This window comes from Corythoichthys intestinalis, chromosome 5 (genome assembly GCF_030265065.1).
Source record: "Corythoichthys intestinalis isolate RoL2023-P3 chromosome 5, ASM3026506v1, whole genome shotgun sequence".
In the NCBI taxonomy this organism is placed as follows: Eukaryota; Metazoa; Chordata; class Actinopteri; order Syngnathiformes; family Syngnathidae; genus Corythoichthys; species Corythoichthys intestinalis.
The window spans coordinates 61,702,016-61,990,373 of record NC_080399.1 but is presented as its reverse complement, the minus strand read 5'-3'; the positions used below and the strand labels follow the sequence as shown (position 1 = coordinate 61,990,373).

Here is a 288,358-nt window from a genome sequence, read left to right as displayed (position 1 = left end):
CGCAGCCGCGGTCGGGAAAACTCCGATCCTAGGAGATACAGGGATCGCCAACAACCATCCACGTGAGGCAGACGATGAGCTTGTGCAAATTGTAGCCTCAGTTTCCTGTTCTTAGCTGAAAGGAGTAGCACCCGGCGTGGTCTTCTGCTGCTGTAGCCCATCTGCCTCAAAGTTCGACGCACTGTGCGTTCAGAGATGCTCTTTTGCCTTCCTTGGTTGTAACGGGTGGTTATTTGAGTTAGTTTTGCCTTTCTATCAGCTCGAACCAGTCTGGGCATTCTCCTCTGACCTCTAGCATCAACAAGGCATTTCCGCCCACAGAACTGCCGCTCACTGGATATTTTTTCTTTTTCGGACCATTCTCTGTAAACCTTGGAGAACTTCTTTATGCAGCTCCGGCACCTCTCATATATAGAAAATAGTATAAAAACTAGGGCTGTCAAACGATTAAAATTTTTAATCGAGTTAATTACAGCTTAAAAATTAATTAATCGTAATTGATCGCAATTAATCGCAATTCAAACCATCTATAAAATATGCCATATTTTTCTGTAAATTATATATATATTCTGTAAAATAAATTGTTGGAATGGAAAGATAAGACACAAGATGGATATATACAGTGCTGCTCAAAAGTTTGTGAACCCCCTCAACATTTTGGAATTTTCTATTATTTCAACCTGATTTCCTAATCAATCAATTCAGTAGTTTTTTTTTTGTTTTTTTAACAGTTGTGTTGTCGAGACTAAATTAAAAAGAGTTTTCATCAACTGATGTAGGTGCAAAATTGAACTGTTTGGTCACAACCAAAACCGCCATGTCTGGCGAAAAGTCAACACTGCATACCACCAAAAGAACCTTCTCCCAACAGTGAAGCATGGAGGTGGGAATGTCAAGATCTGGGCTTGCTTTTCATCCTCAGGACCTGGACAACTCCACATAGTCCAGGGAATCATGAATTCTGAGGAATATTGTCAAATCCTAGAACATAACCTGACGCCATCTGTTTTGAAGTTAAAGCTTGGCAGAAGGTGGATCATGCAACATGATAATGATCCAAAGCATTCCAGCAATACAACCAAGGAATGGCTGAAAAAGAAGAAGATTCGTGTTCTGGACTGGCCCAGTCAAAGTCCTGACCTAAATCCCATTGAAATGCTGTGGCGGGACCTGAAGCGAGCAGTTCATGCCAGACGCCCATCAAACCTCTCTCAACTGACTGCGTTCTGCAAGGAAGAATGGGCAAAAATCCCCCAAAGTAGATGTGAGAGGCTGATTAGTCACTACAGAAACCGTTTGGTTGAGGTAATCTCTGCAAAAGGAGGCGCAATATCCTATTAACTGAAGGGGTTCACATACTTTTGCACACATGATATCTGAGTTTTTCTTAAATCAACCACTTTTGTTAAATAAAGAATGACAATATAACTATTTATTTTGTTTCAGTCCATTATTTGGAATGTCAGTATTGTGGATTTGTGTATAACTTAACATTTAATAAGGTTATTTTAGTTTTTTTTACAAAAAATCTGACCATCGCTGTGGGGTTCACAAACTTTCGAGCAGCACTGTACATTCAACATACGGTACCGAAGGACTGTAGTGGGCATTTCACTCTACTGTCATTTAAATCTGTCTATGCTGTCCTCTCTCCGAAGCGTCTACTTTTTCCAAAGCTAGACAGCTAGTGAACGACGCCTTAATAATCAGACTTCTTCCTTTTTCATCTGGTTTATTAATAAAATGGCCTCAAACCATTGTCCTCTTTAGACCTTCGTAAAACTACAAAAAAAAGTACACAAGCATTGCATTAGCAACTTTGTTAGCTTAGCACGCTATACAGGTTCACTAAACATAAACAAAAAGCGTCTCATACAAAAAATATAACATTTCGCTTCCTAACATAATATGTACATTCTTTACAACAACCATACTTACGGACAAATCTTGTCCAAGGATCATATAAACACAACATTACAATGTAGGCGTCAGCCCGAGACGTCGTGCAGCCATATTGAACTGGCAAGAAAACAATAAACCATGTCGCAAAGCGACCACAAGAGTTCGCTGTTAGACAGCACAAAAAGCCTTGCTGTAAAACTTACCAAAAGGCAGAATACTGTCGGGACATGTGCGTTAATTGCGTCAAATATTTTAACGTGATTAATTTAAAAAATTAATTACCGCCCGTTAACGCGATAATTTTGACAGCCCTAATAAAAACGATTTTAAAAAATGTATTGTAATAGCCCCGAATAGGGGGAATGCAGGAGAGGAGTTGTTGATGGCTTTCTGCACTTTATTGTGGCAACAATAAGAAAACAATAAACAAAATAACCGTGAAATGCCGCCACATTCAACCCCTAACTTTTGCTTCTCACCCGTCTCCCCCTCGCTTTCCTACTTCCTCACACCTCTCCAGTCCCAGCGTCTCTTAAAGGGACCGTACATAGTTACGGACATTACAGTATAAAATATATATAAATTCCTCTACAGAACGACTCCCATGAATTGCATGTTGTTTGATGCACTGAAAAGCTGGACCAACAAATCACGCCCCTGACATTAAAAAAAAAAAAAAAAAAACCTTTGGAAATGTTAACATACCAAAAAGACAGTTGCATTTACGGTCTTTTTTCAAAAAGAAGGAAGATGGTTCAAAACGAGTCTGAACAGCAACAACCGGCGATGAGTGCGGCTGCAGCAATCATGCTAACGGACAGGACCAGGTGCAGCAGGAGGTTAGCGCCACATCAGCTAGCCAAGTTCACGGACAGCCAGCCAAGCTTGCCAGGCTTGCCTGGAACTCCAGACTCACTGCTGTTCCAGCGATAGAGTCTGGCGACCGTTCCGCGGATCAAATTTCCAGGGCGGAGCAAGCCACAGCAAACAGACAGCGGAGTGGACCAATCAGTGACGGGTGGACGTGACGTTGGTAAAGCGACAAGAAACTCAAGCGCGAGAATATAAATAGATGAGGAGCGTGGAGAACAGAGAAGTTTATTCAACATGGCTAGCGCGAGACAGACTGTTGGTTTTAGCGACTCGATGTGTTTTTGAAAACTGAATTTACCGTGGATTGGAACATATTCTCGGCTCTCCCGTTCACCATCTGTGTTGTTGTGGAGACGACTTTTGACGCACAAGAGTGACGTTGCTCGTCAAGAACACGTCACGTTGTCAAGTTCAAATATGAATCCTTAGGAGGACATTTATAAACATTAACAAAAATAAGGAGAGAAGGCACTCGATTTAGTGGAAAAGCTTGCAAGAAGAAGGAGGGAAACTATACATTGCAATACTAGACCACAAAATACAGTTTCCACAATTGTTTTGAAACTACGCCCTCCACCTTTCTTTTTACTTGGGATGGCCGTAGCAACACGAGAGAGTGTCGACCTTAAAAGGATAGGGAGCCGAGCGGGCGACACATCTATGAATTTGTTTGGATTAATACATGCGTGTCAGCACATTCCAGCAAAGCAAGACTGTCTCAGTCCTTGGCAGGCAAGAGTCTTCAAGGCTTCTTCAAGGCGGAGCATTCCTTCATTGTGAGCAGTAATAAGAAAAAAACATCTTTTTCATTGCGAGCAGCAGCTGATTAAAGAAAATATATAATAAACATCTTAATAATTATCTCATCACACGCAAATAAACGAACCGATTGCACCGTTACTTTCGTTCGGGCTCAAGAGGCTAATGAGGAACTGGATCCCAGACTGTTCTCCCAGTGTTTAAAAACTACAGGGAGGACAGTCTGGCTGTGCCAGGCAAAGCTGGGGCAGGAGGCTGCTACCATGGAGAGCAGCTGGTCCGATTCAGCACCACCCGGAGTGGGGGGCAGCTACAGCACAAGCAGTGAGCCAGGTGGACCACCAAAAGCCGGAGCAACAGGCCAGTACCCTTATGGGAAATTCCGGTTTGGGCTGCACAATTTGTAAGGCGGTGGGAATTTTGGGCCAGAAAAGACTGGGGGAAAGAAACTTGCAAAATAATGTGTTTGTGTTATCTATTGTCATCTCAGATTTTTTTATGTTTAACAAGTTAGACTGTACGTTTATGTAAGTCCCACCTGTGGTTATATGGGCAATTGCCCGTGCTGTGCAGAGTATAGCCTAAATAATTGTAAACTGTTGTCATAACATTTATACCATGGATGTTATCTGAAATTGAGGTTTGTTACTCCCACAGCATGGCAAGTGGGCATTTGCATGCTGTTTTCAGCGTCATTTTCTGCGTACGTTCCTGTGCCCGTCTCGTCATCCCTGCGCTGTCATATGTACTTCGCGTTACGGCACCTTATGATTTACAAATTAAGCACTGATTACAATTAGACATGTTCTGAATAGGCATGTGCCGATTACCGGTTTCAAGGTATACCGTGGTAGCTATTTTTTATGTCCCAAAAATGCAGGGAGATATCCCTCGCTTGCAGCTATAAGGCTCAACCCTCCCTCACCTGTTGTTGCTCAGTGTCAGTGAGTCAACTGTGCTACACGATGGCTGGATGTGGTGAAACTCCTGAACCTTTTCCCCCATCGAGGAAAACGAAATCGCTGGTATGGAAATACTTCAGCTACAGAAATGTTACAGACAGCCGCGGTTTAGAGGAGGGACAACCAACATGTAAAACATGTTTGCGGAGCTAGCTCCCAAGAAGGCAATACCGCAAATATGATTTTGAATTTACACAAAATTAAAGATTAGTAACTCCAACAGGTTTTGTGTGTCGAGTGGTGGTAAAACATGTTTTTTTTTTCCTCTGGCAACTGTCTGTGTTGAGTTTGTGTGTGTGTATAATGTAAACATGATACGAGTCATACACACATGCTTTTTTATGGAAAATAATTCAATTATTTTGTTCTGATGGTAATAATGTTGAGCTGTGGCTGTGGGTTTAGGCTCATCTAAAGGACTACATTTATTTGAATTTTATTGAGAATATTTCTGTTATTTTTAAAGTTTTATTTTAACATTATACTTATGTTCCAAATTGCTAATGTTTTGAGGAATAAAAATCTTGTTCAACGGAAAAGTTTATTTTTTTAAACCCAGATATCTCAAAGTAACACATTTTAGACCTTTAATTGCAATACCTTGAAACCTTGATATTTTGGCTTAAGGTTATCATTGTCAGGGACGCGGGCAGGCAGGCAGGTTGTGTGGACCCAATTGCAGGGAAACAAAAGCGGCAAGGCAGGTGAACTCAAAAAACGTTTAATGATATCTAACAAAAACACAAAGTACAACTGAAAGCACTGAGGATCAAAAGGGCAAGATTCAAACAAAACTTACTTAAATCGGAGGGACTGGTACACGAGGGCTTGGACCGGACTTAAAATTGACGTAGACATAGACATAGACAATGACGCAACAAGGAGTGAACAGAAAATGGGAGCTTATATACACACAAACAGACAAGGGGTAACGAGACAACAAGGAACAGGTGAGCACAGGAGGATAGCCTAGGAGAAGGCACATCAGGTGAAATCAATGGGCAATCACAGGGACAAGTCACACTAGGAGAAAACAAACACAAAACCTAACAGTAACCCCCCTCAAGGGACGGATCCCAGACGTCCCGACGAAAACAAAGTCCCAAACACGGCGAGAAGAAGGAGCCCGTCAGGCTAGTCAGGCGGGCGTCCAGGACGCCAGACGTTGGCCTATCGCACGGGTCGATCGGGTGGGCGCTTGGGGCGCCAGACGTTGGGCGACCGCACATGATGATCAGGCGGGCGCCCTGGGCGAGGTAGGACTTTGCCGTTCATGCCGCCAAGCCGTGGCAGGAAGCGGGGAGCAATGTCGTCGTCATCGTGAAGAGAGTCAGGCACGCAGTCGTCGTCGGAGTCGGGCGGACCAGGAACTGAGTCGTCGTCGGAGTCGGGCGGACCAGGAACTGAGTCGTCGTCGGAGTCGGGCGGACCAGGAACTGAGTCGTCGTCGGGGTCGGGCAGACCAGGAACAGAGTCGTCGTCGGGGTCGGGCGGACCAGGAACTGAGTCGTCGTCGGAGTCGGGCGGACCAGGAACTGAGTTGTCATCGGAGTCATGCGGGCCAGGAACAGATTTGGAGTCGTCGTGCGGGCCAGGAACAGATTTGGAGTCGTCTGCTGGCGTGACAGCGCCTGAGTCGTTGTCGTCGCCGTCTGCTGGCGTGACAGCGCCTGAGTCGTTGTCGTCGCCGTCTGCTGGCGTGACAGCGCCTGAGTCGTTGTCGTCTGCTGGCGTGACAGCAGCGGAGTCGTCGTCGTCTGCTGGCGTGACAGCAGCGGAGTCGTCGTCGTCTGCTGACGTGACAGCAGCGGAGTCGTCGTCGTCTGCTGGCGGGACAGCAGCGGAGTCGTCATCGTCTACTGGCGGGACAGCAGCGGAGTCGCAGGAGTCTGCTGGCGGGACAGCAGCGGAGTCGCAGGAGTCTGCTGGCGGGACAGCAGCGTAGTCGCAGGAGTCTGCTGGCGGGACAGCAGCGTAGTCGCAGGAGTCTGCTGGCGGGACAGCAGCGGAGTCGACGTCGTCGTCTGCTGGCGGGACAGCAGTGGAGTCGTCGTCGTCGTCTGCTGGCGGGACAGCAGCGGAGTCGTCGTCGTCGTCTGCTGGCGGGACAGCAGCGCAGTCGTCGTCGTCGTCTGCTGGCGGGACAGCAGCGCAGTCGTCGTCGTCGTCTGCTGGCGGGACAGCAGCGGAGTCGTCGTCGTCGTCGTCTGCTGGCGGGACAGCAGCGGAGTCGTCGTCGTCGTCGTCTGCTGGCGGGACAGCAGCGGAGTCGTCGTCGTCGTCGTCTGCTGGCGGGACAGCAGCGGAGTCGCAGGAGTCTGCTGGCGGGACAGCAGCGGAGTCGCAGGAGTCTGCTGGCGGGACAGCAGCGGAGTCGCAGGAGAAAACAGGAGTGGTCGGCGCGGGCAAAAGACTGCGGGGAGTCGGCGCGGGCACTGGAACGAAGGTCAGACGGCGAGGCGCCGGGACAGGGACTAGGCGACGAGGCGCCGGGACGGGCACCTCGGGCAGCTTGGACGTTGGCGCGGGCACTAGACTGCATGGAGTCGGCGCGGGCACTGGACTGCGTGGAGTCAGCGCGGGCACTGGAACGGAGGCCAGACGGCGAGGTGCCGGGACAGGGACTAGGCGACGAGGCGCCAGGACGGGCACCTCGGGCAGCTTGGACGTCGGCGCGGGCACTGGACTGCGGGGAGTCGGCGTGGGCACTGGAACGGAGGCCAGACGGCGAGGTGCCGGGACAGGGACTAGGCGACGAGGCGCCGGGACTGGCACCTCGGGCAGCTTGGACGTCGGCGCGGGCACTTGACCGCGTGGAGCCGGTGCGGGCACTTGACTGCGGGGAGTCGGCGCTGGAGGAACTTGACTGCGGGGAGTCGGCGCTGGAGGAACTTGACTGCGGGGAGTCGGCGCTGGAGGAACTTGACTGCGGGGAGTCGGCGCTGGAGGGACTTGACTGCGGGGAGTCGGCGCTGGAGGGACTTGACTGCGGGGAGTCGGCGCTGGAGGGACTTGACTGCGGGGAGTCGGCGCTGGAGGAACTTGACTGCGGGGAGTCGGCGCTGGAGGAACTTGACTGCGGGGAGTCGGCGCTGGAGGAACTTGACTGCGGGGAGTCGGCGCTGGAGGAACTTGACTGCGGGGAGTCGGCGCTGGAGGAACTTGACTGCGGGGAGTCGGCCCTGGAGGAACTTGACTGCGGGGAGTCGGCCCTGAAGGAACTTGACTGCGGGGAGTCGGCCCTGGAGGAACTTGACTGCGGGGAGTCGGCGCTGGAGGAACTTGACTGCGGGGAGTCGGCGCTGGAGAAACTTGACTGCGGGGAGTCGGCGCTGGAGGGACTTGACTGCGGGGAGTCGGCGCTGGAGGAACTTGACTGCGGGGAGTCGGCGCTGGAGGAACTTGACTGCGGGGAGTCGGCGCTGGAGGAACTTGACTGCGGGGAGTCGGCCCTGAAGGAACTTGACTGCGGGGAGTCGGCCCTGAAGGAACTTGACTGCGGGGAGTCGGCCCTGGAGGAACTTGACTGCGGGGAGTCGGCGCTGGAGGAACTTGACTGCGGGGAGTCGGCGCTGGAGGAACTTGACTGCGGGGAGTCGGCGCTGGAGGAACTTGACTGCGGGGAGTCGGCCCTGGAGGAACTTGACTGCGGGGAGTCGGCCCTGGAGGAACTTGACTGCGGGGAGTCGGCGCTGGAGGAACTTGACTGCGGGGAGTCGGCGCTGGAGGAACTTGACTGCGGGGAGTCGGCGCTGGAGGAACTTGACTGCGGGGAGTCGGCGCTGGAGGAACTTGACTGCGGGGAGTCGGCGCGGGAGCCTCGGGAAGCCACGACGTCAGCCCAGCCGCACACAGTCGGCGTTGACGACCACGCCGAGGCTTTTGCCGAGCGCCTTCAGGTGGCAGGGGCTTCATAATAGCCCCATTGGGCCGCAATGAGCCTGGGCGACCCCGCAGACCACCCCGGGGGGGGGTCCCCGATAGATGGCCCAACGGGACCCCAGGTAGGAGTCTCTGGCAAGGAGCTCCGAACGGGACACAGAGGTAGGGGGGTAAAAAGAAAAACGATCAGAGGAAACAGAGGCTGTGAAATCAAAATCAGGGTCTGAATCAGAATCTGAGAATTGGAGATCATATAAATTATGATCCTCCTCAAAGACCGAAAAATCAGAATCCAAAAAAACGTGGCGAGGCAGAATATAATCAGGGGAACGGGCGGATGGTCGTCGGCGTGCACGCCGGTGCCGGCTTTTTCCCGCTGGGTCCACAATTGGTTGCGTCATTCTGTCAGGGACGCGGGCAGGCAGGCAGGTTGTGTGGACCCAATTGCAGGGAAACAAAAGCGGCAAGGCAGGTGAACTCAAAAAACGTTTAATGATATCTAACAAAAACACAAAGTACAACTGAAAGCACTGAGGATCAAAAGGGCAAGATTCAAACAAAACTTACTTAAATCGGAGGGACTGGTACACGAGGGCCTGGACCGGACTTGAAATTGACGTAGACATAGACAATGACGCAACAAGGAGTGAACAGAAAATGGGAGCTTATATACACACAAGCAGACAAGGGGTAACGAGACAACAAGGAACAGGTGAGCACAGGAGGATAGCCTAGGAGAAGGCACATCAGGTGAAATCAATGGGCAATCACAGGGACAAGTCACACTAGGAGAAAAGAAACACAAAACCTAACAATCATACCATCAGAATCTCAGAGCAGCACATGCCTAGTTCTGAACAGTGGGAGTGTACTGCCCTCGGTATATATGAGCTGGATACTACTCGGCAGTCAGATAATGTTTTAGTGACATCCCGACTCTGAAGACAGCTGTCCATTGTCCACAGGTTTATTGGCATCGTAATAAAGAGTAAAATTGAACACACAATAAATGAAATTATCTTTTTTTCTCATAGAATTAAAATCTACTTATATACTATACATATATATGTATATAAAGGTGTATCACAAAAGTGAGTACACCCCTCACATTTCTGCAGATATTTAAGTATATCTTTTCATGGGACAACACTGACAAAATGACACTTTGACACAATGAAAAGTAGTCTGAGTGCAGCTTATATAATAGAGTTAATTTATTTTTCCCTCATAATAAAGCCATTAATATCTAAACCTCAAAAACAAAAGTGAGTACACCCCTTGGAAACTATGTACATCCCTAAATGTCCAAATTGAGTACTGCTTGTCATTTTCCCTTCAAAATGTCATGTGACTCTTTAGTGTTACTAGGTCCATGTGTACATAGGGAGCAGGTGTGTTCAAATTTGTAGTGCAGCTCTCACACTCTCTCATACTAGTCAATGAAAGTTCCAACATGGCACCACATGGCCAAGAACTCTCTGAGGATCTTAAAAGACGTATTATTGCGCTACATGAAGATGGCCAAGGCTACAAGAACATTGTCAACACCCTGAAACTGAGCTGCAGCACAGTGGCTAAGATCATCCAGCATTTTAAAAGAGCGGGCACCACTCAGAACAGACCTCGGGTTGGTCGTCCAAAGAAGCTGAGTGCACGTGCTGAGCGTCACATCCAAATGCTTTCTTTGAAAGATCGTCGCAGGAGTGCTGTCAGTATTGCTGCAGAGATTGAAGAGGTCAGCCTGTTAGTGCTCAGACCATACGCCAAACTCTACATCAAATTGGTGTGCATGGCTGTCACCCCAAGAGGAAGCCTCTTCTGAAGACGGTACACAAGAAAGCCCGCAAACATTTTGCTGAAGACATGTCAACAAAGCACTTGGATTACTTGAACCTATGGTCTGAGGAGACGAAGATTAATTTGTTTGGTTCCGATGGCCTCAAGCATGTGTGGCGGCGACCAGGTGAGGAGTACAAAGATAAGTCTGTCATGCCTACAGTCAAGCATGGTGGTGGGAATGCCATTGTCTGGGGCTGCATGAGTGCTGCAGGTGTTGGAGAGTTACATTCCATTGAGGGAAACATGAACTCCAACATGTACAGTACTGTGAAATACTGCAGCAGAGCATGATCCCGTCCCTCCAGAAACTGGGTCGCAGGGCAATGTTCTAGCATGACAATGAGGTACCAAACACACCTCCAAGATGACCACTGCTTTACTGAAGAGGCTGAGGACAAAGGTGCTGTACTGGCCAAGCATGTCTCCAGCCTTGAACCCAATAGAACATCTTTGGGGGATCCTCAAGCGGAAGGTGGAGGTGCGCAAAGTCTCAAATATCCGGCAGCTCCGCAACATCGTCATGGAGGAGTGGAATAGCATTCCAGTGACAACCTGTGAAGCTCTGGTCAACTCCATGCCCAGGAGAGTAAAGGCGGTTCTGGATAATAGTGGTGGCCACACAAAATATTAATAATATGGCTATATTTTGAGTTATTTTGAGGGGAAAATGAATGAACTCTATTATATAAGCTCCACACAGACTACTTTTCATTGTATCAAAAAGTCATTTTGTCAGTGTTGTTCCATGAATAGATATTATCGATCGGGTCCGATCACGTCATTTTCAAAGGATCGGAATCGGCAAAAAAATATTGGACATGCGTCTTTTTAATATATATATTTTTTTTATTAATGAAATGGTTTTCTAATCGTATTTAACGTTACAGACATAATATGTTACACTCATCCAGAGTCTTTAGTTTAGGCTTAAGGTAGGGTTATCAAATTTATCCCGTTAACGGCGGTAATTAATTTTTTAAAAAATTTATCACGTTAAAGTATTTAACGCAATTAACGCATGCGCTGCACGATACACTCACGCATTGTCGCGTTCAATCTCTAATGGCGCCGTTTTACCTATATTTTGAGCTAAAAGGCAGTGTAAAATGAGTAGAGTGAATTTTGGCAGCCTTTGGAGCCTTTTTTAATGTGCTAAAGCCTTACAATCCCTCTCCCTACGATTAGAAATATTGTGGGAAGCAATGTGGGGAAGAAAGGTAGTAATTAATCTTTTTCTTAACACCCTATGTTATTTCCCAACGCAGAGAAGATATATCAATTGGTACCACTACGCACAGTCATGGTTGCACTTCCCATCATGCATTTGGGCAGAACAGTTAAATGGCTACAGTATCATTTACTGAAAGCTCAACAAATACACTAGATGGCAATATTTAGTCACAATCAGGGGGTCGCGTTAACCGAATATTTTCCGTTCGTTGACCGGTTTTTTAAAACGGTGACGGAAAAAACTGAAGTCCATCCGTCATTTTGACAGGTTGCAATTCACACCCCAGACCACGGGGTGGCGAGTGAGCGTATTAATTAGCTATTGTCTCTCTTGATGCATGACGTCGTTGGCCTTACTCGGAAAAATGTCAAGGCAACTGAGTGTTTGCCTGGCACGGCCAGACTGTTCTCCCTGTATTTTTCAAACACCGACAGAAAAGTCTGGGATACAGCCTCTCGAGTAGGTACAAAATCAATTGACAAATCAGATTTGTTTATTTGCGTGACGTGTTCTTCACGAGCAACGTCACTCTTGCGCGCCGAAAGTCGTCTCTACAACAACACGGATGGCGGGAGAGCCGAGAATATGTTCCAATCCGCGGTAAATTCAGTTTTAAATGAGCTAAAACACATCGACACGAGACATTGACAAGAGTCTGTCTCGCGCTAGCCATGTTGAATAAACTCCGTTCTCCTCGTATGTTTACTTCCGCGCGCAAGTCCCTCGTCCTGCCTTCGTCGCTTTGCTAACTGCTCGTCTGCCCGTCGCTGATTGGTGCATTCCGCTGTCTGTTTGCCTCTTGTTAAGCTTGTTCGGACAGAATATTTATTAAAAATGAATGAAAACTAAATACTATTGAATATGTCATTATTATCATTTTAAAAATGTAAGTGACGGGTAAAAATAGATTATGACCGGATTTTTACGACACTGTCCGTCAAAATGACAGGCAACGAAAAAGTCTAACGCAACCTCTGGTCACAATATTCACATTTAGTCACATTTATCCTTTAAGAATTACAAGTCTTTCTATACGTGGATCCCTCTCACAGAAAGAATGTTAAAAATGTAAATGCCATCTTGAGGATTTATTGTCATAATAAACAAATACAGTACTTATGTACTGTATGTTGAATGTATATATTCGTCCGAGTTTTATTCATTTTTTTCTTAATAAATTGCCAAAATGCATATGATCGGGAAAAATTATCGGGAATGATTGGAATTGAGTCAGGAGCCAAAAAAAAAGCAATCGGATCGGGAAATATCGGGATCGGGCAGATACTCAAACTAAAACGATCGGGATCGGATCGGGAGCAAAAAAACATGATCGGAACAACCCTAAAAGATATACTTAAATATCTGCAGAAATGCGAGTGGTGTACTCACTTTTGTGATACACTGTGAATACACACATTATACTATTAAGTATCTTTCCTCATCAATCACTATTATCAATTATACTTATCATTTGTATTTATTGTAGGGCTGTCAAAATTATTGCGTTAACGGGCGTTAATTAATTTTTTAAATTAATCACGTTAAAATATTTGACGCAATTAACGCGCTAGGCCCGCTCAGAGATTTAAATGTCAGTACAGTGAAAGGCCAACTTGTTAATTGTGTTTTATGGAGTTTTTCCACCCTCTGCTGGCGCTTGGGTGTGACTTGCATATATTATCTGGCGTAATGTCGCCCTCTGCTGGCGATTCAGTGCAGCTGATTATTTGGGTTTCGGCGCGCTTTTCTGACGTGATTATATGTCGACGCGAACTCACACTAATAGACAGTGCTATTCAGACCAGCTAACGTCCGCATCCAGTAATCAGTGGCAGTTCTCATAGCCCCATCACACTGTTTGTGTCTAATACATGCATCGCTTGTGAGTTATATTCCTCCTTTGTTTATATTCATGAGCATTAGATAATTATTGATGATGTGTATTTGAATTTGTTCACATATATGGTGAAATGCAGTTACATTGTTAGATGCTTGTGAGCTAATTGGCTAGTGCTACTGCTCAAATGGACACGTGTGTGTACATTTTATGTTATTTTGTGATTTATGCAAGTTAGCACATTGCCTTGTTATTTTCAGTTTTACAAAAATACAAGAAACGTGCTCCTGTCAAAAAGAGATGACTTCAGTAAAGCCCATGCAACTTTGCCACCACCGTCTGATTTCTTTTTGGAACTTATGTTCTCTGTCTGTCAATTTGTGTACTCACACACATTGAGGACAGAATAGGGCTACTAGTTTATTTTTTGATTGAAAATTTTACAAATTTTATTAAAACGAAAACATTAAGAGGCGTTTTAATATCACATTTCTATAACTTGTACTAATATTCATCTTTTAAGAACTACAAGTCTTTCTATCCATGGATCACTTTAACAGAATGTTAATAATGTTAATGCCATCTTGTTGATTTATTGTTATAATAAACAAATAGTCCTTATGTACCGTATGTTGAATGTATATATCCATCTGGTCTTATCTTTCCATTCCAACAATAATTTACAGAAAAATATGGCATATTTTATAGATGGTTTGAATTGCGATTAATTGCGATTAATTACGATTAATTTTTAAGCTGTAATTAACTCGATTAAAAATTTTAATCGTTTGACAGCCCTAATTTATTGGCTTTACCTGGTAACTGGAATGCTACAATCATTATTCACAGTGACAATTATGAATTCTCTCACATAATTCCACAATAAATGGATTTACTAAAAATAATGATCTGTAGATACAAAATGGACACATGGAAATCAAATACATACCGACGATGCTACCAACGGCATAAGATGGTAGCAGATTCAGCTAGATGACAGAGGTGACAATAACAACAGCCCTGCTGCAATGCTTGTTCAATCTCCTTACTTTTTCTGTTCACATGACACTACTCATTTATCTTCCTGATTTTAGTAGTAACATTGCAGGTCATAGGGCATATCTGCTACTACTGCCTGTCTTCATTTAAAGTGACTGTAACACAAGCAAAACAATGAAAAATAACATGCAAAAGTAAAAAAAGTCATTTTAACAGTGGTAATAGCACAAGGAGGCAAGGACTGTATAAAAACAAGGTTTTTATTATGAATAAAATGAACAAGCACAGTGAAGTACAAGCACTTTAAAGTTCGAAGCGGAGTCGAGAGACTTTCATCGGCGGGGGCCGGTACAATTAAAAGCACAACAAATTTTAATAATCAGTGTCCAAATTATAAAACGGAGTACTAAAGTCAAATAAAGAAAAAAAAGAAAGGATTACGAGATTAAAGTCGTACTGTTACGAGAAACAAAGTTGCATTACGTAGGAGCAATGTCGCTGGATAAGCCGTTACGTACTTTCCGTAGCGCTTTGCCGCCTCCGATAAAGTCAACAATAAGGAAAGCATCTCGTGAGGCTGTATTTTAGAATCCGTTTCCAAAATAAGGAAATCCTTCATCTTTTAGCGCATCCACATCAAATTATAATCAATTGAAGGATTTATACTAATGCTTCGTCGTAGCTCCCAGCTAAGGTACAAACATGTAAAGTGCATAGCGGCATATTCAGCTACATTACTCCTCACAATAATCCGACTTGAATCTCGTAGCACCGCCCCCCACCCCTCATTTGGCCCCAATACTCTTTCGTATTTATTTTTGAATGTTTTTGCAATGTTGACCATGATATCATAATTGTCCATATTTATTTAATGACATAATTTTGGAATGATTAAGAATTTTTGAAATTTTGAGTTTGATGTAGTTGGAAAGAGGGAGTATTATATACAGTGCCTTGCAAAAGTATTCGGCCCCCTTGAACCTTGCAACCTTTCGCCACATTTCAGGCTTCAAACATAAAGATATAAAATTTTAATTTTTTGTCAAGAATCAACAACAAGTGGGACACAATCGTGAAGTGGAACAAAATTTATTGGATAATTTAAACTTTTTTAACAAATAAAAAACTGAAAAGTGGGGCATGCAATATTATTCGGCCCCCTTGCGTTAATACTTTGTAGCGCCACCTTTTGCTCCAATTACAGCTGCAAGTCGCTTGGGGTATGTTTCTATCAGTTTTGCACATCGAGAGACTGACATTCTTGCCCATTCTTCCTTGTAAAACAGCTCGAGCTCAGTGAGGTTGGATGGAGAGTGTTTGTGAACAGCAGTCTTCAGCTCTTTCCACAGATTCTCGATTGGATTCAGGTCTGGACTTTGACTTGGCCATTTTAACACCTAGATACGTTTATTTTTGAACCATTCCATTGTAGATTTGGCTTTATGTTTTGGATCATTGTTCTGTTGGAAGATACATCTCCGTCCCAGTCTCAGGTCTTGTGCAGATACCAACAGGTTTTCTTCCAGAATGTTCCTGTATTTGGCTGCATCCATCTTCCCGTCAATTTTAACCATCTTCCCTGTCCCTGCTGAAGAAAAGCAGGCCCAAACCATGATGCTGCCACCACCATGTTTGACAGTGGGGATGGTGTGTTCAGGGTGATGAGCTGTGTTGCTTTTACGCCAAACATATCGTTTTGCATTGTGGCCAAAAAGTTCAATTTTGGTTTCATCTGACCAGAGCACCTTCCACATGTTTGGTGTGTCTCCCAGGTGTCTTGTGGCAAACTTTAAACGAGACATTTTATGGATATCTTTGAGAAATGGCTTTCTTCTTGCCACTCTTCCATAAAGGCCAGATTTGTGCAGTGCACGACTGATTGTTGTCCTATGGACAGACTCTCCCACCTCAGCTGTAGATCTCTGCAGTTCATCCAGAGTGATCATGGGCCTCTTGGCTGCATCTCTTATCAGTTTTCTCCTTGTTTGAGAAGAAAGTTTGGAAGGACGGCCGGGTCTTTGTAGATTTGCAGTGGTCTGATGCTCCTTCCATTTCAATATGATGGCTTGCACAGTGCTCTTTGAGATGTTTAAAGCTTGGGAAATCTTTTTGTATCCAAATCCGGCTTTAAACTTCTCCACAACAGTATCTCGGACCTGCCTGGTGTGTTCCTTGGTTTTCATAATGCTCTCTGCACTTTAAACAGAACCCTGAGACTATCACATAGCAGGTGCATTCATACAGAGACATGATTACACACAGGTGGAGTCTATTTATCATCATCGGTCATTTAGGACAACATTGGATCATTCAGAGATCCTCACTGAACTTCTGGAGTGAGTTTGCTGCACTGAAAGTAAAGGGGCCGAATAATATTGCACGTCCCACTTTTCAGTTTTTTATTTGTTAAAAAAGTTTAAATTATCCAATAAATGTTGTTCCACTTCACGATTGTGTCCCACTTGTTGTTGATTATTGACAAAAAAATTAAATTTCATATCTTTATGTTTGAAGCCTGAAATGTGGCGAAAGGTTGCAAGATTCAAGGAGGCCGAATACTTTTGCAAGGCACTGTAAATACACTTTACTTGAGAACTAAATCGGGTGAGACAATACTTTCGGCAAGCGTGTGGATTCAAAAAAGCACATGTAAGGCACCAAAAGTACCAATCCTCAACAGGATTTGAGGGAGCTCTACAGAATACAATCGTCCTGTGAAAAAAAATCTAATGAAGCCAGCACGGATGACAGGCAAAACAGTCATTGGCAATTGCTTCTCACACCAACACACATACAGTGGGGCAAATAAGTATTTAGTCAACCACTAATTGTGCAAGTTCTCCCACTTGAAAATATGAGAGAAGCCGGTAATTGTCAACATGGGTAAACCTCAACCATGAGACACAGTATGTGGGAAAAAAAACAGAAAATCACATTGTTTGATTTTTAAAGAATTAATTTTTCTGAGTGTTTTCTGTAACTCTTCACATGCTTTTCACACACTGTTGCTGGTATTTTCGCCCATTCCTCCATGCAGACCTCCTCTAGAGCAGTGATGTTTTGGGGCTGTCGTTGGGCAACACGGACTTTCAACTTTCTCCACAGATTTTCTATGGGATTGAGATCTGGAGACTGGCTAGGTCACTTCAGGACCTTGAAATGCTTCTTACGAAACCACTCCTTTGTTGCCCTGGTTGTGTGTTTGGGATCATTGTCATGCTGAAAGACCCAGCCACGTCTCATCTTCAATGCCCTTGCTGATGGAAGGAGATTTTCACTCAAAATCTCTCGATACATGGCCCCATTCATTCTTTCCTTTATACAGATCAGTCGTCCTGGTCCCTTTGCAGAAAACAGCCTCAAAGCATGATGTTTCCACCCCCATGTTTCACAGTGGGTATGGTGTTCTTCGGATGCAATACAGTATTCTTTCTCCTCCAAATACGAGAACCTGTGTTTCTACCAAAAAGTTCTATTTTGGTTTCATCTGACCATAACACACTCTCCCAGTCCTCTTCTGGATCATCCAAATGCTCTCTAGCAAACCGCAGACGGGCCTGGACGTGTGCTTTCTTCAGCAGGGGGAACAAATCTGGCAGTGCAGGATTTGAGTTCCTGGCGGCGCATTGTTACTGTGGTCCCAGCTCTGTGTAGGTCATTCAGTACGTCCCCCCGTGTGGTTCTGGGATTTTTGCTCACCGTTCTTGTTATCATTTTGATGCCACGGGGTGAGATTTTTCATGAAGCAACAGATCGAGGGAGATCATCAGTGGTCTTGTATGTCTTCCATTTTCGAATAATTTCTATCACAGTTGATTTCTTTACACCAAGCAGTTTACCTATTGCAGATTCAGTCTTCCCAGCCTGGTGCAGGTCTACAATTTTTTCTCTGGTGTCCTTCGACAGCTCTTTGGTCTTGGCCATCGTGGTGTTTGGAGTGTGACTGAGTTTGTGGAAGGGTGTCTTTTATACCGATAATAAGTTAAAACAGGTGCCATTAATACAGGCAACGAATGGAGCCTCGTTAGACCTCATCAGAAGAAGTTAGACCTCTTTGACAGCCAGAAATCTTGCTTGTTTGTAGGTGACCAAATACTTATTTTCCACTCTAATTTGGAAATAAATTCTTTATAAATCAAACAATGTGATTTTCTGTTTTTTTTTTTCCCCCACATTCGGTCTTTCGTGGTTGAGGTTTACCCATGTTGACAATTACAGGCCTCTCTAATCTTTTCAAGTAGGAGAACTTGCACAATTGGACAACTGTGTCTCTTAATCTAATCCTTCCAAGTGAATCCTTGACCACAAACTGAGCAGGATATAGTTTTTCCCCCAGTGTGGGTTCTTGTGTGTTGCGTTAAGTTTCCCTTCTGAATGGATCTTTGACCACAAACTGGGCAGGAAAAAGGGGTTTTCTCCAGTGTGGGTCATTTTGTGTATTTTTAAGGTGCTCTTGCGACTGAATCCTTGACCACACATTCATCAGGAATTAGGTTTTTCGCCAGTGTGAGTTCTTGTGTGACTTTTCAAGGTGCTATTATGACTAAATCTTTGGTCACACACTGAGCAGGAAAAAGGTTTTTCGCCTGTGTGAGTTCTTGTGTGTTGCGTTAAGTTTCCCTTCTGATTGAACCTTTGACCACAAAATGAGCAGGAAAAAGGTTTTTCTCCAGTGTGGGTCATTTCGTGTATTTTTAAAGTGCTCTTGTAACTGAATCTTTGACCACAAACTGAGCAGGAAAAAGGTTTTTCGCCAGTGTGGGTTCTTGTGTGTATTACCAAGTTCTGCCTGAGAGTGAACCCTTGACCACAAACTGAGCAGGAAAAAGTTTTACTGCCAGTATGGGTTCTTTTGTGTTTTGTTAAGTAATTCTTCTGAGCGAATCTTTGACCACAAACTGAGCAGGAAAAAGGTTTTTCGCCAGTGTGGGTTCTTGTGTGTCTTTTTAAGGTGCTACTATGACTGAATCTTTGACCACAAACTGAGCAGGAAAAAGGTTTTTCGCCAGTGTGGGTTCTTTTGTGTTTTGTTAAGTTTCCCTTCTGAATGAACCTTTGACCACAAACTGAACAGGAAAAAGGTTTTTCTCCAGTGTGGGTCATTTTGTGTATCTTTAAGGTGCTCTTGTGACTGAATCCTTGACCACAAACTGAGCAGGAAAAAGTTGTTTCTCCAGTGTGGGTTCTTGTGTGTTGTGTCAAGTTTCCCTTCTGAATGAACCTTTGACCACAAACTGAGCAGGAAAAAGGTTTTTCCCCAGTGTGGCTTATTGTGTGTTGTCTTAAGTCTGCCTTCTGAATGAACCTTTGACCACAAAGTGAGCAGGGGAAAAAAAATTCTCCAGTGTGATTTCTTGTGTGTCTTTTTAAGGTGCTATTGTGACTAAATCCTTGACCACAAACTGAGCAGGAATATGGTTTTTCGCCAGTGTGTGTTCTTGTGTGTCTTTTTAAGGTGCAATTGTGACTGAATCTTTGCCCACAAACTGAGCAGGAAAAAGGTTTTTCGCCAGTGTGGGCTCTTGTGTGTATTTTTAAGGTGCTTTTGCCACTGAATTTTTTACCACAAACTGAGCAGGCAAAAGTTTTTTCACCATTGTGGGTCCTCATATGCAAACGAAAATTGTCTTTATTAGCAAAGCTTGGAGACTCCACCCCTCTTCTGGCCTCACACAGACCATCTGCACTCTTCAATGGCTCACCCGTCCATCTGGGGTTACCTTCCTCCTCTTTAATGTATGACAGCTCTTCCTCCTCCTTTTTGATTGGAAGTTGTTTATGTTGGCAGGGCTCTGGGTCCTCCTCTTTGATTTGGGGGAGCTCAACATCATCTTTAATGCCAGAAGATTCAGGCTCCTGCCGCTCGGCACCAAGATATTTTCTTAAACCTGCAAGACACAAGATAACCATTGATATATTTTATGGTGTAATTGCCCAGTCTGTCCTTTGTGCAAAACTTTTCTCAAGAAGACTTCCCGGGTCATTTTCAGCGGTATGTAAAAACTGTCAAAGTGTGTCTTAGTGTGTACTAGGCTGTGTGGAGCATCTGCTCTTTTATTTTTTGTTTAAATTCTTCGCGTTTTAGTATCGAAATATTTCGCAAACCCCTGTCACAGTTAAGGACCAAAAAAGCAGAAGAGTTCCTTATCGCGAAAGCAAAAACTGATTATTTGAAAGCCGAAAAATACACATACAGTGGGGCAAATAAGTATTTGGTCAACCACCAATGGTGCAAGTTCTCCTACTTGAAAAGATTAGAGAGGCCTATATTGTCAACATGGGTAAACCTCAACCATGAGAGATAGAATGTGGAAAACAAGTACACCAAGAAACCAGTAGTCCCCTAGAATGGTGGAGAATGTATGATGAAAACTTTCCAAGAGTGAGTCAGCTAGCAAGGCGTTACCTGTGTATCCGTGCAACCAGCTCCCCCTCTGAGAGGGTATTCAGTATAGGAGGGAACATCAAGTCTATCCTCAGAGCAGCAATAATGCCTGCTACTGTGGATAGACTTGTTTTTCTAGCCCATAACCTTTAAGGCAGTGTCTCTCAGATTTATTTGTAATGTTTCTTAAACTGAACATTTTCTTCCTTCATTTTCTTGACATTGTCAGACGCCTGTAAGAGATAATGTAGAAAAGGCTTTGCTTCTTGTTGCTGTCATGCTGCCGAGTGTAAATAAAAAATTAGTTAATTTTTTTTTTTTCATTTAATGTTAGGGATTGCATGTATACCTGAGGTTTTGTACCTTTTACATTTTGATGGCCTCATGTGCAACGTTCTGCATTTTGTTAATTTAAATTTTGTGCAATGTTCCTCATTTTTGGGAAATGCTGTGTGGTAGTTTGTCACCATGCATGAATCTTTGTTCTGACATTAAAAAAATGGTTAAAACATCTGGTTTTGTCAGCTTACAAATTTAAAGTCTGATTTTTGCCCCTGAGTGAAAGAAAAAAATGATTGTGGTAATTATTGACATCGACTGAGGCAAGGCAAGGCAAGGCAAGGCAAATTTATTTATATAGCACAATTCAACACAAGGCAATTCAAAGTGCTTTACATCACATGAAAACCATAAAAATCACATTTAAATCAACACAACGTAAAAACCAAGACAAAAGATCGCATTTAATCACAGAATAAAAATAAATAATAAAAAAAATAAAACAAAAATAGAAATAAAGCAAAAACTACTACTAATAATAATCATTGAAATCACCAATGGAGATAAGCACAAGAGGAATAGAAGGCAGGTAGATTGAAATATATAGACAGTTATGGATATGCAGTGCTAAACAAAAGCGTTTTTAGCCCTGATTTAAATGAGCTAACGGTTTGAGCATACTTCAGACCTTCGGGTAACTTGTTCCAGAGGTGAGGAGCATAATAACTAAATGCTGCCTCACCCTGCTTGGTTCTTGTTCTTGGAACATGCAGAAGACCCGTTCCAGACGACCTTAAGGGTCTAGATGTCTCATAGGAATCTAACAAGTCAAGCATGTATTTTGGTCCAAGGCCATTAAGTGTTTTGTAGACGAGCAGTAGTATTTTATAGTCTATCCTTTGACTCACTGGAAGCCAGTGTAGCGATTTCAAAACCGGTGTAATGTGGTCCAGCTTCCTTGTATTTGTGAGGACTCTGGCTGCAGCATTCTGTACTAGCTGCAGCTTCCTGACTGATTTTTTATCAAGACCTGTAAATATACCGTTGCAGTAGTCCAATCTGCTGAAAACGAATGCATGCATAAGCTTTTCCATGTCTTGTTGAGTCAGAAGCCCCTTAATTCTGGTTATATTTTTTAGGTGGTAATAAGCGGATTTAGTGACGGACTTTAGATGGCTATCAAATTTTAGGTCTGAGTCAATAATTACGCCAAGGTTTCTGACTTGATTTGTAGCTGTAAGTGACATTGTGCTAAGTTGGCTGCTTATCTTTGACCTTTCCTTTTTTGGCCCAAAAATGATCACCTCTGTTTTCTCCACATTTAACTGGAGAAAATTCTGGCACATCCATTCATTGATTTGATGAATGCATTTACTCAGGGAGACTAAGGGACTATAATCATGTGGGGACACAGAAATGTACAGTTGTGTGTCATCTGCATAGGCGTGATAGGAGATGTCATACTGTTCCATTATCTGAGCTAACGGAAGCATATAGATGTTAAATAAGAGTGGTCCAAGAATTGACCCTTGAGGGACTCCACACGTGAATTTGGTTCGTTCTGACTGATAATTTCCGATTGACACAAAGAAATCCCTATCATGTAAATAGGATGTGAACCACTGAAGAATAGTGTCAGTAAGCCCTACCCACTGTTCCAATCTGCTGAGTAGTATGTTGTGATCAACCGTGTCAAATGCGGCGCTGAGATCCAATAGTAGCAGAACAGATGATTTGCCTGCATCGGTATTCCGACGAATATCATTTAGGACTTTGATAAGCACGGTCTCGGTGCTGTGTTGTGGCCGAAATCCAGACTGAAATGAGTCAAAAAGATTGTTTTGGATCATAAAAGTCTGGATCTGTTCAAACACAACCCTTTCGATAATTTTCCCCAGGAATGTCAGATTTGATATTGGCCTGTAATTACTAATGGTTGAGGCATCCAGATTAGGTTTTTTTAGGAGAGGTTTTATTACTGCAGTTTTTAAAGTCTGAGGAAACTCTCCTGTTTGGAGGGAAGTATTTATAATCTGAAGTATGTCTGGGGCTATGCAATGAAAAACAGTTTTGAAAAAGTTTGATGGAAGGATGTCAAGGCAGCATGTTGTGGGCTTTAGTTTCGACACAATTTCTGTTAAAGTGGCATAGTCCAAGAGGCTAAACTGTCTAAGATTGACGTGGGGGACATGTTGGGAGGCATTTAGTGTAACATTTGTTAATCCGGAGTTGCACACAGTCTGTCTAATCATTAGTACTTTGTGTGTAAAAAATGCTGCGAAATTATTACAGGACACCTCAGATGCCAATTCCTGAGGTATTGATGCTTGTGGGTTTGTCAGTTTGTCAACAACAGAAAATAGTGTGCGAGTATTGTGGGTGTTTCTACTAATGATCTCTGAAAAATATGATTGTCTAGCATTTTTCAGTTCCTGGTTGTATTTGCGAAGACTCTCTTTGTAGATATCATAAAAAACTAGGAGTTTGTTTTTTCGCCATCTGCGTTCTGCTCGTCTACAAACTTGCTTTTGTTTTATAGCTAGTATGGCATTTCTCCAGGGTGACCTCTTCTTTCTTGACAAGGTTTTTGTCTTAATCGGGGCAATAGTGTCCATTACAGTCATCACACCGGAACTGAAACTATTTACAAGTTCTTCCACTGGAGCTATTGTAGGGGTTAATAATGAGGCATAGGCCTGTGTGAATAACGCACATGTGTTATCACTTATGTAACGCTTCCTAATATACTCTGTTTCCCTTTTCAGAGGATGGACAGGGGTGGTCATTTTAAACATAATGCAGTAGTGATCAGACAGAGCAACATCATTCACTGTGACCTCAGAGATGTTAAGACCTTTGGATATTATTAAGTCCAGTATGTGCCCTCTGTTATGTGTTGGAACTGTGACATGCTGAGATAAACCAAATGTATCCAAAATATTTAAAAGCTCTCTAGCACATCCTTCTTCAGGATTATCAACATGAATGTTAAAGTCACCCACTAAAACAACACAATCAAAGTCCATGCACACGGAAGACAGTATTTTGGTAAACTCATCAAAAAACATTGTGTTATACTTCGGTGGTCTGTAAATTGTTACCAAGGCAGCTCTGCAAGGGCTTTTTAGCTGAATGACAATATACTCAAAGGAATCAAACTGACCACATGAAATATTCGTGCATTGAAAACTGTCCCTGATCAGACTGGCAACCCCACCTCCTTTCTTATGGGTTCTTGGCGCACTAAAGAAATTGAAGTTTGCGGGGGTTGCCTCGATCAGAACTGTCGAACTCTTATCTTGATCTAACCAAGTTTCTGTTAGGAACAACATGTCAAGGTTATGTTTGCAGATAAAATCATTAATTAAGAAAGATTTGCCAGCTAAAGATCTAATATTTAGCAGAGCCAATTGGAGATGCCAGACTGGATTCACTGGTGAGCTTTGGGAATGACATACTATGTTTAACAGGTTGGCAGAATTTATTGAACGTTTTTTATTTCTCACCAGTCTAGCCCTTTTTTTGTTGTTTATCACCACTGGGATTGTTGAGCATACATACTGTACTCCATAAGGCCCCGGCTTTTGCTGGGACAGAAAAGTCTTTGTAATGTTTTCACAGCCTGGACCCGGTGCACATCATATTGGTGTCGCAAACATGGCTCCCTCCATAGAAGGATAATACCGTGTAGTTCCAGAGTTGTAGTGCTTTGGCTTTGCCCCGAGAGAATTCCAGTGGAGGCTGGTTGGTTTGTTGCCATTTTCCCCTGGCACCTGTCGGGTGTGGCAGGTACAGGGTGGAAGCGAAGACATGAACTTGAGGAGATCAAGAGACTGGTTAACCTTGCTATCTAGACCCATGGAGTCCCAATCAGGTTGACTCATTATTCCATCCAAACTAAGTCGTCGGCGGGGTGGCTTCCGGGACTGTGGGGATTTAGGCCTTGATGAGGCCTTAGCCTGACTGAGTCGGAGGAGTGGTGGCGTCTTGGAGTGTGAGGATTTGGTGCTGGATGGGGCCTTATCCTGGAGTCTGCGGCGTGGTGGCGTCTTGGAGTGTGAGGATTTGGGGCTGGATGGGGCCTTAGCCTGGAGTCGGCGGCATGGTGGCGTCTTGGAGTGCGAGGATTTGGTGCTGGATGGGGCCTCGACAGCAGAGGATTGCACGGTCGGGTCGTTCTCCTCCTGTTGAGCTGATGGAGCCACTTCTTGAGTCTCGTCTGAAGGGGGTCGATCACCTGCTACCAGGGTCTCCTTCCGTTGAGGCAGTGGAGCCTCAGCAGAGGAGGGTTGGTCACAGCCTGGCGGGGACTGAGAAGAACATTTTTATCGTGATAACAATTTTTTGCCGGATCGCCCATGCTTAAGTCAAATAACAAGGAGTGGACACACTATCAGATAAAGACTAAATGGATTGCACTTGCCTGGCTCTGCCAGACTATTCTCCACTGAGAGAAATAGTCTGGGAACCATCCCATTTACGGCATTTTCGAGCAGATACAAAATCAATCGACAAATCAGATTCGTTTATTTGCGTGACGTGTTCTTCACGAGCAACGTCACTCTTGCGCGTCGAAAGTCGTCTCTTCAACAACACAGATGGTGAACGGCAGAGCCGAGAATATGTTCCAGTCCACGGTAAAATCAGTTTTAAATGACCAAAAACACATCGACACGAGTCATTGACAACAGTCTGTCTCGCGCTAGCCATGTTGAATAAACTCCGCTCTCTTCGTATGTTTACTTCCGTGCGCAGGTCCCTCGTCCTGCCGTCGCCATTTTACTAACGTCACGTCTGCCTGTCGCTGATTGGTCCACTCCGCTGTCTGTTTGCTGTGGCTTGCTCCGCCCTGGAAATTGTATCCGAGTGAATGGTGGCCAGACTCAATAGCTGGAACAGCGGTGAGTCTGGTGTACCAGGCAAGGATTGCACGACCACCACCAAATGACAATTCCGGCAAGGACGTACGTAGGTTTGCATAGGGACAGTAGGGACAAAACATTACCAACTTTTCAGGAGGCTCAAATTGTCCCCACCAACTTAAGTCGTTCCCAAAACGGTCCTCAAGGACCACTGTAGGTCCTGGTTTTTGTTCCTACCGATCGAGCACAGACCATTTAACCAATGAGGTTTCTGCTAAAACAAGCAGCACCTGACTACAATCAACTGATTTCACTTGTAAAACACCAGATTTGTACACATGTGTCGTCCTGTTTTGTTGGAAAGAAATCCAGCCCCCACAGCGGCCCAATGTGGAATAGTTTGGGCACCCGTTTTAAGCAATCTTGCTTGCATTATATTATGACATTAGTAATATAGGTCATTTAGATTGTCTTTCCATGTGTTTTATGGATAGAATTCACCCTACTATTATTAAATGAATTATTCTCATTATGGTCAGATTTATATATACCCCTTTTACTTGCTTTAGACCTCATTCACGTGACGTCACAACATCGCCCCCTGACTTGTGCCGCCATATTGTCCGTCAGCTGATCGTGTTTACATGTTACCACTAGTACATTCCTCCTATTACTGCGTGTTTTTTTGCTTGTCTGAGGAATCACCGCCTAGTAAACGAACCCAAAAACCTTCCTGACAATCGTTGACACATTTGAATTTTACAGAGCCCCTAAGGTGACATGAAAGAAGAAAAAAAGACAGAGGGAAAAAAAAAAAAAAGTTGACGTTTAAAAAAAAAAAAAAAACTGTGCCCCAAAAGGGACACGGAAGATTTTTTTTCTTCCAAAGCAAAAAAACAAAAATCACGGAAGTAAAAAAGATTGAGGTCGAAGCAAAAAACAAAAAATTTCACACCGAGGCAATTTTTTTACATCGATAAAAGTTAACATCGAAGCTGTCCGGAGTATAGCAATTGGTTGCTAATGAAGTCAAGAAGGACCGCCAAATCACAGAACGTATTCCGACGAAAAGGTCCGGCTGAGTTTAAGACTCGCTTCAAATGTCTTCTGCTTATTTAGAAATCGTTAACATTGTTTAATCAAAATGGTGAAGGCATGTGTGGCGGTTGGTTGCAGTAACAGGGAAGATAAACGGAGAGAGTTGAAGTTCTATCGTATACCGAGTGACCCGAAGAGGAGAGTGAGATGGACTGCTGCAATTAGACTGATTAAACTGAGCACCAAACGATCACCAAAGACTATGTAGTGGCCATTTTATATCTGGTAAGATGCATTTAAAATATATTTAGAGGGTTTTAGGCATTTAGGGAAGAGGATCGAACACACGACCTCACATTCAGCGGCGTATATCAATCATTTATTTTTGGACATGGCAATCCAGGTACTGACATGTTAGCGAGAATAAAAGATTCTGAATTGAAAATTTTGTAACTCACCTTCCCGAGCACAAGATGCCGAATTCTCGTGGACAAGGATCTGTTTTACCCAACCAGCTACGAAGTATTTATAAGCCTCCAAGCTCTTAAAGTTTTTCAAACTTTCGTGAGGATAGGCTGACTTTGTATGGACAAGATAGTTGTAGATATCCGGGTAGGAGATGTCAGACAGAGACGGCGAAGACAGCGGGTCGAAAAACATCGATTTGGGCATCAAATATGGATCTGGCGACTGGATCGACTGAAACGTTTCCAAATAACGGCTTTTATGCAACTCATCCAATGAGTTTACAGCGTCTGAACGCACCGGGGCTTCCATAATTTGCAAATGAACCTATCTTTAGAAACTACAATCATTGACAATACGGACACACGATGACGGACAATATGGCTGCACAATAAAGCGATCACGAGATAGTGTGACGTAGGTGAATGGGGTCTATTATGTACCGTTCGTCTAAGAGGAAGGATAATAGAAGTCATTTTCGGCCACCACCAGCAGCAACCACTGTAAGTAATGTAAAAAGACGTCAATATTGGGGCCGGTGGCAAACATTCCCCTTAATTTTGCTACTGACAGTCAGACCTGCATCAGATTAGCATAGATTAGATTAGCATTATACTGTGTGAACTTGTCAACCTGTGAAACTCGAGTACACTGCAAAAATACACCTCCTTAAACTAATTCAATTCCCTTGTTTGAAGTGTAAATCTACTAGAAATAAGTGAAACTATCTGCCAGTGCTTCAAGTAAATTTCAATCAGATTTCTTGAAATAAGAAAAAGAGCTAGCTGAAAGTAAAAATGACTTATTTATGGTCCAACTATAAATTTGCAGTATGTTTTCTACTGTTATCGTTAATTGAACTAAGAAATGTAGTGAACTCTGCTGGAAACTATAGAACCAGCAAAACATGATTCAGTGTGCCTGAACGATATATCGTTAGTTTTTTTGTTTTTTTTTAAATCCACAAACTTTTGTTCTGCTTCATGCGCTCTGCACAGCCTCCCTCCCTCCCTCTACCTTGTTTGATCTTGCCAGAGAAGCAGACTTCACATGCGCCGCATATGTCAGTCATCGTTTAACTTGTTAAATAGTTGCATTAAAATGCAATAAACGCCAGAAGGGATTTCGAGGAGTTTGGAATTTCTGCATGTCGCTCCAGGAGTCACAGCAAAGGTAGGTAAACGGAAGCATTTAATAAAGTCAAGCATTTTTTTACTTTAGTTCTTTATTCATGGTTAAAAATGATTTGGTGGGACAGCTATGTTTAAAACTGATCATAATTATCACATTCGAGGTGCTTAAAACCCATTTATTAAAATGTATACTTTTTTAAAATCCTACTTTGGGGGGTAAAAAGTGAAAACACATGTCTTGTATGTATCTCTTTCCAATGCTAAAGCTGAATAAATACATAGAACACACACCAAAAAAAAAAAAAAACTTTTTTTTGCCCTACTATGCGGTTTTTCACTTATTACGGCGGGTTATGGTCCCCATTAACCACGAAAAACAAGGGATCACTGCAAACTGTGGTCAAGGTGAATCATCCAAAGTCTTTCCAAACAGCTATTCAAGTCATCTAGTGAAAATTCCTTTAAAAATATACAGTGCTGCTCAAAAGTTTGTGAACCCCCTCAACATTTTGGAATTTTCTATTATTTCAACCTGATTTCCTAATCAATCAATTAAGTAGTTTTTTTTTGTTTTTTTAACAGTTGTGTTGTCGAGACTAAATTAAAAAGAGTTTTCATCAACTGATGTAGGTGCAAAATTGAACTGTTTGGTCACAACCAAAACCGCCATGTCTGGCGAAAAGTCAACACTGCATACCACCAAAAGAACCTTCTCCCAACAGTGAAGCATGGAGGTGGGAATGTCAAGATCTGGGCTTGCTTTTCATCCTCAGGACCTGGACAACTCCACATAGTCCAGGGAATCATGAATTCTGAGGAATATTGTCAAATCCTAGAACATAACCTGACGCCATCTGTTTTGAAGTTAAAGCTTGGCAGAAGGTGGATCATGCAACATGATAATGATCCAAAGCATTCCAGCAATACAACCAAGGAATGGCTGAAAAAGAAGAAGATTCGTGTTCTGGACTGGCCCAGTCAAAGTCCTGACCTAAATCCCATTGAAATGCTGTGGCGGGACCTGAAGCGAGCAGTTCATGCCAGACGCCCATCAAACCTCTCTCAACTGACTGCGTTCTGCAAGGAAGAATGGGCAAAAATCCCCCAAAGTAGATGTGAGAGGCTGATTAGTCACTACAGAAACCGTTTGGTTGAGGTAATCTCTGCAAAAGGAGGCGCAATATCCTATTAACTGAAGGGGTTCACATACTTTTGCACACATGATATCTGAGTTTTTCTTAAATCAACCACTTTTGTTAAATAAAGAATGACAATATAACTATTTCTTTTGTTTCAGTCCATTATTTGGAATGTCAGTATTGTGGATTTGGGTATAACTTAACATTTAATAAGGTTATTTTAGTTTTTTTTACAAAAAATCTGACCATCGCTGTGGGGTTCACAAACTTTTGAGCAGCACTGTATATACTTTTTTTTTTTTTTTAATATCGCAATATAATATCGCATTATATCACAAACCCCAAAAATCGCAACAATAACTTTTTCCAATATCATTCAGGCCTAGTTGACAGTCCCAAAAAAAAACACATGCTCCCTCTTTTCTTCTTGTGAAGGGCCTGGTTTAGGAGGAAAGAAGGCTACAGCATGTTGAGACTGGACACATTTACAGCTTATGCAGACATTATTTACCGATAATCATACATTAATCATAATCAAGATAAAAAGTTTAATCCCGATTGAGAATTGAGAGTTTTTTTTTTCATAATTGCTCAACCAACTGATGCACTTCAGAGATGAAAATAGGGGAAAAGCAGATGAAAGACAAACAATTGAAGCAAGGTATAACTCTTGTGAAGGACAATGTAGGCCAACATGTTGTTCCATGTATAGGTTCAGTAGTTACCTTCCCCTGCACCCCCCCCACCAAAAGAAAAACAACCACTGTAAATTTTCTCTATATAAAGCAAGGGGGAATACCCCTATTTTAGATAAATGACTTTCTCCCATGAAAATAATAATATATATATATATATATATATATATATATTTTTTTTTTTTTTTTTCATTTTTACGTAGGAAACACATTGGCATATTCGTGGGAAATGTAGCCCTGACCCCCGTTCACCTGATCTGTTTCGTCTTATTAATGTCCTATCCACAGCAAAAAGTGACAGTGTACATGCAGGTCATGCTGTTATAGCGCCCCTGCCAATGTTGAGACCAAACCTACGCCCTTGAATTCTGTCTTCTTAAGACAGAGCTCTCACTCCCCTTATTGTAACTTGATACTCACAGAACGGCGAGTGTGATGTGGCGTCGTCACTCTCTGAAGGTTGAGCGATGAGGCCGTCTGCTCGGGATCCTTCTTTTGAACTGCTGCTGCCACCCGGAGGCTCCGCCCCTCTGCTGCCCTCACTCGGACCGTCATCTTCAACCTTCAAAGGCTCAACAGTCCACTTGGAGATGTCCTCCTCCTCCTTTTTAAGGGGATGAGGCTGCTGCTGCTCCTCAATGCAGGGGTTCTCAGCTATAATGGAATACTCATCCCACTCCTCTTTAATGTGGATCAATTCTTCTTCCTTCTTCTTGATGTGTAATGACTGTTCCTCCTCCTCTTCTTTGATGCTAGCAGCCTCCTGGCGTTCAGGACGATGCGCTTGACTGACATCTGCAAGACCCAAGACCATCATCACACATGGGCCAAATCTTATTTCTTCATTTGTCATATTCAGTCTCCCAAATATTTATTACTTCAGAAATATTCTGCCGTGATAATTTTGTATTTATTCATATCTTGTTGGCATCCGCTATGACACAATGTAGTTCTATATGCTTGACATCACATTTTAATAACTAAGAAACAAACATTAAACAGTCATCTGATGACAGTAATGTCATCACTCGAAATTAATATCTCAACCCCCCCCATTTACTGCAAAACGAACCCGAAGGGGTGCCATTCATTCATACTATGTTTGCGCTAATTGTTGGGACACCCCTCTGTGATTGAGAGAGTTGGTACGCTTGTCAGCCACAGGAGTTGGATATGGACGGGCAGCGAGAGTTGTCATCACTCGAAATTAATACCTCAATATCTATAAAACGATAGCGGCAAAAACAAAACTTTTTACAGCACAAGTGTAACACAAACCAATGGCAACATTTCGGGTCCATTTTAAAATAAATAGGGGGCTGCGTGACATCATCACCCCAAATTAGTATCTCAATATCTCAAAATGAGAGCAGCACAAATGAAACTTTTTATAGCACAAACCATTGACACCATTTTTAGCCATTTTAAATGAAAATGGGGGTCTGGTAGACATCAGATTGACCTAATTTAAAAAAAAAAAAAAAAAAGGATTGTATATATTTAAAAAACGATAACAAGAACAAACAAAACTTTTTACAGTACAAACAAGCAGAAATGCAGCACAAACGATTGGCATCATTTTTAGATAAATTTGGGCAGGGGAGAGCAACTTCCCAGAGGTGTCGACATTCTATTCTATGCTACCTAATCGCTAATCCTGGCACCTACAATCTCATTTACCTCAGTATGCCTAATTGCAGCATGCACAAACTAGGAGTGCAACGGTACAGGTCGCCCATGGTACAATCCGTACCTCGGTTTTTGGGCCACAGTGCTGGTACGTTGTGCGGAAGGAGAACAATTCCTCCCCCAAAATTCTCTTTATTTTGCTTGTCAGCAAAAATTTCATCATGTAACAACAGTTTAAACACTATAGAGTAAAATGGATTAGAAAATTAAAACATAAAAAATGTAAACAAATAAACTTTCGAATGTTGAAATTAGGGTTGGGAATCTCTGGCATGAAGCCAATTCGATATATATGTAGATACACAGGTTACGATTCGATTCAAACACGATACATTTTTACGGCCGACCGATTCGATACGATTCAATACAGTTTAAGAACGATACGGTTCGATACAAAGTGAAAACGATACGATAGTAAACATTTGTTGTTTGTGTTCGTACAGTATTTTAAACATATAAAAAAGACCACATTTCTAATAGCAAAATTAAACAAAATTTCATACCAATGTTATGTTTTATTTTTTTAATGAAAAAAAAAAAAAAGGCTTACTATATGACCGTCATTTTGTTGGATGGGATTGATAATAAAATAAAATTCCAGTGACAGACAACAATAAAGTGCAGTAATTCAATTACTGTATTTCGTGGTGTTTCGAACACAAGAGATAAGTAATTTAAGTGCAAACTTTCAACGTAAACATCTTACAAACAAAAAATATTAATTATATGCAGCAGCTCTAGAAAAAAAGAATTAAACCTGCAATCTTATCATAAATAAATAATAAATTATGCTTTACCACTGGTATAATTGGGGGAATAAAAACATGGCATTTTAGACAGACAGGTCAATAATCATTACTTTAACCGTATACACAGCACTCTTTCACTTATGCCTGTGCTTCCACATTTTTTTATTCCTCATCACTGTCCATATCTTTTTTGAAGGGCAGATTTTTTCTTGAGGAAGATCAACTAATCCACATGTTAATGTTCAAGTAGACTGCGTTTCGTGAAAAAAAAAAAATCTCCAGAGGTCGTGCTACCCTTTCCACCATTGTAGTAGGTTATTTTTCAGGGTTAGAAACTCATGATCTCCGTACCGCTCCACACTTCACACTAGCTCTGTCCCATGCAAACAGATCTGGCTGCCTTCTTCACTTCAAAGTCCGACTTTTGTTTTTCCTGGGTGCGTTGAAAACCAATTGCTGCACCTCGCTGGCGTCGGTGCTCAAACTGTCCATTGTTTTAGCATGTTGCTTCCTTGCCACTACTAGTTTCGTTCTCGTTTTGGGCTGTGAAGAAAACGCTACGCAGCGTGCCTTACAGTGGTTTTGTTAGCTCTCGCGTTGTTATGACACGCCCGTGACAATCGGGTAATGACGGCGACTAGTAGCGGTTCTGCCGAAATGCATGGGAAGTTGTGCGTGTGGTCTCAATCTAAGTGCGCTGTGTGGTGAATGACACAAGCGCAGCATGTGAAGTAAAAGCTAAATTATCATCCCATTAAGCAATGCATTGAACTAGGCATTAGAAGCCGATTCTTGTGCTCGCGATAGCCGAATTCTATCTCTACTATCAGTTCATTGAATATTTAATGGCTAATTACTGTCGAATGGTAACTTTACTATCGATACAGCTGTATCTCTCACATGTAAAACCGGATATCCGGTCGTATCGGTTTATCGTTCTCAAGCTTAGTTGAAATGCCTTAAACCCTTGAGTATACACTATACAGCAAGGGTCCTCAAATACAAATCTTGAAGGTCCACAATTATTTTGTTCATACAAGCATGGGTCCATTTATTAATGACGGTCAAGTACAAGGCAGGTTGAAGGTGGTTTTCTTTTGACCAAACAAAAATACAATGTACATTCTGATTAAATAAAAATAAATTAAAATATTTTCTTGACTTAAAATAAAAATACAAAAAAACATGCAAGTACAATGTTTACACATGTACACTCAATAATTGACCAGATCTGTCATTAAGGTGCAAACAATAACTACTGACAGTACATTTTGTAACTGTAAAACACCGCTGGACAAAAAAGTAAACATGTACAAGTAGTACAGTACATGTTCACCTGTTCAGAACATAAATGACAAGCTCTGTCATTAAGGTGCAAACGTAACAATTATTGACAGTTACTAACTGCAAAACACTGGTCAATGAGAGAAATGGCATTTGGGGGTCACAAAGCTGTTTACTCACATCATCAGCCAGTACTTCAGTGCGTCTTGTGGTTGATAAATCTGAGAGTGAGATTTGTTTGATTTTTGTTGTATTTTCCTCCTTTTCTTTCCCTTTGAACATTGCTGTCATTACTTCAGTCATAGACTATTTTATTATTTCTCAATTAGAGAACTGCTTATGTTTGACCAACACCTAGACAATGAGTGAGCACTCCGTAGCAATTTGTTGTTGTGTCATAGATTTAACAATAACCTTGCTTGACTCTATATGGCTGCTTCAACCTGTTAATTTCTTGACTTCTCAATTCTGATTTAGGAGGAAACATCTTCTAAAGAGCTGTGCTCTTTAACATAATGGCGTTTCACATTTTCACTTTTTATCAGAGCAACTGTCTTTTACTCATTTGCTCCCAGAAACGTATAAATAAGTTCTATCATTAAATGCTTCACTGTCCCAAAAACGTATTTATACGTCTTTTGCGTTTTTTTTTTTTTTTAAGAAGCATATATAGCTTCCGCTCTATCTGAAAAACAAACAACAACACTCCAAACCCGTTTTAAAGCAATAAGCGCTGGCGGCATGATGCCAGGCGGCGCTCCGACCGAACAAAACAACGGAGAGGACGCCTGGGAGGCCAGGCGCTGGACAACCGAGCAAAACGAGTGAGACCCCCAGTGCAGTGGCTCCGCAGAAACGCAAAAATAATCCATCTTTGTGAGACAGACAACGATGAGGGAAAAGTTGACACGGCTGATGTAACGACAATGGTGTCATCTCGGCGACAAACCGTCATCTCTCAGTAGTCATGTGTGAATAAATTGTTACTTTGCTATCAAAAGCTCTATTTGTCTGGTTGTTCATGGTATTTTGTAAAAAGAAAACATTATTCAGATGTTTGGGATGTAACTAATGCAAAAAAAGCTTTGTTAAAGTCAAAGTTATGTTTGAAATGTATGCGTTTACAAAAAGCTTATTTTCTGTTTTTTCATCAGAAATTGGAAAATTGCTAAAACTAGGCCATTTTCTAATGCTGATTTCTAAAGAATGACAAAGGATATGAACTTCATTTTTTCTGCTGAAAGAAGAGTCTAATCTTTCTTTTGGTGGGTTCCAATGTTTATATAGCAATAGAAAGAATTTTCTGTGGGCCTTGCAAAATCAGTCAAAATCCAGAAAAACGGCTGGGAGTGAAGGGCCTTACTCTGGTGAAAATGGCTGGGAGTGAATGAGTTAAGCATATTAAGCACATAGGTTTGGTCAGTGCTTAATTTTTAAATCATATGGTGCCGGAACGCAAAGTACATATGACAGCGCAGGTATGACGAGACAGGTACAGGTTCCAGAATATGCACAGAAAATTGTGCTGAAACAACACGCAAATGCCCACTTGCCATGCTGTGGGACTTACCTTGAATCCTCGAACAAATCACTCCTGAGACAATCCTGTTTGTATGCGGTATAGCTTTCGTAGTTTTTCAACAGAAATCCGGCATTAGATTGCTGCGTGCGTGTTTGTGAATTTCTCCTCTTAATGTGGGTGGCCCCCTACTTGAATGTGAGGCGCAGTGCATGACCGATCTGACCCGTCAATACCATTATGAAGTCTATGGGTGGTTGCAAGGACAGAAACTGGTTTTTCAGCCTTGTGTGTGTTTTTCACCACGTTATTACAGTATTATTATTATGGCATTCCTTCACATGCAAGAAGGAATCATTATTCTAGCTAGAGCATTTGCGTGAATGTTGCCCATCGTTTTTCATAGTTGCGCACTTTGTCTGTTTTGCAGATATTTTCTCCAGTGTTATATGCTCCATGACTAAATTTAGCCATTGGTTCATGTTAATATTTTGTTTATTTTTCCCATTTAGCAATATATTTTTTTTTGTTTAGCAATCATTTAAGTTGCCAGTAGAGGACCGTCTTGATTATTTGAGATATTGACAGCCTTCAGAACGCCAAGCAAAGATATGGAGACAGTGGGTTCCTACAGTTCAAAAGGGATGAGAGGTACTTTGTTACCTGCAGCCAGATCTGTTGTTCAGGTTCACACTGCCAAATAGCATACAAATATGTATCTGGAGTATTTTCCTGACAGTTTGGACATTTATTGGATTAGGAAACCCCCATTTTGTACGTATTAAATTGTGCTGCATGACATTTATGCAGTATTTTAAACTGCGTAAATTGCAGATTGCTATTTTTAGTCGTTGTAAATGTATTTTTACTGATGTGTCCAGCAAGTATTATCGGACGTTACTGGAAGGTCGTTTCTCCATTTTCGATTGGTAAATATGTAGAATTCTTACATGAGAATAATAAAGTGCTTTCCATAAAATTAAAATGAGTGAGACGATCAGAAACAAAAACCGTAAAGATACAATGAAAACAAAAAAAACAAAAAAAAAACAAATAAGAGCATAAACAGCACAAGTCACATATTTTGCATCTGTAAACATTCAAATTATAATGTATCGTATTTGCAAGACAATGGAGTCAAAAGTCAACTTACTCACCTGACATTTTGGGACTTGATATTTGCTTGCTCGGTGACGTATTGATCACAAGCTAGGGGTGGCTAACCTAAGCAAGGCCTCGAAGTTCCAACGTTCATCCAGATGACTCGAAACAGAAGCGAGATTCATTGAACGGATTCTTGGCGTGTCCGGAGATTTATGCCACTTTTTAATGGATTATTTTACGTCATGGGGCCAAGGAGAGATGAAAAGTGGATTGTCTTCAAAGCACGACTGTTCCGAATTGCACTCGGACGCGACGGCGAGTATTGATGACGTCATGTCCGAAAGCGATTTGTTTTTTTTTTTTTTTTTTTTTTTTTTTTTTTTTTTTTTTTTTTAAATATTGAACAATAGGTTATTGTCTCGGACGTTTCCGGCGCAATGCATTTCGGGTTTTCGTGTATTGCACAACAACAACAAGCCTGCGACGTTTGTGGTGACCCTTTGTTGACATAATTCATCCACCGTAATTGTGTGTCTGATTGGCCGAGCGCGTTACCGACTGCGTCACAGTCACGTGACTAGACACTATAAAGAGCCGCGCGCGTTCCGGTTCAAGAGAGAGTGTACGAGAGTTCAAAGCGAGCAATAAAGACTCTTAACCAAGCATACTGCTTCACTGGTGACCCCGAGGCATTTTTGAACACTTTCGGCAATGGCGGCTATTAGCTTTTTCGAGCTTCCGATGTTTTCCGAGTCTTCTGCGGCCGCATGGTTCGCTAACGCGGAGGAGCAGTTCGTCCTCCGTGGTGTTTCCGACGACACCATGCGCTTCTACCACGTGGTGGCCGCGCTCGGGTACTCAATGGCGGTCAGAGCACAGCGCTTCGTGGTTTATCCGCCGAAGGTGGGCACACGGGGCTCAAGGCGCACCTCCTCAAACTTTTTGTACCGTCATACAAGTTGACTTCGTTGACGCCCACGGTGCCCGCCTCGAGAGCCCTGCTGCCCGAGGTACCCGCCATAGATGGCGGCTCTTCCACCGCGGTTCCTCGCAGCCGTAATGCTGTCCCGTTACCCGCGCCACCGCCGCGCGCTTCCGCTCTGGCACTTCCCGACGCCAACGTTGCTGTCTCGCCTCCGGCCCCGCTCTCGCTCGCCTCGGCTCCATCGCCGCTCTCCGTCGACGCCGCTGCGCCCGTCCCTGGCTTTCCCGGCAGCGGCGCCATTGCGCCCGCCTGCGGCCTACTCGACGACGGTGCACCCGCCTGCAGCCTACTCGACGACGGTGCGCCCGCTTGCGGTCTACTCGACGACGCCCACCGCTGGACTGGCCATCGGGCATACCGGGCATTTGATGGCGATTTTGGGCCGGTCCTGATTTTTTTTTTTTTTTTCCCCTAACGGTATTAATCACATTGGTACACAAAACTGGTAGGTCGGCCCATCAGTCAAGATTCGTTATGGGCTGGACCAATTACAAACGAGGGCCGATGCCCCCTCCCTCTTGATCAGAGGTATCAGATATACATTAATCAGATATACAGAGAGAGGAGATAAACAAAATGGATAACTACAAGAAAAGGAAAGGAGGAGCGGAAAAAATTAGAGATAGAAAGAGACAAGCCCTTCATGCGGATGCCGCTAAATGTGTTAAAATAACACAGATGTTTGCCGGTGGCGGAGCTTCCTCTTCAGCGACAGCAGCAACCGCAGGTTACGATGGCGGGGGTGGCCGTCAGGTGGATGAGGGGAAGGGGAGGCAGGAGGAGAGACCCGCGGCCACCGGCGGTCCGAGTGGAGGGGAATCTGAACTTCAGGTAAGAAGTGTTGAACTGCAGTCTATCTGGTTCAGATATGAATTAAGCGTGGGTGTAGTTTATTTTCATTGCGCTAGCTAACTCTTAACACCGCCAGTAGTTATAATTAGGCCGTTAAGCAATTTAGCTAGCTGTGCATGCAAACTAACATGATGGGGTTTCTCTAATGCTGGACGGTTTCTATGATGCTATTCTAGTTGTAATTATGTTAGTGCTTAAGTAACTTTATTTTATTAATTTAGTTAGTTAAGTATTATCTCTATTTGTTAGGTAGTTAAAAACTTTATAAGGTCGAGCGGACGCGCCGGCGCGTCCGAGCACATAACTTTTTTTTTTGTAAGACAACGCAGGCAAGATCTAGCCTGGTAGTTTCCATTAAAACTTCTGTCAAAAGTGCGAAATCTCAACTATATGACAGTTTATGAGTGGTCTCAATTGGCCAAGTTAAACCATATTTATGATAAGTCGATCACTCCATACTTTTCATGATTATTTGTTTCACCTTTGAAGAGATTGTGCTATACGGTCGTACAAATTCTGTCATAATGAGTCATGAAGTATATATACACCAACAAGACAGTGTGAAAGCATTGTCACAAGAAAGTTTGTTTTCATTCATAGGCTTAATTGTCTTTCCATCAATACCTGGTGGGCCGGTCTCGGCTCAAAATGCCCGGGCTGATTTTTTGTCCCAGTCCAGCCCTGACGACGCCCCGTCCGCCTCGGGCCTACTCGACGATGCCCCATCCGCCTCGGGCCTACTCGACGGCGTCCCGTCCGGCCCTGGTTTTCTCGACGGCGTCCCGTCCGGCCCTGGTTTTCTCGACGGCGTCCCGTCCGGCCCTGGTCTACTCGACGGCGTCCCGTCCGGCCCCGGTCTACTCGACGGCGTCCCGTCCGGCCCTCGTCTTCTCGTCAACGTTACGCCTGCTGTTGGCCTTCCTGACGACGTCGCTCCAGCACCTGCGCCTCTGGAAGTCTCCGAGGTCGCCCCTCTGCCGGCGCCGCTGGACGCCGCTGCCACTGACCTCACTCCAGCGCCTCCGGGAATCTCCGAGGTCAGTCCTCAGCCTACGCCGCTGGCCATCGCCGCTAGCCTTGCTGCTGTGCCGGCGCCTCCGGAAGTCTCCGAGGTTGCACGTCGGCCAGCGCCAGCGAACGCCGCCCCCGACGTCTCTCCTCGTCCACTGCCTTTGGACAACGATGGCGTCACTCCGGTTTCGGTGTTTCCACTGCTCCTGCTGCGACCGGTCGACTTGGTTCGTCTCGCCTGTCGCCCTTGTCCACGGCCGGGTGACTCCGACCGCCACGCCGGTCGCCCTCGTCTCCGGCCTCGACCAGTCGACTCCGACCGCCACTCCCGTCGCCCTCGTCTGCAGCCTCGACTGGGTGGTGCTGCTCGTCGCACGTCTCGACCTCTTCCTCGACCGCTGCTGAGCAACGCGTGCCGCCTCTCTCGGCGTCCGCTTCTCCAGCCTCGCCTGGGCGGTGCTGCACGGCGCGCTCCTCGTCCTGGGCGTCCTCCGGACCGTTCTGCTTGAACGTCCCACGTCTGGCGTCCTGGACGGCCGCCTGACCGTCGCTTTCGGTCGCCCGCTGCCTGGCATCCTGGGCGTCCTCCGGACTGTTCTGCTTGGGCGTCCCGCGTCTGGCATCCTGGACGGCTGCCTGACCGTCCGTTCGGTCGTCTTACTGTCGCCCCGGCCACGCAGCCCTTCCGTTCCGTACTTTTGATTCGGGTTGCGCCTGGCGTCATTTGTGGGTGAATTCTGGGGGGACCTGTGTGGTGACCCTTTGTTGACATAATTCACCCACCGTAATTGTGTGTCTGATTGGCCGAGCGCGTTACCGGCTGCGTCACAGTCACGTGACTAGACACTATAAAGAGCCGCGCGCGTTCCGGTTCAAGAGAGAGTGTACGAGAGTTCAAAGCGAGCAATAAAGACTCTTAACTAAGCATACCGCTTCACGTTATTCTTTGCTAGGCAACCATTCTGCGTGGTAATCGTTGAAAATGGTACACTCGTGTTGTGTGAAAGACTAACATTTTAGGTCCCATGATAGAAACGAATGCAAAAAGGATGGGATACGTTTTTTAGCATTCTCGCCTGGAAGAGAAAGTATGGACCTCAGATAGAATTCGACCAAGAGGCGTCAGTTGGCTGCAGCGGTGAGAAGAAAGGCCATTGCTTTTCATTCATCAACAGAAAACATGTCGGTCTGTTCCGTACATTTCCATATAGGTAAGTAACTGGAAGTGTTAATGTTCTTCGGATGCTGATACTGACTGCATTTGAACGGTTATGGCGTGTGGCTGTGTTGTTTACTTTGGCTAACCACGCTCGTGTCTGAGAATGGCTAACTGTAGCCCTACTGGTTAACTTTGCATAAGCCACAGGCGTTCACCGTATGGTACTAGTACACACAAAACCAGTTCAAGGGTAACAAAGAAAGTAAAGGTAGTAATGAAGATATAACAGCGCACCATGAATGATGTTGATGATGATGATGAATATGGGAGATGTGTTAGGGAAAAAATGCCATATTTACCTCCCGCTTAAGCTACTGATATGCTTGACCAAGCACTCTGTGAAGGAGCCTACCGATCTAAATCACCAGAAGAATCTTCTGCTTGTTTGTTATGTGTTATATCTTCACCGAGTGATCCACACGACACCTGTATTGGCTTGTACAACTTTACTCAACGTCTTGCCAAGTGACTCTCAACAACACTTTCTCTCTAGTCAAGGAGTAATGCACAAACAATAACACATCTAAATTACATGCATACCATCTACTGGCGAACTCTTGTATTACAACTAACACAATAATGTCCACAATATCACATTCCCCCACCTTTAAGCAAAAACATACTTCTTGCAAATTAACAAGCAAACAATATACTCAAACACTTTTTTTTTTTCTCTTATTTAACAAACAAAGTCTTTGATGTGCTCTGGAGGTCGTCTAGCCCTTGTAGATCGTCTCACCACTGTTTCCATTGTTAAGTCCTTTTCAGTCATCAGGTTGGGTGAAGGTGGTATCTCAGCATTGTTCTCTGGACATAGCTGAGGTTCCTTCAACTCAAGGCTAGGATGTTGCTGCCTCGACACACCTTCATCTGGCTGATTGTCAGGAAACAACTTCAAGCTTTCTTCTTTCTCGGGGTGAAAATCCGGATCAGGCAATCTAGCTCTGACTTGATCCACATGTCTCTTCACGATTTGACCAGTATCAACGGCAATGGTATACGAAAGAGGTCCAGAAGAACTTTGGACAACTCCCGGTATCCATTTTGGTCCATAGGCATAGTTCCTTATGAGCCCATCATCTCCAGCTGCAAAACTTCTCATTTTACAGTTGTTGTCGTGATTTTCTTTCTGTTTTTGTTGTTTAAGGCGCACTTTGGATTTCACGTCCGGAATGACTAAATCCAAGGCTGACCTCAGTCTGCGTGACATCATCAATTCAGCAGGAGACACTCCTGTTGTGGCATGAGGTGTAATTCGATAACCAAACAGGAATCTTGAGAGTTTGGTTTGAATTGTACCTTCTCTCATTTTCTTCATTCCCTCCTTGAAGGTCTGAACTGCTCTCTCTGCGAGTCCATTTGATGACGGATGGAACGGAGCTGACCTTACGTGCTGAATACCATTTTGTTTCATAAATGGTTCAAATTCAGCACTTGTAAAGCAAGTCCCGTTGTCAGACACGAGCATTTGTGGTAGCCCAAAAACACTGAAACTTTGCCTCAATTTTTCAATTGTAGCTTGTGATGTGGAGGTTTTCATGGGGTAAATGTCCATCCATTTAGAATGTGCGTCCACTATCACAAGGAACATTTCTCCCAGAAACGGTCCAGCATAGTCCACATGAATCCTCGACCAGGGTGATTCCGGCCACTCCCACGGATGTAAAGGTGCAGGAACTGGAGCTCTTTGATGAGACTGGCATTCGTGACATGCTTGTATTGTTCTCTCAATGTCCCGGTCCATTCCAGGCCACCAGATGTAGGATCGAGCTAAGCCTTTTATTTTTGTCATCCCTCTGTGTGTTTGATGTAACAATTTAAGCATCTTTTCTCGTCCTTTGGAAGGAATAACAACTCGTGATCCCCATAGAACACAGCCATCTCGAACACTTAATTCCAATTTCCTCTGGTGAAATGGTTGTAGACAGGAATTGATCTCCTTTGGCCATCCCGTGAGAAGGTATTCGTGAACTTGTGACAATATCACATCTTTAGCAGTCCAACTCTTTATTTGGTTAGAAGTGACTAATGACTCATCCAACAAATCCATCATCAGGACTTGCTCAGTCACTTCCTCCTTCTTCAATTTCACTGGAACCGGCAGTCTACTCATGGTGTCAGCATTACTGTGGTGCTTTCCTGGTTTATAGACCATTTTGTACTCATATGCACTGAGTCGAACAGCCCACCTTTGCACTCTTGGTGATCCCATTTGTAGAATAGGTTTCTTTTCATTGAAGAGATAAATCAAGGGTTTGTGGTCTGTATAAATTGTGAAGGTTCGACCATACAAATACTTATGGAACTTTTCAATTCCAAACATGACAGCAAGCCCTTCTTTGTCAAGTTGTGAGTATCTCTTCTCAGCAGGTTGCAAAGTTCGCGAGACAAACCCGATTGGTCGCTCACCTCCATCTTCCATGACGTGTGACAATACTGCTCCCACTCCATATGGTGACGCGTCGCATGATAGAACCAAGTCACGACCCGCTGAGTAGTGAACAAGTACGTCTGAGGTGTTCAACAAGTCTTTCGCTTTGCTGAAGGCTGCTTCTTGCTCTTTTTTCCATGCCCATTTCACGTCATGCCTCAAAAGTTCATGTAACGGTGCCAACAATGTCGCCAAATTTGGAAGCAATTTGTTGTAATAATTTAACAGTCCCAAAAATGATTTGAGTTCTTTGACATTAGTTGGTGCCGGAGCTTCCTGAATTGCTTTGACCTTTTTTTCCAAGGGGTGGAGCCCTTGAGCATCGATTCGGTACCCGAGGTACTCTACTTCATCCTGCAGGAATACACATTTTTTCCTGCAAAGGCGGAGCCCAGCAAATACACAGCTACTAGTGGAATACCACTCAGCAGACTCTCCATGGTCCGTTGGAAAATAGCCGGGGCTGAGGCCACTCCAAACGGTAGTCTATTGTACATGAACAATCCACGGTGTGTGTTCACTGTGAGGTACTTCTTGGACTTTTCATCCATGAGAATCTGTTGATATGCGTGGCTCATGTCCAGCTTGGAGAACTGTTTACCTTTCCCTAGTGCATTGAACAAATCCTCCACTCGAGGAATGGGGTACTGTTCCAGCGACGACACTGTGTTCACAGTCAGTTTATAATCTCCACCTGACGGCTCCCGTCGGTTTCAGGATGGGTACAACTGGTGCGGCCCATTCAGAGAACTTCACAGGTGAAATTATTTGTTCTTTAATCAACCTGTCCAGTTTCTCATTTACTTTTGCTCTCATGGCGTATGGAATTGACCTTGGCCGAAAGAAACGCAGAACTGCATTTTCTTTCACATAAATTGTGGTTGAGGTACCCTTAAGGGTGCCTAACTCCTCTTTGAACACATTTTCATGTTGACACAGAACCTTTTGTAATGTCTTTATTACCAGGTTGATTTTCTCCTCTGTCTGGAAATGGTGCACCCGTTGGCCTTTGTGTCAAGTTTTGATCTCCTTCCAATCAAGTTTAATGTCCTCAAGCCAGCTTCTTCCTAGAAGAGTGGGGCCTTCTCCTTTAACCACCACTAGGGGCAGTTTCACTTTTTGATTGTTCTACTTGACTCTGACACGAGCTGCTCCCACAACTTCCACTGGGTGACCTGTGTAGGTCTCCAACTGTATTCCAACTGGCTGGATATGTGGAGTTTGGCACTTTTCCCAGGTGGAGTTAACTGTCTTTTCATTCATGACAGTCAGGCTGCATCCCGTGTCAATTTAAAAAAGAACGGTTTTCCAATTTATTTCCATGCTCTCTTTATACGAATCCACTTTTCTCAGGCGAAATTCACTCATTCGTCCCAACTTGAACTTCATACATTGCAATGTGAAAGGGTCCTCAGAGCTGTCTGTGTCACTGTCCATCTTTTGCTCTTGAACATTGTGTGCACGAAAACTTCTCTGTTCCTTTTTTTTCTTACTTTGTTCACCTTTGTTCCTGCACGCACAAGCTATATGTCCCACTTTTTTTGCAGTTATGGCATTTTTCTTGTTTAAACCGACATTCAGAAGGCTTGTGTTGCCCTTTACAACGATAGCACTCGCTCGCGCCCATCTTTGTTGTATCACTTACGTGAGAGCCCTTGTTTAACTTGAAGCACTTGTCTTTACTGCCCCGGTCATATAGATCTTGCACATTCTTTGTTGCAGTTTCAGCAGCTACTGCTATGGCTAGTCCTTTCTCACAAGTTAAATCAACTTCTGCAAGGAGTCGTCTCTGAATCCGGTCATCATTTATTCTACATACCAGTCTGTCTCTTATCTTTTGCTGTAACGTCTCACCGTAGTTACAGTCATGAGCCAGCCGACGCAATTCTGCCACATAATCCATCACAGATTAATTGGGCTTCCGACTGCGGGAATCAAATTTGTACCTCTGGACGATCTCACTTGGTTTAGGGTTGAAGTGATTTTTTAGCAGTAGAACCAGCTGTTGGTAAGTTTTCTCCTTTGGCTTTTCTGGACTGAGGAGGTTCCGTATTAAACTGTATGTCGCAGCACCGACCACGCTGAGGAGTATAGCTCTTTGCTTGTCCCCATTTTCAATCCCATTAGCCTAAAAAAACTGCTCCATTATTTCACAGTATTCTTCCCAGCTTTGACTTTTAGCATCAAACGCTGCCAGAGTGCCGATGGTCGCCATTTTTTTTTTTTTCTTCAATACTTTCCCCCTCCACTTAATTCCGTTTATAAAGTCCAAAAATCCAACTCGCACCAACATTTGTTGATCCTCGTCGCCAAAAAAAAGATGTTATATCTTGACCGAGTGACCCACACGACACCTTTATTGGCTTGTACAACTTTACTCAACGTCTTGCCAAGTGACTCTCAACAACAACAACACTTTCTCTCTTTTTAGTCAAGGAGTAATGCACAAACAATAACACATCTAGATTACATGCATACCATCTACTGGCGAACTCCTGTATTACAACTAACACAATAATGTTCACTATATCACATTATGCCTAATGATCAGTTTTTTGTTTTTTGTTTTTTTTTAAATTTGTTGCATATACATCATTGCCATGTGAAGGCAGTTCCCACCAGTTTAGACAAACTACAAAGCATTTAAAAACATTTTGAGTAACTAATGTTAACCTGCTGTATGACTGATACGACTTTTGTAATTGCAGGAAATCTACCATATGAAATGAATGAGCCAGACCCTGACTGGGCGCCATCCTTACGCCTGGGACACACATCTGTTCAACCACCAACGTGGACCACTCTTCTAGACGAAGTAGGCGTGAGCAATTGAGGATGGAGGAAGATGTTGGTGAGCTACAGGAGGAGCCTTCAGCGCCCTTCAGATGCTCCTTCTGACTTTCATGCACACATGGACCTGCCTGCACACATTGCACACATATTCCATGTTTCCCGTAAGACTGTGTACAGTGTTCAATGACATGGTGCCCCTTTTTACATGCTAACTTGAGACGAGCAATTGTTTGGTCCGACAGAGAAACACTCTATAAAACAATGCCTCACAAGTTTGTTGAGTCCTTCGGACGCAGAGTTGCAGTGATTATTGACTGTTTTGAAATTTGTACTGCGAAACCATCAAATCTTAAGGCCCGTGCGCAAATGTTTTCTAGTTACAAGCATAATAACTACTAGAGGCGTGCAAAATTTCCGATTAATAGATTATTTGCGATTCGGCCGTGGAAGATTCGAGAACGATTCACAAACATCCAAATTCCGATTATTGAATTATACCAGGTAAAGCGGAAATAAAACGCAGTCAGCGCGGTCTTCAGGACGCAATGAGGAACAGACCGAGAGTAAATATCATGTGCAGCTAATGCCGCTAGGTAAAAAAAACAATAATACCTGACTGCGGACGTCAGCCGCTACAAACAGCGCCCAGTTGGTAGTTGCTACAAACATACGGCAACATACGGCTATGGTAGATATCACATATATCTAGACTAGATGTGAAATGACACTTTCCCACGCTAGTAAACAGGCGCCATCTTAAAGCAGTAGACTTCTCTAGAAAGCTCTGTTATAAAGAACCGTATTACTTTTTATGTAAAATACCCCTAAAACGGCAAAATCTTGACTTGAATCTATCTTTAAATGATGAAGCAGTTTTAAAACTTTCACATGTCGAAAGTAGACATGAGGGAAATGATGGAATAACGGGTGCAATTTTAACAACTTTAACGGTTGATTCACATTAATTGAATGTAGTTTAAAGCTGCTGATACAGAATGGGGACTTGAGTATTTTATTTACTGTTTTTAACCGGTAACGTGATACTAAAATAGTAGTTTGGTTTATTTAGCCTGAGAGGATTTTTGAACAATTTTGAACAAATATACAAAACTTTTTTTTTTTTTAATGGGGGGGGGGCATTAATAATCGTTTTATAATCGAATCAGTCTCTGAATCGTAATCGAATCGTTAGGTGCCCAAAGATTCCCACCTCTAATAACTACACCATGGAATACCTAATTGGAATCACAATTGGAATTTGTTTCATGTCAAAAGGTTGGGGTGGTTGCACAAGTGACAAACATATCACCTTGAACAGTGGTTTTCTTAATGACCTTTTGCCCGGGGACATTGTCTTGGCTGACAGAGGCTTTGATATTCAAGAACATGTGGGTATGTTATGTGCTGAGGTCAAACTCCCTGCGTTCACAAAAGGTCGCTGTCAGTTAGCTGGTAGAGATGTGGAGGAGACTAGGAAGATAGCACATTTGAGGATCCATATTGAACAGGTAATTGGGCATCTTTGCCAGAAGTATAAGATCCTAACAGGAACTATACCTATAAACCTATTTACTCACAAGGACATATCATCTGTTGGCTGTAAATGCACAGACAAGTGACTTCAAATTCTGTAACTACATGGAACTGGTCGATTGGCCACTGTCCTGCCCAAGAACTTTACAATGCGGTCAGAACCTGGACAACGCGCCTGCCCAGAAAACACCTTAAAGTCTGGATATTGTGGAGGATAGCTGGGGTAGATGGCGGCTGCTGTGTCTGACCACACTCGAAGTGGAACGATATCGAGGATGTTTCCTTTTGGTGCGCTGCTGGCAGCTACTCTTATGATTGTGCCAGGTGGGACAGTGATTGCTGGGACGGTCCTTACTGAAGCACCTAGCGACGCCAGTGCCCCAGGCCATGAATCCACAACCAGAATGGCTATGCAACCTACTACGAAGCTGCCCAACCTTGAGATGAATGTTCGTCGGGAGTCAGCAAGGAATGAAAACTGCGACGAGGATTAAGTCGCCAAAAGGAGGGTGACGGAGACGGCTTACCATCGGTCCTCAGCTATTCCCCATCTTCTGGATCGAATCAACGGAATAAACTACTGAATTATGAACTAATCTACTGGATCTAATCATCATAACGAGCACATTGCCACGATCGACAATGGACTATTGGGAAAATAAACAATCAGAGGGGAGGGTTATTATAAAAAAAAAAATAAATAAATACTTGTAATCACTATGAAATCTGAATGTCAAATATTGATATTCGATATTTTCTGCGTCCTATATGGTATACTGGGGACAGGTTTCAATAAGCTTCGGCTTCTCCCGTCAGCCCATTTCGGATTGAATTAATTGTTAACACATATAAATGCTGTATGTTTGGATTTGTCATGCCTGAAGAGAAATAAATAAAATTAAAAAAAAAAAAAAAAAACTTGGTTCTGCGATGTGACAGCGAAGATTGCGCATTGTTGGATAAGATTGTTTATGTATGCGGTGCCCTTACAAACCTTTGCCCATCTGTTGTGTAGTTTGTTCTGTTATACGTGAAAGGTACCATTTACTATGCTAACCGTTTCAGTCAGCCTTTCAAAGTTAGCTGTTATTGATATTTTGTATTTTGTTGTGACTTGATTGTACTTAATAAAACATCATATTAGGTCATCTTGAATCATATTCTTTGTAAGTACAGAATTTGTGTCAGAATACTGTATCATATATAAATATATATATACACACGCATAATAATGTTAATAATCACAAAGGACAAGACAGTTTACTAATTTGGCCAGGTACTTTTAATGTTGCAAAATTGTCAGTTAAAACAAATCATAAACTACCAATTACCACTTACTTAAGTGGAGCACAGAGAGCAGAACCAACACATGTCTTCAGCTGTGTCATGCTGTAGACCAACACAGGTTAAATGGTTCCACATAATGGGGCAGTTCTCATTATCACACACAACCATGTCATCTTTGGTCTCCAGACCACGGCAGTGGCACCATAACTGACAAATAGCGATCTTTCACTTCCTTCTCAAGCTTTTCCATATTAGGAGTCTTGTCGTTCTTCTAGCTTTTTTTCCATTTTGATGTGACATTCACGTGATTGCTTACCCGCAAAATTGTCAACAATACAAACGTGACTGCGGCGGATGTAGTCCTGGTCACTGAGATACACAAAAGATGGCGGCTCAGGTGGTCGGGATGACGTAGGCGACAACAACCGATACAAGAAAACGAATAGTGTACCCGTATTCAAGAAAATCATGAAAACAACAAACTACAAATAATAAAACGAAATAATAATGATATAAAGCAAAATATGCCAGGGGTTAAAAAAAAAAACATTACATTTTAACACGTTTTTAGAGCCTTCGGATTGTTTGACTTCGATATAGATTTAAAATATAGAGCCATTTCTTTCTTAAAATCAATAAAAAGAGGTTTCGATTTGGTGATTTTGCATTTATTGTAGATGTGTATTTCAATTTATAAATAGTTTTTGGTTCTATGACAAATTTTCATAAATGTTCAATATGAGCGCCACCTGTGACTCTGCACACGTCGAGTCGGTATTCGAGCTCGCTAAAATTTCTTGAAATTTTGGGTGCCAAGTCCTAATTTGTTTTGTAGTTGGTGCCTTACTTGCAAAATTTGTGAAGAAGACACGTTGCACTGTCTTCGGTAACTGAGTCCGAGCATACTGTAACATGCAAAATGCCTTTTCTTTTGAAGTGAACAGCGTTGCTTAACCTGAAAAGATAGAAATGCCAAACGTTACACACAAAAACTTGAAACGTTTCTACACAAGCTGTAAAAAATTTGAGGTCATTCCAATGAAAATTGTCAAAATTATTGGCCTACGAAATGGGGTCAAACATTTTGGAACACCCTGTATTTTGAGAAAGCTAAGTTCTCCTCATTAATTAAGTTTAAGATAAGATAGTTCTCTATTAAATTTAGCTAAGAACTTAACCAGAAGAGAAGGTGCTGGGAAAATTGTTTAGGGTTGTTGTTGTTTAGGGATATCAGTCTTGTTTGTGATAAACTAAACTGGAATCTGGAGGAAAAGATTAAATTAATGGAGTTCCAGACTAAATTGGATGATCTCTATTTTGACAAAGCTCATGGGGCGTTTATCAGATCATGACAAAGTGGATCGAGGCAGGAGAAAAGAATTCATCCTATTTTAGCAATCTGGGGGAAAAAATCACAACAAAAAAACAAGTTTGATTATTGATGGTGATTAAAACAAAGATTTTAAGTGTATAAAAAAAGCAGGTCGTCTCTTTTTCTCTGATTTATATACCTCACATTATTCCTTAATGGATACTGATGTCTTTTTTGATAAGATTAAGAATTCAATTCTTCATATTGAAGATTCATTTGAAGAGGTATGCGAGTAAGACTTAAAATTTGAAGAATTAAATATTGCTGTTCATAAAATGGCTTAAATAAATCCCCACTCCCAGATGGACTGACATTAAATTTCTATTGCTACTTTTGGAATGATTTTAGAACTTTGTTGTTTGTAGCCATCAAGGAATGTGAGGAAAGAAAGGGAATGTGAGGAAAGAAAGGAATTGATGTCTACCATGAAACAGGGTTTGATCACTTTGATTCCCAAGCCTGGTAAGGATAAGAGAATACTAGATCGTTTTAGACCAATCACACTGGTTATTATAGATTATAAAATTTTCTTTTACAAAGCGTTGTTTTTTTGTTTTTGTTTTGTTTTTAACCTGTCCTGTTAAGCTGTTCAACTTGGAGAATGGAAGTCTGAGTGTCCGGTTGATCTGAACAGTTTTAATGTTTCACATTCGAGTGACATACTCCCATTGCAATCATTCAACATATCTCGTTTATTGAGTCTTGTCTGTGTTTTCCGCCATACATACAGTATATCTACTCGTGGGGCCTGCACTTGACAGCGACGTTCCGTTATTCTCACTATATGATTGGCCAAAGAGTCGAAATGCTCTCCTGTGAAATGCCTGTTTAAAAATGTCCCCCTTTGTTACTTCTTGAGTCTTAGTAATGTGTTCGCTTAAAAGTACCCATTTGAAAATGTGCATGTAAAGCAATTGATGATACCACACACAAAGCGTATTATTAACAAATGTTATATAGTTATATACAAGTTATATAAAAGAGCAAACGTGTGCGCATGCATCTGTCTCTCTCGTGTTAGAGGACATTAACTGCTGATGACGTCATTTTGACAGTGATCTTGCTCAACGCATTAATCCGGGGGTGCGGAAATGTAAACTTGCCGTTACAAAGTTAATCTCCTCCAAATATACTAAATTCAAGTGTGGGGAAATTATGCTTGCTACATAACAAAAATTTGGACAGATCTGTTCGATCTCTATTTCAGAATGAACTTAGATCCACATCGTATGTTAAAATTTTTTGGAATGAATTTGTTAGGGTTATGATTTGGTCTAAGGTATGGACTATCTCCAACATGTTTCTGTTGACAAATAAGGCCAAAGAAGCAGTGACGTGCGGTCAGGGGAGGCAGGTGAGGCAGAGCCTCACCTGTCATCATGACAAAAAATAATTATACCATCAAATTTATATTAATATTTGTCCATTGCTCTTAATGTATGACTCATTTCAAACATTTTTTATCGTCAAAATCGCTGAATTTGCCCATTTCCTGTTCAAATAACGAAATGAAACGAGAGGTGCGGCAGCAACGAGTAAAGCCTCACCTCTGATTGCGCAATCCATAACAAACTGGGTTGATACATGGAATTGGAGCGTGCTGGTTGCCGTACATCTGCATGTCGCCATTATAATGTTTCCAGATACGTTTATTTGACCTGATTTTCCACAGTCTGGCTAATGTCTTTAACCCTTAAAGTTTAATGTTTGTTTGCGACATATTTAGTTTTGCTGATGGGAAATAAAACCGCAGTGAAAAGCACAGGTTGCGGCAGATAGTACTCTGCCGCACTGAAAGGGGGCGTACGTGAAACTGGACTTTCCGTCAAAAGTGGACGCGATTAACAACACCGGAGCTAAAAGGTTTGCTTCAAACTACGGGACAGAATATAACTCGCGCTTTTCAAACGGACTGGTACACCCGAAAAAACTGGCTATGTGGCTGTCCTTCGAAAAATCGCCTTTGCTGCTTTCCCTGCCTTTTCTTCTCAACTTGTGCCAATGTCTGGACTAACACGACATATTGTGACATTAAAAAACTACCACGAAGCCTTAGCAAACATGAGAGCTCGACCACTCACATTTAAAGCCGATTGCTTTAAAAACTTTTGGAAGCTCAAGGATCGATTTGGCTTTGACGAGCAGCGGAAGCTCAACGGTAGCATCCACAATGCCCAAGGTAAACGAAACCCGAAAGAGTTTGAAAGACCTCATTAATGCAACCTGCATCCTAGCTAAACAGGAGTTAACATTTCGTGGTAACGATGAGCGTGTAAGCTCTTTTAAACGTGGCATATATGTAGAACGATTACATGGTTTTGCTGAGAAAGATGAAAGGTTAGCTAGACATTTGGACACATCCACTGTGTTTTCTGGCTTGTCAAATAGAACACAGAACGATCTAATTGAAGCAATCCTCTCCATTGAGGCGGAGAGATTTTTTTTTATAGCAAAGGAAAATAAGGAGGACTTTTACAAAAAGGGCGTAGGTTTGCATAGGGACGGTAGGGACATAACACTACCAACTTTTAAGGATGCTAAAATGGTCCCCACCAACTTTTAAGCAACCTTACCTTTTTTGCTTGATATAATGTTCAGTTATGTAGAGAATTTAGATCTTTGTATGTTGTAAGGATAGAATTGACCCTACCATTATTAAGTGAATTATTTTCATTATGTTTATGTTTGCTAATAAAAAACAGACATTTATTCAGGAAGTTTTCAAAATGTTTCATTAGTATTTTTTGAAGACAAAGGTTTGAATCGAACAGTGTATCATCTGAATCAATGCACATAAAAGTTATTATCAGTAGATAAGGATTTATTTTGCATTGATCATTTTTGCCTATTAATTAATTAGGTTCATATACATGAGAAATGTGGCCCTTTGCCCCCTTCATCCAATCTGTTTGGTCTTATTAATGTCCCGTCCCCAGCAAAAAGTGTACCTACATGCAGGTTATGCTGTTATATCGTCCCTACGAATGTTGAGACCAAACCTATGCCCTTCCAAAGTAACGGCGGTTTTTGTGGTGAAGGACAGGCGCAAGACCACAAACAGTTTTCATTTCAATCTTATTAAAACAAATAAATAAAAAAATTTTAAAAAGAGCTTAGACTAAGAAAAATACAATAGAATATTTAAAAACTAAATTTTGGACTTAAATAAAATATCCTTTGTTTTTCTTTTCACACTTTTTGTTTAGCAATCTTTAATAAATTGATTAAAGTATCAGAATTAAAAGTTTTAAAAACAACTGAATATTTCACTAAAGGTCAGAATTGAATTCTGTGGTTTTGTACACCACTCTTTACTCTCATTTATGTTGCATGAATTATAGAATTGGGACGGCCAACACATTGAAGGTGTAGAGCAAATGCATGTCATTTTCTTACTTTTACGTATCGATAATATGTACCGTGTGCGAGTGTTTTGTGAAGAATGCTGATGAGATATGAAATAACAAGTAGTCAATTGAATAAGCTACCCTTTTTGGTTTATATATTTGGAAATCTGACACTAAAGGAGTCAGCGCCTCACCAACCATGAACCTTACCACACGTCACTGCAAAGAAGAATTATTCATGGACACTATCCTGCAAAACACTACATGAGAAAATTTAGGCGGGACAGTGATGCAAACTGTTCGTTCTGTGGAAATCATCCAGAGACACTTCAGCACCTTTTTTGGACCTGTTCTTTTTCCAATCAATTTTGGAAAGAATTTTGCAAGTTCATCATCAGGAAACCACATGTGGACTTCAAACTCAAATGGGAAAATGTCTCAAGAATGATAATGTTTTTATTACTAATCTACTCATTTTGTTATTGAAATTCTACCTCCACAAATGTAAATTTAGCAAGCTGTTACCTAGTTTTTCTCAATTTTTATCACGAAACTTTGTGCTACATTAATCTGTTATTTATTTATTCATTTATTTATTTATTTATTTATTTCATCTGAAAGCAGAAAAAACAATATTTGTGAAAAACTAGAACTAAGTAGTGAATAATTGATTCTGGCATTATTGTTTTTTTTCTCTGTGATGTGCAATGTTTGGAATGTTTATACCCCCTGGCATATTTGTGTTTGTTTTGTTTTTGGTTTGTATTGTTGATTGTTCATATGTCTGTTTATCATGTTAATGTAAAAAATAAATAAATAAATAAATAAATAAATAAATAAATAAGCATAATCTGGGGCAGTGGACAACAAAATTTGGCAGAGATGTTCAGGTTAATCTCCCGAGGATATTACAACTGCGTTTTGTTTGTTGCACATTCCTGTCTTTCTGTTTGTACTTTAACATTGATTTATTTTCCACAATTCTTACAGGGCTTTCCTCAACAAACTAGTGGAAACTGTTGTGGGGTATTCATATTGATGGTAAATAGTTTCCAATTCTTTGTTAAATGATTTTCTTGTATTATTTTTTTTACTTGCCATACATGACCAAATATTTGCTTTTCACAGTATGCACTCAGGTTCAGTACACTTGCTCCATTTCTGTTCACTGAGGTTAGTATTTTTTCTTCTGGTGTAGGTGCAAGTTTGAAAGTTAATCGGTCATAAATTACATTAACATTTTCATAATGCTACGTTTAAGATAGAAAATGCTTTAATGTTTGTGTGACTATTTAAAATAATGTCGTTTAGAGCTACATGGCGCACATCCGAAAATGGTGGTGTATTAAATTGATGGAGCGGTTCAAGATCGAAGGGTAAGAACAGTTTTAATAGTAATTTCAGATTACTCCCCCTTTAGTATACTTTATTATTCTGTCAATAACTGACTTAATAGACACGAACAAAGGTTTGCAAGTTGGACTGGTGAGGACAGAGCCTTGCTTCAAGGCTCACTTCAGCCAATATATAGAGTTCAAAAAGTGATAAAACTGGAATATGAGGTGAGTTTGTAATAGAATCATGTGGAATGCTTTAATTTGTGACTAATTTAGAAAATTGTAATCATATATACAAGTATCTACCTACCTGCTTGCATACTTAAAGGTATTTAATCACTGCACTCGCTCACTCATGGATTCTCATGACCTGCTAAGTGGGGTGTTGGTGTGAGAGTGAGAGTTGGTGAGTGTCAGATGTTCTGACTGAGCTAAAGGCCAGGTTAAAGAAGAAGTAAACATGTAATATATTTTACCTTGAAAGATGGTCGCTCAGACTGTTCAACTATGCAAATGGTGAATTTCTTATACCTCTGTTAATGGAGAAAACAATTGTTAAACCCAAGCAGGACCTATTATGAGCGCAGCCATTGCTGTGACGACTAAGGCGTCATTTATGCCCACGCACATAAACATTGGTATACTCAAACACAAGACTTAGATACGGAGCCCCCCGGGTGCCAGGATGGAAAAATTTAAAAATCATAGCTAATCTGTACAGTTTACTAATCTATGGGTACAGTTTAGTAATCTGTACCCACAGTTTACTAATCTGTACCCACAGATTACTAAACTGTACCCACAGTTTAGCAGTCTGTACCCACAGATTACTAAACAGTACCCACAGATTACTAAACTGTACCCACAGTTCATTAATCTGTACCCACAGATTACTAAACTGTACCCACAGTTTACTAATCTGTACCCACAGTTTACTAATCTGTACCCACATTTTAGCAATGACCTGGAAACTGTAGTCACCAATGTTTGGCGGGGACTCCAAACGCCGAGGGACCGACCAAGCAAGCACCTGCACCTTTTCCCCTCGGTGAACTAAGGGGTTTAAAAGGTAACTATTGCACGTTTTCTTTGGTAGGCGTCTTTCAGGTGTCATCAATCAATATGGCATGTTGTGTTTGCACATTTTCTGTGCTGCTGTCGTGTCCGTGCGTGCTTAATTCAAGTAGTGTTCATTTGTCAGTTAGCTATTTTTAGTAGCCGCATTAGCAACGACCGGATAAAAGTAGCCTTAAGTGTTGCTATTCACCATCCGTGCTTTTAACGAGTAGTTTTTAATATTCTCTCGCTGCATTCACACTATCAACACCATTGTGGCAGCTGTTTTTTAAAATGTATTTATTCCTTTTATGTTGGACTTGGTTTAATTTTGTGTCGTCTTCCTATCCAGTCATCGTGAACAGTTGAGGTGACAGACAACTACGTCTGTGAAGGGTCGAACACCATAAGTAATTATGCTAAAAGTTCTTTATTACAATATCGCGTTGTTTATTTATGACGTCCTTTTTTCGTTTTTTTTTTTTTTTTTTAACCAAATGAAAGTGAATCCAGTCAAGGAGAACGGGGTTGATTGTCACATGGATTGGTTGTTGTACAATATTCGTATCATCAGAATTGCGCCACTGTACAATATCACAGCACTCTAAGGTAAAAGGAAATGTAATTATTTTTTTAAGGGTCATTGTAAAATCTTAAGGTCCTAACTATTATTTTCATGGACTTTTTCACTCTTACTCAATGAGTAACCAACCACCCATTTGAGCTCATTATTTTCACCTTTGCACCCCACAGTCATTAGTAATCCGACTGCTACCATGGGCAAGACCAGAGAGCTTTAGAAAGACCCCACAGAAAAAAATGTTGAGCTCCACAAAGCTTGAAAAGCCTATGAGACAGCGTACAAAGCAGCTTTGTGAGAATAAATCAACAGTTGCAGCAATTGCTAGAAAATGGAAAAGGCTAAACATGACTGATAATCTACCCCGGACTGGGGCGCCATGTAAAATCTCTCCTCATGGGGTATCACTCGACCTCCGTGGAGTTGGCCCCCCATCAGACGCAAATTTATATCAAAATCATGTCAATTGTTTGTGTGATGTTTGTGCTGCAAAAAGGTAAGTTTGTGCCGCCACTGTTTTGCAGTTATTAAACATTGTTTTTTGGGTCACCCAGAGTTCACCCAGCCCCCCATCTATGGAAGCCCAGTGGTGTCATTTCTTTGTGCCTCGTTAGTGCTGTAAAAATGTTTGTTTGAACTGCTACGGTTTTATAGATATTGATATTAATTTATAGTGATGACTCGACCTGGAATGTTACCTTTCATTTGTCCGGTTAAAAACTTTATAACTTTTGGTTTGCGCTGCTACGGTTATATAGATATTGATGTCACCACCACAAACGCCTCTTCGCGGAGCTGCGTGATCATGAGAGACTCGCTCGGGCCAACCGGGCCAGGGATGAGGATGACTAATCTCCTAAACCGGGCAAGGGATGATGACGAGCGATCTCCTACAGGGGACACTACACATGCGAGCCTCCAAAGCACCCCAGGCCTTCCTTCCCACCCTTCACCTTCTTGGACATGAACTGAGACAATACACTCAAATTACTATATCCGAAATCTCCATGGCAATCAATGACTTTGAACGAAATTTGTTAGACTATCACTGGACTGATACATAACATACTGCTTGTGCGACCTAGGTGGCAGGGGGACGGGTTCCCGATAAGCTTCTGCTTTTCCGTCTCCCTTGTCATGTCTATCTTCATCTTGTCTTTCTTTTGGATAAACAAACTGATGATTTCCTTCTTTTCTTTTTTCTTTTCTCTTTCTTTCCTTATGATTTTGATTTTGATGATGATGATGATGATGACAATGACAATAAATTCAATTCAATTCAATTCAATTTTTGGTCGGGCCCAAAATGTCAATTATTTATGTTCGGGTCGGGCCGGACTTCTCTTTCGCAAACTTTTTTTTTTTTTTAATAAATATACAGTGCCCTCCATAATTATTGGCACCCCTGAAAAAGATGTTTTTTAGCTTCTAATATATATTTTTTAATTCAAATAATATGGGACCTTAATGGAAAAAAGAGAAAAACCAAATCTTCAATACAAGTGCATTCATTCAGTGGGGAAAAAATCCCACATAAAGAAAAAAATATATGACATCAAATAATGTGTGTCACAATTATTAGCACCCCTGGTGTTAATACTTTGTACAACCCCCTTTTGCCAACAAAACAAGGTCTGGGGACTGAGATGGCAATGGGAGGAGCTTGATTGTCTTGCTGAAAGACCCAGTGACGACCCCATCAGCTTTCGGGCAGAGGGCAACAGATTTCTATTTAAAATGTCCTGGTATTTCAAAGCATTCATGATGCCATGCACCCTAACAAGGTTCCCAGGGCCTTTGGAAGCGAAACAGCCCCACAGCATCACTGACCCACCCTCATACTTCACAGTGGATATGAGGTGCTTTTCAGCATGCGGATCTTTCGTGGCACGCCAGACCCACTTAGAGTGTTTGTTGCCAAAAAGCGCAATCTTGGTCTCATCTGACCAAAGCACACGGTCCCAGTTGAAGCCTGGGACCGTGTGTATTTTTGTGTGAGACCAAGATTGAGCTTTTAGGCAACACTCCTTGTGTATCCTCCAACCTGCTTCCTCCCGTGTCACCAACCTGTTCCTCGTTGTCTAGTTACCCCTGGTCTAATTGTATATAAGCTCCCCATTTTTGTTGAGTCTTAAGGCCATGACTACACATAGCAGGGTATTTGGCAAAAATAAGAACTTTTTCTATGGTTTGGCCTGTCATCCACACACACATTTATATGCGGGTTCTTGAATACTGCTGCCAGAGTAAAGACGTGCGAATTCTGCGTTTGTGGCGCCATTATGTGGACACTAATAACCGTAGATTTAACTGTGGAAACTGGAAACATCGCTGACTGTCACTAACTTTGTTCCTACGTCACACATGAGACCAATGTTTACAATTGAAGTAAGTTAGACTGGTGCTCTTTTGCTTCCATTTATTTACAAACTCTTGCAGTGTTTCATATTGAACAACACATGCAAAGGATTGGGGTATTATGGACTATTATATTATTATGTTTTTAAAAAGGTGCCGTATTCACAAGCAGATGATTTTCATGTCTGTAGTGACAAAGGAAGAGCAGTCCTCCACTAAGCTAAAACAAATGAGTTTTTGTCATTATGGTCCTCCTGGTTTTAAGTTCTAAAGCTGTTTTTGTTCAGGTTATCACATTTATCAAAAAAAAAAAAAAAAAAAAAAAAAGGCTCCTCCACCTCCTATAGACCCTACCCACCTACGTCACAAAACCACGTGCTCGCTGTATGGTTCCGCCCACTTGTCCGTCATTTTGACTCTGTATTAGCATTGTTTTCAATTGATGGCGGAATTTAAAATGCATTTCATGGAAGACCCGGTGCTTTCTGATGCCGCAAACTCACTGGATCTGTTGCATAAAAGGCGTTATGAGGAAAAGCTTCGTTCTATACAGTCGCCAGATCCATATTTTATGCCCAAATCGATGTTTTTCGACCCACTGTCTTCGCCCCGTCTGCCTGACATCTGCTACGCAGATATTTACAATTATCTTGTCCACACTAAATCAGCCTATTCTCACGAAAATATGAAAAACTTCAAGAGCTTGGAGGCTTATAAATACTTCGTTGCTGGTTGGGTGAAACAGGTCCTCGTCCACGAAAATTCGGCAGGAATCTATCTTGTGCTTGGAAAGGTGAGTTACGAAATTTTCAATTCAAAATCTTTTGTTATTGCTAACATCCACTGTCAAGTCTAATGTATTTCATGTCGTTTGTCAATGGAGTTAAGGCTTTTAATGTTTATATGGTTTATCGATAGCACTCTCACTACATACATACGTGTATGTTGTCGGCGATTAGCCTAGCAATGATCTTAATTGTGGTTATTTGTCAGCCCCGTAGACGAGGCCAGTTTCTTTCACTTGGTACCAGCTAAATATTATTCAAAAAATAACGATGGTGGAAGAAAGGGAAGTCACAAACATCTTGAATTTGAAACTATGTCGTACTACGTCGTATGTTGTCGGCGATTAGCCTCGCAATGATCTTAATTGTGGTTATTTGTCAGCCCCGTAGACGAGGCCAGTTTCTTTCACTTGGTACCAGCTAAATATTATTCAAAAAATAACGATGGTGGAAGAAAGGGAAGTCACAAACATCTTGAATTTGAAACTATGTCGTACTACGTCGTATGTTGTCGGTGATTAGCCTCGCAATGATCTTAATTGTGGTTATTTGTCAGCCCAAAACCCTCTAAGTATATCTTAAATGCATCTTACCGGATATAAAATGACTACTACATAGTCTGTGGCGATTTTTTGGTGCCCAGTTTTCACGTCGAATTGCAGCCGTCCATTTCGCTCTCTTTGGATCCCTCGGAATACGGTAAAACTTCAAGTCTCTCCTTCCATCTTCTCTGTTAGTGCAACCAACAGCCACACACGCCTTCACCATTTTGATTATTAATGTTAAGGAGCAGAAAAACACGCCGTAAATAGGAGAAATGTACGTAGCCGTAACAGGTTAACACTATGTTTTGACGGACAAGTGGGCGGTACCATTCAGGAGAGCGGAGTTGTGACGTCACGTGGGTAGGGTCTATAGGGTGCATTTGGAACGGACCCACTCAACCGCCTAAAGTACAGTGTATCACAAAAATGAGTACACCCCTCGCATTTCTGTAGATATTTTAGTATATCTTTTAATGGGACAACACTGATCAAATGACACTTTGACACAATGAAAAGTATTGTGTGTGCAGCTTATATAATAGAGTTAATTTATTTCCCCCTCAAAAAAACTCAAAATATAGCCATTAATATCTAAACACCGCTTTGAAACAACGTATATCCCTAAATGTTCAAAATGAGTACTGCTTGTCATTTTCCCTCCAAAATTTCATGTGACTCGTTACAGGAAAGCTGTCAGCATTGATGCAGAGATTGAAGAGGTGAGGGGTCAGCCTGTTAGTGCTCAGACCATACGCCGCACTCGACATCAAATTGGTGTGCATGGCTGTCACCCCAGGAGGAAGCCTCTTCTGAAGAAAGCCCGCCCGTCTCATCAGACCATAGGACATTCAATTCAATTTTATTTGTATAGCCTTAAATCACAACAAGGTTGTCTCAAAGGGCTTTGCAGAGGCAATACGATACAGAAACAGCAAATGAAGTAAACAAAGATAAATAAATAAAGTTTAAGTCCTGGGCATCCCCCATCCTTGGACCCTTCATGTCGGCAAGGAAAAACTCCAAGCTCTTTGGGAGAAAGAAACCTTGGGGAGTACCACAGTCAGGAGAGATCCACTCCCAGGACGGATAGACAGGATGCACCAGGACTGCTAATGGGCATTAGCAGACGGGGTTACAGTCTGTAAAGATGCAGTAGAGTAAAGGAACAAGAAGAGGTCCATCTAGCCAGATGAGACATGAGACGGGGGTGGCAACGAGTACGTCCATCCAGCCAGGTGTCCGGATAGTCAGGAGGCTGCAGCTGAAAAATAGCCCCTCCCCAGAGGGGAGAGGGGACACCGGGTGACTAGTGATGAAGAGACTAGTTAACTAGATATTAACATTGGAAAATAGAAATAAAGTAAGACAAGTGGTAGGTAGAGTGAGAAAAAGGAGATAGAACTCAGTGGCTGTACTTCCCCCAGCGTGGTTCCAGTAATCCATGTGCTTTCTTGACATGTCTTCAGCAAACTGTGTGCGGGCGGGGGGGTTCATCGCACCCCATCCGTCCTCCCGCAGCCCAGCAAAGAAGCCATTGTCTCCCACCGGGATCAAGGGTGGTCCCCCGGGCCCCCAGTGCTCCCATGAACCGCAACTGGCCTTCAGGGATGGGAAGAGGGGACGCACCACCAACCCCACGCCCACCCGGCCCACGAGCCACCGTTGCACCCCCCTAACCGGCACATCACGCCACATGACCCCCAGCGGAGCAGGCGACATCCAGCCGATACACCGGGATCCAGCAAGCAACCCGCGACGGAGCGCCGAGCAGATACCCAGGCAGAGAACGGAGGGGAAGGCAGAGGCAGGAGAGCGCTGAGGAGCCGCTGCTGGGCGACGCAAGATCGGAGCCCCGACTCCCGCTTCCGGCAGCCCAGTAAGAGGCGAGGCCACGCCCCGGGAGCCCCGCCATCGACAAAAGGTGTGGGACCCACCTACCACCCTATTACTGTGGTTGCCAGGTTCTCGGCAGGCAGCCATTACCCAGCACCATGATGGGATTGTGTGGGGAGGGTAGTGCAATGTAAGCATTAAAATAGGAGAGCTCGGCTTGGGGCAGTGGGACATCTGCATGGAAATTCTAACCAGCCGCCCGTCCCACCGCCGGAGCTCTCCCGTGGAGTATGATGTGTGTGTTGCGTTAAAAAAAGTGCAGGAATGGATGGGCCTGCCGTGAGGAGGTAACCGTGAGCGCACCTCCCCCCCCGTATGGACTGTATGGCCCCGTTCCAACTCTCCCCGAGAAATGAATGCGTATGTAAGTGCCAGGATGAAAGATATTTCCAGTGCAAAGTGAGGGTGTGTGAATTAAGAGGCAGACTCCCACAGGCGTGGCCCCGTCCACCAGTACCACCGGCTGCAGGGCCCCGATCAACCCCCGGCTCAGACCACCCCCGGCGCAACCGCCCACCACTCCTCTCGACAACCCCGCCGGCAGAAGGGCAGCCGCCGCGGTCCGGAGAAGCGGACAGGGCCAGAGACAGACCAAGGGGACGGAGGCGCGACTTACCCAACCCACCCCTCGGGCCAGGAGGGATGCGCAGTATGACACCATGGACCACCTCCCCGGTACCTGATACAAAGAAACGTGGCTCCAGCCGGGCCAACTCGGGAGGGAACTGTGGCCGCCGCATACACCACCCCACTCCACCCCACACCGGCTGGCCAGGGAAGGATCGCAGCCCCAGGGCGGCAACCCCCACCAACCCACGAGACCACCGCGTGCCCGATGGGACTACGTACGACCAGACAAGCCCAAGCCGAAAACCCCGTGGCCAGAACCGGCGACGGGACAGAACAGGGCAGGACGCCAACAAACTTCACCCGGCACCTGTGAAGCTGACCGAGGAAGAGGTTTATCAAACACCCTTAGATGTATGTCAAGGACCAGTGAAGTGTATTATTTAAACATAGTTCCTTAATTGTTCTGAATCTGGTAATTTATATATAGGGTGTCCCAGAAGAAATGCATACATACATTCCCCAGCAGCTGGCAACCAAAGAAAATTATTTATCAAATGCTACTGGGAGTGTGAAAATGCAGTTCAGGTGTAAATATGTCCAGTTATCAGCTGTAAAAGGATGCATACAACTTCCCAGGACACCCCGCATATATCAATTTACAGTATGTATACATTTTTATTATTGTTGTGGCATTCCTTCGCAGGCAAGAGAGAATCCTTATTCTATGTTCATCATTCTAGCAACTGTTTCCTACTGCTGTTCGTATTTGTCCATTTTATTTGTCTGTTTGGCAGATATTTTCTCTAATGTTATATATATTCATTGATTGGACAAAATGTTACTGTACATATAAATGAATATTGAAATATCAGCATACCCTTCTATGGTGTACCTCTCCATCAACTGTAGGCACCACCACTTCCTTATTTTTCGTATGTCATGCTTTATGAGGCAAACAATATAAAATCATTTCAGTGACTACACTGCATTTGTCTTGCACACATCCCCCCAAAAAATGTATAATAATCTTTTTTTCGGTATGAACCGTTAACCCCAGTGCTGCAACATGTTTCTTTCCCAGAAACGTTGATAGCTCAGAAATATGAAAGGTTTCGGTGCAGCCGCTCAGAGCAAACTCGAGGGACAGTGTTGAGCCAGTTGCATCGTAACGTATTCGTAGGAATAATTGATGTAGAAAAGGTCTTCTTTCAGCCAAAACTCGTCGTCTTTAATTTCTTTTAACATATAGATTATGCTGCCACGCTGGCTACACAGGCAATCAGACAATATTTTAAGGCAAACAACAATGACGTACTATGTGTCGCACTTTAGAAAAATAGTACCCAACTGCCATCGTGTGGCGAAAAATAATATGTAATCTGTACACACCTGGAAAGTCCATTTTGCGATACAGAGTGCGCGCGTCAGTGTTGTCACAGATTACTTAAAAAAGTAATTTGATTACTAATTACCCCTCAAAAAAGTAATCTAGTTACTTTAACGATTACTTTATTATCAAAGTAACTACGTTACTTTAAAAGTAACTTATCTGTTACTTTTTACCAATTTTTCTCCTTTTGCTGCCTCAACATAAAAATGACAACAAAAAATGTCATCGCATATAATTGAATTTTTCACATAAGGCTTAATCTTTGAGTTAGCGGGGGTTTAATTAGTCGATGGAATTGATTTCAACCACGATTAACTCGCGCTAGCTTAGCCACCCCGGAGCCCTGAAACTAACAAATAACTGACAAACTGCACGGAATTTGTTCAAATCAACTCCAGCGACTAAATAAACCCCCGCTAACTCCAAGATTAAGCCTAATGTCAAAATTTCTGAACTTCCCCTTTAAAATAAAGACCTAGCTGTTAAAATGTTGTCTATAAAAGTTGTAAAGCAATAAAACAAACAACATTTAATAATGAAATAAACAATCCCACAACGTATTTCATAATGGGTCAAAATCATTTTTCGAGCAGATCATGTCTAGCTTTTGCTTTGCTAAGCCAAAACTACACCTGTGGAGGCAAGATGGCTATTTAGAATTTCTGTAAACCTAAGCTTTCAAACGCAACCAACAACAACTGAGCTCGAACAGTTTTATATATATGTATATATACAGTATTGGCCAAAAGTTTGGCGACACTTAGAAGAATGTAGAATATAAAACCTGTTTTCAGTTATTTCACTTTTTTTGCCATTACACATGTTCGTTCACAGTTTTGATGTATTCAGAGAGGATTTACAATAGTAGGGAAAATATAAAACGTAAAAATGTTTAGGTGTGTCCAAACTTTTGTTTCAGTCATTAACATGCTTTGCCCCCAGCCACACAAAAGTAAAACTCCGCCTATGGTTACAAACACTGACAATAAAATGTGCATGAAGGCTGGTTACAAACTGTAGAAGTGCTGGCTGTCTTGTTACCTGTTTCGAGTTTTGTCGCGTTGTCCTGTAATTCCAAGTGCTTCCTTGTTGAATTGGATGTAGAGTTTTTAGCGGCCGACAGTCTTTTTCAGCCAGCGTATAGTTTACAACGCACGGATATATTTTTGTCATCTTTACTGGTCAGAAATGTGAAGTAATGGCTGTATTTCCAGTGAGCAGAGGCATCCATTTGCGGTATATATCCTGCCTTTCACTGTTAGCCTCACTGCCTCATCAGAATGCTACAGTATGTTGCCTCAAACAGCATCGTAATACACCTGACCAGTTTTTTTTCCCCCCGATGAGAAATGCTCTTCGTACAGGACTACAGTATTCTTCATTTTACTTACATTATGAGGCAAAAACAAAATAGTAATGCACAGGCACTAGGGAAACTAACTTTAATCGGATTACTGGCTTGGAAAAATGAATGCGTTAGATTACTCGTTACTGAAGAAAGTAATCAGATTACAGTAACGCGTTACTTAGTAACACGTTACTGACAACACTGGTGCGCGTGTACAATATGACTGCTTACTTCCTTCATTTTACAATGAGCATAAAGATTCCACAGTTACATCCATATGTTTGTTGTGTAAAGCCCTGAAAAGAAAAAGGAGAAAGTGTCAATCACTGTGCTGGAAATATCAATCATGCGACTGAGTACATTGGAATTCCAATTACCTAAATTACCTGAAGCCATAGAACAATGCTTGACAGACCTAAAGCCATGGAACAAGGCTTAAAACAAAATCTGAAGCCATAGAACAAGGCATTGAATAAACAAAGGTGCATGGCAACTTCTTATGCAGGGACCTAAATATTTTCTGGTAGGTCTCATCTCCAAAGTCATAAGAGAGTCCAGAAACAAAATGTTTTGTTTTCGTACTTGTAATACCTACAATATGAAGAAAAAACTTAGAGCTGTGATGTCAGTTTTAAAGGAAAGACAAAAACCTAGTGTTTCTAGACGTTGTGTATAATGTTCACTCAACACAAAGCAGGTAATGATCCGGTCGGCAGCTTGTCTGCTCCAAGCAGGAACAATGATAGGGTCCGTTGAGGCCAAATTTGTCTGTTTTCCATGGGGAGGGGTGAAATGGGTTAATCACACACACACATGTTGTATATGGCCGAAAACGCACACAAGGCTGGAAAAGCAGTTTCTGTTCCTGCAATCACCTTTTAAATAAACTACTGTATTTTAAGCTAAAACAATTGTGTTTGATAGAACAAGACAGTGGGGAGCAGAGGTATTCGCACCTCTTGTGATTTTGCAAGTTCACCGACTTAGAAAATAGGTAGAGGTATGACGTAAAGACATAATCTATTTAAAAAAAAATGTCGTTTACGATGTGAGATATAAACACTATTTCAAGTTGGTTGAAATTAAATGAAAGAACGTGCATGTAAAGTGTAATTTATGTCCCCGGGGGCAAAGCTTTTGTCGACATCCATGGTAAGCAATTCAAATCAGTTTATTTTTGTTGCACTTCAAGTGTAGAATAAATCTGTTGCTGGTGAGGTGCAATAAATATTACAAGGTTCTATAACACAAGTACCTGTCTGTTTTTCTCTATTCAACTGACTTGAATACTGCTCAGAAAATGTCAAATTCTTTGACATACAACAACTTCTTTTTAAAGTAACAGAAATAGTTACTTTCCCTGGTAACTACTTTCTTTTACTATAGAGTAATTCAGTTACTAACTCAGTTACTTTTTGGAAGAAGTAGTGAGTAACTATAACTAATTACTTTTTTAAAGTAACGTGCCCAACACTGCTCATCAGTGATTGGGCACACACCAAACTTAAAGTGTTTTGGTAAAAATCGGTTTCAATTTGGTTTCAATTGCTCTTTAAGTCTCCTGAGGCAGAGGGTTCACTTACTTTTTTCCCCCTTTTGTCATTGTTTGCATGCTCTCCTCAATAAAATATAAAAACCTATAAATGTTTGGGTGGTTTTAAGTTAAAGCAGAAGCTGTATTCTCATCTGTGTGATTTGGACAAAGATCTGATCACATTTGATGGTGATTTTATGCAGAACTGTGAGAAATTCCAAAAGGTTCAGATACTTTTTCATTCCACTGTATGTGCCTTTCAGCTTTTAGAGTTGTCTATGTATAAGATGCTGTTTGGCTGTTTTATGGTTCATCTTCAGCTCTGTACGGCTGTGGACCGCCTTTTTCTCATCGGGGGGACTATGTAACAGTCGCTTTCCTCTTTTTCCTTCAAGACATCCACCACACGGTGTCGTCTCTTTATTTATGACCACTATCTTTTTCACTTGCTACTCACTTCTTGGTGGAGTTAATTGTGACGTGGTCCGTTGCACTCCCTAGTGACAAGTGGTTGAGCTGGATTTATTTATTTATTTGTGATAAAAGTGCATAAATACAAGTCTGCTCCCTTTTTACTTTTTATTCATGTATCCTGCCCAGCCAAGCTTTACATCACCTTCCATGAAGGTTAAACTTGTGAAATCTCATACTGATTGTAGAGGCATGCACTTTCACATCAACAGCAGCAAGAGCCTGCTGTAGGTCCCGTGATGACATTTTTGGGTTTTTGGGGACTTCTTTTAGCATCTTGCGGTCTGCTCTCGGGGTTAACATGCTTGGACGGCCAGATCTGGGCATCTTGGCAGTTGTTTTGAATGTCCTCCACTTGTAGACTATTTTCCGGACCGTGGAATGGCTGATTTTTTATTCTTTTGAGATCTTTTGAAATCATTTACCAGACTCATAAGCGTATACAATCTTTAAGAAGGCCTCAGACAGCTCCCTTGATCACACCATGGTCTTTTCTCTCACTTCAACAGTCAGTCACTGTAAAAAGTATTCTGCGTTGAGGACTTTCTTCAGACCAATGTCAAAGACTTGTAGGTGGCTACAAAAAGCGTCTCACTAAAGTTATTTCAGCCAAAGGGGGTAACACTAGCTATTAGGTAGGGTGTCATAACTTTTTCCTCAATTAGAATATGCATTTTTGTTTGATAAATTTGGTTTAATTTTTGTTGTTTACCTGCAATTAAATCACTTTCTTTTCCAGAGATAAAAACAAGATCAGATATCAATGTCAGATCTTGTTTTACTTAATAAATTGTTAGGATTCCCGGAATGGAGGGGATCTTTATGCAGACACAGGCACGGTGTGGCAATAAACCAAAATGCTTTATTGTGTCCAACACAAAAGCAGTGGAACTCGATGATCGAGGTCGTCGAGTGGGCATGAGGTGATGAAGCTCGGGAAGGAAGGCAGGCATGAAATCTGACAAGGGGCGCACAAAAAACAGGACCTGGGACGAGAGCAAAAAACGTCGTGAGCCGGTGATCAGAGCAATAAGTGAAGAATGCGAGATACAACCGACTTAGCAAACAGACCAGGCGACGAGGTGGCGGCGTCCACTGCTTTTAAAGAGGGCTGATTATCATCGCCATCACCTGTGGCCGTTCCACCCGTCTGACGTCCACTCTGTAATCAGAATAAAAACACGCATAACTGCAAGAGGTGAGCCAGGGCTCAGGAAGGAGGAGCACAGGCCCTAACAGGACACCCCCTCCTATGGGCGCCAGGTGGCGCCTGACGAAGACGCCCAGGATGGGCGCGGTGGAAATTACGGATGAGCTCGCGGGACAACACCCACCGGGCTGGAACCCAGGACCGCTCTTCCGGGCCATAACCCTCCCAGTCTACCAGATACTGGAGCCCACGGCCACGACGGCGGACGTCGAGAAGCCGCTCCACACGGTAGGCAGGACCCCCATCGATCGAGAGAGGTGGTGGAGGCGGCTGAACAGGGGGGGCCAAGGGGCTCGTAGAAACTGGCTTGCCTTGGGAGACGTGGAAGGTAGGGTGGACTCTGAGATGGGCAGGGAGCTTAAGGTGCACGGCATTAGGATTCACTACCTTTGTGATCTCAAAGGGGCCAACGAGCCGAGGGGATAGCTTAACAGACTCAGTTTTTAGTGGCAGGGACTTTGAAGAGAGCCACACTTTTTGGCCGACTGCGTAGCTGGGTGCAGGTGTACGGTGGCGGTCAGCCTGGGCACAGGACTTCTCAGAGGCGCGGAGGAGTGCGGAGCGCGCCTGCTCCCAGACCCTGGAACAACGATCTATGTGGCCTTGGACAGACGGGACGGCGATTTCATGTTCCTGTGAGGGGAATAATGGGGGTTGGTAACCCAAGGAACACAAGAATGGTGACATACCCGAGGAGGCATTTGGCAGGGAATTGTGCGCGTATTCGACCCAGGGTAGCTGATCGCTCCAGGTGCTGGGGTGAGCCTGAGTGGTGCAACGGAGGGCCACTTCGAGCTGTTGGTTGGTCCGCTCGCATTAGCCATTGGTCTGTGGGTGGTAACCAGAGGAGAGGTTTACGCCCACACCCAGGGCCGCACAGAAAGCCTTCCAAACTTGTGAGGTGAATTGGGTTCCACGGTCAGAGACGATATCAGCCGGAATGCCATGCAAACGGAATACATGTTCAGTGAGCAGGGTTGTGGTTTCTGTGGCTGACGGGAGCTTGCGAAGGGGGATGAAATGGGCGGCTTTGGAGAACCTGTCCAGTGTCCACGACTGTGAGTCTCACTGTGTGGCCCTTGGAAGGAGGCAGACCGGTGACGAAATCCAGTGACCAAGGGTGGCTCGGGATGGGTAACGGGCGGAGGAGTCCAGAGCTGGGCTTGGTGGTAGTTTTGCTGCGCGCACATACTGTACATGCCAGAACAAAGGATCTGGTGTCCTCTGACATGGACGGCCACCAGAACAGCTGGCGCAGCACAGCCATGGTTCTACGTATGCCGGGGTGGCAGAACAGCTGGGAGGAGTGAGCCCACTCCAGCACCTGGGAACGGAGAGCCTGGGGTACAAACAGGTCGGGTTGTGGGCCAGTTCAGGGGTCTTGGTGTTCACCATGGGAGTCCTTCACCTTCCGCTCGATCTCCCACTCCACTGAAGCGAGGAAGCAGGTGGGTGGAAGAATGGGAGCAGGTTACTCCTTGGGTTCGGTGGTCTGGAACTGGCGTGACAGAGCGTCTGGCTTGACGTTTTTGGAACCTGGAATGTATGAGAGGGTGAAGTTAAAGCGGCAGAAAAACATGGCCCAACTGGCTTGTCGTGGATTCAGTCTCCGGGCGGACTTGAGGTACTCCAGGTTTTTGTGGTCGGTGAGCACGACGAAGGGTTGGGATGTCCCTTCCAGGAGGTGGCGCCATTCTTCCAAGGCCAGTTTCACTGCTAACAGTTCTCTGTCCCCGATGCTATAGTTGCATTCAGCGGGAGAGAGCCTGCGGGAGAAAAAGGCACATGGATGGATCTTGCCGTCAGTGGGCCGACGTTGGGACAGCACAGCGCCCACACCAATCTCTTAGGCGTCGACCTCCACGATGAACTGCAGTGACTGGTTGGGATGGACTAGCACCGGGGCAGAGGTGAAACGGCTTTTGAGGTTGCTGAAGGCGGAGTCTGCGGCGTTGGACCAAAGAAACGGGTTGGCGGTGGAAGTGAGGGCAGTGAGTGGAGCCGCAATCCGGCTGTAATTACGGATGAAGCGGCGGTAAAAATTGGCAAACCCGAGAAACCGCTGTAGCTGCTTCCGATCAGAGGGGCGAGGCCAGTTTAGAACCACCGTGACTTTTGCCGGGTCCATGCGTAGCTCCCCCTGACCGACGACATAACCAAGAAACGTAGTCTCCTGAACATGAAACTTGCACTTTTTTGCCTTGACGTACAGTTTGTTCTTGAGGAGCCGCTGGAGTACTACGGACGTGGTTCTCGTGCTCTTGAGGTGTGCGGGAAAACACAAGAATCTCATCCAAGTAGACTACCGCAAATCTGTTAATCATGTCTCCCAGGACGTCATTAATAAGGTTCTGTAAAACCGCTGGAGGCGGCGGCGTGGCAAAGAGGTGACGGGGCGAGTTCTGCTTGTATGGCCTGGAGTGAGTGAGAAATGTCCGTTACCTTATGGAAGAGGAAGTCAATGGCTTGGTGTTGGTGCCGGAGTGACCTGGGAGAGCCGGAGGGATTGTCTGCGAGATCCATCGTGGCCCGATCAAACTGTTAGGATTCCCGGAATGGAGGGTATCTTTATGCAGACACAGGCACGGTGTGGCAATAAACCAAAATGCTTTATTGTGTCCAACACAAAAGCAGTGGAACTCGATGATCGAGGTCGTCGAGTGGGCGTGAGGTGATGAAGCTCGGGAAGGAAGGCAGGCATGAAATCCGACAAGGGGCGCACAAAAAACAGGACCTGGGACGAGAGCAAAAAACGTCGTGAGCCGGTGAGAGCAATAAGTGAAGAATGCGAGATACAACTGACTTAGCAAACAGACACGTTGATCGGGCGACGAGGTGGCGGCGTCCACTGCTTTTAAAGAGGGCTGATTATCATCGCCATCACTTGTGGCCGCTCCACCCGTCTGACGTCCACTCTGTAATCAGAATAAAAACACGCACACCTGCCAGAGGTGGGCCAGGGCTCAGGATGGAGGAGCACAGGCCCTAACATAAATATCTAAATAAAGAACTGAATATTTAAATGGGTGTCCTAATTCTTTCACATGACTATATTTCCATTTGGGTTGAGAATCTCTGGCATGAAGCCCATTCGATATGTATCTAGATACACAGGTTACGATTCGATTAAAAAACGATACATTTTTAAGACCGAGCGATTCGATATGATTCGATACAGTTTAAGAACGATACGGTTCGATACAGAGTGAAAACGATACGATACTAAACCTTTGTTGTGTGTTTGACAGTATTTTAAACATATAAAAAAGATCACATTTTTAATTTCAAAATTAAACAACAAAATTTCATACCAATGTTAAGTTTTATTTTCTTTATGAAAAAAAAAAAAAAGGCTTACTATGTGACCGTCATTTTGTTGGATGGGATTGATAATATAATAAAACTCCAGTGACAGACAACAATAAAGTGCAGTAATTCAATTACTGTATTTTCTGGTGTTTTGAACACCAGGAAATATAGTAATTGAAGAGGTAAGTAATTTAAGTGCAAACTTTCAACGTAAACATCTTACAAACAAAAAATATTAATTATATGCAGCAGCTCTTGAAAAAAAGAATTAAACCTGCAATGTTATCATAAATAAATAATAAATGATGCTTTACCACTGGTATAATTAGGGGAATAAAAACATGGCATTTTAGACAGACAGGTCAATAATCATTACGTCTTTCACTTATGCCTGTGCTTCCACATTTTTTATACCTCATCACTGTCCATATCTTTTTTGAAGGGCAGATTTTTTCTTGAGGAAGATCAACTAATCCACATGTTAATGTTTAAGTAGACTGCGTTTCGTGGGGGAAAAAAATCTCCAGCGGGTCGTGCTCCCCTTTCCACCATTGTAGTAGGTTATTTTTCAGGGTTAAAAACTCACGATCTTTGTACCGCTCCACACTTGACACTAGCTCTGTCCCATGCGAAAAGATCTGGCTGCCTTCCTCACTTCAAAGTCCGACTTTTGTTTTTACCTGGGTGCGTTGAAAATCAATCGCTGCACGTCGCTGGCGTCGGTGCTCAAACTGTCCATTGTTTTAGCATGTTGCTTCGTTGCCACTACTAGTTTCGTTTTCATTTTGGGCTGTGAAGAAAACTCCACCTGGCGTGCGTTACAGTGGTTTTGTTAACTCTCGCGCTATGACACCCCAGTGACGATCGGGTAATGACGGCGACTACTAGCGGTTCTGCCGGAATGCATGTGAAGTTGAAGCAACCACGACCATGAGTTGTGCTTTTCCATATTATATCATGCGTGCGGTCTCAATCTAAGTGCGCTGTGTGGTGAATGACACAAGCGCAGCATGTGAAGTAAAACCTAAATTATTATCCCATTAAGCAATACATTGAACTAGGCATTAGAAGCCGATTCTTGTGCTCGCGATAGCTGAATTCTGTCTCTACTATCGGTTCATTGAATATTTAATGGCTTATTACTGTCGAATGGTAACTTTACTATCGATACAGCTGTATCTCTCACCTGTAAAACCGGATATCCGGTCGTATCGGTTTATCGTTCTCAAGCTTAATTTTCATGCCTTTGTAGTATATCCTTGCAACAACAAAATCCGTGTCAGCCTTTCTGCATTCAGCAACTGTAATATTATTTGTAATTTTCCTCATTTTGGTCACCCAAGTGGCCGGCGTACCAATCTACACTTCACGTCAACACAGGCTCACAGGTTGTTATAATTTTGTCCACGAATGATCAACGAAGTGATAAGAACCAACATTCAATCTTTTTGGTAGATCGTTAGGTTTAAAGCACATCCTTAAATTATTGTTTGCAGCTGGTTTCGATTTCAGGGGTCGGGAACCTATGGCTCGCGAGCCATATCTGGCTCTTTTGACCGCCGCATCTGGCTCGCTGACAAATCGTTAATTATAGGAAAAAAAAAAAGCTTCGTTATACTCCATTGCGCAAAACGGTGACGATCCCCGGCGACTAGAAAGCCGGTTCGCAGTTATTTTAGTGGGAAATAGGCAAACATACATGTCGTTGCGTCTATTTATCTATTTATCTGTCTACCAATTGCATTGGGAACGCAGATGGGGCAGACACTGATCAAGTGGGGTCGCCGTATTTTGCTTACAAAAGAGCGGCCGATGTGCGCATGTGCGTAGTAATTTTCCCACGGTTTTAGTTTCGTTTTCCTCGCTAATTTTAGAAACCCGTTTGAGAAGATGGCAAAAAGACGATGAGTATCGTACTTTTCAGCAGGAATGGACAGAGGAATTTGCTTTTGTGGAGACAGCAGGTTCTGCGGTGTGTCTAACATGCAATGATAAAATTGCATCTATGAAATGGTCAAATATAACGCGACACTTCAACACCCGCCGTACTACATTTGCATCGAAATATCCGGCGGGAGACAGCAGGAAGAAAGCATGTCAAGAGCTTATTACAAGAGTGCAAGCTAGTCAGTAGCAACTCCGTGTTTGGACCAAACAAGGTGACTGGAATTCGGCTAGCTTTGCTGGCGCTTTAGCAATTGTGAGAAACGGGAAGCCATTCACAGATGGGGAGTATGCCAAAGCATTCATGCTTGATGTTACCAATGAACTTTTTGACGACCTTTCGGATAAAGACAAGATTATTAAACGGTTAAAAGACACGCCCCTGTCAGCAAGAACTGTTCACGATCGTACCATCATGATGTCAAATCAAATTGAGGCAATGCAAGTGAAGGACATAAATTTGGCTTCATTTTTTTCACTTGCTTTGGATTAGTCAACGGACGTAAGCAATTTATGACAGTTCAGCGTGATCGCAAGGTGATCGCATGTTGTCGGTGACACACTACATGAGGAAAGTCTGGCAGTTTTGGCTATGCAAGGGACAACAAGAGGGGAGGATTTATTTAGGTCCTTTATTGAGTTCAATAAAGAAACAAATCTACCAACGCACTTGTTTCGGTGTGCACTGATGGTGCTCCGTGTATGGTTGGAAAAAAAGGAGGATTCGTGTCGCTTCGTCGAGAACATGAAAAGAGACGTATCCGAAGTTTCCCAATACCTGCATGACGCTTAACTTCATCAAGTATCAACCAGACTACAAAGCCATCAGTAACACCATGCAGCACCAGAAGTCACATTAATGGTAAGAAATACTCATCATTGATTAGCAACAGCATAACAATGTTATTAAAAAGAATTCAGAGACTTATTGTACTTTAAAAATGTTGAAATTACATAAAATGCACACATTACTCGTATTTTTAGTTTTAAACATATTGTATGGCTCTCACGGAATTACATTTTTAAAAATGTGGTGTTTATGGCTCTCTCAGCCAAAAAGGTTCCCGACCCCTGATTTAAGGCATATGGCTAGGTAGATCCACACTGGCACTTTGAAGCTGGATGCTGTTCAAAACATTCCACTTCCAAACACATACAGTGCCTTGCAAAAGTATTCGGCCCCCTTGAACCTTGCAACCTTTCGCCACATTTCAGGCTTCAAACATAAAGATATAAAATTTTAAATTTTTTGTCAAGAATCAACAACAAGTGGGGCACAATCGTGAAGTGGAACAAAATTTATTGGATAATTTAAACTTTTTTAACAAATAAAAAACTGAAAAGTGGGGCGTGCAATATTATTCGGCCCCCTTGCGTTAATACTTTGTAGCGCCACCTTTTGCTCCAATTACAGCTGCAAGTTGCTTGGGGTATGTTTCTATCAGTTTTGCACATCGAGAGACTGACATTCTTGCCCATTCTTCCTTGCAAAACAGCTCGAGCTCAGTGAGGTTGGATGGAGAGTGTTTGTGAACAGCAGTCTTCAGCTCTTTCCACAGATTCTCGATTGGATTCAGGTCTGGACTTTGACTTGGCCATTCTAACACCTGGATACATTTATTTTTGAACCATTCCATTGTAGATTTGGCTTTATGTTTTGGATCATTGTCCTGTTGGAAGATAAATCTCCGTCCCAGTCTCAGGTCTTGTGCAGATACCAACAGGTTTTTTTCCAGAATGTTCCTGTATTTGGCTGCATCCATCTTCCCGTCAATTTTAACCATCTTCCCTGTCCCTGCTGAAGAAAAGCAGGCCCAAACCATGATGCTGCCACCACCATGTTTGACAGTGGGGATGGTGTGTTCAAGGTGATGAGCTTTGTTGCTTTTACGCCAAACATATCGTTTTGCATTGTGGCCAAAAAGTTCAATTTTGGTTTCATCTGACCAGAGCACCTTCGTCCACATGTTTGGTGTGTCTCCCAGGTGGCTTGTGGCAAACTTTAAACGAGACTTTTTATGGATATCTTTGAGAAATGGCTTTCTTCTTGCCACTCTTCCATAAAGGCCAGATTTGTGCAGTGTACGACTGATTGTTGTCCTATGGACAGACTCTCCCACCTCAGCTGTAGATCTCTGCAGTTCATCCAGAGTGATCATCTTTTTGTATCCAAATCCGGCTTTAAACTTCTCCACAACAGTATCTCGGACCTGCCTGGTGTGTTCCTTGGTTTTCATAATGCTCTCTGCATTTTAAACAGAACCCTGAGACTATCACAGAGCAGGTGCATTTATACGGAGACTTGATTACACACAGGTGGATTCTATTTATCATCATCGGTCATTTAGGACAACATTGGATCATTCAGAGATCCTCACTGAACTTCTGGAGTGAGTTTGCTGCACTGAAAGTAAAGGGGCCGAATAATATTGCACGCCCCACTTTTCAGTTTTTTATTTGTTAAAAAAGTTTAAATTATCCAATAAATGTTGTTCCACTTCACGATTGTGTCCCACTTGTTGTTGATTCTTGAGAAAAAAATTAAACTTCATATCTTTATGTTTGAAGCCTGAAATGTGGCGAAAGGTTGCAAGATTCCAGGGGGCCGAATACTTTTGCAAGGCACTGTATATAGGCGCTTCCAGGAGTTCACGCACTGCACAGAAAGTCTTGGAGTCTTATCTACTTTGTGCTGAATCCATTTAGGAGATTTCGTGGGTTTCTCTGGTATGATTTTGCAATTTTAACTTTGTAAACACACTGTTTACTTCAACCGCACTTCATGTTGTTCTGTCTAAACGGAAAGTTCGGAAAGTCTGCCTATTCTAGCTATTTGAAGAGGGAATGAGATGCTGCTTCGTCTGAGACGTTATTGCATTGCCAAGATTTGAACATTTCTGGGATTGAGCCAACTGAATCAGCAACTGCTGATAAAGGTAAGAAAATTTTGAAGCTCCAGTCCACTCCAAATTAAGATTTCATCCTATATTTTTATCCTACTGTGATTTTTTTGTTTGTTTGAGGATGTCAAACTTTAAAGATGAAGCAGCAGAAACGAAAAATGCCGAAAAAAGCATTGCGGGTCAGATCTCACCCAATTTCCCGAAATCAAGAGAGTGGGTCGAGTCAGATGATGACACAAGTGATGCGGAGTCCAGCGATGACAACGGAAGACATCCTGAGGCCTCAGATGCTGAATTTCATCCGTCTGAGACTTCAGATGACGAAGCCCTGGGAGAAATAAATTTGGCACATTTTGATGAAATGAAATCATACATTAGTCTTATACAGTATATACACTTTTTTTTGTTCAACAAAAAATCTAGTTACCTTCATACTTTAATAAGTAGAATAATTTTTCGTTGTATAGAGAAGACAGTGCTACAGAAAAAGGACTAAATAAATTTTTTCCCACTTTAAATTGCTTCTCAGTCTTTTGCCATTATCATTTTTCAATGTTGCACTACTCTGTTGCTAGCCTAAGTTTGTGCTGCTTACTAAATTTATGTTCTTTGTTGTGTGCCATTGTTTTCTTGGTATAGCTTAGCTTTCTATGTTGTGTCACAATCTGACACTGAAAGCTGATGCTGTAAATTCAGTTTTATCCAGAGTCTTCAACATAAATCAGTAATCATTGTTTGTTATTATCATTGTTATTATTGTGGCCTATACATTATTGTTAATGTTGAATAGTTTCAGAATGTAATACTACAATATTTTACATACCAATTGAATAAATACATTAAACAGTCTTAAAAACATGACAATGTTATTTAAGTATTTATGTCATTCATACCCCTTAAATACTAAATCTTCCTCTGAGCCAAGGAGGAGGAAAAAGCATCCTGATGCTAGACACTAACACGAATGTCTTTGCCTAAATACTCCCGGCACGAGGTGACAAATTGTCTATAGGCAACATGCCGATATTAGGCATCCTTGGGCCCCTCAAGTGCCTTACACCACTGAACCGACGAGTAGTAGTAACCAAAATCATAACCAACTAAACCAAATGATGACCAATTGACTAGGACATATAAAAGTAAAGTTGAGCATTGTCCAAATTACGCTTAAAATACAGTACATAAAAGTAATGTTGTATATTATTTCACTTGCCAGTGCATCTTGTACAGGACCAAGGTCTTTGGCCCATATGCTTTGACCCACCAAAGCATAGTCATGATGCTCCAAAGGTTTACTGGACAAATAAGAATGGTCATATGAAATGACAGACCTATGACTTTCATGACATGAATAAAAGAGCAAACAACCCCCCCCCCCACCCACCACAACTTTTCCAGAAAGGGATCATGAATTTCTGCTTAGTAATTTCCTTTTTTTTTCTTTTTTTAAAACAATTAATGTTTGAATTTGAAATGCAGCCGTTTATAAACATGAGCAATTAAGCTTTTTGTGTGTAATTCAAATTGGCAAAACAAGTTTTATGCACCTATGACCTTTACCTTCTGCCTGGTACTATGTCCTAAGATGAGACACATTGCAACTGCAGAGCTTTTCGGATTTCGCTCGAGTGTTTTACTCAGTTGAATTGTATTAAATGCATCATTCCCTGTCTCAAAAAGTCACATTAAAAAAAATAATAATAATAATTGACCGCGTAGTTCTTGAGTTATGGCCATAGCAACACCATAGCAACGAGGGACGCGCCGCCCTGCCGACCGCTACCTGATGATGTAACTTTCAGGGAGCCTCGCCACCACTCTGAACATGGAAATATAGCACCACGCTATCCTCGGCATATATTGCAAACATTTTCTGTTAGGTCCTCTTCCCCTTCCTTCTGAGACATGCCCACCTCCAGCAGGTGTGCATGTTTTTACTTGATTACAGGTCAGACGAGTGGAGCGGCCACACCTGAGGGCAATTAACATCAGCCAGCTTTAAAAGCCAAGGAGACGCTCCACCTCGTCGCCCGATCAACTCGTCTGGTTTCGCCGTCAGTTGCTTCTCGCATTCGTTATATGATATTACTGATTCCCGGCTCACGACTACTTTGCTCTCGCCCCAGGTCCTGTCCTCTGCGCGCTCCTTGTCGGATTCTACGCCTGCCTCCTTCCGAGCTTCCATGCCTGCCTCCTTCCGAGCTTCCACGCCTGCCTCCTCCCAAGCTCCCACGTCAGCTCCCCTACTCCGCTCCCAGCAATCTACACCCGAGACAGCCTTGTGACCTACAATAAACGATTGCTCATTTTTTACCACTGTGTGTCCACTCTGGGATCCCCTATTGCTCTCGCACCTTAACAGTTTGATCGGGCCACCATGGATCCCACGGACAACACAGCCAGCTCGCCCATGTCACTCCTTGACCACCACCAAGCAATCGAATATCTATTCAGTAAGGTAACGGACATTTCTGAATCACTTCAAGCCATCCAGGCACAACTCACGCCGCTGCCTCATGCACGCACAGCTCCGCCACACCGCCGCTTCGCCGAGTCATGTTCCCGTAACTAACCTGGCGTCAACAGCTGCGGCGCGGGAACCCCACGTCCCGGCTCCGTCTCCTTACGATGGCAACCTTGGTACATGTCGTGCTTTTTTAGTCCAGTGCAGCCTTGTATTCGAACAGCAGCCATCCATGTACCAAGGGGACCGAACAAAGATTGCTTATTTGATCGGATGCCTACGCGGAGCGGCTCTCGATTGGGCTTCCTCTATATGGGAGCAGGGTGTGTAGTTCATACGCCCACTTCACCGATGAAATGCGAAAGATCTTCGACCATCCTACCCGTGGTAAAGAGGCTGCCAAGCGGATGATGTCCATTCACCAGGGGTCACGGAGCGTCGCAGAATTCTCGGTGGAATTCCGCACGTTGGCCGCTGAGAGCCGTTTTAACGATGCGGCGCTACAGGAGATCTTCACCCGCAGCTTAACGGAGTCCCTCAAAGACGAATTGGCCACGCGGGATGAGCCTGGGTCTTTGGACGACCTTATTAAATTAGCGATCCAAATTGACAATCGCTTGCGGGAGCGAAGAAGACAACGCCGGGAACCGCCGAACCCCCCCGGCCTGCGCCTAGCTGCCCTTCCACGCCCGTCTTCGTTCCCTGTTCAGGCCACTGATGCGGCTCAGGCGACACTGCCCCCTGCTGACAAACCTGAACCAATGCAGTTGGGCCGCGCCAGGTTATCCCAGGAGGAACGCACTCGCAGGTACAGCGCTCAGTTGTGTATTTACTGTGGGCAAGGGGGGCATTTTATTCGCAGCTGCCCGGTGCGTCCGGGAACTGCTAGGCTCACCATTAGAGGAGGGACGACTGGTGAGCCACATGTCCCACAGTTCCTCACGCCGGCTCCAGCTCACCGCCACGCTGTCCTGGAGGGGCCAATCCCGCACGGTCACCGCCCTTGTAGATTGTGGTTCCGACGAAAACTTCATTGATCAAACCTTGGTGAGCCAGTTGGGGTTGAGTACACACCCGCTTCCTGCCCCTTTAAGGACTACTGCGCTGGATGGACAGCCCCTGTTCAGCGTGAGCAGACAGACCGAAGCCGTTGATGTCCTCTTATCTGGCAACCATCGAGAGGTGAGCTCCTTTTTTGTTTTCCGTAGTCCCCGCACACCTCTGGTTCTTGGTCTGCCTTGGCTAAGAACTCATAACCCCGCCATAGACTGGACCCACCCTAAGTTAACTGCATGGAGTAACTATTGTCACTCACACTGTCTTAAATCTGCCTTAGTGCCTACCTGTTCGGTCCAGGAACCGACGCAACCTGACCTCTCCGCTGTGCCAGAAGGCTACCACGACCTTGGACTGGTTTTTAGTAAGGACCATGCGGTGTCACTCCCTCCTCACCGTCCGTACGACTGCGCCATCTCTCTCCTTCCTGGTGCGACCCTCCCCAAGGGACGACTTTACAACATCTCTCTACCAGAAAGGGAGGCCATGAAGTCATACATCACGGAGTCCCTGGCCACAGGTATTATTCGCCCTTCCTCCTCCCCTGTCGGGGCAGGGTTCTTTTTTGTGAATAAAAAAGATGGCGGCCTCAGACCCACCATCGACTAACGGGGGCTGAATGAAATCACAATTAAAAACAAATACCCTCTTCCTCTTATTGATTCCACTTTCACCCCCCTGCACGGGGCTACCATCTTTACGAAGCTCGACCTACGTAACGCCTACCACCTCGTCCGTATTAAGGAAGGCGACGAATGGAAGACTGCCTTTAACACGCCCATGGGCCATTATGAATATCTTGTTATGCCATTCGGGCTCACTAACGCCCCTGCGGTCTTCCAAAACTTGGTGAATGACGTCCTGAGTGATATGATTAACAAGTTCATTGTGGTGTATTTGGATGACATTCTGGTGTTCTCTGGCACCCCATCAGAACATGAGGACCATGTCCGCCAAGTACTCCAGAGACTGCTAGAGAACCGGCTGTACGTAAAAGCCGAGAAATGCGAGTTCAGTGTTCCCGAAACTGCCTTCCTTGGCTACATTGTGGGGCATGGGAAGCTACGAATGGACCCGGCAAAAGTGACTGCTGTTCTGGACTGGCCTCGCCCCTCTGACAGGAAGCAACTACAACGCTTTCTCGGTTTTGCAAACTTCTATAGGAGATTCATTCGCAATTACAGCCGGATTGCAGCTCCCCTCACGGCCCTCACCTCCACCGCCAAACCGTTCCTCTGGTCCGTAGTGTTGTATCGGTCGCGAACGATTCGTTCTTTTTGAACGAATTGTTTTGGTGAACGAGACCAAACTAATCATCATCTGCACTGATTCGTTCTATGAAGGTGGTGCTTGTTCGCTGCGTGGGAGGGCGTTGAGCAAGCGGCAGCATCTTCATGACATCGCACACGACCAATCAGACGCCAGCCTCATCGCGGCCAGGGGAGGGAGCGGAAACAGAATCAGGGCGTTTGTCACTCACGTCCACGTGTGGCCAATAAGCAGCCAGCGTGCAGGCAGGGGGGCAAGACTGAGTTTTGTCACTTCCCGTTCAGTGACTCGGTCCTCCGGTTCCTGACCTAGCTTGCTGCTAACTTGATTTTCCAGTAATGACTATGCGGTGAACGAATCAGAAAATGAAAGGAAATGACTTTGTCACATATTTGTTAACGTGGAGCCTATCAAATGCTGCTCAAACAGACAAAAACACCACACAAATCTAGCGAGCATTGTTTAGAGTAGTACTTTTCTCAACAAACTCGTGACTGCCTATGACGACATACTATCAAAATTTACAGTAATTTAAAACACGGGTAGCTACGAGGCAAGCAAAAGCTGAGCTGCGGTCGCGTGACGGCAGTGAAGCGGGCAGAGAACTGTCACTATATGGAGGCTTCATGGCAGCGATATTTACCTCATATGTGCACAGAAAAAAATATTTAGTATGATCACCATAATACTGATTTGCAATGAAACTGTATATACATGTCAATTTTTTTCCCGAGTGTTTTATTTTTTTTTTTTCGTGTCAGCGTGTCGGGTGTTGGTTGGTTTGACAAATTATGTCAATCCGTCCATCATGTGCTACTCAAGCGCCCAAAACAACGCACGCAGACACGGGAGATATCGCAATATGTCTACATTTTTCTTAACAGACTAATGAGAGTAGAAAGGCGACATCGTAAAGAGCTAACAATTATTTCTCGTCAGCATTTGACGATCTGAGATGCGGGGACGACAGGGGAGCTGACCGGATTATTTTATTTATTAATACCAGTGCAAAAAAACAATATGATCACCATAATACTGATTTGCAATGAAACTGTATATACATGTAATTTTTTTCCGAGTGTTTTTTTTTTTTTTTTCGTGTCAGGTGTTGGTTGGTTTGACAAATTATGTCAATCCGTCCATCATGTGCTACTCAAGCGCCCAAAAACAAAGCACGCGGACACGGGAGATGTCGCAATATGTCTACATTTTTCTTAACAGACTAATGAGAGTAGAAAGGCGACATCGTAAAGAGCAAACAATTATTTCTCGTCAGCATTTGACGATCTGAGATGCGGGGACGACAGGGGAGCTGACCGGATTATTTTATTTATTAATACCAGTGCAAAAATTCAACACGATCATCTTAATACAAAAAAACAAAAATACAACAGAGCGAGATGTAAATATGATGTGTTGGTCGTTCCATATTCAGAAATTAAACTTTCGATGTATTTTTATTTTCGTGACAGCAAACATGCTGTATATGTGATTGTATGTGTGATCAAGAACCTGCTAAAGAAAGTCCGTGCGCCCCCGCCCCCTACTCCCCTCACAAAAGGAAAATGTTTAACCGTGTCCTAAATCGAAATGCAAGCACGAGCCATGACTTTGAGCCCATAGAACTAGGACAGACGACGCGGAAGTTCTCCCTCGCTTTTGCAGCAGCAGGAGGGAGACGAGGCTGTCTGTGAAAGCAGAATGATACCGCCTGTCACTCATTTCTGAAACTACGACGAGTGGTCAATGTGGAAGAGAGGGAGGGACCAAGCAATGTCACTTCCCGTTCAGTTATACTGCGAAGCGGTCTTTGGTGATTCGTTCGGCAACGTCACTTCCCGTTCAGTAACCGAACGATTCGTTTGGGCGGGGAGGGAGATGAGGGGGGCGAACGATTCGTTGAACGATTTGTTTGAACGAATCTTTTTACTGAACGAACCGGAATGGATTCGTTTACTCAAGTGAACGACAAATCTCGTCACTACTGGTCCGACGCTGCAGACGCCGCTTTTAGCGAACTCAAGAGTCGTTTCACCTCGGACCCCGTGCTGGTCCACCCCGACCCGTCACTCCAGTTCATTGTGGAGGTTGATGCCTCAGAGTCGGGGGTGGGCACAGTGCTCTCCCAACGCCAGCCCGCCGATAGCAAAATCCACCCATGTGCCTTTTTCTCCCGCAGGCTCTCACCCGCTGAACGCAATTACAGTATTGGGGACAGGGAGCTCCTAGCAGTAAAACTGGCTCTGGAAGAATGGCGTCACCACCTGGAAGGCACACCAGAGCCATTCCTCGTACTCACTGACCATAAGAACCTGGAGTACCTCAAGGCGGCTAGGAGACTAAATCCACGACAGGCCAGGTGGGCTTTGTTTTTCTGCCGTTTTGACTTTGTGCTCTCTTACATCCCAGGCTCCAAAAACACAAAACCCGACGCCCTGTCACGCCAATTTCAAACCACTGAACCTAAGGAAGAACCCGCGCCGATTCTTCCTCAAACCCGCTTCCTGGCCTCCGTGGAATGGGAGATAGAGCGCAAAGTAAAGGATTCCCATGCTGAGCACCCAGATCCTCGAGCCGGTCCCCAGTCTAACCTGTTTGTGCCCCAGAGTCTCCGTTCCCAGGTCTTGGAGTGGGCTCACTCATCCTGGCTGTTCTGCCACCCCGGCATCCGTAGGACATTGGCTGTCCTACGCCAGCGGTTCTGGTGGCCATCCATGCCAGAAGATACTAGATCCTATGTCCTAGCCTGTACAGTATGTGCGCGCAGCAAAACGTCCACCAAGCCCAGCTCTGGACTCCTTCGCCCACTACCTGTCCCAAGCCGACCCTGGTCCCACATAGCCCTGGATTTCGTCACCGGTTTGCCCCCCTCCAAAGGTAATACTGTAATTCTCACTATTGTGGACAGATTCTCCAAAGCCGCTCATTTCATTCCCCTTCGCAAACTTCCCTCAGCCACAGAAACTACAACCCTGCTTACTAACCATGTCTTCCGTTTGCACGGCATCCCGTCAGATATAGTCTCCGACAGGGGACCCCAGTTTACTTCTCAGGTCTGGAGGGCTTTCTGTGCGGCACTGGGCGTGGGAGTGAGCCTCTCCTCCAGTTACCACCCACAGACAAATGGCCAGTGTGAGCGTGCAAACCAGCAACTCGAGGCAGCCCTCCAGTGCACCACTCAAGCTCACCCCAACACTTGGAGTGACCAGTTGCCCTGGATTGAATACGCGCACAACGTCCTGCCGAATGCCTCATCGGGTATGTCACCTTTTATGTGTTCTTTGGGTTACCAACCCCCGTCGTTCCCCTCCCAGGAAAGTGAGATAGCCGTCCCGTCTGTCCAAGGCCACATCGACCGTTGCTCCAGAGTCTGGGAACAAGCGCGCGCCGCTCTCCTCCGCGCCTCTGTGAGGTCCCGTACCCAGTCCGATCGTCGCCGCTCGCCCGCACCGATTTACACTGTCGGCCAAAAGGTGTGGCTCTCTTCCAAGTCCTTGCCCTTGAAGACAGGGTCCGTGAAGCTCACCCCCCGGTTCGTTGGGCCCTTTGAGATCACGAAGGTGGTAAACCCCAACGCAGTGCGTCTCCGGCTCCCTGCACATTACCGGGTCCACCCCACGTTCCATGTCTCCCTCGTGAAACCGGTCTCCACTAGTCCCTTGGCCCCCCCTGTTCCGCCCCCTCCGCCGCCTCTGTCGGTCGACGGGGGTCCAGCCTTCCGGGTGGAGCGGCTCCTGGATGTCCGCCGCCGTGGCCGTGGGCTCCAGTACCTTGTTGACTGGGAGGGCTATGGCCCGGAGGAGCGGTCCTGGATCCCTGCCCGGTGGGTGCTGTCGCGGGCGCTCATCCGGGACTTCCACCGCACCCATCCTGGGCGTCTCCGTCGGGCGCCTGGTGTCGCCCGTGGGGGGGGGGGGGGGGTCCTGTTAGGTCCTCTTCCCCTTCCTTCTGAGACATGCCCACCTCCAGCAGGTGTGCATGTTTTTACTTGATTACAGGTCAGACGAGTGGAGCGGCCACACCTGAGGGCAATTAACATCAGCCAGCTTTAAAAGCCAAGGAGACGCTCCACCTCGTCGCCCGATCAACTCGTCTGGTTTCGCCGTCAGTTGCTTCTCGCATTCGTTATATGATATTACTGATTCCCGGCTCACGACTACTTTGCTCTCGCCCCAGGTCCTGTCCTCTGCGCGCTCCTTGTCGGATTCTACGCCTGCCTCCTTCCGAGCTTCCACGCCTGCCTCCTCCCAAGCTCCCACGTCAGCTCCCCTGCTCCGCTCCCAGCAATCTACACCCGAGACAGCCTTGTGACCTACAATAAACGATTCCTCATTTTTTACCACTGTGTGTCCACTCTGGGATCCCCTATTGCTCTCGCACCTTAACATTTTCTGGGTTTTACTCGTGAGATTCGTCATGCCATCTTGATGTGTAGCGATGAATTGCTCACAGGAAGACTGGAGACTCTATAAGTGGTCCAAAAAAACTTCTCCTGCAAAGGTTTAGACCGTTTTTGTGAGCATGCATACAGGTCCCCAATCGGCTCATTGTTTTCATCATTTCAGCAACGACAGCTTTAAAAACCTACAACAATGCAACCTTGGTTTTACAAAGACGTAAGTAGAGACCTTTACTGGCTTTTCTGATTCTAAAATTTGATGCACTTCTGTTGATAAACGAGGGGGACTCCTACTGCCTGTTTGTTGAAGCGAGACATTTTTTTGTTGTTGTTGTTGTTGCCCTGTCATAAGTAGATAGGTTTGCTGACATGTCGTCTACTCATGTGATTTTATTACTATATCAATAGGTATTATGTAAATTCAAATGTCCCCAGCACCAAATAGGTCCTTGGCTCGTTGTTTTTGGCCTGTCACAGGGTAAACATAAAGCCTATATATAAAACAATCCACCTGCCTGGCCCTAATGTTTTAAATACATCTCAATAAAACAATGAGAAGGAGGTGGTTCGAGGGCCTGGCGCCATGTAGGACGTGTGTCGCAGGCGCTCCGTGGGAATGCTATATTTAATGCCACTATTCAAACTCGTGAAACTGTCCGCTGCTGGAATTTAGCACACACTGTGCTGCTGCGTATTTTGAGATCGGCGGTTGTGGAAATGGCGAGCCTCCGACAGAGAACTGACCCATCGAAAGGTGGCCGAGGTAAGCAACGAACGGCGTCCGAATCCCCGCCACGGCCGACGGCAAACGACGATATGCTACGTAGCATCAAAGGCATGATGGATGAACTTCGAACGGAAATTGTAACAAAATTCGAGACAATAATTTCTGAGTCTGTTAAAACAGAAGTGGCACAAGCTCTGAAGCCTGTAGTTACGACGATCGAGGCTCAGAAAGAAACTATTTCGGACCTTGAGCGTGCGGCTAACGAGCACGGAACTCAGCTGGCTAGCCTACGGGCTGAGGTGGATAAGCTGTCGGAAACGGTGGTGTCCCTAAACACGAAATGTGAAGACCTGGAAGCTCGTTCAAGACGAAATAATATTAGACTTGTGGGTTAAGCTGAAGGTGCTGAGGGTTCCAACCCGACTAAGTTTGTTGCTAAGCTCTTGGGCGACATGCTAAGCCTCGAGAACGAACCCGAGCTTGACTGGGCACACCGCACGCTGCGTGCTAAACCGAAGGATGGCGAACCTCCGCGACCGATGATCATTAGGATCCACATGTCCCAGGAAAAGAGCACAATTTTGCGTCGGGCGGGAGAAGCATCACCATTGCTGCACAATGGGAAGAGGCTCCATATTTTTCAAGACTTCACCCCTACTGTAGCAAAACAGAGGGCTGCATTTGCTAAGGTGAAGCGGGAGCTTCACTCGTGTGCTAATGTGAGATTTGGACTCCGATACCCGGCCACGCTACACATTACAATCCCTAATGGTCCAACTCATCGATTGGAAGACCCGAACAAGGCTTTGGAATTCGTCACCAAAACTCTCTTGAAATCCCAGGATCAATAGGGAACTTGACTTCTTTTTTTATTTTTTCTCCTCGCCTTTTTTTTACCCTGTCCAGACGCTGCCCCTTAATCTGGAATTATTTTGGAGCAATTTTGACTTTTTGAGCATCTTGGAGGAGGCTGGATTTTTTTTTGTTTCCCTCCCTCTCATCCGGATGCTACTGTGGAGAGACCTCAGACTCGAGATAAGTAATTTCTGCGATTCTGTTCCTACAAGGTACGTTGCTTGACACTAAACTACGGAGGATGATCGGCCTTTTTTTTTTTTTTTTGCCTCCGATCATGTCCTGATGTTATCGGGCCCTATATTAATGTTGGGAACGTGCGCAGACTTCTGTTTTGTTTTTGTCTTTTTTCTCAATTTTATTATTATTGTTATGAATGTATTATTCGGTTTTGCCCTCCAATGCTGTGGATCCTCGGCATCGTTCACTTCCTGTATGACCATGGGCAGTGTTACCCGGCGCATAGTATGCTACATGGTCTTAGCACAGTGTAGCTCTACTATTTTTTATTTTTTTCTCGAGCATTGTGTGTTCAATATTAGCACTGTAATGTGGATGGACAATTCATGTTAGCATTCCCCAGGCCGTTAAAAGGAACGGTAGTTTGTTAAGTTATGACAGAGTTTAGTATGTCATTAGGTAAGATAGCATGCTCCCCTTTTGGGATGCTTCTGCTAAGAGTGAGTTTTGTTTTTGGTTTTGTTACTTTTGTTGTTTTTCAATGGGTTATATTGGGGTTGAAGCCCAGGATGAGTTGGGCTGTTCAACATGGGGAGGGTGGCACATATCTCTCTTTGTATGCATATGGTCAAGTTGATCCATTACTGGCCTCATCAGGTGTATTCTTTTCCAATTTTACTCGTTCTTTGCGATGGCCAATGCTCAACTAGGTGGAGATGTCAAATTTGTGAGCTGGAATTGTAAAGGCTTGAACAACCCTATTAAACGAAGTAAGATTTTACATCATTTATCTCAACTTAATGCTCATGTTGCTTATTTGCAGGAGACTCATCTTAAAAATACAGACGCCTTTAGATTAAGACGAAGCTGGGTAGGCCAGATATTTCTCTCCTCCTTTACCACTAGAGCAAGAGGGGTGGCAGTACTCCTGCATAAAAGCATTCCTTTTGTTCATATTAAGACCATTTCAGACTCTACCGGTAGGTTCATTATTGTTTTAGGCCATATTTATGAGGTGAAGGTTGTCTTTGCAAACATATATGCCCCAAATTGGGATGATGAGGGTTTCTTTAAACGGATTTTTTCAATGTTACCAGATTTGGCACAATATAAATTAATTCTTGGCGGCGATTTTAATTGCTGGCTAGATCCCTCATTGGATCGCTCCTCTTTGACCTCAGTACCACAATCAAAATCAGCCAAAACAATTGGAGCCTTTATGAACGAGTTTGATGTCTCTGATCCGTGGCGCTTTTTTAATCCAGATAAAAAGGAATACTCATTTTTTTCACACGTGCATCGAACTTTCACTCGGATCGATTTCTTTTTAATAGATAACTGTTTACTTACTGCTACTTCTGGCTGTAAATATGACTCAATAATTCTTTCTGACCATGCCTTAGTCTCCATGAAGATATACTTTCGCAAGTTCATAAATACACGGCCACCTTGGCGTCTTAATACCCAACTTCTATTAGACAAGAATTTTGTTGACCGTATGACAGAGCGATTAGATTTTTATTTTCATGTTAATAGAACTTCAGGTATTTCAGCTGTGGTACTATGGGAATCAATGAAGGCATTTATGAGGGGGGAAATAATTTCATATGAAGTATATCAAAAGAGAACAATTATGACAAAATTGACCAAACTTTCTCAGAATATAGCAGCGCTGGACGCTCAGTATGCTGTTTCTAAATTGCCTGAGACTTATAGAGAGCGGATGGCTCTTCAAGCAGAGTATGAGTCCATTATTTCTCAACAAACTACTAGGCTCTTACTTCTCTCAAGGTCAAAATTTTATGAACAGGGAGATAAAGCTGGTAAGCTTTTGGCTCACCAGCTACGTCAAAGATCATCCTCCCAGCTAATTTCACGAGTGGAGACTGACTCAGGCATTACGTCAGATCCCTTAGAAATAAATAGAACATTTTTAGACTTTTATAAATTACTGTATACGTCGGATCACTCCTTTGGGCCTGAACAATTAGAACCATTTTTTAGCAAAATACCGCTACCCGTTCTAAATCAAACCTTGAGAGAGGAGCTAGAACGCCCTATTACTGGACCTCAACTCGAAAAGGCAGTTAAATCCTTACAGAGCGGCAGAAGCCCGGGTTTGGATGGTTTTCCGAGTGAATTCTATAAAACGTTTTGGAAGCCATTAGCTCCTTATTTGTTGGAGGTGTTTACAGAGGCCTTCGAGCTTGGCGTTCTCCCTCAAACGCTGAATCAGGCATGTATTTCTCTGATTCTCAAGAAGGGTAAAGACCCATTGAAATGCAGCTCTTATCACCCTCTCAGTTTGTTGAATGTAGATTTTAAACTTTTGTCTAAATTGTTGGCTCTTCGTTTAGAGCGAGTACTACCGTTGATTATTTCTCAAGACCAGACTGGTTTTATTCGTGATAGACACTCTTTTTTCAATCTTAGAAGGGTTTTCAACGTTGTGTATAACCACTCAACTGAAGCCCGGTCGGAGGCCTTGTTGGCCCTAGATGCTGAAAAGGCCTTTGACCGAGTGGAATGGGATTATTTATTTTTTTGTTTGGGGAAATTTGGGTTTGGAACAAAATTTGTATCTTGGATTAGGCTTCTGTACTCGTCTCCACAAGCGTTAGTTAGAACTAATAATACAAATTCCGAATATTTTCACTTATCTCGATCTACCAGGCAGGGCTGTCCTTTGAGCCCATTGTTGTTTGCGGTGGCCATGGAACCTCTTTCGGCTGCACTGAAATGTCACCCTGACCTATGTGGTATAGTGCGACATGGTGTGGAGCTGAAAGTTGGATTATATGATGATGATCTTTTGTTATTTTTGTCTGACCTATCGCGTTCCATTCCTGCAGCACTCACTGTTTTAAGTGATTTTAGTAGAATCTCAGGATATAAACTGAATTTGGGAAAGAGTGAAATATTTCCTGTAAATCAGCTAGCCAAAGTATATCCGTTAGAAACATTGCCATTTAGAGTATCTAAATCAGGTTTTGCTTATCTTGGAGTTTATGTGGCAGACACATTGAGCAACCTCCGTAAGATGAATTTTGAATCGCTGCTTGTACAGCTCAAACAAGACTTTGAAAGATGGTCCTTGCTCAATCTCTCTGTTCCAGCTCGGATAAATTCGGTTAAAATGAACATTGTCCCTCGATTTCTTTATTTGTTCCAGTGTATTCCGATTTTTCTTCCACTTTCCTTTTTCAAATCTGTGGACACTCTTATTAGGGATTTCATATGGAATAAAAAGAAACCCAGGTTGCGCTATCAGACACTCCAAAGACCCAAAGAACTAGGTGGGATGGCTCTTCCAAATATTTTGTACTACTATTGGGCAGCTAATATTAGGAATTTAACGTATTGGCTCTGCTATGAGAGTACTGATAGCACCCCATTGTGGCTTGATGTTGAAGCCAACTCCGTCAAACCGGTGACATTGAAATCCCTATTGTTTTCACCGCTCTTATCCTCTACCTCTCCATATTCACAAAATTTTGTTGTATTCTCCTGTCTCAGAATTTGGAACCAATTTAGAGCATATTTTGGTCTACAGGCGCCTTCTATTCAGGCTCCAATTTCACCTAATCATGCTTTCCCCCCTTCTTTACTGGATAACACATTTACTATGTGGTCTAGGCTGGGCATTGAAACATTTAAGGACTTATATCTGAACTCAACCTTTGCTTCCTTTCAACAGCTGGCTGAAAAGTTTTCATTACCTAACTGCCATTTTTTCAGATATCTTCAAATCCGCAGTTATGTTCGCTCACTTTGGCCAAGTTTCCCGATACTCCCGGCTACCTCTGTTTTAGATAATTTTTTAAAACCTTTGCCATCGCTAAAGGGTGCAATTACCACAGTCTATTCAAATATTTACAAAATCAGCTCTGATTCCACTTTAAACACCCTTAGGGCGATGTGGGAGTCGGGTTTGGAGATGAGTATACCTGAAGAGGTCTGGAAAGAAATTTTGGGTAGGACGCACAAATCCTCAATCTGTGCTAAACACTGTTTTACCCAGTGCAGGATCCTACATAGAGCACATTATACCAAAGCTAGGCTAGCCAAAATGTTTGATGCGGTCTCCTCCACTTGTGATCGATGTAAGCAGGCTCCAGCTGATTATGTACACATGTTTTGGTTATGTTGTTCTTTATCTGCATATTGGTCTGGTATTTTTGCTGTTCTATCAAAGATCACCGGGATGGATATTGCTCCAAATGCCTTGACTGCTCTGTTCGGTGTGGTTCCAGCAGCACATTTTCTACCTTCTCAGAAAGGGGACTTTATAGCATTTTCAACCTTGCTGGCTAGGAGGCTAATTTTGTTAAGATGGAAGTCTTCAGTCCCACCTACGCAAGCCTACTGGCTCAAGGAGATGTTATATTTTCTCAAATTGGAAAAAATTAGACTGACACTCAGTGGATCGGCTGAGTCCTTTGAGGACGTCTGGAACCCTTTTTTGGTATATGTTAAAAGCGCAGAATGTCATCTTTGTGTGGATGTTTGAACTTTGCCCTAAATATTTTGGGAATATTAGTTTTTCTTGAGCTGTGCCTTTTTCCCCTTTTAATGGGAAAATAATCATAGTTTTTTATTTTTTTATTTTTTTGAGATATGTGCCTTGGGTTTTGGGTGGGTCGAGGTTTTTTTTATTTTTTATTTTTTTATTTTTATTTTTGTTTTTGTTTTTTTTTGTGTGTTCTTTTGATATGGTGGAAAAGGAAAAAATGCTCACATCTTGTTACTTATGTTATGACTTATGTGACCAATAAACAAAGTTTCCAAAAAAAATAAATAAATAAAACAATGACTATTGTACTACAGCATCAACATCAAGGTCTGCCTATTTGAAGAGGGAACAATAGCATCAAATAGATGCTGCTTTGACTGGGGCATTATTATTTAATCACCAAGAAATTATTATTATAAAATCAAATCAAAATTAGGATTCATCCAATATTTTCATGCTGCTGTGATTTTTTTGTTTTGTTTTGTTTTTTTTTCCAGGAAGCCAAACATGAAAAATTAAGCAGCGGAAACACGATGAAAAAAGCGTTGCAAGTCAGTCGCCACCCAGTTTCCCAAAATCAAGAGAGAGCGGGTCGAGTCATATGATGACCCAAGTGATGCGGTGTCCAGCGATGACGACTGAAGAGATCCTATGAGGCCTGCTAGATGCTGAATTTCTTCCATCTGCGACATCAGATGACGATGACTTAGGAGAAATAAATGTAGCAAATTTTGATGACATGAAATCATAAACTAGTCTTTTATACAGTACACATTTTTAAAAGAAAAATCTAGTTACCTTCATATTTTAATAACAATGATTTATCTTTGTATAGAAAACACTTAATGCTACAGAAAAGAGTAAATACATATTTCCCACTGCCATTATCATTTTTCAATGTTGCGCTAGTCTGTTGCTATCCTAACTTTGTGTTGCTTTATGTTTTTTGATGTGTGCCATTGTTTGTTTGGTATAACTTAGCTTTCTATGTTGTGTCACAATCTGACAGCGAAAGCTGATGCTGATTCAACATATATTTGGTATTGTGGTGTTTACATAATTCACCTGCGGGAACTTGTGTGTGAAGAGGTTCCGCACGAACTGTTTTGGTTGTTGCACTTCCGGTTTGAAGGAAGCAGTTCCTGCCGTTGTGAGCTTGAGTGTTGATGTCTGTTATTAAAGCAAGGTTTGCTCCAGTGTTCGACACTCCGCCTCCGTCTCCGTTTCTTCGGCGCTACAGTATCACTGTTATTATTGTGGCCTATTGAATATTGTTTCAGAATGTAATGTAATTACAATATATTATATACCAATGGAATACATTAAACAATCAACAAAATATGTCAATGTTGTTTACAATTTATGGTTTGATTTTTTTAATGTAATTCATGCCCCTGTCAGTGCTTCAGCCTCCTCAAGTTTGGCTCTCACGTCTGGGATCTCCTGACGACACAGGCATACTCTTGGAAGAGTAATTACTTGACGGTTTACAGCAACACCTGGAAAATAAAAGTGTTTTGTCATTTATTTTGAAAAATCAATAACATATCATTTATTTAGCCACATTTGGGCTAGCTTTACCATATTTATATTGGTAGGAGCTGTCCCATTACCTAATATCCAATTTTAGCTATGTGGAGAGCATGGAAAATATATACAACCATGTAAACGCATTCTATCAAATAGAAAAATCACGATGCTGGACTTAGGCTTATCACTCACTCTCCCGTTCGTGAAGTGTCGAGCTGTCAATTGGCCTCATGACGACATCTGCTGTGTCAAGTAAATCGTCGTCATCTGACGCCTCAGGTTCAAACATTTAGGGATTAATTGTGGATCATCTTTCCTGGGAGCCTTTGCCATCGGTAGCGTCACGAAAGAGCGATACTGAATGGTTACCTTTGGTGGAAATATCACTGATATAGTCGTTGCTGCTATGCTAACTGTGGACTACAATATATTTTTTTAATGTAGTGTGTGTATGTGCAGGGGCGCCGTATAGGGGTGAAAAGTGAGACTGATTCTAAGGGCCCATGCCCTGACGGAGGCCCACAAAGAAAATTATAACATTAGGTAATCGTTGTCAAATTTAGATATTAATCATTATCATTTTAATAGGAATAAAACGAAGGGTTTCGTTTTCTTGTTTTGTTTTTGGCAAAAAGTAAACACCCAGAGAGCATATGTATTGCCAGCCCCCCCCCCCCCAAACGCCCGTATTTTCATGAAATGGTTTGGTTCGCCCTTCCTTCGATCAGAATGGGAGATGCGATGCTTACTTACACCAGTCAATGACTCGAAGCGCGCAGGGCGCGGTAGTGCCGATATGTTTTCAAAACAAAAATCGGGGTTTTAAAAGAGGAAAGAAAAGAAAGCAAAACAGGAGATGGGTAGAAAAGGCCAACAGGATGTGACAAAGTTGACAAAGGAAGGTTAGTGTCTCGTGTCAGTGTAGTGCTGAAAATTAGCCTGTTATCTTAGCTCCGAAGCGAGGTCCCAGCTCACTCCATAAGAAATATGGGATTTTCCCGGCCTCAATGAGCTACATGCACCTATTCAAAAACATGAATTCCAAATCATGACGGCACTTTTTGGGATCCTACAGATGTTGAAAGTTGTAGTGGAAATGTTCTTTTTTTAAAATTGGCTTGAATCCAATTTGTCAAGAATTTATTGAATTTAGTTTGTCATCAATTGAATTTAGTTTGTTAACAAGGGACCTCGCTTCGGAGCTGTAGCCTGTAGTGGAGATCGCGAGTTTCCAGATGAGGCTAAGCCTACTTCATAATGAAATACTGTAACTGTTTGCTAACTAGTGTTTGCTCCACTTTTAGCTTACATTTAATCAGTACAGCAGGCAAATCCTTAGCAATCTCTTCATACTAAAACAGTTGTATACTGTAATGTATACTGTAGTCAAGGGCGTACGTTTGGTCTCAACATTAGAAGGGATGATATTACTGCATAACCTGCATGTACACTTTTTGCTCAGGATGGGACATTAATAATATCAAACAGATTGGGTGAACGGTGGTCAGGGCTACATTTCTCACGAATATGAACCTAATTAATTGATATACTAAAACAGGGGTGCTCATGACGTTGATCACGATCGACCAGTCAATCACAAAGCTAGTTTGGGTTGCTCACGCCCCCCCCCCTCCAAAATACTTTTTTTAATGTACATAATTATTATGATTGTTGTGTGTTTGTTGTGTTGTGTGAGCTAGTTACGAGGTTATACAGCACCCCTCTCTCTCTAAGCAGCTTCTTGCTAACGTTTTTCTAGTTCCATAGTTGGCAGCAGAGACATTTCTCACAGTTTATTTAATGTTAACAGTAGAAAACACAAAGAGAATGACACTTCTCTCGAAGCAGCTTTCTACTTGAGTTTTGCAGGTTAGCAAGTTCACACAGTTTAATGTTGTACTAACACTGATGCAGGTTGGACCTACAGTAGCAAAATTAATGGTGTGTTACCCATTTCCAAAACAATAATTTTTTTTTACATTTCTAACAGTGGCTGCTGCTGGCTGAAAAAAACCTTCTCATATCTCTAATATCTAATGTGGGTGTGTGTGAGGGTTAAATCATCAGCCAATCAAAAGTGCGTTTAAGAGGGAAAAAATGGATCGGCACATTCAGCAAGTAAAAAGATGTACATGTAAATCAAAGCATAATAAAAATAATTCACTTAATAATGGTAGGGTCAATTACAACAATTAAACCATATGGGAAGACAATATAAATAACCTATATAACTGAATTCATTACATAACGCAAATAAGGTTGCTCAAAAGTTGGTGGGGACAATTTAAGCATCTGGAAAGGTTGGTAGTGTTTTGTCCCAACCGTCCCTATGCAAAACTACGCCCTTGACTGTAGTATAGTTAAATTCAAACAAAACATTTAATCGAAGTCATTCATTATGGTATTTGCTTCGGGAATATGTCTAATAAAAATATATTTAGATTGTAAAAGATGGTCTTCAGTACATTTCTGATAGATGAGAGCCTCGGCACGCACTTCGCGGAATGTCCTTTCACTCGACACACACTTCGAAGGCTCTGCGCACCTCGTTACATCGCTAGGTGGCGCAACCGCCGTTAAAATGCCCCCAGAGAAGAAGAAGAAGAAGGAGGAGGAGGAGGAGGACGAGGAGGAGGAGAAGAAAGAAGAAGAAGAAGAAGAAGAAGGAAAACTATTGCAATAATTCTTGATTTGATGGTTGGGGCGGATTTTGGCAGAAATGAGCGCATTCTGTGGACGAGCCAAACCGAGTGTTTGTGGTTTTGACTGCGTGGCGGAGGGCGAAGAGTACGACTATCATCAGGAGATTGCCAGGTACCACCTCGCTAGCATCGCAACAGGCATGAAAGTTTCCACATGTGGGGAAAAAAGCAAAACCTAAATGGGGTTGTTGTTGAAGATTCGTTCTTAAAGAGGGACTATTATAGCTTTTATGTTCAGTGATGCCTGTTCAGAAACATTTTTAAATGGGAAAGTTACTTGGAAAAAGCTGTGTCCAAAGTGCAATTACACTTTGAACATTTAGCGTCGCTACATGTAAACTGATCATCGTTGCTTTAGTCATGTATAAATTGCTTTTAACGTCCCAGAAAAAAATACAAAGACATGGGTGACATCCATAAATAGAAGTTAGAACAGCCGCCGATACACACACACTCAAAGATGACACGAGGTAAACAACATGGCAAGCCGCATGCACGCACACAAATGGCGTACCGCAAGCAACACGTCACTTCCGCTCGTTAATATTCATGACATTAGCTGAGAGCTGCCAACTTACAGAAAAACCTTGGAGTGAGATTTTGTTGGGGGTGACCAAAATTTTGCCCCGCACGCAGGCACACAAGTAGGTGGCTCAAATATCAGGGAATGGTGTACCGCAAGCAACACGTCACTTCCGCTCATTAATATTCATGACATTAGCTACTGTTGCTAAGTTGGGATACGCCACCGTTTGTCCCTAATCGGTTGTTGTCACCTACGTCATCACCACCACCTGAGCCGCCATCTTTCGTGTATCCCAGTGACCAGGACCCCCGTAGTCACGTTTGTTTTGTTGACAATTTTGCGGGTAAGCAGTCACGCGAATGTCACATCAAAATGGAAAAAAGCAAGAATGGCAAGACTCCTTATGTGGAGAAGCTTGGGAAAGAAGCAAGAGATCGGTATTTGTCAGTTATGACGCCAGTTATGGTGCCACTGCCGTGGTCTGGAGACCAATGACATGGTTGCATGTTATAATGAGAACTGCCCCATTATGTGGTACCATTTGACCTGTGTTGGTCTACAGCAGGGGTCAGCAACCCTGGTCCTCGAGTGCCACTATCCAGCTTGTTTTCCATCTCTCCCTCCTTTGACACACCTTAATCAAATGATCAGCTCATCAGCAAGCTCTGCAGGAGCCTGATAATGATCATGATAATTTGATCCAGGTGTGTTAAAGGAGGGAGGCATGGAAAACAAGCTGGATAGTGGCACTCGAGGACCAGGGTTGCTGACTCTACAGCATGACACGGCTAAAGACTCTGGTTCTGCTGTGCTCCACCTAAGTTAGTTGTAATTGGTAGTTTGTGATGTTTTAACTGACAATTTGGCAACATTAAAAGCATTTGCGCACGGGCCTTAAGATTTGATGATTTCTCTGTAAAAAATCCAAAACAGTCAATAATCACTGCAACTCTGCGTCCGAAGGACTCAACAAACCTGTGAGGCATTATTTATAGAGTGTTTCTCTGTTGGGGCAAACAATTGCTTGTCACAAGTTAGCATGTAAAAATGGCACCATGTCATTGAACACTCTGTACACAATCTTACGGAAAACATGTATTATGTGTGAAATGTATAGTGCAGGCAGGTCCAAACGCAGGCTTATGAATGTTAGAGGGAGCATCTGAAGGGGGCTGAAAGCTCCTCCTGTAGCTCACCAACGTCTTCCTCCATCCTCAATTGCTCACGCCTACTGCGTCTAGAAGAGCGGTCCACGTTGGTGGGTTGAACAGATGTGTGTCCCAGGCATAAGGATGGTGCCCAGTCAGGGTCTGCCTCATTCATTTCATATGCTGGTTTTCCTGCACTTTCAAAAGTCGTATCAGTCATGCAACAGGTTAACATTAGTTACTTAAAATGGATTTTAAAGCTTTGTAGTTTGTCTAAACTGGTGGGAACTGCCTTCACATGGCACTGATGTGAATGCAACAGATTTTTTTTTTTTTTTTTTTTAAGATTAACTGATCATTAGGCATAACAGACAAGCAGAAGATTCTTCTGGTGATTTAGTAGATTAGTAGATCTGTTGTCTCCTCCACAGAGTGCTTGGTCAAGCATATCAGTAGCCAAACTGGGAGGTAAATATAGCATTTTTTTCAAACACATCTCCCATACTTATAATCATTCATGGTGTGCTGTTACATCTTCATTACTACCCTTACTTTGTTACCTTTGAACAGTTTTATTTTTTTGTGTACTAGTACCATACGGTGAACGCCTGTGGCTTATGCAGTTAGCCAGTAGGGCTTCAGTTAGCCTCTCTTAGACACTAGCGTGGTTAGCCAAAGTAAACAACACAACCACACGCCATAAGCGTTCAAATGCAGTCAGTATCATCATCTGAAGAACATTAACACTTCCAGTTACTTACCTTTATGGAAATGTAGGGAACAGACCAACATGTTTTCAGTTGATGAATGAAAAGCAATGGCCTTTCTTCTCACCGCTGCAACCATTCGAAGCCTCTCATCTGAGTTCCATACTTTTTCTTCCAGGCAGGAATGCTAAAAATTACGTATCCCATTCTTTTTGCATTCGTTTCTATCATGGGACCTAGAATGGCAGTCTTTCACACAACACGAGTGTACCATTTTCAACGATTACCTTGCAGAATGGATGCCTAGCAAAGGATCACGTCACGGGCTTGTTGTTGTTGTGCGATACACGAAAACCCACAATGCATTGCGCTAGAAACGTCACAAGACAAGAACCGATAGGAAATGAATGGAAATCGTGTACGAAGGAGTACCAATTCTCTCTGAAAATGATGTCCCTGGTGCCAAATTCACAGGCAAAGATGTGGAAGAACATAAAAATGTTCAGTTAAAGAGATGGCATGAGTGTCAAAGGCTGAAAAAGACGAAAAAAACGAGCCGACCTAAGCATAGCCTTAGTTTTTTTTATCGGCGCAACTGACAATGACATTCTTCTGTTTCAACAAGATATCTTTTACCACCAGCCCTGTCTTTCTTATATATTATATAATCTGCTTGTCCTACATCTCTGACTGTTCTTGGAGGTAATTTAGTTAGTTTTGTTTAGCGATCGCAAATGCTACTCAGTGACCGCCAACAAACACTTTTAACTTTTTCATTGTTAACAAATCTTAATTCTATAACTTATTTACACTTCCCCTTTACTAAAGTTGTTTTTTTACAACAGAAAATGTAACAGTGGCAATTATATACCATTTTAATTCTTTTCAGGTCATTCATTGTCAGACAGAAGCAGCATGGCACGTCACGCCAAAAAATAAGTTAAAAATATCAAAATGGCTTACCTCTTTGTCCTCTGAAGGACAATGCAAACCCAACAAAACGTGTACTGCATAAATGTTTAGTGCAGAGCTGGCGTTAAATGTCTGCGCAAGTTGATTCAGTCTTCACATTTTCTCCTCTGAGTTTTTAGTTTCGGGAAACGTATGAAGAAAACATCTTTCATATGTCGTAATGTCTAGAGTCGTTTCTACAAATTCCAAAAAAAGAGAAAAAAAGAGAAAAAAGATAAAAAAGATTACCAGAGAAAAGTAGCAGAATTTACGTTGCTTCTATGCGAGGGCGGGTCTATAATGTCCCACTTCTACTTTACTTCCGCTTTACGATGCGACCTCATGGTCTAAAAATAGCATGCGTGCGGTACGCCATTAGAATTTGGCGTCGTACCCATGTTGTGCCCTGCTTTCTGGTGGTTTGTGTGGCCCAAAGCCATTGATGGGGCGGCCTACTGAAGATCATGGGCTACATTGGTTACATTCTATGAAGCAAAGACATAGCTGAAGGTCCACCCCCAGGACATTTTGGATTAATTTAATGTGATTCCCTTCCGTTTTTAAGCAATTTCCATTCAAGTGGATTGATTGACATTTTGATTGCAATGGTAGTAATTGTTTTCTTAAGAGCTCTTAATGATTTATGTTTAGGGAAAAAATGACACAAGATAAGTTAGGGAGAAATATTTTTCATTTTTCAAAGCATCCCACCATACATTTCAGCTAACAAAGCAGTGGAACAAATAAAGTGCTTTACATTAGCCTTTTAAAGCAATACAAAAGATGAGCAGATGATAAAAATAACTAAAAATGAGGTAAGCAGAACAATAGGCTTCACTGATTCGTGGACAATGCTATTCTCCGATTAGCTACTCGCAGGGTGGACAAAAAGACCGCTTCGCTACTTCACGGATGCGCTCGTCAATCTTAGCACTCACTTCACAGATGCGCTTTTGAGTTTTCGCCCTAGCATCGCGGATGGCCGGGTGTCGACACTCATCTTGCCATAGGAAAGCCACAAACATAAACAAAAGCACAAAGAATTGCGATAACTCATCTGGGTCCTCCATCTTTGTTTTAGTCATTTCTTCTTCTACTTCTACTATGGCTGTGTTTAAGCCGCTACGTTAATGTACCACCCCCCCCCTGTACATTTCACGCTATAGACCCCACTCACATGACGTCACAACCACGCCTCCGCGCCATATTGTCCGTCAGCTTGTCGTATTTACGCATTACCGCTACGTTAATTCCTCCTATTATGGCGTGTTTTTCTGCTCGTTAACATTAATAATCAAAATGGTGAAGGCGTGTGTGGCAGTTGGTTGCAGTAACAGAAGATAGACGGAGAGACTTGAAGTTCTACCGTAGTCCGAGAGACCCGGAGAGGAGAGGGAGATGGACTGGTGCAATTTGATGAGAAAACTGGGCACCAAACGATCACCACAGATTATGTAGTAGTCATTTTATATCTGGTAAGATGCATTTAATATATATTTAGAGGGTTTTGGGCTGACAACCACAATTAAGATCATTACGAGGCTAATCGCCGACAACATACAGTTTCAAATTTAAGATGCTTATTTCTTCCGCCATCATTATTTTTTGAAAAATATTTAGCTGGTACCAAGTGAAAGAAGCTGGCGTCGTCTACGATCATCAGTTAAACATGGGTGTCCAAACCTTTTGCAAAGGGGGCCAGATTTGGTGTGGTAAAAATGCGGGGGGCTACCTTGGCTGATTTACATAGAACATTATATTTAGATAAATTTTAGCAAGCCCTTCTGTGTGTCACATTTGCTTTATTATTTTTTTAAATTCATAATTTCAACAATCTCGCCTTTGTGGCGTTCTCTTTCGACACTCGGGCTCTTGCGAAATACTGCTGCTGTGAAATTAAACTAGCTTCAAGTTGCTCTAATTTCTCGTTGCGTATCTTCCCTGTAATGTTGTCGTACATGTCAGTGTGTCTTGTTTGGTAATATGGCGTCACATCGAACTCTATGAAAACAGCGACTGTCTCTTTGCAAATGAGGCAGACACAGTTGTTTTATTGAATAAATAGTCCAATATGCACCTATCCTTGAAGCGTCGGCCATCGCAGTCAACTTTTTTAAAAATTTTTTTATTGATTGTCGCCATTTTCGAAAATTGGAAGTAAAGGGTCACACGGGGTAATGTTGCTTAGAGTGATGCTCTTAAAGTTTTTCAAACTTTCGTGAGAACAGGCTGATTTTGTGTGGACAAGATAGTTATAGATATCAGGGTAGCAGATGTCAGGCAGAGACGGCGAAGACAGCGGGTCAAAAAATATCGATTTAGGCATCAAATATGGATCTGGCGAATGGATAGACTGAAGCTTTTCCACATAACGCCTTTTATGCAACGCATCCAATGAGTTTACAGCGTCTGAAAGCACTGGGCTTCCATGAATTGCACGATAAATTGCATGACAAATTGAAACCATTGAGAATACGGATAAACAATGACGGACAATATGGTGGCCGGATACAGCAACACGTCATTGTGTGACGTTGGTGAGTGGGTTCTAATGTTTTGTTTGGTAATCCCCGCCCACCGAAACCCTGGCCCGCTTCAAGGGCCCTTGTCATGGAAAGAAACGAACGAGTCTCGGCCCAAAATCAGATTGTTTTTTTTGCGTGAGAAATTAGATGTGTGGCGTGTGTGCGTGAGAAAACAGGCAATTGCGTGTGTCTCACGCGCACGCAGTAGCTGCTACTGTTGCTAAGGAGGGACATATCACCGTTTGTCGGTAATAGGAATTGAATGGAAATCGTGTACGAAGAAGATGTTTACAGAGCTAAACCTACCAATTCTCTTTGAAAATAATGTCCCTGGGGCCAAATTCACTGGCAAAGATGTGGAAGAACATAAAAATGTTCAGTTAAAGAGATGGGTTGAGTGTCGAAGGCTGAAAAAGACGATTAAAAAAACGAGCCGACCTAAACATAGCCTTAGCATTTTTATCGACGCAACTGACAATGACATTCTCCTGTTTCAACAAGCTATCCTTTACCATCAGCCCTGTCTTTCTTATGTATTATATCCTCTGGTTGTCTGACTGTTCTTGGGGGTAATTTAGTTAGTTTTGTGTAACGATCGCAAATGATACTCAGTGACAGCCAACGAACACTTTTAATTTTTTCATTGATAACAAATCCTAATTCTATAATTTATTTACACTTCCCCCTTACTAAAGTTTTTTATTTTTTTACAACAGAAAAGGTAACTGGCAGTCAAAATTCATTGTCAGACAGAAGCAGCACGCCACAACGTCACGCTAAAAAATAAGGTAAAAAATATCAAAATGGCTTACCTCTTTGTCCTCTGAAGGAGCATGCCAACCCTACAAAATGTTTACTGCATATGAAATGTGAATGGCTTCACCCTGGCTTCACCTAGCTGGCATTAAAACGTCCGCGCAAGTTGATTCATTCGTTGCACCTGTAATAATGTAACGATTGGGGTTCTAATGTGGCGGATGTGTTTTGTGTGGTGTACCTGAACGCACCGCGTGGCTGACTTGACGGTGAGATGGGGGGGAGGACTTTTTCACTTTAACTTTGTTCAGCTGGGACGGACAATAGAATTAAAAATCTGACGAAGCTGGCGATTTCTTTGGTGAAGTTACCACAATAATAATTGTCATCTTATAAAGACTGGCGAACGGAGGTCAGAGGATGACCGTCGAGATCGTAGACATTCTGCGGCCGTACTGTCGAGCCAGTTCAAGGATGCGCGCACCACGCTCATATTTTTCAATCATTTCCATGTTCATTTCAATGGTAAGCCTCACGTTTTTCCTTTTTCACCACCATTCTTGAAACCCATGTTGATTGTAGGAGTGGGAACCTCAGGGCATCTCACGATACGATACGCGATACAAGGCTCACGATAACAATTACAGTGCCTTGCAAAAGTATTTGGCCCCCTTGAACCTTGCAACCTTTCACCACATTTCAGGCTTCAAACATAAAGATATAAAATTTTAATTTTTTGTCAAGAATCAACAACAAGTGGGACACAATCGTGAAGTGGAACAAAATTTACTGGATAATTTAAACTTTTTTAACAAATAAAAAACTGAAAAGTGGGGCGTGCAATATTATTCGGCCCCCTTGCGTTAATACTTTGTAGCGCCACCTTTTGCTCCAATTACAGCTGCAAGTCGCTTGGGGTATGTTTCTATCAGTTTTGCACATCGAGAGACTGACATTCTTGCCCATTCTTCCTTGCAAAACAGCTCGAGCTCAGTGAGGTTGGATGGAGAGTGTTTGTGAACAGCATTCTTCAGCTCTTTCAACAGATTCTCAATTGGATTCAGGTCTGGACTTTGACTTGGCCATTCTAACACCTGGATACGTTTATTTTTGAACCATTCCATTGTAGATATGGCTTTATGTTTTGGATCATTGTCCTGTTGGAAGATAAATCTCCGTCCCAGTCTCAGGTCTTGTGCGGATACCAACAGGTTTTCTTCCAGAATGTTCCTGTATTTGGCTGCATCCATCTTCCCGTCAATTTTAACCATCTTCGCTGTCCCTGCTGAAGAAAAGCAGGCCCAAACCATGATGCTGCCACCACCATGTTAGACAGTGGGGATGATGTGTTCAGGGTGATGAGCTGTGTTGCTTTTACGCCAAACATATCGTTTTGCATTGTGGCCAAAAAGTTCAATTTTGGTTTCATCTGACCAGAGCACCTTCTTCCACATGTTTGGTGTGTCTCCCAGGTGGCTTGTGGCAAACTTTAAACGAGACTTTTTATGGATATCTTTGAGAAATGGCTTTCTTCTTGCCACTTTTCCATAAAGGCCAGATTTGTGCAGTGTACGACTGATTGTTGTCCTATGGACAGACTCTCCCACCTCAGCTGTAGATCTCTGCAGTTCATCCAGAGTGATCATGGGCCTCTTGGCTGCATCTCTGATCAGTTTTCTCCTTGTTTGAGAAGAAAGTTTGGAAGGACGGCCGGGTCTTGGTAGATTTGCAGTGGTCTGATGCTCCTTCCATTTCAATATGATGGCTTGCACAGTGCTCCTTGAGATGTTTAAAGCTTGGGAAGTCTTTTTGTATCCAAATCCGGCTTTAAACTTCTCCACAACAGTATCTCGGACCTGCCTGGTGTGTTCCTTGGTTTTCATAATGCTCTCTGCACTTTAAACAGAACCCTGAGACTATCACAGAGCAGATGCATTTATACGGAGACTTGATTACACACAGGTGGATTCTATTTATCATCATCGGTCATTTAGGACAACATTGGATCATTCAGAGATCCTCACTGAACTTCTGGAGTGAGTTTGCTGCACTGAAAGTAAAGGGGCCGAATAATATTGCACGCCCCACTTTTCAGTTTTTTATTTGTTAAAAAAGTTTAAATTATCCAATAAATGTTGTTCCACTTCACGATTGTGTCCCACTTGTTGTTGATTCTTGACAAAAAAAATTCAATTTCATATCTTTATGTTTGAAGCCTGAAATGTGGCGAAAAGTTGCAAGATTCAAGGGGGCCGAATACTTTTGCAAGGCACTGTATCTCACGATATCACGATACAGCGATTATCGATGTATTGGTCAGAAATTGGATACATGATATTCTACGATACAACTGTTGAAACGAAATGAAAAAAAAAAAAAAAATTCAAAATAGAAAAAATACTGTTTAAGTCATTTATTAAACAGTGACACCTTTTTCTGTGCAACATTGCTGTAAAATATAAATCTACTGCAAATTGTGCACATGCACATATAGAGGAAACAAACCACAACCACTGATATCTCTTTGAGAGATCATGATGAATGGCACCCTTAATTTCTTTAAAGTTTTAAATCTTTAATTAAAAAAAAAAACAGTGCTGTAGGTGTCAGTCAGTAGTTGAGCTTGGAGTGGGGCAATGAAAATTGGTGGGTCTTTTCTTCGTATATGACCTTTGTTGCCGAAAGCGTTGGTTTGAGGACTTCCACTATCTGCTTCAGCATTTGAGATGTCAGACTTGGTCAGTCACAGTCTTCCTCACCTTGAAAAAAAACAAAATAAAACAAAAAATATTAGCTACTTCATAGCTTTTGAGTTGAAATCCTGATTTTTTTTTTTTGTGTTAGAAGTATTGACTTAAAAAACTATGAATTGAATGTATAGAAATTAAAAATGCAATAATTACCTATTTTTAATATGTAGGCTACATAAATAATCATGCACATCACTTTACATATCTTGGAACCTATTCAAACCATTTTTATAGCTTATTGTTTCAAAATGGCACTAATAACAGTTTGTGTAGTAAACTAGATGGAAAGTGGCTCTCAAATATTATCAAATAAATCGGTAAATTCATGTGGGCTTGTTCGATACTCATTTTCATCCAGTTTAGGGTCCTGGTTTATTTTATATCATTCAACACCAAATGTCATCAAAATAATACATGTAAATTAAAAATCAATTACATTGCAAAACTTTCTTACCTCAAGTGATGAAAGCAAAGCAAGTGAAGAAATCCGGTGTGCACTTCGTCACCAGCTCCCAGTGAAACTTATTTTTGTTAGACAATTCTTGCATACAGCAAAGTCCTTGTTCACCTTACTTCCTTTCTTGTTAGTGTAAAATCTAAAGTGTCTTCATGTGTGATTTGTAGCAATATTGTTCTCATTTTTTCCTCCACCGTTCTCACGAAGCTTTTTTATTTTTTCAACCAACTTGGCGCTTCCTCTCTTCTTCTCTAGACGACTTGTGCGCACTGTACCTTCACCGCCACTCCCGAGCGCCCCTAGTGGACCGCCAAGGAATTGCTCAACAAACATTGAGCAGTTTACAGCATCCATACTCCATTGTATGGCCAATATGTTAAATAAAAGTATCGATACTTGGCGGGAGCATATCGATAACCGATCGGGTTGCAAAATATCATGATATATCGCTGTATCGAGATAGTGTCACACTCTTAGTTGATTGCTCTCACACGAAAATCCGCCGTGCAGCCGTCTTGCGGCAAAACAAACTGCGGCGCTGTCATAATCAATCGCATTTCGAGCATGTCATCGGATGTAGAAACGAATGGCGATTCAAATTTTACGTTGGATGTCAAATAGATCGTGTGTCGAAGCGATCGTATGTCGCGGTACCACTGTATACCATTAAAAAAAAAATTACACACTGGTGTGAAAAGTGGAAATCTTTTCAGCCCAAAATACATTTCCTCTTTGACATTTTAGACAATTTTTCCATTAAAAAGGCTGCTGTATGTGTTTTCCTCCAATGTGTAGTCTGCCCAAGCTCTAAGTATTATCTAAAGCCTCTTTTTTTGACTTATATCTTGCTGAATTCCCGTGTAAGATGACAAAGGACTGACCCGTGTCATGGCTTTCAGACATGGGGAGATGTACCAGGAATTACCTAGGTTGGACACTTTCAAACTTGTCCCGTTTTGGCGGCTCGGCACTCTCTGTGGGTGGGTGGCGGGATTTTATCATCCGGACATTACCTCATTAAGATAAACCATACATTTCCTGTCTCTTTCTCGGCTCTAAGATCCAGTAGCAATTTAATTTACTTTTGTTTCCAGTTTAATTTTTCTATATTTCCAGTTTGCCATGCTAATCGCAATGTTTGTTTAACGCTTTTTGTCTTACTGTGAAGAAAGAGGAAATGACGATCGGCCCTCTGTGATATTTACGTCTAAGTCATCAGCCTTTGCACTGTGACCCGGGAATTAAACAGCTGCTTTCTTACACGTCGCGTCCTGGGTAAATACTGAACATTATAGTAGGACGCGACACTTTTTCCCTGATCTAATCAGGACTTTGTATTGGCAGATTCTTAAAATCAGGTGACTTGGACTCAGGTGCAAAACTCATTAGGGCTGCAGCTATCGAATATTTTAGTAATCAAGTAATCGACTGAAAATTCTATCGATTAATCGAGTAATCGGATAAAACATTTTTTTAGGTAAAGAGCAATTATAAATATACATGAGAAAAAAAGACATTTAATCCAATATTGAACCATTTTCAGTCAATCAATGTCTTTATTTTCGATATACATTGTTGAAAACAGCCAACAATTGCATCTAAGATATGACTAGAAAAAAAATATTCACTGCTTTCACTCAAAAAACTTCTAGATCTTATTAAAAAAAAAAAATTCTTACCTAAAAATGTAATTACGCTTGATAACACACATCACTTGAAATTCCAATTTGTGTCAAGCTATTTTTAAGTTTAAGTTTTAAGTTAGTCTAAACTGTAAGTACTGATAGGATTTTGAGTTTTTCCAGTGTTCAAAATAAATGTATGATACCGGCTGTATTGGAGCACATTTATTCAGTAATGACTACTGAGCTAAAACTGACAGTTAGCTTTATTATGTTTTAATTTTACACCCACATCGCTCTACAGCGCTGTGTTTTTACAGATTAAATAAAGCCTGTATGTAAGACACGTTAGCCACGCATCGACAGTGGTCATAATCAATAGAAACCTAGCCATCTGAAGAGCTAACGTTACTTGAGCGAGACAGTAACGTTATATTTATTTGTGATGAGAAGTCAACTGCTTAAAGATGGCGGCTGTTTACTAACGCTGCCCAGACGCGGCCGAGACTGTCATTTCGCATCTAGTCTTAAATGCATGCGATATCTATGAGACGCATCGGACACTACCTGCTACCAAACTAGCATCATGCGGGCGTAGTTTTTAGCAACGTCGGAGTAGTTTGTAGCGGCTGTCGGCTGCAGTAAGTTTTTTTTTTTTTTTTTTTAATTGCTTCTTCCTCTACGCACGTGACGTCAGCGCGTTGTCCCGCATTAAAAGTAGTCCGGGCAAAACGTGATGCTTAGAGCTGGCAAAATTAAATGATTCCTCGAGGTGAATAAAATTAATCGGATCAGTTTTTAAACTCGAGTTACTCGAGTTGCTCGAGTATTCGTTTCAGCTCTAAAACTCATCATGTCGTTTTATTAGATGGTAGGTTACAGTTGTCATTTTTGTGGCGCTGTAAATCCACAAATCTGCATTTCCAAGGCCAAGACTGGTGAATCTTTGGCTACGTCTACACTAGGATGGATAATGGCCTTAAACGTATAATTAGTTGGATTATACGGCATGTCGGCCACACTAGTATGCCTATTATCCTGATTAGTTGTTGGACGGATAACGTAGGCGGGACATGCCGTATAATCCTGATTAGTTGTTGGACGGATAACGTCGGCGGGTAATGTTACCCGCCGTCTAATATGGACTGCTGTCTCCGTACAACATTCGGATATTCAGGAAGGGACGTCATGTCGTCGTTGTTTTTAGTACGGCATGACAGCATGTAAACAATCATGATGTGGCATGCCTGCTCTTTTCTTTTCCACACAATTTTCTTGAACCTTCAAACTACGTCTCAATAGTATGCTTCAATTCAGTCCCCATTTGGGGTCCTCCCATCGGGGATGAGGTGGAGATGAGCGTTTTTTACAGAGCTCGTTTCTCGAGTTGTCTCACATCAGCCAGCTGCGGGGCTGGCCCCTCCCAACTCATTGCCGACCGAACATAATTACTGTATATAAAAATGCATAGAGGAAAATTAAACCCCAAAAAGTGACCTGCGTGGTACCCCCAGTTTGTTTCCAAGACATTTCTGCGTGTCAAAACTGTTGCCACATCCAGGATCGCCACTTTTATGCGCAAGCAGCCTTGTAGCGGCTCCTAGGAAATATACCCAGCGCCACAACATATGCTTCTATTTGTTATTTTCCAAGTGGTGAGAGCGCCACTGAGCATCGATTGTGACATCCCAAGTAATGATTTCAGGCTTTCGTTGTTTTATAAAGATTTATTTCAATCACAACTCAGCTCCTGCTCGTAAGCGCCGAGCGTGCTCTCCCTTCCACACTCGCTCCTGCATAATGCGTTCGATTGCGATCACGGAAAAAACTGATCATAAAATAATGACAGTCTAGTAGGTGTAGTAATTTTGAAATTTGCCGCGGGCAAGGAATACGTTTCCAGTTCAGAGGTAAACCGCGCTGGCAATGACGTAGCACATGAGGCTTCTCCTTTTTACGCATGCGTAATTTGCGCAAATGCAGGCGTACCTTACAGAAGCAGGGGGGGCCTTAAACGAAGTGTGGAGAGGTATAAAAATAGTCGGCAAAATACCCTGGAGAAAATTATCTGTCCGATTGTAGCTGTAGCCTTAGAGCGCTTTCACACTAGCACTGTTAAGACCATTTTAAACCGACCAGAGTTCTTTTACTCATATAGTCCGCTTTGTTTGTAAATGTGAACGCGCCAAACAAACAAACAAATAAACTCCGCTCAAAAATCATGGGCCTCGGTCTGCTTCGCTTGTGAATGCAACTGGAGCAAGGTGCGCTTTTGCTACTTTATGTGAAAGGTTACAGCGTGGAGCTGTGATGCTCTAGTATCTCATCGTCTTCGAACCCCCGACTTTCGTTCTTGATGAATGAAAACATTGTTGTCAAATGGTTTCGCTCTCGCCCGACTTGCGCCAGTCCAAGAATTTCACCTCTAGCGGCACAATACAAACGCCCCCGGCAGAATCGCTGCCGAGAACCCGCGGGGCCCTAACACCCTCCTTAACTGGCCCACCTTCTCGCACTGGTGGCCGACGGGGAGGGGTAGGCGCCTGCTGGTCTGTTCAGTGTAACGTGCGTGCCACCCTGGACATTTAAGGGAATCACAGACCTCTCATTGCTGCCCGAAACCAAACCGAGGATAGCGCTCCGTAGGCGGGCACGCGAGCTGGCCCGTGGGGGGCACAATTAAGAACCGGAGACGAGTGCGGGCGTGGGAAGCCCCCCGTCCTTGCCGTGGCACTGCCGGTGAAATACTGCTACTCTAATCGTTTCTCCACTTACCGGTTAGGCAGGAGGGCGTGCCCCGAGCGGGCTCTCACTTCTGGCGTTAAGCAAGCTCTGACAATACACGCAGGGCATCCTTGGAAACAGAAGTACAGCGCAGACGCTATTCAAAATTACCAATGACAAGATGACAGACGATTAGCCATGGCCAAATGTTGTTGTGCTGTGTCCAATCGATGAGTGCGCCTTTCGTCCACATGATGCTACTCGTAAATTTCGGTTGACACAGTGTGAATGCTAAACTTTTTCAACAGCTCCTGCAAGTGTTGCTACGAGGTAGCAGTCCAACCGGACCCTTGGCCCTCTTGGTCTAGTGTGAAAGGCCCTTAGTAGTGGACCTCTCTGACTACTGCCATAATGTGCTCATGTAATGGGTTATTGTACAGTATCATTATAACAACAGTCCATATAGATAACTTTGTGCTCAGAAAAAAATACCATTCTTTAAAAAAAAAAAAATCCAACAAAAATATAAGCAGTTACTTAAAATGTTACTCATTACTTGAGTATTCTTTTCAACAAATACAATTTTACTTGAGTACATTTTTTGGACGACTCCTTTTGCTAGAGTAATATTATTTTGAAATAACGCAACTCTTACATAAGTAAAATTTTTGGCTTCTCTACCTAACTCTGTGCATTACCATGCGCTTCCCACTACCACACCCACTCCACCGACGGCTAAGCACAGCAAAATGAATACTGAATTGGGAATCCATCCAAAGAATGTCTAAAATTTTGTGCCATTCCCATATCCCAAAACTTTGGAGGGCAGTAACTCCAAAAAACTCGAACTGTCATTCATCAAATTGGAGAGGTGTCAATTGGGAGTATCGGAGGATTTGTGTGAATTAAACAAGCTGCTTCCTTATTAAGTCCGCGGGGTTCTAAAGGAGAGGGGAAAAAATGACAGTACAACAAAATGATATGTCAAACAAGCAGATTTTCAACTGTAAACAGGTAAGTCTTGACTTTGCAGTTTGTGGAATGCAAGTTCAATCAAATTAAGTCTCTTGTAAACATCAGCCAAGTCCAAAGTTCTAAAATGCGCTACTTGAGTTAAGTTCTGATTCCAGTCCTGCAACTCTGCTGTTAAGTTTGTCTTAATCTTTTTTTTCCCCCCTACCCCAGGTCAAGCTATGCTGATATGCTCTATGATCAAGACAGGGTGAGTGAACTCCGGGTAACGTACGAAATCGATTTCCGTTTTGGTGAAGTAATAAGCTGCTTAAAGAGTTAAGAGATTTAGTGCTGCAACGAACAATCGATTAACTCGAGAACTTCGTTTAGAAAAAAGCTTCGGATCAAATTTTGCTGCTTCGAGGATTCGTACAATTAAAGTGGCGTAATGGTTTGTTTCGAAAGTCTTTGCATTTAGTCTAGTGGCAACCGTGAATATGACACAACTCGTCTAATGGCTGAATCATTCAGTCATCTGAACCCTGTTAAGGCCAATAAAAAGTTGTTTTTGTTTGAGCTAACGGTGTATGTTTTTATGCATTCGTAATTTAGTTTAGAAGTATATTTAGATTTTTTTCTGTTGGAATATGTGTTTGGACGATTTGATAAGAGCATTTTAAAAAATACAATATACTTCACTATCATTTGATGGGACACGGGGCGCGGGGCCGATCCATAAGGTGCCTGTATTAAAAAACTTAAAATTCAATTATTTTCAAAACCAAAGCCGCGAGCAACATAAAACCAAAAGTCTCCATGGGCAGCGGTATAAAAAAAAATTCAAAGTCTTGCCCTAATACAAGAAAACTTCAAATTGTTATAAAATTCTCAGATTTTACGCCAGATGCACAAAAATTACCAAATGCAGAGATAATCACCCATATTTAAGGATCAATAGCAATATTTAACATATATCACTTTTTGCCCAAAATTGCAACTTAATTTTTTTATTTAGTGCGATTTTGACTTGTTTTCAACAGCTAAAAATCAATCAATTTTCATATCAGAAACTTAATACTTGAGGAAAGCCTGCAGAATCATCTTAATTTTATTCAACATAAGCAAAATTTGCATTTTTCAATATACAATTGTAGTAACTACAAAAATATGTAATCATATTAATATAAATTGTGGTTTCACAATCAACAAAATTCACCCTTAGGTTGATTTTGTTATTAATTGTATAATTAAAAGGGAAAAGTAAGTGGAACTTTTGACACCGGAAATGCTGCCGTCTGGCCTCGTCTTAGATGTGGACTTCCGCCCATATTTCAGACTGAATTTGGACAGTACGTGAGCAACATCGTGTCCTCGTTCCTCATGCACTTTTGTCTGTTCCACAGGTCAGTATTCACCAATGTTGACTAATTTTGAGTCAAATGTAATTTTATTGTGTTGATTGTATGTTAAGAGCAAGTATGATGGTCATTTAAGAAGTTTAATTGACAAAAGAAAGTGGAAAGAAACTGCGTTCTCATGGCGAAGTGATAGCAACGGCTATTTTGCCCTCTGCTGTAGAATTGTAGATTGCGATGTAGATTGCGTCATACAAAACTTGTAGTCACTACTCTCCCACCTTTGTTTAATAAATGTATATAGCGGACATGTTGTTTAGTAAAGGTATTTAGCGAACTTTCTGTACATTATCTGTGTTGTTCAAGAACGTGTAAAATGATTATTTGTTGATGTGAAAAGAAAAGACTGACAATGAAACCGTTATATTCGTCCGCGCGCGTCCCCTTGTGGCGAAAGTATGTCGTACAGCTGAAAAGAACAACAGATGTCAGTTGTATTCATCACAGTAAAGCAAGACTGTTATTGATTGGAAGAATATGTATTCTTGTAACTGCAAATATTATTTTGAATAGATTTTCGTTTTATTGAGCATGAAGACATTTAATTTAAGCGGATGTGAATGTGATGTTTGAGTCATTATGTTGAAATTAAAAAGACTGAATTTGGACAGTACGTGAGCAACATCGTGTCCTCGTTCCTCATGCACTTTTGTCTGTTCCACAGACTATTGTATTTGTTGTCTGGTACCATTTTTGGGACCCGTAACACAATGACAACTTAATGAGCTTACTGAATTCCAATGTACCAATTGTTGCAACATGTTTTGTCAGCTATCTGGCCCTCCTCTTTCTACAAACAGATAGCCTGTTGGCCAGAATGGGCCCGGTCAGCTTCCTGGACTTGTACAAGTACCTGCCGGTCGGCCACTCCAGGCCTTTTTCTTCCTTGCTTCTGAAGTCACATCCTTGTAGAACTTTGCACCAAAACAGTTGAAGTGGGACCTGCTGATATGCGGCAAAATGGTGTTGTCCAGCCTGTGCCTCTCCTACCACCTGTAGCCCCACAAGGTCGGGTCTGTGGCCGCTAGGAACTTTGGCGGGTGCCTGAAGCCGTACCTGTGGCGCATGGCAAGGGAGAGGGACCTAACCCTGCGGTCCTTTCTTGTCCTCCCTGCACATCAGGGAGTCCCACAGTGACATTCCGAAGGACGCAGTGTGGGCCATGGGGAGAGATGGCCGCTTGAGGACCGCCCGGCTAGTCTCTAGCTCTCCGCTGTCGGCCAGCTCGACCAGGGCGTTGAACATCACAGAGTCACCACTCTCGAGCTCCACAGTGATCTCCATGTTCTCCTGCTGGGCAAGCTCCAGCTTGCAGTACTCAGGCACAGAGGAGTTGGCCTGGACCTTCCTAGCCAGGTAGCCGGCGTAGTTGCCGACTGCGGCACGGAGCAACTCGTCCGTCGGCGGGTCCGACAGATCGTTCGCCAGCTCCCTGGCAAGCTCGGCCAAGATTTCCTCGTCATCCTCTTTCTCCTCGGCGCGGCGCAGGTCGGCTTGTTTGTCCATGGGGAAGAACCCGGCGAGTCTTAGTAAGTGCAGGCTACCCTAACCCTGTTGCTGGTCCAGTAATTGGTGCCGCACATGTGGCGGTGCTTGCCAAAGGAATGCGCTGTCGGGTCGGAGTTGGCCTTTCCCATGCACACATACTTAACCCTGGGAATATTGCGGAGGATGAGGTCCTTGCAGGAGGTGGGCAGGGCATTGCACGTGATGCGCAGAGCCTAGGCGGTGGGCGGCAGCGCCTTCAGGGTCAACTTGTAAACGGGCTTGAAAGACTTGTAGGTCTCCCAACCCAAAAACGTGCATTGGCCCACTCGTTACGCTATTTTGTGGAGTTACAAAATCCAACATGGTAGCTGTTACAAAACAAAGAGCTTTTATAAGTTGAACATTTTTGTAAATAAATGTGTAAATTCCATAATTTCTATGGATGTTAAGGTAAAGCTGTTTATATTATTGGTTGAAAGCAAAAAAAAAAACGAGCAGGTATTAGTGTTTCCCTGAGGATTTTTTGAAGCTGTGGTAGTGGTGGGCTACATAGTAGTCGGACAGTCCCAACTTGTTGTGCGGCGGCGAGATTGCTTCATATCATGACAAATGAGAATTTTTTTTTTTTTTTCCACATTAACTTTTTTCCAAGAAGAACCTTAACGAATATCTATTTCAGATATTTCGTTTGCCAGGCTAATGTCATAGCTCGCAGTTATGGTATATGTACGTAAAATGTGTCAATGATTGCTTTTTTTTTTTTTTTTTTTAATTACCTAATTTCTAACAGTACTTTAGTTTGGTTTCATTTGGTTTCCTGGTCACTTTTTTAACTTTGGCAACTTAGCATTGAACACATTGCATATCTTTACCAAAAAGCCACTATATATTTTTTTTTCTTTCTGTAGAATAAAAAGTACTACGAGGGCATCCGGGCAGCTGTGGCCCATGTCAAGGCCCGGGGTGAGAGAGTCACTGTCCTGGACATTGGAACAGGAACGGGCTTATTGTCCATGATGGCTGTGACTGCTGGAGCTGACTTCTGCTATGCAGTAGAGGTAATTTTTTTTTTCAAATTTACCATACCATTTGTGGCAACACAAGGGGGGTTTTGAACTCAATTTATTTTGCACATGCTGGGGATGTTGGAGTCTTGCGATGTGCAGTGCCGGTTGGGGGGCAGTGGCTGTGACTCGTAGGCCGGGTGGGCGGACCGGGGTGGGGGCAGGTGTAGGGGTTGGTGGTGTGTCCCCTCTTAATATCTCTGAAGGCCGGTTGATGGGTGCATGGGTGGCCCGGGGGACCACCCTGGATCCTTGAGGGGTAACAATGGCTCCTTTGCGGTCCTTTTCGTCACTCAGCAGACCGGCTTTTTGAAAGCCGTTGGTGATGGTGGATTTTTTCACACTGCTCCAGGATCCACTAGCAGACATGTGCAAAAGTTGCTCTTCACATGTGGCCAGTTTTGGTAAACGATTTCTCGCCGCTGGTCATCCAAGCCTCCCGTTCAACTCGGAGTGCCAGTTTGAATGCACGATTCACACTAATGTCAACGGGCTGCAGACACTTTGTTGTGCCCCCAGGAATCACAGCTGGAATGGAGTTTGCCATCTTGATGGCTGCTTACGTGCAACAGCTGTTTCCTCCTTGATCAGCCAGCTCAGTTGCTTTTAGTTTAAAAGCTGCGTCATATGCATTTCTTAGAGCATTTTCCATGATGCAGGTATGCTAATTTTACTCATGCACAAAGATTAGGGTTTGCTACTTTTATTCATGCACAAAGGTAAATTACCAGCAATAGTCTAAACTAGCGTATTTCTTGACACATATATTCCACACTCTTACCTTTTATGCTCGAGCGCCCCCCTGGTGGCCGTTAGAAAAATTAATAAGTTGGCCGCATCATTACACACCCCACAGGATTCAAAATGAGGGGGGAAAAAGTAGCGGTTTGTAGACCGGAAATTGACCTGCATTGATTAGAACTTTAGCAAAAATACAATTTCCCTTCAGTTCCAACTTTTAAAATGTGAAAATCTCAGTTAAACCATTGAGAACCTTGTTTGAAGTATTTCCAAGAAATATTTTAATGTCTATTGAAATATTAGGGCCATTTAATGAATAATTGAAGTGCAATTCTTACACAGATCCTTTTGAATACTTAACACAAGTGTACACATTTTGCAGTAGTGTTGTTGGTTGTGGTAATCTCATTATGCACATTCAACTATTTCATAAAGTATGTCTGTGCGATTTAAGCATTCAACATGAGAGTATTTCTGTTCATATTTATATAAATTTACATTATTTTTTTATTTTGATTTCATTTTTTTTACCTGTTCTATATTCTTTTCTCTAATGATTAATCTGAAAGTAAAATAGTTTTCCTCTTAAATGTAGTTTTGAAACATTCCTTTCGTCCTCTTATTTGATAGACAAACTGTTTTTCATTCATACGTTTTGACCCTTTTTTTTTTTTTAAATTAATGCAACTTTTTCTGCAGGTCTTCAAGCCTATGGCTGACGCCGCCAAGTGCATTGTGGAAAAAAATGGCTTCCAGGACAAAATCAAGATTATCAACAAACATTCCACTGACATTAGTGTTGGACTGGGTCAGGATAACAACTCCAATAGCAATTTTCGATATGTATATATTAGGGCTGTCAAAATTATCGCGTTAACGGGCGTTAATTAATTTTTTAAATTGATCACGTTAAAATATTTGACGCAATTAACGCAGATGCCCTGCTCAGAGAGATTTAAATGGCAGTACACGGTGAAACGCTCACTTGTTGTGTTTTATGGAGTTTTCCGCCCTCTGCTGGCTCTTGGGTGCGACTGATTTTATAGGCTGAGCATGACCCATGAGCATTGTGTAAGTAATTATTGACAGCAACAATGGCGGGCTACTAGTTTATTTTTTGATTGAAAATTTTACAAATTTTATCAAAACGAAAACATTAAGAGGGGTTTTAATATAATATTTCTCTAGCTTGTACTAACATTTTTTTTAAGAATTACAAGTCTTTCTATCCATGGGTCGCTTTAACAGAGTGTTAATAATGTTAATGCCATCTTGTTGATTTATTGTTATAATAAACAAATAGTCCTTATGTACCGTATGTTGAATGTATATATTTCAATTTTCAATTTTTATTTGTATAGCCCTCAGTCACAACAGATGTCTCAAAGGGCTTTACAGAGGCAATATGATACACAATTAGAAATGAAGCAACAAAGATAAATAGATACAGTTCAAGTCCTGGGTATCCCCTATCCTTAAGACCCTCCATGCCGGCAAGGAAAAACTCCAAAAACTCCAGAGTCAATTGGGAGAAAAATGAGAAACCTCGGGGAGTACCACAGTCAGGAGAGATCCACTCCCAGGACGGATAGACAGGAACCCCAGAACTGCTAATGGCAATTAGCAAGCGAAGTTACAGTCCGTAAAAATACAGTGGCGCAAAGGAGCAAGAAGAGGTCCATCTAGCCAGATGAGACGGGGGTAGCAGCGAGGACGTCTCTCCAGCCAGGGGTCCGGACAGTCAGGAGGCTGCAGCTGAAAAATAGCCCCTCCCCAGAGGGGAGGGGGGAAAGGGGACACCGGGTGACTAGTGATGAAGAGACTGGACAACTAGATATTAACATTGGAAAATAGAAATAAAGTAAGACAAGGAGATAGAACTCAGCGGCTGTACTTCCCCCAGCATTATAGCTTCTAGTGCAGCTTAGACTAAACTGTGAGTCTACTCCGACTTCAACTAGCCTAACCATAAGCTTTGTCGAATAGGAACGTTTTTAATCTAATCTTAAATCTCAGCTTCTTTAATACTAGCTGGAAGCTGATTCCATAAAACGGGCTTGGTGGCTAAAGGCTCTAGCTCCGACAGTACTTTTATAAACCCTGGGAACTACCAGTAGACCTGCATTCTGAGATCGGAGTGTTCTGTTGGGGCGGTATGGAACCAGAACATCGGTGAGATAAGATGGCCCCAACCCATTAATGGTCTTAAATGTAAGAAGGAGCATTTTAAATTTAATTCTAAACTCGACTGGAAGCCAGTGAAGTGCCTGGAGCACAGGGGTGATGTGCTCTCTTCTATTGGTTCCTGTTAAAAGTCTTGCTGCTGCGTTTTGGACTAGCTGAAGACCTTTTAGAGAACTTTTAGGACAAGCTGCAAGTAGGGAGTTACAGTAATCCAATCTCGATGTAACGAACGCGTGAATTAATTTTTCTGCATCGCTTTTAGATAAAATATTTCTAATTTTGGCGATGTTGCGCAGGTGAAAGAAAGCCGTTCTACAGGTTTGTTTAATGTGTGCTTTAAACGATAAGTCAGGGTCAAATAAAACTCCTAGGTTTTTTACTGTGGTGCTGGAGGCTACACTTACATTGTCCGGCGTGACTATCTGGGCAGCTAAAGGGTCTCTCACACTTTTCGGGCCTATTATAAGGACTTCTGTCTTTTCAGGGTTAAGTAGAAGATAGTTAGTGCTCATCCAGGTATTTATATCTCGGACGCAGGCGCTTAGTTTTTCCACTTGCCGGACCTGCTCAGGTTTAATTGATGAATACAGTTGTGTGTCGTCAGCGTAACAATTAAGGTTAATGCTATGTTTTCTGATGATATTACAGTGTTTCCCCTTGAATTTTTTGAAGCTGTGGTGGTGGGCTGCTTCGGAGTCGGACAGCCTCACCATGTCATGCCACGGCGAATTTTTTTTTCATTATTTTTTCCCCCTAATAAGAACCATAGCAAAGATATATTTGAAATATTTCATTATCTAGGCTAATGTCGTAGCTCTCAGCTACGGTACATGTACGTAAAATTTGTAGCTGATTACAGCTACGTTACCCTACGTAATAATACGACTTTTTTTCTCGTAGCAATAGTATGACTTACATCTCGTAGTGACTCAAGGGTCGGCGACCCAAAAATGTTGAAAGAGCCATATTTGACCAAAAAATAAAAAATGGAAAACTGATACAGTATGTATGGAGCTGCAAAAAATTAAAAGCCTTGTATAAGCCTTATAATGATAGCAACACTAGCTGTATTTATCGAATCTAGCTATATTAGCCTGCTACCGAAATGACTAAGTTGGCTAGAAATACATAATTAGCCTTCATGATTAAATGTTTATTTTCCCTGCAATTGATCCTATAGAGAATGACGCACCATGTGACTACTCTGTTGTACGATGCCACCTCAAGTTTAACTTCATTAGAATTTTAATGAATTGAAATAATGTTTGTGTCATGTTTGTAGTCCTAGAAATCCTATTAAAACAAAAAGTATGTTTCCCTCTCCCATCTTTCCGTCCCCCCCCCCCCCAAAAAAAATAAATAAATAAAAATAAAGCTCCAGAGCAGCGCTAAAGAGCCGCACGCGGCCCTAGAGCCACAGGTTGCAGACCACCGTCGTAGTCCTTCTTTTTCCTTTTATTTGGCCCTTATAAGTACTACATTACCACTACAATAACAGTCCTTCTGTCAACGGACCCATTTCAAGGGGTGGGGGCGATTCTAATTGCCGTGTAAAGAGTTTTACTAGATTCGGTGAGTAGTTTTTTTTTCGTTGTTTGTGAACTAAATTTCCACGCAAACGCACATCGAGGTACCATTAACATAGCAAGGAGCGGTATGAGAGTCATTTTTCGAGTGTCCCAGAGCTCGCGAAACTTGGGGGGGGGGAGCACATTTATCAAAGTTTTATCAACTGTAATTGCGTATATCCGTCAGCCGAAACAGCACAGATAAAGTACACCTGCCCCTCGTTGTCGAAGTTGGCGCGCCGATGTTGTGCCGAAAAATAGCCACTCCGCGTGAAATGTCCCCCCCTAACGGGAGTGCCCACACGTCATTCATACAAACAGCTTTTTCTTACCAATCGATGGACATGGAAACGACTTTCTTGTACCGTGAATATGTATCAATTTACTCTGCTTGAACTTATAAATCTTTTACTGTGACCGGCGCTCTGAAAATAGAGCAAGGCTTTATTTTGGGCCCCGCCTCTGAGCGCAAATTCAGTCAAACTTTGCTTTCCGTCCAAGACGGCCGTCCACTGCTCACTTTCGCCGAAAAGTCCGATCCAAACTATTGTAATGCCCCGGATATGGGGAAGAAGGAGAGAAGTCTGTATTGGCTTACCCACTTTATTGTAGTAACAATAATAAAGAAAAACAATTACAAAATAACAGCGGGCTGCCACGACATGCGACCGCTATCTCGCTCGTTCTCCCATTCTTCCTACTCATTCCCTTTGCGTCACAGCTCCCCAGTCCGATTGTCTCTTAAGGTGGCCCCGCATAGTTACGAACATTACAATACACAATGAATAGGTTTCCGCTGAACTCTTCACACTCGGCTGCTGCTAGTTTGAAACGGCCTTAAAAAATTAAATAAATAAAATGCATCTCATTTGCAAGGCGTGGCGGCTTTTATTTTGGTGTGGCGGTGCGCCACAATCTGTTGTATGTACGGGAATCCCTGTATTAGCTAGAGGAAGCATATACAGCGTAAACAAGATGGGCCCGATGACCGATCCTTGCGGCACACCATAACTAACTCTAGAGTACGATGATGATTGCTGGTTTACATTGACAAACTGGTACCTATTAGATAAATATGATTTAAACCAGCAGAGGGCTGCTCCTCTAATGCCTATGTCACATTCTAATCTCTGCAATAAGATATAATGGTTGATTGTGTCAAAGGCTGCACTCAGGTCCAACAGAACCAGGATCGAGACTAATCCAACGTCAGCGGCAAGTAACAAGTCATTAGTTACTTGAACTAATGCAGTTTCAGTGCTATGATGAGCTCGAAAGCTAGACTGGAAATGTTCAAATAAACTATTGTCCTGTAGGTGCTGACAGAGCTGTTTAATTACCACTCTTTCAAGGACTTTGGAGAAAAATGGTAAGTTAGAAATAGGTCTATAATTGGCCAAAATATCAGGATCAAAAGTAGGTTTTTTCAAGAGCGGTTTAATAACTGCATATTTAAAGGACTGCGGCACGTAGCCAGTAACTAATGAGGTATTTATTATATTTAAGATAATGTCAATAGTTAGAGGCAGGGTCTCTTTAAAAAGTTTGGTTGGGATTGGGTCTAGGAGGCACGTTGATGGTTTGGAGGGTATTATAATTGACATTACATCGATTTGGTCTACAGTGGTAAAGTTATTTAATATTTTAGAGGGGTTTATAGGAGATTCTGAATTCTTTGTCTGCACTTTATCAGACCTAATAACGAAGTGATTCATTTATTATATTTCTAATAGTTGCGATTTTTATTGTTAATAAATTTTAGGAAGTCATCACAGCTCAGGGTGGTTGGAATATAAGGTTCTATTGAGCTGTGACTGTTTGCCAGCCTTGTTACAGTGCTGAACAGAAACCTAGGATTATTTTTGTTTTCATCTATTAAGGATGAGTAATATCTGGTTTTAGCCGTACGCAAGTCCTGCTTATATGTCACTAAGCTGTGTTTCCAGGCAGAGAGGGTGTGCCCTGTGTTGGAACGGCGCCAAAGTCTAATTTACGCGTCGATTGTTTGAGAACTTGTTTCAGCATTATACCAGGGAGAGGCTCGTCTTGGCTTGACAAACTTTAATTTGGGGGGAGCGACGACATCGAGGGTAGTACGAAGCGTAAACATAACACGATCAACAAACTCGTCATTAACAGCAAGGCCGGACATTATTCCTTCATAATTAGATGACATGGACGCAAATATAGGCTGACTTATCTGTTTATACTCTGAAACAGAGCGATCACCTAATGTCCTTTTCATCTGAGTTCTAGTCACGGATTATCTTGAAGCACAAACTGAAAGGTAATTCGAAAATGATCAGACAGTACGGGGTTGTGGGGATGGACACTAAGATCACTAATCTCCATACCGTAGGTTAAAATCAAGTCCAGGGTGTGCTTGTGACTATGAGTTGGTTTATTTACATTTTGAATGAAGCCAGTCCCATCCAGTAGGTCACCAAAGGCCCCACCAAGGGAGTCACCCTCATCATCAACATGTATATTAAAATCCTCTACAATTATAATTCTATCCCGGCTTAGCAAAATACTAGATAAAAAGTCAGAAAAATCTAACAAAAATTGTGAGTAGGGACCAGGGGGACGGTAAACCACTATGAAAAGAACTGGTTTTTGGTTCTTCCAGTTAGCATCTACAATTGATAGATTATATATCCATCTTGTGTCTTATCTTTAGATTCCAACAATAATTTACAGAAAAATATGGCATATTTTATAGATGGTTTGAATTGCGATTAATTACGATTAATTAATTTTTAACCTGTAATTAACTCGATCAAAGATTTTAATCGTTTGACTGCCCTAATATATATATATATATATATATACACACACACACACACACACACACACACACACACACGGGCAAATAAGTATTTAGTCAACCACTAATCGTGCAAGTTCTCCCTCTTGAAAATATTAGAGAGGCCTGTAATTGTCAACATAAACTTCAACCATGAGAGACAGGATGTGGGGGGGGGGGAATCACATTGTTTCAAATCATGGTGGAAAATAAGTATTTGGTCAACAACAAAAGTTCATCCCAAAACTTTGTTATGCACCCTTTGTTGGCAATAATGGAGGCCAAACGTTTTCTGTAACTCTTCACAAGCTTTTCACACACTGTTGCTGGTATTTTCGCCCATTCCTCCATGTAGCTCTTCTCTAGAGCAGTGATGTTTTGGGGCTGTCGTTGGGCAACACGGACTTTCAACTCCCTCCACAGATTTTCTATGGGGTTGACATCTGGAGACTGGCTAGGCCACTCCAGGACCTTGAAATGCTTCTTACGAAGCCACACAAAAACAGCCCCAAAGCATGAGGTTTCCACCCCCATGATTCACAGTGGGTATGGTGTTCTTCGGATGCAATTCAGTATTCTTTCTCCTCCAAACACAAGAACCTGTGTTTCTACCAAAAAGTTGTATTTTGGTTTCATCTGACCATAACACATTCTCCCAGTCCTCTTCTGGATCATCCAAATCCTCTCTAGCGAACCGCAGACGAGCCTGGACGTGTACTTTCTTCAGCATGGGGACACGTCTGGCAGTGCAGGGTTTGAGTCCCTGGCGGCGCATTGTGTTACTGGCTGTGTGCTTTGGGTTGTTGTCATGCTGGAAGACCCAGCCACGACCCATCTTCAGGGCTCTCACCGAAGGAAGGAGGTTGTCTCAGCCGAGATCTGGCGATACATAGCCCCATCCATCCTCCCCTCAATAAGGTGCAGTCGTCCTGTACCCTTGGCAGAGAAGCAGCCCCAAAAAATGATGTTTCCTCCTCCATGTTTCACGGTTGGGATGGTGTTCTTGGGGTTGTACTCATCCTTCTTTTTCCTCCAAACACGACGAGCCGAGTTACTGGGGTCCCAGCTCTCTGTAGGTCATTCACTAGGTCCCCCCGTTCTGGGATTTTTGCTCACCGTTCTTGTTATCATTTTGACGCCACGGGGTGAGATCTTGCATGGAGCCCCAGATCGAGGGAGATTATCAGTGGTCTTGTACAGTGGGGAGAACAAGTATTTGATACACTGCCGATTTTGCTGGTTTTCCCACTTGCAAGCCATGTAGAGGTCTGTAATTTATATCATAAGTTCTCTTCGACTGTGAGGGCCGGAATCTAATACAAAAATCCAGGAAAATCACATTGTAGAATTTTTAGATAATACATTTGTATTTTACTGCATGAAATAAGTATTTGATACATTACCAACTAGTAAATATTTCGGCTCTTAGTTCTTTAAGAACCCCTCCTGTTCTCCACTCATTACCAGAAGTAACTGCACCTGTTTGAACTTGTTACCTGTATAAAAGACTCCTGTTCACATGCTCAAACAAACTCCAACCTCTCCACAATGGCCAAGACCAAAGAGCTGTGTAAGGACATCAGGGATAAAATAATAGACCTGCACAAGGCTGGGATGGGCTACAGGAAAATAAGAAGCAGCTTGGTGAGAAGGTAACAACTGTTGGAGCGATTATTAGAAAATGGAAAAAGTTCATGTTGACGGTCAATCTGCCTCGTTCTCTGGCTCCATGCAAGATCTCACCTCGTGGGCCATCACTGATCATGAGGAAGGTGAGGGATCAGCCCAGAACTACACGGCAGGACCTGGTCAATGACCTGAAGAGAGCTGGAATCACAGTCTCGAAGAAAACCATCGGAAACACATTACGCCGTCATGGATTAAAATCCTACAGTGCACGCAAGGTCCCGCTGCTGAAGCCAGTGCATGTCCAGACACGTCTGAAGTTTGCCACTGACCATCTGGATGATCCAGAGGAGCAATGGGAGAAGGTCATGTGGTCGGATGAGACCAAAATTGAACGTTTTGGTCTAAACTTGGATCGTCGTGTTTGGAGGAAAAAGAAGGATGAGGAAAACCTCAAGAACACCATCCCAACCGTGAAACATGGAGGAGGAAACATCATTTTTTGGGGCTGCTTCTCTGCCAAGGGTACAGGACGACTGCACCTTATTGAGGGGAGGACGGATGGGCCTATGTATCGCCAGATCTCGGCTGACAACCTCCTTCCTTCAGTGAGAGCCCTGAAGATGGGTCGTGGCTGGGTCTTCCAGCATGACAACAACCCAAAGCACACAGCCAATGCAACTAATGAGTGGCTCCGTAAGAAGCATCTTAAGGTCCTGGAGTGGCCTAGCCAGTCACCAGATCTGAACCCGATAGAAAATCTATGGAGGGAGCTGAAAGTCCGTGTTGCCCGGCAGCAGCCCCGAAACCTGAAGGCTCTGGAGAAGATCTGCATGGAGGAGTGGGCCAAAATCCCTGCTGCAGTGTGTGCAAACCTTGTCAAGGACTTGCCTGGTACACCAGACTCACCACTGTTCCAGCTATTGAGTCTGGCCACCATTCACGCGGATACAATTTCCAGGGCGGAGCAAGCCACAGCAAACAGACAGCGGAGTGGACCAATCAGTGACGGGCAGACGTGACATTAGTAAAATGACGAGGGACTTGCGCGCGGAAGTAAACATACGAAGAGAGTGGAGTTTATTCAACATGGCTAGCGTGAGACAGACTGTTGTCAATGACTCGTGTCGATGTGTTTTTGGTAATTTAAAACTGATTTTACCGTGGATTGGAACCTATTCTCGGCTCTCCCGTTCACCATCTGTGTTGTTGTGGAGACGACTTTCAACGCGCAAGAGTGACGTTGCTCGTTAAGAACACGTCACGCAAATAAACGAATCTGATTTGTCGATTGATTTTGTACCTGCTCGAGAGGCCATTAATGGGCTGGTTCCCAGACTATACTCTCAGTGTTTGAAAAATACAGGGAGAACAGTCTGGCAGAGCCAGGCAAGTCAAGGACTACAGGAAACACAGGTATCTGTAATAGCAAACAAAGGTTTCTGTACCAAATATTAAGTTCGATTTTTGGGATGTATCAAATACTTATTTCATGCAATTAAATGCAAATTCATTATTTAAAAATCATCCAACGTGATTTTCTGTTTTTTTTGTATTAGATTCCGTCCCTCACAGTTGAAGAGAACTTATGATACGAATTACAGACCGCTACATGCTTTGCAAGTGGGAAAACCAGCAAAATCGTCAGTGTATCAAATACTTGTTCTCCCCACTGTATGTCTTCCATTTTCTAATAATTGCTCCCACAGTTGATTTCTTTCCACCAAGCATTTTACCTATTGCAGATTCAGTCTTCCCAGCCTGGTGCAGGTCTACAATTTTTTCTCTGGTGTCCTTCGACAGCTCTTTGGTCTTGGCCATAGTGGAGTTTGAAGTGTGACTGACTGAGTTGTGGACAGTTGTCTTTTATACCAATAATGAGTTAAAACAGGTGCCATTAAGACAGGTAACGAGTGGAGCCTCGTTAGACCTTAGACCTCATTAGAAGAAGTTAGACCTCATTGACAGCCAGAAATATTGCTTGTTTGTAGGTGACCAAATACTTATTTTCCACTCTAAATTGGAAATAAATTCTTTAAAAATCAAACAATGTGATTTTCTGTTTGATACACATTGTCTCTCATGGTTGAGGTTTACCCATGTTGACAATTACAGTCCTCTCTAATCTTTTCAAGTAGAACTTGCACAATTGGTGGTTGACTAAATACTTCTTTGCCCCACTATATATATATATATTTTTTTCTCTCTCTCTTTGGCATGTGAAAGCTGCATTTATCAATTACAGCATGTTTTAGGGAATGACTATGTCCTTCAGTTAAACGGATGTCTTGTTTGTGATTATCAGGCAAAGACATGGAATTGAAGGCCAATGTTCTTATTACAGAACTATTTGATACGGAGCTCATTGGTGAAGGGGCTCTGCCTAGTTATGAACACGCCCACCGGAATCTTGTTCAGGTCGGTTTTGTCTTTTTTTTTTTTTTCGTCCATATTCACATCCACATTTGGAGGTCTGCTTCATATTTAACTTTCCCACCACACAGTTTTTCAAAATAATAAACAGCAGCAAATACATTAATTGACAAATAAAAGAACAGGTTCTTTATTCTCCTGAGTTGTTGACAAAATAAATAAACAATAAATAAACACTTCTGTAAAATAACAAAGTTAAATATTAAATATGACAAAAGAGCAGGTACAATAGTCCCGAGTTGTTCACAAACTATAACAATAAATAAAAAAAACTCAGTAAAACTACAACAAAGTTGTAAACATATTTGAACTTAAATATTAAATCTGACAAATAAAAGTGCAAGTGCATTAGTCGCCTATATAACTATAACAATAAATAAAAAACTCAGTAAAACAACAACAAAGTTGTAAACATATTTGAACTTAAATATTAAATCTGACAAAAGTGCAAGTGCATTCGTCGCCTGAGTACAAAATATAACGATAAATATAAAACTGCAAAACAGCAACAAAGTTGTAAAAATCTTTAAACAAAAATATTAAATATCCAAAATATATGTGCAGCTGTACTATATAATTATTTGAAAACTACAATTTACAATAAATTTAAAAGAAACAAACTCAATTGAACCTGTAAATAATTGAACTGAATATCTGTAAATAACTGTGATGAATAACAGAACCATTTTAACGCCCAAATTTCCTGCTATTCTGATAGCTGTCACAGGAATAAAAAGAAGAAAAGACATTCCTGCAGCTGTGTAATGTATTTGTCTGCATATCGGCCACCTTCCTCACCCAGCAATTCTCAACTGGGTCTCATAGTTTTTTGGCCAAGACTACTAGTTTATCCACCATTGCGGGCTTAGACAATTAATTTGACACGTAACAATGTTGCCACTTGTTCTAAAAACCCTTTCTGATGGGGAGCTCGTAGCCTCGTACCAGGAATGCATAGATACTTGCGTTTCAAATGGTCGAACACAGGGCTGCAGCTATCGATTATTTTAGTAGTCAATTAATCGATGAACTAGTTAGTTCGAATAATCGAGTAATCGGTTAAGGTACATGAAAAATTAAAATACCTGAGCTGACCCTCAAACGCTATAATTTTATTTTATTTTTTTAAATGATCTATGTACAACAAAAGAACAATTGGCTAACTTACATAGCAAAGGTCCGCTAGCTTAAAAGGTATAAAATGCTAAAAAAAAAATTTTTTTTACAATGCTCTTAACAAAAGGTTCAAACACATATTCCCACAAACAGCTAAATATATCTATAAACGAAATTACAAATGCACTAAAAACATTAGCTCAAACTAAAACGTATGCTGTTCTTAACAGGGAGCAGTTGGATTCAGCCATGTGAAATGAGGCAGACCAGCGGGCAGTGTATCCACCCTAATCAATAAAACTAAATGCAAACACTTTCAAAATATACTATTACAATGCCACTTTAATTAAACGAATACTCGAAGCAATAAAATTTGAATATTTTTTTCTAATCCTCGAGTTAATCGATTAATCGTTGCAGCACTAGTCGAACATGTTCGACGTATTACTTCTTGTTGAGGCATCCACGGCGAGGCCCTGTCGACAGGGCTGTTTTTTGTTACTTATCATATTTTCGATAGCCAAAATACTTCCAAATTCTGGATGTTGATTTTCTTTTTGGGACAGTCTTCTATCGCTTCCTTTCCTTCCGTGTAGCGTGCTTCAGTTTGAGTACGGACCCTCCTTCCTCCCCTCTGCTGTTCGGCCCCTCCTCCCTCCACTCCACTGTGGCAGGGGGAGGAGCTGATGACTGCTGAGATGGAGGGAAGGAGAGAGGCTGTGCGGGGACGGCCTCTCTCCTTCCCCAAAACCAAAGTTTGTGGATTTAAAAAAAATAAACAAAATACAAAAACTACCGCACGTCCTTGCGATGGGACTATCGCGCATGCGCACATCGCGATGGCGATGTTTAAACGATATATCGTTCAGGCTTAGTATATAGACATCAGAATTCATTCTGCAGTGATCATCATTAATAAAGTATGTCTGTTTCAGAAGCAGCCATGCTAGCACAAACCATGACACTACCTCCACTATGTTGATCAGACGACCTTGTATGTCATAGATCATGAGCAATTCCTTTCTTTCTCCGTATCTTGCTCTTTCCAATAATTTAGTAGAGGTTAATCTTGGTCTCATCAGTCGATGACAAAACTTTTGTGACTGATCTTTGTAAGATTTCAACCTAATCGGGCATTCACTTGCTGAATTCAAAACTTAGGGCACAAAGATTTTCAAACGCCATCTGCAAAACATGCACTGCAGAAGATCCACGAGGCGGAAAGAAAGCGTTCTCATTCAACACCACAAATCTGATCAGTCTTTTAAAGCTGCATCACAATAATTTGTGGAACAAATACGAGGCTGCCGCCAGCGCAAAGACTAAAGCTAATAATACAACGCTAGGGGGCTCGTGACGATTGGAGACGCTTTTGACCGAAGTGATCAGAGCGCTAAAGACCTGGATGAAAACATAATGCAGTTTAAACCAGCCGTTCATCGTCGTTGAGGACATGCGGTTTCGGCTGCTTTTACCGCATTGGAGCCCCGCTACCACATACTGATTGCCGCTAGTTTTCAGATGCGTGCTTACCTACTTTATACGTCCACTATTCTTCGTGAAATATATGCTGATCACGTCAGTTTCCTCACGGACATTGGACAAGTGATGTTAGTCAAGTAAGCATGCTTAACATGACGGCACAGTGTTTAGATCAGAGGTGGGCAAACCGGTCCTCGAGGGCCGCAGTGGGTCCTGGTCTTTATTCCAACTGACCCAGCACAGATAGTTTAACCAATGCGATTTCAGCAGAAATGCGAAGCACCTGACAGCATTCGACTGATTGCACTTGTAAAACAGCAGATTGGTGAAAAGGTGTCCTCTTAATGGGTTGCAACCAAAACCCGCACCCACTGCGGCCCTTTGTGGAATAGTTTGCCCACCCCTGGGTTAGATGATAATGTCAACATGCACCAAACCACACTCCACTCACAAAACTGCCTGGCTAACACAGCAGAGGCAAGTAATGCATTCAGTACAAATTTATATTTGTACAAATACAAATTTATATCGTCTTAATCAGTATATTTTTTAAAAATCTAGTCAAATAATTTTCTCCATCTTTTTTTGAGTGTTAAAGACTAGTTAACAGATGAATGTGTCACATTATTCCACTTACTTGAAAACATTTAAACTTCTCCCTACAGGAAGGCTGTGTGGCAGTCCCTCATAAGGCCACAGTCTACGCCCAACTGGTGGATTCAGAGCTGTTATGGAGCTGGGCTCAGCTGCAGCCAATAGAGATGCAGGGTACCCAATTGTTGCCTCCACCTGCTATGGGCAATTGCAGCGGCACTCATTCAGTGTGTGACATTCAGCTCAGCCAGATTTCACCTCATAGTTTCACCCTTTTGGGTCCAGTCTGCACCATGTTCAGGTATGTCACATTCTCTTGAAACTAACACTCCGTGCAATGTTGTTTTAGTTAAATGAAATTTTCGCTATCAGTGTGGATTTTAGTAAGCCTGTCAGCAGTGCCCCCCAGTCCTACTCCTCGCAATTTGTGGCTCAGACCAGTGGTCAGGCTCGGGTGGTTCTCTCTTGGTGGGATCTAGACATGGACCCCAGTGGAACCATTGTCTGTACCATGGCCCCCAGCTGGACATACTCAAATCCTAAGATGGCACCAGTAAGTTAAAAACATCTGGTGGGGATATGTCGATTTTGGCTGTCATATGTGCTAAAGATACACGATAATATCGGTCACCGATAATTATCGGCCGATAATGGCAATTATGACGTCACACAGATTATCCAGATAATAAAAAAATTCAACCGATAATGCAATTCGATAATTATATACTTGATTTTGCCTCCAAATGTGCTCAACCGAAGAATTCAGCACGCCGCCTCCTCAACCCCTCCCCTCTCTGAAGCCCCTGAGGGAGGAGGGGTTGAGGAGGCGGAGTTACAAGACAAGAAGTAGTTGAATATTATGGCGGCTGTTACTAAAAAAACGACGCTCTCGCCATCTGCGAAACATGTACCGTACAAGTTCCACGAGGCAGAAAGAACGCGTCCTCATTCAAAACCACTAACCCAGCAGCCATTTAAAACTGCATCACAAAGAATTTTGGAACATATACGAGGCTGCTGCTAGCAGGAATGCTAAAGCTATTGTAAACACTAAGCTAAACTACAGGGCTTGTGACGATACAGAGTCGGGCTGTTTGGGAATGCAGCCCAAGGCGGGTGGTAAATTCCGACGGAGCCTGCCGCTTTGGCCAGTCCGGCAGGCCGCCGCCGCCTCGCCATAGGCACATATGACAGCCCGGCCTCTGGACCTCCGGCGAACACCCCGGTTTCTCGAGCGTTCCCCCACGGCGTGCGAGCAGAGCCAGGACCCGAATACGCCGCGGCGAACCGGCCGGGGCGGGCGGGCGGATTATCCGGTACGAATGTAGCTGCCGCCGAGACGAAACACAGTTTTTTTTTTTTTACCTTAATGACACGAGAACCAAAGATCCAAATAAAAGAAATAATGCCGTTTATACGACCACCATTCTTCATGAAAAAGTGATGTCCGGTAAGCAAGCTTATCATGACGGCACAGTGGTTATAAGATTTAAACATGGAGAAAACGAAGTCAGCCAGTCAATAATGCATTCAGAATGTGAAATGACGAGCGGTCAGATGACTTTGTAACGCTGCCTTTATTTTCGGCTTAATAAAACTCAGGCACAAAACAACACGCACACGGATGCGAGCGCAAACTCCGTCCAAATAGTACTGCCGTGTAGCAGTTTAGCTGCTGTAACGCAAATGTCGTGAAAGCCGCAAATGTAAACAAAGCGCTGCAGAATGGGTACATGACATCTCGCTCGTTTGAGGCAATCATTTTCACAGTGTGCAACAAATCATATAACATTAGCAATCACTTTTCAAATTATTTAACTTATTTCTTTGCTCAATTACAGTCACAGTAGATAATCAAATTCTTAAATCAATATTCTGTAGCCACAAATATTATTCAAAATCTTTCCTTCTTCGTTTTTTTTTTTTTTTTTTAGGATTAAGTATAATAATGTATTGCTTAAAACAAGGCTGTTAAGATTATTTTCAGCTAGCTATTTTTCTTCCAAGAAATCTGAGAGAAATACACTTGAAGCGATGGCAGACAATTTCACTTATTGCCAATAGATTTACACTTAAAACTGACTAGTTTTAAGGAGGTGTGTTTTGCAGCGGATTAATGTTATATATGTTAGGAATGGCTTACTTTTAAACGCATTTTTGTGCAACTTAGGTATTTACTCTGTAAGTAATTGTTGCCAAAGGTTTACCATTACACAATGTCAGACAATCTGTCATTATTTAGATGTTTGAATTGACGACTTGTTCATACATTGTGTTGAAAAAAAGAGCAATAAATTATATTTTTGCACAGTAATATTTTCTTTTGTGTATACTTTAAAATTTTACATAAATCTTTTAATAGAATTATCGGCTTGACATTATCGGTTATCGGTTGGAATGAGGAGGAAATTATCGGTTATCGGTATCGGTTGAAAAATGCATTATCGTGCATCACTAATATGTGCTCTTTGTGGTGGTGTATGTTAGTGGAGAGACCACTGGATGCAGAGTGTCTACTTTCTGCCTGCTCCATGCAGGATTGATAAAGGAGAAGATCTGAGTCTCACAGTCTGCCACGATGACTACAGTTTGTGGTACAGCCTCCAATCAAGCAGGTACATCATTTAATCAGACATTACCAATGTGTAATAATAGTTCTACAAAAAGTAACATGTCATTCCGTATCAGGTTTCAACACAATCGTCATGAGCTTTATTTGGCCCAATTTTTGGTTGGGTGCCCTTCTTGACACAAACCAACCATTTTTAAAGGTAGTCCCTGTGTTACACTTGAAGGAGATGGTACCTTTTCTCGTAGGCACCGTCTAACTGTATTACTCGAACACATCAAATATAAAATAAATAGCACTTATACCGTAGTTTAAGGAAAAGCAGAATATAGGGCATAAGAGATCAACAATCCATTCTTAACACCAGCGCGTGTGCCATACAACTGACTGAGCAAGACTGACGCAGCTACTCTCGAAATCAGTTCTCCCGGAGAGTCCAGAACAAATGGCGGGATGCTCTGTCTCAACACAAGGAACGCCCGATATCCAACTGATAAGACTCCAAGAGCCCCTTTGACGCTGAGGTGGCAAAATCCACAACCCTCGTTGCCCTGACAAAAGTAACTCCCGAATCCTCCTGTCCAATCCACAAACAGACAATAATCCCAAACACACTCTTCTTCCTGTTCACGGCCTGCCCCGCGAGACCCTTCAAAAGACTGAATGTTTAATATTCCCATTACTCTCGGCCGAACCGCCAGACCCGCACTGGCACAGCTCCGACGACCCGGGGTGACCCCGGCAATCCAGCCACAAGGGCAAACTCCACGCGTTCACCTCAGTCTTAACCCTTTGTACTGACTCCATTTTGAAAGGTTTAAAGAAAGCTCACTCAAAACAAGTTGGGGTCGATAGCGATTAGATATATTAGATGGTACTGGTGTCAACAATAATCGATGCGGCGATGCATCCCAATGCGGGGCTTGGACGATTCGATTCAATACGGGCAACAAGCCGAATCGATTCAGCGCATTTTAAAATATATAAGACTAATAGCCTAGAACCCGACCCGAATTTCGGGCCGAGTCGGGCCCAAAATGTCAATGATTTACGTTTGGGTCGGGTTGGGCCGGACTTCTCACTGGCTTTTTTAATTTTTTTAAATAAATATATATTTCTATATTAAAACGATGTATTGATGTTAAACTAAGGAATATTTGTTATAAAAATAAATAAATTGGATAAAATAGAGAAAAGGCGCTTTGGTAATCCCAAACATGAGCCGCAGCAGAGCCAGTGCATTGTTTGCGCACATGAACGCTGTGGCCCCGCCCTCCTTTTAATCTTCCCCTCGCGCTTTGGCCTCTTCGCGAGTCTGCAACTGCATCCTCGTATTTCCTTTTCGAATTTCGATATAGAGCAGCAAGAGGTGAAAAGCAAACTAAAGACGGGGAGGATTGAAAAGGCAAGAATCCACAAGTGGTGTGTGGAAAGGATTTAAATCGATAGTGGAAGATGCTACAGAAAACCGTGTCGGCCTTGCCGAATGCAACAAATGTGGCGCTTTGCTCTCGTACGAGAGCAGAAAGACTGGCACCTTGAAGGCTGAGCAGGCATTTTAAAAACTGTACTGGCCTAAAAGATACTAGTCAAACATCGTTATTATCATTTGTTTCGAGGGCTGCACCTCTTCGTGCTAAGCAGGACATCGTGGTGTTCCTTTAAATGTTATTTACTTTGTTTCAGTGCTCCTTAAGGCAGGTTGTTCTTTTGTGTATTCTCATGCGAGTCATTAAAATGAAGAATGTTGTTTAAAAGTATTTTAGTTTATTTTTTTATATGCTGCTTATGCTGTCCTCACTCCGAAGCGTGTTTTTCCCAAGCTAGACAGCTAGTGAACGACGCCTTAATAATCAGACTTCTTCCTTTTTTTATCTGATTTATTAATAGAATGGCCTCAAACCATTGTCCTCTTTAGACCGTTTTAACACTGCAAAAAAAAGTACACAAGCATAGCATTAGCTACAACGTTAGCTTAGCACGCTAGACAAATTCACTAAACGTAAACAAAAAGCGTCTCATACCAAAAGTATAACATTTCCCGTTTTTACAGATTATATACATTATTTTCCCATCCATACTTACGGACAAATCTTGTCCAAGGATCATTTAAGCACAACATTACAACGTAGGCATCAGCCTGAGATGTCGTGCAGCCATATTGAATTGGCAAGAAAACAATAAACCATGTCGCAAAGCGACCACAAGAGTTCGCTGTTGGACAGCACAAAAAACCCTTCTGCAAAACTCAACAAAAGGCAGAATACTCCTCGCCTGGTACAATACAACTGTGCCACTACAATGAACATTTTTCTTTGTGTTGAACATTTACAACAACATACGAGATTACTTCTCAACTGGCAGTAGCAAAACCATATCTGAAATTGGTCTCATAAACAACTTCACATTTCCATCTTTTACAGTTTCAACTTCTGCTTTTCGAACCTTATTGTCTTTACTCTTAAAAGTTTTCACAACTCTTCCCATACACCAGTCATTTCTATGTGCAAGAACATCCTTCAATAGCACAATGTCACCAGTTTTTATGTTTGGTTTATCGTCTGTCCATTTTCTCCTTTGTTGTAGAGAGGAAAGGTATTCACTTCTCCACTGTTTCCAAAACGAGTCCGCTAAGCACTGCACTTGCTTCCACTGCTTTGCGTAGAGGTCCGGAGGTGCAAAGTTTCCTGTGGGTGCTGTTAACGTGTTGGTCTTTTGGGTTAGAAGAGTTGCTGGTGTGAGAAGGTTTGGTTTGTCTGGATCTGTTGATAGTGGTACGAGTGGTCTCGCATTCATTATTGCCATTACTTCTGCCATGAAAGTACTCAGCACTTCATGAGTGAGTTGGACATGTGTGGCTTTTAAAAGAATTCCATCCAGGATTCGTTGTGCGACTCCGATGAGTCTTTCCCATGACCCGCCCATGTGTGAGGAGTGTGGGGAGTTGAACAGCCATGTACATCCTTTCTCCTGTAGGTAGGAGGTCAGTTTTGTGTCTTTGTGATCAATTTTGAGTTCGTTGCATGCGCCAACAAAGTTGGTACCTCTGTCCGAACTAAGTATTTGAGCTGGTCCACGGATGCTGAAAAATCTTCTTAATGCGTTAATGAAGCTGGATGTTGACATTGATTCTATGAGTTCAATGTGCACAGCTCTTGTGGACATACAGGTAAAAAGTACAGCCCAGCGTTTACTGTCCGCACTTCCTCCTCTGGTGCGACGTGTGATGACTGACCAGGGACCAAAAACGTCCAGTCCTACGCTGGTGAATGGTGGCATAGGTGTAAGTCTGTCAATGGGTAAATCCGCCATCTTTTGTGTCTGTAGTTATCCTCTAAGCTTTCGACAGAGAACACACTTGTGAATTACAGAAGAGACGAGTCTTTTACTGCCTATGATCCAAAATCCAGCTGCTCTGAGCGCACCGTCTGTTAGGTGGCGTCCCTGATGTGCTACCTTCTCATGATAGTATCTGATAAGAAGGGCAGCTACATGGTGAGCATTTGGGATGATGATTGGATGTTTTTCCTCTTTTGTCAAATTTGCAGGTGCCAAGCGTCCTCCTATTCTGAGGAGCCCATCTTTATCGATGATTGGATTTAACTTTTTGAGACAGCTTTGGTTTGGAATTGGCTTGTTTGCTTTTATGCACTTGTATTCTTCTTTGAATACAAGGGGTGGCGTGGCTCAGTGGTAGAGTACTTGTCCCCCAACCCAGGGGTTGTGGGTTCAATTCTCCACCCTGATGACCTTGCCTAAGTGTCCTTGAGCAAGATACTGAACCCCACATTGCTCCTAGTGCTGCGTCACCAGTAGGTACATGGCGAGATAGTGTAACGCCCTTTGAGCGCCTTGAAAGGTGGAAAAGCGCTATATAACTATAACACCATTTACCATTTGAATGTTTCAGTCTGAACTGTGCGAATGACGAATTTTGCTGCTTTCTCGAGCTCGTTTTGGGTGTTAGTTACACTGAAACATTTCCAGCCTTTACTTTCTGTGTTTGTTTTCTTGAAAGATGCTGTTACACGTTTTAATGATGCAACAGTGTGACATAATCTCATCCAATGAGAAAATCTTTCAAAACGGCGTGACTCGAACTGTGTTACTGAAGCTTGAGTAACAAATGTCTTGATTTCAGGTTTTCGGTCCAGTGTTTTTCTAAGGGACTGGAGATGTTTGAGCGGTTGCTCTTTGTTACTTGGAAGCTTTGGTCTTGGAGATCGGAATGGCAATGGCACCACCCAGCTGTTATCTTCATTTTGATATACTTCTTTATCCATAATGTCAAGAAAACATTTGTCTTCGACTGACAGTGCCGGTTTGTCGTCATCTTTGGTTCTCTTAAAAACAGTTTTTCCCAGTTTATCCGTGTTTGTATTTTTACGTTCGTTTTGGGAAGTTGGTTTATTGTTTAACTGGCCACTAGATCCATTTGACTCTTTTATTTGAAATGTGTTAGGACATGGGGACATGAAGTAAGAAGCACGACTATTCTGAAGAACGTGTGTTTTGAGGACGTTCACTTTTGGAGGTTTGTGCGTCTTACCCAGGCAGGTTTCACCAACTATAACCCAACCCAAGTCTAAACGTTGTGCATATGGGGTACTATGCGGTCCATTAATCCTCTCTCGGACTTTGTGTAGCTGGATAATGTCACATCCCGAGAGCAATGGGATTGGTACTTTTTCTTCTACTGGAGGTATTTTGTTTGCTGTCCTTTGCAGGTGAGGGTACTGCATAGCAACTTGTGGAGATGGGATCTCTCCTATCGTCAGGAACCATGTCACATTCAATTAGGTTTGGGAGTGGGAGCTTTACTCTACCATCCACTGACTCAATCATGAAGTTTGTTGCTGTTCTGCCGACATTATCTGACAGGCCTGAGCATGTTCTAAGCTTATAAGTGTCCGAGCGTGTCTTTATTTTGAAGAGCTCGAAAAACTGAGACTTGACAAGCGACTTGTTACTTTGTTCATCAAGTACAGCATATAGCTTTAATTCAATTCAATTCAATTCAATTTGTATAGCCCTCAATCACAACAGAGGTCTCAAAGGGCTTTACAGAGGCAATATGATACACAATTAGAAATGAAGCAACAAAGATGAATAGATACAGTTCAAGTCCTGGGTATCCCCTATCCTTAAGACCCTCCATGCCGGCAAGGAAAAACTCCAAAAACTCCAGAGTCAATTGGGAGAAAAAAGAGAAACCTTGGGGAGTACCACAGTCAGGAGAGATCCACTCCCAGGACGGATAGACAGGAACCCCAGAACGGCTAATGGGAATTAGCAAGCGAAATTGTAGTCCGTAAAAATACAGTGGAGTAAAGGAGCAAGAAGAGGTCCCTCTGGTCAGATGAGACGGGGGTAGCAGCGAGGACGTCAATCCAGCCAGGGGTCCGGACAGTCAGGAGGCTGCAGCTGAAAAATAGCCCCTCCCCAGAGGGGAGGGGGGAAAGGGGACACCGGGTGACTAGTGATGAAGAGACTAGACAACTAGATATTAACATTGGAAAATAGAAATAAAGTAAGACAAGTGGTAGGTAGAGTAAGAAAAGGAGATAGAACTCAGCGGCTGTACTGCCCCCAGCATTATAGCTTCTAGTGCAGCTTTACTGCTTGATCTCGCACACCCTTTGGGTAGACTATTACAGGGCTTATTTTTGAGCATGAAAGTGTGCTGTCTGCATCACCACATACTTCAGTGCATTTTGAAACGACTGAGACACTTACGTCTTCGTGTGTCTCCCCGCCATTATCTTTCTCCACTTCAGAACTTTCTGCTGGAGCAGGAGTTGGACCTTGATGTAGCGTTGTCAAATGTCTTTCGCTGCCACATTCCATGCACCCATTTTGCATATTACAGTTTTTCGCTAAATGCTGAGTTGAGCTGCAACATTTAAAACAAATTCTTTTGTCTTTCAAAAATGACTTGTCTTCATCAATGGGTTTGGCTCAAAAAGTTTTGCACTTTGTAAGCGGATGAGGTTTCTTATGTATTGGACATAGCTTGTCCGGACTTTCTGCTGGCTTACTAAAACATTTTTGAGCTGTACCGGTGTCAGTTGGAATGTCTGTTTTGTGCACAGTTACAATTTGCCTGTTATCACCTTTGAAGCTTTTTTCTTTTTTGAAGCTTGTGCTGATCGGTGTGATCACGAAGCTTGGGTTGTTTCTTATTTTTGCTTGTTGCCTGACAAATTTTGAAAAGACACTAAATGGTGGAAAGGCGACTTTGTGTTTTTCTTTGTACTTCGCTCCTGTAGCGATCCACTTGTCCTGAAGCCCGTAAGGTAGCTTGTCCACGATGGGGTTGACTCCTCGAGACGTGTCCAAATACGATAGGCCTGGTAAGTATCCTCCATCTTTGGCACATTCCATTTCTTGTAGAATGTCACCTAGCTCTCTTGACTTTGTGTTGTCCCAGTTGTGGAGTTTTGGGAGCTGCTCAATCTTCTTTAGCAGTGCATTTTCCATGACTTCAGGTGACCCGTAGCATTCCTCCAGTCGTTGCCACAAAAGATGAAGTGCAGCTGTTGGATTGAAGACATGTACTGATCGGATTCTTTTAGCTTGCTGGCGAGACTCATTTCCAAGCCACTTTATCATTAAATCTATTTCTTCTTGGGCTGTTATTTTCAAGTCCTTAATGGCATTTTGGAATGACGCCTTCCATGCCCAGTAGTTCTCTGGGTGATCATCAAACTGTAAAAGTCCAGTACTTAACATTTCTCTCCGTCTCAGGTAACATGTGATGTCCTGTATTCCCTGCGTCTCTGCCGGGGTTTGAAGAGTGTCATACGGGTACAGTTTGGGTGGACTGCGTTCTTCTCTCTGTGTTTGTTGCTCCACTTTGATGTCAGTTTTTTTCTCACTATGAAAACGTCTCTCATCTATTTCTGTGTTCATTGCCGTTTCACATTGCTCACGTGCTGCTTTGTGGCAGGCGAGTGGATCCATTTTTGATAAAAATCTTTCATAGTAACTGTCTGGATGACTTTGAACAAACTCTGCTGTACGTTGCATTGGAGTGGCAGGTTGTCCTACAATTGAATGTCTTACTTCAGATTTTGTGAAACTTTCTTCTTCTTCTTCATAAACAGCAGCCTCTGCTTCTGCGGCTGCAACTGCCTTTTGACAACTTAAGACGTGTAGATTGGCTTCAAGCTCAGATTTTTGCTTCATCATGGCAGCTTTTTGCTTCATAATGGCAGCTTCTTTTTCTGAACATGCCAACTGTGCACGTGCGGCTACTAGGCATATGCCGGTATGAGATTTTCACGGTACGATAACCGTGAGCAAAAATACCGCGGTTTCACGGTATCACGGTATTGCAATTATAGCTCCAAAATTTTGAGATGTATGGGTTTAAAAAAAAAAAAAAAATCAATTGAACAGGATTTTTTCAAAACATATTTGCAAATTGGAACATGAATATAATGTGAAAATAAATAAATATTAAATAAATAAATATATAACTTAAATAAATATTAATTAAAAACAAATATAACAAATATTATATAAAATTAAAATAAATAGAACCTAGATAGACTATACCCACAGCCACAGCTGAAGTTGCTCAATATTAGAGTAAGAACAAAATAATTGCTATAAAAAGTAAAAACACTTCTAAATAAAATTAAAAATATATACTGTATGACTTTTTTTTGAGGGGGGAAGCTCAAGTGAAGTTTCGCCATTTTCAGCCACTGTGTCAACTCTAGTCTACAGGATGCCATGCCTTTGTGTTAAAAAGAACAAATAATTCATAAGTTAATAAGTTAGTTAAAAATGTATAAGTTAATTTTATAAATTAGTTAAAATGTAAATATTGTTGAGGAAAGGTTTCATCTAAAAAAAAAAAAAAAAGAAAAGTGAGGAGTGAGACCTCTCCTCTCAATTAGCGATCTTTGACGCGATTCTTTTTCTTTCCCCCCTGCATTCAAGCTTTTCTCTCACTCAGCGGCTGTGAGACATAAAAGAAGCTGCTCTCCCAGTTTAGCCTAGGCTAACATTCGTCTTTGTAAGTTTTAGTTAGTTTGTATATTGAATTTGAAAGGAAAATGTGTGTTTTGTTTTTGGCGAACTTTTTAATGGAGCTACTGCTATCCTGTTGAACCTAATCACACGTGGAAAAATACAATTGTACAGCGTTTTAAATGTATTTATTTGTATATTTCACCACGATTTGAGAGCTCAATAAATTGAAGAAAAGTACACCTTGTGTTTGGAGGATTTGTTTTTGGGTTTGCTGGCTGTTTAGTGACACTCACGGCAACAAACAGAAAGGGGTGAGCGGTGCCGCACCAAGCCAGTTCGGCTGCATTTTGGCACATGAAAAATAGCGAATACCGTACTAAGGTATGACGGAAAATTTTAGTGGTTTTGAAACCGCAACGTTTTCACACCATGGTAAACCGTGAAACCGGTAACCGGCACATGTCTAGCGGCTACTGCTTTTGCTCGCGCCTTTAGTGCTGCAGAACTAGTAGATGAACTAGTAGACTAACTCTTGGATGTATGCGTGCGTATAGACCTGACCTGTGAGTCTGCATTGCTCGCGTTATCCATATCCTCTGTATTGTCTGCATATTCTGTTTTCCACTTGTCTTTGTTGTTGCCTTGGCGTTGCTTCTTCGTCTGTAGAATCCAGGTGTTTTTCTGACCGTAGGCTCATTGTTGTGTGTTGCCTCGTAGTTGATCCCGCCGCACTGATGTCCTTTTACTATGCTGTCCTCACTCCGAAGCGTCTACTTTTTCCCAAGCTAGACAGCTAGTGAACGACTCCTTAATAATCAGACTTCTTCCTTTTTTTATCTGATTTATTAATAGAATGGCCTCAAACCATGTCCTCTTTAGACCGTCGTAAAACTACAAAAAAAAGTACACAAGCATAGCATTAGCTACAACGTTAGCTTAGCACGCTAGACAAATGCACTAAACGTAAACAAAAAGCGTCTCATACAAAAAGTATAACATTTCCCGTTTTTAAAGATTATATACATTATTTTCCCATCCATACTTCAAACAAATCTGGTCCAAGGATCATTTAAGCACAACATTACAACGTAGGCATCAGCCTGAGACGTCGTGCAGCCATATTGAATTGGCAAGAAAACAATAAACCATGTCGCAAAGCAACCACAAGAGTTCGCTGTTGGACAGCACAAAAAACCCTTCTGCAAAACTTAACAAAAGGCAGAATACTGCTGTTCCTCTCATTGTCATAGAGGCGCGCAGTGAGCAAAATATCCCACACAGAAATATATCTAACAAACCTTTCCAGCATTATTTCGTTGTGTTAATGGATTTATAATGATCAGAAAAATAGGTAGACTATTTAAACATTAAGAAAACTTGCGTTTTTTCTGCCAACTCGAATAAAATAAAATAAATATCTATTGCATTTTGCCGAGGAAATGACGCATGAACTATCCACCTGATAGAACGGACACAAAAATATAAAAGATATAAATGTTTATTGAATATGCATCTTACAGTCTTGTTTAACTGGGAAAATTTGTTACAAAAGAACGGCTTTAATTTGCTTTTTAATTAATAATTATATAATCACAAAAAACGCAAACATGCAACGCATCCCCGCATTTCCTCCACCACTTGGGTCCTCACAAATAACACTGGCTCGGGCCTACGGATAAAACGTACATTTCCGGGTGCGGGCCTACAAATAAAACGCAAAATTTCAGGGTTTTTTCGGGCTCGGGCATACAAATAAAAAATGAAATTTCGGGGTTTTTTTGGCTCGGGCCTGCGAGGTAAGTTAATTGCTCGGGTCGGGTCGGGCTGGATTTTTTAGGCCCGAACTAGGCTCTAATATAGACCCTTCCCACCGACGTCACAAAATCACGTGATCACTGTATTGTTCCGCCCCCTTGTCCGTCATTTTGTGTCTGTATTATCAATGGTCTCAATTGATCGAGCAATTTATAATGCATTTCATGGAAGACCCGGTGCTTTCGGATGCCGTAAACTCACTTGATGCGTTGCATAAAAGGCGTAATGTGGAAAAGCTTCAGTTTATCCATTCGCCGGATCCATATTTGATGCCTAAATCGATGTTTTTCGACCCGCTGTCTCCGCCGTATTTGCCTGACATCTGCTAGCTACCCTGATATGTACAACTATCTTGTCCACACAAAATCAGCCTATTCTCACGAAAGTTTGAAAAACTTTAAGAGCTTGGAGGCTTATAAATACTTCGTTGCTGTTTGGGTGAAACAGGTCCTCGTCCACGAAAATTCGTCAGGAATCTATCTTGTGCTTGGAAAGGTGAGTTACGAAATTTTCAATTCCAAATCTTTTGTTCTTGCTAACATCCACTGTCAAGTCTAATGTATTTCATGTCATTTGTCGATGGAGCTAGGACTTTTAATGTTTATATGGTTTAGCGATAGCACTCTCACTACATACATACGTGTATGTTTCGGCGATTAGCCTAGCAATGATCTTAATTGTGGTTGTCAGCCCAAAACCCTCTAAATATATATTAAATACATCTTACCAGATATAAAATGACTACAACATAATCTGTGGTAATCGTTTGGAGCCCAGTTTTCTCGTCGAATTGCAGCAGCCCATCTTGCTCTCTCCTCTCCGGGTCTCTCGGAATCCGGTAGAACTTCAAGTCTCTCCGTCTATCTTCTCTGTTATTGCAACCGACCGCCACACACGCCTTCACCATTTTGATTATTAATGTTAACGAGCAGAAAAACACGCCGTAAATAGGAGGAATGTACGTAGCCGTAACAGGTAAACACGATGTGTTGACAGACAATTGGGCGGCACCAGTCAGGAGGGCGGAGTTGTGACGTCACATGGGTAGGGTCTATCGGTACGTTCAAAAATCTTCCCTGCGGAATTCCGGTGATGCAACGGATTTGGTTTCCCCATTTGTATTATTTTTCTCATGTTTACCTGTAGAGGAAGCTACTTTACATTCAAAGCAATGCAGGGGGGACGAGGAACCCAAATCCGCTTCCTCACCGGAGTAACGTCACAGACATGTGCAGTTGCAATCGAGAGAGCAGAGAGATAGGACAAAACATAACAATGGCTGAAGCGGAGAAAGAGGGAGTGCTACTGTGTGTAAAAAAAATAATTTTTTTTTTAAAAAGAGAGAAAGCCCTGGTCTCATTCAAAGCACAAATTAAATGCTGTGATGTTTTTTTTTTGTTTTTTTTTGTTTTTAATACATATATCTGAAAGTATACTATTTTCATTTGACTTCAACCAGGAGTGACATAAGAGCCAATAAAAAGTTGTTTAATGTCTGACCGCTTGTGGTGCCTCATGATTCACGAAAAATATGCTTTGCTTTAGAATTGTAATGCATCCCAGGCTTTAATGCTTCGCGATGCATTGCCGAATCGAACCGAATTGAATCGTGACCCTCTGTTTTACGAAATCTATTTTACGAAATTTCGGGATCACACTTTTATGGAAGATGAAAGAAATTTCGTAACAGGTTCGCAGCGAGTAGAATAACAGGCACACTTTTGCTTAATAGACAATGTTTATTGAATAGAAATTGCAAATAAATGAATGAATGAAGCTTAATTGATTACAATCCCACAAAAGCAAGCAGAAACAAAATCAAGAATAACTACAACGCTCGGTCTGAATTGTCAAAAAACCCTTACGAAGTAGTTAAAAACACGTCAACACACATAACAATGGCGCTAGATAATTAGTTGTCGAAGCTAAAATATCCTCGCACCAAAGCGCAATGAGTTCCTTTATGATATTGAAATCAAGCTCTTACCTGTCGACAATGAACGGAGGGCCACACAACGTTCCTGGTTTGAGTAATTAAGGAGCTCCGGCCGAGCGACTACGCGTGAAATCCTCTGACCGACCCTAAAGTGTGGCGCGGGATTAAGCTCTTTATAGGCATATGTCACATGAGAACAGCGGGGCCAACCCCTGATCTCAGGAGACACCCTGCCTGTCCAATCATGGTTAGGCTCTTTATTGTCGTGTCCGATCATGGTTAGGCTCTTTATTGTCGAAGGCAGTTGTTGTATTCTCAAAGGAAGGAACTCACTGTACTTTAGTACATAGTTGTACTTTTATACATAATGATTACATAGCTACACAGCTGTTCTTTTACACATAGCCCAAAGGCACTTTGTTATATATACTTTGTTATATATATGTTTTTAATAATGATGGGACCAGTGCGGGTCACAAAAAGGTCACAGGTGTTTTTCTCCATACATTCCACCCTTTGACCCGCATTGGGTCACCATCATTCCCTTAATTAATACCCTGGTGCGAAGTCAATTCACATATCTACCGATTGTATTCTCATTGATAGGCCAAATTATACATTTCATTAGTTAGCGACCGCTTTACCTTTCGGACATAGCAAAAAACACACACATTCAAAACAGTCAGTATACTTAATACAATGATTACATATAAACATCGGAGGTACAAAATATTGTCTTGCTGTCATAGACATCCCAGTAAATATATCCCACCAATAATGAGCAGACTCCTGCTCAATTTCCTCGGCTGCAAGTACCACTTCATTTTGAGCTATCAATGTGGACACTTTAAGCTTGGAAACATTAGACCTGTGTTCCTCAATCGCTAAAAGACAATGGTTTCAGAACGAACTGGGCCCAGCTCCCCCCACTGCCCAGCATATTCCCTGTTAGCCGCTGGTCAACGTAACGCTGTGCATCCCCACGCCGCACATCAGCTTCTCCTGTCCAGTCCCTGTTCCTCCATCTGCACTGGCGGTACCAGGCCGCACATGCAGGGGACTGAGGCCGGGCAATCGTGACTGTGCCTGCCTTAGGTTGTCCCAAAGTTAGGAGGAGGGATCTTACCCGTCATGGGCTATCCAGCCTTCCATACCCGCCTGTTATAGTCAGAAGGTGTGCCAGGTAATCGTGACTGGGCCTGCCTTAGGTTGTCCCAGGTTTTAGAGGGATCTTACCCGTCCTTAGCTCTCCAGCCTTCCATACCCACGTGGGAAGCGTGTCACAAGTACCTCCCAGACGGCCCTTCGGCCGCTGGGGAGTCTCGAGCGTCTCTTTTTTTTTCTATATGACCCTCTGCATAATCAAGAAGCCATAGCCTACAGCATCATTATTGGGGTGCTGCAAGGGATTTCTGCAGTGGGAATGCTGGGGGCAGTACCACCTAGAACCTTAGTGCAATATATAGGTCTGGTTATTCCAAATGAAAAACTCCACATTGTCAAGACAACCCGAAAACGGTGTTTTAGGCAACTGTGGGTGTGGTTTCATAGTCCTGTGTCGCGTTAAAACATGCTTCTTGATACATTACTTGTTTCATACATGCCATACCTTTATCCGATGTGTCGCATCCGCTTAGGTCATAAGTAGGATTGGTTTGTGGGCTAAACCATTCCCCTTGAGGTCTCACAAAATAATAAGCATTAGTTGCAATTACAGGCAAAACATGATATCTGCAAACTAATAAGGGTTCAGTTACAGTCATTTGCAACCACATTATGTGACCACCCTTAGGAACCTTTCTTTCTGTAATTTCATGTTAAGTATCTGTATATTACACACAGTCATATTCAATGCATAAAAACGGCATTTCCGATTGGATCGGCTCCCCTATATATGGAGCAGGGGGAAGTGATGTCTACCCTGCAGCCTCCCTCTGGCAGGACACGTCCCCAGTCGCCAGAAACCGCAATGAGCTCCCCAGAGAGTCGGTATCGCCAGAAACGGCAATGGACTCCCCAGAGAGTCGACGTTCTTCCTCCACCATAGCACAGAGGATGGTGGCCCAGGATCCGACACCACCTTCGATGCGGAGGAACGCAGTACCGCTGCGATCTTCCCGCAGGTGTTCCAATCCACCGTCTCCACATCAATCACCAGGCTGAAAAAGAAAACAGAACAAAACGCTTCGGAATGGACAAAGATTGGGCGCTCCGACGTTTGTCCATTCCGATGATCTATTCCACTGAATAGATATCTTTTGGCAATCGTCCAATTAAAAGGGGGAGTTGAACCTACACCCCATTCACATTCCCTTGCTAAATGTTGTGCAATTTTATCGCCGGATTTCACAATGAACGGTTCAGGGGTCAAATTGTACATTACAACCCCCAATTTTCCCAGAAAATCGGCATCGATGACTCCCGCAAGTATGGTTACCCTTTTTAAGTGACAATCCAGACCTAGGTAAAATGTGCCCGTAGTGTCCCTTGGGACATCTAAGTCCTAGTCCAGTTGAAACTACCTTAGGTATCGCGGGAATTAAAGTGCTCGTTTCAATGGCTAACATCGAAAAGTCGAAATCGTAGTCAAACTCGTTATAATTGTCACGTGACGACAAAATCTAGAATTGTCTATTAGCCACTGAAGTCACAGCCGAACAAAGACAGCCAAATTCCATCAGCATGTGATCCAAAAGCCATAAGCCTAGACAATATTTAGTATCCTCAATTCCTTAAGAACAAATTTTAAATTCAAATTACCAATAAAGCAACTCATGTCAAATTCAATTCATGACAGTGAGTGTACATTATTAACCCTTAAGTTGCCAATACCACACTTCAATTGTTACAGCTTCAATTAAATTCAAATTACCAATAAGGCAACTCATGTCAAATTCAAGTTATCAATAAAGCAATTCATGACAGTGAGTGTACATTATTAACCCTTAAGTTGCCAATACCACACTTCAATTGTTACAGAATAATCACTTTATCACTGTACCCATTAACATAATTTGTCAATACTATCAATAATCCTGGTTGTTTTGAGCTTCTGGGCGGGAACTGGAATCCGTCATCTGTTGATCAAGCAGATGCTGGCATGCACACTCCTCACCTCAGGCATTTTTATCAAATGTCTAAACCAATGTCTAAATCCACGAGCTCGTTGATAATTAAATTAATTATCCTTAACATTTCATAAGTTTCAATTGAGCTCAACAATCTATTCTCATCTCTAATGAAATTCCATTTCATTTTTGTTTTACCTGTTTTCCCAATTTGTTTCTCAATTTTATCCTAAATAATATAAGGGAATGGCTGGAATATTCCCAGCTGCAATTACAACCTCCCCTTATATGGAATATTCCCAGCTGCAATTACAACCTCCCCTTATAATCAATTTGGGCAAAAACCCAGCAGATGCCATCGAGGACCCCATAAAATGTTTTACGAAATCTATTTTACGAAATTTCGGGATCACACTTTTATGGAAGATGAAAGAAATTTCGTAACAGGTTCGCAGTGAGTAGAATAACAGGCACACTTTTGCTTAAGAGACAATGTTTATTGAATAGAAATTGCAAATAAATGAATGAATGAAGCTTAATTGATTACAATCCCACAAAAGCAAGCAGAAACAAAATCAAGAATAACTACAACGCTCGGTCTGAATTGTCAAAAAACCCTTACGAAGTAGTTAAAAACACGTCAACACACATAACAATGGCGCTAGATAATTAGTTGTCGAAGCTAAAATATCCTCGCACCAAAGCGCAATGAGTTCCTTTATGATATTGAAATCAAGCTCTTACCTGTCGAACAATGATGGAATAAGGAAGGAACCCACGGTGCTTTAGTACACAGTTGTACTTTTATACATAGCCTAAATGCATTCTTATGGAATCAGTGACTGTGCTTTAGTACACAGTCGTACTTTGTTATATATATACTTTGTTATATATATGTGTATTAAATAATGATGGAACCAGTGCGGGTCACAAAAAGGTCACAGGTGTTTTTCTCCAACATTCCACCCTTTGACCCGGATTGGGTTCATCATTAACTCCCTAATTAATCAATCCCTCAATATATTGTTCCCAATTATCAAATATCCATTGAAACCATGGCACATAAACCAATGGTGATCTTCTAGAACACAACGCACTACAGCGGTCAACATTTCAATGCGTGTATCAAAACGTGTCAGACGACGAGTATATCCACACCCTATACATCTAACATAGTCGAAAACATGTCCTGGCTCTTCTGGGTGCAAAGTCAATTCACATATGTACCGATTGTACCAAGAATTTGTTGTTTTAACCCTTATTCTCATTGATAGGCTAAAGTATACATTTTATTAGTTAACGACCGCTTTACCTTTCGGACATAGCAAAAAACACATACATTCAAAACAGAGAGTATACTCAATACAATGATTAATATAAACATCGGAGGTACAAAATATTGTCTTGCTGTCATAGACATCCCAGTAAATATATCCCACCAATGATGAGCAGACTCCTGCTCAATTTCCTTGGCTGCATGTACCACTTCATTTTGAGCTATCAATGGTGACTTCTCCATCAATCGTGTTAGAGATGCCTAACACGGTTCCGGTGCCACCCAAAAGGGTGTCATACCAAGCACGCTTTTGCCGTGCCGCACAAGTGGGAAAAGGGGGAAACAAAACCCTCCATCCATCCATTATCTTCCGCTTGTTCCGGGGTCGGGTCGCGGGGGCAGCAGCTTTAACAGGGAAGCCCAGACTTCCCTCTCCCCAGCCACTTCAACCAGCTCCTCCGGCGGGATCCCAAGGCGTTCCCAGGCCAGCCGAGAGACATAGTCTCTCCAGCGTGTCCTGGGTCGTCCCCGGGGCCTCCCGCCGGTGGGACATGCCCGGAACACCTCTCCAGGGAGGCGTCCGGGAGGCATCCGAACCAGATGCCCGAGCCACCTCAGCTGGCTCCTCTCTACGCGGAGGAGTAGCGGCTCGACGCCGAGTCCCTCCCGGATGACCGAGCTTCTCACCCTATCTCTAAGGGAGAGCCCGGACACCCTGCGGAGGAAACTCATTTCGGCCGCTTGTATCCGGGATCTTGTTCTTTCGGTCACGACCCAAAGCTCGTGACCATAGGTGAGGGCAGGAACGTAGATCGACTGGTAAATCGAGAGCTTTGCCTTTCGGCTCAGCTCCTTCTTCACCACTACGGACCGGTGCAGCGTCCGCATTACTGCAGACGCCGCACCGATTCGCCTGTCGATCTCCCGCTCCCTCCTACCGTCACTCGTGAACAAGACCCCAAGATACTTGAACTCCTCCACTTGGGGCAGGATCTCATCCCCGACCCGGAGAGGGCACTCCACCCTTTTCCGACTGAGGACCATGGTCTCGGATTTGGAGGTGCTGATCTTCATCCCAACCGCTTCACACTCAGCTGCGAACCGCTCCAGTGAGAGTTGGAGGTCACGGCTTGATGAAGCCAACAGCACTAAATCATCTGCAAAAAGCAGAGATTCAATGCTGAGGTCACCAAACCGGACCCCCTCAACGCTTCGGCTGCGCCTAGAAATTCTGTCCATAAAAGTTATGAACAAAATCGGTGACAAAGGGCAGCCTTGGCGGAGTCCAACCCTCACTGGGAACGAATTCGACTTACTGCCGGCAATGCGGACCAGACTCTGACACCGGTCGTACAGGGACCGAACAGCCCTTACCAAGGGGCTCGGTACCCCGTACTCCCGGAGCACCCTCCACAGGATTCCCCTAGGCACACGGTCGAACGCCTTCTCCAAATCCACAAAACACATGTAGACTGGTTGGGCGAACTCCCATGCACCCTCGAGGACCCTGCTGAGGGTGTAGAGCTGGTCCACTGTTCCACGGCCGGGACGAAAACCACACTGCTCCTCCTGAATCCGAGATTCGACTTCCCGACGGACCCTCCTCTCCAGCACCCCTGAATAGACTTTACCGGGGAGGCTGAGGAGTGTGATTCCTCTATAATTGGAACACACCCTCCGGTCCCCCTTTTTAAAAAGGGGGACCACCACCCCGGTCTGCCAATCCAGAGGCACTGTCCCCGATGTCCACGCGATGTTGTAGAGGCGTGTCAGCCATGACAGCCCTACAACATCCAGAGCCTTTAGGAACTCCGGGCGGATCTCATCCACCCCCGGGGCCTTGCCACCGAGGAGCTTACCAACCGCCTCAGTGACTTCAACCCCAGAGATCGAAGAGCCCACCTCAGAGTCCCCAGACTCTGCTTCCTCAAAGGAAGGCGTGTCGGTGGAATTGAGGAGGGCTTCGAAGTATTCTCTCCACCGACTCACGACGTCCCGAGTCGAGGTCAGCAGTACACCATCTTCACTATACACAGTGTTAATAGTGCACTGCTTTCCTCTCCTCAGACGCCGGATGGTGGACCAGAATTTCCTCGAAGCCACCCGGAAGTCGTTTTCCATGGCCTCACCGAACTCCTCCCATGTCCGAGTTTTTGCCTCGGCGACCGCCGAGGCCGCAGTCCGCTTGGCCAGCCGGTACCTGTCAGCTGCCTCCGGAGTCCCACAGGCCAAAAAGGCCCGATAGGCCTCCTTCTTCAGCTTGACGGCATCCCTTACCGCTGGTGTCCACCAGCGGGTTCGGGGATTGCCGCCACGACAGGCACCAACCACCTTACGGCCACAGCTCTGATCGGCCGCCTCAACAATGGAGGTGCGGAACATGGCCCACTCGGACTCAATGTCCCCCACCTCCCCCGGGACAAGGGAGAAGTTCTGCCGGAGGTGGGTGTTGAAACTCTTTCTGACAGGGGATTCTGCCAGACGTTCCCAGCAGACCCTCACAATACGTTTGGGCCTGCCAGGTCTGGCCAGCATCTTCTCCCGCCATCGGAGCCAACACACCACCAGGTGGTGATCGGTTGACAGCTCCGCCCCTCTCTTCACCCGAGTGTCCAAAACATGCGGCCGCAAGTCCGATGACACGATTACGAAGTCGATCATCGAACTGCGGCCTAGGGTGTCCTGGTGCCAAGTGCACATATGGACACCCCTATGTTTGAACATGGTGTTTGTTATAGACAAACCGTGACGAGCACAGAAGTCCAATAACAGAACACCACTCGGGTTCTGATCGGGGGGGCCGTTCCTCCCAATCACGCCCCTCCAGGTCTCACTGTCATTGCCCACGTGAGCGTTGAAGTCCCCCAGTAGAACGAGGGAGTCCCCAGAGGGGGTGCTCTCTAGCACACCCTCCAAGGACTCCAAAAAGGGTGGGTATTCTGAACTGCTGTTCGGTGCATAAGCACAAACAACAGTTAGAACCCGTCCCCCCACCCGAAGGCGGAGGGAGGCTACCCTCTCGTCTACCGGGGTAAACCCCAACGTACAAGCGCCAAGCCGGGGGGCAATAAGTATGCCCACACCTGCCCGGCGCCTCTCACCATGGGCAACTCCAGAGTGGAAGAGAGTCCAACCCCTCTCGAGAGGATTGGTACCAGAACCCAAGCTGTGTGTGGAGGAGAGTCCGACTATATCTAGTCGGAACTTCTCTGCCTCACACACCAGCTCAGGCTCCTTCCCTGCCAGAGAGGTGACATTCCATGTCCCAAGAGTTAGCTTCAGCAGCTGGGGGTCGGACCGCCAAGGCCCCCGCCTTTGGCTGCCGCCCAACTCCCTACGCACACGACCCCTTTGGCCCCTCCCACAGGTGGTGAGCCCATGGGAAGGGGGAAACAAAACGATCCAATGAATCTCCGTGTGCGTTTTCTCCAAAGCAAGATACGTGCAAGAGGGCAAAATTGGGGCCAGGTTGGTGTACCTGGGGACAAAGGAGGCAAATGAGGGGGCAAGGGAGCCAGAAGGGGGATCCAGAGGACCAGGAGCAACGAAAACTGGCCACGTCATCCATGCGATTCCTCGCAGATCCGTGCTGTTGGAAAGCCATAGATCAGCAGTGACCCTGGCTGTCCATTTGGTGCCATTGAAGTGGGAATGGCACGTATCGTTGGGAAGCCATATGCAGGCAGGCGTCTCAGACGTGACCGTGATGAAGCATCCCGCGACCACCATGAGGCCCCTGCGAACTCTTTCCGGATTGTCGGCTCCTGTATCACAGGGATCTCCAGCAGGGCAGATACGCCTTCCCTCAGATATCGGGCAGGGTGAAGTGATGCTGAAGTCGATGAAGCACACTTCGTGGCCAGGACACCCTGCAATCCAGCTACCGTGACACGGCTGCTTGATTATCTTTTGAGGCTGCGCCGGACTCCCCGAGGAGCCGACGCTCGTCATCCACCATGCAGAAAGAACACAGAGGATGGTGGTCCATGATCCGACACCACCATCGGCGCGGAGGAACATAGCGATGCTGTGGTTGCGATCCTCCAGTAGCAGGTGTTCTGCTCAATCACTTCCACATCCCATCATTCGTCAAGCTAGAAGAAGAAAAAGAGATTTCAAACGCTTCGGACCAGACACAGTTTTGTATCAATTTTCCCGCAGGTAGCATTTTTGTATGGGAACATTCGCCCATTTAGTTTCGACCCCATGTTGCAAATAGGGGCCACCGAAGGGCTGCACTCCTCATGTTGAAAAACATCTACTTTTTTCCGATATTGCGCAATAAACGATCAGCCATATACGCAATAAACGGTCACCTATTCACACACGATCCCACACAACAAGTCATAATCAGTTACGCGACAATAACTACCTTTATCCACACGTAATAAACAGGTCAGCTATTTACGCCTGAGCCTCGCAAAAAAGAATCATGACGCAACGCAGCCTCACATTCAGTCTCACAACAACAACCATCTCCAATGACTTATCATACAAGACAGCACAGTTTCAAATACAAATAAAAGTTATCATATATTCTACCAGTAGAAATCAAAGTCGTAGAAATCAAAGTCGTAGAAATCAAAGTCGTAGAAATCAAAGTCGTAGAAATCAAAGTCGTACAAATCAAAGTCGTACAAATCAAAGTCGTACAAATCAAAGTCATACAAATCAAAGTCGTCATATATTCTACCAGTACAAATCAAAGCCATACAAATCAAAGTCGTACAAATCAAAGTCGTACAAATCAAAGTCGTCATATATTCTACCAGTACAAATCAAAGTCGTCATACATTGTACCAGTGGCTCACACCAGACCAAACATAAAAACATACAATCGGACGTCGTGTGTAGTACAATCCCCTAACGAATCCACGTATCGGGACGATTACCGCTTCCGCACAAACACGACGCAATTCCATTCCACGGTTCTTTTTCCCAATCAGGAGTTACGACAGCCCCGTCGGTCGACTCCTCAGCTTCTTTCACATTACACTTCCACAATTTCTTAAAAATCGCTATTCTGTTACGTCTCACTCAGTATTACTTTAAACAACACCACCCAATTTTACTCAAATTAATCAGTCAATTGACTAAATAAAATTCCCAGTATTACTTGATCACAATGACCAATTCCAATCAATAGTCAATTTATCAAAATACTATTGATCCTGCCGACAACGCCAAAATGTTTTACGAAATCTATTTTACGAAATTTCGGGATCACACTTTTATGGAAGATGAAAGAAATTTCGTAACAGGTTCGCAGTGAGTAGAATAACAGGCACACTTTTGCTTAATAGACAATGTTTATTGAATAGAAATTGCAAATAAATGAATGAATGAAGCTTAATTGATTACAATCCCACAAAAGCAAGCAGAAACAAAATCAAGAATAACTACAACGCTCGGTCTGAATTGTCAAAAAACCCTTACGAAGTAGTTAAAAACACGTCAACACACATAGCAATGGCGCTAGATAATTAGTTGTCGAAGCTAAAATATCCTCGCACCAAAGCGCAATGAGTTCCTTTATGATATTGAAATCAAGCTCTTACCTGTCGACAATGAACGGAGGGCCACACAACGTTCCTGGTTTGAGCAATTAAGGAGCTCCGGCCGAGCGACTACGCGTGAAATCCTCTGACCGACCCTAAAGTGTGGCGCGGGATTAAGCTCTTTATAGGCATATGTCACATGAGAACAGCGGGGCCAACCCCTGATCTCAGGAGACACCCTGCCTGTCCAATCATGGTTAGGCTCTTTATTGTCGTGTCCGATCATGGTTAGGCTCTTTATTGTCGAAGGCAGTTGTTGTATTCTCAAAGGAAGGAACTCACTGTACTTTAGTACATAGTTGTACTTTTATACATAATGATTACATAGCTACACAGCTGTTTTTTTACACATAGCCCAAAGGCACTTTGTTATATATACTTTGTTATATATATGTTTTTAATAATGATGGGACCAGTGCGGGTCACAAAAAGGTCACAGGTGTTTTTCTCCATACACCCTCTGAATCGAATCGAATCGTGGCCCTCTAAATCATAATCGAATCGAATCGTGAGGCCAGTGCCGATGCACACCTCTATTAGATGGTGCCTCCTTCTCCTTGACGCTGTACCCAACTTACATGATTTCAACTTTCTCACCCGCTATTTAGCTTCCAGTCGTTTTTTTTGTTTTTTTCCCTTTTTTCCTATAATGTTGAATTTTGTTTTGTCATGCATGCTTTTATTTTGCCGTAGGAAGCGTAGAACAGGTTGTATTACCGCACGCGAGTAAAAATGCATGTACACACGAAGAACGTATTTGTCCACACAAAGAAAAGCGCTTTTTCTCCCACAAAGAAGTCAAAGCTGAGTGAGAGAGAGAGAGGGGGGGGAAATATTACAGCTGACGAGTGAGAAAGAACACAGCTGCCGAGTGAGAAAGAGTGGGGAGAGATTACAGCTGCAAACCTGTGCGCACATCTGTTGCGTGGGAAGCATCCACAGAGGCAACCCCTGTATATAACACATTTTGTACTCTTGATTGCACGTTTTCACTAGTGGTCGAATACTTGGCGCAAACTGATGTGATTGTTTTTGATGATGTGTGGAACCGATACATGCTAATTGTTTGTAGAGGTGTGCAAAATTTCCGATTCTTAGATTATTCGCGATTCGGCCGTGGAAGATTCGAGAACGATTCACAAACATCCAAATTCCGATTATTGAAATATGCAAAGTAAAGCGGAAGTACACAACACTCAGCGCGCCGCGCGGTCTTCGGGAGGAACGGAGCGAGAGTAGCTAAACATCATGCTTCCCATTACCCGGCCCCTCGGGTAATGCCAATGCTCAACTCACGGCTCTAGCTCAACTCATGCAACGAGATAAAAAAAAAAAACACAACAACATACCTGACTGCTGCCGAAAAGCTGCTACAAGTACAGCTACATAATGTTACGGTAGATATCATTTATATAGGACTAGATGCAATATAGATTTGGTAGTGTTTGCAACACATCTACAAAAAGCTAGATGCAGGCGTTATAAACGGCCGCCATCTTAAAGCAGTACACTTCCCTGCAAGGCTGTTGTAGCGAACCTTCCAAGCAAACCAAATTAACTTTTTATCTAAAATACTCCTAAATCGGTAAATTGACTTAATCTATCTTTAAAATAGTTTTAAAACTTTCACATGTCGAAAGTAGACAAAAGGGAAATTATGGAATAACGGGAGCAATTTTAACAAATTAAACGGTTGAATCACAACATTGAATTATTTGAATGTAGTTTAAAGCTGCTGATACAGAATGGGGACTGGAGTTTTTTATTTAATGTTATTTTTTAATATTTGTTTACTGCTATATGTTAATTTGATACTGAAATAGTAGTGTGGTTTAGCCTGAGAGTATTTTTGAACAATTTTGGAACTAATGTACAAAACATTAAAAAAAAAAAAAAAGCAGGGGGGTGCATCAATAATCGTTTTATAATCGAATCGGAGCCTCTAAATCGTAATCGTAATCGAATCGTTAGGTGCCCAAAGATTCCCAGCTCTAGTTGTTTGTGTAAATTGTTATTGCTGTATCAGCAGTTAGTTATAAACACAACTTTGAATTGCTGTTATCGAAGATGAAACTGATTGAATTTCATTTTTATTTTAGTTTCATTCGACAAGTGTTGATGTCATGAGCAGCTGAATATAGTCAGTAAACCACACAGATATCTGACATCAATTTGGAGTTGTGTTGTTTTCGTCAACGATGACTATAACGAAAATATTTCATCGACGAACAATTCTTTTCATGACGATAACGAGCTAAAAACGTCTTGGGAGACTAAAGCAATGACGCGAATGCCAGTTTTTGTCTGACGAGAACGAGACAAAAATGCGCCATAGTTTCCGTCACATGTTCACTAAGTGGGACATTGTAATGTGTAGTTAGCCTGCATCATAGCAGTGTCCGGTTGTATCACTCATGTGACGTGTTGCGCCACCCAACTAACCTACTAGTGTCCTCTCCAGTCTCCCCATTACTTGTTTTGAGACGTAGATGGTAAGCTTTGTCTTCTTATCATAGCAAGAGAGAATATGTGATGTTGTTTTGGCCTTTAAAGGTCTGTGCTGAGTGATCGTCACACACTAAATTTAACTCATAGCGTTAGAATACCATCCACATTCGTGTTACCATTAGGCTATTACTAATGGCGAGCGTTCTCCTAAACTCTCGGACAACGTTTTTGACATGCAGTTCATGGCATCCAGTTGGGTATACTTAATTGAAAATAATGCACTGGTTTCCTGCTGAGTGTGTAGATGCTTGCAGATGGTACAATGTGTGCTCGTCTGTCAATGTTCGCTCAAAATGGTTGGAAACGTTTTTTAATTTTTGGAGTGATACTTTCGAAATTTACAGACAAAAATATTAAGTAACCATCGATTAAAACTAGACAAAATTGGTTTGAGTTTTCGTCAGCAAAAACTAAATGAAGACCAATTTGAAATGATTAAAATATGACTAAGAGTGATAAGTATTATCGTTCAAAAGACCATGACAAAAATTAAAAGGGCTGCCAAAAACAACACTGTTTCGGAGTTTAGCTCGCTGTCTAGCTAGGACTTAGCTTCATCTTAGCAAGGTCTGTACAAGGACATATAATGTTTTTGGATAGTTATTTTGACATTTATCGGGTATTTAGGGGTACTTAAAGTGCCTGTGACACGAAAAAGCATGTTTATTTCATAATACACGCGGTATTTTATGCTCCTGAATGATATGGACCGCTTGGATGTGTGTGGAAGCGATCGCTATATTTATTTAGTTTTTTGAATCCCGCGCCAGGAAAATGAGTGACTTCCGGCTTCGGTCTTGCATTGAGGAGGAGGGCGCTGTGACGTGTACGGTAGAAGACGTCCTCTTCACTATACAGCGTACTGTTGTGTATGGGGACGAAGGATTCAGCTGATTTTGCGGATTAATATGTTTATTTTTCGCATCACGCCAGCCAAACGGCTGCAGAAAAATAATTCTGTATGAGGGGAGGCGTATGCGCCTTTTTGGAGTTTCAAAAGGTTCCCATTCACCGTGGATATTTACTGTGGGACCATTGGACTTACGAGGAAGTGAGTAAACATTTTTTTTAATATTATGTCAAATACGAATACAGCGATTACAAAGTAAACACTACAAACTTCCTTTAAATGAAGGACTACTTACGTTTGATCATTGATAGGCATGTAAAAAGCTGTCCTAATGCTCATTAGCAGCAGCACGTTAGCGGCAAAATAACTCCAGCCACCCTCCTCCGGGGAACGAACTGTAAATTGCTCTCCACCGGGCGGTTTGCCGATCCGCGACGACAATAGACAACCGGGTCGTCATGTCAAATAATCCAGGATAGTTATGTGTGATTTTCCGCTTCGAAGACTTTGAAACATCACTCGGTTCGGGTTAGCATGTTGGCTAGCTGTCCCGCCTTCTGGTTTGTTTACATTCTCCAAAGCCGGGGAAGGGAAATGACATATGTTCGATTTAGGTGTCATAAAATATAGTTCGGGAGGTGCGACAGTAAAGGTGAAGTTGACAGTTTTGACCATTATGGAGTCATTTTGCCATGTCGTCCTGAATAAATGCATTTTTATTATTTCATATTCCATTCAGCACAAGACTGTTATTTGTCATGACCATGCCATTTATTTGGCAATTGGGGAAAATACTTGGATAAAAAGAATATCCTGTAAAAATATTGAAGTAAAGAGACAGAAACAATGACATTTTGCCGCTCTCTTCGTCGTGTTTTCCTCGTTCTGAATAATTCCCCCTCAATGGGCTGAATAGTAAAATCGATGAGCCCAGTCTACCGCTGACGTCATCCACCTGTTGGGGACGCTAAAGCCCTATAATGGTAGGCGTGGCTAACCGGCAGATTAAAAGGCTAATTTCTCGTCATCTGTGCTTTGCTAAATTGTTGTATGTAGTCGAATTGTCTCAAAATATGATTCTAATTCACATAATAATGCCGTTTAAGACTTTTTTTCTCGTGTCGTATGCTCTTTAAAGGGTTAATTCCTACTTATGCGGAAATTTGCGTACGTCACCTTTGAAGGAAAGGAACTCGTTCGTAACCCTGGACTACCTGTATCTGGAGTTTAAAGTGCATCTCCAGTGGCATTTCCCCCTCTAAACTTTTGTTATACATCTGAATAACTAGTTTTCAATATTGTGAAATAAAGACTCACGTGAAACTAATCTGGCATCACGGAAAACTTGCAGCGTCACTTGAAGTGAATAGCTGAATGCAAAGCCATAACGGATTCTTAATGCGGCATGTCACTCGGATTGGGGAATTGGTGGATATTTCTTGGAATACATCGGACTTTTCGGAAGATATTCGTCTCGGGGACGGTGACAGACACCGAGGGTGCTGTGCAGCAAAAGGAGCTTGCAGACGAACCCTGTCAGTTTGACAGTCGAGATGCAGTCTCACTCGCTGCCTACAGGATTTAGATCTGGTTTCACTAAATCCAGACCTCGGTGCCACTTTTCCTGTCGTGTTTTCCATGTCCCTCTCCCCTAACACACCTGAATCAAATGATTATGTCACCAGCAACCTCTCCAGAAGCCTGATAATGATCCTGATTATTTTGATTCAGGTGTGTTGGAGGAGGGAGACATGGAAAACACGACAGGAAAAGTGGCACCGAGGTCCGGATTTCGTGAACCCTGATTTAGATTATCAGTAAGTAAAGAATTATTGCATGTGGTTTGAAGACAGGGCAAGGTGAACTTATTCATATTGCACAATGCAACATAAGAGTTACAAGACACAGTTAAAAATAAAGGATAGATCCGGTAAGTAAAGACAAAAAGCACAACTCAATTATTGCCTATTTGAAGGTTCATGGTAGACAGGACTATGTTGTTTTTAGTATGGCGCTAGATCAGTCTCATAATGAAGACACACACATGCACACATTGATACCCACGTATTGTGATATTTATAAACACATCGGACACGAAACACGCATTTGGCATTTCTAAACACATAGGACACGAAACACACACACATTGTACGATTCGTAAACACATATCACACGAAACACATGCATTGTGCGATTTGTAAACACACATCACACGAAACGCACACTCATTCATCAAATGTGTGTGTGGATTGTCTTACCCGCATTTATAAACGGCTTTTAATATATGTATGGTCTATCTATCGCTCTGCATTGTTGGGCTCTAGTGACAAAGCATAGCAGTTCCTCTGTGAATGGTTTCTATTTTAATGGTTCATGATTACTTATAACTCAAAATTACTTTGTCTGTCAACATGCCTGTTATTCTCAGCCGACAGCATTCAAAGGGCAACATGATTCTCCCACGACCGTCATGCACATGCCAAGCCCACTTGGTTTGGGATCGACCACGAATTGGTGAACTTAATGACAAGGTTCGCACAGAGAGCTACATCAATGCACTGCGCAATGTAAGTGAACTGAACGGTCTTGTATGGTATGTTATGTTAATTGCTGTACTAAAATGTTACATTCTTCCATTAGTCTTTCCATCTCTCACTTTATTGGCGCTCGGGTTGTGGAGACCGGTGCTTCAGCGGGAAGGCCAGATTTCCCGCTCTCCAGGTTCTTTGTCCAGCTCTTTCAGGGGAATCTTGAGTGATTTAAAGCCCATCCTGGAGACAGTCTCCCCAGTGTGTCTTGTAGCCCCCTCCAGTGGGACAGCTTTGAGGGCATCCTAATCAGATGTCTGGGCCACCTTATCTAGCTCGTTTGAATGGGGAGGAACTGTGGCTCTACCCCAAGCGCCTACCAGATTACCAAACTTCTTACCCTATCTTTAAGGGAGAGCCCAGACGCAGACGAGGGAAACTCATTTCGTCCCCTTGTGTCAGGGATTTTGTTATTTCGGTCATGACAAATGGCCCGTGACCATAGGTGAAAATAGACCTGTAAACACAGAGCTTTGCCTTTTGGCTCAGCTTCATTACCACAACGGAGTTCAGACACCGCATCTTTCCAACTTGATCTCCCGCTCCATTTTTCCCCTGCTTGTGAACAAGAACCCAATACACTTAAGCTCTCTCTTTTGGGGAAGGACCTAATTTCCGATCTCGAGGGGGTATTTTCCTTTTTCTGGTTAAATGGCACGGTGTTAGATTTGGAGGTCCCCATCAGCTAGGGTTGGGAATCTCTGGCATGAAGCCGATTCGATATGTATCTTGATACACTGTGAATTTTAACAAGTGTACTTAAAGAAATTTGGGAAACAGATTACCTTGGGAAAAGTAAGTAAACAAACTTATTGTGTTAAGTAGTGTGAAAGTATTAAATTTAAGTGAGTGGTACCTTTTTTGAAGTTGTGAGAACTTAATGTATTTTAGTCAAATTCAAATCAAGTTGTTACAACTTAGTTGAGTCAAATTAACTTAATATATTCCGCCAAAATAAGAGGGCATCACTTGAAATTTGTATTACACTTTACTTGAAGTATCTTAGCGTAATCCACATCAGTAAATGTTACGTGCCAAAGATGGCTCGCGAAAGGCGTAACATAAAACAAGCCACACAACTGTACTGTACAAGTGGACACATTTATTTACACAATAATCAAACTCGCAATGAATATGTACAAAATGACGAGGAAGCGTGACTTCAGGGTACGCCCAGGCCAAAACAACAAACAAAAGGAGCTACACTTAAACCCCACCCGCTAACTAAACCCTGATCATGTAAAAGGAACAAAGAAAAGACAGTGTCTAACCTAACTTCCTACTCTATACAAAACAGGAGAAAACGGGTTGAACAGAAATGGCGACTTACCCTTACTTGCTTCAGTGCTCTTATTTACAGTGGTGAACAAAAACGATCCAATAACGAATAAACACAAAAGACCTCACCGAAAAAGCGGGAGTGTATCAAACTAGCGATCAAAATGCAAACGAGCGTGAATGGCGAGCAAACAGCTAGCGAGGAGGAACGCGACAGAATGCTGCCAAATTGCGACCTCATACAACGTTGACAGCGGCAGGTTTAAGAAGCTTGGCGCCTTTTCCCGTGGCCAATCAACGGTGGTGACGTCGTCGGTCCGTCCTGCGTTGATCAGCTGTCGTCACAGTGGGAGGGGAAGCAGGCAGCTGGTGGAGGCGACGATCAGCTGACTGGAAGAATCTCAGAAAATTAGCCATTAAACGGCCAGGGGCCGTCACACCCCCCACCTTAAAAACAAACCTTTACCCTTTTATAACTGAAATAGTCAGCGGTCGCGGGTTCGACCCCACGTATACTTCCAAATTTTGGAGGGCAAATAACGATAGGGTCTTTTGGTCGAGTGGGCGCGCACATTAGCGTTAGCAGGATTTCGTGGCCCCACAGAGTCCCACTCCACGTCACCAACTACGACCTGGTTTTCTAAATTTGGCAAACTGTCAGGCCTCGTCAGGGCAGCAACCATTTTTACACACGAATTTTTATTTTGTTCACGTTGCTGAGCCCTGATCAACCTAGCATGGCCCCCGTCGAATTTCAATTCAGCTACAGGTGGTAGCAGCCTATCTACTTTTTTGTCAGTCACTGTAGGTGTAGTTGGTGACAGCACTGACTCGCACACACAGTCATCATTTACATCTGAATTTGGGAAAACTTCCCCCTACTAAATCATTACCCAAAATAAGCTGAACCCCATCAACAGGTAACTTTTTACGAACAGCGACTTTTACAGGGCCAACAACTAGTGGGCAATTCAAATATAACTTGTGCAATGTCGCCCGAAATGGAATCATTCCAACTCCCACAACTAAAGTGCCTGTTTTGCACGACGAGACAGCCGAAAAAGGTAACACAGAGGCTAAAACGAAGGACTGGCTTGCACCAGTGTCACGCAGAATTTTTACCGGCACCGAGTTACTGCCATCAGCTAATAGTGATACTTGGCCTTCAAAGGTGAATGGCCTATACGACTCCCTAATCTTATCAATATTAACCCCCTCTGCTGCTAGCTTGGATGGTGCAGAGGTTTGTTGGACACAACCCATGGTTTTGGGCGGACTAGGGGTCCGCCGTTGCTCTTTCCTTTTGAGGACGGGGCAGGCAGCAATTCTATGACCCCTTAAGTGACAGTAAAAACACTCCCCATTAAAATGAGATAATGAACTAGGCCGCGACGACCCACTAGGCGGCACTTTTTGTCTTTTTAAAGTGGAGTTAACAGAGACTATCGTGGCGATCAGCAGACCACACACCCCTATGCGTTAACACGAACTCATCTGCCATAACGGCAGCCTTCGACACGGAATCTACCTTTTGTTCATTTAAATACATAACAACATTTTCGGACAGACACGATTTGAATTCCTCAAGAAGGACTAATTCGTGCAGCTGCTCAAACGTAAAAACTTTGCTCGCCACAAACCACCGATCCAACAGTACAGCCTTCTCACGAGCGAATTCTACAAAAGTTTGAGTAGGCGTCTTTTTACACTCCCGAAATTTCTGGCGGTATGCTTCAGGTACAAGTTCATACGCTTTCAATATTGCAGCTTTCACAGTGTCATAGTCCATGCACTCGTCCATGGAGAGGCACGAACACACCTCCTGCGCCTTCCCTACTAATTTACATTGGAGCAAAATGCTCCACAAATTTTTCGGCCAAGCGAGAGCTGAGGCGTTAAAATACGAGTCGACCTCACTCTCGCGAAACGTCGGAACCAAAGCAATAAACTTACTTGCGTCAACTGGGTTGGGCTGCATCATGGGTGCATGCGGGGCTAAGGGGGTGGATGTGGATGGGGTCCGCTCCAGCTCCAAGGCCCTGATGCGTAGGTGCATAAGCTCAACCTCCCTGGTCTTCATCTGGAGCTCCACCTCACAAAGTCGAAGGGCCAGCTGTAAGTCTCCCCCGTCCACCCCTGCCTGGAGTAACGCCGCCGGGCTGGCGGCGGGTCCGCGGCGGAGTCATCCGCGCCCGCTTGGGATCGTGAGCCGGCAGCTGCCGCGCCCACGTCCCCCTCAACAGGCGTAGCCACACCCATGTGCACTAGACGCTCCGACAAACAGGCCTTTATTTCTTTCTTACGCGCGTTTAATGGTACAGGAACGTCAAATAAGCTTGCTACCAACAGTAGGTCGGCTTTACTGCAGCGATGTAATTTCTCGATGGACGGAAAACGCGCAAACTCGTCCATGTCGAAGCTGGCTGACATAATACTGTGAAAACTGAATATACACACAAACGGGAAGCGAACAAAAAATACCACGGCCAAACGAGCACGGGTATCGCACACTGCGAGGTCAAAAATGAACAAAAAGCGAACACAAAACACCACGGCCAAAAGAGCACGGGTACAATCACTGCGAGAGGTCCCGGGTTTGACTCCCGGACAAGCCCCCAATTTTATGTTACGTGCCAAAGATGGCTCGCGAAAGGCGTAACATAAAACAAGCCACACAACTGTACAAGTGGACACAAATTTATTTACACAATAATCAAACTCGCAATGAATATGTACAAAATGCCGAGGAAGCGTGACTTCAGGGTAAGCCCAGGCCAAAACAACAAACAAAAGGAGCTACACTTAAACCCCACCCGCTAACTAAACCCTGATCATGTAAAAGGAACAAAGAAAAGAGGCTGAGCTTTTGTGTTCCGAGGTTCCACAATATCTTCTAGAAAAACTCAAATATGTTCTTCATACCTTTTGGGTAGGTGCAAATATTAAGCCAAACAGAAGACTAATTGCTTGAGAGGTTGTGTGGAATCTCATCATGACAATGTTTCCTTCGAAGATGATTGCGATGCAACTAAGCACTGGTGGAATGTCCACAGGCACGACTCAAAGAACAGGAACCTGAATGAAGTCATCTGCAGTGTCTGAATCCTGTATTTAAAATAAACACAAAATCAGTTGAGACGCTAAGAATTACAGTTATAATGTGTTCAATTTCATGATTAAAGTACCTGCACAAAATCATAGAGAAGAAACCACAACTCTGTAATACTGTCTTCGAGAGCTCTTTAGATTATGAGCAGGTAGAAATGGCTGTATTTCAGCAGCACTAAGCCTGCACAAAAAGCATTAAAAAAAAAAAAACTATCTGAAGCTCAGATTTGGCTCAAGCTTCGCATGCATTGAAAATTATTTCAAACATAAAATGTGTAGTTGCAATTTAGTGATAAAACCCTCTGGACCAAATTTTTTTTCAGGAAGAAATTGAATTTTTATTTTTATTGGTTATTTTTAATATGCATACATATCTGGTATTAATAAGAAATGAGCACTTAGGTTTGCCTTTTTGAAGTAATGGTTTGACAGCCATTTCAAAGAGCACAAATAGCAAAGAGGGCTTACTTTTGCACTGTCTTAAGAGGTGCTCGTCTCAATTTTTAGGTGTATTCCTGCTCATTAACAAGCACATTCTGGTTCTTATTAAATGCATTTGCTAACTTTAGGTTCTGAAGGAAGACAGTGTCTGTCTTGGAGTAAGTGATGGAAGTCTTCTTCCTGTGTTTGCACATCTCCTGGGAGCTAAAAAGGTACCATCGGCCCTGTCTGTTGCTCATACACCTTTCTCACTTGGTCATGAGCTATCCTCTTTTCTAATTTATTCCTGTCAGGTCTTTAGTTTGGAAAACTTCAGCATGACGAAACAGGTTATTGAGCAGGTAAGCACGGCATACATAAAATTACTGTCTAATAAAACCGCAAAATTATGTACCATATTTTCTGCACTATAAGGCGCACGGAAAAGCCTTTGATTTTCCCAAAGGCCAATAGTGCGCCTTATAACCTGATACGCCTTGTGTATGGATCAATATTGGTGAATCATGGTATGACATTCCCTTTCGTATAGCTCCATCTACTGGAAGCCTAGTGCAAGCCCAACCACTAGTACTGCAACTACTACTACTACTACTGTATTACTGTGCAGTGCTCCCTATATATGAAAACTGTTACAAAATTGAAGGTGCACCTTAAGGCTGAGTTATGCTTCTGCTGCAGAGCTACGCCGTCAAGGCAGATCCAATTTACGACCCTCTGCCGTAGCCTGACGTGCACCTCCACAGAGTCCTGATTGGGCGTCACATGGTGCCGCAAATGGACTGTGATTGGTCCGCTCAGACTGTTGTTTCCGGGTTAGCGCAAAATCACGGCCATTTTCAAACATTGTTGTACTACACGCATTGCAACACCGCCACCCATCCTGATGAGGCATGAGAGTTAATGCAAAGAAGAATGGGCAAAACTGCCCAAAGGTCCGTGTGCCAAGCTTGTGACATCATATACAAAAAAACTTGGAATCAACGAAGTAGGCTGTGAATATTTATGATTACGTGATTTGTCATGTATTTTATTTGTTATAAATTTGTGTAGAGTTTTGAGGGGAAAAATGAATTTTAATTTCAAGTATGGCTGTTAAATAACAAAAATGTGGAAAAGTCAAGTGCTGTAAAAACTTTTCTGATGCAATGTAAATCTGCATATATGGCATCCCTAACTGCTACAATGAGATCTTTGAATAGCATAATTGTCAGGACTTGAGTCAAGGCAGGACTCAGATGCAAAGATTTCTTGGCAAACAAAGCGTCTTTATTTTCCAAGCCCTCACTCAGGGTAGAAACAAACAAGGCATAAACATAAAATCAACCCCACCGAGAAGGACAAAAACACAAAGTAGCAAACAAACTCAATGGCTTACAGAATGTTACACGAACAGATTCGCTTGAAAAGAAGTCAATGGCAGTGGATAATAGCGGGCTCGGGAGAGCATCAGGTGACACCCGACCTTTCGCAGCCCAAGTCTAGCGCAGGGCCCTAGTCTGCCTCGGGGCCCATGGTCTTCAAAAGTGGTGCTAATGCCTCCTTTTCTCACCAGGTCCTGGATGCCAACTCACTGAGGGGGCAAGTGGAGCTGCTGGACATCAGTCCTGAACAGCTTACCAGTAAAGATTTAGGAGGGGAGCAGGTACATTTCTTTACCACTAAAACGCAGCAATGTGACTATGCGCGTGTAGTACAAACCTCAAAATGTCTTCATGATTAGCAACACTGTATAAGGATAGAATGGTTTAAACTGTGAAAGTATTTCAAACTTTTAGGAATGGTTGTCAATACTGTAACTTGTGTTCCTGAAATAAAGGGCTCTGCAGCCGCTTCTCTTTCATACTGTACTTGGGTAAATTTTTGGGTAAGTTCTTAGAAATATAACTGGTAATAAAGCTATTGCACGTTTTTTTTTTTCCCTTTATTATTAACAAGGACACAATGTTATGCAGATAAATTTATAGACAAATGATGCTATTTACAGTGGCGGCAGAAACTTAGGGGGGCGCAAAACGTTTACGTCTTTGTGAAGGGTGGCGTAACAGAGAATAATTGAGAAGCGCTCCTTTCGTGGACATCGTTCTCGTATGTCAAACACTGTAAATACACCACAAAAAGTCACCACAAACGGCAGATTTCGAGTCTGTCGCACGGGCCCTGATATTTAACATGGCAGAAATAATAGGTTTGTTGCAGGACCGACCGTGTCGGCTGATTGGGCCCGAATAAACACCTTCAGTATTTATTCATATAGAAAATCCGTTCTAAAAATGATAAACACTGACATCCCGAACTGATTACTTTGCAAAAGTAAAAGTAATAGTTTTACAACTGTCACAACATAAATAAACTCAACTCCCTTTGTTTCCTGCAGATCTCACTGCTCATAGGTGAACCATACTTCAGCACAAGCCTACTACCTTGGCACTCTCTTTTCTTTTGGTACTGCCGCACTGCACTGGCTGGCCTTCTTCGACCCGATGCCACCATCCTGCCATGCTCCGCCACTCTTCATATGGTGGCTGTGGAGTTTCAGGTATGAGAGTCATTTCCTTTTTTCTGTTTGTCATGCTTTTGCTTTCATTATTCCACTTGTAAAATTAATAATGGATACATTATTTTACATAAGTGCAATTACATAATTACATAAGTGTAATTATTTTATTTTAACCGCAACTATATCTTTTCAACACTGAAGAAGTGATTCTTTTACAAAACTTACACAATGAGAAGTAGTCAGTGTGCAGCTTACAAAAGAGCGTAAATTTGTTGGTCCCTCAAAATACTGCCATTATGTTCAAATCACTGGCAACAAAAGTTAGTAAGTACACTCCGAAGTGAAAATGCCCAAACTTTCAATATTTTGTGTCGCCATTGTTTTCCAACACTCACTTTCCTCTCCTTGGCATGGAGTTCACCAGAGCCTGCCACCGGAATCCTCTTTCACTCCTCCATGACGACATCAGAAAGCTCACAGATATTGGAGAATTTTCATCTTGGTCTTTTGGATGAAAATACTTATTCGTCTTAGCCATATTTTACTCATTTCAAAATGTGTTTGTTTTGGTCTAGTTTGAGTCGACAATTCCCAAAATGTTTTTGTCTCTAAACTTCCGATAAATAAATAAAAGGTTTCCAAATGAATATGACAGACTAGCAATTAACTGTAGAGTCTACAAGGATATTACCATTTTCATGATGATGATAATACACACTCAGCAGGAAAACAGCAAATTATTTGCAATTAATTAAACTCACCTGGACGCCACGAAGTGTATGTAAAATGTTTTCCAAGACAGAGTCACCACGCTAAATGCGAACGCTATGCTAACGCAATCATTACAAGTTAGTTTAGTATGTAATGATCACTCAGCATAGACCTTTAAAGGATAAAGCCACATGGCATACCTACCCAGGATAAGAACGCCAAACTTATGAAGCAGCACCTGAAACATACTGTATGTTTCACAAAAGGAGCCTGGAATGGGCACATGCTTTATGCATGTGTGTGAAGGAGGGGGGAGGTGCAGCACGTCACATGAGTGACACGACCAAACACTGCTAAATGCGTGCTAACTACACTAAAATATTACACATTGTGAATTTATGACAGAAACTACTGCGAATTTTCATCTCATTCTTCTGTCGTCAGATGACAACTGGCGTCCATCTCATTGTGTTTGTCTCCCAAGACCTTTTCGTCATGAAAAAATTGTTCATTGATGAAACATTTTCATATTAGTCATCGTTGACGAAAACGAAGCAGCCCCCAATGAAGTCCCGAGTGAAATTGGGGTGGCGCCATCTTGGACGACGTCTGCCTCAAACTTCCGGTTCAGAAAAAAAACATGAATTACGGTTGAATTAAGCAATGTTTTTGACAAAGTTATAACTGCAAAATTAAACCAGAGGAACTCACTTAATCTCCAAAAATGGATGCAGCACGACGTAGATGAGATTGTATGATAGTTCTTATCACTTCGTTGATCGTTCCTGGACAAAATTCTAACAACCTGTCAGCCTGTGTTGACTTGAGGTATAGATTGATACACCAGCCATTTAAGTGACCAAAATTAGGTGAAATTACAAATTGTATTACATTTGCTGAATGCAAAAGGGCTGACACGGATTTTGTTGTTACAAGGAAATACTAAAAGGTACGTACATATAAAATAGTATGTCACTCCTTTTTACTGCAGATATTGATCACAATCAGAGGCGTAGCATCCCATTGGGCATACGCAGGCAATTGCCTAGGGCCCCCAGCCAGCAGGGGCCCCCAGAGGGCCAACAGATTTGTCACACAAAGATTTAGCACACTCAGCTTCACCGCACTGTCTTAGCTACAAGTATTGGGAGTGATTCAATACCATGGAATCATTTGGCAGAATATCTAACAATTCTGTTATCATCCCAATTAGCATACATGTTTAAGTCTAAGTCCAATCAGTTTTAACACTGCATGTATGTGCAAGGAGTGATTCACCAAGAACTTTATGAAAAGTCCTTGATGTAATATTTTATGTTGGTTTTTTGTGATTTTTCCAAGAAAGTCTATTAATGGGTCTATCGTATTCCTCGTTGAATACTCTATAAGAAAAATATAACATATATGCATCTAAAATAATCATAAACTATTTTTTTAGCAATTTTAATACTCCTTTTAGCAAGGTTCCTTGGGTATACGGTATGCGCTGCGTACGTTCCCATAGCAACCAGTCCTGTCATTGTCCTACGTCACAAGCGCTGCATATTCTGAGAACGAGAATAGGCGTAAGCATGAGGTGCGCATTTCAAGCAGAGGACGGCCACCCCACCTGTTAGAGGATTAATCTGTGTGTCCATGAACGAATGTAAGTATTTCCTCTTCATGCCATAAAGTTCTTATGATAAGTTAAGAGCCGTTATCAGCGCGACCGTTACGTGTTTTTCCTGTTACGTCAGCTGGTTGATCCCACTCGTTCTCGCTGCGTCGAGGAGAGCGTTCTTTACATTCTATTCACATTGCACATTTGCTTTAAGTGGGAAGGTGTTAGTTTAGCATCTTAAAATGATGTTGTACATCCATATGAGTAAAAGTGCTTAGTTTTCGCCACTTTTATGGCCAAGATGACTGCACGCAGCACGCACTAGATCCCCCCACCACCACCACCACCACCACCACCTTCGTGTTCATTTTACTGCGCAAATATGTATGTATTAATGCAATTGGGGGGGGGCACTTTGAGTGTCCTAAAAAGCGCTCAATGAGAGCGAGGCGTTATTAGACTTTTATTAAATATGCTATTGCTCCAAGTCCAACTGTCTCCCTTACTTGCACATGCTCAAAGGGCCCCATGTTGCCTGGGGCCCCCGGGGACCCTTGCTACGCCTCTGATCACAATAAAACATTTAACATTTATGCTTTCCTTATAGTTGGGTACCAGATAGCATAACCTCTGTCCAGTTAGCCTTTCCTTTGATCTGGTCCATGTGGCCCCCATGTAAGTCTCTTTCCTGACCCCTCCCATCCTATTGTTTTCCCCTGAATAAATAAGGTTGCTATTAGTGATGCACGAAAATACATTTTTCAACCGATACCGATAACCGATAATTTCCTCCTCATTCCTACCGATAACCGATAATATCAAACCGATAATTCTATTAAAAGATTCATATAAAATTTTAAACAAAAGAAAATATTACTGTGCAAAAATATAATTTATTGCTCTTTTTTTTTTTCAACATAAAATACAAACAAGTCGTCAATTCCAACATCTAAATAATGACATTGTCTGACATTGTGTAATGGTAAACTTTTGGCAACAATTACTTACAGAGTAAATACCTAAGTTGCACAAAAATGCCTTTAAAAGTAAGCCATTCCTAACATAACAATAATACACTGCAAAACACACTTCACTTCTGTGATCCTCTTTGTTCCTTAGGACATCCACCACACGGTGGCGCCTCTTTATGTTGTATGTTCACTTTCTTCTTCAGTTTCTTGTTGTATGTTCACTTTCTTCTTCAGTTGCTACCTACTTTTTGGGGAGTCAAGTGTGACCATGTGTGCGTGGTCCGTTGTACTCCCAAGTGACGAGTGGTTGAGCTGGATTTATTTATTTTTGTCTATTAAAAGTGCATAAGTGGACGTCTACTCCCTTTTTTACCTTTTATGCACTCATCCTGCCCTGACAAGCGTTACTAGTCAGTTTTAAGTGTAAATCTATTGGAAATAAGTGAAATTATCTGCCAGCGCTTCAGGTGTATTTCTCTCAGATTTCTTGGAAGAAATATAGCTCGCTGAAAATAATCTTAACAGCCTTATTTTAAGCAATACATTATTATACTTAATCCTAAAAAAAAACTTGGAAGAAGAAAAGATTTTGAATATTTGTGGCTACAGAATATGATTGTTATTTCATTACAACAGGAATGTGCATATTTTAATTAATGTGTTAATAAGTGCCAATAAGTTTAGATTATCTACTGTGACTGTAATTGAGCAGACAAATAAGTTAAATTAATTTGAAAAGTGATTGCTAATGGTATATGCTTTGTTGCACACTGTGAAAATGATTAACTCAAAAGAGCGAGATGTCATGTACCCATTCTGCAGCACTTTGTTTACATTTGCGGCACTCACGAGTCGCGACATTCGCTTTACAGCAGCTAAACTGATAAACGGCAGTACTATTTGGATGCAGTTGGAGCTCGCATCTCCGTGCGTGTTGTTTTGTGCCTGAGTTTTGTGAAGCAGAAAATAAAGGCAGCATTACAAAGTCATCTGACCACTCGTCATTTTACATACTGAATGCATTATTGAGGGGCTGACTTCGTTTTCTCCATGTTTAAATTATCATCTAACCACTGTTCCGTCATGATAAGCTTGCTTACTGGACATCACTTTTCCAAATGTCCATGGTGAAAATGTGATTGGCATGTTTTTCATGAAGAATGGTGGTCGTATAAACTGCATTATTTTTTTATCCAGGGCTTTGGCTCTCGGGACATTTCGGTAAAAAAAAAATCGTGTCTCGTCTTGGCTACGTTCGTACCGGATAATCCGCCCGCACCGGCCGGTTCGCCGCGGCGTATTCGGGGCCTGGCTCTGCTCACACGCCGTGAGGGAACGCTCGAGAAACCGGGGTGTTCGCCGGAGGTCCTGAAGCCGGGGAACCGAGCTCTTCCCGCCTCGCCGTTGGTCAGAGCGGCGGGCTCCGTCAGAAGACGGCTACTTGCCGACTATCGGTCTCCAGTCGTGCCGGTGTTTAGCCTTAGATGCGAGTTTACCACCCGCCTTGGGCTGCTTTCCCAAACAACCCGACTCGGTATCGTCACAAGCCCCTAGTTTAACTTAGTGTTTACAATACTTTAGCATTCCCGCTAGCAGCAGCAGCCTGGTATTCGTTCCAAAAATCTTTGTGATGCAGTTTTAAATGGATGCTGGGTTAGTGGTTTTGAATGAGGACGCTTTCTTTCGGTCTCGTGGAACTTCTGCGGTACATGTTTCGCAAATGGCGAGAGCGTCGTTTTTTTAGTAACAGCCGCCATAATATTCAACTATTTCTTGTCGTGTAACTCCGCCTCCTCAACCCCTCCTCCCTCAGGGGCTTCAGAGGGGAGGGGTTGAGGAGGCGGCGTGCTGAATTCTTCGGTTGTGCACATTTGGAGGCTAAATCAAGTATATAATTATCGGATTGCATTATCGGTTGATTTTTTTATTATCTGGATTATCTGTGTGACGTCATAATTGCCATTATCGGCCGATAATTATCGGCAACCGATATTATCGTGTATCTTTAGTTGCTATCATAGCAGCTGGAGGAGCAGCCACCAACCTCCACAAAAGCTACATCAACTTCCTGCTTGTTTTTTTTAGCCAAGCTAGTTGTACATAAACCTAGCTTCAAATCTAACACCCCCAAATGCCATCTCTCTCATTGAGCAGTGTTTTACATTTACTGCCCATAATTATTATTTTTGCATCTTAGTGACAGCTCTTGTCAATTATTTAGCGTACATGTGTAAACAATGTACTTGCATGTTTTTCTGTATTTTTATTAAAGTCAAGAAAATGTTTTGTTCATTTTTATTAACCGGTAATCAGAATGTGCATGGAATTTTGTTTGGTCGGAAGAATCCACCTTTATCACCTTCGACCTTCCTTGTACTTGACCGACATTAATAAATGGACCCATGCTTGCATGAAGAAAAAAGTTGTGGACCTTCAAGATTCGTATTTGAGGACCCCTGTCCTTTTCTGACCCCCATAATTGTTGTTTCACCATATCGTGAGATCGTTATTGTGAGCTTTGTATCGTGACGTGGTACCCAGATGTTCCTAACCTTAGTCAGTAAATAGACTTTCGTACGGGACAATGGGGGTCAAAACCGTCGAGTCACACGTGAGCGGAGAACACCACCAGTTTGAGTGAAATAAAATGAGTTTTTATTCCTTCATCAGAAATTTTTGTGACGTGTTTTAAAATGTCTTGAAAAGCATTAAATCTGACTTTTAAAAGGGTGCGAGAACTCGTATTAAGGATTGTATGTGACATGATTTTTTTTGGTAGGATTTGTGGCGGATACGTGCTTTGTGTAATACATGTGAAGGATTTGATGTCACGCCGATGGAGGAAATGATCCAGGTAGGTTAAACATTTGAATATTCCATTCATGGATTTGATTCTTCTTAAAAGTAAGTGGAACAAAACTATGCATTAAAGACCACATGTGAAGTAATGTTGGCCAATCATGTTTTTGAATAATATCAATGGCTAGACAATTATAAGCATATTTTCGTTATTTTTTTTAACGCAACCCTTCGAGATTCTTTTTTTAACCCATAGCAACGCCCTTGACAACGAAAATGCTTTTCTTCGACAATCTTCGGAATTTACGTCACACCGAGAACTGTGAGGGAAGTCCGCCATACACACAGTATTGTTGCATTGCTTCTCGGTAAGATGCCACGGTGGTGTGTGGCGATGTATTGTTCTCAATCTTGTCTCAATCATCAAGTTGTATGAGTGGGCAAAGGATAGCAGGGCACGTAAATGGACATCTTTCGTTCGCACAAAGCGAATGAATTTCACGCCATCATCGAGTCATGTTCTCTGCTACAAGGACTTAGAAGAGGCCTGCTTCCTCAACCGGTCTGCATATGATCAGGGATTTGCAAAAAAGTGTGATTTTTGGACAGATGACTGATGACTTTGTCAAAGCAGAGCTGCCAACTGTTGTGGAATGAACAGTAGAAGGTAGCGACGCCAGCCGAAAGGTAACTTGAGGCAAAACCCCGATTGTGCTGCGGAATGAACAGCAGAAGCCAGCGACGCCAGCCGAAAGCTAACTCGTGACAATCCCCGATTATAGTTGTATTGAGTTCATTTTGCCTGCACGTATAAATTCGTCAAAACTTTTCTTTTATCCCAGGCAATAGTAGGTGGTTTATCTACCTGACATGCCTCGGCGAACACCCCCTACCCTGTCGGAGGGTCCTAAGGCGGAAGTGCTCGCCGAAACATGTCAGGCAAACAAAAGCCACTGCCCACCCCAGAACACGATCGGGGATCCATTAAAAAATGTTCTTTTATCCAAGGCAATAGTAGGCGCTTTATCCACCTGACATGCCTCGGCGAACACCCTCGCCCCCGACGGAGGGTCCGAAGGCGGAAATGCTCGCCGAAACATGTCAGGCAAACAAAAGCCTAAGTCGCTAGCCTCCACCGCCCACCCCACAACACCATCGAGGATCGATCAAAACTTTTCTTTTATCCAAGCCAATAGTAGGTGGTTTATTTACCTGACATGCTTCAAATCATAAAAATAATAACAGCCTTTATCTTACCAATCTTGTAATCTCGATGGGTCTTGTCTCCATTCCATGTCAGGAAGTCTGGGCACATTGTTTGCATCCTGATTAGCGTCTGGCTAATACATGTACGAACCAACATAAAAATTCCAACCTCCTCCTCTTCCTCCAACTCTTCAAAAACTTGGGTCTCCTCACTTGCGCTCGAGCTATCACTTATGTCGCTGTTTGAAGGGCTTTACTTTCCCATCGCTGTTCTTGGTGTGACGTATCACTTCCGGGTTTGTCCCCTTTCAGGCTCGAACTTCGGAAACGCGATTATTTTGTCAAATATACAACATATTAGGCCTGAACGATATTGGAAAAAACTATTGTTGCGATTTTTTGGGGGTTTGCGATATATTGCGATATCATATTGCGATATTAAAAAAAATATATTTTTTTAAGAAATTTTCACTAGATGACTTGAATAGCTGTTTGGAAAGACTTTGGATCACCATCACCACAGTGTACAGTGATCCCTCGTTTTTCACGGTTAATAGGGACCAGAACCCGCCGCGATAAGTGAAAACCCGTGAAGTAGCCCCCCCCCCCACAAAATTTTTTTTGCGTGTGTTTTTTGTGCTCAATGTATTTATTCAGATTTAGCATTGGAAAGAGATACATATATGACATGTTTTTTTCTCACTTTTCCCCCCCAAAGTGATTTAAAAAATGTATATAAATAAATGGTTTTAAAGGGATCCTCTATTTTTAAGACAAGTAATTCTTAAAAGATACATGTTAGTATGAGTTATAATAATTTGATATTAAAACCCCTCTTAATATTTTTGTTTTAATAAAGTTTGTAAAATTATTTTAAGTGATAGGTCGCCATTCTTGTTACGTTGCAGTGTGTGACGTCACTGGTCCCATGGCAGAAATTCCAGCGTGTCACTCGTTAGCTTTCCCAACATGTCATCAGTTCTACCCTTCCTATTTGAACCAGATCTGAAAAGTGAAGAGTAGGACTGCACTGTCAGTCATTCACAAGACGAGCTTCAGGGAAAAATGTGTGCAGCAAATACCTGATAAGACAAAAGTTGAGCAAAGCTGGTGATGCGAGAGAGTCCTGTTGGGAACGAGAGTGTATGCTGTCCGGTTTTATTGGCAGATATTCAAGGCAAGCATATTGCGTTTTCAAACTTATCCTAATATAATTATGTAGATCGTTAGCATCCAGAGCTGTCGTGTGCTTTACATACAGTACCAGGCCAAAGAGCACACCTTGTGTAATCCATGTCTTGTACATTGTAACGTGGTAGCTAGGATACGAGTATAAAAGTACCAAAAAGGGGAGAAGCCGCGACTATGCACATTTATTCACAAAAAATAATATTTCCACCTTGACCACTCTTCACTCGGGAGCTCAGGAGTAAGCAAACAAGTGTTCCCTGACGGACTCCCAACATTGTTGTGAGGTCCACGTCAGAGTCACTGTCGTCACTGTAGCGTGCCATAGTGCTTTAATTATTTACTGTGATTTGGGGAAAACTCCCACGAAGAATAGTCAACATAAAAGATAGCAATAGTAATCCAAATCCACTTTTTTTACTCACTTGAAGATCCAGGAATTAGACCGATCCCATGGCAATGTCGCAGCCGCCGATTCCACAAAATAGACTGATCTAAAAAGCCGTTGTGGGACCGACGAATCAAAAAATGGACAGATCCGAAACCAATATTGCAGACGTGGTGGGACCGTCGGATCCAGAAAATAGACGGATACCTTACTTGACTGAGGATCCAGGAAACATGTTCGGGCCCCAGTTGTAACGCGTGGTGGGTAGGGTACCAAAAAGGGGGAGAAGCTTCCACTTACACACATTTATTCACTAAAAATAATAATTCCACCTTGATCACTCACTTCACTCCCCTTGTTTCCATTTGACTGGAAATTGCATCCAAAAGCAGCACATCGTGGCATTTTACTTCGCGAGTCTAGGCAGCAATAAGCAAGTGTTTAACACGCTACAAATTTGGAAAGATACCAATTACGTCATCACTGCGAGCCCGCAAACCATGGCGCCAACTAACGGTCAAAATATTGACTAAATATTATAAAATATTGCCATTGATTTAACATTTTATGTGTTTCTAACAACATATTTAGGTCAAGAGAACAATTGTGGTTTATTAGAGCCAACATGTATTTAAGTCAGAGGATCACTTTAAGCACTTTAAATGTCATAATTATGATCGGTTTTAAACATAACTGTCCAACCAAATCATTTTTGAACAAAAATAAAGTACTGTAGAAAATAAATGCTTGGCTTTATTAAATGCTTCTGTTTATCGACCTTAGTTGTGACCGTTGGAGTGACATGTAGAAATGTCAAACTCCTCATGATCACTTCTGGCATTTATATGTCTCCTACGTCTCCACACACGTACACATTAATTCCAGCGCGGCTTCCTTGCAGAAACTGTTTAACAAGTTAAACGATGATTGACAGATTGCTGCCCGACTTCTTTGGCCAGATCAAAGCCATCGTTAACTTTAATAAGAAAGTGCCGCAGTGACTGAGAGGAACAAAGGGCTGGGAGAGGTAGGGTGTGAGGCTGTGCACAGAGCAGAACGCAAGGCGTATGTGGATTAAAAAAAAATAAAAACTATCGCACGTGCATGCGCACATCACGACGGTGATGTTTGAACGATATATCGTTCAGGCTTACAACATATAAATTATTTTTTCATGCTTTATTTGTTGGACAATGTATAATTACTTTAATTGTGACCCTATCTGGAATTTTATGAAATTACTTCACATTTGGTCTTTAAGGTCATTTGTCACGTACATTTGTAAAATACTTTATCTTTTCAGAAATCACTGGATTTCCGGGAGTCTCGCGAGGCGGAACCCCACCCTCTGTGGGAGTATCCGTGCCGTGCTTTGACTAAGTCTTCTGCTGTTATGACCTTTGACTTCACTCAATGTGTCCCTCAACAACCTCTCATCAGTCATGGTTCTCTACCATTCATTAGGTATGCATGATGCAATTGCTTTGTTTACAAGTGTATTCTGATTGGAAGCCCAAACCAACTGAAAATGCGCCATACAACATGTTGAGATTGACAAAAAGTAATCCGTTAACGGTTGTAAGTTAGGTTAACAAAGGGCAATAGGCTGCATTCAGCCCCAACTTCTGATGAATTACGAACTCCAACCTTGCCATCTAGGGTGACCAAACGTCCTCTTTTGCCCGGACAAGTCCTTGTTTCATATCCTCTCCGTAGCATCCAGCCTGGTTTTATAAATTCATGAAAATGTCCAGTTTTTATGATTTTTCACATGACCAATTTGAAGAGAACCCATCCGGCCGCCGGGGCCCAGCTCCTGCCTGCGTTGACGTGGCTCCTACTAGTAGGGAGGGAAGGATTAGTTCTTCCTCTTGTTTTTGTTGGCAGTTTATCATGGGGCATTACCGCCATCTACTAGGTTGACGGTTTGGAAAGAGATCAGGCAGTTACAGACCACAATAAGGAGTAGTTCTACGATAAACTTACAGAAAGGTGTATCTTCTGTTGTGTATTAGGTCATATTTGTACACAGAGATGCAGTATATTGTAATAGTCTTGTAATTGTTCTGCTTTCGTGTATTTGGTTGAATACTATATTCTAAGTAGCTGTGTTTGTTATGCCTCAGGGTTCCGACATCTATGTTCACAAAAGGAAATTCCAAATTGACACGAAGGAGTATTTCTACACAATTAGCGTGTGTTGAAATTGACACGGCACAGAATACTATGGTACTACTGCCTGTGATGCCTGCCCAGTTAAGTTTTTTACGATAAATATATTATGGCAACTGTTGACTTCTGTCGGAGCTTTGTACTGGCGTGATCTGTAAAATCCCGTTTGGCGTCGCATCGTTGCACTGCCGATGATTGTAAACTTTTATAGCATTGCCTTGGCTCCCGGTAGCTTTGAGCGCTCAGCCGCGCTAGGCATGATGGGAAATGTAGTTTTGAACTGCTGCAATTGGAAACATGCTGGTTAAATAGTTTGTCAGTTTATTTTGGTTATTCTTTGCGTGCAGTCTACAACGTTGAATGGGAATAACAATTTGTCAACGATAATTGTCGTGATCGTAATTTATAAAAATGTTTAGTTGGCACGTAGCCTACTGTGTGTGTGTGTGTGTGTATTGACTGGACTACATTTCAATGGGTCTGCATTATATATATATATATTTTTTTTTTTTTAATATAAAACTATTTTTCTATCCTGATAGAGGAGGCACACTTTAAATATATTAAAGTGATATAAGCATCTTTGATGAACTTCAAGTAAAATACAAGTATCTCAAGGCCGGGCCGAGTGTCCTCTTTTTGGAAATCAAAATATGGTCACCCTAATCTAATCCCTGATTAAAACCTTCATGATGCCTAACCAAAGTCAGACACTGCAGCAAAGATATAGAGCAGTGGTGTCCAAACTATTCCACCTAGTGCCGCAGTGGGTGCTGGATTTCATTCATACTAAACAAGAAGACATCTTTTCACCAATCTGGTGTCTCACAAGTGTTATCAGTTGACTGCAGTCAGGTGCTGCTTATTTCAGCATAAACTTCATTGGTTAAACTGTCTGTGCTCGATTGGTAGGAACAAAAACCAGGACCCACAGCGGCCCTTGAGGACAGGTTTGGACACCCATGATACGTACGGAGGGGTTAGGGGCGTGTTTCTTTGTTCCATGTCACCGTGACAGCTGATTAGGTCGGGAAAGCTTAATTCATTGACCCGGCTTGGTTTATCGGCCTTCGACCCGTTCAAAACTTTTCTCTTCCTAATCCTTGAAATCTTATGGTCAGGAGCCGCTAGTTTTGTCAGAAGTTTTGTGCTGAACATGATGAACCAGCTTATTGTTCTCTTTTTAGAACTATTTACCAGACAAAATATGCGGGCGGGTATTAAACTGCAGCTCAATTTTTTCTCCGTTTCAGGAGCGGTCACTGCCATGGCTTAGCAGTGTGGTTGGAGTACGATCTGACTACGGATGTCTCGGTCAGTGTGGGTTTAACTAAACTGATCGGTGATCAGGTATGTCTCTAGTCTATTGTTGAACTACGATCAAATAAATTGGAAATGGTAACAGTGCTAACCATTTGTTGTAGGGCCTCTGTGAGTGGAGTCGGCACAGTAAACAGGGAGTGTATTTCTTCAGATCAGGATGGGAGACCTCAGGCACTGACAGAGAGGCTGTGTTTTACAACTTTGTCTTTGATCCCAATTCCGGAAATGTCGAGATGGATTTTGATGTCAAATCAAATTGATGGATATGAAGCAGTTGTCAACATTTCTTCTCACTTGGCCTTTCCATTGATTGACACATGTTTTCAACACCCAATTGAGCTTTTTTTCCCCCTCTTTTTTTAATGGAGAGGGAAAAACTGCTGGGATCATTGTATTGAGGCTGTGAAAACATTCTCTGCACAGAAACCTTTCAAAGACGCACAAAATGGCATCCTTAATGTTTATTGACTGAACAACTGATAAAGATAAATAAATGGGCTGCTAACGTGATCTGTTAAAAGCTCCAAGGAAATGAGTCCTGGAACCACCTTTTGTTCAATTTAGAATAAGTGGAATGATTCTAAGTTCCGAATCAGCCTTGAAGTTTCAATCAAGCATCTGTCAGCGTGCTGTTTTCCAAAACAATCTTCTCCCCCGGTTTGAATGCTGGCATCCCCATATATGGACAGCTGGCACAACGAAATGCATCGCCAAGGTAACACTGAAAAAGAGGGGGCAAATACACATTTTATCACTGACCACCTAAGTTTTGTAACTCAACTATCTTAGCATATTGCACTCACACTCCCACAGGCAGACTTGGGAAGATTTCTCATCTGTTGTCCTTTACTCTCCTCCAGTTCCTCAGCTAAACCGCATGTGCTGTTCAAGACACAAGCATGATCAATCACTTTGAAATACTGGGCATTTTAGACACAACTATATGTAAAAAGTCCTAAAATGCATCCAATTTAGAAACATTTGGCATGGCAACGTTCATTAGTAGTAACTGTGCTTGGCAGCAGATATCATGAAGTGGTTGTTTCTAATAATCATGGAAACAGTATTCTGGTTGAGAGGGTGGGTCATGTCCACCTGGATAGACTTGGCTTTTTTGGAACATTTGGGTATTAAAAAATTTGGAAGTCTAAATTCCGCTCCAGCAACTTTAGATGCCACACGCACAATACCCCTGAAGTAAGGTGTTCCTGTACCAACACAGTATCGAAAAAAATGATAAAACATTTTCATCAAGCTCTTATCCACCTGGAAGTTTTCAAAGACAATGTAGTCATCGCTGGCCCTTTTCAGCACAGCATTTCAGTTAATTCAGAATGGTACGGCACTGCTGGACTACAATCGAACGTGTAAAATCCATACAAATTTCTTTGTTTTAAGAACATTCATTTGGATAAACGTGCAGACAAGACAAGCTTGAGGTGAGCCAGGGGAGAACCCTACTGGACACTAATTCTCGCCAGAATATATTCTAACACTATTCAAAAATTTGACAAATGTGGTGCTTTGCTCTCGTACGAGAGCAGAAAGACTGGCACCTTAAAAACTGCACTGGCCTAAAAGATGATACAAGTCAAACATCTTTACTATCATTTGTTGCGGGGGCTGCACCAGTTCGTGCTAAGCGGGACATTGTGGACAAGTGCGTTGATTTTTGCTGCCAGGACCGAAGGCCATTTTCAGTGGTTATTGGCGAAGCTTTTAAATGTCTGGCCCAAGAACTGATTTATGTTGGGTCAACTTTTGGCCGCGTACCCATCGACTCGGTCCTGCCTCGCAGCTCCACGGTGTCAAAGGCATGTATCCAGAAGGCCGAAGTAAAAAGGAGCATGCTAATTACGCAGGTAAAGAACGTTCTAGCAAGTGGCTGTGACATTGCCATGAGTACCGATATGTGGATGGATGATTACAGGGTGATGAGTTATATTGCAATAACTTGTCATTTTTCTGAGACGGAATTCAACTTGGTCAGCAAAACCCTCACCACTGCTCTATTTCCAGCAGAAGATGCCAAAAGTGGGAACAATAAAAAAACAGAATGGGTGCGGCTTCTGGAGAATAGATTTGGTTTGGAACACTCATCTTTATCCAGAATAGTGCTGGTGACTAATCAGGGGAATAACATCGTGAAAGCTTTAAAGCCTTTTAGTTGCCATGGGTTGGACAAGGACGCACTGTCTGTAAATGCCCCAGATATTGGAGAAACCATAAGTGCAGCCAAGAGTGCTGTGCGTGACATCAAACAATCTGGTTTGGCAGCACAACTATCCAAAACTGTGGTCCAAATGGGTGAGACCAGATTCAGCACTGTTTACTTGACGCTCAAGTCTGTGTACGAGATATATCATGGGTTGTGTGAGAAGCTACAGGCACGTGAAGAGGAAGAGCGTATGGCCAACATTGTGCCAGATTTGTTAAGATTTTTTTAATCTCCTTTCTATACAGCACAAAGAGAACTGGGAGGAGATAATATACCACTCTGAATCTAGTTTGCCTCTGGAATGAGAAGTTAAAGCACTGCCAGCCAAGAACAGTTATGTGACAAGATAACAAATATTAATAAAGTTAACAAAAAAATAAATCACATTCATGAGCAATTATCGAAAATAGATCGAAAATTACGAACATTTCCGAATGTAGCCCGGAGACAGCCGAATGGGGCTGTGACGTCACAACCAGGAAGAAAAAGGTCGAGGCAGGTGCCATCGTTGTTAATCGACGAGAGAGTTGTGTTCGTGTTTTGTCAAAAAAGTCGCTAAAATGATTCAAACATGTTGTGCTATGTGGTGTACAAATAGCCATTTGTCACAACATAGTACTCATGAGTTCCCGAACGCAAGAAAAAGAGCTGGACTATGCAGACAATGGGTAAAGTTTGTCCGTGCAAAGAGGGCTAATTTTGCAGACCCAGCCCTCGGCATGGTTTTGTGTGGTGCGCATTTTACACCTGAAAGCTATTCGAACTATGGACAAGTGAAATCAGGTTTTGCTAAGAAATTGCTGCTGAAAGCAGTTGCGGTGCTCACCATACACGCGCAGCCACCTAAATGTCCCCAGATATCAAGAAAGAGGATGATGACTGGCACTGATGAGACCACCCCACCACCCCAGGCAAAGCAAAGGAGGGGAGTAGCCATGCTCAAAATGGCCAGAGTTCTCTTTTATAATAAAAAACACGCATTGGACTGGACACATGTATAAATTATCGCTCGTAAAATATATACAACAAATCCTCTAATCCCATTCATATTTGTGTCTGTTGGCAGAGCAAAAACCTATGATAGCACAATAAATGATAATTATTCTATATATTTATTTGCGGTTACGGTGTATCAGCTTCACAAAAAGAAATGCAAAACAAACCAATCGGTGTTTTCCACGCGATTAGTTGCCGGTGTTTCATCTGTGTGATTGCTCCCCTCAATGATCGTTTCATTAGGCTACATTGGCTTTTGTTTGGGCTCAAATTGATAACCCAAAACACCAAAGAAAGGTTCATAACTCTCCTCGTCACCATTAAAAGAACGTTCGTTACATCCTTCTACGTCGGATTCGTCGCTGCAACTAGAAACAAAATAGTCCGCCATCATCGCTGTCATCCAGTACTTTGTCAGGACCCAAGCTGCACTGAGCCGGGTGTTTCCTGGTTGTGACGTCATGCACACAATATGCCAGATTTCAGGGATCTCAGGCGCCAGTCGCTTTAGCTTGACAATCGATCCAAATTTCTATCATTTTCTTGGTGTTGCGATGTGTGTAATTACACGAAGTGGCATGATATGAATCCAAAAGGCATGCGTTTATGGATAAATGGTAAAAATATTAGCATTTCCCCATGTGTTTTAATACTCTTAAAGGCAGGTTGTTCTTTTGTGCGTTACTTAAAATGTTCTTATTTTGTTTCAGTGCTCCTTAAGGCAGATTGGTCTTTTGTTGTTCCTTAAAATGTTATTTGTTTCAGTGTTCCTTAAGGGAGGTTGTTCTTTTGTGTGTTCTGATGATGATAATGTTATTTAAAAGTATTTTAATTTATTTTTGTATATGCTGCTGTTCCTCTCCTTGTCCGAGAAGCGCGTCCATGTGAGCACTAGTGTTGTATTGGTCGCGAACGATTCGTTATTTTTGAACGAATTGTTTGGGTGAACGAGACCGAACTAATCACTATCTGCACTGATTCGTTTTATGAAGTTGGTGCTTGTTCGCTGTGTGGGAGGGCGTTGAGCAAGCGGCAGCGTCTTCTGACATCGCACACGACCAATCAGACGCCAGCCTCATTGCGGGCAGGGGAGGGAGCGGAAATAGAATCAGGGCGTCTGTCACTCACCTCCACGTGTGGCCAATAAGCAGCCAGCGTGTAGGCAGGGGGGCAAGACTTAGTTTTGTCACTTCCCGTTCAGTGACTCGGTCCTCCGGTTCCTGACCTAGCTTGCTGCTAACTTGACTTTCCAGTAATGACTATGCGGTGAACGAGTCAAAAAATGAAAGGAAATGACTTTGTCACATATTTGTTAACGTGGAGCCTATCAAATGCTGCTCAAACAGACAAAAACACCACACAAATCTAGCGAGCATGGTTTAGTGTACTACTTTTCTCAACAGACTCGGGTCTACCTATGACGACATACTATCAAATTTACAGTAATTTAAAACACGGGTAGCTACGAAGCAAGCAAAAGCTGAGCGGCGGTCGCGTGACGGCAGTGAAGGGGGCAGATAACTCACTATATGGAGGCTTCATGGCAGCGATATTTACCTCATATGTGCACAGAAAAAAAGAATATTTAGTATAATCACCATAATACTGATTTGCAATGAAACTGTATATACATGTCGATTTTTTCCGAGTGTTTTGTTTTGTTTTTTTTCGTGTCAGAGCGTGTCGGGTGTTGGTTGGTTTGACAAATTATGTCAATCCGTCCATCATGTGCTACTCAAGCGCCCAAAAACAACGCACGCGGACACGGGAGATGTCGCAATATGTCTACATTTTTCTTAACAGACTAATGAGAGCAGAAAGGGGACATCGTGAAGAGCAAACAATTATTTCTCGTCAGCATTTGACGATCTGAGATGCGGGGACGACAGGGGAGCTGACCGGATTATTTTATTTATTAATACCAGTGCAAAAATTCAATACGATCATCTTAATACTGATTTGCAATTAAACTGGCAAATATCAAAATGTAGTACTGTTTTTAAAGAAAGAAGCACATTTGACAACTAGTTATTTACACTTTAGTTTTAACAATAGTGGCCAAAAATAATAGTGATGAGCATGAAAAAAAAAATACAACAGAGCGAGAGGTAAATATGATGTGTTGGTCGTTCCATATTTAGAAATTAAACTTTCGATTTTTTTTTTATTTTCGTGACAGCAAGCATGCTGCGTTGGCTGGTAGCAGCAGCATTGTATATGTGATCAAGAACATGCTAAATAAAGTCCGTGCGCCCCCGACCTTAAACCCCCACTCCCCCCAAAAAAGGAAAATGTTTAACCGTGTCCTAAATCAAAATGCAAGCACGAGCCATGACTTTTGAGCCCATAGAAATAGGACAGACGACGCGGAGGTTCTCCCTCGCTTTTGCAGCAGCGGGAGGGAGACGAGGTTGTCTGTGAAAGCAGAATGATATCGCCTGTCACTCATTTCTGAAACTACGACGAGCGGTCAATGAGGAGCCTGTGTGCAAGAGAGGGAGGGACCAAGGAATGTCACTTCCCGTTCAGTTATACTGCGAAGCGGTCTTTGGTGATTCGTTCGGCAACGTCACTTCCCATTCACTAACCAAACGATTCATTTGGGCGGGAAGGGAGATGAGGGGGGCGAACGATTCATTGAACGGTTTGTTTGAACGAATCTTTTTACTGAACGAACCGGAATGGATTCGTTTACTCAAGTGAACGACAGATCCCGTCACAAGTGAGCACAATATCCCACACAGAAATATATTTAACCTTTCCTGCGTTATTTCGTTGTGTAAATGCATTTACAATGAACATAAAAATAGGTAGACTATTTAAACTAGAGATGTCCCGATTGGATCGGACGCCGATATGGGCAAAAAAATGCGCATCGGATCGGAACACAGAAAAATTCCGATCCAGTTTTTTAAAATCCGGTCGGGTTTTCAAGCGCACCAATTTACATAATCCATTCCAGTTTTTGCGTTGGTTTCCCTAAAATCTGGTCCGCATTTTACGGCACACCTTCAACACACTACATTTACATTACCGTCTCCCAATTTACCGAGAGACTTTATCAGTAAAAATGTCAGCTGTGTGGGATCATTTCACCTTAAAGGATGACAAAGACGAAGAGGCAGAGTGCAACATATGCCACAATAAAGTCACGCGTAGTGGTAAAGCTGTAAGAAGTTTTAATACAACCAACCTAATCAAGCATTTAGCGAAATACCACCACAAACAATATGAGGAGTACGTTAAGAAAACCGAAGACAAAAAGAAAGGTCCTACGCAACTGACACTGGCAGAAACTTTTGCTATGCGTGACAAACTGGCACTCGACAGTCCCAAAGCCCAGGGAATAACAAGAGTCATTGCCGAAGAATTCATTCTGGATGACGAGCCATTATCTCTCGTGAGTAAAGACACACCATCCAACACTTAGAACTACGGTACAGCATGCCCAGCCATCATTCCATCCTTGAGCGATTTGGCCGTGGAAGATTCGAGAACGATTCACAAAAATCCAAATTCCGATTATTGAAATATGTCAAGTAAAGCGGAACTAATAAACAGCGCCGTCTTCGGGACGCAATGAGAAACTGACCGTATTGCGTCCCGAAAGTAAACATAATGCTTGTCATAGACCCGGGTAATGCCAATGCTCAACTCACGGCTTTAGCTCAACTCATGCCGCTGGATAAAAAAAACACAAAAATACCTGACTGCTGCTGACTACGTCAACCTCGTTTTACTGGAGATAAGATATCATATGTAAATAGAACTAGATGCAAAGCGACAGAATCGACTGTGTTCGCAACATTAAAGTATTGAAAACCAGATGCGTTAGTAAACAGCCGCCATCTGAAAGTAGAAGACTTCCCTAGTAGGCTGTTGTGAACCTTCCAAGCGAACCTAATTAACTTTTTATCTAAAATACTCCTAAATCGGCAAAATCTTGACTTGACTCTATCTTCCAAACAGTTATAAAACTCACATGTCGAAAGTAGAAGGGAAATTATGGAATAACGGGAGCAATTTTAAGAACTTAAACAGTTGATTCGCAAAATCAAATGAATTGAATGTAGTTTAAAGCTGCTGATACAGAATGGGGACTTGAATATTTTATTTACTGTTTTAAAATGTTAACTTGATACTGAAATAGTCGTTTATTTAAACCTGAGAGGCTTTTTATACAATTTTTGTAACTAATGCACGTAACATTAAAAGCATCTAATAGCTTGGAGGATTTGTGGGATTTTCCACTGAGGTTGTTGGTGTGTTTTGCTTTTTTAAGACAGTTTACATTATTTGCACATTTTACTGACTGACTATGCCATTTCTGTTTGTTATTTATGTTTTGTGTTTGTCACTGAATAAACAGGCCAGTTCCTTGTTACCAACCGTTGTGTGTTATTCAAACTCACCTAATTCAGCTGGCTAGTTGTTATCAAGAGTGCTAAAACCTTTTTCAACATGAGTCTGACAACTAAGTAAGGAGGCTAAATAACTTTCTAACACGTGCTCAGACAGGTCGGTATCGGTCAGTATCGGTATCGGATCGGAAGTGCAAAAACCTGGATCGGGACATCCCTAATTTAAACATTAAGAAAATGTGGTTTTATCTGCCAACTCAAAGAAATTAAAATAAATGGCTGTTGCTGCATTTTGCCAAGGAAATGACACATGAACTATCCAAATGACAGAACAGACACATAAATATAATAGATATAAATGTTTATTGTATATGCATCTCACAGTCTTGTTTAACTGGGAGAATTTGTTACCAAAGACAGACTTTCATTTGTTATCATTATGCATCGTCACAAATGTGATCACCCAAAACGCAACCACGAATCGCATCCCTGCATTTCCTCCTTTTCTGAGTCCTTTTTGTTGCCCGGGCTCGGGCATACAAAAAAATAAAATAAAATTGGCTGTGGCTTAGTGCAGCGTGCCTAAAAGGAATGTGCTCTTTTAGTTTGTTCCCTTTTTGAGTCTTTTGCTTTGTTACTTTTATTTGGACAAAGTGCTTTTGAGTTATTAGACGCCATCAAAATAAACTATTGGAGAGAAAAATGGACTCACAGTGTATGCTTTGCTTCTTCGACTGCATTGGGTGCACGTCATGACAAACTCCTAACTATCATCCAGTACTTGACTGGGTACTGGGCTTAGTAAGAGTGAAAAAGAGTATCACAATTTAGTGTTAAAAGTACACTTTAATGTGTTATTAAACAACACTGACAGTGCCAGATATTTAACACAATTAATAAGTTCAAATATTAATGCTTTCCAAAGTGTAACTTCGTATAATTCCCATGGAGTTTAACTCAGAATAAGTGTTGATTTTAACTCTGGGTTAAATTAACACTCATGATTTTGCTGTGTAGGTGAAATAAAACACAGTCTTTGTTGTAGCCTAATAGTAGTACATAAACTATCCAGCATGCTGTCATTGTGCACGCTTAGTATGAAGTGTCTCTGCAGGGTTCAACAAGCTAAATTTAAGACTCTTAAATTTAATTCATTATGGTGTTAAAAAAAGTCTTTATGACCCATTTCATACCGATACCGGCAAAAAAAAAAACGTACAAAAGATTTGGAGGCCCGGAAATTACTTGCAAATAAGCCTATTGCAATATGCGATAAGTTAAATTATGGTACGGAAAATAAAAACGAGAGCGGTAATTTTCCCGGCTGCGATTCATCGTGCTAAGGGAGTGCCAAAAAAAATTGATTATTACATGCATCGCGATTTGACATGCGACGATTCGATTACGATTCATAAGTGTCCAAAAATTATTATTTTCCCTGATAACTTTATGACAGCCGCTCGTAGCGGAATTAAATACAAGGCACGTCTGCCCCCCGGACGGACAACTTTAACGGATGCACGCACAACGTTATGATGGATGCTGAGCGAGAGATTTAATCCTATTCAAAAGACCGGAAAATGAATTTGTGTATGAGACAGGCAGGGACCCAGTGGTCACGCTTCTGTGCGCAAGTTATTTTTTAGAGCGAGAGGGGAAGAGAGATAGTTTGTTTCTACTTGTTTGTCAGTTGTCCAGCAGTGGGTTCAAGTCATCTTAATCGGAAAAAGTCCCTAGTGTTTTGTTAAGTCTAGTGTCCGTCTATCAGAGGTGAGTACACGAACCCTCTTGTACTGTTTAGCCTTTATTGTTGTTGTTTTTGAGATGTTACTAGTTAGCGCCGAGCACCATGCTAATTAGCGACTTCGCTAATATATATTTCCATGTCAAGTTGTGTGTTGTTTAGCGGTGTACATAAATTACTGCAGATGCAAAATGTTTAAACCCAGGATTAAGTACAGCGGTAACACTACAAACATGCAAAATAGTACAGAAATCTGTGAAAACAAAGTATATTGGTTAAAAGAAGTCTTATTGTTAAAGACTGTTTATTTACAGAAAATGTAGAATTAATTCCACCTGTGTAAATTTTATTGTATTGTTGAGAGAAATAAGTACTGCCTTTGAAACCGCTAATGTTTTAGCACCTTCTTGAGAAAAAGAGTATCTAGAGGTCAGCATTTTGTTGTATGGGCATGTTTCCATCATTCCTGTTGAATCATTAGGATATTTAAAAAAAAAAAAAAAATAGACAAATTTGTCTAGCTACTTTATTAGTAATGCACGATGGATCGATAATCGTGATAACCGTGATCATCGTTCAAGCATCAAATTGTAGCACCCTGAATCTTAATCGAATCAAATTGTGGGGTGCCTAAGATGGCACACCCCTAAAGCGTGCGTGTTGATTGCATATGAGACTCCAGTTACTTTCACAGTTACTGGGCAGGTGAGAGAGCGGAAACAGAATCATAGCATCTGTCACTCACTGGAAACGCGTGGCCAATAAGTAGCCAGCATGCAGGCAGGGGGCAAGATGTCACTTACTCTCGGTCCTACAGAGAATGCTTAGATGATTCGTTCTGCTACGCTAACTTCCCGGCAGTCACAGCGCTGCGGCAGTGAATGAGTCAAGGACTGAAAGAAAAGGTCACTTATATCCTAATGTGGAGCCAATTATATGCTACTCAAACGCACAAAATCGCCACACAAACCCAGTGAGCAAGGTTTAGCGTACTACTTTTCTCAACAGACTCGAGACTACATGACGACATAGTATCAACTTTACAGTAGTTTGAAACTCTTTCACCAGTAGCAACAAGGTGGGCAAAGGGTGAGCTACAAATACATCCGGGGGGCTGTCAAGAGACTAGCTGGACTTCACGGTAGTGAAATTTATCTCATCTGTGCCCAGGAAAAATGACTATTTAGTAAAATCCCCATAATAATGATTTGCTGTGAAAAAGTATTTTCATCTCATTTTTTTTCCCCAAGTGTTTTTTCTTCTTTATTTTCATGTCAGAGCTTGTCAGGATGGGTCGCAAATTTGACAAATTAATGTTGAGTCCATCCGTCCATCCTGTGCTACTCAAGCGCCAAAATACTAAACGCGAGCGGGGGGTGTACAGTATATATACATATATGTCTCCATTTTCTTAACAGACTAATGGATTATCTGAATGCTGATTTGCAATAGTATTTTTAGGGTAATATTTTTTTCGAGCGTTGTTTTATTTATTTATTTTATAGACTAGAATAGCCCTTTATTGTCATGATACAGTTGAAATGAAATGAAATTGTGGAGCATCTCCCTTTAAAGGGATCTTCTACCTTAATTACATGTACGCTCTAATAAACCACAATTGTTCTCTTGTACTAAAATATGTTGTTAGAAACACATAAGATGTTAAATCAATTATTTAGTACATATTTTGACCGATAGTTGGCGCCATGTCTTGCAGGCTTGCAGTGATGACGTAAATGGGATGTTTCCAAATGTGTAGCGTGTACAAGAATTGCATATTGCTGCCTAAACTCGCAAAGTAAAATGCCACGATGTGCTGCTTTTGGATGCAATTTCCAGTCAAATGGAAACAAGGGGAGTGATGTGAGTCCCCACACATTTCCTGTTGACATGGAGAGGAGAAAGGTTTGGCAAAATGCCAGCAGACTGGCAAAACTTGCAAAGGACCGAAGGCTTCGTTCTCGCCATTTTTCTCCTACCGGGTTTTAGGCTTTTAGTCGACGACAACTTACGAAAGAGCTCACCGGAGCGGCTGGATATAAGCGCAGACTAAAACCAAATGCTGTTCCAAATATTTTCCCCCACAAAAAGCCTAAACGTGCTCGGATATCAAGTGAAATGCACGCAATAGAGCGCCAAAGACAAACTGCTGGATGCTCTTTGGCAGCGAAGCCACTCCTGTCACTACAGCGGTAGGCGAACCTTCGGGCGTTCCGCTAGTCACAGAGGAAGCTGATAATTCACTCCTACTGTCAGTTCATCAGGCAGTAAGCGTGTCTGTTCAGTATTCACCTAATATGAGTGATGCTGCTACTCAAACTGATCCAAACACGTCCGATGCCACGGTACAATGGCCATCTGATGTGCGCCCTTAACTCATTCACTCCCAGCCATTTTCACCAGAGCAAGGCCCTTCGCTCCCGGCCGTTTTTTCCGGATTTTGACTGATTTTGCAAGGCCCACAGAAAATTCTGTTCCATTGCTATATAAACATGGAACCCACCAAAAGAAAGATTAGACTCTCTTCTTTCAGCAGAAAATGAAATTAAGTTCATATCCTTTTCCATTCTTTAGAAATCAGCATTAGAAAATAGCTTAGTTTGGGCAATTTTCAAATTTCTGATGAAAAAACTAAGAAGATGAGCTTTTTGTAAACGCATATATTTCAAACATAAGTTTGACTTTAACATGGCTATTTTTTGCTTCAGTGACATCCCAAACATCTGAAATGTTTTCCTTTTACAAAATAACATGAACAACCAGACAAATAGAGCTTTTGATAGCAAAGTAGCAATTTATTCACACATGACTACTGAGAGATGACAGTTTGTCGCCGAGATGACGCCATTGTCGCCACGTCAGCCGTGTTAACTTTTCCCTCATCGTTGTCTGTCTCACAAAGATGGATTATTTTTGGGTTTTTGCGGGGTCTGCTTGGCGGGCCACTTTACTGAGGGTCTCACTTGTTTTGCGCAGTCATCCAACGCCTGGCCTTCCAGGCGTCCTCTCGTTGTTTTGTTCGGTCGGAGCGCCGCCTGGCATCGTGCCGCCAGCGCTCCGACCATGATGCCCGGCCTTTCACTGCTGTTGAATCGGGTTGCCTGGTCTTGCTAAATGCGCTACTGCCCTCCAGTGGCCAGTTTTATTGCTTTAAAATGGGTTTGGAGTGTTGTTCAGTGGAAGGTATATATGCTTCTTATTAAAAAAAAACGCAAAAGACATATAAATACGTTTTTGGGACAGTGAAGCATTTAAAAATAGAACGTATTTATACGTTTCCAGGAGCAAATGAGTTAATATACGTAGCTAAACGTGAGTTGGATGTTCAAGACATGGAGGACACTCGATCGAGATGACAAATTTAATGAGGACAGCCACGACACGACTCAGATCCTGACTATCACGCGTGGGTTCATAGTTTTATTACCTTCAGTGAGAGTTTATAATGTCAATAGTCATGAAAATAAAAATGCACGAATGACAAGAAGCAGCATTTCCCCTACATTTAGAAAATATCGCGGCGGGCCGCCACACCAAAATAAAACCTGCCACGGCTTGCAAAGTTTTTTTTTTTTTTTTTTAAGATTAAAGATCCACTAACTTATACATTTTATAATTTAACATGAGGTCTAAATGTATATATGAAGCTCATTTGTACGCACTATTTGCCATAAGTCGTCTAAATATAGCACTTAAAATAAAAATTGTTCCTTTTCACGTTTTATTTTGGAAAGTGCAAGTTCTACTGAAAGCTTGCAGCTGCTACGTCGGCTTGGCGCAGGGATGGAAATTGGGAGAAAAACCCACAGAAAGGCATTTGAAGTTAATGAATGTATTTCTGGTTTAAGACTGTGAAAACCACCTTAATATACTGACATTGACGTAACATTTAAGTTCTTTATGAGGTGTTTTTGACCCGAATTGTCGCGTGCTACTCCTAGCATAGCATTTGACGTCACTCGTTGCTATTTCAGAAGAGTATTTTGAAGTACAGTATTGTGGAAAGACAAAAGTTCCTGAGGACGAGAGTTCGCTAACAAAATGACCATTATTGTTACGATGATCTAGACCAGGGGTGTCCAGACTTTTTGCAAAGGGGCCAGATTTTGTGTGGTAAAAAGGTGGGGGGGCTGACCTTGGCTGACCTCCTTTACGTAGAACAATATATTTAAGCAAATTTTAGCAAGCTATTCTGTGTGTCACGTTTGCTTTATTATTATTTTTTTAATTAATTGTAAACAAAAACCTCATAACAAGACACTATGCACGATCCGTTTAAGAGACACTGGAGTAGTAGGAGGCGAGGAGGAGATCAGCGAGAAGAAAAACTTCGCGGTCGAATGTGGCGGCAGTCCACTATTATTTTTTTTTCTTATTGTTGCCACAATAAAGTGGAGAAAGCCATCAACGACTCATCTCCTTCTTTCCCCCCAACGTTTTTATAGTATTATTTTATATGCACGAGAGCTGCCGGATCTGCCAAACTGAACATGAAGTCTGATTATTATTTATTTTAACAATGTCATCAGCTAGACAAAAACATAAAATTATGTGCAAATGCCTGCATCTTCAAATCATGAAAATAATAACAGCCTATATTTTACCAATTTTGTAATCTCGATTGGTCTTGTATCCATTCCATGTCAGGTAGTCTAGGCACATTGTTTGCATCCTGATTAGCGTCTGGCTAATACATGTTAGGTCCAACATAAAATTTCAACCTACTCTTCTTCCTCCAACTCTTCAAAAACTTGGATCTACTCCCTTGCGCTCGATCTATCGCTTATATCGCTGTTTGAATCATTGTTTGAAGGGCTTTGTATGGCAGCCGTATGTATGGAGCTGCCATCGCTGTTCCCGGTGTGACGTATCACTTCCGGGTTCGTCCCCTTTCAGGCTCGAACTTCGGAAACGCGATTATTTTGTCAAATATGCAACATATAAATTATTTTTTCATGCTTTACTTGTTGGACAATGTTTAATTACTTTAATTGTGACCCTATTTGGCATGTTATGAAATTACTTCAATTTCTGCTTTAAATATTTTGGAACTCTCATGCTCCCAGGTGCTTTTAGTTGCTGACTTAATAAACAGTAGCCATGTAGCTGTAACTTATAGGGATACGCGTGAAAAGAAATAAATGGGGCTTAAGTTATTGTAGTAGTAGTCCCAAAAATAAAAATGAAAGTACAGTGATACCTCAGCTCACGAACATAATTGGTTCCCAGAAAGTGTGTGTAAGGCGAAAAGTTCGTCTTCCGAACATTTATTTCCCATAAGAAACCATTAAAATGAGAATAATCCGTTCCCAGGTCCCCATAAAACATAATTTTCTACTAAATAAGCCTTAAAACTACACAAAAATATACCTTATTTTATGTATAATAAATGTGCTATTGTATTATAATTAAAGAAATAAACTGTACTGTATAATAAAGTCGTTTTATTTACCTTTGTGATGGTAGTTGATGGCTTGATGGAATGGAGTTGGAGGAGGAGGGAGGGAGGGAGTTACTGTTTGGAAGGAGAGTGTTTCCGGCAAAGTGCGCAGTTAGCGTAGACTCCTGTGCTGTGCCCCCCACATGCTTTTGGTTGTTAATAAAAGTGCCCACAAAAAGCCATCCGACGCCTCTGGGTGTTTGTATGCACGCCGCCACCTTTCTGGAGAGGAAATCGGGCGAACCGAAGACAACCGACGACAACGAGCCAACGTGACTCGCTGGTCCACTTCTCACTACGGTGGGAAGCTGAAAGCACCGCCAATTACCAGTCGAGGGCGAATTGGTAACACGAGTCACCTTCCATAAGGACTGTAGGTAACTCTTTTTCGGTCCCATAATAGCAAAAGTACACTCAATATGGTCCAAAATGTCTATCAAACACAAACCACGTCCGCACTCAACGAAAGGGAGGGGACGAACTGGGACGCCGTGAGCGTGCGTCAGCTTCTCGTGGCGCTGTTCGACCGCGTGGTTTGGTTTGTCCGCCGAAAACTAGTTCGTCAGCAGAGACTATATGCTCGCGAATTTAATGTTCTTGAGGCGAAAAGTTTGTGAGCTTAAGCGTTTGTGAGCTGAGGTATCACTGTATCTTTCGTGCAAATTTGTCCTGAAGCCCGGGAGCGGAAATACAGGCTTGTGAAAAAAATGGGGCACTAGTTATTGTGTGTTCGTGGTTACAAAATAATAATAATATATTTTTTAAGTATCTTTTGTCAATTCACTTGAGCACAGCCACGCGAGCGTATCGAGTGTTGCGCAAAGTTGACAAATTAATGTAGAGTCCATCCTGTGCTACTCAAGCGCACAAAAACTAAACGGGCAAAGGGGGTGTAACTATATGTCTCCCTTTTCTTACCAGACTAATGAGAGTGCAAAGACAATTAGGGCTGTCCCAAACGACTTATTTTCTCCCGATTAGTCTGCCGACTATTTTTACGATTAGTCGACTAATCTAATAATTTAAAAAAAATTTTTTTTTTTTTAACTAATTTAGCAATGACATTTTTGTTGATGCTTATCAATTCACAAAAACATATTGGAACACTTAAATTATTTATTAAAGTACAAATAAACAATGAGTTCAAATGCTGATAGAATTAACTAGTGCAAAAGAATGGAATGTAAACAGATTCAGAACACTGACTTCGCCTTTCTGACATGATTCAAAACAATTCTTTAAAAAACACCAAGCATTAATATTATAGTATAGTACTATATATAATAGTATTATAATAATTATAATAATTATTCATTACCAATCAGATTTTTCATGTGGGGTGGCATTTTAAAGGTATTCTTAGTGTAGAATCTGAATTCTGAAGTATGTGGGATTAACTCCAGAAAACGCTATTTATATGACATGCTTTTATTTTGAAATGTTCACCGGAAGTACATTCGCTATACCGCTAACTTCAGCTTTACACGCCGCAAAAAAAATCACTTTTTGTCATTGCACATAGTGTCAGTAATAGATTTTTTTGGGTCATTTTTATCGTTTGCAAATGCTGTTAACCAGCGATTTTTCATGTTTGAAGTGTCACCTTTTAACCGCAAGTTTGCTTTCACGAGACGACTGCCAATGTTTTATAGCAGGCTAAAGTAAGTTGCCTTTTTTCCCCCCATTCACCTCAGCGTAGCAGTGCTAACGTTACAGTGTTTAATATAGATGTGTTTTCTTATTTTGTATGTCTGAACTTTAATTCTACAGCGTGTTGATAAGAGAAAGGAACTGGAGTCTCATATGCCAGTCTCATATGCCATCAGCACGCACCAATGTGTATGCACGCACGTGCGCAGGGATAAAAGGCAGCCGTGAAAATTACCGACCTCATTTTTATTTGCCGTGCGATAAATGGACTGATTGCATATCGCGACAGGCTTAGCAACTTCAATAAAACATGTCGTTAGTTAGTTAGATGGACTTACAAACTGGGTGACGGCGCTTTAGATGTTTATTCACGGCCGACGTGCAGCCAAGCTTGGCATTGAAGAGACAGGACACAAGAGTGTACCCTCCCTTGTTTCTTTGAAATAAGTCAATGTTTTGGACACTCTGGTGCGGTTTTTTGGCTTTGTGCCGCTTTCCCCGCTTGCATACAGAGCGTCCGACATTCTGAACTTTCCACGCATATATTTTTTTAGCCCTTTATCAACCATCGACGGGATGTAGTGCTCGTCGACGGATTTACGTCATCGATGACGTCGACTATGTCAACTAGTCAGGACAGCTCTAAAGACAATATACTATGAGACTAATTTCTAGTCAGTAGTAAATGACGCCAGCGGAGAAGGGATGGGAATCATACTACATCTGTGCACACAACGCACAGCAGAAATTACTATTGAGTATGTAGTAATCTTTTTATAATAGTCTTTGATTTCTTATTTTTGCACTAAATGTAAATGTGGCCTATGTTATTTAGTTTTCGCTGCGTTTGAAGTCTTTTTTTTTCCTATTTGTGTGTAATCTCACTTCACCAGAAAAATAGCCAAACGCGTTTAAGGAAGAGGGAAGAGAGAGCATAAACGCAATTTGGCATGCTTGAGAAAATTTGTGCTTACCAAAAAAAAAAAAAAAAAACAAAAACAAAAAAAAAAGTATGGAGTTGGAGGTGCGTCCCATCCTCTTCCCATCCCTGAGGGCCGGTTGATGGGAGCGCAGGTGGCCCGGGGGACCACCCTGGATCCCAGGGGGGTGACGATGGCTCCTTTGCTGGGCTGCAGGAGGAGGGAGGGGCTGGGCTGCACACCCCCTCCACGGGCTGGCTGGGTGGGAGCCGTGGCCTTGAGTTGGCGCCTGTGTGGTGTCTCCGCTTGTCTGCATGGCTTCCACGTGTTTGGTGGGGCTTGCGTGCTGCTGAATGTGACTGGGCGCTCTCGGGTGGGGGGTCCCGGTGCCGGGACTCGTAGTGGGTCGCCGTAAGGTCAGTTGCCAAAGGGCTTACACTCACATGATTACTGGGTTCTAAATCACAGAGCTTATTTGTTTAAACTCTACCCCTCCCAATCCCCACCCCCTCCCCTTCTTTCCTTGGTCAACAGGTCCCCCACATGGTGTCAACCGGAAATACATCTAACCAACGACAGCACCAACATAATAATAGTTTATGTAGGCATTCAATGTATTTCTTGTTGTTTGTGTCTCTTCTTTCTCTCCTTCATTTCTTCTGTCCCCCCATAACCCTTTCCTGTCCGTTGCTTTATCATAATAAACGAGATATGTTGAATGATCACAATGGGAGTAAGTTCATACTCTCAATGTGAAACATTAAAACTGTTCAGACCAACCGGACACTTAGACTTCCATTCTCCGTGTCAAACAGCTGAACAGGACAGGTTTAAAGAAAAAACTTTGATCCCATAGAAATATGACAGACGGCGCGAAAGTTCTCCCTCACTGTTGCAGCGGCGGGGGGAGAGACGAGGCAGCGAAAACAGAATAGCGTCTGTCACTCACTCCTGAATCAACGACGAGCGGCCAATGAGGAACCTGTCTGCAAGCGGGGAATGTAACTTCCCATTCAGTAATATTGCTAAACGGTCTTTGGCGATTCGTTTGGCAACGTCACTTCCCGTTCACTAACCGAACGATTCATTTGAGCGGGTATGGGACCGAACGATTTGTTTGAGCGAGTCTTTTTACTGAACGAACCGGGATGGGGTGAACTACTAATCCCGTCACTAGTCTTCACCACAATGCAAAATTGCGGTTAAAAGGTGACACTTCAAACACGAAAACTCGCTGGATTACAATCTAATACTGGCACCACATTCATGACAAAAAGCAAAGTGCACTTTCTACTGAGTGTAAAGCAGATGGCTAGCAGCTTTGCAAACACACTTCCAGTGAACATTTCAAAATAAAAGCATGTCATGTTCAAATTTCTGAAGGTAATCTCAAAAACTTCAGATTCTACACTAAGAATACATTGGAAATGACACTGAAAACCTATTGGCAATGATAATATGATGTATTAAATGACAATTGGCTTCAAATTTGTTATCATGCGCACTTTGCAGGTCAAGCAGACAGTCATTCTGGATCAAATAAACACTTTAAATGAGGCCTATCTGGCAGACAACAAAAATGCCATTAGATTTCTCTCCTATTTCATATTCTGCACTTCAATAGTTTTAAAATGACTCCTTATACATTGTTTTATAATATTTATACATTTTAATATAGTTTGTGTTTAAGAATAAAAAATAAAGCATTTGAAAAGGTGAATTATTAGGATGTATTGTCACTGCGTTCGTTGAATTGGTTTTTTAAAAAATGACAATAATATTGCATATTGGCAATAATTTATGTGACAATTTATCGTCTACTAAAATTTGTTATCGCAACAGGCCTACTTGCAAAGTATATGAATTTATTCTCAGCTCTTTCACACTGTGATGCATATGAACACTAAGTACAACTAGTAGTTGTAGTAGAAGTGAAGTAGAAATGTAAATAAATTTTTATGACCTTTCAAAATTGTATATAAGACCTTTTATAAGATTTTAGGCATTTTAAGGCCTCAAATTAAAATGATTGAAGACTTTATTAGACTTTTTGAATCCCTGTATATGGAGAAAACGCGAGAGCATGACACATTTGGGCCGAAACTGCGGTTTTTGAATGGGAAAAACTAAAGCAGATCCTCAGCAGCCCCTGCTGTGAGTAATTTACAGCACCCCTGCTTTGTGCTACATCTGTGCTGTAAAGAGTTTCGTTTGTGCCATCATTGATATTTACAAGGCTTTTATAGGTCAATCTGAGGCAGAGGTTGCGCTAGACTTTTTCGTTGTCTGTCATTTTGACGGACAGTGTCATAAAAATCCGGTCATAATCTATTTTTACCTGTCACTTACATTTTTAATATGATAATAATGACATATTCAATAGTATTTAGTTTTCATTCATTTTTAATTAATATTCTGTCCGAACAAGCTTAACAAGAGGCAAACAGACAGCGGAGTGCACCAATCAGCGACGGGCAGACGTGCCGTTAGCAAAGCAACGAAGGCAGGACGAGGGACTTGCGCGCGGAAGTAAACATACGAGAACGGAGTTTATTCAACATGGCTAGCGCGAGACAGACTGTTGTCAATGTCTCGTGTCGATGTGTTTTAGCTCATTTAAAACTGAATTTACCGCGGATTGGAACATATTCTCGGCTCTCCCGCCATCCGTGTTGTTTTAGAGACAACTTTCGGCGCGCAAGAGTGACGTTGCTCGTGAAGAACACGTCACGCAAATAAACAAATCTGATTTGTCAATTGATTTTGTACCTACTCGAGAGGCTGTGTCCCAGACTTTTCTGTCGGTGTTTGAAAAAATACAGGGAGAACAGTCTGGCTGTGCCAGGCAAACACTCAGTTGCCTTGACATTTTTCCGAGTAAGGCCAACGACGTCATGCATCAAGAGAGACAATAGCTAATTAATACGCTCACTCGCCACCCTGTGGTCTGGGGTGTGAATTGCAACCTGTCAAAATGACGGATGGACTTCAGTTTTTTCCGTCACCGTTTTAAAAAACATATTCGGTTAACGCGACCCCTGATCTGAGGTCAACCAGCCCCATTTTGATAAAATATGGCTAAAAACGGCATCAATTGTTTATGATTTGTCTGTGCTATTGTATTTGAGATAATTCGAGTGACGACGTCACGCAGCCCCGCATATATTGCAAAAAATGGTGCCATTTGTTTATGCTACCTTTGTCCTGTAAAAAAAAAATCCCCCTTGTGCTGCTATCATTTTATAGATATTGAGAGATTTATTTTAAGTGATGACATCACTCGCAGCTTTTCCGGATCAAACTCCAGCTGCTGACTGAGCGTACCTACTCTCACAATAACAGAGGTGGGTCCCAAAGGTAGGTCAAACGAATGGCACCCCTTCAGTTCCATTTTGCAGTAAATAGGGGGCCCGAGATACAGACGTATAATATATATATATATATATATATATATATATATATATATACGTAAAATATTTGAAAATGTGATTTTATCCCACTTCTGAAACCATGTTGTCATCATATGCATAGAAAACACTAAGGGGAGGGGGAAATAAAAGGGTACGCCAGCGTATCACTTCCGCAAAAGGGAGCATAAAATAGATCTCCGTTTGTGTGGCTCTTAATGAAGCCTTTTCTTTTGTCCACATTTTTTGGTAGTTTATATTATGTCACCAAGTTGTTTAATGCATTGTGTGTGCATATTAGAGGGATCGTTGTATTGGTCCTTGCTAAAATAGAAAGAAAAAAAATGGCGACCTAACCAGGGAGAGCCACTGAAGGCGCTTAAGCTTATACAGTGGTAGGGGAGGAAAGCAGGACGTGACATCACCCGATTGCATTTTAGACAGGTCTAAAAAAATCCTGAAAGAAAAAAGTTTCTGCCTCTAACTCGGAGTCAGCACTCAATTGTTCTCAGCTTGTGCCCATGTTTTCAGCACATATCTTCAAACATTTTTCATGTAATTAGAAGAAATTCCTCCAGACAGGGTTCCCCTTAGGATTTTTCCATTCAAATTTACGACTTTTTAAGACCTTTTCAAGACCACATCTAATCAAGTTTAAGGCCAATTTCGCACCTATTCTGGCATACATAGATGAAATTATTCAAAAGAAACTGTGAGAATAACAAAGAATGACAGCAGTAATGTAGGCAGTCTTGTTGCTCCCACATGTGAATGTAGTGGCGATCTCTGAGTTGGGGAACATGACTTTGAAGAGCTCGCTTATACTGTCATTTGAGGAATACAAGTGGTGGTCCGATACTGTCTCTAGTGTCCACGTCACCTCTGCCTAAGAGTTGCCGTCGAGCCACAAAGAGCTTGCATGTTACCTGGCTGAGAGGGCTCGGTGCTGCAGGCAGCCGAGGTGACTGTTGAGGTTAGCTGAGCAGAACTGGGATATGGGTGCCTGCCTCAGTGTAGCTGCTGAGCATGCTAAAGGTTTAGCACTCTGCATGTGTGACTCCAAGGCCATATGTCCCATTGTGTTGAGCTTGAAGTTTTTAAGGCACAGGCTGCACCGACTCATTCCCTGGTACAGCCTGAACCCAGTCATATTTTGAGTCTCTCCACCACATTGGGTTCAGTCTGCACTTTCCCATTCCAAAGTTGCTGCGCCGCCGCCGACAGCTTGTCAGAGACTGACTGCACGTACAGCTCCAACGTAATGCTGCATTTTCGAAAACGCGGAAATCTGGATTTTCCGACAAACTGTGCATTTATCGGTCAGAAAGCCAGAGAAAATGAAAAATAATTTTATGACAACGTTCCATACTTTTTTTTGTTAGCTTACTTACTATACAGTTATTAGCTCTATCACGCAGACAAGACAGGCAAAAATTAAGACATTTGAGAATGACATTGAAGACAAAATTTAAGACCTTTTCAAGGCCTTAATTTACGGTTATCAAATTTAAGACTTTTCCTAGTATTTAAGACCCCGCTACCCTGTCCAAACGAATGGATAGTCACTTTAAGGAATCTGCCATGTTGTATTGCTAAAAAGTTACCAGTTCTTGCAGGCTTTCTTCTTCTTGCGTGCTCCATCGCCACAGGTGGGGGCTTTAAGAGACACTGGTTCTGGCTTCTTCAAGTCTTCTTCATCAAGCAGTGCATCAGAGTCCACAAGGTCCTGGCAGGATAAAACAATAGAACAACAAAACATAGTTAGTAAAGTAAGTAAGCAGAGTAAGTTAGTTAGTAAGTTAGTAAAGCTTCACTGAAAAAAGCAGAGGCTGCGCTAAATTTACAGAAGGATGCAGCCACAATGTTGAACCAACAGTTAGGTCTTTAAGTGATATCGCCAGGACACTACTGCATAAATATATCAAGTAAAGAATCTCCAAGTAATGCATATGGGAACACAGTACTTGCGATCACCGAAAATATGAACGAAGAACAAAAGCACAAAGCTTTCCTGAAATTGCACAAGCAGTTCGAAAATGCTTCAGTTGATAAGCTCAAATGAATCTCACGAATGCTGGAAATGCTGATGTTCAGAACAGTGATATTCTAGAAAAGACTGTCAATATACCAATATGTGTTGAATTACAACATGCTTACTACGTGAATAAATATTCAGATACAGTTGTCGTGTATATAATGCTAAATGTTTTAATTGGATTTGTAAATGCATCCCTCTTCCCTCATCCAGATCCCTGACATCAAAATGCCTAAAGAGAACAGAAGAACAACAGGATACAGTCGTATAGTACAGAGGCTTTTGCCACAGTGTCCAAATACAAGGCAGACCCATTGGAACAATATGCCAAGAAAATGCGCTTGCTCTTTGGATTCGTTTGATATTCGTACCGGGCTGAGTTACTGCAGTGCAATTCAATTTGGACTTGTTTGGACTGAGCGGGCCAGGAGTTGTTTTTTTACAGTTATCAGGGTTTGGACTATTTTAATTTCCAAACATGTTATGTATGCTTCCTTATGTTCCTTATAAATTGTAAGCTACATATGACTCGTACCTCCCTGCACAGCAGAAATTTTATTTTACTGCATTCACTGTGTAAATTTTACCAAAATAAAGCTACTGTTGTGAAAATAAGTGTTTACTTGACTGTCAATGTTCATTCCAAATTGTTGGAAACTTTTTTACTAAAACCTTGTTTATCCGCCAACCAATACTTGTCTAAAGTTTTTGGGGTTTTCGTCAACTAAAACTGGACTAAAACTTTTCTGAATATTTGTCAACTAAAACTAGACTAAATCCAACACATTTTGAAATGACTTAAATATGACTTTGTCCAAAAGTCTAACATTAAAAAGGCTGCCAAAAACAACACTGATTTGTATTATACTACTGCAAATAAGTACCGTATTTGAACACCTGAGAAAATCAATGTCAATATTTGGTACAATAGTCTTTGCTTACAATTGCAGAGGTCTAACGTTTTCTGTAACTTTTCACCAGGTTTGCAGAGACAGCAGCAGGGATTTTGCACCACTGCTTCAACCAAATCTTCTCTAGATCAATTAGGTTTCTGGACTGTCACTGAGAAAAACAGAGTTTGAGCTTCCTCCAAAGATTTGCTATTGGGTTTAGGTCTGGAGATTGGTTAGGTCCCTCCAAAACCTTGATATGCTTTTTACGAAGCCACTCCTGGTTTATTCTGGCTGTCTGCTTCGGTTCATTCTCATGTTGGAAGACCCGGTCACGACCCTGTTTCAATGTTCTAACTGAGGGAAGGAGATTAGTCCCCAAAATTTCACAATACATGGCCCCGGTCATCCTCTCCTTACTACGGTGCAGTCGTCCAGTCCCGTGTGCAGAAAAACGCCCCCAAAGCATGAAGCTACCACCACATGCTTCACAGTAGGGATGGTCTTCTTAGGATGTTACTAGTCATTCTTCTTCCTCCAAAAACTATGATTGGAATTAAAACCAGAAAGTTCCATTTTGATCTTATACGACCACATGACTTTCTCCAGTGACTCCTTTGGATCATCCAAATGTTCATTGGAAAACTTAAAACAGGCCTGGACATGTGCTGGTTTAAGCAGGGGAACCACCCGTGCAATGCATGATTTTAAACCATGATGTCTTAGTGTATTACCAACAGAAACCTTGAAAATGGTTGTCCGGGCTCCTTTCAGGTCATTGAGCAGCTCCTCCTGTGTAGTTCTTGGCTGATTACTTACCATTCTTAGGGTCATTTTAGAGATCTTGCATGGAGCCCCAGTCTGAGGAAGACTGACAGCCATGTTTAGCCCGCTTCCATTTTCTAACAATTGCTCCAACGGTGGATCTTACATCACCAAGCTGCTTGGGAATCCTGTAACTCTTTCCAGTCTTGAAGGGGACTACAATTCTGTCTCTGGTGCCTTTGGACAGCTCTTTGGGGTGTACGGTGTGGACAGGTGTTTATATGCAGCTAACTGCCTAAAACAGGTGAACAAGTCAGACTCATTCAACTTTATACAGGCGACTAACAGGTCTTTTAGGCTCACAATTCTAGCTAATAGAGGTGTTCAATACTTATTTGCAGTGGTATAACACAAATTAAAAATTATACACTGTGATTTTTTATGAATGTTTCTCACTGCGGACAAGCACCTACAATTCAGCATTCTTTCACCTTCAAATACGAGAAGTTTTGTTTCTACCAGAAAGTTCAATTTTTTGTTACATCGGACGATATGACATTCTCCCAGTCCTCTTCTGGATCATCCAAATGCTCTATAGCAATCTTCATATGGGCCAGGACGTGTACCGGCCTAAGCAGGGGGACACATCTGGCACTGCAGGATTTGAGTTCCTGGTGGCGGAGTGTGGTATTGATAGTAGCCTTAATTACTTTGGTCCCAGCTCTCCCCAGGTCATTCAAGAGCTCCCCCGTGTGATTCTGTGATTTTTGCTCACTGTTATTGGGGTCATTTTGACCCCACAGGGTGACATCTTGCGGGGAGCGCCAGATCATGGCAGATCAACAGTGGTCTTGCATGTTTTCCATTTTCTAATAATTGCTCCCACAGTTGATTTCTTCACACCAAATTGCTTACCTATTGCAGAGGAAGTCTTCCCAACAAGATTCAGGTCTAGAATTTTGTTTCTGTTATGTCCTATGACAGCTCTTTGGTCTTGGCCATAGTGGAGTTTGGAGTGTGACTGTTTGAGGTTGTGGACAGTTGTCTTTTGTACTTTTGTACACGTGCCATTGATAGAGGCAATGAGTGAAGGACAGAGGAGCCTCTTAAAGAGGTTACAGCTCTGTAAGAGCCAGAAATCTTGCTTGTCTGTAAGTGACCAAATACTTCTTTTCCACCATAACTTGCAAATAAATTCTTTAAAAATCAGACAAAGTGATTTTCTGGATTTGTTTTTCTCATTCTGTCTCTCATCGTTGAGGTACACCTATGAAGAAAATTACAAGCCTCTATCATCTTTTTAAGTGGGAGAACTGGCACAATTGGTGGCTGACTAAATACTTTTTTGCCCCACTGTATAAGTAAAATCATATTGGAGGTATTGCCTCCTCTGGCAGCCACCCTCCGCAAACATGTTTAACATGACGGTTGGTCTTCCTCCTCTAAGCCGCAACCTTCTGCAACCGAAGCATTCCCATAGTACCGGCAACTCCATTTTCTTCAATGGGGAAAAAGTTCAGGTGCTTCGCCTCCTCCAGCCATAGCGCAGCACAGCTTACTCACAGACTCAAAGAGGAACAACCGGAGTTGGAGGGGTGCACCCTGCAGCTGCAAGCGAGGGATTCCTCCCTGCATTTTTGGGACATATAAAAATCGCTAATACCGTAGGAACCGTATGATGGAAAATTTTAGAGGTTCTGAAACCAGAAACCGTGACGTTTTCATACCACGGTATAGCTTGAAACCGGCACATCTCTAGAACAAACGACTAAATATCGCTTTTTTTTTTTTCCCCCATTTTATGCCCTCACTGTCTCCCACATCTGGCATTGCGAGTCGTAGTCGAATTTGACCAAAATTGGCCATTAAATGCAGAGCAAACCCCAACCAGCCATTGGTTAGCTACCAAATAGCAGTTAAAAGCGAGTGTCACAGTGACATCCAACCATCAATGGCCATGCGAGCATTTATTCAGTTAAACCAGTGCTTCTCAATTATTTTCTGTTAGCCCCCCCCCCAGAACATGTGAATGTGTTGCGCCTCCCTGCCCCCAACTACCTGCCGCCACTGTAAATAGTATCATTTTTCTATTAAATTATAAGTACACCTCTGCTTAACATTGGGTCCTTTTTTCTATTAAAAAAGTAACATATTAACATTGTTTGTGACAAAAGCGCATCAATTTGCCTGAATTAAAAAAAAAAAAAAAAAGTCCCATCCAAACTAAAAATACACTCAAGGTACTTTTTTCTATACTGGACGATTTGATACTGAAAAATAAAATTTAATAATACATTTTAATTGATAAGCAACATTAACTCACGAGAACAATATGCAAAACAACTTGACCGAAAAAAACAAAGAATACCGGTGGTCCAAAAACGACAATGTCATGGGATAGAGGGATAGTTTTTATTTTTGCTGCAGGCAGTATGCATGCTAAACAGTGCACGCTGATCTACTGATGTAACAACGGGACAACTGTTCCCAATATTCAGCACGTTTTTGCTGAAAAACAATCAAGCTGCTTATCAATGAGATTGGGGTCAAATGTTTTTTAAGCGACACCTTAATCGAGTTGGCTTCCCGCTGTCCGCTACAAGCAATTTTAGACACAGTAAACAGTAGGCATGTGCCGGTTACCGGTTTCAAGGTTTACCGTGGTATGAAAACGTCACTGTTTCAAAACCACTAAAATTTTCCGTCATACCGTAGCACGGTATTCGCTATTTTACAAGTCTCAAAAATGCAGCCAGAAGTATCTTGGAGCAGCAGCGTCTCCCCTCCCTCTCCGGTTGTTGATGTGTGTGTGTCAGTGACGCTATTGAGCTAAACACCAAAAAAGAAACACTCCAAACAAAAGGCGTACTTTTCTTGAAATTATGGAGGTCTCAAATCATGGTAAATGAAATATACAGTTTTAAAACGTTGTACAAGAGTATTTTACACGAGTGAGTACAGTGTTTCCCACCAATGAACGAGACTGTGGCGGGCCGCCACAGTCTTGTTTGCCCCCCCGCCGAAAAAAAAAGAAGAAAAAAAAAAGAATAATCAGATGCGTCAGTCAGCCGATTACACAGCTGTAGCCCACTCCACTCTCAACCCGCGCGCGCGCTCTCGCTCACACACACACAGACACACGCGCCAACAGGTCGCGCTCATAGACGGGACTACTAGCCTGGTACACCAGACTCATAGCTGTGCTATGCAGGCATGAAAATCTCTCACCTTTCGGCGAAATTCGCCGTTTTGAAGTCAAAAAGGGCGACCTACGTGAATTGCGTAGATCCGGGGAGAAATTCTTTTTGGGAGGAGGGGGGTGGGGAAGTTTTATTTAATTATTATTATTATTATCATCATCATGTGATTAACTTAGTACATAAACTGAGCACTTAAGAAATCGGTTCTTTAAAAAAGTGACACTTGGACAGTCAGCAAATCCTTCTTCGCTGAAGAGAACCAATCATCGGCCCGAGCTGCGTTCCATTATTCCAAACGCGCGCACTCCTTATGTGTACATGGAGTGCTCGGAGAGCCTTTGGTTGCATTGCAAAGCTGCGAAAACAAAAAGCAGGCCTTATCCACACCGGGGCAGATCAGAGCGCAGCATACACACTTGCCTGTATTTCCCAGCAGATTGAATTTGGTGAGTAATGGTTTCAATCGTTTTCACATTTTGCGATATAAAAAAGTTACTGCCATTCGTTGCAGCTTGCGTTGAACACTGCCAGAGCTAGCCAAATCTCCCATGAAAAAAAATAGCTCCCGTTAAATTGGCGTCAAGCTTGTGTATTTAGCGGTAGTATAAACGAAGAAACACACTGTTGAGTCAAATTAAGCGGCATGCTCTCGGATGGAGGGGGCGCCTCGCATCGCTCCCGTCGTCCGCCTGAGGCGCGTTATTTTCGGCTGGGACTTGAGCTGACGGCCGGTGTCGGCACAACACTGGCCCGACGAGAATGAGTCCTGCTTCTTAAAGCTTTTCGGAAATAGAGTGATCCCTCGTTTTTCGCGGTTAATTGGGACGAGAACCCGCCGCAATAAGTGAAAACCGCGAAGTAGCCCCCCCCCCCCCATTTTTTTGTGCGTGTTCAGATTTATTATTCATTTTATTTATTTATTTATTCAGATTTTACATTGGAAAAAGATACATATATATAATACATGTTTTTTCACTTTTTTCACCAAAGTATTATTTATAAATGGTTTTCAAGCACTTTAAAATGTAAGAATTATGATAAGTTTTAAACATGTTACTGCCCCACCGAATTATTTTTAAAGAAGAATAAAGTAGTAAGAAAATGCTTGGCTTTATTAAATGCTTCATAGTGAGTCTACTCAAACCCTCTCAGGCTTTGGTAAACGGTGATTGACACATGTGCAAAGTTTTTCTTTTTATATATATTTTTTTGGTTGAAGCAACTTATTTGAATAATAAAGACACAAATGTCCTAGCCAAAATGTGGCCCAAACGCAAAACAACATTACTTCAATGGAAAAATTTGTTTCAATCAAGAAAAATAGTTTTGAAATGCTTTTTTTGTCTCAAATTTATTTTTGCAATCAAAATCAGTTTTTATTGAGTGACTTTTGGGGGATTAAAAGTATATACTGTATTTTGATTGAAGCAACTTTGTTTTTGATAGAAGTAACTTTGTTTTTCGATTGAATAATAAAAACTAAAATAGGAAAAAGACTAGTACAAAGTATAATACTAGCCCAACAGTAAGAAAGTAAAAATAAGTTCATAATAATAAACTCTGAATGAACTGAGTAAACTTTTTTTTAAACCTCTCAAAGGCCAAACAGTGCAACTTTCATGAAATTATTGTCACATTCTGCTGCTGGTTAGATTGTGTTTTGTTGCTGGGCTGTTAGTGGGGGCCAGAAGCTGCGCTAGACTTTTTCGTTGTCTGTCATTTTGACGGACAGTGTCATAAAAATCCAGTCATAATCTATTTTTACCCGTCACTTACATTTTTAAAATGATATTAATGACATATTCAATAGTATTTAGTTTTCATTCATTTTTAATTAATATTCTGTCCGAACAAGCTTAACAAGAGGCAAACAGACAGCGGAGTGCACCAATCAGCGACGGGCAGACGTGCAGTTAGCAAAGCGACGAAGGCAGGACGAGAGACTTGCGCGCGGAAGTAAACATACGAGGAGAACGGAGTTTATTCAACATGGCTAGCACGAGACAGACTGTTGTCAATGTCTCGGGTCGATGTGTTTTAGCTCATTTAAAACTGAATTTACCGCGGATTGGAACATATTCTCGGCTCTCCCGCCATCCGTGTTGTTGTAGAGACGACTTTCGGCGCGCAAGAGTGACGTTGCTCGTGAAGAACACGTCACGCAAATAAACAAATCTGATTTGTCAATTGATTTTGTACCTACTCGAGAGGCTGTGTCCCAGACTTTTCTGTCGGTGTTTGAAAAATACAGGGAGAACAGTCTGGCCGTGCCAGGCAAACACTCAGTTGCCTTGACATTTTTCCGAGTAAGGCCAACGACGTCATGCATCAAGAGAGACAATAGCTAATTAATACGCTCACTCGCCACCCCGTGGTCTGGGGTGTAAATTGCAACCTGTCAAAATGACGGATGGACTTCAGTTTTTTCCGTCACCGTTTTAAAAAACCGGTCAACGACGGAAAATATTCGGTTAACGCGACCCCTGGTGGGGGCGTTCCTGACGTCGCACCTGAATCCAATGCGGGCTCATCAACGCAGCATTTAAGCACGGGTGAGCTCAGAGAAGGCTGCCGAGATATTTGCTTAGATGATCGCCATTTCACATCTCGCACTATAGTCTCGCTACATTTGCTTGTTACGCCCCTGCATTGGGTTTTTTCTGTTAGTGTGCTGCACTCGTTTGCAACCTCTACCCTGTGCAGGTATTTGAGTGTTTTTATTTGGGCTTTTTGGCTCGCTGCCTATCGTCTTATTTAATCTTCGAGTTTGTAGTATTGAGCTCCGTCGACCTGCTGTCACGGACCCCTTTTGTTATTTCTACTATCCTGCGATCGCGTGTTATTTTTTGTTTGCAATCATTAAACCCTTGTACTTATCCCCCGCTTGTTGTCTGCTTCGAGGTCCAACCTTGTTGCCACATTTGCGGACGCTCACAATTATAAGTAATAATAATTGACCACAGCATCCCGTCTCTCTATTAGCCTCGTTTTTTCGGGAGGGGGTGGGTCCCTTATTTCTATTTCTGAAAGGTGGCAACCCTACTTTGGAAACAGTTCCCAAATTACTGCAGCATTTCTTTCAGTAAAAGACAATAAAAGTAAAGTAGACGCAGTGAACTGACCAGCGCCCTTCCTCTGGATAGCAGTCCTGCTCTTGCAGGCTCAAATTCGTTGTGTTCGTTCACGTTTCGTCTTCACATGTTTTATCAGGTTCGAGGTATTGAAACTAGCCGATTTAACTCCACATCTCAAAACTTTCAGGCCGCAAATCTTGCACGCAGCCATTGATTTTAATTGACAGGATTTCTATTTTGAAATATTTCCCGACCGCCGCCATGCCGCCATGTCGGCCATGTCGCCATGTCGGCGGTCAGAAGTGGCTATTGGCCCGTTCTCATTGGTCTGGAGCAGGCCAATAGCGATAGCTGTTTGGTGTTGACGTGTCATCACACAACACAGAGACAAAGTGTAGTGAGCACCAGGAGAAAAAAAAGGCTGCGGTCAAATGTTATAATAATGGACCGGTAAATGGTATCGGCGCCGTCTTTGTTGGTACTCGCCGATACCGATACCACCATTTTGGGCCGGATCGGCGCCCCCTGCCGATACTAGTATCGGTATCGGTGCATCTTTAATAAAAACACAAATCTACCTCCATCGTTATTGAGAGAGAAAGAAATTAAGAAAGCTTTAAAACTAAAAGCCACCGGGGAGTCTGTTTTTTTTTTTTTTTTTTTTTTTAATTTATATTTCATTACATAGACATGCCTCGTAGGGAAGGGAGATTGAGGTATAAAAAAATGAGTTAAATGAGGCTGCTAAAGGCAGTGGATACCTCATCAGCTGGGTGAATAGCAGACCTGGTAAGAACAAGTTTGCAAGGATAGTCGGGTATTAAATACAATTATAAACACAATTACAATGTTATTTTTCTATAAGATTTTATGTCATTGCTTTATTAATCATTAGGTGCTAGAGTTGTTAAGTATGGATCATAATGAAATAATAGTTTTAAGAAAACTGTGCTGTTGGTGGCTAAGTGACCATCTGATGTGGTTTGTTCTCAGATGAACAAGTTGAAGAAGGAAGTTTTGATGCAGAGGTTGAAGGAATAAAAGAGGCAGACTGACTGAGTCACAGCCAGAAAGTGTTGATGACAGTTTTGATTTCTATTCACTGTTGCCCCCTCCCAATTAAAGTATGTCATAGTCGCAGCCAATTATTATCTAAAGCTGGTTAAACTTGAAGCTATGTTGTTTTAAGGTGTATTAAATACTTGTTCATGTGCCCCTTTTGATCTACGAGCACCCGCCCCACCACCGGTCTCTGCACGGCCCTGCTGAAACACAGTGTGGGTCGACAGAGCTCAATATTTTGTTGGGGTGTACAGTGTACTGGAACATATTTCCTCCACACCCTTCTCAGCTTTAACCCCTGACCCATTTTCATGCCTGGCTATGAGAGTATGAGTCTGGCCACCATAAGCAGAAAAAAATTTCCAGGGCGGAGCCAGCCACAGCAAATAGACAGCAGAGCGGGCCAATCAGCGACGGGCTGACGCGACGTCGGTTAAGCAACAAGAAACTAGCGAGAGACATTTCAACATATTCAACATGGCTAGCGCGAGACAGACTGTTGGTTTTAGCGACTCGATGTGTTTTTGGTCATGTAAAACCGAATTACCGCGGATTGGAACATATTGCCGCCGAGTCTGGTGTACCAGGCTACGGGACTACTGTCTGCTGCATTCTGCTGCATTTAGCGCGATCCGGCGACACCGCATACAGCAATTTATATTACATTCAGTGGTCTCAAAATGCCCTAAAGAGATACACCAGGCTTGAAAATGTACACACACACCCTACCCCGAGGGTCAGAGACCCTCCCACCACAGTCTCCTAAAATCCTGTGGGAAACACTGGAGTAGCTTCATTAGCACAAACACAACAGAATGTGAGGAAGTCATCCATGAAAAAGTTTGCCAAAAACAAAACACACATTTTCCTTTCAAATTCAAAATACAAATTAACTAAAAACTTACAAAGACGAATGTTAGCCTAGTCTTAGCTGGGAGAGCAACTTCATCGAGGTTATAAATCTCACGGCCACTGAGAAACAAGCTTGAATGAAGGAAAAGGGATAACATCAAAAATGGCTAATTGCGACAGATGATCTTGCCCTAAGCACAAATGTACGCTCGCTGGAAAAGGAGAGGTCTCACTCCCAGTGTTTTTAGATGAAACCTTTATACAACAAGATTCACATTTTAACTAACTTATCCATTTGTAACTTATTAACTTATGAATTCTGCGTTTTTTTTTTTTTTTTTTAAACAAAGGCATGACATGTAGACTAGAGTTGACACAGTGGCTGAGAATGGCGAAACTTCACTTGAGCTTTTGCCCCCTCAAAAAAAAAAAAAAAAGAAAGTACAGTCGATATTTTTCAATTTTATTTAGAAGTGTTTTTACTTTTTTATAGCAATTAATTTAGTTCTTGCTCCAATCTTGAGCAACCTGAGCTGTGGGTAGTCTATAAGTTCTATTTATTTTAATTTTATTTAAAATATTTTTTTTGTTTATTTTAACATAATATTCATGTTCCAATTTGCAAATATTTTCTGAAAAATAAAAAAAAAAAAATCACAGAAAAAAGTTTTTTTTGTTTTTTTTTAACCCATACCTCTCAAAATAACACATTTTGGAGCTATAATTGCAATACCGAGATACGTAAAACCGCGGTATTTTTGCTCACGGTTATCGTACCGTCAAAATCTCATACCGGCACATGCCTAGTAAACAGTAGTATTTCCTCGTCTCCCACTCTTTATTAAAAACAAAGCCAAACGGCCCGATAATGGCGCATTCTCGGCCACCGGGGAGAACTGGAGGTGAGGGTGGTCATCGTGATGCTTCAAAGCCGAAAATGGTACTTCTCGGGCGGAGACGTGAGAACCAAAGACAGTTGGTCGCTGCGTGAGCCCGGCCTGAAACGGGCGCACTGCTCCTCATGACTCTTTTGCAGTGTGCTCTTGTTTGGTTAAAAAATACTGCACACACTCTTAAAATGAGTGCGCCACTGCCACCCACTGAGTGGATATGCAATTACACTTTCTAGTATGGCAAAAAAAATATGTTCCCTCAGGTCACATGCGCCACCTCTGGCATCGCTCTGTGCCCCCCTGGGGGAGGTGCACCCAACTATTTGAGAAGCACTGAGCTAAACAGTCCTGGCCTGGCTTCCGGGACAGGAAACACAAACGGGCTTCATGTTTGTTGAGGAATAGACAAGGGCAAATGTCAATCGTTTCCTTGCACAGTGCCGTTTTCACACATTCACAGTAAGATCTATTCTATATAGAGTAGCACTTACCACATCATGATCATTCATGTCGTTGGCCGATAGTGTCCACATTTTGACTGTGTTTGGATCCAGAGCTAATTTATCTGCTGAGACACACAGATGCTCATAGTTAACCTTAAATTATATAGCTTACACACACTAATGACTCAAATTGGCTCAAGCTTTGGACTATTCTAGAATAAGCACAATCTAGTGAAAATTGAGTTTGAGACTAAAGCCCGTTTCTTACTTACAGAAAGGTTTCCAAGTTCTGTTTAACATTATTCCATCCAAAACAACAGTGAAGCTGGAGCGGCAGCACTCATCAAAATCTCTCAAAAAAGACAATTTGGAAATACCACATCCATCTTCGTGAAGGCAGATGTGGAACCAAGCCCGTGCCACTACAAATACCGGGTGTTAAATGTAGCCATGTTGCCGTAGTGTTACGGAAGGTACAGTGGGGCAAATAAGTATTTAGTCAACCACTAATTGTGCAAGTTCTCCCACTTGAAAATATTAGAGAGGCCTGTAAATGTCAACATGGGTAAACCTCAACCATGAGAGACAGAATGTGGGGAAAAAAATAGAAAACACATTGTTTGATTTTTAAAGAATTTATTTGCAAATCATGGTGGAAAATAAGTATTTGGTCAATACCAAAAGTTCATCTCAATACTTTGTTATGTACCCTTTGCTGGCAATAACAGAGCCCAAATGTTTTCTGTAACTCTTCACAAGCTTTTCACACACTGTTGCTGGTATTGTGGCCCATTCCGCCATGCAGATCTCCTCTAGAGCAGTGATGTTTTGGGGCTGTCGTTGGGCAACACAGACTTTCAAGTCCCTCTTCACCCTGTGGCGTCAAAATGATAACAAGAACGGTGAGCAAAAATCCTAGAACCACACGGGGGGACCTACAGAATGACCTACACAGAGCTGGGACCACAGTCACAAAGGCTACTATCAGTAACACAATGCATCGCCAAGGACTCAAATCCTGCACTGCCAGACGTGTCCCCCTGCTGAAGAAAGTACACATCCAGGCCCGTCTGCGGTTCACTAGAGAGCATTTGGATGATCCAGAAGAGGACTGGAAGAATGCGTTATGGTCAGATGAAACCACAATAGAACTTTTTGGTAGAAACACAGGTTCTCTTGTTTGGAGGAAAAAGAATACTGAATTGCACCATACCCATTGTGAAGCATGGGGGTGGAAACATCATGCTTTGGGACTGTTTTTCTGCAAAGGGACCCGGACGACTGATCTGTGTAAAGGAAAGAATGAATGGGGCCATGTATCGAGAGATTTTGAGTGAAAATGTCCTTCCATCAGCAACGGCATTGAAGATGAGACGTGGCCGGGTCTTTCAGCATGACAATAATCCCAAATATACAGCCAGGGCAACAAAGAAGTGGCTTCGAAAGAAGCATTTTAAGGTCCTGGAGTGGCCTAGCCAGTCTCCAGATCTCAACCCCATAGAAAGTCTATGGAGGGAGTTGAAACTCCGTGTTGCCCAACGACAGCCACAAAACATCACTGCTCTAGAGGAGATCTGCATGGAGGAATGGGCCAAAATACCAGCAGCAGTGTGTGAAAAGCTTGTGAAGAGTTACAGAAAACGTTTGGCCTCCGTTAATTGCCAACAAAGGGTACATAACAAAGTACTGACATGAACTTTGGGTATTGACCAAATACTTATTTTCCACCATGATTTGCAAATAATTGCCTTGGTGGCATTAGCAGAGCAAAACAATCTGCAAATGCGATTCACAAATACATAGGCAAAGTCAAAAATGTGTCAAAACTGACCCGCATGCGCAGACGTATGAATATAAATAACTACACATGCTGGCTGTACATCATTCTCGGGTGATCATATTTTGATTTCCAAAGAGCAGACACAAATAACAAACAAAAATAATCCCAGTTTAGTCTGATATACAAAGTTCATATGGAATGATAGAAAGAATTGATAGGCATGCACAGGTGCATGACTAGTCTATTATTTTGAAATATTGATTATTTGGCGCACAGGAAGAAAACTGAGCATTCTCAGGATTACCCTTTTTTGTTCATTTTCATTTTATTTCATTTTTTTATTTATGACTGTGGTCAAGCCCGCCTACGCCTGAAAGCTGAGTTCAAGCTAGGTGCTAACACTATTGCACAGCTTGCTGGTGTAGCTCCCTGTCCATCCCGTTCTTTGTTGACGTTATTGATGCGTGCATCCAATTCTATGAGACTCGTCCCGCTAAGACCGTCAAGTAAATGCCTCGCTCGAGCCGGAAAAACACGAAGAAATCGGATTTCTGCATCAAGACCTGCGGTATGAACCTAGCCTTTGTAACTCCAGGGTAGTAATATTTATTTGAGTAATGTTTTTAGAAAAATGTACCGGTAAGAGTAGTTTCACCATACCATACTTTAATTTTAGATCTGTGAAGAAGAAACATTACTCTAAAGGCCAAATTATACCAGACGCGTTTGCAGTCCGGGTCCGCTAAGCTCAATGTTGACTGGTGCTCCACAGTACGTCAAAAATTTGACAAAACACAGCGGCTGCGGACAACCGTGGTCCGGCAGCTCTGTCCCGTCGTGAGCTCTCGCGTGACCACGCACGATAATGTTGCATTGAAAACGACAACAAACACCCAGAGTCTGTACTCAACAGAGAAGTGGAGGACTTGATTGATAACTCAACATTTTTTTCCGATTTTTTTTTTTTGCTTTTACCATGGGTAAGTATCCTATTAAGGTGTAAATTCTCTTAATACATTTACTGATTCTGATGACCTCATAGCTTTTGCTATGGTGTTCCATGCAGCGTCCTTTTTAATGTTGTCCTCATATACAGTAAGGGATCAGCTGCATCATAAATCACTTTGTGACTTTCCACCTCCATGATGAAGCGTTCTACATCCATGTTTGCTGGTGTTTAAAGTGCCTGTGACACGAAAAAGCATGTTTATTTCATAATACACGCGGTATTTTATGCTCCTGAATGATATGGACCGCTTAGATGTGTGTGGAAGCGATCGCTATATTTATTTAGTTTTTTGAATCCCGCGCCAGGAAAATGAGTGACTTCCGGCTTCGGTCTTGCATTAAGGAGGAGGGCGCTGTGACGTGTACGGTAGAAGACGTCCTCTTCACGCTACAGTGTACTGTTGTGTATGAGGACGAAGGATTCAGCTGATTTTGCGGATTAATACGTTTATTTTTCGCATCACGCCAGCCAAACAGCTGCAGAAAAATCATTCTGTATGAGGGAGAGGCGTATGCGCCTTTTTGGAGTTTCAAAAGGTTCCCATTCACCGTGGACATTTACTGTGGGACCATTGGACTTACGAGGAAGTGAGTAAACATCTTGTTTTGTATTATGTCAAATACGAATACAGCGATTACAAAGTAAACACTACAAACTTCCTTTAAATGAAGGACTACTTACGTTTGATCATTGATAGGCATGTAAAAAGCTCTCCTAATGCATTAGCAGCAGCACATTAGCTGCGTTAGCTCCAGCCACCCTCCTCCGGGGAACGAACTGTAAATTGCTTTCCGCCGGGCGGTTTGCCGATCCGCTAAGACATTCGACAACCGGGTCGTCATGTCAAATAATCCAGGATAGCTATGTGTGATTTTCCGCTTTGAAGACTTTGAAACATCACTCGGTTCGGGTTAGCATGTCGGCTAGCTGTCACGCCTTCTGGTTTGTTTACATTCTCCGAAGCCGGGGAAGGGAAATGACATATGTCCGATTTAGGTGTCATAAAATATCGTTCGGGAGGTGCGACAGTAAAGGTGAAGTCGACAGTTTTGACCATTATGGAGTAATTTTGCCATGTCGTCCTGAATAAATGCATTTTTATTATTTCATATTCCATTCAGCACAAGACTGTTATTTGTCATGACCATGCCATTTATTTAGCAATTGGGGAAAATACTTGGATAAAAAGAGTATCCTGTAAAAATATTCAAGTAAAGAGACAGAAACAATGACATTTTGCCGCTCTCTTCGTCGCGTTTTCCTCGTTGTGAATAGTTCCCCCTCAACGGGCTGACTGGTCCTTCTCAAGCCATTTATATAGCTATTGGGGAAAAATACTTGGGTAAAAAGAATATCCTGTAAAAATATTGGAGTAGAGAGACTGAAACAATGACATTTTGCGGCTTTCTTCGTCGCGTTTTCCTCGTTCTGGATCATTTCCCCTCAATGGGCTGAATAGTAAAATCGATGAGCCAAGTCTACCGCTGACGTCATCCACCTGTTGGGGACGCTAAAGCCCTATAATGGTAGGCGTGGCTAACCGGCAGATTAAAAGACTAATTTCTCGTCATCTGTGCTTTGCTAAATTGTTGTATATAGTCGAATCGTCTCAAAATATGATTCTAATTCACATAATAATGACATTTTAGACTCTTTTTCTCGTGTCATATGCTCTTTAAACCGTGAATAAGCACCTGGCCTGTTGTCTCTAGGCCCAGTTCCGCCCATTTTGACGGCTGCGTCTCCGGCAAAAATAGAAAATAGCCCAGACCATCCGGCAGGGTCTGGGTTGTCGGAGATGGTCCACAGTCAATCCGTAGCGCAGACGCTGCCGGTATAATTCGAACAATGAGACAGAATGGAAACGGATTTGCTCAGACGCTGTATCTTGCCGCTCCCGGACCGAAAACGCATCCGGTATAATTTGGCCTCGACCCCGCTATTTTGGGCTGCGCTGCAGTCAATACTTTTGTCCTTTTGATTTTCGGGATTAGATTTTACAGTACTTTATTTTTGCCAGAGACGCCCACATTGTATGGCGATAGAATCGTGCCAAAACTAAAGAGAAAAAAGTGTGCATTGCAAATAAAAACATTCATTCATAAAACAATGAGGTTTTATTTGCTTGCAGATCAAAGTGCTTTCTCTTTTCACTCGTCCCACACGATATGGGACTGCCAAAATATCCTCTCCCTTACATCAGATGGCACTTTTCACAATTCAAAGGCCACCCGGACTAGACACGTCAAAACCGGAAGTTGCACACCAGTTTTATCGATCTGCTCCTTGCGACACAGGGGTTGCACTATTTTAAATTGTGCTCCCATGCTTTTTCCCGCTGCTCCTAAATTTTGAAATTTGCGAGCACCTGTGCTCCTGATGAAACAGCTTAGCTTAAAGGCCACATGGGAGGATAAGCAGAACTGAAGATTGATGAAGTACACAAAGAAGGGCAGAATCAACTCTGTAACTTACAACATGGCTTCCTTTCTTTTATATAAGAACATTTATAAATTGCCACCAAAAGATGATATCTGGTGAAAAATATTAACCACTGGACTTTTTTTTCCAGTGGTTGAATCACCCATGGCAAACAGATGAGAAGGAATTACCACTTCCATGCAGTTGTCAAGGTCAACAATGTGTTTGCATGGTCAAAATCAATTTGAAAGCAAGGAAACAAGACCCGCAATACCTGGCTGAGATGTAACTTTCCCAGAAGACAGCTTAATCGCACTGGACGATCCCACCTCAAAATCTGGTTTGGTTGCGGATATGCGTATTCTTGATAGATTGCTTTCTGGGTAACCTGCAGCTCTCAAAGCCTCTGAACTCAGTTTTGTGTTTCTGACCTATGGGAAAATTGAGATTCAAAAAACATAAATGAATCCTCTGATCATTTATTTTATTTGTTTATTTAACCTTTGTTTAAAGGGTATGTAACGGCAAAGGGGGTGTGAGACATCAATAGAACCGTTATGTGCCAAGATTACAAATTTTGATAAAGTTAACAAAAAAATCAATCACATTAATGAGCAATTATCGAAAATAGATCGAAAATGACGAACATTTCCGAAAGTGTTCCGGAAACAGCCGAATGGGGCGGCGACGTCACAACAAGTGATTGACAGTCGAGGCGGAGCCAGGTGCCATTGTTTTTTATCGACAAGAGAGTAACGTTCGGGTTTGTTTGACCAAAACATCACTAAAATGGTTCAAAACTGCTGTACTATGTGGTGTACAAATAGCTACTTATCGGAATATAGTATCCATGAGTTCCCGAACGCGAAAAAAAAAAGCTGGACTACGCAGACAATGGGTAAAGTTCGTGCGTGCAAAGAGGGCTAATTTTCTAGACCCGGCCTCCGGCACGGTTTTCTATTATTTTCCACCTGAAAGCTTTTCGAACTATGGACAAGTGAAATCGGGTTTTGCTGCAAGATTGCTGCTCAAAGCAGATGCGGTGCCCACCATACACCATCCACCTAAATGTCCCGAGATATCAAGAAAGAGGACGATGACTGGCAAAGGAGGGGAGCAGCCAAGCTCGAAATGGCCAGAGTGAGTACTCTTTTATAATAAAAAAATATCACGCATTGGATACAGGACTGGACACATGTATAAATTATCAGTCGTAAAATATATAGAACAAATCCTCTGATCCCATTCATATTTGTGTCTGTTGGCAGAGCGAAAAACTATGATAGCGCAATAAATGATAATTATTATATACATTACTTTATTTTGCGGTGACGGTGTATCAGCTTCACAAAAAGAAATGCAAAAAATTTCATTCGTTGTTTCCCACACGATCTGCTGCCGATGTTTCATCAGTGTCATTGCTCCCCTCAATGACCGTTTCATTACGCTGCATTGGCGTTCGTTTGGGCTCAAATTGGTAACCTAAAACACCAATTAAAGCTTCGTAACTCTCCTCGTCACCATTAGATGAACATTCGTTACGTCCTTCTACGTCGGATTCGTGGCTGAAACTAGAAACGAAATTGTCTGCCGTCATCGCCGCCATTCAGTATTAAAGCACTGAGCCTTTTTTCTTGTTGAAGAAACACCCCTCACTGTCAATTCTGAATTCTCTTTTATTGACAACGAGGGGTGTTTCTTCATGAGGGAACCCGGAATATGTGCAGGACGAACACAATGCAACAGCATAAACAGCTCGAAACACCGCTAATTCTCCCCTCACTAGAAGGAATTATATTGATGCAGACAGGCGCTGCCCCCCTAGTGGCCAGTGGCACTCTCTTCACTTGTCATCACACACAATCTGCCAGATCTCGGGTGCCGGTCGTTTTAGCTTAACAATCGAGCCAAATTTTTCTCATTTTCTTGTGTGTAATTACACGAAGTGGCATGATATGAATACAGAAGGCATGCGTTTATGGATAAATGACGGAATATTAACATTTTCCCAGGGCATGACATACTCTTTAACCATGAAAAAAAGTCTCATTGAGAATAAAAACAACTCGCACCCCCCCACAGTAAAATACACCCACCTTTGTCACTGACGTCAAACCTGATAACTTCAAGGCAGACATTAACTCCTCAGCAGTCCTCAAATTCTGGAATTCAACTTCTAAAAGAGATTCCAAATACAGTATGCTGTTAGTTATTGTTCATGGCAAATGAAGAGCGTAATTTGTCATATGTATTCTTTTTACAGGCTTTCTTTCAGAAAATCTCATTGAATGCTTTTTCAAACCAGTTTAGACTAATTTCATGCTCATACAGTTTCACACACACAAACTGAAAGCGTTAAACAACGCATATTTTTAATACTTGAAAATCCAAGTGTAACTGAATACTGAAACACAACAAAGTCTTTCACAGAATAAGAAACCAAAGGTAATTTGGTCATTTGGTCAGTACATTTAACAGAGCAGTTGACATAACATTCAACGATAACACCATGTAACACATACTGTATTTTGTTCCCAGGTTCTAAGTGGTATTTCCTAGTTTGTTTCATTCCATTGACATATAAAAACGCTTTTTTCCCCCCCAAAAAAGGTTTGGGTTTGTGGTCTTGACTTTGAAATTCTATTTTCCACTTTTCTTTACTGTAGTGATTTCATATATATATACATGTACATTGTCCTCTTTATTTTATACTTAGTTTAACCAGAAACACAAAGAAATGACAAGTATTTTCTGGATAACAAAGACGTAAAATCGGAAATTTTGAATATAGTCTGATTTTAAGCAAAACTAAACTTTTATCCAATTTGTGGCACTTTTTCATTTAGTTTGGACCCTAGCAACACAACTAAAATGATTAAAGCCTGGAACAAAATGTTTTTGTTTTCTGTAACATGGTGTAATTCAAAGTGAGGAACATACTGCATGAATGTAAGTTGGCAAATTGACCAAAACGTTGAACATCCCTTTAAACGGAACCAAAACAATATGTTGGTTTTATATTATTAATGTCTACGATCCGATCACAAGATCAGAAATCGGGCCGACCGGGCAATTTTTCAGAGAATGTATCCTTTTTCATTGTAGAAAATTTAGCCAGACATTCCACATCTGCTCAGGCAAAGTTATATTCATTGGTATTCAACTGTAAAAGGATTTAACCTTATTTTTAAAGAAAAATAATGTTTCCGGTGTCTTTAGATAGAAAATTTGAAAAATAAAAAAAGGCGGTCAGGCAGTTTATTAACTATGTCATGAAATTTTGTTGTGGCTAACTCCCCACAAATCTAGCTAGAAGATTTTTATACTGTTAAGTAGGGGTGTAACGGTAAACAAAAATTTCGGTTCGGTACGTACCTCGGTTTTGAGGTCACGGTTCGGTTCATTTTCGGTACAGTAAAATAACAAAATGCAAAATATAAATGTGCTAGTTGTTCATTACACACTTTTGTGCTTTCAACAATAGGAACGTTAGCCTATACAAAGCTAGAATTCTGCTCAAAAAATAACGGGTATTTAAATAATCCAACAACAATTTACCTTTCAGACCCCGCGTATTGGTCAGCTTTCTTTCTGAGAGAAAAAGTAGTCCTGTGCTAAAGATAGAAGTAATCCCAGTGACAAAGATTTTAACATGTGTTTTACAAATGAAATGCCTCAACATTTTTTTTTTTACAGTGGGGAGAACAAGTATTTGATACACTGTCAATGGGAAAACCCATTGTTCTCCCCACTGTATGAACGGTTTTCAAAAGCTTTATTGGTGGATTTTCTCAAATTAAAGCACCACACAGAAATACATTTAATTGTGTAAGCAGGATGTGTGTATTATTATTTAATTACGGGTGTTTTAGCTCATTTCAATTAATTTTATTTAAATGGGCTATTATTTTTTTTATTATGTGTTTATATTTTACAAATGTGATGTAGTATTCATTTATATTGTATATTTTATGTTGTTTAACTTTAGTTCATATGTGAATACTAGTTCCTACTTGTTTTGTTGGGGTAGGAGGGTTTTGTATTGAACAAGGGGCCGTGTTGGTTATGATTATAGCAGAGAAGACAGCAGTAAATCAACAAAGACAAGTCAACTGTGCCCCGATCTACCGTTCAAGAGATCTGATGGACTCAAAAACTAGGTAACGATGACATATTACTTTGAAAATCGACCGGATCCACCGTATTATTACACGAGTGACTTCCGGCCCGATCCTAGCTAGCAGTATTGACGCAGGAGGGCCGCGTCTCGCGTCAAATAATAAACTCTGCTGTTCTTTTTGCGTGCGTTGCGTTGAGCCGCTTCTGGGACGCAACACGCGGCCGCACTGCGACTGGTGTGCATTGGCTGATTGACTCTAATGCCCGCGTTTCACTGCGTTCTCGCGGCGGCCACGTTGTCTCACCGTTGACGTTTCCAGACTGTCCTACCGTGTTGGTCCTCATTATATTAGAGTAAATATAAAGTAAATATAATCTACACAAAGAAACTGTAACCCGATCGACTTACAGCCTCGAAAAGTAAGGGTTATATTACGTCAGGAACTCGTTCGGTATGCGTCCGTTCCGAACAGACTACCACGTACCGAAACGGTTCAATACTATTACATGTACCGTTACACCCTTACCGTTTAGCCAGATTGGCTAAATCGTTCATGACTCAGCCCAACCAGCACCAACCCTGGAGAAATATAGTTTAACCAAAATATTGCACATTTGTTACCTATCTGTCCCTTACCTGCCAAAGCCCTAGCCTACCTATTTTTCGGACTATAAGTCGCACCGGAGTTTAAGTCGCATTTTTGGTGGAAATTTACTTGATAAAATCCAACACATAAAACAGATATGTCATCTTGAAAGGCAATTTAAAATAAAAATTAAAGATACACGATAATATCGGTCGCCGATAATTATCGGCCGATAATGGCAATTATGACGTCACACAGATAATCCAGATAATAAAAAAATTCAACCGATAATGCAATCCGATAATTATATACAGTGATACCTCAGCTCACGAACGCTTAAGCTCACGAACTTTTCGCCTAAAGAACATTAAATTCGCGAGCATATAGTCTCTGCTGACGAACTAGTTTTCGGTGGACAAACCAAACCACGCGGTCGAACAGCGCCACGAGAAGCTGACGCACGCTCACGGCGTCCCAGTTCGTCCCCTCCCTTTCGTTGAGTGCGGACGTGGTTTGTGTTTGATAGACATTTTGGACCATATTGAGTGTACTTTTGCTATTATGGGACCGAAAAAGAGTTACCTACAGTCCTTATGGAAGGTGACTCGTGTTACCAATTCGCCCTCGACTGGTAATTGGCGGTGCTTTCAGCTTCCCACCGTAGTGAGAAGTGGACCGGCGAGTCACGTTGGCTCGTTGTCGTCGGTTGTCTTCGGTTCGCCCGATTTCCTCTCCAGAAAGGTGGCGGCGTGCATACAAACACCCAGAGGCGTCGGATGGCTTTTTGTGGGCACTTTTATTAACAACCAAAAGCATGTGGGGGGCACAGCACAGGAGTCTACGCTAACTGCGCACTTTGCCGGAAACACTCTCCTTCCAAACAGTAACTCCCTCCCTCCCTCCTCCTCCAACTCCATTCCATCAAGCCATCAACTACCATCACAAAGGTAAATAAAACGACTTTATTATACAGTACAGTTTATTTCTTTAATTATAATACAATCGTACATTTATTATACATAAAATAAGGTATATTTTTGTGTAGTTTTAAGGCTTATTTAGTAGAAAATTATGTTTTATGGGGACCTGGGAACGGATTATTCTCGTTTTAATGGTTTCTTATGGGAAATAAATGTTCGGAAGACGAACTTTTCGCCTTACACACACTTTCTGGGAACCAATTATGTTCGTGAGCTGAGGTATCACTGTACTTGATTTAGCCTCCAAATGTACACAACCGAAGAATTCAGCACGCCGCCTCCTCAACCCCTCCCCTCTCTGAAGCCCATGAGGGAGGAGGGGTTGAGGAGGTGGAGTTAAGCCTGAGTTATACTTCCGCGTCAGACCTACGCCGTCAAGGAAGAATCGAGTTACGACCCTACGCCGTAGCCTGACGCGCACCTCTCTATTTTTGTAACCTTCGCGTCGCGTAGACGCGTATGGCGTAGCGAAAACGGACTGTGATTGGTCCGCTCAGACTGTTGTTTCCGGTTTACCGCGAAAACACCGCCATTGTACAATAGAACATTATTAGAATATACATTGTTTTCTACACGCAAAAATGGACCAAGCCGACGGGAGTATCATCGAAGAGCAAGTCTCGTCAAGAAATTATTATTGTGATTGCCAAATGGCAAGGTCGGCGATCGAAAAAATAAATAAATGGAAGAACCACCGAGACGTGGGTGGTCGGAATCGAGTGGCCACACGAAGCGGTGACCCAGGCGGCCAAAAACTGCCAACTTTTTATCACTTTATGTCGTATTTTTGGTTGGTGCACTTCATCATTTACTGTGTACATATGTTTCAAGTATATGAAGAATAAAGCACAGATTTGGTGTCAAAAGAGTTGTTTTGATCTTTAATTTTCAATAACAGACAGTTCACACACACAATACATCATCACTGATTGAGAGTGCCTCGGTGCTTTTTATGATAACCTTAAAATCAAGCCTCCCAACGCAGTTTGGGAAGTTCCCTAGACGCCAGAAATCTGCTATGGCTTCCCACTGGCTGGTTGTAGGACACGGCAAACAAATCAGGCTGGAGGGCTTTGCAGACCTTGAACGCAGTGCTCGACGCCAGTTTGAAGCTAGCCGCCACAGCTAGCTCTCTCCACCCGAGTCTAAAACTCTCTGTGCGGCATCAAAAGTCGGCCAGACCGCCTCGAAACCGTCTTCTGCGTCGCCTGCCCGTCAACATTTGTATGTTCCATATTTATTCAGTGTTGATGAGCAGAATATTTACTTTCAAGAGTTCCATCTTGCATTGTTTATTTTTTCTCCGACTAGCGGAAGTAAACAAGCATGCCCCAAAACCGTACAAACATAACGCCACATCCCTCTAGTGGCTTGGCGGTGAATTACAGAGCAACGCGTTCCCTCACCGCAGAACTATCGAATGTCGAATGACGCCGTAGTCGCTACGCCGTCACCGCAACGCGGGAGTATAACTCAGGCTTTACACGACAAAAAATAGTTGAATATTATGGCGGCTGTTACTAAAAAAACAACGCTCTCGCCATCTGCGGAACGTACCTTAGAAGTTCCACGAGGCCGAAAGAAAGCGTCCTAATTCAAAACCACTAACCCAGCTTCCATTTAAAACTGCATCACAAAGATTTTTGGAACGAATACGAGGCTGCTGCTCGCGGGAATGCTAAAGCTATTGTAAACACTAAGTTAAACTACGGAGCTTGTGACGATACAGAGTCGGGTTGTTTGGGAAAGCAGCCCAAGGCGGGTGGTAAACTCGCGTCTAAGGCTAAACACCGGCACGACTGGAGACCGATAGTCGGCAAGTAGCAGTCTTCCGACGGAGCCCGCCGCTCTGGCCGGTCCGGCAGGCCGCCGCCGCCTCGCCGTTGGCGGGGCGGGCAGAGCCCGGTTCCCCGGCCTCTGGACCTCCGGCGAACACCCCGGTTTCTCGAGCGTTCCCTCACGGCGTGCGAGCAGAGCCAGGCCCCGAATACGCCACGGCGAACCGGCCGGTGCGAGCGGAATATCCGGTACGAACGTAGCCGCCGCCGAGACGAGACATGATTTAAAAAAAAAAAAAATTTTTTTACCGAAATGACCCGAGAGCCAAAGCCCTGGATAAAAAAATAATGCAGTTTATACGACCACCATTCTTCATGAAAAACATGTCAATCACATTTTCACCACGTACATTTGGAAAAGTGATGTCCAGTAAGCAAGCTTATCATGACGGCACAGTGGTTACATGATAATTTAAACATGGAGAAAACGAAGTCAGCCAGTCAATAATACATTCAGTATGTAAAATGACGAGCGGTCAGATGACTTTGTAACGCTGCCTTTATTTTCGGCTTAACAAAACTCAGGCACAAAACAACACGCACGGAGATGCGAGCTCCAACTCCATCCAAATAGTACTGCCGTGTATCAGTTTAGCTGCTGTAAACCAAATGTCGTGAGTGCCGCAAATGTAAACAAAGCGCTGCAGGATGGGTATGTGACATCTCGCTCTTTTGAGTTAATCATTTTCACAGTGTGCAACAAAGCATATAACATTAGCAATCACTTTTCAAATTAATTTAACTTATTTGTCTGCTCAATTACAGTCACAGTAGATAATCAAAACTTATTGGCACTTATTAACACTTACCAATTTAAATATGCACATTCCTGTTGTAATGAAATAATAATATTCTGTAGCCACAAATATTATTCAGAATCTTTTCTTCTTCCAAGTTTTTTTTAGGATGAAGTATAATAATGTATTGCTTAAAATAAGGCTGTTAAGATTATTTTCAGCTAGCTATTTTTCTTCCATGAAATCTGAGCGAAATACACTTGAAGCGCTGGCAGATAATTTCCCTTATTTCCAATAGATTTACACTTAAAACTGACTAGTTTTAAGGAGGTATATTTTGCAGTGTATTAATGTTATATGTGTTAGGAATGGCTTACTTTTAAAGGCATTTTTATGCAACTTAGGTATTTACTCTAAGTAATTGTTGCCAAAAGTTTACCATTACACAATGTCAGACAATCTATCATTATTTAGATGTTGGAATTGACGACTTGTTCATATTCTATGTTGAAAAAAAGAGCAATAAATTATATTTTTGCACAGTAATATTTTCTTTTGTGTATACTTTAAAATTTTACATAAATCTTTTAATAGAATTATCGGCTTGACATTATCGGTTATCGGTTGGAATGAGGAGGAAATTATCGGTTATCGGTATCGGTTGAAAAATGTATTATCGTGCATCACTAATAAAAATACAATAGAGAACAACATGCTGAATAAGTGTACAGTAGGATAATGCTATATGATGCATGAACAACGAAATGCAAATATACTGTCCTCACCAGGACGCTACGGCTTGGTCCTGGCTATACAGCGAGCTAAACTCCCAAATGACGATGCTGGGAGATGCCGTCCGTATAATTTGCTGACTTTATTTTGGCCGTCGTTATGACACCATCATTTGAAGAGTTAAACTAAAAATAGAAATAATACAAATCAATTTCGTCCTCAATACCCAACAGGTTCGCATCAACGTAAATAAATGATAATTGGCTGCTATTACAGCAATGACACAAACGGTTAGCATGAGTTTGCTAGCATTAGCAGATCGTTCAAACAACCTGATCAACTGGCTCTAATCATCCAATCGCGGGTGGAAAACACACAACATCAACAGAAAAGATGATACACACAGGCGTTGCCTCTGTAGAGATATTTTACAAGCATAAACAATGAAAGTAGGTTTGCAGCCGTGTTTCTCTCTCTCTCTGTCTCTCTCTCTCTCTCGCCCACTCGCTCAGACGCTGCGTAGCTGACAGTCGTCTTCTGTCGTGTGAGCGCTCTTCTTCGCGTAAAAAAGTGCGAGTACGCCCCCACTTGGGCGTGAAAGCCACAAACTAAAAGCATGCATTTCATTATAAAAAAGTCAATACAATTGAACACACATTGCCAAAGGCAGAACGCGAACGTGGCCATCGCTATTAAGAGTTATTCAGATAGCTATAGCATAAAGAACATGCTAACAAGTTTACCAAACCATCATTGTCACTCCAAAACACCAAAATAACATGTGAAATGATATCATAATGTGTTAATGATTTCACACATTAGTCGCTCCTGAGTATAAGTCACACCCTCAGCCAAACTATGACAAAAAAACTGTGACTTATAGTCCAAAAAACACGATATATTTAAAGGCGCTATATAAAGTTTGTAATTTTTTTCATCGCTACTGCCACCTCCGGCAGCCTGTGTTAAGCACGTGCAGGGAGCGGATTAGCACGAGCATGAATATAAACCAACGAGCATTTGGCCCATCAAATCAGCACCAGAAATATAAAAACTGCAAATGTCTAACAAACCTGACCTGTAACAGGTTCATCCAGAAGCATCTTGCCACCAGGTTTAAGTACTCTGGCCATCTCTGCCAGAGTCTCTGAACTGTGGGTAGGAAAGCTGTCCGACAGAAGGCAGGAGAGCACCCGATCAAATGAGGACTCAGCATGGGAGGCTACGGAGAGAAAAATACATTTTTGACGTGACAGGCAGAAGAAGAGTCGTGGGTAATACTCACATAGCAATAGCATGTCCATGTTTTCCACTGAAACCTTTCCATTAGGACCAACAATGGCACAGAGATTGTCAACAAACTTCTTTAAAGTCGTGGGGGATGAGGGCTGGGCCCAAACAAACAGCACCTTATGTCCCGTTTTGATTCCAAGGTCTGCCATTAGCTCTGGAAGAAAAAAAGATTTCTTTCATTGCACTTTCAATCCATTTTTTACATGTTGTTTTGCCGATACCGATAGGATGCCAGTTCGATTCCCTTACTTTTAGAACTTTTTTAATGCAACAAAAATTCAATATATAATGCAGGAATCATGTTGCTTGAGTGGGTAACATGTCCGCCTCACAGTTCTGAGATTAAGGGTTCAATTCTAGGCTCCAACATTCCAATGTGGAGTTCTCTGGGTACTCTGGTTTCCTCCCACATCTAACAAACATGCATGATAAAAAACTGATTGAGCACTCCAAATTCGTCACAGGTGTGAAAGGTTGTTTGTCCATGTGTGCGCTTCAAGTGGCTGGCAACCAGTCCGGTTCAGTACCCCGCCTCCTGCCCATAGTTAGCTGGCCTATCAGTATCTCCAGCACCCCACGACCCTCATGAGAATAGGCGGTACAGAAGATGAACGAAGAATACTGCAACCAGTAGAGGTGGGAATCTTTGGACACCTAACGATTCGATTTCGATTCAGAGGCTACGATTTGATTATAAATCGATTATTGATGCCAGTCCCCCCCCCCCCCTTAATGTTTCGTACATTATTAATTCCAACATTGTTCAAAAATACTCTCAGGCTAAACCAAACTACCACTATTTCAGTATCAGGATAACACTTCAAAACACTAAATACATTAGTCAAGGACCCATTCTGTATCAGCAGCTTGAAACTACATTCAATTTAATGTTGTGAATCAACCATGAAAGTTGTTAAAATTGCCCCCGTTATTCATAATTTCCCTTCTGTCTACTTTCGAAATGTGAATGTTTTAAAATGGTTTCATCATTTAAAGATAGATTCAAGTCAAAATTTTGCCGATTTAGGATAGGATATTTAGGTTCGCTACAACAGAGCCTTCCAGAGAAGTCTACTGCTTAAAAATGACGGCTGTTTACTATAACGCCGGCAAGTCGTTCATTTCGCATCTAGTTCATATATATACAGTGGGGAGAACAAGTATTTGATACACTGCCAATGGGTTTTCCCATTGAAAGTGTATCAAATACTTGTTCTCCCCACTGTAAACATATATATATATATACATATACAGTGCCTTGCAAAAGTATTCGGCCCCCTTGAACCTTGCAACCTTTCGCCACATTTCAGGCTTCAAACATAAAGATATAAAATTTTAATTTTTTGTCAAGAATCAACAACAAGTGGGACACAATCGTGAAGTGGAACAAAATTTATTGGATAATTTAAACTTTTTTAACAAATAAAAAACTGAAAAGTGGGGCGTGCAATATTATTCGGCCCCATTGCGTTAATACTTTGTAGCGCCACCTTTTGCTCCAATTACAGCTGCAAGTCGCTTGGGGTATGTTTCTATCAGTTTTGCACATCGAGAGACTGACATTCTTGCCCATTCTTCCTTGCAAAACAGCTCGAGCTCAGTGAGGTTGGATGGAGAGTGTTTGTGAACAGCAGTCTTCAGCTCTTTCCACAGATTCTCGATTGGATTCAGGTCTGGACTTTGACTTGGCCATTCTAACACCTGGATATGTTAATTTTTGAACCATTCCATTGTAGATTTGGCTTTATGTTTTGGATCATTGTCCTGTTGGAAGATAAATCTCCGTCCCAGTCTCAGGTCTTGTGCAGATACCAACAGGTTTTCTTCCAGAATGTTCCTGTATTTGGCTGCATCCATCTTCCCGTCAATTTTAACCATCTTCCCTGTCCCTGCTGAAGAAAAGCAGGCCCAAACCATGATGCTGCCACCACCATGTTTGACAGTGGGGATGGTGTGTTCAGGGTGATGAGCTGTGATGCTTTTACGCCAAACATATCGTTTTGCATTGCGGCCAAAAAAGTTCAATTTTGGTTTCATCTGACCAGAGCACCTTCTTCCACATGTTTGGTGTGTCTCCCAGGTGGCTTGTGGCAAACTTCAAACGAGACTTTATATGGATATCTTTGAGAAATGGCTTTCTTCTTGCCACTCTTCCATAAAGGCCAGATTTTTGCAGTGTACGACTGATTGTTGTCCTATTGACAGACTCTCCCACCTCAGTTGTAAATCTCTGCAGTTCATCCAGAGTGATCATGGGCCTCTTGGCTGCATCTCTGATCAGTTTTCTCCTTGTTTGAGAAGAAAGTTTGAAAGGACGGCGGGGTCTTGGTAGATTTGCAGTGGTCTGATGCTCCTTCCATTTCAATATGATGGCTTGCACAGTGCTCCTTGGGATGTTTAAAGCTTGGGAAATCTTTTTGTATCCAAATCCGGCTTTAAACTTCTCCACAACAGTATCTCGGACCTGCCTGGTGTGTTCTTTGGTTTTCATAATGCTCTCTGCACTTTAAACAGAACCCTGAGACTATCACAGAGCAGGTGCATTTATACGGAGACTTGATTACACACAGGTGGATTCTATTTATCATAGTTGGTCATTTAGGACAACATTGGATCATTCAGAGATCTTCACTGAACTTCTGGAGTGAGTTTGCTGCACTGAAAGTAAAGGGGCCGAATAATATTGCACGCCCCACTTTTCAGTTTTTTATTTGTTAAAAAAGTTTAAATTATCCAATCTATGTTGTTCCACTTCACGATTGTGTCCCACTTGTTGTTGATTCTTGACAAAAAAATTAAATTTCATATCTTTATGTTTGAAGCCTGAAATGTGGCGAAAGGTTGCAATATTCAAGGGGGCCGAATACTTTTGCAAGGCACATTATATACATATATATATATATAGATAGATATATATGGGGCAAATAAGTATTTAGTCAACCACTAATAGTGCAAGTGCTCCCACTTGAAAATATTAGGGAGCCCTGTAATTGTCAATCTCAACCATGAGAGACAGAATGTGGGGCAAAAACCCAGAAAATCACATTGTTTGATTTTTTAAAGAATTTATTTGCAAATCATGGTGGAAAATAAGTATTTGGTCAACACCAAAAGCTAATCTCAATACTTTGTTACGTTTTCTGTAACTCTTCACAAGCTTTTCACACACTGTTGCTGGTATTTTGGCCCATTCCTCCATGCAGATCTCCTCTAGAGCAGTGATGTTTTGGGGCTGTCGTTGGGCAACACGGACTTTTAACTCCCTCCAAAGATTTTCTATGGGGTTGAGATCTGGAGACTGGCTAGGCCACTCCAGGACCTTGAAATGCTTCTTACGAAGCCACTCCTTTGTTGCCCTGGTTGTGTGTTTGGGATTATTGTCATGCTGAAAGACCCAGCCATGTCTCATCTTCAATGCCCTTGCTGATGAAAGGAAATTTTCACTCAAAATCTCTCGATACCTTGCCCCATTCATTCTTTCCTTTACACAGATCAGTCGTCCGGGTCCCTTTGCAGAAAAACAGCCCCAAAACAGAGGAGATCTGCATGGAGGAATGGGCCAAAATACCAGCAACAGTGTGTGAAAAGCTTGTGAAGAGTTACAGAAAATGTTTGGCCTCCGTTATTGCCAACAAAGGGTAAATAACAAAGTATTGAGAAGAACTTTTGGTATTGACCAAATACTTATTTTCCACCACTATTTGCAAATAAATTCTTTTTAAAAAAATCAAACAATGTGATTTTCTTTTTTTTTTCCACATTCTGTCTCTCATGGTTGAGGTTTACACATGTTGACAATTAGAGGCCTCTCTAATATTTTCAAGTGGGAGAACTTGCACAATTAGTGGTTGACTAAATACTTATTTGCCCCACTGTATCTCGATCTACCAGGCAGGGCTGTCCCTTGAGTCCACTTTTGTTTCCGGTGGCCATGGAACTTCTTTCAGCTGTATGTAGTGCGACATGGTGTGGAGCTGAAAGTTGGACTTTATGCTGACGATCTTCTGTTATTTTTGTCGGACTTATCTCATTCCATTCCTGCAGCACTCACTGTTTTAATTGATTTTAGTAAAATCTCAGGGTATAAACTGAATCTGGGAAAGAGTGAAATATTTCCTGTAAATCAGCTAGCTAAGGTATATCCATTAGAAACATTGCCATTTAAAGTATCTAAATTAGGTTTTGCTTATCTTGGAGTTTATGTGGCGGACACATTGAGCAACCTTCGCTCAACTGAGTTTGCTTTTTTTAAGACAGTTTACAATACTATTTGCACGTTTTACTGACTGACTATGCCATTTCTGTTTGTTATTTATAATGTTTTGTGTTTGTCACCGACTAAACAGGTCAGTTTCTTGTTACCAACAGTTGTGTGCTATTCAAACTCACCTAATTCAGCTGGCTAGTTGTTATCAAGAGTACTAAAAGCTTTTTCAACATGGGTCTGACAACTAAGTAAGGAGGCTAAATAACTTTAAACTTTAACACATACTCAGATAGGTCGGTATCGGTATCGGCCGGTATCGGATCGGAAGTGCAAAACAATATCGGTATCGGATCGGAAGTGCAAAAACCTGGATCGGGACATCCCTAATACATATATATATATATATATATATATATATATATATATATATATATATATATAAACACACACACACAAGTTTTACTTAAATAAGGGACTTTTACTCTGGAGCCACCGCGTTGTATTGATGTACTTTAATGCACAAAAATGCAGGCTATGAAATAAATATAAATGAGGGGCAGCTATCGTGACTTTCATTTTCCAATTGGAGCGTCTGCAGTGATACAACTCTGTTTCGGTATGTCGTGTAAAGGAGAAAGCGAGCATCCCGTGTTGTCACCACACTAGCTACCGATTCAAATCTTATATAACTTCATGTAGAGACGAGCATTATCGAACGCGACGTTGGTTTGTGTAACACAAGCAACTAGCATACCTCACAAAACATTTGGAATTAAATGTAATTTAATATATAAAATGCAATATAAGCTAGTGCTATGTATGAGTTATTTAACAACACATTGTGGTTTACCTTAGGTTGTTGTTTTTTCTTTTATTTCAGGCAAACATCAGCTTTAACTCCGAAGTTTCTTTTCCTTTCGTCTTCTTCTTCCTCCTATTCTTCTTCTTCTTCGTTTGTTGTTGGCAGGTCACGCCTTCATGACTTCATCATGGGGCATTACCGCCACCTGCTGGGTTGACAGCTTCGCAAGAGATCAGGTGTTCTGACAAATTTTCCAACCCATCAAAAATCCAAGAGAGTCTGGCTGCAGCCCGCCTCTTTCAGTACCCTGCGCTGCTCGTCTCAGTACAATGACACCCGTCACGATCGGGTAATGACAGTACCCATCCCGCAGACAGGCAGACAGGAAGTGACGCAATATCGCAGCTCTCAGACCGGAAATGACAACTTGAAGCAGCGCTCGAGCTCCGAGCTTCCGGTTTTATCGTAATAGTTAGCGTCCATTCGAACGTAAATACTAGTTTACTTTTCTTTTCGCACGTCTTTTATTTTCGGTTTCAGCATCACTCATTATTATTTAAATAATAATTTATTTCCATGCTCCTTAAATTGATTTGGTGAAATCGGGAGATTAACTCTTTAAGTGCGGTCAGTTTGTTAAAGCCTGCTGATTTTACCAAAATGAAAAACAGGGTTACAGTACATCAAAATTAAAATACACACTACTGCAATAAAGGTTTAATTAGTGACTGAAAGATCGCCTGTGACCTATCACAGGGTGTACTTTAGTTTGTCAATTGTAAAATATACTCCAATTGAGAATTATTAGAAATTGCTGTCATCCTTACATTTTTATGAACGGACACATTAATATAGCTTCATTACAATTTAATGTATCAAAAACGTAATATTCTCTCAATGTTGCAACCAAACCAATTTTGTCTTTCATTTTGCTACTTAAATTCATTCATGTGGGTAAAGATCCTAATGAACTAATTCAGAAACTATATTAAACTTTCTGCTCCAGGAAAGGCACCTTTATTTCAAACAGAAATGACAAAATAGTTGTCATTTGTTAGTTGTTTTTTTCTTTTATCCCAGACAATAGTTGTAGGTTGTTTTAATTACCTGACATTTTTCGGCAAGCACTCCCGCCTTCATCACAGGTAATTAAAACTACCTACAACTTACATCTGGGATAAAAGAAAAAAAAAACAACAAATTTATAAGTGTAGAAAAATGAACTCAATACAACCAGTTCTAATGTGGTAAACTTTATTTTTTTGGTTTATTTTTTAATATTATTGAGAGAATACCAGATACTTTCTTTAGTCAACAATCTCCTCAAAAAAGGTAAATCCATCTTCCAGATGGTTGAAACAGAACTTGAATGGCTCCAAGACATTGTAGTTCGTGCTCATCCTCTTCCATCTGCAGGATGCTTGGGAACTCCTACTCCATTGATCCCCCCCCCCCCCCCCCCCCGCCCTGTCTGAGGCTTTTGTGCTGTCTTGCACAATCCTTTTACCAAAACTGTTCATTGGAAAAGAGAAAGAAAAGAGCTATTTGAATATTACATAAGTAAAATAAAAATGATGCTTTGTTAATTTTATACTTGATTTTTCTTTTCAGGCATTGCATTAAACTAGGTATATAAACAATCTTACCATTTTTTCCCGCCATATCTTTTTGGAGTGGGCCACCACTAACTTGAAGGAGCTGTGGTTGCACCTCTTCCTAAAAATAAATCAGTGAATAAAGGGGGGCATGTTCAAAAGTGCGTCAGAGTAATGGACACTAAAAAGTCTTTAAAAGCTGACCTCAGCAATTATATTCAAATTTCACTTCTGTAACTGATAGACTGGTGGCACTTCACCCTGCAGTAATGCTTTTGCCTCATCTGTCCAATGGGCAAACTCTTTCCTGTGGCTCACATAAGTTGAAAAAATACAAAAATAAGTATTCCACATTTTCTAACAAAGAATTAAGGTGCTGTGCACCTACTTTCCTATGAATGCCATATCAACAGTTTCAAAGACTTACCATGCTCCCAAGTTTGAAATTGTCCGCTAGCAATATACACCACCACTTCCTCAGAGTTGGCATATCAGTCTAACAAAAATTAAAAACAAGTGTAAATAAAGATTAACGACAAGGATATTTTGTAGCCCAATTTGAATGATTCGGTGAACTTCATTTTACAATGGTTAAACTCAAAGAGAGCATCCAGGACAGTGCAAAGAGCATACTACAAATGGATAAATGAATACAAATATCACAGAGGACAAAATTGGACAGTTAAACTCACCTACCATCAACATGAAGATGCCACAGTCCTTCCCCTATGGCTGTCCCGGAAAACCCTAACGTAAGAATTTACGTAAGAGTCACTTCCTTCAAGTTTTGAATCAATGAATATACACACTTTTACAAATACCTCTATTTCACTTCCAATCCTCTCTTTCCATGTCCCCCTGTTGATTGACTGTCAACGTTTTCTGCAATTGAAAATATAGGTTTATATTAAATACAATAGTTAAACAATTACAAACGTGTTTCCATGCATAAGAACACCAACCAGTCAGGTTTAAATGATTCATGCAAACAAAACAAGGGCGTAGGTTTGCATAGGGACGGTAGGGACATAACACGACCAACTTTTCAGGATGCTAAAGTTGTCCCCACCAACTTTTGAGCAACGTTATTTGCATTATATTTGTCCCTACCAATGTTGAGACCGGGCCAACGCCCTTGAAACAAAACATTCGCAATTTTAGAGTGGCATTTTAGAATTTTGCTTCAAATGATTGGATGAATCATCTGGAGTGTAATTCTGCTTTAATTGAAGGGGCAACATAAAAGGATCGACTGGAACATACCTTCAAAACCAAACAAGGCTATTCTGGATCATCATGGAAACGCCATGCCAATATGAATGGATACTGAATTTCATTAGAGATAACAATAGTTCTCTGATCTCATGATTGGATCTGTTTTTCTTCCCACAAATAATTGGAATTTGGATCATTTAATTTGTTATGATTTGACTGTTCTTTGAAAATGAACCAATGCTCCAAGTTGTAGTTGTTACTAATCAGCCTTACAGGCAAATGCATGTGTGGGTCACATCCTGTAGGCTTTCACCATGTTGCAACAACATAGGGGTCAGCCACAAATATGGTCCTTCCCTGAAAAATACATAATCTATACACACGGACATATGTTATATAAATACAAATGTACGCAGACACCTACATGAGCCCATACAAGCATTCTGTAGGCTACATAGTTAAAATAATACCCTACACACGCCAAAAAATACTTTTTTATATCTTTGAATGAGCTACTTGTCAGACAAGTTATAAATATGCATTTCATATCTGCAAAAAAAACAAACACAAAAAGTTACATTTTACTTAATTGTACAAGTGACATTATGTTCTTTAGAGAAACTAAATCCTCAAAATCCACAGTTGATTCCATTTCATTGTTCAGGCCAACGTTCCAAAAGTCAGCAAGTGTCAATCAAACTTTCTTTTTTCAGACAATCAACACCATTTCTGGCCTCTTTATATTCAAGATTTGCATAAGCTAATGAGAATGTTGATTGGTTAAATAAACAAAGAGTAAATAATCAATTATGTCCAATTGTTAACAAATATAAGGAATAATAAGCCTATCCAGATTTCCACTGAGCACAACATTTGTCTCAGACATAAAAACATACCAGCCGTTCCTGGGCAGGATGAGTTTGAACCGTTCATGAAGCTCGGCATGGTCTTATATTGTCACCATTGGTCCTGTCTGCACAGTGGGTTTTACAGTGTTCGATGTCTATCAAAAAAAGTGTTCAGCACAGTCCAAAATCTAAAGTACATTACTACTTATGCTACTTACTTCCATTTGGATCTGTATGACATCCCTGTTTCTGCATGGGAAGACTACCATTTGGGGGTCGTGATTTAGTTTCTTCCCAATGGGGTGGTGATCTTGGAGCTAGTAAAAAAAAAAAATAATAATGAAAAACTATATAGCTAAGCAGAGGAACAATATCAAGAAAAAATTACAACTTTGTCCTATTTGGATCATGTGACAACATTCAAACTACAAAGGACCAGACAAAACAAATGAAGGCAAAACATCAATACCATACAACAACAAAAACAGCGAGCTGCGAATAGGGAATGGGACGTACTACGTCATTGTTTGGACCCGCCTCCATGCTGGCAATATAATTCACTTCCGGGCCGGCAGAGTCAATAGGGAATGGGACGTACTACGTCATTGTTTGGACCCGCCTCCATGCTGGCAATATAATTCACTTCCGGGCCGGCAGAGTCAATGCGGATTGTAACGTGTGATAGTGCTAAGCTAACTCTTTCGGTGTTTTAGAAAGAAAATATGGGTGCTTTATTGTTGCGTTACCGGGTGCAACAGCGTCTCCTACGACAAAAAAAGGGGTGAGGAAAAATGGACTCACTTTTCACCGTTTTCCTGCATGGAGGACCAAATATCAGATCACGAAGGTACGACGGATGGCTGGATTGCAGCGGTTCGTCGGAAAAGCATTTCTTATGATCATATTTCTGCTGGAATGAGAGTGTGTTCCTGTCATCTCTACTCTTGTAAGTTGAACGATTTATCCACTTTTGGTTTCAATACGTTTTTGTTTTTTTACACCGTTGTGTAAATCTGCCTCGGTAGCAATGCTCGCCTACTACGACTCCCCTACCTGTTGTGTTCCTAGGTAAACCTGCTGACAACACATCCCGATTGGTCACCATCTCTCTTCTTGGATCATTTGACAAAGAAAATTTGTTCAATGGAGTGGTTCCATTTGTCCTGTGTCGGACTCAAACAAGCCCCTGCAGCAGACGCCATCTGGGTCTGCCCTTCTCGTCGATGAACTGCGGGCTTTTAACTTGTGAAAATGCAAGAACTTTAATGCACATATTTATTCTGCCTGGCTATTTAACTATGGCCAGTGACGTTTTTTTTTTTTTTTTTTAACCACTTTGACAAAGACACCTTTCATTGTCATGTTGAATTTATATATTCTATGATTATTTTTAAATTATAATATTCTTATTTGCACTTATGTAGACTTTAGACTGTCAATTCAAATAGTGTTGGAAAAGTTGCAATACCTAAAATAGAAATGCAAGAACTGTAAAATACATATTTATACACCTTTATTTACCTAAGGCCACTGGATGTTTTTTAACTGCTTTGAAAAATACAGGTTTTGTTGTGATCTTGTATTTATATAATATATAGCTTTTTATAATGTATTATGTATTATAATATTTGCTGCCCCCTGCCAGAGTGTGGGCCATTTTGTACTAAAATGATTTTAAACTGTCAGTTCAAATACTGTGTTGGAGACTAGTACTTGCAATACTTAAAATGGAAATGCAAGAACTTTAAAGCACATATTTATCCTGTCTGGCAATTTACCCAAGGCCAGTAAATAGTGTTTTAAACTGCTTTGACAAAGACACGTTTATTGTGATCTTGTATTTGTGTATTACTTATAATTATATAATATTTGCTGCCACCGTCAGAGGGTGGGCCTTGTTTGCACTAATTTAAAGATTTTAAACTGTCAATTCAAATATCGTATTGGAGAAATTGCATTACTTGAAATAAATCTATTGCAACTTATCAGTCCCAGTTCTTGTCTACAACACTGTCCAAAAATTGTCAATGCATATTCCAAATAGAATAACAAAATTAAGTCACCTGACTTTGTAATTATTACACCTGTTTATTATGAAGACCTGAAGTAAACAACAAGCAGTTACAGTTTGTCAAGAAGTTGTTCAAGTCATGTTTTGGTATTCATATTTTATTGACTTTTCATAACACTTGGGATCGTGTTTGTAAGAGCAGAGCAAACTGAAGTTTCAGCGTGCACTCTTCGCCTTTCCAACCTCTCAACGCTCCGATGTGGTGCGCTTGACCTCAGAATAACCCAAGAAGAGATATGGTGACCAATCGGGATGTGTTGTCAGCATTTCATATGCAGGTTTTCCTAGTAACACAACAGGTAGGTGATGAGGAGGAGTAGGCGAGCATTGCTACCGAGGCAGATTTACACAACAGTAAAGAAAAAAACAAAAAACGTATTGAAACCAAAACGGATAAATCGTTCAACTTACAAGAGTAGAGATGAGGGGAATACACTCTCATTCCAGCAGAAATATGATCATAAGAAATGCTTTTCCGACGAACCGCTGCAATCCAGCCATCCGTCGTACCTTCGTGATCTGATATTTGGTCCTCCATGCAGGAAAACGGTGAAAAGTGAGTCCATTTTTCCTAACCCCTTTTTTTGTCGTAGGAGACGCTGTTGCACCCGGTAACGCAACAATAAGCACCCATATTTTCTTTCTAAAACACCGAAAGAGTTAGCTTAGCACTACCACACGTTACAATCCGCATTGACTCTGCCGGCCCGGAAGTGAATTATATTGCCAGCATGGAGGCGGGTCCAAACAATGACGTAGTACGTCCCATTCCCTATGCGGATTGTAACGTGTGGTAGTGCTAAGCTAACTCTTTCGGTGTTTTAGAAAGAAAATATGGGTGCTTATTGTTGCGGTACCGGGTGCAACAGCGTCTCCTACGACAAAAAAAGGGGTTAGGAAAAATGGACTCACTTTTCACCGTTTTCCTGCATGGAGGACCAAATATCAGATCACGAAGGTACGACGGATGGCTGGATTGCAGCGGTTCGTCGGAAAAGCATTTCTTATGATCATATTTCTGCTGGAATGAGAGTGTATTCCCCTCATCTCTACTCTTGTAAGTTGAACGATTTATCCGTTTTGGTTTCAATACGTTTTTTGTTTTTTTCTTTACTGTTGTGTAAATCTGCCTCGGTAGCAATGCTAACCTACTCCTCCTCATCACCTACCTGTTGTGTTACTAGGAAAACCTGCATATGAAATGCTGACAACACATCCCGATTGGTCACCATATGTCTTCTTGGGTTATTCTGAGGTCAAGCGCACCACATCGGAGCGTTGAGAGGTTGGAAAGGCGAAGAGTGCACGCTGAAACTTCAGTTTGCTCTGCTCTTACAAACACGATCCCAAGTGTTATGAAAAGTCAATAAAATATGAATACCAAAACATGACTTGAACAACTTCTTGACAAACTGTAACTGCTTGTTGTTTACTTCAGGTCTTCATAATAAACAGGTGTAATAATTACAAAGTCAGGTGACTTAATTTTGTTATTCTATTTGGAATATGCATTGACAATTTTTGGACAGTGTTGTAGACAAGAACTGGGACTGATAAGTTGCAATAGATTTATTTCAAGTAATGCAATTTCTCCAATACGATATTTGAATTGACAGTTTAAAATCTTTAAATTAGTGCAAACAAGGCCCACCCTCTGACGGTGGCAGCAAATATTATATAATTATAAGTAATACACAAATACAAGATCACAATAAACGTGTCTTTGTCAAAGCAGTTTAAAACACTATTTACTGGCCTTGGGTAAATTGCCAGACAGGATAAATATGTGCTTTAAAGTTCTTGCATTTCCATTTTAAGTATTGCAAGTACTAGTCTCCAACACAGTATTTGAACTGACAGTTTAAAATCATTTTAGTACAAAATGGCCCACACTCTGGCAGGGGGCAGCAAATATTATAATACATAATACATTATAAAAAGCTATATACTATATAAATACAAGATCACAACAAAACCTGTATTTTTCAAAGCAGTTAAAAAACATCCAGTCGCCTTAGGTAAATAAAGGTGTATAAATATGTACTTTACAGTTCTTGCATTTCTATTTTAGGTATTGCAACTTTTCCAACACTATTTGAATTGACAGTCTAAAGTCTACATAAGTGCAAATAAGAATATTATAATTTAAAAATAATAATAGAATATATAAATTCAACATGACAATGAAAGGTGTCTTTGTCAAAGTGGTTAAAAAAAAAAACGTCACTGGCCATAGTTAAATAGCCAGGCAGAATAAATATGTGCATTAAAGTTCTTGCATTTTCACAAGTTAAAAGCCCGCAGTTCATCGACGAGAAGGGCAGACCCAGATGGCGTCTGCTGCAGGGGCTTGTTTGAGTCCGACACAGGACAAATGGAACCACTCCATTGAACAAATTTTCTTTGTCAAATGATCCAAGAAGAGAGATGGTGACCAATCGGGATGTGTTGTCAGCAGGTTTACCTAGGAACACAACAGGTAGGGGAGTCGTAGTAGGCGAGCATTGCTACCGAGGCAGATTTACACAACGGTGTAAAAAAACAAAAACGTATTGAAACCAAAAGTGGATAAATCGTTCAACTTACAAGAGTAGAGATGACAGGAACACACTCTCATTCCAGCAGAAATATGATCATAAGAAATGCTTTTCCGACGAACCGCTGCAATCCAGCCATCCGTCGTACCTTCGTGATCTGATATTTGGTCCTCCATGCAGGAAAACGGTGAAAAGTGAGTCCATTTTTCCTCACCCCTTTTTTTGTCGTAGGAGACGCTGTTGCACCCGGTAACGCAACAATAAAGCACCCATATTTTCTTTCTAAAACACCGAAAGAGTTAGCTTAGCACTATCACACGTTACAATCCGCATTGACTCTGCCGGCCCGGAAGTGAATTATATTGCCAGCATGGAGGCGGGTCCAAACAATGACGTAGTACGTCCCATTCCCTATTGCAGGCATGTACATAATGAAAAATAAGAGTGCAATATAATGAAAACTACACAAAGAAGACTGTTCATTGTGAAGAAAAAAAAAAAAAGTAAAAACCATTAGCAGCATTAGCCAATTCGCTGCTGAATTCATCAGTACGTATTAAACAATATAAGTAGAGCAAAGTCACATGCAGTTAGTAAAGGAAGACATTATTTAAATTACATTAAGAATACTAGCTATAAGTACGGTCTTTTCAACTCAGAATAAACACTTCATATTTTCACCGCAAGTGTTGTTTAACTATTTAACATTTTTAAACATGCATACGCTTTTAAAAACTTTTTTTTCAGTGCGGCCTGTCATTACACGATCGTGACGGGTGCATCGATTGTGACGGTTTGCTACTGCGCACGCGCAGATCGACGCCATTTTCTCCCGAGGGATGACGGGAGATATAGATTTATGCGTTAGGCTCGGACATTGAGGGTTTTTTATGCGTGTGTGTACGCCACGATCTTCGAAAGGTTCCTGTGAACTTTGACTCGAGTAGTGGACTGTATACATCGAACTTGTGTGGTTAGTTTGATTCTTAGAGTGGCATGAAATGCTTGAATTTGTCTAAATAGATACTTCGAGTGATCCGAAAAGATGAATGTGGATACCTAGCATCTAACGCAGGGGTCCCCAACCTATTCCACAAAGGCCCACTGTGGGTGCAGGATTTCATTCCTACCAAACACCATGACAACACTTTTTCCCCAATCTGGTGTTTTACAAGTGCAATCAGTTGATTGCAGTCAGGTGTGGCTTGTTTTAGCAGAAGCCTCATTGGTTCAACTGTCTCTGCTGGATCGGCTGGAACAAAAACCAGGACCCACAGTGGGCCTTGAGGACTGGGTTGGAGACCCCTGATCTAACGTACCTGGTCGACGGAACGCTTCCAACTACTCAAGTGGGGCGCCTTAAGGTTCGACAAATGGTGCGTGATTTCATTGTTAAAGGTAAGTAAAACTGATGTTATACTAGCAATTTGTGTTATAAGTCTGAAAAGAGGGTCATGAACATATGAGCCTCTACGTTTTTTTTTAAAATCCTTTATAGGCCAAGTGACTATTTTTGGCCTTTTAAAAACGCAGCTCCATAAGCTATTTATAAAGATATTTAAATAATTGAAAAAAGAGGCACTTTTTCTATTTTTGTTTTTTAAGTAGAAAATGAGATATGAAATGTTAAAATAAAAATAAGAGAAACTGTTGTGAATCTCAGGTGGGAGAAGGTCCAGAGCTGAGTTTTATTTATTTTTTAATTATTATTATTAATCTCTTTCAAGTGGTGGTCATTTTAACCTGCTGCATTTTAAGATTCTCTTTGCTTTTTTAATTTTCGTCCAACAGATAACCCCCCCCCCAAATACAATATATGCGCCTGGTCATCAAGTCAAAGGGGAAGCGGACTATCTTCATGGAGTGTCACAATAACTCTGGTACTGGGAACGAGAGCGACGTCGAGGGCACCCGCAACAGAGCCATTTCTAGCTTCTATTGGCCAACAATGATTCAGGACATCAATGAATGGGTAAATGCCTTAATTGAGCAACTAAGTTAAATCATAAGTGTTACATGAAATTTATTTCATCTAAAGTAATGATTTATATTGAAGCACAAATGGATTGTTTTCACTTCTCAACAGACATTACAGTGTTAGACCATCCTGCTTTTCAGAATTGTTGAAATATTGTAAATAAATTTGTATTTTTAATTTCTGAGAAATTATCAAACATTGTCACATTTTTAAAGCCTTTTTGGTGGTCTGTTTTTAATTTTGTGACACTTAGGTCAAAAAACATTGGGAGGTATTGGGCATGGATTTATTTGCATTTCTTTTTAAAGGCATGGGCACAGATTTGCCTTCTGGACAGAGAAAGCGTCCCCTCTTCTTCAGGGAACTCTACAGACTGTCTTCAGCGTTCCAAAGGCAACCCCCCTCTATATCTTACTAAACTTCAATCAGACAGGTAAAAGAAAACTATAAGATAATCAATCAATGTTGATAAGGGGAATGGTCATCACTGCAATTGATGGCTTACCTGGTAATAACGTTCACCTGCATGTCATGTGTAAATTATGTATTCTTTGAAAGGTTGAGGATGACACTGACAGCTGCCTAATCCCGGACATAATTTCCTTTGATCTAAATTGAGGACATAAATGCTATACTAGTAATTATAATCAGAGGCAGGGCCCAATGAGGCAGTATTGCACAGGGAGTTTAGTAATTGTCATGAGAAGCCAATTACATTTTAAACATTTGTTTTTGAATAAATTTGATACTTTTTCATTGTCGGCTCACCTATATTTTACAGTTGCCAGAAGTATTGACTGCCAACATACATGAAAAAGTTGTCCTACGGGAAGGTGACCGTGCTATATGCACTTTGGCTCTTGTGTGCTCCAGAATCGGAGACCTTGGTTCTCCAGACTCCTTCAGAAGACGGGCACATTTTAAATGGCTTAACAGTTAGTACTTCAGTAAAATGCAATGACATGTACTTTTTTTGTGCTGTTGTCACATTTGTCTACAAGCTATATATGTAAATGTGATTTTTTTTTTTTAATCCCACAGGTGTCTGGACATGGAGCAGGTTCTGTGCAGAATTCAGGAGAGAGTATTACAACATGTACACCATTGAGATCTGCCATGGGTATGGGGAGCAGTTCAAACAATCCCCACGAGGTGAGTTGCACTGTGTAAGCTTATCTTGGTGTCATTAGAGACACTTAATATCTCAACATAGCATAGACATGGTGGAAAAGCCACAGTGCTTGGAAACGGTATTTCTCAGTGTTTTTATGTTCTTTTATAGGATTTGTCGGAGAGGAGAAAAGGGGTAAAGTAACGGCGTTTTACTGCGAGGAGGAAACACCTACAGGATACTGCAGTTGTTCCTGCTGTCCAATGCATTAAACTTTAATGTTTTTGTTTGAGTTTATTCTACACATGCACATTAAAACTGTTTCAGCTTAAGGCATTTTGTTTTCTTCAATCTACGGCATAATCATTGGATGCTTTCCTATGAAACTTAATTTTTTTCCTAAATTTAATACAGCAATAAATGTCACCTTACAGCTTTTATTTGTTTATTCACCTTCTCTGCTGTTTATCCTCAAGAGTATTTCTAATTATATTTATGCATTTGTAGGTTTGTATTATGTATTTTGGACTATAGAATGACTGCCACATAGTTTTCAGTGTTATCATAAATTTTCTGTTATCCCCAAAGCTGTCAGACTGTTGAACTCTTGCCAACCCCCAATATTACTGGACTACTATGATCATGTCTATATACCTCACGCACATCTTAGCCCCCAACAAGCCCAAGTCAGCCAACTGCTAAATTGTTTTAGTAGTTACATATTTTTATACTTCTATCCAGCGTTTTTTGTCTTTCTTGCTTGTTATTTTTGTATGCACCTTACAATTTTGCTCTTTTATACTCACTCTGCATTTATATTGGCTTTTAAAACTGGACCTGAGTTCTAATTTCTCACCATTAACATGTAAATGTGAACTGATGAGACAATAAAAATCCTTGAATCCTTATAAAATGGTCAAAATATTACAACAATAAATTTGACAGTGATAATGTTTTGTTTTTTATAATCACAGCAAATTACATGAAACTACGAATATACCAAAATATATACAAAACAAAAACATTTTATTGTTGGATTTAGCTGCAGAATTAAATCATAACATGGGCTTTAACAAAATTTTGTATATATACCAAATATAAAAAAGTCAAAATAGAGGCTCTTTTTAATTGTTACTGTTAAGGACTAAACTATACTCACCATACAAATCTAGGACTCTGAAGCCTTCGTACATTATTACAATAACAATTTCTATTTGTAATACCATTGAGAAACGTATGTTATAACAAAGTCCGTAAGGTTTAAAGTTTTTCTTTTAAATTTAACTAGCGTGAATGGTCTCTGAAGGGGTTACTGGGGGTGAGGGGAGGGGAAGACATTTAAGTATGTAAGGAAAGCACTTTTTCAATTTTTTTTAAAAGAAATATTATTACTATATTGATACAGAGATAAGGGTGGAGGCAAACTGTAGATGATGTACATTTTTATACAGTAGATGGCAGTATGCACTAAAATTCGCGATTAATAAAAAAAAAAAAAAAAAAAACGAAGAACTTTAACGCGCATGCGCAGATAGCTACCCGATCGCGACCGTCTCTCACGTGACTGCACACGTCACTTCCTTCAAAGGCTTTACGCTTATAAACGCAAGAGATTCAGACATAAAAATTCACTATTCTTCGATTTGTCTTTAGGTTGATTAATAATTTTTTATATGTCAGAATCTACCACATAAATCACTCTTGAGGCATCGTGGCTCAAGTGGGGGCGGTGCACTACGCGCATGCGCAGAACCAATCGAGGCCTGCCTAAGATTTATTCATGATTAAATAAAGTCTTAAGGTTTTCTTTTTGTGTACACATGCATTGCTTGGATCAGGGTGTACCTCAAATGCCCTACCGATTAAAAAAATATATATTTTAAATGTATTTCGATCATTGAGTCTCTCACATATACGTCTATATCTCCTTCGCGAGAGGTGAAATAAGTAACTTGTTTTCGTCGCAAGGGTTGACGACATTTCCGGTCTGAGGGGACTGAGAGCTGCGGTATTGCATCATTTTCTGTCTGCGGGATGGGTACTGAGAAGAGCGGCGCAGGGTACTGAGAGAGCCAAAAATTTGCTACCTTGCGGTTTTGCGCATACGCGTACCGTTAAAAATGGCCGCGAATGCAGCGATTCCGAAGTAAACACTACAAACTTTCTTCAAAGAAAGGAATATTTACTTAAGTTTGGTCATGTAAAGACATGTTCAAAAGTTCTCAGACACATCCTACCATGTTAGCTGCACACAGCAACTGCACCCCATGCTCTCACTGTTAATGACTTCGCCGTGTCGTTAAGTATTAATTTACGCCATTTTCGTGTTGCACATATATGTTTATGATGTATCTAGTTTAGTTAGCACCTTTGGATAACATTGAGAGTCCAACTGAATGTAAAAGAGGGCATTTTCAGCTCCACAAAAGCTTTGGGAGCAAAATTTTATAAGGGAGAAATTTTGACAGAACACCGGCAGTTACAGACAAAATTTCTGCTATACTGACAAATAATTAAATACAACCAGAGTGAAAATAAGCTGGAGTGGCAGCTCTCATCAAAATCTCACAAAAAAGACCATTTGGAAATACCGCATCCATCTGTCATCATCACGATACAGGAGGTCAACATGTTCATTAAGGCAGATGTGGAACCAAGCTCGTGCCACCAAAAAGACCGGGTGTTTTTGTAGCCATGTTGCCGCTGTGTTATGGAAGATATGTTTTTTTCTATCGCTGCATTGTCATGTGTCTGGTGCTCAAAAAACACAAAGTCAAAATCTTGCGCAGAAACGACTTGTTGCCTTTGATATTGTTATTACGATGATGATTGTTATTATGATGATCTTTAATATTATTTACTACAACTACTGTACTGCTGTGGCTGCAACATATGCTATCTGCTGCTAGCCTTGCAAATAAATGCAAGTGTTAAAAGTTTCTTGTTCATTTGTTTACAGGTGGAAAACGCTGTTAGCCAAGAGAAGACAAGTTGATTTGCCCCACAACAACACTTACTGTATGTTGATGGACATATATTGAGACTATTGTATGTGCATTCTTTGGTCACGGAAGGCGCTACTTCCGGGGGCAGCCGAGAGGAAGGGGCTGGGACAGACGGTGGCTCGCCTCACAGCGGACCGTCAGCTCGATCCCAAGATCCAACAACGAGCTTTTTAACAGCAGTGACTTAAAGATACGCTATTGGAGCTGCAGTTACCGAGGACAGCGAGAGAAAGCCCGTCTGGAGGCTGCCGAAGGTCTCCGTTTGGCAAGGCTCCCGGACACCGGAGCTCTGCTGTTTGATCTCCCACTCTCTTATGCTCCACCTTTGTTAATATTTTCCCAATAATCTTATTAATTGTGATTTATTGACCTGTTTTGCACATGCACCAATCGTTTTAAATAAAAGATTGAATCATGTTGTCCAAAAGTTTTATTGCGATCAATATCCGCAATAAAAAAGGATTAAATACTAGTATTTTCTTTTAACAACAAAATCCGTGACAGCCCTTCTGCATTCGGCAACTGTAATATTTGTATTTCCCCTCATTTCGGTCACTCAAGTGGCTGGCATGTCAATCTACAACTCACAAGGTTTAAAGCGCATCCTTAATTTACAGTGTTGTTAATCTTACTGAAAAAAAGTAATTAATTATAGTTACAAATTACTTCTCCCAAAAAGTAATTGCGTTAGTAACTCAATTACCTGAATGTAAGAGTAATTAGTTACTTGGCAAAGTAATTGGTGATAATTACTTTTTTTTTTCCCTAAAAAAAAAAAAAAACATTGGCCACACTATGTGAAGTTTTTTTGTGAAGGTTTTTGGTACAATTGGCCCGAGCCCAATTCTTTACCCGAATTTACCCTTCACCCTGAATCAACTGTTAAAAGTTGTTAAAATTGCTCCCATTATTGCATTAGTTCCCTTCTCTCTACTTTCGACAAATGAAAGTTTTAAAACTATTTCATCATTTAAAGATAGATTCAAGTCAAGATTTTGCCGATTTAGAAGTATTTTAGATAAAAAGTTACTTAGGTTCGTTAGGAAGGTTCTCTACAACAGAGCCGTAATAAAAGGTCTACTGCTTTAAGATGGCGGCTGTTTACTAACGCATCTAGTGCCGTGTCTGTCATTTTGCATCTATTTATATCTATATACAGTATATGCAGTGTTGTTAATTTTACTTTAAAATAGTAATTAATTACAGTTACAAATTACTTCTCCCAAAAAGTAATTGCGTTAGTAACTCAGTTACCTGAATGTAAGAGTAATTAGTTACTTGGCAAAGTAACTAGTGATAATTTTTTGTTTTTTTCTCAAAAAAAAAAACAAAAAACAAAAAAAAAACAAAAAAACAGGTGATGTGAAGTTTAAAGGATTTGGGGGACAATTGGCCCTAGCCCAATTCTTTACCCTCCACTTAACTAGACACAAGGGTATTGCGATAACTAGCTAGTAACCTTTGCTATGTGTGGAAGTCATTTAAAGTTGTGAATCAACCGTTAAAGTTGTTAAAATTGCTCCCGTTATTGCATTAGTTCCCTTCTGTCTACTTTAAACATGTGTAAGTTTTTAAACTGTTTCATCATTTAAAGATAGATTTAAGTTAAGATTTTGCCGATTTAGAAGCATTTTAGATTTAAAAAAAAAAAAAAAAAAAGTTACTTAGGTTCGCTAGGAAGGATCTCTACATCAGGGCCTTCCTGAGAGGTCTACTGCTTTAAGATGGCGGCTGTTTACTAACGCATGTAGTCCTTAAAACATGTTGGCAATGCAGCTGTGTCAGTTTTGCATCTAGTTCTATAATATGATATCTACCGTCGTGTGGGCGTAGTTTGTCGGCTATGGCTACAGTCAGGTATTTTTGGATTCACCTAGCATCTCGGTTGCAACGGCGTCTTCCCCACTGCTGCTCTGCTCTCGTCCCCGTGAGTCCGTTTCTCTCAGCTTTTTTTATTCAACCAACTTAGTAACGCACGCCTTTCCCGCCTCAGTAACGGTAACGGCGTTGCCAAGATGAGAAAAGTAATTAATTAGATTACTCATTGCTGAAAAAAATAACGCCGTTATATTGTAACGCCGTTATTAACAACACTGTTAATTTATTGTCTGCAACTGGTTTCGATTTAAGGTGTATGGCGAGGTAGATCCATACACACTGGCTCTTTGAAACAGGACGCTGTTCAAAACATTCCACTTCCAACCATATATTTAGGCGCTTCCAGGAGTTGACGCAAAGTCTCGGAGTCTAATCTATGTCGTGCTGAATCAATTTTGGGAGATTCCGTGAGTTCCTCTGGCTTGATTTTGCAGTTTTAAATTTGTCAACACACTGCTTACTTCATCCGCACTTCATGTTGGTCTGTCTAAACCAGAAGTTCGGAGCAGAAATTGTCAAAGATGGCGCTAACCATGTTTCGTTCAGGAAACTTGTCTATACAGCAGTATTAGGGAGTATATCTGTCTGTATAAAAAAAAAAAAAAAAGTCCCATAATTACATTTAAAGGCTATCATGTATCAGGAAAAGATACAAAAAATGAATTATCTTAAGGAATGTAGCTAGATAGCTTGATAGATATTTTTTGAAAAGGTTGATTAAAAAGGTTATTATATTAATTTGAATAAACAAAATAATGAATCATTAACACTACATTCATTCACATCACATCAAAAATACATGTTTGTCAATCAAAATTACTATCGAACCACAGTACAACTTTGACACTTTTTTCCAGAGCCGATTCGAAGAGCGTTCTGTGAAAATCTATTAAGATTGGCGTCAAAAACAGAAGAAATTCCATTTAGGTGTAAGTGATTTGCGGGGGGAAATCAGAATACACAACAAAACAAAATTCCAGTGCATCTAACACAGTTTAATGATATGTCATTTTTAGAATTTGGTTAAATTTGACTATGTACCTACAAATGTGAGGCTCAGGCGCTAAAATAGACTGCTGCAAATATTGCTGTCAAAGCAATGTAGCGGAACTTAAAAGATGTAGAGATCCAAGTTTAACAGTTAAATTAATCAAAACGGTTCCTTCCAAAGCCGCTTAATTTTGTCAAAGTAGCCCAAATTTTACCAACTCGCTGGCCGCCAAATGCATTTTTTTTTCAAACCCCGAGCCTTTTAAAATACTGAGCCCAGTGCACAGACCCTCCATAATCAGGCCCTTGTAATAACCCTAACTGTGTGTAAATCCGATAACAATTCAGGTAGTTTTGGTTGAAAAAAAAATAACTCCACTCAAATCTCTGCTGCAAAATGTCAGACAGTTGCATACGCCGCCGACTGCGCCAAAAGATATCTAGCCTTACATTAACAATATCTATGGCTAACTATTGCCTGGCAGAACACAGAACAGCTTGGTTAGTTCGACCCGACTAGCGACTTGGCCAGATACTTCTGTAGAATTGCGACAGTACTTGGTCTGACGCTGAAGAGAGCCACGACAACGTAAGAACGCTTATTGATAAGCAGCCCTTGATCTGACAAGAAACAGCTCTAATGCTAATTGTTTTTAAGCAATTGTGCAATGCAAAGTCACCCGACTCGATGACGGATTGGTGATAGAGAACAATTTTCACTGTTTGAAACCTCGTTGTCTAGCGTATGGACAGCATACACGTTTGGGAATTTAAAAAGTATTTAAAAGGAAAATATAGCGCGAGCACTGCTAAAATACTACAGCCCCGGTGTTCTGCCACCGAAGTGAACCAGGGTGACCTCATGTCAAAAAACGATGACGTCAAATTAACGTAAATACAGTATTTGTTTATTTCCCCCATTTTGCAACATGGAGTAGGTTTTGTTTGTTTGTTTGTTTGTTTTTTGTAATCGAGGGTCTCATACTAACTAATAGGTCTCTAAATTACATCGTTTACATTTATCTTTCCTTAACTCGATTTGGCTTAGCTGTTTTGCATTTGTTAAATACATTTCAATACATAACGGTAAAGGCAGGAAAGGTTTACATAAAAATGTGATATTCAATCCAAAAAAAGCAAATAGAATAATAAATTTGCAAATTTCTGCCCCTTTTAACAGGATACATGTATTTCACGTGTCAATTTAATATATTTCATATTTCACTTCATAATAATTCATTCAGAAAGGTAAATACAAGTACTGTGAAGGGGTTCGAGCTATAGGTTGACCAATAAAGGATTTTCAAAGGATGATGTGAGATACTACGGAAGCGTATTGCATTCACTTGAAAAATAAAAAAATGGGAGGCTGTTTTTTGAATTAATTTTTTTTCAACCCTGCGTTTTTCTGAGTAATTTATTTTTGGGGCTGTTTTTTTAATTAATATTTTTTCAACCCTCCGTTTTTCTAATTAATTTATTTTTGGGTTTGTTTTTTGAATTATTTTTTTTTTCAACTTCGTTTTTCAAAATAATTTATTTTGGGGTTTGTTTTTTGAATTATTTTTTTCCCCCAACTTCGTTTTTCAAAGTAATTTATTTTTGGGTTTGTTTTCTGAATTAATTTTTTTTTCCTGAGCTTGGCTACCGAGGAAAAAATATTTATTCAAAATTCAAGCACTTGGAAGTCTCGCGCGAACTGCATCCTGCAAGTCCAATACTGGACGACACGTCTCGCGACACCTTCAAGCGGCCGTTTTTCAAATACAGTGGTACCTCTACATACGAATTTAATTCGTTCCAGGACCTTGTTTGTAAGTCGAAATGGTCGTATGTCGAGCAGGATTTTCCCATAGGAATACATTATAATTCCATTAATTCGTTCCAAAGCCTAAAAACATACACTAAATTCTTAATAAATACTGCTGGCACTGTTACAAATGGCAATTAAACATAGAAAAACAAATAAGTTATTAATAAATAATTCAGAATAATATAATAATAAGAAGAATAATTAATAATTATTCCTGTAAATAATGTAACGAATCGGATTCTAATATGGCGGACACTTTTTACTGTCCCTGAACGCACCGCGAAGGTGACGTCTCAGTGAGATAGGTCGGTGCGGTAGAGATAATACTTTCGTTTTCTTGAGAGCGGTCAACTGCTTAAGACAATGGGCGTTTTGTGTTGGATAAGTTCTTAAATAAATGATAAAAACGTGACGAAGCTGGCGATTTCCTTGGCAATGTTACCACAATAATAATTGTCACCTTAACTTATAAATAGTGGCGAACGGTGGTCGGAAGAGGACCATGGAGCTGTATTGTTGAGCCAGTTCAGGGACGCGCACCCCAAGCTCATATTTTTCTATAACTTGCATCTTCATTTCAAAGGTAAGCATCACTTTTTTCCTTGTTTCTCCAACTGTATCAACTTTTTTTGAAAACTGTGTTGATTTCTCACACAAGAAAATCCACCGTGCGTTCGTTTGCAGTGCTGTCATGTCGTCGTATTTCGAGCAACTCGTCGGATGTAGAAACAAATGGCGGCTCAAATTTTACGTCGGATGTCGAAAAGATCGTGTGTCGAAGTGATCGTATGTAGAGGTACCACTGTAAATATTTTTTCCTGAGCTTGCTAATGCTAATGCTAAAAAAAAAAAATTATTCAAAATTCAAGCACTCGTGAGTTATCGAGCTACTTGGAAGTCTCGCGCGAACTGCGACCTGCAAGTTCAAGACTGGAGAGAGGAGTCTGGAGGACACCTGTCGCCTACACCTTCAAACGTCTTCTATTTTCGTTCAATTAAGGTAAGTCATCAATATGAGTCATGCTAAAACTGTCCTTCTGTGTTAAGCCTTTATATTCTGATGCAGCAGTAGTAGGTAAATTAAAGAGTTACGGACTAAGATATGCGATTGGCTGGAAACTGTTCGAAGTGCATTCGTTTTTTAGACTAGCAAACTTCGTCGGTCAAAGTAACATACCCGAATACTTATTACAGCGCCTTTCCACACATAAAATGGAATGGTTTTATAATGCCATTGCCTATACCGTAATACAGTACTGTATTTGTGTAAAATAGATATTATCCACGCCACGTGGACATGTGTCGTCCATTGAACTGGCTGCCTTCTTTACAGTGAAAACACGATTGCACAAGTATGAGGTTTCTCCGACGACTGGTATGTTGATGTGTTTGAACCTTTTGGGAGATTGGGAGAAATAAACTATGTAGAAAAAGAATGGATGGATTTGCGTTATTTATTTGAGTGACCGGACTGTTTTATGTTTTTGTTGGCTTACTAGACACGAATTTTCTTGGCACAGGAAAAACAAAGCCCAAAACGTATTTTACAGCAATAAATTCATGTTTATCATGGGACATGTAAGCAATTAAATAATACTACCGGTACACACAGTAACTTACTATATATTCGTGCACAATGATGAGTTGCCCAGGTTACAGCACAGAAGGACACCAACCAAACCAATTTTGGCAGTAATTTGAATAAGCACATTTTCTCGGTAGGTTGACAGTTTAATGATTGTATTCCTCCTTTTTCTCTCATTTGCCATGCCAGCATTGCAATGACAACTGCTGCTGATGTTCTACGCAGAAGATGTGTTTCGGAGGACAGCTACAGGATTGCATAAGTCAAAAGAAAAATTCCAGGGTAGGTTTGTCAAAAATATGAAAAAGTGTCAACGTATTGTTTTGGAAATTTTGTATACTGTTACGATATTTGATCACAAAAGTACGATATTCAGCCTAATATTCAGCCTATCAATAGCTGGATAGTTTTCAACAGTTGCTGCTGCTAATACCGCATTGCAATGTGTATGTTCTGATGTTAACTGGTTGGCAACTTGTTTTATTGTCATATAGTTTTAACAAAATATGAACGGTTTGGTTAATTTTTCCAATGTTTTTTTTTTCAGCCAGTTAACATTTGAGTGTATTGCACAGCATTGACCCTAAAATATTGTCTCATTGGGGACATTTGTTTTACTCGTTTTTGCATTTGTTGTCATGCGGAAATGATTTGCACTACTCTTAATAGCAATTGAATTTTTTTCTTATTAGTAAAAAGAATTCCGGCTTTTTAATGTATCATTTTTTAAGGATATAGAGCTGAAAATGTTTGTATTTTGACAACCCTACTGCATGGCATATTAAATATAAGCTGATCTTTTCTATTGTAATATATATAACTGTTTATTAAGAAATGTTCACATTTTACTCCCTTAAATTGAGCTTGTGTATGTCTAATGCATACTTTTTTATTTTTGTTATAGACTGAAAGCACAATAAATGGACAATTAGATGCTGCTGCTGTCGTCATATATTCCAGCCTGGTGGAGATGATTCAAAGACATTCCCTGTTCCCTAAAGTTGGGGGGGTGGGGGGGGTGCAACAAAGATTCTGATCAAGGTTTGAGGGCAATCCATTAAACGTTGGTGGGCACGCAGGCATCATTCACTGCTTTATTGCCCAGCAACATTCAGGCAAAATACATTGCATGAACATTTGTTGTGGAGTTGAGAAAGTAGTGAATAAATACTTTGGTGTATTTCTCTGTTCTTTTCCTTTCGGCTTTTCCCTTTAGGGGTGCCCACAATGAATCAGTTGTCTCCATCTAACCCGGTCCTCTAATAAATTTTATTATTGGAAGTTCTACCTCATGTGAAATTAATTCCAAGTGTTTGTAAATGTTTTTCTTTTTCAAAAGGTACATTAATTTTTGCCAACTGATCGTGTCTTTACTGCTGAGTCAGGTAGTTCAATACTGCTCTGCATGATGCATTTCTCTGTACTGTCACTGTCAGTTGAGCCAATGAGGCAAACTTATGAATATTTCTGCCAGTTCTTGCATGTTAGCAGTCTACAATGTGTGAAATAATGATAATACCAAGTTTCACAGTTTTTATTTGCCATTTGCTATTAAATTTAGAAATAGTTTACATATGTATTACAATACAATGTGTAATATATAGATTAATTTGTATTTGATTGAGAAACTGCTTGATAAAATATTAGTATTCAAAAATCATTGTTACTATTAATTGTTTAGCTGCAATTTAAAGAAAACAAGTTGACAGTAAATGTTTCAGTCAACATACGATTAAGGGCACTGCTGTAATTTTTCCATAGTTATTGCACTGTCAGCAGATGTACATTAAGACAACCTATAGCTTGTGCAGTTTATTACACTGATCAGAGATGGTATGTAAGAATGTAAAAACATAAGGTCAATGGCTTCCTCTGGAAAAGTGAGTGGATGAAGACCATTTTTTGTCATGGCAAGGCAACAAATCGAGAGAAAAAAAAATTCATCACAGGGATAGGGTCCTCTCTGCAGACAATCTTCTCTGTAGGTTATCTTTATATGAGATTCCTCTTTTAGATACTCTTAGGCACCAAAACGATGGGGTAATGGAGGTACTAGATTCCCAGCTGGAAGTACAGCATTCCTGCTTGGTCAAATTCTGATTGTTCCAGCGGTGAAGAACTTCCTGCAGTTCTTTGTAAAATAAAATGGACACAACACAAGAGAAAAATTCACAAATTAAAGACATCTGTGGAAAAATATTTTGATGCGTTTAAGCACTCCAGTATAACTTTGCTCGTACTTATAAATATGCAATAAAAGGCGAATTTGCTTCCTGAATTCAAAATTTTTATTTGACAAGAAACGTGTTGGCATTTGTGTGTGTAAATTATTTTTTTTGAGTTAAATAAGGCGAATCAATGCCATTTGCTAGCGCCTGAATAGCGTATTCCATTGTAAGTTTGCATTAAGCTAGCGGGACACATCAATATATCCAGTAGAAGAGGAGATGCCTCACGTTTGTGCAAAAGTATATTCTTCGAAAAAGAATGCAGCCACTCCAATGAACTACACACGTGGATAACAATACAAAAGTATTAAGAGAATTATACAGCGATTTGGGAACCCACTTTACGTGTGGAAAACCGCTGCTGTAAGCATTCGGTTATGTTACTCGGACAGAAGAAGTTTGATGTTCTAAAAAAAACGGGGACGCTTCGAGCAGTTTACATCCAATTGCAGCTCCTAGCTGGTTACGTTACAACTAGGACAGAATAAGAATAACTCATATCGATATTTTACCTTAATTGAGCCAGTAGTGTGACCGTCATAAGTAGTTTGGGGTGTACGCGAGAGGTGTCCCACTGTCCGCCAGTCTTGAACTTGTCTTGCAGGACGCAGTTCGCGCGAGACTTCCAAGTACCTCGATAACTCACGAGTGCTTGAATTTTGAATAGATTTTTTTTTTTTTTTAGCATTAGCTTTAGCAAGCTCAGGAAAAAATATTTACAGTATTTGAAAAACGGCCGCTTGAAGGTGTCGCGAGACTTTTTCCACGGTAACCAAGCTCGGGAAAAAAATTAATTCAAAAAACAAACCCAGAAATAAATTATTTTGAAAAACAAGGTTGGAAAAAAAATTAATTCAAAAAAACAAACACAAAAATAAATTAATTAGAAAAACAAAGTTGGAAAAAAAAATTAATTCAAAAAACAAACCCGAAAATAAATTATTTTGAAAAACAAGGTTGGAAAAAAAATTAATTCAAAAAACAAACCCAAAAATAAATTAATTAGAAAAACGATGTTGAGGGGGAAAAATTAATTCAAAAAACAAACCCGAAAATAAATTCTTTTGAAAAACAAGGTTGGAAAAAAAATTAATTCAAAAAACAAACCCAAAAATAAATTAATTAGAAAAACAATGTTGAGGAAAAAAATTAATTCAAAAAACAAACCCAAAAATAAATTAATTAGAAAAACGGAGGGTAGAAAAAAAAATAATTCAAAAAACAGCCTCCCATTTTTTTATTTTTCCAAGTGAATGCAATACGCTTCCGTAAGATACCTATTAAAAATAATAATAATAAAATTTATAAAACCGGCGAATAGCCAATGTTTGCAGCCGATATTGTAAGATGATGTACTTTTTTTCCAAAGCACTTTGGTCATGAAAGGCAATTAAAACACTCATTGTATAAATGTATATATTAGCCCTTTATTACTAAATGTATCACATTTAATACACCTAAAATTCCATGATTTTGAGACTAATTCAGAATTTTGACATTTCTTTTGGAAAAAAAAATAAATAATGGATGCTTCTGCAGGTTCCATGAGAATTAAAAAAAAAAAAACAGGATTTATCAAGGATTATAGATATTAGAGCGCTTATTACATATATTCATTTTGACTTTTCTTTTTACAAATTTGAAAAAAGGTTTCATTAGGACCATATTTTTCAAATTTTGGGATTCTCTGATAATTGCTTCATGTTGCAGGTATTTAAGGGTTAAAACTTTAACATACCGATAGAATGGTAAACATTTCTCAGCTGTAAGTATACCTGTACACAACCAAGTACAGTGGTACTTCTACAAGTTAATTCGTTCCAGGACCTTGTTTGTAAGCTGAAATGGCCGTATGTCGAGCAGGATTTTCCCATAAGAATACATTATAATTCCATTAATTCGTTCCACAGCCCGAAAACCTACACTAAATTCTCCCCAAAAATTGATGTTACTATTGCAAATATTAATTACAAAGAGCAAAACAAAGACATTATGAATAAAAATCGGAATAATAGTATAATAACAATAATACCTTTAATAATGTAACAAACCGGGTTCTAATGTAGCAAATGTGTTTGTGTGGTTGACTTGATAGAATGAGCCTTTTTAGTTTCACTTTCACTTTGTTTACTTGCTGCTGGGGACACTAGGCACAAGTTGATGGAATAAATGATTAGAAACCTGACGAAGCTGGCTATTTCTTTGGCGATGTTACCACAATAATAATTGCCACCTTAACTGGCGAACGAAGGAGGACCGCCATAGACCGTCTACGGCTGTGTTGTTGAGCGAGCTATATCACGGACCCACGAGCACCCTGTGCTCATATTTTTCCATCATATGTATCTTTATGTCAATGGTAACGGTAAACATCACCTTTTTTTCACCACCTGCATTAGCATTGTTGGAACCCATGTTCATTCCTTTCACCAGAAAATCGCCATGCATGTCTTGCCGGAAAACAAAGAAACTGCGGTGCTGTCATAGATCATCGTATTTAGAGTACGTCGTCGGATGTAGAAACAAATGGCGAGTCAAATTTTACGTCGGATGTCGAAAAGATTGTGTGGGGGAGGGAGAGCAGTATGCTGTGACGTCGTTACTCTCGCGAGACTCCGTAGACGCATGACGCAATCAACTGGCTAGGCTAGCAAGTAACTTTGCTCAAGAAGACTTCAACTAATTTTTCCCAAAAATTATACACGATCGTGATTTACCTTTTTTCTCCGATTCCGCCACACATCAAGGAAACGCCATGGCAACATCCAGTCAACGCAGTGATCTCCCGGCGAAGCGTAAAAAGGCAGATTCTATTGATTCGGCTACATCGACCGAAGATCTGTTGTTAGCAAGCCCACCCGAATACACAAAGTCACTTAGCGAGGGAATTGGATCAATCGATAAGAAAATATCGATAGCATTAGAAATCCTTCAAGCCGAGATTAAAGAGTTAAAAGAAAGCCTCGTGTTTACTCAGCAGGAGGTAGTATATCTCAAGTCGCAAAACGATATCCTTAAAGGCGCCTTCGAGTCGACGACAGGTCTATTAGAATCCCTGAAAAAAGAGAATAAGATAATGAAAGAATCTATTTTGGACCTTCAATCAAGGAGCATGAGGGACAATTTAATTTTCTCTGGCATCGAAGAAAAAACGGTAGAGAAACCAGAAGCCCTCGTTAAGTCATTTATGGCAACATCTCTCAAGCTGCCCAAGGAAATGGTGGATTCGATCAAGTTTGCGAGGGTACACCGTCTTGGGAAGCCAAGAGGAAGCGGTCCGCGTCCAATAATCGCCAAGTTCGAGTTCTACCAGCAGAAAGTACTGGTGAAATCCAAAGGAAGAGAATTACAAGGAACAAGATTCGGCATGAATGATCATTTCCCGCGCGAGATCAACGAAAGACGGAAAATCCTCTATCCAATTCTGAAGCGGTCCAGAGCAGAGGGCAAACGTGCAATTATCACGTTTGACAAACTTTTCATTGATGGTCAACTATACCGAGACAAAGTGCTCACCCCATGGCTATTCTGACCGATAAGTAATGCCTAAATATTTCTATTATGCATACAATGCTGAATGTAGCTGTCTTGATTTAAGCAAGACATATGTATAGATTAGGGAGCCTTAATACTTAGTCTGCTATTCCTAAACACTTCCAGTATGCATATAATGCTGAATTAAATTGTTTTGGGTTGATTAAGGCACATATGTAGAATAGGGCTGCATGATAACTATTTTGTCTGTACCTTCGAAACACTTCCAGTTCGTATATAATGCCGAATTAAGTTGTTTTTTGTTTGAGCAAGGCACATGTGTAGATTAGGATTGCATGATAATCACTTTGTCTGTACTTCCTAAACACTTCCAATATGTACACAATGCCGTATTAAGTAGATTTGATTTCAACAATGCACACGTACAGATCAGGGTTGCATGATAATCACTTAGTCTAGAAGAGTCACGCATGTCTCACACTACACATTTCTATACTGGCGCTCATATCTTTTCTTCTTTTTCTGGGTTATTTGTCTCACCTTTTCCACACCGCTGTTTTCAAACACACACTAAGTACACGCTTTAAAATTGTAATGTTTTGTGTTGATGCTACTCACGTATTTAATCCTTCTAACAACGTCTTAATGTTGTGTGAATTATGCCAAGAGGTTTACAAAAAATTGCACTCAGTTTTATTAGAATTTGATTTATTACATACTCGTATGGCTTCTAATGAATGTGAATGGTTGTTGACATTCAGGACCGAATATTATAACACACATCCTGAGATCATTACTTTCCTTAAGATACTTATAAATATCCGCATATGACGTATATAAATTTTGTTTCATTTAATGTGAATGGCTTCCGATCGCAGGCAAAGAGAACTAAAATTATGGAATACATCACCAAATTAAAGGCAGACCTCTTCTTTATGCAAGAGTCACATCTAGCCAAATCCGAAGAGAAATATTTTAAACACTCAAATTTTAACTTGATGTATTCAGCCAGCTATAACAGCAGACAAAGAGGAGTATCAATATTAATAAATAAAAGAATCTCGTTCACATTAAATAGTGCAATTGCAGACCCGGAAGGTAGATTCATAATAGTACAAGCCACCATAAGTAATAAACTGTTCACATTAGTGAACATATATGCCCCAAACAACGAGGACACACAGTTCTTCCACAATATCTTTGGTAAACTGAGTGACATGTCAGAGAACTCAACAATTATTATAGGAGGGGACTTTAACACAACTCTTGATCCAAGTATAGATAGCTCCAATTTTAAACTCACTAAACAGTCACAAACTGCAAGAACCATTAGGAAATATATGGACGATTTCGGCTTAAGTGACGTCTGGAGAGCAAAACATTTAACAAAAAGGGAATATACCTTTCAATCCCTAGCCCATGGTTCATGTTCAAGAATAGATTTTTTTCTAGCGAATAATTCCGCTATTAATAATATTTCGCCAAGAATACATCCAATAATCATCAGTGATCATGCACCAATTTCTTTAGCCCTGAAAATTGACTCCCGCACGACACCCCACGCAACCTGGCGCTGTAATGATTCCTTATTAGATGACCCAGCATTTGATACATTCGTTAAGAAAGAATGGAAAGACTTTATGGAACTTAACGATTCCCCAAACATCTCACCATCATTGCTTTGGGAAACAGGAAAATGCGTAATCCGAGGCAAGATTATCTCATATTAATCATAAAAAAAAAAACAAGAACAGAAGTTGGAAAACGAATTAGAAATAAAAATCAAACAACTGACGGAGGAATTCGCCAATAATCCCACAGACAATACCACAAAAGAACTTTTCAGCGCCAAAGAACGGCTCAATAGTATTCTGTCTAAAAAAACTCAGTTTCTGTTACAACAACTACGATATACCAACTTTGAGCATAATAACAAATCCGGGAAATATTTAGCAAACCAACTCGAACGTAACAAAGAAAAAACATTAATTACAACAATACAAGATTCAACCGGCGTAATAACACAATCACCAGAAAAAATTAACGAAACTTTCTATAGCTACTACAAAAACTTATACTCGGTGACAATTGATCATAATGAAGACATTGACCTATTCGTTAACAATCTTGACATCCCCCAAATAACTTTGGAAAGCCAACAATTGCTAGATACCCCACTTACCCCCGCTGAATTATGGAATGCCGTAAAGGACATGCCAACTGGTCGCGCACCGGGGCCCGACGGGTTCTCGACATCATATTTTATTTTATTTTATTTTATTTTATTTTTTTTTTTTTTTTTGGGTTATTGCTGTTTTTTTTTTTATAATTTAAGTTTTTATTTTTTTTCCGACTCACAAATAATACACAGTACTTTGTACTTACAATAGTGAATAAAGATCGTCCATTTCTCGATTCATTGCTTTTCCTCTTAAAGGAAACGAGAAAAAAATAACACAATAACTTGAAAAAAAAAAACAACAACAACAACAAAAAAAAACAAAACAAAAAAAAAAAAAAACAACAGAAAAAAATTAATTAATTAATAAATAAAGAATTTGGGAGCACATCAGGAATTGTTTTCTTACCCAGCAAGATAGGGATGTACTTTTTTGTTTGAGCGTCAATTGAAATCCATTCTAACTGGTTTCACGTACTCAGTCCATTTGGACCATATCAAGTAAAATCTATCCATCTGCAATGTAAGTGAAAATGACAGCTTCTCCATAATGTAAATTTCATGTATAATATCTATCCATTCCTCAATGGTTGGTGATTGTTTCTTGAGCCATTTCCTGGTAATAGATTTCTTGGTGGCTGCTAATAAAATATTGAACAGTTTTTTATCATTGACTTTCAGCTTATTCAGTTTCAAATCACCCAAATACAGATATTCACATTTAAAAGGGATATGTTGCCCGAAAATATTCTCCAAGTGTGTGTGAATCTCAGTCCAGTATGGTTTAATAACATTGCATTTCCAAAATATGTGTGAATGGTCCGCTCCATTTGTTCCACAGTCTCTCCAGCAGGCATCTCCTTTACCCAGGTGTCGTTTTTGGATCGGGGTTATAAAGTACCTCATGATGTTTTTCCAGCAGAATTCACGCCATATATTTGAGCTCGTTATAGTCCATTGCAGTTGGCACATGTTCTCCCAGCTTTTTTCGTCTAGTCGCATATTTCCCTCCCCTTCCCATTTTTGTTTTATATACTGAGTGTTCTCCATCTTGGTTAGTCTAATAATTTTATGCAATTTGGAAATAATTTTATTGCAGGTTTTGGACTCAAGAAGGTTTACAATTTCTTGTAGGACCAAATTTTCATGTCTATTTATATTTTTTAATATGTTATGGTGAAAATAGTGTCTAACTTGCAGGTATCTATAAAAATCGTCTTTTTCTAGGCCATTTTTAGATATCAGGGTTTCAAAGTCCTGAAATTTACTGTCTTGTGTGAATGATTGATATGAGGTCAGGCCTTTTGAAATCCACTTTTTAAACCTATTATCTGTTTTGTTTGGTGTGAATTCTGTGTCGAGGGCACACCATCTCAACCTTTTGAGTGAGTTCTCAATTTTAAGTTTTTTGCATACCTCCTGCCAGACCTGCAACAAGTGATGAGTTATGTTGCCATCTGCAATGTTCAAACGATGCCACAGTACATTATCAGCCATCAAAGCAGACATTGGCATTCCCTGGAGATTAGAACATTCAATTTCTTTCCAACCCGCACTGTATGTTGAGGAACATAAACAAATCAAAGGTCTTAGCTGGGCTGCGTAGTAATATTCTTGTAGGTTTGGAAGTCCCATTCCACCCTTGTTTTTGCTCAGTTGCAGTGTTTTGAATTTAATTCTAGCCCGTTTTCCTTGCCAGATATATCTCAAAATTAATCTCTCCCATTCCAAAAATTGTTTCGATGGTATCTTAACAGGTAGACATTGGAAGAGGTAAAGCAGTCGTGGAAGTATGTTCATCTTAATTGATTCAATCTTAGAACTCAGACTAAGGGAGGGTATAACATTCCATCTTTGCAGATCTGCTTTTAATTTTAAATTTAAAGGATTATAGTTAAATTCGAATAACTTTGTCAAATCTTTAGGTATCTGAACCCCAAGATACTTAATTGAACCCGCCTCCCAGTTCCATTCGTACGTTGTCCTGATCTGTGGTGGAGGATCATAGTTGAATGTCAGGGCTTGTGTTTTATGTATGTTAATTTTATATCCCGATAGCCTGCCATATTCCTCTAACATATTCATTAATTTGGGTAATGTCTGTGTTGGTTGTGCTATGGTCAGCAATAGGTCATCTGCAAATAATGCCAATTTTTGTTCCCCTGGTCTCATGATTATACCCTTTATGTCTAGCCTTTGTCTGATCAATTGGCCCAAGGGTTCTATGAATATGGCGAAAAGGAGTGGTGACAGGCAGCAGCCCTGTCTTGTTCCCCTTTCCAGTTTAAAAGGCTCACTCAGTTCCCCATTAAGTTTAATTCTTGCTAGTGGGTTTTTATACAACGCTGCCAAAATTTCTATCACTGATGGGTGGAAGCCAAATTTTCCGAGTACTTCATAGAGGAATGTCCATCTCACCGAATCAAATGCCTTTTCAGCGTCTAGGCTTAACATCAACATCTCCTCTTTTTCTCCCATTACTTGTTTTATCACGTGTATTATCTTCCTAATGTTATCCTGTGTTTGTCTTTGTCTTATGAAGCCCGTTTGATCCATGTGTATCAGATCTGGTAGTACTGATTTTAATCTGTTAGAGATTATGGAGGTGAATAATTTATAATCGACATTTAGGAGGCTAATCGGTCGGTAATTACCACATTCGAGGCTATCTTTTCCCTCTTTTGGTATTATTGTGATTATTGCATCTTTCCAGGAGGGTGGGGCTATTTTCCTTTCTAGAACCCAATTATATGTTTTCAGTAATGGTGGAATTAATTGTTCCTGCATTGTTTTATACCACTCTGAACTGAAACCATCAGCCCCTGGTGATTTAGCTGTCTTTAGTTTCCCGATCGCTAGTCTTAATTCATCTTTTGTTATTTTAGCTATTATTTTGTCATTTTGTTCCTCTGTTAGTTGTGGTAGTTGAAGGTGAGCTAGAAGTTCTTTGATCTGTGTATTATTATTTAATTGTGGTTGAGAATATAGTTCTTCATAGTATTTCCGAAAACATCTTTGTATTTTTCCCAGGTTACTTTCTATTTCGTTGGTTTTGGGGTTTTTTATTTTATAAATAGTTCTCTCAGCTTGCTGTTTTCTAAGTAGGTATGATAAGAGTTTCGTTGACTTCCCTCCCACCACATAATGCTGTTGCTTTGTAAAGAGGATTTTTTTCTGAGTTTCTTGTGTGTTCAATTCATCTAGTTCTTTGTTTACGGTTTTGATTTCTGATGCAGTTTCATCTTTTATTGTTCTTGAATGTGCTTTTTGGAGATCTTTCAACTTTTCCTCCAAGGTTTTAAGTTTTTGTTGTCTGAGTTTTTCCTCATAGGTAGAGATGGCTATTATCTGACCCCGAATGACAGCCTTTAACGCGTCCCACATTATGGGTGGTGTTACCTCGCCGTTATCATTTTGTTCGATATATCGTTCGATTTCATTTTTCAATTTTTGTTTAATATTTATGTTATTCAGAATGTTAGAATTTAGTCTCCATGATGTTGTTTTAAACCTGTTACTTAACTGGATCGACATGTAGATATGCCCGTGATCTGATATTGTGCATGGGCCAATTATACAATCTTTTACTCTCTGTAGATCTTCTTTAAACACGAAAAAATAGTCAATCCGAGAGTAAACCCTATGTGCTGACGAATAGTGTGAATAGTCTCTGCCTGCCGGATTCAGTTCTCTCCATACATCCATTATTCCCATTTCTGTCATGTAGATTGTAAGTTTTTTTGTAATATGTTTTGTGTCCGATTTACCATTTGAGGTGTCTAATTTTGGATTTAATCTTATGTTGAAATCCCCTCCACATATCATAGACCCTTGACTTTTTGTTATCATCAATTCAAATACATGTTTGTATAATGACCAATCACTGCCAGGGGGAACATATACATTAAAGAGACTTGTTAATTTACCCTCTATTTTTCCTGTTATCATAATATATCTCCCTTCTTTATCTTTTATTTCTGACACATGTTCATAGTTTATTGCTCCCGAAATAAGAATTGCTACTCCCCTTCGCCTTCCTGACTCATGAGAAGAAAAGTAGACATATTTATAGCCTGATTTTTTCAATTTAGTATGTTCTAGATCACTAAGATGTGTTTCTTGTAAAAAGGCTATTTGTATTTTGTCTTTTCTAAGTTTTGTCAAAATTTTCCCTCTTTTAATAGGGTTGAGTACTCCGTTTATATTAAATGACGCAATTTTCATTAGATTACCTTGCATGTATAATTGTTTCTCTAAACCACTTCAACATCCTGGTGTGCTCCCATTTCCCCTTGAAAACATAGGGGAGAGAAAAACAAACAAACATAACAGTAAACAAACTCAAACTATCTAACAATTTAACCCAAATCAAGTTTTGTGGCTTCCTATGTAGGGGTCTTTGAACTTGACCCTGATGAGCCTCTACCATAGGCTCGAAGGGAATGGTCTCACCTCCTTGACTGGAGGGAGAAGCCCTTTCTTGCAACGGCAACGTGTCCCTTAAGTAGTATCCCATGGTGAACCTTAATTATTTAATACCACTACTATTCTAATATATCTATACATACATATACATATACACAATCACACACACTTACAGTGGGGAGAACAAGCACCGGACACACCGCCAATGGGAAAACCCATTGGCAGCGTGTCAAATACCTGCCCTCCCCACTACATGCATATTCATATAAATACATACACACACATACATGCATATATACGTACACACATATATATGTGCATACATATACTCACATACATAAATGCATATAAAGACGGTTACATCACACACCCACACACACACGTTTTATTTAATTTTTTAATTTTTTTTTTTTTTTTTTTTTTTTTTTAAATTTTTAAATTTTACACCCACACCCTGGTTATATATTAGGCGTTTGCGTGCATCCATACTGTCGCGTGCCCGTGCGTACCTGAAGAACGTGTGCATGTGGTCCCGTGCGTATGGTGGGAGGGTTCCATCGTGTCATGGTTTGAAGTTCTTTAATGTCTACTTGCTCTTTCCTCCTCCCCGCCTTCCATCTTGACCGTTCCAACGAAACAGAATCCTCCGACGAGTTATTTCTCAGATGAAGGCGATGGTGTTCTCCTAAATGCTCTAAGTCTTTCCTTGTAGCTCGTCGCCCGTCCTGTATTGATGTTATCCCTCGTCGTCAATCTCTCTGCTTTTGTCCACTGCAACCGCTGAATCTGCTCCAACGTAGTCCCCGGCGGTCTGATTGTTGTGATATTGTAACCTCTCTTCGCCATGTCGTCAGTCGCTTCTTCAATGGTGTCGTAGATCTTGGTCTCCTCCTTGAATCTCACCCGTAATCTCGCAGGAAAAAGTGTTTGAAAGGGGATGCGATCTTCCTTCAGAACTTTGCGCACCTCGGCATATTCTTTTCGTTTCTTCAAAATCATTGGTGGGTAATCGTGGTCCACGTTGATGTGATTTTTGTTCCATACAAAGCCCTTCCCTTGCCAAGCCCTGCGCAGTAATGTCTCTTTTGTAAGGAAATTCTTAAACTTGACTAGGATTGAACGTGGGGGCACTCCTTTCGGTGGTGTCGGACCCAGCGATCTATGTGCCCTTTCGATGTTCAAATCAAGTTCCTTATCAGCCAAACCGAGACCGCTATGAAGTACTTGTTCCACGAACTGCTTCATCGAAGGCGAATCATTTTCGGCGCCCTCCGGAACGCCATAAATTCTGATGTTCTCACGTCGAGATCGGCAATCCAGGTCTAGCAATTTATTCAGCAGTTCAGTGTTTAGCTTTAGCATCTCGGCTATAGCGGTTTCGGCGTTGCCAACTCGTTCCTCTGTCCTTTCAATTCTATTTTCTGCTTCATCTAGCCTCACGTTTACTTTCAAGATATCTTCTTTGAGCACGTCAAATTGTTTTCTGTTTTCGAGACGGAATTCCCTTATCTCCCGGAGGATAGGATCCATGTCGGTCTTTCCTTTGCTTGTATTTGCCATTGAGAGGGAAGTAGTCGTCTGCCCGCCTAAGTTGTCAATTTCCGTGTTCTTGCGTGGCGTCTACCCCTCAGCCGCTGTTTCGCACAACTCTTTTAATTTTGGTAAGTGTGCAGTCTTCTTACCCCGTCTTTATAGATGTTCTCATCGGTATGTTCACTCATCTTATTTCGGGGTTTGATCCAAATTTCTCCGGTTCAAATGGGCGCTTCTCTTAACACGCTGCCATCACTTCGGTGTCCCGACCGGAAGTCTTATTGACATCATATTTTAAACACTTTTGGAATATGCTGGCACCACTTTTCTATAGAATGGTCCAAGAAATCAGTGCAAAGGGTCAAATTAGAGACAATATGAACACTGCAGTAATCAAACTACTGCCAAAAGAAGGGAAAGACCTAACCCAACCAGCAAACTATAGACCAATATCCTTAATGAATACAGATATTAAAATTATTGCAAAGGCTTTAGCTACTAGATTAGAACAAACTCTTCCCACTATAATTCATAAAGACCAGACCGGCTTTATTAAAGGACGTAACTCTACAAACAATATAAGACGCGTGTTAAATCTTATTAATATTGCACAGAATTATAAACAGAAAGCAATTATCCTCTCTTTGGACGCAGAAAAAGCATTTGACAAAGTCAACTGGATTTTTCTCTTCAAAGTTTTGGAAAAATTTGGCTTCGGTGAGCCATTTATCCGCTGGATAAAAATATTCTACAATGCCCCAAAAGCCACTGTAAATACAAACGGGGTCATCTCACAAAGTTTCTGTCTTCAAAGGGGAACTCGACAAGGCTGTCCACTCTCACCCCTATTATTTGCTCTATTTATTGAACCATTAGCAATTGCAATAAGACAAAACGCTAATATCAAAGGGATCTGCTCGCACACATCGGAACACAAAATTAACTTATACGCAGACGATATACTTCTATATCTAGAAAAACCAGAATCCTCCCTACATGAGACTTTTGAACTAATAAAGACATTTTCACAAATATCAGATTATGCTATAAATTGGTCAAAATCAATTATAATGCCCTTATCAACAAACTCATGGAATCCTGCAAATCAAAATCACAATATTCCAATAGGGAATATAAAGTATCTTGGAATCAACATTTCACCAAAACTTACAGAATTAATTAAACTAAACCATACACCCCTCCTAGCAAAAATATGTGAAGATTTGACACACTGGAATAATCTACCCATCTCACTTTTGGGCCGGATAGCAACAGTCAAAATGAAAGTATTACCACAAATAAACTATTTGTTCTCAATGATCCCCTTTAAACCCACTCAAAAATGGTTTCAAGACCTAGACTCAGCCGTCACAAAATTCTACTTTAAAAACAAGAAAAACCGAATTAGCCTTGCCAAATTGCAAAGAAATAAACCAGAGGGGGGTCTAGAGGCCCCTAATTTCCAACACTATTATATAGCAAATCAAATACAATATCTTATTAGGTGGTTATATCTTAACACTGAACAACAGTCATGGCTAGAATTAGAGCAAACAGACTGCAACCAAATACAATTGGCAAACCTCCCCTTTATTAGCTCTAGTATTAAGCACCATAGCTGCTTCAAAAACCCAATGATAGCATGTACCTTGAAAGCCTGGTGGAGAGGTATGGAAATTACGTAATCACAACAAGCCCCGTGTAAATTCTCACCAATCTGGCACAACCCAGACTTTGTAGTTAATAAAATTCCTATTTATTTCAGCACATGGGATGATACGGGAATAAACCAGTTACAGCATTTGTTTAAAGATAATACATTCATGTCATATGAAAAAATAGTACAAGATTTCCAGATCAAAGGGGTCAATTTCCTTCAATACAATAAAATCAGGGCAGCCATCAGAAGCAAATTTCCATCACTAACGGGTACGTTAGACCCACCACCTTTCGTAAATAAAATAATAAATATACATCCTCAACAAAAAAAAATACTTTCAAAAGTATATAAAGCCCTCTCATGTAACAACTCTACTTGCCTACCAATCGAAAAATGGAATAACGAACTTTCGGTAACATTAGATAATAACTATTGGTCCAACATCTGTAAAAATGCATTTATAATGACAAAGAATAAGAACCTTCAGCTTATACAGTTCAAAATACTGCACAGATGGCATATTACTCAATCTAAAATGCACAAAATGGGGTTCTCCCAATCCGATAAATGTATAAGCTGCAACGAAGATATTTCAGATACATACTTTCATGCTCTTTGGCAATGTAAACCAATACAAGATTTCTGGGCACAGGTAACGAAGAAACTCTCTTTCCTATTGAACTGCAGGATTCCATTGTCTCCAACTCTTTGTCTGCTTGGCGATCTGAATACAGTGAATATCTCTATCCATCAAACCCGTCCACTACTAGCAAGTCTAACGATAGCCAAAAAAACAATATTGTTGAATTGGAAAAACAAACAAAACATTAGCATTAACCAATGGCTAAATCTAATCATTGAATATATAACATTAGAGAAAATATCTGCCAAACAGACAAATAAAATGGACAAATACGAACAACAGTGGGAAACAGTCGCAAGAATGATGAACATAGACTAAGGATTCTCTCTCACCTGCGAAGGAATGCCACAAAAATAATAAAATTGTATACATAAATGGATGTATGCGGGGTGTCCAGGGAAGTTGTATGCATCCTTCTGCAGCTGGAAACTGGACATGTTTAAATCCGAACTGTTTTATACACTCCCAACAGCATGTAATAAATAATTTTTCTTCCTTCACAGTTTAGTCGGTCAATGGGCTTATTTTACAAGGATACTCATGGACAATTTGGTTTCCAGCTGCTGGGGATCATATGCAACTTTTTTTGGAACACCCTATATATTACTTATCAGACTTGGAACAATTAAGGAACTATGCGTAAATAATACACTTCACTGGTCCTTGGCATACATCTAATGGTGTTTGATAAACCTCTTCTTCTATCAGCTTTACAGGTGGAGTTTGTTGGCGTCCTGCCCTGGGCCGTCCCGCCGCCGGTCTTGGCCCCCGGGATTTTCGGCCGGGGCTTGTCCGGTTGCGTCTGGCTGTGCGGGGGGTCCCGTCGGGCGCGCGCTGGTGTCGTGGGCGGGTGGGGGGGCCGTGCGGGTGCCGGTCCGGGGCCGCGGCCCTTCCCCGGCCGGCCGGGTTGGGGTTGGGGTGGGGGCCGGGGGGTGTATGCGGCAGCCATGGTTCCCTCCCAGGTCCGCCCGGCCGGAGCCGCGTCTCCCTGTACCGGGTGCCGGGGAGGTGCCCTCTGGTGCCATACCGCGCGCCCCTCTTGGCCCGGGGGTGGGTTGTGGGGGGTGCGCTTCTCTCCCCTTGGTCTGTTTCCGGCCCTGTCCGCCTCCCTGGGCCGCGGCGGCCGCGGCTGCCCCCCGGCCGGCGGGGTCGTTAGCGGGGCCTCTTGGGGCCCGCGGGGCCTAGGGTGAGGCTTGTTGTCCCTTGCCGGTGGGGTGGACGCCACCTGGTCGCCGGCGCTTGGTGTGGCGCCTGCTCGGGGTGCGGGGTGGGTGCTCGGTGGGTGGGAGGGGGGTGGGCGGTCGCGGAGGCGCCGTGGGTGTTCTGGGGCGGGGATTGATCGGGGCCCTGACGCTTCTTCCGCCCTGGGGCCGATGGTTCTGGTGGACGGGGCCACGCCCGCGGGAGCCTGCCTCTTAACTCAAGCACTTCTCACTTCGGCACTGTAAATATTTTTCACCCTGGCACTTACATGCTCATACATTTCTCCGGGGAGAGTTGGGACGGGGCTTTACAGTCCCAGCCCGACTCCCCCCTGTTTTTAATGCACCACACACCAAGGTTGTGGGATGGTTGGGACCTGCTGGGGGGGGGGGGGCTCACGGCTGCCTCCTCACCACAGGCCCCGCCATCCCTGCACCTTTTTTAAATGCACCACACACATCATACTCCACAGGAGAGCTCTGGCAAAGGGCGGTGGGACGGGCGGCTGGACAGAAACTCCATGCTGCGGTCCCACTGCCCCAAGCCAAGCTCTCCTATTTTAATGCATACATTGCACTACCCTCCCCTCACACCCCCATCACGGTGCTGGGTGATGGCTGCCAGTCGGGAACCTGGCAGCCACAGTAATAGGGTGGTAGGTGGGTCCCACACTTTTTTTATATGGCGTGGCTCCCGGGCTGTGGCCTCCCCTCTGCCTCGGCTGCCGGCCGCGGGAGTGGGTTGGGGGGTCGGGTCTCCGATCTTGCGTCGCCCCATGGCAGTCCCTGGGCGTTCTCCTGCCTCCGCCTTCCCCTCTCCTCTCTGGCTGGGCGTCCGCCCTGCGCTCCGTCGCGGGTCGCTGGCTGGGCGCCGGTGTATCAGCGGGGTGTCGCCTGCACCGGCGGGGGACCCTGCCTTGCCTGGGGCTTGGTGGGCCGCTGGGGGTCCCGTGGCGTGCCGGTTGGGGGGCTGTGGCTCGTGGTCCGGGTGGGCGGGCGGGGGTGGGTGAAGGCGTGGGGTTGGTGATGCGTCCCCTCCTGCCATCCCTGAAGGCCGGTTGATGGGCGCGCGGGTGGCCCGGGGGACCACCCTGGGTCCCGGGGGGGGGTGACGGTGGCTCCTTTGCTGGGCGGTTGGAGGAGGGATGGGCTGCGCATGGATCCCCCCGACCCCCCGCCCGCCCTCCCTCCCCGGGCTGGCTGGGTGTGGGCCGTGGCCCTGGGTTGGTGCCCGCGCGGTCTCTCCGCCCGTCTGCGTGGCTGTCGCGCGCCCGGTGGGGCTTGCGTGCTGCTGGATGTGGTAGGGCATGCTCGGGTTGGGGGTTCCGGTGCCGGGATTGGCGATGCGGCGGCGTAGGGTTGGTCGCCAACGGGCTTTCACTCATAAGAGATTCACACGATTACTGGGTTCTAGATCACAGAACTGATTTGTGTACACTCTACCCCTTTCAATCACTTAGTTTATAGTCTTATAGACACCCCCACCCCCATTCTCCTCTTTTCACTGGCCAATAGGCCCCCACATGGTGTAAACCGGAAATACATCTCGCTGACGATAGCACCAGCATATTAGTAACTAGTTTAGATGTTCAATGTATTTCTTGTTGTTGTTTGTGTATGTGTTTCTTTTCTTTCTTCTCTTGTATTTCTTTTCTTCTGTCCCCCCATAATCCCTTCCTGTTCGCTGCTTTGTCATAATAAAAAGGTATTTTGAATGATCACAATGGGAGTATGTCAGACTCTCAATGTGAAACATTAAAACTGTTCAGAATCCGGGCACTTAGACTTCCATTCTCTGTGTCAAACAGCTGAACAGGACAGGTTTAAAAAAAAAAAAAAAAAAAAAAAGAAAAAAAAAGAAAAGATTGTGTGTCGAAGCGATCGTATGTCGAAGTAGCGCTCTAATATAAAAAAGTATAGAACAGAAAAGGAGCAGGACAAAAAAAAAAAGGCAATCCACAATAAACTCAAAAGAATAACCTGAGTGGTAAATGAATTTAGTGCGAGTAGTTGCTTTAAAGCAGTGGTCGCTTCGTCTTAAACCCCTCACACACGAGGCGCCATCAAGGAGATCAGGAGTCAACGAGACGCTGCACCTAAGGGTTGCCAGATCAGAAAGAAAGTCTCCAGCCCAATCATACTGTAAACATAACCCGCCTAATGTGTCAGCACCTCTGCACCTACACACTCACATTTAGCGTGTGATGATTACTCAGGACAGACCTTTAAAGGCTAAAGCAACCAATATAAGAAAGCAAATCTTGCCATGTGTTTCAAAACATGCAAGCCTGAGAGAGGACACCGAGGAGTGTGGGGGTGGGGGGATGGTAGAGCAGCACCCCATCACATGAGTTACACAACCAGACACTATCCTAATCAAGAAAAGTCCATTTGAGTGGTGGAAAGTTATTACACGTGCTTACTCCTAACTTGCCCGCTTGCCAAAGCCTACCTGTGAATTCTAGCTTCGTCAGTGAGCGTGTCTTTTTCCACAGCGGGAGACTGTCTCTGCGTAAAGATGATGACGTGTTAGTAAGCCTGTCGCAATATGCAGTAATTCCATTTATCGCACAATAAATAAAAATGAAGGCGGTAATTTTTCAGCTGCGATTTATCGCCTCGCGTTCACGTGTGTGCGCGCGTGCGGCAGACATACTGTTAAAAGTTCGGATTCCTTGTTACCAACTGCGCAAAATACATCTTCGTTCCAGGTCCAGCAAAAAATAGCGCCGGAGCCAATCGTTCCCATTATAACCTATTGTTCAACGTATAACGGCCGCGTCAGTGCTCCGGATTGACTGCGGACCATCTCCGGCGTGCCGGTGTTGTTGATGTGTGGGCGCTCCCGTCAGGCACAACACCGGATATTTGAGTGGCAAATTAAGAGCGCTTTGCTTCAAACTCGCCCTGTTTATGAAAGTCGATTGTCATATGCTGGTGTTGTGCAGTAATGAGCAGACTTGACTTCTGTGGCGTTTGCTAACTTTTTTAATGCGCGCACATACTAGATATCATGAAATAGCAAACTAGATGTGCTACGTCCCATGCCATTGGCTACATGAGCCCAGAGTGATTATGGGACATGTAGTCTATATACTACATTGATGAATTATAAACCGCCATGACTGAATGGAAGTTAAGGAGGCCAAATCAATCCATACCAGTGACTATTGATAATGCTGCAAATATTGTTAATTCAGTACGTGACACAGATGGATTGTGACCACAAATAGGAGGTCTTGCTCATGTAGTAAACCTAGCTGCTAAGAGAGCTGTAGCAATCAACAGTGTGCCCCGCCTCACTTTACAAACAGTAAAGATTGTTCTCAGCACTTTTATACTAAATTTCTTCAGATCAGTAAGAAGTAAGCACATAAATATTATGCACTAAAATGCATGTTTATATGATGGCAATTTATTTTTTGCTCATTTGCAAAAAAAAAAAAAAAAACCGAAAGAAAAAAATACAGCTGTTATTTTTTTCAGAGCATTAAATGTATTGAATCAGATCGAAAATCGTGTCCCCCGTTTCGAAAATCGTACCGAACCGAGACTTAACTGTATAGTTGCATCCCTATTGAACACCATTGCAGAAGCTATGAGGGGGAAAGTTTTCATTTGCCTAAGTGCTCAAGTTATTAACTATAATTGTATTTAAAAAATTTTATTTATTTTTTTTTCCCTTGAAAACACATTCTATTTATTCTGTGTTTCTGTGCGGTATTAATATTGTTGTCTTTTACTTAAGAGGCATGGTCTATTGTTTTTAGTTGTGATTTCTTATCGCGTATAAATGGGTGTACTTGATCTATTAATATACACTGTATTCTCACTGTGTTATTGTAAATGGGTTTAAAAAAAAAAATGGGGAGCGCAATAATATCGCATATGACAATAATTCATTAGATAAATTATCGCACACTAAAAAATTTTATCGCGACAGGCCTACGTGTTAGTTTTTTGCATGGGCATTAAATCACTTTAAAGTGGCATTGAAAAGTATGGAATATTTGCAGATACCTGTAGAAACCCTGAAGTAAGGCTGAGAATACCTAACCAAGGGTTGGATGATTGGATCTATTTGTGTTAGGCTTGATATGGTCGGTGATTCCCTGTGTGCAACTGAAACAAAAATAAATAGGTTGTAATGACGTAGTATTTTTTTAAAAACATTTTTTGACCTTGTATCGTGACATCCCGTTTCATGAGCCTGATATAATGAGGTGCATCGTATCGTACCTTAATACGTACCATGATATACAGTCAATGCGGATGATTGAGAATGCCCGTGAAAGAAATCCGTTGCTACTGTCATGATGACCAACAGGAGCCTCAGAGTTCCAAAAATCATGTGAAAGCAGCCTGTGTGAATTAAATAAATTAATCAATGTGGGAAGACTGTCGCAAAACGATATTTTTCAGTGTGCATTAAGTGGATGTATAAGAAGAAAAAAAATTTTTACGTGTATAGAACGTGCACACACGGTAAGGCTGGGAGATATGGCCTTAAATACTTATCACGGTAAATTGAGCGGATTTACCTCGATGAGCATAAATTCGCCAAAGCGGACTGTTATATAATTTGGAAATCTGAATAAATGCATGAAATACAAACTGTTTCTCGTTGATTTATTTACCAGCTTTCAATTTAACATTTAACAACTGTACATTCAATGTAAACATTAAGTATATAAAAATATCTTGTCAGCAATAAGCATTCAAGTATAAACATTTTAAATGGCTGACTTGACTTAAAATGGCGTATGACTTGAACTATGTACAACACTGTAAATATTTCTATGGCTGTAACTCTTATGCCAATAAAACATTTAAGATTTTATGATGGCAGTAAAGACACAGAATAAAGCAAGCACATGTAGAAAAATAGCTGTGACCATTAAATGGGCATATTATAGGCTACACTGTTGGATTATACTTTATGATGAATGCTGCACTGATCCTTTGTAAAGCTATCAGAGAAGCCACACGCACATAGATACAAAATAACGCGACATACTGATTGCTAGGTGCAGTCCGGGCAGAAAGCACTGCTTTCGCATCCACTTGTTGAGTTGAGTCGCTTTGGCAACGTTAGAGCCACTGTCGGTGGTGATGGCGACAAGGTTCTTCTTCATGTCCCGCGCAGAGAGCATTTGTTTCAGGACGTGAGCGATTATTTCACCTGTGTGGTCGTCCGAGAAATAGGCTGTATCCAGCACCTGGGTGCGAAGCTCCAACTTGTTGTCTGGAATGGACCTTCAAACTGATGTGCTCCAGGGTTCTCGAAACCAAAATCCTTCCAGACAACTGACGTCGAGTTCTTTCTTGGCACGGACATTTCACTATGAGCGTCGACTAATACTATACTCGAAACGCCTGTGGCCTGGCTGTCAGGAGCCATTTCACTATTATCCGACTCCATCGCGTTCACTTGTAGCATTAACTTACCGGTTACAACGTGCTTCTGTTTGTTTGATTTTCTGATAGCCACGTGACTTTCACAAATTGGCACACTGGCTGTACTTTCTTAAAGGGGAATGAGTATAGCCGAACAACACATAGTCATAGCAGGCTGAAAAGAAAAAAAATGCTTCTTTAAAAAAACAAATTTACCGACATGGTCAAAATTACATCAGTCTTCATGAAGCATCTCTATAACTTGTGAATTTTATGTATACAGTGTATCACAAAAGTGAGTACACCCCTCGCATTTCTGCAGATAATTAAGTATATCTTTTCATGGAAAAACACTGACAAAATGACACTTTGACACAATGAAAAGTAGTTTGTGTGCAGCTTATATAATAGAGTTTATTTATTTTCCCCTCAAAATAACTCAAAATATAGCCATTAATATATCACCCCTGGCAACAAAAGTGAGTACACCCCTTAGAAATTACGTACATCCCTAAATGTCTAAATTGAGTACTGCTTGTCATTTTCCCTCCAAAATGTCATGTGACTCATAACAGGAGTGCTGTCAGCATTGCTGCAGAGATTGAAGAGGGGGGGGTCAGTCTGTTAGTGCTCAGACCATACATTAAATTGGTGTGCATGGCTGTCACCCCCATAGGACATGGTTCCAGTAATCCATGTGCTTTGTTGACACGTCTTCAGCAAACTGTTTGCGGGCTTTCTTGTTTACCATCTTCAGAAGAGGCTTCCTTCTGGGGTGACAGCCATGCACACCAATTTGATGAAGTGCGGCATATGGTTATGATTACATTTTTAATTACCAAACTGGATCCAGTCCACTACATAAACCACAACCGGAGTGAATTTTAAATTTACATTCATTTCCCCTTTCATCTTGAAATCACGGCAACTGGTAGATTTCACATTTAAAGTACATATAAGGGTGTAACGGTACATGTATTTGTATTGAGCCGTTTCGGTTCGGGGTGCTCGGTTCGGAACGGTGGCGTACCGAACGAGTTTCTGACATAATGTAAAGTGCTGTCAAATTTAGCGCGTTTACGGGCGGTAATTAATTTTTTGAATTAATCACATTAAAATATTTGACGCATATAACGCAAGCGCGGAATGCCCGCTCATGCATCCCATAATCCCACCGTTAAATACGCCCCACGGACAGCTCGCTAAGGGGATAACATAAAACGAGCCACATACACAAGTTGCAAGTGGACACAAATTTATTCACATAAGTCGAACTCGCAATGAACAAAATATACAAAATGCGGAAGGAGCTGGCTTCAGCGTAAGCCCAGGCCAAAACAACAAACAAAATGAAACTACACTTAAACCCCACCCGCTAAGTAAACCCTGATCGTAAAAAGGAAATTGAAAAAAAGACAGCCACAATCCTGGCTTCTATAAACAAAACGGGTTGAACGAAAACGGCGGTTTACCTCTACTGCTGCGGTGCTCTTATTTACAGTGGTGAACAAAAACGATCCAATAACGAATGAACACAAAATACCTCATTGAAAAAGCGGGAGTGTAACAAATAAAGATGCACCGATACCAATACTAGTATCGGCAGGGGGCGCCGATCCGGCCCGAAATGGTGGTATCGGTATCAGCGAGTACCAACAAAGACGGCGCCGATACCATTTACCGGTCCATTATTATAACATTTGACCACAGCCTTTTTCTCCTCCTGGCGCTCACTACACTCTGTCTCTGTGTTGTGTGATGACACGTGAACACCAATCAGCTATCGCTATTGGCCTGCTCCAGACCAATGAGAGCGGGCCAATAGCCACTCCTGACCAATCAAAAGGGGGCTTTTTCATATGGACGAAAAACAAACCAGGAAATATGGCGGCGGTCGGGAAATATTTCCAAATAGAAATCCCGTCGATTAAAATCAATGGCTGCATGCAAGATTTGCGGCCTGAAAGTTTGGAGATGTGGAGTTAAATCGGCCAGTTTCAATACCTCGAACTTGATAAAACATTTGAAGACGAAACGTGAACGAACACAACGAGTTTGAGCCTGCAAGAGCAGGACTGCTATCCAGAGGAAGAAGGCCGCTGGACCGGAGCAACAATCTCTGGTCAGTTCACTTCGTCTACTTTACTTTTATTGCCTTTTATTGAAAGAAATGCCGCAGTAATTTGGGAAGTGTTTCCAAAGTAGGGTTGCCACCTTTCAGAAATAGAAATAAGGGACTCCCACCTCCCGAAAAAAAGGAGAGACGGGATGCTGTGGTCAATTATTATTACTTATAATTGTTAGCATCCGCAAATGCGGAAACAAGGTTGAACCTCGAAGCAGACAACAAGCGGGGGATACATAAAAGGGTTTAATGATTGCAAACAAAAAATAACCCGCGATCGCGGGATAGTAGAAATAACAAAAGGAGTCCGTGACAGCAGGTCGACGGACAAACTCGAAGGTTAACTAGAAGGTTAACTAAGACGATAGGCAGCGGTTACAAACGAGAGCAGCACACTAACAGAAAAACCCAATGCAGGGGCGTAACAAGCAAATGTAGCGAGATTATTGTGCCAGATGTCAAATAGCGATCAGCAAGGCAAATATCTCGGCAGCCTTCTCTGAGATCACCCCTGCTTAAATGCTGCGTTGATGAGCCTGCATTGGATTCAAGTGCGATGTCAGGAACGCCCCCACTACCAGCCCAGCAACAAAACACAATCTAACCAGCAGCAGAATGTGACAATAATTTCATGAAAGTTGCACTGTTTGGACTTTGAGAGGTTTAAAAAAGTTTATTCAGTTCATTCAGAGTTTATTATTATGAATTTATTTTTACTTTCTTACTGTTGGGCTAGTATTATACATGTTTTATTAATTTCACAAATTTAGCACTATTTTGGCCTTTGAGAGCCAAAGGTTTATTCAACTATTGTCTACTAGGGTTTAGTGTACTTTTTCCTATTTTGCAAAGGTAAGCAACAGCCTGACAAAGCCTTGATAGCAATGATTTCACATCCAATTATGTAGCTCTTTGGGGAAAAAAAAAATTAAGAAAAAAAAAAATATATATAAACGGGGTGGTATCGGTATGGTATCGGTATCGGCCGATACTGCACAGCCAGGTATCGGTATCGGGGCCAAAAAATGGTATCGGTGCAACACTAGTAACAAAATAGCGATCAAATGCACATGTGAATGAATGGCGAGTAAACAGCTGGCGAGGAGGTGCGCGGAACGTATGCTGTCAAATGTGAACTCTGAGTGTTGACTGTAAAATGACGAGCGGTCAGATGACTTTTGTTAACGCGGCCTTTATTTGGTTAACAAGACTCAGGCACAATCCAACACACACGTGGGGATGCGAGCTCAAACAACGGCCTAATAGTACTACCATGTATAGGCTTAGCTGCCGTAAAGCAAGTGTCGTTACTGTCACAAATGCAAACAAACGGCTGGACAATGGATACATGACAGACAGCGGCTAGTTTCTGAAGTTGGCACCCTTCCTCGGGTGGCCCATCAGCGGCGGCGATGTCGTATGCCCATCCGGCGTCAGAGTACGTCACGTTGGAAGGGGAGGCAGCCAGCTGGCGGACGCGATGATCAGCTGACTGACAGTCTCAAAAAAGATAACAATTAAAGGGCCTAGGCCGTCGCACCACTCAGAAGTGCAGTGAGCAGCGTGGGAACAGAAAGAAAAGAAAAGCAGGTTGGCCCTCTGGGTGGGGAATTCAAATTAAAAAAAGAATAACTCTCAGAAAATGTGAATAAGTTGGTTTGCCTCAGCGACTGGCTAGAGCAGGGGTCCCCATTTGCCGGGCCGCGGACCAGTACCGGTCCATGGCGCATTTGCTACTGGGCCGCACAGAAATAATAATTTAATAACGACCGCATTCTGGCCGAATTAACCCTGTGCCCCTGTTTAACACACCAATATCTCTGTCTCTTCTAGATACAATACTACGGGATAGATTACAATGTTGTCATAGAAGTCCATTGATTGGACTGCTAGCAGTACATCTTGTTTGTGTATATAATATATCTATGTGCGCTTGTCCTCGATAATAATGTATTACTAGGCCGCGGGCGCAGCACATTTGTTCCCGGAAATAATTAGCCCCCACACGAGCGAAGATAACTGGAAAACAGACGTCTTTGGAGATATTTTTACGGCGAAACGATATCGGCGAAAAGGGCACCTGACGAGCCTACAACCTCAATGACCCACGAACTGCGAAGGAGTGGATTCGTGACCCGTTTGTGAACAAACAGAGAGATCTACCGAGGTTCTGGATTAAAGTCATTCTGGAATATCCTGACATCGCGCCAAGAGCATTGAAAACCCTGCTACAATTTCCAACATCGTATCTTTGTGAAGCGGGCTTCTTAATTAATGTTTAACGACAAGGCGAAGTCGTTAATGGTGAGCGCGGTGTGCAGCTGTTGTGTGCAGCTTACATGGCAGGATGAATCTGAGAACTTTTCTACAAGTCCTTCCATGAGCAAACGTAAGTTAATATTCCTTTCTTTCAAGAAAGTTTTTAGTGTTTACTTTGGAATCGCTGCATTTGCGCATTTTGCGGCTATGTTTAACGTTACGCGCATGCGCAGAACCGCATCGTTGCAATTTTTGATGGGTTGGAAAATTTGTCAGAACGTCAGTCTGTGAAAAAAAAGACCCAAATAACACCGGTCCGTGGTGCAAAAAAGGTTGGGGACCCCTGGGCTAGAGGATGAGTAGGGAAGAGGGCCACATTTACCGTATTTTTCGGACTACAAGTCGCTCCTGAGTATAAGTCGATCCAGCCAGAAAATGCCCAACGAAGAGAAAAAAAACATACAAGTCGCACCGGAGTATAAGTCGAATTTTGGGGGGAAATTTACTTGATAAAATCCAACACATAGAACAGACATGTCATCTTGAAAGGCAATTTAATATAAAAATACAATAGAGAACAACATGCTAAATAAATGTACAGTGTACAGTGCATGAACAACGAAATGTGAATATACTGTCCTACGCTATGGCTCGGTCCTGGCTATACAGCGAACTCCCAAAAGACAATGCTGGACGTCCGTATAATTTGCTGAATCAATTTGGTCCTCGATAGAAAACAGGTTCGCATCAACGTAAATAAATGATAATTAGGTACTATTAGTAATAAGTAACAGGTTAGCATGCGTTCCCTATCATTAGCACATCGTTCAAACAACCGCACAACTGGCTCTAAGTGTCCGATCGCGGGTGGAAAACACACAACAACAACAGAAAAGATGATACACGCAGACGTTGCCTCTGTAGAGATGATTTAAAAGCATAAACAATGAAAGTAGGTTCGCAGCCGTCTATTCTCTCTCGCTAACTCGCCCACTCACTCAGAGCTACGTAGCTGTCCGTCTTCTTCTGGCGTGTGAGCACTCTTCTTCACGTAAACAAGTGCGAGTGCGCCCTCACGTGGGCGTAAAAGCGCCACAAACTAAATGCATCCATTTCAAGATAAAAAAGTCAATAATACAAACGAACATACACTGCCAAAGGCAGAACGTGAACGTGGCCATAGCTATAAAGAGATATTCAGATAACCAGAGCATAAGAACATGCTAACAACTTTACAAAACCATCAGTGTCACTTCAAAACACCAAAATAACATGTGAAATTATATCATAATGTGTTAATAATTCCACACATAAGTCGCTCCTGAGTATAAGTCGCACCCCCAGCCAAAATATGAAAAATAACCGCGACTTATAGTCCAAAAAATACGGCATGTGTACACTACACACACTTTGTACACATTATAAATAAATAATACTGTTTTTGTTACTGTTCTAAGGTTCTGTTGAGTGTTGGTTTTCCCAGAGAAAAAGAAAATATCTTCAACAGAAAGAATGTTAATGCCATCTTGTGGATTTATTGTTATAATCAACAAATACAGTACTTATGTACAGTATGTTGAATGTATATATCCGTCTTGTGTCATCTTATCTTTCCAATCCAAAAATAATTTACAGAAAAATATGGCATATCTTGGAGATGGTTTGAATTGCAATTAATTACGATTAATTTTTAAGCTGTGATTAACTCAATTAAAAATGTTAATCGTTTGACAGCCCTTACCTAACCCTTACTTTTCGAGGCTGTGGTCATAAAGTTACAATGAGAAACTTGAAACTGATCAGTGTTGCAACTGTTAAAGAAAAAGAAAAAGTCTTAGCCAATGTTATTTATTTTTATTTTGGTTTTCAAAATATCTACATTTCAGAATATTGTATTTTCTATTTTTGAGCAGAATTCTAGCTTTGTATAGGCTAATTTTCCTATTGTTGAAACATAAAAGTGTGTAATAAACAACTTGCACATTTATATTTTGCATTTTGTTTTCTTACTGTACCGAAAATGTACCTAACCGTGACCTCAAAACCGAGGTACGTACCAAACTGAGATTTTTGTGTACCGTTACACCCCTACGTATATCCCCCCTGTCTAGTAAATCTATTCTTCAAGGATAAACGCTTCAGGAGCACGCTCACTTCCTTCAGCGCAAGTTCAACACTGTGCTGCCAAATTATGTCTTTTCGGTAACCACCAGTCATCCGCCTTCCGAACTTTCCGCACCGCTGTTATTTTAACCACACGGACGTCTCTGTACAGAAAAGGGCTGGCGGAAGTTTCTTGCTGACGGCAGAAACAAAAAAGAGCTTTTTCACTCCCAGAGAGAAGTTCACACACTCACTCATAGACCAAAACCGAACCTTTTCGGTTTCACAACGCTGGTATCAAAATAAAAATATGTGATTCTTTATGTACTGTATGAATGACCCCGTGGTTGGGATTGAATCCCCTTGTGGGCTAGACATTTGACACCGCTGACGTAATCAAAACAACAACAAGATTATGAGGGCCTAAAGAAAAGCTGTATATAACTGGATGCAAGTCGTAACGGTTCAGTGATGAATCACGAATCTGCCGAATTTTTCTAAATCAATTCCTCTATATCTTATTCTTGCAGACTGGTGCATCTTTTCCTGATTACCCAGCTCTTGCCCCTCAATGGCCCAATGTTCTTCAGCCATCCAGGTGTCTCAAATGGGTTTGAGACTTTGCGGATGTTTTTACTTTCATTTTTTACACACGTTACCAAATTCATGTGTAACTTTTGCAAACTCTTACTCCACAGACATCAAGGTGCGTTCCTACTTTCAGTACATTAAACAGAAGATTATAGCCCCACCCCGTCCTCCGTATAATCACGTGTGTCAGGTAGGAGAACCAGTGCTGCGAACGAGAGCTGAAGTAGTTGACCCTGCAGTTATTAAAGGACCTGAGATACAAAAAGTTATAAAGACACTAGTCAAAGTTATGCATAAGTGTGACTGTGTTGGAATTAGTGCTCCTCAAATCGGGGTGCCACTAAGAATCTTGGCCCTGGAGTATCCTCAAAAAATGTTGGATGAGAGTTCGCCGCTGTCCAGGAAGGTTCGTGGACTCTCCGTCCAGCCATTGAGAATATTTGTCAACCCCCACCTGAGGGTGCTGGATTGGCAGGTGGTGCGCTTTCCTGAAGCCTGTGAGAGCATCTGTGGCTTTTGTGCCACAGTTCCACGTTACCTTTCTGTGGAAGTATCAGGTACGCCAGTTTACATTTGAATCATTTGCTAAAACTGAGAAAACTATTCTATTTCCCACTAAGGTCTGAATGAAAAAGGAGAAGATATAACCTGGCACTGCAGCGGTTGGCCAGCTAGGATTCTCCAGCACGAGATGGACCACTTGGATGGGGTTCTTTACATTGACCGTATGGACAGCAAGACTTTCATCAATATCAACTGGCAGGCATACAATGAATAGAAAGGAGACCAAGTGTTTTTCTGTGTTTGTTGATCTCGATACTGTAGATTTTTTTTCACTTCTTCTTGAATTTGGGACATTTCTGGGTCACCCGCTGTTGATTTGGGGACATTTATGGGCCACTTCCTGTTCATTTATGGTTACAGAGCAGGAAATGGCCCAGGGATCTCCCCAAATGAATAGGTAGTGAACAAAACTCAACATGAAGTGACCGATAAATGCCCTAAAATTAACAGAAAGACAGTGACCTTTTTAAGGTGATATATGGATTCTTGGCAGAAACCTGCTGATAACCTTTTGGGATTATCGTCACACCCTTACTCAACACTCTTAAATATAAAATGCCACTATTGTCATCACTTTAGAATAAAATAAAGTCACCTGATCTTAAAACCGCTCCATCTACATGTGCGTTACGTGTGTTGTCACGTCAGTACAGGGTTTAGTAGATGGTATGTTAAAGTTCTCTTTTTTTGTGGCACCTTAAATCCAGAAATGTGAATAGGTACTGGCTAAGGTTGACAAATATTAGTACTAGACCTCTCTGACTACTCCCATACTCACAGCATTTTTATTCATACATTCATTTTCCATGCCGCTTATCTATATGCAGGTCGGAAGACCGATTTGCACTTCAGGACCACTGCGGGCCTCCACCAGGCTTCGCCCTGCCCAGGCATAGTTCACCATCTTTCTGGTTGAGTTGCGTGTGCTCCAGTTCCTGGCACAGGTAACTCTCTGAACCCCGCTTGTGATAGGGACTGGGGATTGCAACTATTTTCCACCAATGAGGAATTGCCAATAAGCGAGGGACATAAACCCGTCTAGATTAAGTCCCTGACCGTCTCGCCCACCGCATCAGGGAGGTGGAGCTGGAACGCACACGATGGGACCTGAAATATTGTGAACTGTGCCTGGGCAGGGTCGATTGCTGACCCCCATCCCCATGGTGGCGACGTCTCCTTCGAATTTTTTTTTTTTTTTTTTTTTTCTTAAACCTGTCCTGTTCAGCTGTTTGACATGGAAAATGGAAGTCTTAGTGCCCGGTTGGTCTGAACAGTTTTAATATTTCACATTGAGAGTATGACATACTCCCATTGTGATCATTCACATACTTGGTTTATTATGACAAAACAGCGAACAGGAAGGGGTTACGTGGGAACAGAAGAAACAGAAGAAAAACGCAAACAACAACAAGAAATACATTGAACGTCTACACTAACTACTAACATGTTGTGCTATCGTCAGATGTACAGTGCCTTGCAAAAGTATTCGGCCCCCTTGCAACCTTTCGCCACATTTCAGGCTTCAAACATAAAGATAAAAATTTTTTAATTTTTTGTCAAGAATCAACAAGTGGGACACAATCGTGAAGTGGAACAAAATTTATTGGATAATTTAAACTTTTTTAACAAATAAAAAACTGAAAAGTGGGGCGTGCAATATTATTCGGCCCCCTTGCGTTAATACTTTGTAGCGCCACCTTTTGCTCCAATTACAGCTGCAAGTCGCTTGGGGTATGTTTCTATCAGTTTTGCGCATCGAGAGACTGACATTCTTGCCCATTCTTCCTTGCAAAACAGCTCGAGCTCAGTGAGGTTGGATGGAGAGTGTTTGTGAACAGCAGTCTTCAGCTCTTTCCACAGAATCTCGATTGGATTCAGGTCTGGACTTTGACTTGGCCATTCTAACACCTGGATACGTTTATTTTTTAACTATTCCATTGTAGATTTGGCTTTATGTTTTGGATCATTGTCCTGTTGGAAGATAAATCTCCGTCCCAGTCTCAGGTCTTGTGCAGATACCAGCAGGTTTTCTTCCAGAATGTTCCTGTATTTGGCTGCATCCATCTTCCCGTCAATTTTAACCATCTTCCCTGTCCCTGCTGAAGAAAAGCAGGCCCAAACCATGATGCTGCCACCACCATGTTTGACAGTGGGGATGGTGTGTTCAGGGTGATGAGCTGTGTTGCTTTTACGCCAAACATATCGTTTTGCATTGTGGCCAAAAAGTTCAATTTTGGTTTCATCTGACCAGAGCACCTTCTTCCACATGTTTGGTATGTCTCCCAGGTGGCTTGTGGCAAACTTTAAACGAGACTTTTTATGGATATCTTTGAGAAATGGCTTTCTTGCCACTCTTCCATAAAGGCCAAATTTATGCAGTGTACGACTGATTGTTGTCCTATTGACAGACTCTCCCACCTCAGTTGTAAATCTCTGCAGTTCATCCAGAGTGATCATGGGCCTCTTGGCTGCATCTCTGATCAGTTTTCTCCTTGTTTGAGAAGAAAGTTTGGAAGGACGGCCGGGTCTTGGTAGATTTGCAGTTGTCTGATGCTCCTTCCATTTCAATATGATGGCTTGCACAGTGCTCCTTGAGATGTTTAAAGCTTGGGAAATCTTTTTGTATCCAAATCCGGCTTTAAACTTCTCCACAACAGTATCTCGGACCTGCCTGGTGTGTTCCTTGGTTTTCATAATGCTCTCTGCACTTGAAACAGAACCCTGAGACTATCACAGAGCAGGTGCATTTATACGGAGACTTGATTACACACAGGTGGATTCTATTTATCATCATCGGTCATTTAGGACAACATTGGATCATTGAGAGATCCTTACTGAACTTCTGGAGTGAGTTTGCTGCACTGAAAGTAAAGGGGCCGAATAATATTGCAGGCCCCACTTTTCAGTTTTTTATTTGTTAAAAAAGTTTAAATTATCCAATAAATGTTGTTCCACTTCACGATTGTGTCCCACTTGTTGATTCTTGACAAAAAATTAAATTTCATATCTTTATGTTTGAA

The 288,358-nt window shown here is 41.8% G+C and overlaps 5 protein-coding genes and 1 long non-coding RNA gene across 24 annotated transcripts; 2 read left to right on the top strand and 4 right to left on the bottom strand.

Moving 5' to 3' along the window:
• Positions 1-16,791: 16,791 nt before the first annotated feature.
• LOC130916709 (gastrula zinc finger protein XlCGF57.1-like) lies at positions 16,792-36,933 on the bottom strand. The gene is made up of 3 exons (XM_057837612.1): positions 36,679-36,933; positions 30,701-31,075; positions 16,792-20,172 (listed from the first exon to the last, which is right to left on the bottom strand). Exons 1-3 carry the CDS (start codon positions 36,683-36,685, stop codon positions 18,767-18,769), a joined length of 1,788 nt encoding a protein of 595 aa, XP_057693595.1. The 5' UTR covers positions 36,686-36,933; the 3' UTR covers positions 16,792-18,766.
• Positions 36,934-96,285: 59,352 nt separating this feature from the next.
• prmt7 (protein arginine methyltransferase 7) lies at positions 96,286-180,385 on the top strand. Of its 7 annotated transcripts, none has more exons than XM_057836974.1 (18): positions 96,286-96,495; positions 111,735-111,771; positions 115,315-115,464; positions 116,911-117,019; positions 126,740-126,813; positions 130,092-130,321; positions 130,393-130,573; positions 132,508-132,635; positions 160,012-160,150; positions 160,224-160,304; positions 165,127-165,210; positions 165,292-165,339; positions 166,551-166,640; positions 167,373-167,534; positions 173,557-173,631; positions 177,662-177,822; positions 179,784-179,880; positions 179,955-180,385. In XM_057836974.1, exons 1-18 carry the CDS (start codon positions 96,401-96,403, stop codon positions 180,111-180,113), a joined length of 2,100 nt encoding a protein of 699 aa, XP_057692957.1. In that variant the 5' UTR covers positions 96,286-96,400; the 3' UTR covers positions 180,114-180,385. The 7 variants fall into 7 exon arrangements, with proteins under 7 accessions (XP_057692957.1, XP_057692956.1, XP_057692958.1 ...); XM_057836973.1 differs by having other exon boundaries at positions 126,701-126,813; XM_057836975.1 differs by lacking the exon at positions 160,224-160,304 and having other exon boundaries at positions 126,701-126,813.
• Positions 137,573-145,227, bottom strand: LOC130916328 (uncharacterized). Its single transcript, XM_057836980.1, has 3 exons — positions 144,375-145,227; positions 141,134-141,463; positions 137,573-139,635 (listed from the first exon to the last, which is right to left on the bottom strand). Exon 3 carries the CDS (start codon positions 139,616-139,618, stop codon positions 138,548-138,550), a length of 1,071 nt encoding a protein of 356 aa, XP_057692963.1. The 5' UTR covers positions 139,619-139,635; positions 141,134-141,463; positions 144,375-145,227; the 3' UTR covers positions 137,573-138,547.
• On the bottom strand, positions 180,300-234,674 carry ciapin1 (cytokine induced apoptosis inhibitor 1). 3 transcript variants are annotated; one of them, XM_057836982.1, is made up of 9 exons: positions 234,357-234,674; positions 229,292-229,453; positions 229,085-229,228; positions 221,110-221,189; positions 219,288-219,444; positions 213,852-213,928; positions 202,194-202,315; positions 180,657-180,735; positions 180,300-180,574 (listed from the first exon to the last, which is right to left on the bottom strand). In XM_057836982.1, the coding sequence occupies exons 2-9, from the start codon at positions 229,446-229,448 to the stop codon at positions 180,464-180,466; spliced, it is 927 nt and encodes a 308-aa protein (XP_057692965.1). In that variant the 5' UTR covers positions 229,449-229,453; positions 234,357-234,674; the 3' UTR covers positions 180,300-180,463. The 3 variants fall into 3 exon arrangements, with proteins under 3 accessions (XP_057692965.1, XP_057692966.1, XP_057692967.1); XM_057836983.1 differs by having other exon boundaries at positions 213,852-213,925; positions 234,357-234,672; XM_057836984.1 differs by lacking the exons at positions 229,085-229,228; positions 229,292-229,453; positions 234,357-234,674 and adding an exon at positions 222,572-224,626.
• Positions 234,675-235,772: 1,098 nt separating this feature from the next.
• On the bottom strand, positions 235,773-238,635 carry LOC130916862 (uncharacterized). Of its 10 annotated transcripts, none has more exons than XR_009063356.1 (9): positions 238,483-238,635; positions 238,185-238,283; positions 238,015-238,121; positions 236,725-236,785; positions 236,600-236,650; positions 236,331-236,399; positions 236,108-236,216; positions 235,955-236,024; positions 235,773-235,820 (listed from the first exon to the last, which is right to left on the bottom strand). It is a non-coding gene; the product is annotated as an uncharacterized LOC130916862 (long non-coding RNA). The 10 variants fall into 10 exon arrangements; XR_009063357.1 differs by having other exon boundaries at positions 238,015-238,091; XR_009063359.1 differs by having other exon boundaries at positions 238,436-238,626.
• Positions 238,636-251,991: 13,356 nt separating this feature from the next.
• pdf (peptide deformylase, mitochondrial) lies at positions 251,992-286,808 on the top strand. 2 transcript variants are annotated; one of them, XM_057836446.1, is made up of 4 exons: positions 251,992-252,125; positions 284,714-284,781; positions 284,882-285,331; positions 285,395-286,808. In XM_057836446.1, the coding sequence occupies exons 2-4, from the start codon at positions 284,763-284,765 to the stop codon at positions 285,550-285,552; spliced, it is 627 nt and encodes a 208-aa protein (XP_057692429.1). In that variant the 5' UTR covers positions 251,992-252,125; positions 284,714-284,762; the 3' UTR covers positions 285,553-286,808. The 2 variants fall into 2 exon arrangements, with proteins under 2 accessions (XP_057692429.1, XP_057692427.1); XM_057836444.1 differs by having other exon boundaries at positions 284,714-285,331; positions 285,395-286,805.
• The last annotated feature ends 1,550 nt before the right edge of the window (positions 286,809-288,358 follow it).

Bases quoted from the DNA above. Each gene is read 5' to 3' on its own strand.
- prmt7 (XM_057836973.1), top strand. From the start codon at position 96,401: ATGAGCGCATTCTGTGGACGAGCCAAACCGAGTGTTTGTGGTTTTGAC. The intron at 115,465-116,910 runs GTAATTTTTTTT...CTTTTTCTGCAG, and splicing joins ACTTCTGCTATGCAGTAGAG to GTCTTCAAGCCTATGGCTGA. The intron at 132,636-160,011 runs GTACATCATTTA...TGTTATTCTCAG, and splicing joins TACAGCCTCCAATCAAGCAG to CCGACAGCATTCAAAGGGCA.
- LOC130916328 (XM_057836980.1), bottom strand. From the start codon at position 139,618: ATGCAACGTACAGCAGAGTTTGTTCAAAGTCATCCAGACAGTTACTAT.
- LOC130916709 (XM_057837612.1), bottom strand. The intron at 20,173-30,700 runs GTGAGTATCAAG...TGTGTCTTGCAG, and splicing joins CACATCACACTCGCCGTTCT to GTTTAAGAAAATATCTTGGT.
- pdf (XM_057836444.1), top strand. From the start codon at position 284,755: ATGGCCCAATGTTCTTCAGCCATCCAGGTGTCTCAAATGGGTTTGAGA. The intron at 285,332-285,394 runs GTACGCCAGTTT...TTTCCCACTAAG, and splicing joins CCTTTCTGTGGAAGTATCAG to GTCTGAATGAAAAAGGAGAA.
- ciapin1 (XM_057836982.1), bottom strand. From the start codon at position 229,448: ATGGCAGACCTTGGAATCAAAACGGGACATAAGGTGCTGTTTGTTTGG. The intron at 221,190-229,084 runs GTCAGGTTTGTT...AATCTCTTTTAG, and splicing joins TCTGGATGAACCTGTTACAG to AAGTTGAATTCCAGAATTTG. The intron at 219,445-221,109 runs GTGGGTGTATTT...ATTTTCCCATAG, and splicing joins GTTTGACGTCAGTGACAAAG to GTCAGAAACACAAAACTGAG.